We start from the raw sequence: 265,206 nt of genomic DNA on the forward strand, positions 1-265,206 counted from the left end.
CAATGTCTGGCTACCATGGTACTGTTCTCGAGCATAGATGAGGACAAGGATCGAGGTTGGATGGGCAGGTTCGTTCGAGTGAAGACTTCAGACATGATCCTAACCGAAAAGATGCCATTCCCCGAAGAATAGAATATGAAGCGTAAGTGTAATTCTGCTGCTTATTCGCTATCGTCTTGTCTCTTTGTTTCTTTCTCGCTTATATCTCTTTTGTGATGCAGCGGTTCCTTGGATGCCCCGGTGTCGTTCCCGATCTTAAGAGATGGGTATAGGCCCTGGCTTCGACCTCTACATACGCCGAACGTTCGTGGAATGATTTGGCAAAGGGTCAATGGGTGGCCAAAAATCATGGTAAGCCTATTTCTCATGTTTTGAGAGTTCGAACAAAATATTTTTCACATATTCAACCGATTTTCTTGGGTGCAGGCCTGGGCAGAGATGCGGTTTTGAGGCCCCTGCCCGGTGAGGAAAAAGCCTCGGACCCTGTTTCTAAACTGGTGGAGGGAAATAAGAGAAAAAGGGTCTCTACTTCCGAAAATCCAAAACCGAAGGCAAGGTTGACTCGTAAGTCGAGGAAGAATACCATCCCTTTGACCTTAGAATCAATTCAGCATCTAAGAGATAAATATGAGGAAGAGGAAGACGACGGGTCCGCACTGGTGGCCCGATCGAAGAAGACCACCGACATTCCACATGTAACTGGATCGATGGTGGTTTATAAGGCTCCGCCTCGAACTGAGGATATATCGGAGAAAGATTCGGGCAGAGTCCCCGAGTCGTTGGATATCGAGGATGCTTCCCATCGAAGCCAACAGATGGGGGATATGTCTGAAGGGGCTCTCCCCGAATCTCTTCGAACCGAAGAGAATGCCCCAAGTGACTCACTTGGGGCAGTAGCAATCTAAGACTTGCCCACCTTCCCTGTTTTTTTCGATGGGGCGATTCGGGAAGCCCAAGCTTTGGGGGGCATCGAACTAGACATGCCTCATGAGGGAGAGGATCCTTTTTGTGACCTGTTTACCGGTATCGAGGACGCTTCCGGCACTAGTGATGCATCGGATCTTTTTAACGAAGTGCAGCAAGCTTTGAATCAGGTAAGCCTTAAATTATTTTGTTGGTATTATCTCTTATGTCTGTTTTTCTTTTCTTACTTTGTTTCTTCTTTCTTCGTAGGTTGTGGTAGCTCATCGAGAAGCATGTTCTCGATCCCGAGCTGAGTTGCGTCTATACGAGGTCGATCTCCGACGAGCCCCAGAGGAGAGTAAGGCCCTTAAACTCCTCTTAGGGCAAAGTGGAAAAGAAATCAAAGACCTCCGAGCTGAGTTGGCCAAAGCTCACCAAGATCAGACTGATCTGTCCGAGCAGGTAATGACACTATTAAAAACCTATGGACTTGATACTGGAACGATAGTTAATCTTTCGATCTCACAGCTGTAGCAGAAGATTGAGATGATCAGGATGCTCCGTGAGGAAGTCGATGTGATAAAGGCGGAGTCCTTGAAATGGAAAGAAAATATGGACCGCTTTGTTGCAGAGAAAGAGGCTGCTCGAGCCCAATTATCATCGGCCGAAAATCAACTTTAGAGTCTGAATGAGAAAAGCTTGGTTCAAATAAGGAAAACAGAGAAGCTCGAGGCTCGGTTGGCTTCTAAACTTGCCAAGGCTGAAAAGACAAAGGCCGATGCAGACGCATTTGTGGCTGTTTATCGGACCGATGCTGAGGCCGCTCAGTCGCATGCGATAGAAGTAGCCGAGATCGCTCGAACTCGAGCACATTGGATTGCCGAATTTGCCAAATGCCAATCTCGAAGGGAAACCCTCGAGGAGATCCATTCTCGAGGATTCGATCTTACTGAAGAGATAATAAAGGCAAAAGAGCTTGAAGCCGATGATGGGGCCTTGGCCTCCGTTGATGATGATGACGATGATAGTGATGGGAGCAAGAGCGGGTCTGTCACGCCCCGAACCTAGGAGCGAGACAAGCACCCCGTGCCTCACCTAACCTGGCGTACCAAATTGCGACTAAGGGACTCTGAACACATAATGTCATACTTTGGCCATGGGGCCACCTTGCAAGACAATTTGCGAAGCAAAATATAAAACTGAATGGAAACTAGCACTAACTAAATATCAATATAAAGCTAGGCCGACAAGGCCGTCATAGCTACTACAGCTGACAAACCACCAATTTATACAAACCCAACATACTGCACTAACCAACAGGATATGCCTACAAGCCTCTACTGATAGATGTACTGTGATCGGAACAGGGCCCCGACCTACCCATAACATATATACAGATATACATAAGATGTACACAAAACTCTAGTCCTGGCAACTCCGAAAGACGTGGAGCTTACCGATCAGGCGGAACTCGGAAAACACCTACTGAGGAGGTCTACCCGTCTGTCTGTCTGAACCTGCACGCATGAAATGCAGCGCCCCCAAAAAAGGGACGTCAGTACGAAATAATGTACCGAGTATGTAAGGCAATAAAATAACTGAAATCTGAAACTGAACTGATAATATGATAACTGAAATTAACTGGGAGTCAAAGATGATCTGGAGATATACTTACCTGCTGATACTGACTCAACTCCTTCAATATAGTAAGTAAAATAATTGTACGGCCTTATAAGGCTCGGTATATATAACTGCTCTGCCATAGTAGGCTCGCTTATAGGCGCTCGGCCATACTAGGCTATGTATCTCGACCATGCTGGGCTCGCTCATAGGCGCTCGGCCACAGTAGGCTCGGTATATAACTTTCCATCTGATCAGAGGTTGCCCAATAGGGGCCTGCCCATCGATTATAGCTCGATGGTAATGAAAATACTGTAATACTGTATATATAGGCTTGCTGCTCTCTTGACTGAAAGAAGACAATACTAAAATTGAATATAGAGTCTCGATAAGGAATAATATTGTAACTTATGAGACTAGAATAGTGTGAATAAATTCATGAATATGAACTTCTCTTTTTGTCTCATTACTAACACATGTAGCTACGAGATCATGCCAAAATGAAGGAAGGCTTAGCCTTAACATACCTTATCACAATCTTTTCAATCACCAAGTTGAACTCACCTCTTCGCACCTTAATCTACAAGAATGATAATAATACTATCGTTAAGTTACGAAAGGTACAACTATCGCACAACGAACGACAAACCTATTTTGTATTAAAACGGGCAGCATCTCCCCTATAATATGCCCTTCCTCCAACTTCAAGATAACACCAACAATACAAGGACAGAACAATAACAACATATATACATCATTTTCCAGCCCTATATACACCATCAAATACTACAAAACAGCCCAACACACCCCAATCTCTTCGTACACAAAACGACCACTGTAGTAGTGTCAAACGACCCGAAAATGTTATGACGAACGACCAGCCAACCACCCTACATTTATATGGTGTTTATAAACCCCCTTCCTCCTCCAAAACTCCACAAAATAGTAATAAAACACGCAGCCCAACAGCAACACAAAACAGTCCACAAAACAGTCCGCTACAAGTGAATAACTCGAACTCACGGCTTCCAATCACCATCCCGTGAGTTCTTACAAGTATAGAACGACTTACCATGAATTTACAGAAGAAAAAATGGATGAAAGAGAGCAGTAAACTCACCTTATTTGTTGGATAACTCAGCTCCTATCTTGGTTCTTCAAACTCTAAGTTTTACCTCCAATTGGAACTTGAAAGGGAGAGAAAATCAATTAGGGTTTGTGGGAAATTTTTGGGAGGATTCTTTGCAGAGCTTATGTCTGGTTATTATGCTCTATTTTAAGTCTAATATATGAAGAAAATAGGCCCTTAAAAGGCCTCTTTGGACGACCCGAAATGGCCCATTTTTGGGCTTTCATTTAAGCAAGTAGGTGACACACCTACTTGTCACCTAGCAGCTTGCGCAGTATCGCAAAAATGCACATATCTCTCTACTCCGATGTCGTATTGACAAATGGTTTAATGCGTTGGAAAATAGACTCATAGATCTTTAATTTGATGGGTGGAACACACCATAACTCTAAGTATATTGGGAGAAAATTGCAGTTACAGTTGACCCAAAGTTTCAGTAAAACTTATGAATGTAACTTGTGATGACTTTCATCGACTTTTGTTCCACAACTCGCTTGACTTAAAAACATAACACACGGATGTAATACGACTAATATAAATCATAACATAATCTCTTTATCATGTTAATCACCCTAGTCTCACCCCAAAGGTACATGTTATAACATTCCCAACTTGTCGACTTTCGATGAAACATTGTTTTATTTAATTGCTTTAGCTTCTGAACTGTCCAACCCTCTTTGTACTTGTTGTTCATGATCTTCAATATTTGTAACCTCAGAGGTAACATGATTAACTTACTTTATATACTTTTAAATATTATCTCATTTTTTTGTCCTACATTAGTTTGCTTACGACGCATTTTTACATACGAAAATATAGGGTGTAACATCACTCCCCCTTGGGAACATTCGTCCTCGAATGTTTACTCTTGGAGACTTTGGAAACTTTTTCCAGAGTATCCTTCATACACTAGGTTAAAACCAACCTGCACGTAGCCAGAAACATACTATGCATGCCACACATGGCCAATCTTTATAAATAGCAGCAATTTGCCTCACCGACCGTAAATCATAAATATTGAAAGTGAAAAATAAAAGCTTACCTGATGACCTGCTAGCCTACATAGAGCTATGTTGTAGCGTCCCATCTCGAACCATATCTTCATTTTGAAATAGGTGGGGGTATTTAGACTTCATTTCTTCCTCCGATTCCCACGTCATCTCTTCTACATTCTTGCTCCTCCATAAAACCTTTACGGAAGCTACCTCCTTATTTCGTAGATTGCGGATTTGTCGGTCTAGGATGGCAACTGGAATTTCCTCATATGACAAGTCCTCTGTAATCTGTACATCATCCGTGGGCACCACTCGGGTAGGATCGCCAATGCACTTCCGTAGCATAGATACGTGAAAAACCGGATGGACAGACTCCAATTCTGAGGGCAACTCTAACTCATAAGCTAGTTGGCCCACTCTCCGAATGATCCTATAAGGCCCAATATACCGTGGGCTAAGCTTTCCTTTCTTGCCAAACCTCATCACGCCCTTCATAGGTGATACCTTTAAGAATACCCAGTCATTAATCCTGAACTCTAAGTCTCGTCGCCGCACGTCAAAATATGACTTCTGACGACTCTGAGCTGTCAACAGTCGCTCCCGGATAACCTTTACTTTCTCTATGGCCTGCTGAACCAGGTCTGGCCCATGTAACCCAGATTCTCCAACATCAAACCACCCTATAGGAGATCTGCACTTACGCCCATACAAAGCCTCGTACGGAGCCATCTGGATACTGGAGTGGTAACTGTTATTATATGCAAACTCGATAAGAGGTAGATGTTCATCCCAACTTCTTTTAAAATCCAACACACATACTCGTAACATATCCTGGCGTACCAAATTGCGACTAAGGGACTCTGAACACATAATGTCATACTTTGGCCATGGGGCCACCTTGCAAGACAATTTGCGAAGCAAAATATAAAACTGAATGGAAACTAGCGCTAACTAAACATCAATATAAAGCTAGGCTGAAAAGGCCGTCATAGCTACTACAGCTGACAAACCACCAAATTATACATACCAGGCCTACAAACCCAACATACTGTACTAACCAACAGGATATGTCTACAAGCCTCTACTGATAGATGTACTATGATCGGAACAGGTCCCCGACCTACCCATAACATATATACAGATATACATAAGATGTACACAACACTCTAGACCTGGCAACTCCGAAAGACGTGGAGCTTACCGATCAGGCTGAACTCAGGAAACACCTACTGAGGAGATCTACTCGCCTGTCTATCTGAACCAGCATGCATGAAATGCAGCGTCCCCAGAAAAGGGACATTAGTACGAAATAATGTACCGAGTATGTAAGGAAATAACATAACTAAAAATCAAAACTGAACTGATAATATAATAACTGGAAGTAACTGGGAGTCAAAGATGATCTGGAGATATACTTACCTGCTGATACTGACTCAACTCCTTCAATATAGTAAGTAAAATAATTATACGGCCTTATAAGGCTCGGTATATATAACTGCTCTGCCATAGTAGGCTCGCTCATAGGCGCTCGGCCATACTAGGCTATGTATCTCGACCATGCTGGGCTCGCTCATAGGCGCTCGGCCACAGTAGGCTCGGTATATAACTTTCCATCTGATCAGAGGTTGCCCAATAGGGTCCTGCCCATCGATTATAGCTCGATGGTAATGAAAATACTGTAATACTGTATATATAGGCTTGCTGCTCTCTTGACTGGAAGAAGACAAGACTAAAATTGAATATAGAGTCTCGATAAGGAATAATATTGTAACTTATGAGACTAGAATAGTGTGAATAAATTCATGAATATGAACTTCTCTTTTTGTCTCATTACTAACACATGTAGCTACGAGTTCATGCCACAAGGGGGGAGTGATGTTACACCCTATATTTTCGTATGTAAAAATGCGTCGTAAGCAAACTAATGTAGGACAAAAAAATGAGATAATATTTAAAAGTATATAAAGTAAGTTAATCATGTTACCTCTGAGGTTACAAATATTGAAGATCATGAACAACAAGTACAAAGAGGGTTGGACAGTTCAGAAGCTAAAGCAATTAAATAAAACAATGTTTCATCGAAAGTCGACAAGTTGGGAATGTTATAACATGTACCTTTGGGGTGAGACTAGGGTGATTAACATGATAAAGAGATTATGTTATGATTTATATTAGTCGTATTACATCCGTGTGTTATGTTTTTAAGTCAAGCGAGTTGTGGAACAAAAGTCGATGAAAGTCATCACAAGTTACATTCATAAGTTTTACTGAAACTTTGGGTCAAATGTAAGTTTTACCTCCAATTGGAACTTGAAAGGGAGAGAAAATCAATTAGGGTTTGTGGGAAATTTTTGGGAGGATTCTTTGCAGAGCTTATGTCTGGTTATTATGCTCTATTTTAAGTCTAATATATGAAGAAAATAGGCCCTTAAAAGGCCTCTTTGGACGACCCGAAATGGCCCATTTTTGGGCTTTCATTTAAGCAAGTAGGTGACACACCTACTTGTCACCTAGCAGCTTGCGCAGTATCGCAAAAATGCACATATCTCTCTACTCCGATGTCGTATTGACAAATGGTTTAATGCGTTGGAAAATAGACTCATAGATCTTTAATTTGATGGGTGGAACACACCATAACTCTAAGTATATTGGGAGAAAATTGCAGTTACAGTTGACCCAAAGTTTCAGTAAAACTTATGAATGTAACTTGTGATGACTTTCATCGACTTTTGTTCCACAACTCGCTTGACTTAAAAACATAACACACGGATGTAATACGACTAATATAAATCATAACATAATCTCTTTATCATGTTAATCACCCTAGTCTCACCCCAAAGGTACATGTTATAACATTCCCAACTTGTCGACTTTCGATGAAACATTGTTTTATTTAATTGCTTTAGCTTCTGAACTGTCCAACCCTCTTTGTACTTGTTGTTCATGATCTTCAATATTTGTAACCTCAGAGGTAACATGATTAACTTACTTTATATACTTTTAAATATTATCTCATTTTTTTGTCCTACATTAGTTTGCTTACGACGTATTTTTACATACGAAAATATAGGGTGTAACAGGGTCTCAGAGTGGGGAGGAGCCCGATGGAGAAAAAGACTGCTCCCGTAGATAATTAGGGCTTTTATTATTTTGATCTTTTCGTGTAAGGTCCTGATCGGGAATTTTGTAAACATATATATAAAGGTCTTTTTCTTTTCCCAACTTGTCTCTGTTTTCTTTTCTGCCTAGTAAAGATTTTGTTTTACTTGTGTCTTATGAAAATGTTCATAAGTTTGAGGATTTAGTTGAGTGAGTGTTTGCTCGAACTTTTAGTAAAGCAACCCTTAGGATTAATAGTTGAGTGAGCGATTGCTCGAACTCGAAGAGATATATTCCTTAGGCTCAAGAGTTGAGCGAGTGATTGCTTGAACTCGAAGTATTTCAGCCCGTAGGCTTTATGGTCGAGTGAGTAATTCGAACTCAAAGTAATGTAGCCCGTAGCCTATATGGTCGAGTGAGAGTTTGCTCGAACTCAAAATAAGAGTAGCCCGTAGGCTTAGTCGAGTAAATGTTTTCTCGAACTCGAAGTAATGTAGCCCGTAGGCTTAATGGTCAAGTGAGAGTATGCTCGAACTCGAAATAAGAGTAGCCCGTAGGCTTAGTAGTCGAGTGAGTGATTCAAACTCGAAGTAATGTAGCTCGTAGGCTTAATGGTCGAGTGAGAGTTTACTCGATCTCGAAATAAGAGCAGCTCGTAGGCTTAGTAGTCGAGTGAGTGATTCAAACTTGAAGTAGTGTAGCTCGTAGGCTTAATGGTCGAGTGAGAGTTTGCTCGAACTCGAAATAAGAGTAGCCCGTAGGCTTAGTAGTCGAGTGAGTGATTCGAACTCGAAGTAATGTAGGCCGTAGGCTTAATGGTCGAGTGAGAGTTTGCTCGAACTCGAAATAAGAGTAGCATGTAGGCTTGATGGTGTAAGTTTTTTCAAACTCCTTCGGTAGTGGTCGACCCTTAAGCCTATTTGAATCATGAAGCAGGACGAAAATTTTCAAAATATGAGTTATCGGTAAAGAGGTCATTATACATATGTTCGTATTTTGTGCCATGGCTCGAGCAAAACTATGCGGGCATGGTTCGTTTTGACCATTTGGCCCTTATACTTTTCCCTATCGAGACCCTGTTTGATATGACTTTGGTACGAAATAACCTTTTTGTATCGAAATCGATTTATTCGATGGTAAATCCCCCACTATTCGAGGTTGATTATAAAGAAGCCTTGGATACTATTGAAATGTCCTCATGTAGCACATAGTTGTTGTCTCGTTAAAAACCTTCCCGGAAAAACCCAGTTGGGATAAAAATCGATCTAAGGGAAAAAGAGTGCAACGCGTACTTTAAAACCTGAGGTCTCGATGTTTTTGGCTGAACTCCTGCAATGAGTTAGTATCGAATATATATAGATGAAGGAATAGAGAAAATCATACCTTAACAATAATATCGTTTGAGGTGTGACACGTTCCAAATGATTGGTAATTGTTCGTCATTTATAATACCGAGTTTGTAGGATCCTTTACCGACGTTTTCGAGTACTTGATATGGTCCTTCCCAGTTCGGACCCAGTTTTTCTTCGTTTGGATTTTAGGTGTCGAGGGTGACTTTTCTTAGCACTAAGTCCCCGATTTTAAAATGGCGAAGCTCGGTTCTTCGATTATAGTATCTTTCGATCTGCCGCTTTTGGGCGGCCAATCGGACGAGAGTGGATTCTCGTTTTTCATCCAATAATTCGAGGCTAGTATTCATAGCCTCGTGAATTGACTTTTCTGTTGTATATAGAAACCTGGCACTGGGTTCTCCGACTTTGACTAGAATCAAGGCTTAGATGCCATATACTAAGAAGAATGGGGTTGCCCCCGTACTGGATTTTGATGTTGTTCGATACGCCCAAAGAACTTCGGGTAGGATTTCTCTCCATTTTCCCTTGGCGTCGTTTAACCTTTTCTTTAGATTTTGAATGATAGTTTTGTTCATCGATTCGGCCTGTCCGCTCATACTAGGGTGATACGGTGTTGATAATATCCTTTTTATCTTATGGTCTTCGAGAAATTTCGTCACTTTGCTGCCGATAAATTGTTTTCCATTGTCACACACTATTTCGGCGGGTATCCCAAATCGGCATACGATATGATCCCAGATGAAGTCTATAACCTCTTTCTCTCTAACTTTTTCGAACGCATGTGCTTCAACCCATTTAGAGAAATAGTCAATCATAAATAAGATGAACTTAGCTTTACCTGGGGCCGATGGCAGAGGGCCGACGATATCCATTCCCCATTTCATGAATGGCCATGGGGATAGGACTGAGTGAAGTTGCTCTCTGGGCTGATGGATCATCGGTGCAAACCTTTGACATTAGTTATATTTTCGAACAAACTCCTTTGCATCTTTGTCCATATCGATCCAATAATATCCTGCTCTGATTATTTTTCGGACTAACGAATCTGTACTGGAATGATTTCCACAAGTACCCCTGTGAATCTCACGTAGGAAGTAATCGGTGTCCCCTGCTCCTAAGCATACTGCCAATGGTCCATCAAATGTCCTTCGGTATAATGTTCCATCTACAGTCAATATGAACCGAGCAACTTTGGTTCGTAGGGCCCTCAAATTTTTAGGGTCCGATGGGAGCTTTCCGTTCTTTAAGTATTCAATATACTTATTCCTCCAACCCAGGTTAAGCTTGTAGAGTTTATCTCGGCGTGACCTTCCTCGATCACGGATCTCTAGAGTTAAACGACAGTCCCCGAACTGATCTCATCTTTCCCGACCGATGATCCCATATTTGCAAGTGCATCGGCCTCACTGTTTTGTTCTCGAGGTACATGTTGTAAGGTCCATTCTTCGAAACGGTGCAAAGTTACCTGTAGTTTGTCCAAATACCTTTGCATTCTATCTTCTCGAACTTCGAAGGTTTTGTTTACTTGATTTACCACCAGCAAAGAGTCACACTTGGCTTCAATGATTTCTACTCCCAAGCTTTTAGCTAGCTCGAGACCTGCAATCATAGCCTCATACTCGGCCTCGTTGTTAGTCAATCTAGTAGTTTTAATAAATTGTCTAATAATGTTACCCGTGGGCGGCTTTAAAACGATGCCTAACCCGGACCCCTTCATGTTCGAAGCCCCATCCGTGAAAAGGGTCCATACCCCCGATGATGTACCCGATTTCAATAAGAGTTCTTTTTCAACTTCGGGTACGAGTGTCGGTGTGAAATAGGCCACGAAGTCCGTTAAAATTTAAGATTTGATGGTCGTACGGGGTTGATATTCGTTATTGTACCCACTGAGTTTGATGACCCATTTGGCCAATCGGGCTGATAGTTTAGGCTTGCGCAAAATATTACGAAGCGGGTAAGTGGTTAATACGCATATGGGGTGACATTGAAAGTACGGTCTTAACTTTTTAGAGGCGCTTATCAGTGCAAGTGCCAATTTTTCTAGGTGTGCATATCTAGTTTCTGCTTCTCCTAAGGTTCGACTTACATAATAAACGGGAAATTGCGTACCTTGATCTTCTCGAACTAGGACACCACTTACCGCGATTTTCGATACTGCCAAGTACAAGCAAAGTTTTTTGTCTGTTTTTGGAGTATGAAGCAGTGGTGGGCTCGATAGATATCGCTTTAATTCCTCTAATGCATGTTGACATTCCGGGGTCCAAGCGAAATCGTTCTTCTTTTTTAGTAGAGAGAAAAATGTGTGACTTCGATCAGACGACCTTAAAATGAATCGGCCTAAGGCAGCAATCCGTCTCGTTAGCCTCTGTATGACTTTTACACTGTCCACGATGGCGATGTCTTCGATGGCCTTGATTTTATCGAGGTTAATCTCGATCCCCCAATTTGATGTCATGAAGCCGAGGAACTTGCCCGAACCGACCCCGAAAGCGCATTTCTCGAGGTTGAGCTTCATGTTGTATTTCCTTAATGCAAATGAGCCAAATGGTCCTCTGCGCGCAGGAACTTAACTAGCATGTCATCAATATAAACCTCCATTGATTTACCTATTTGTTCCTCGAACATTTTATTTACTAGGCATTGGTAAGTAGCTCCTGTATTGTTTATCCCGAAGGGCATCACATTATAACAATATGTTCCATATTTGGTGACAAATGAAGTCTTTTCTTGGTCTTCCGGGTTCATTTGGATTTGATTATACCCGGAATAGGCATCGAGAAATGTAAGTACCTCGTGGCCGACCGTGGCATCGATCATGCGATCGATGTTGGGCAGCGGAAAAGAATTTGTAGGACATGCCTTGTTTAAATCCTTATAATCTACACACATTCTAAGTTTGTTCCCTTTTTTAAGGACTACAACTATATTGGCTAACCATTCGGGATATTTCACCTCCCGAATGGACCCTATTTTGAGAAATTTAGTTACCTCGTCTTTTATGAATACGTGCTTTACCTCGAACTGGGGTCTTCTTTTTTTCTTCACCGGTTTGAACCTAGGGTCCAGACTTAGCCAATGCGTCGTTATATCCGGTGGGATCCCTATTATATCTAAATGGGACCAAGCAAAACAATCTATGTTATCGATAATAAATTAAGTAAGACTTTTCCTGAGTTCGGGGGTTAATCCTGTTCCCAGGTATACCTTTTTCTCGGGCAGATGCTTGATCAATATAACCTATTCTAGTTCCTCGATTGTTGTTTTGGTGGCGTCAGAATCTTCAGGGGTGATAAAAGTTCGAGGCGTCAGAAAATCCTCCTCATCTTCTTCCATTTTATGCTTCCCTGATTCGGTCGAGATTGGCGGCTGTGATTGCTATTTGACTTCTCGCTTACCTTTAATGCTCGATATTTCTGAGGTTGAGAGTGTTGATATCAGTGTTACCCCATCGACTGCAAACATTTCCTTTGTAGCATGTTGCTCCCCGTATACTGTTTTCACGCCGTCTGATGCCGGGAATTTCATTACTTGGTTGAGAGTCAAGGGTACTGCTCTCATATTGTGGATCCAAGGCGATTACGTGGAACTTGGTACTTTGGATGGTCCCAGCCACGTTCACCGGTAGAATAATCTCCCATTTAGTTATTTTACTGGCCATATTGAAGCCGTTTAAGACCCAAGCTGCGGGCATGACTTGATTTTGCAGACCGAGCTGCTCCACAACCCTCGATCGGATGATGTTCGCAGAGCTACCTGGATCCACTAAAACACGCTTAACTTGAACTTTATTTAATAGGATAGAAATTACCAAAGCGTCATTGTGGGGATGAGAAATGCCTTCTGCTTCTTCGTTGTCGAATGATAAAGTGCCTTCAGGCACATAATCTCAAGTTGGTTTTACCCCAGTGGTCGGTACTTTATTGCGTTTGAGTACGGATCCTTATGGAGTGTCGACCCCACCGATGATCATATGAATGATATGTTGAGGTTACTCTTGTTCATTTTTTCTATTGGCGTCCCTTTCTCTAAAGTGATTCTTGGCTCGATCGCTGAGAAACTCTCGAAGGTGGCCCTTATTGAATAGACGGGCTACCTCTTCCCTTAATTGTTTGCAATACTCGATCTTGTGGCCATGCGTACCATGATATTTGCACATCGAATTTGAGTTTCTCTGGAAAGGATCGGTTTGCATGGGTCTGGGCCACATAGTGTCTTTGATTCTTCTGATTGTTGATACAATGTTAGATGCATCGACGCTGAAGTTATATTCTGATAACCGAGGTGCCCCTATAGGATCGGCATATTTGTCAAAACCACCCTTGTTCATAAGTCCCCGAAAATTCTGATCTTCGATTGTTCCGGACGAAATTGTGTCCCGAACCATTGTTCCTTCGATATGCAATGTAAGGTTGATATCGGTCTCTGTTCGACCTTGGCTCTCTGTCGATGTACCTTTGGTTTTTAATAACCGACATAGCCGACTTGTTTGGATGTACTAATCTGGGATGAGCTCTTAATTGGTCTTCGACCCTGGTTTTTGATTGGTATCGATTGTGTACATCTGCCCAAATTATTACTGGATACTCGATCAAATTTTATTTCAACCGACGTGATGCTATCGAACTTCGCTAGTTCAACCTTTGGGTGAAAGCTTGAACGGCCCAATCGTCTATGACCGGTGGCAATTCCATGCGTTCCATTTGAAATCGGGACACGAACTCCCTCGGCATTTCATTATCCCTTTGTTTTATTTTGAAAAGGTATGATTTTCTTATTGCGACTTTTATGGCATCAGTGTGTGCCTTTATAAAATAATCTGCTAACATGGCAAATGAGTCGATGAAATTCAGTGGTAGGTTGTGATACCAAATCATTGCTCCCTTCGAGAGGGTCTCTCCGAATTTTTTTAACAACACAAATTCGATTTCATCATCTTCTAAATCGTTACCCTTGATGGCATACGTGTAAGAGGTGACATGTTCGTTGGGGTCGGTCGTTCTGTTATATTTGGGAATTTCGGGCATACATAATATTTTGGGGATTGGTTTTGGGGCTGCGCTTGAGGGAAAAGGATTTTGCACAAATTTTTTGAATCCAACTCTTTTATCATTGGTGGAGCCCCCGGGATCTGATCGACCCTGGAGTCATATGTTTCTACTTTTCTATCGTTGGCTTCCACTCACTTTGTGAGCTCCTCGAGTATTTTAGCAATTTCGGGAGTAGTCCCCAATTCTTGCTCATTTGACCTCACTATGGCTAGCTCCGTTATGTGGGAAACTTCTCGAGGTGGACTGGGCTCCGGCCTGCTCGGTAGCTGGGTTTGGCTCTGCAACTGAGCTATCGCTACCTGTTGGGCTTGCAACATTTCAAAAATCATACGCAAGCTGACGTCGTTGTCCTCAATGTTATGGGTGTCTCGGGCAGATCGAGTGCCACCATTGATGCTATGTTCAGGTTCAGAACGTTGGTTTGCCTTAAGGGCCGCATGCGAATTAACGTCTAGTAGTACTTCGACTCGAACTTCAATGACATTGACAAGCGACTTTCCGACTCTAGGCGTCAAGTTGTTGGTTTCATCTTGAAGGCCGGCTTCGTTGTCGATAGGTAAAGCCATTAATTAGGGGTTTGTCCTTGCTAATCCGAAGCCAAAGATACTCTCGAAAGACAAGCGTAAAACGGTGTGCTTTGCAGGTTTGTATCAAACAACCACTGTTATCCCTAGCCTCACGGTGGGCTCCAAACTGTTTACCCAAAAAATTATATATAGTTAAATTTGTACGTAGTTCTACGGGTATGTGGTATAACTTGATACAATTCGTAAAGAGAAATAGAAATATCCAATCTTGACTATAAGAACGAAAGATAAAAACTATTGAAAAGAGGAAATAAAATAAAGTAAGAGAGCTCAAAGGATTGATCTTTCAATATAAAGAATAATCTTTTGTTACAATGTGTGAATGTGTCCCTCACAGAAACAACAATCATCCCTTTTATAATGGAGGGATCCTACTTTAGATATAATAAAAAATACATAGCGGAGAACCCATGAGGAACTAGTTTTTCCATAATTCCTGCCAAGATTATCTCTCCTAGTGTGGTTGCAATGACTCTTATCTGTGAGCTCGATATTGACTCGAGCTCTCGATCTTGACTCGAGCTCAATTCTGACTCGGAGTCTAGTATTGATTCGGGGTCGGTGTCGGTCGGTCTATGCATCTTAGGCTTGATAATTTCGTCTCGCCCCGTAGTTCGATTTGGATACGAGCTCGATAATGATACCGAACTTGTCATTGATCAGTCTTAGAACTCGAAACTTGATGACCTGACTTTGGACCTCGACCTGGTATTACGAAGCCGCCCTTCGATCAAAGTATTATCATACCGACCAGTCCGTACGACAGACTAATCGATTTTGACCGTATACATACTGCCTATCGGCTACGATAAGTAGTAAGCTTTTCAGAATATAGTGATGTATTAGATATTAAAGAGCCAAGAAAATCCGATTGCCGAAATTCTGTTCCTTAATTAGAATAACCTTAAAATTGAAAATTCATCTAACAAAATATTTGGTTCACCCTACAAAGGTACATTCATTATTAGAATATATCATATTGTTATGTGAGACGACCATATATAATATCTGCCAGAGATTTACTTTGAACATAATAGATGTTATTAAGTTAAAGATTCACTACAGGTGAACTATACTAATTGCTATGGTTCGTTCCATATCAATGAAATAATAATTTTTTGGAATTGGAGTATATTTCTTTTACTTTTCAGTTTTAAAAAATGTGTGCCTAAAAATATGGGATTTCATGATGTGAATAACGAATTTGTTAATTCTTTAAAAAATTGTAAGTTTTTTTTTCTATTTCAAATTTTTTTTAATCTCCAAATTTATTGAAGTTTTGTCTTAAAACATGACATATGTTGATATTTCGAAGTGACACTTGGCATAATGATTATTTTTCTTTTCTTCCTATTTGTATGTGAAAAATAATTGTAGTAAATTTTTTAGGTTTATAACAAATTAAATAAAAAACTAATGAAAAAATGTGGGAGTCCATTTTTTGAATAGATCGTGGAGTGTTTTTTTATTACTATTTCTATGTAAAAAAAAATTGTTGAATTTTTATTTATAATAAATTAAACAAAAAACTTATGAAAAAACGTGGGAGTCCAATTTTTTGGAATTGGAGTATTTTTTTTTACTTTTCAGTTTTAAAAAATGTGTGCCTAAAAACATGGGATTCCATGATGTGAATAACTGAATTTGTTAATTTTTTAAAATTTTGTAAGTTTTTTTCTATTTCAATTTTTTTTTGAATTTCCAAATTTATTGGAGTTCTGTCTTAAAACATGATACGTGTTGATATTTCGTAGTGACACTTGACATAATATCATGGATTTGTTTCTCCTTTTATATATAAATTTATTACTATTTCTATGTTAAAAAAATTGTTGAATTTTTATTTATAATAAATTAAACAAAAAACTTATGAAAAACGTGGGAGTCCATTTTTTTGGAATTGGAGTATTTTTTTTACTTTTTAGTTTTAAAAAATGTGTGCCTAAAATCATGGGACTCCATGATGTGAATAACTGAATTTGTTAATTCTTTAAAATTTTGTAAGTTTTTTTCAATTTCAATTTTTTTTTGAATCTCCAAATTTATTGGAGTTGTCTTAAAACATGACACATGTTGATATTTCGTAGTGACGCTTAGCATAATATCATGGATTTGCTTCTCCTTATATATATATATATATATATATATATATATATATATATATATATATATATATATATATATAAATAGGTTTATTACTATTTCTATGTAAAAAAAAATGTTCAGTTTTTATTTATAATAAATTAAACAAAAAACTTATGAAAAAACGTGGAAGTTTATTTTTTGGAATTGGAGTTTTTTTTTTTAATCTTTTCAGTTTTAAAAAAGAAAAATTGGCATCCTATAACAACACATAACATGAATTGGTAATTTTTTAGCCTTATATTAGGTTTGTCAAAGATAGCCCCAAACAATTGGCATTATATAGCCAAATCTTAAAAAAATTACTCTCTTTTATATTCTCTCTCAAAACAAACTACACGCTTATTTTGGCTTCCCACCCCTTTTCTATCCTTGTATTTCTTCTTCTATCTCTTCTCTTTTCTATCATAGTTTAGCAAAATTTCTTGCAAATTATGCAAAAAAAAAAAGATTAGTTGGATAAAAAGGTAAGGTTGATCTCACATTAGAGAAAATCAGAAGTAAAAACTAAGAGAGAAAAAATATATTTCAACTTTGTTTTTCTTTTCTCTTCTTTTTTTGGTTGGATTAAATGAGTGGGTGTAATTGAAATTAGTTAAAAATATCTAAACGAGGCTATATACAAAATTTGAGCAAGATTAGCAAAAACTAAGAGAGAAAAAATATATTTCAACTTCGTTTTTCTTCTCTCTTCTTTTTTCTGTTTGGATTGAATGAGTGAGTATGATTAAAATTGATTGAAAATGTCTAAACAAGGCTATATACAAAAATTGAGCAAGATTATAAGTGATTTAGACTGGTTTCAGGTAAAAAATCAGACCTAAAAATCCAAATGCGACATATGTATATCACGTTGTATATCGTGTACATCAGTGTATATCACACAAGTTGTATATCGTGTACATCAGTGTATAGTTGTATATCTATAACTAGGGCTATTTTCTACCAATTATATGAATATGTTGTTATACCATGCCAAAACCCCTTTAAAAAATGTGTGCCTAAAAACACGGGACTCCATGATGTGAATAACTGAATTTGTTAATTCTTTAAAAATTTTAGGTTTATAATAAATTAAATAAAAAACTAATGAAAAAATGTGGCAGTCCATTTTTTGAATAGATCGTGGAGTGTTTTTTTTAATTACTATTTCTATGTAAAAAAAATTGTTGATTTTTTATTTATAATAAATTAAACAAAAAACTTATGAAAAAATGTGGGAGTCCATTTTTTGGAATTGGAGTATTTTTTTTACTTTTCAGTTTTAAAAAATGTGTGCCTAAAAACATGGGACTCCATGATGTGAATAACTGAATTTGTTAATTTTTTAAAATTTTGTAAGTTTTTTTCTATTTCAATTTTCTTTTGAATCTCCAAATTTATTGGAGTTATGTCTTAAAACATGACACGTGCTTGATATTTTGTCTTAAAACATGACGTGTTAGATATTTGATAGTGACACTTGACATAATATGATGATTTGCTTATCCTATTATATATGGATAAATAGATTGGTAGATATAATTTTTTTTCTTTACAATATTGTTTTACGTAATAACAATTAATTAACTTTAACCAAAAAGTTAGGCAAAATAATCAAGTTTATTAGAACCTTCCATTATCTCTCAACAAACATAAACCCAAAAGAATACCCAGATCATATAAGGCAAAAAGAAGGATTCTTTATGGAATTAAACCTCAACCCATAACCAAATTCGATAAATCAGCAATGAGAACCAATTTGGCGTTCATACTATTTGTGCGTGATTGAGATTTCTATAATTTTTCAATTAGGGTTTCGATTAAAATTATAATAATAACTTGAAAGAATGAAGAAGAAGACGAGAGGTTGACGCTAAGAAATAACCAAAACACAACCAAAGTTTCTTCCATCTCTTCGATCCCGTTTCTCGCTGAAAATTGTCGCTGGTAATTGTGGGAGAAACCATCGCTGTAAGTTTTTTTTTTTTTTTTTTTAACCACATTCGTTGGTTGTGTGTTTGAATTAAGCTTTCAGTTTTAGTGTTCCTTGTTACCCTAGTCTTTGATTTTTATTTTTATATTTGGGAGTATTTGAGCAATATAGTCTGATTGAATGCGTACAAACAATTCTTATGGGCTGTTCATATCTTGATTTACTTTCTAGTATTATTTGAATTGATATGCTTTTCTGGAGTTTACATGTTTTGACAATCAGTAGGGTCTGCATCAGTAGTTTAAATTATGTTTCTGGAATCACATTTTAAAGTTTAATATTGCAAAGATCGAATGGAATTGAGTTTGAAGAGGTCCCATCAGAACTCTACAGATCCCGATTTTGTTCTCCTGAATTTGAAACTTCAAACCTGTTTTTTCTTTTTCGTATCTCTCATTTTCTCTATCTAGGGTAAGAGTTACTTGAAAAAAACTAGAGATTGACTATCCAGTTTACGATCGGAAGCTCTTCAGTTCAATCCTCCATCAGCTGTCCATGTTAACCATAACTTCAATCTACTGTGCTTTTGGTAATTGTTATCTTTCTAATTAAGCTTTTGTTAGTGAACTGTTATGTGGACTTTCATTGTACTTCCATCAGTCCATGTATGATAACCCCTATTTCTTATACAAAAATTAAAATTCTTTTTACTTTTATAAAGGATATAATCTTTACTCTAATCGAGTCAAAATACTGTTATTGGCTTTCTTTATGGGACTCCTAAGTTTCTTAGTGAGTATATTATTTAACCTATTTATGTCACAATTTCAAATTCCTCCAAACAATAAATCTTGTAAATATTTCTTGGTTCAAGTAACGATCATTCAATTAAGTGAAAATGACTCTCATCTATATCTAAGTGTGATGAAGAATTCTTAAAGTACCTCAAGGATATATTTGCTTCAAATCTATTAGTTCTCTTTCTTTGCCTTAAATTTTTGAGCTCTCTTTCTTGAATGTTTTGCTTTTCAGTTTGTGGTGTCTTTGGATTTTTTGATTGCATGTCTGTGATTGTATCTTGAAACTAAGTTTCGAATTCCTTTTTGCTAGCTTTCTTTTAGGTTACTTGCATTTTTTGGTCTGGTTATGAAGCGATTTTTTTTGGCCGGTATAAAATACTTACGTCTAAATTGCTACGATTTTTGGTTAAATATGGAGATTTTACAACTATAGAATGATGTTGAGGTAGAGAGGTAATTTGATTTAATTATCTGAAAGGTCTATACTTTGTGTCCTGTTTGTTCTTTCAGTATAAATGGATTAACCCGCCCTTAGTAAACCATTAAAAGTAGCAACTGTTGATTGATAAAACATACTATTTGCTTAGTGTTCTGGTTTAGTTAAGTAAATGGTTAGGCATGACCTTTTTCGTTACTGTAGGAATTTTGCAATCAGACTATTTTTCATCTAACGAAAGACAATTTTTTGTTGTAACTCTTTTTCTTTTATGATAATATATAGTTAAATTTTTATTCTAAATATATCATACATGGCCAAATCAATCGCCTTTTTCTTTCCTTCTTTTTTAGTGGAGTTTGATCACTTTTTTTCAAAAAATACATTTTAAATCACTTTGTTGTTGTGATCTTTCTTTTATTCTGAGGGGAAATCATGGATGTAGCTTCAATATATGTATGCAATACTAGTTTCGTATATGTTCCGATTATTTATTATTTGTGAGAAATTAAACTTATTTAAGGTTAGGACCTTATGAGTCTATTTCAGTCAATTCTCAATTTAATCTTCTAACTATGGTTCTAAGAAGGATGAATAGTCACTTTAGTTCCAACAAAAATTAAACTTCACTGTCTTTCTTTCTTTTCTCGGTTTTATGCTGTTTTTTTTGTTCAATTTTAGCGTGTTATCTCTTGTCCAACTGATAGATATCTTATTCGTGCTGAATATGCATTTTACATGAGTACGTAATTCAGATGACTCCCAGACTTTAAAAGGGGTAGCAAACACAACATTTTAGGTTTTCATGAAAATTACATAGGTTGGTTGCTCTGTATTGTTTTTTGCTAATAAAGTTACTTTAAAAGAAGTTACAGTAGAAATTCATCAACCTTGATAAGAATAGAAGAATGATAACATTATAACTTTAGAGGTTTGTTATCGGATTGAATATTAGAAACAATGTTAACAAACAATTCACATTATAAAAGTTCGGAAGTTAAGCAGTGTATGGTAAACTTACTTTGAGAGTCAATATCAAATTTTAAAACTGATTAACAACTTATTTGATACTAGTATATAATAAATGTTAATCTCTAGGCAGATTATTCAAGACTATAGACACATTAACGGAGGCTATGGGCACTAACAACAATCCCTGAGTAGCTGCTGCTCCTAGTGTTAATTGTTAAACAACCATCACTAGTGTGAACATTGGTGTGCTCTAGTAAACGTAGCAAAACACAAAAATGAAACTTTAGTAGACCACGCTAAATTATTTTATAAAGCATCTAAGCTTACTTACTACTGCAAGTTAATTTGGTCTGGATATCAAGTTTCTTGGAATCATGCAGGATCTCCATGGTAAAGTTTGTATATTGAGGGCATCTGCATCCTTAATATTCAAGAAAATGTTTCAGTGTTTGCTCCAGGGGAAAAAAAGACTAGAGATTTTATCTTTGTACAGAGAACATCCATTTGATTTGCATCTACTTATCTGCTTTTTTTTGGTAAATAGATAAATTACTATCTGTCTTTTTTTTCTTTTTTGGTGAAAGTGGAGATGATCTTCCATTATAATTACACTGATTATCTACCGAGTTTCAGAGGTATAAATTTCTGAGTATCAAAAAAAGAAGAAATTTGCAGCTTAAAAGCGTGAAAATGGTACGATCTTTATAAGAACCATGCGGCATGGACTTCCAAGAATACCAGCTATTCATTTGGCTTAAAAGTTGTTTTATTCTAAATTTGTTTTGTTTCTTCGTCTTTTGGTTTATCTTGATTATTGCAACATTTGGTTTCTTCTGTGATTTTCTAATAAGTATTAAATTTATATTGTTTTCTTCAGTGCTCGTTCACCCGGAGAAGCTTCTCCTGCACAACAAGATGCTATTCAACTAATAAATCGTCTATCTACTGGTAGTAACAATCAGGGTTAGTACTTACTCCAAATGTTACACTTCTTCTCCTCCAAAAGATGAGGCGAGTTTGAAGCCATTTTAAAAGAGCTATGGCTCTTAACATAAGTATCCAAATTAAGTTTTATGGGTTTGAGTGTTTGATCATGAGAGGAGCAGATCTACGGCTGAAGAAATGCTTAGAGGATAGCGAAGGAGGAGGAAGGGGGTGGGGGCAAAGAAGCAGAAGGGATTTTGAAGGTGGGAATGCGAAAAGAGGGGCCCATTTGTTAAAGATGATAAGAAAATATAATAAAGTAGTAAAAAGAAGTGGATGGGCCCAAATTTATTTTATCCGTTTTAGGCTTCAAACTCGCCTCATCTTTTTTTTTTTTGCCACATCAACATTTGGGTGGTATTAGTTCCACTAAAAATAAGAATTGGAAGGTAATAGGTCATCCGAAAAGATTAAGTGTGTATGTGACTTTTTCGGACAACTATAGGGTGTAACTTATGTATTTTCCCTATAAATTATACTATTATGCAGCAAACATATATCATATATGTATGCACAGTATAATACTTATAGATATTAATTTTTCATATTTAAAATATTAGTGAAATATTAACAAGTTTGTTTGAGGAATATTTTAAGTAAACTAATAATTTTTGCTCACAGATATTTAACTTTCCTTTTAAGTGAAATTATGGTCTAAATACAAGTTCCAAGTTCTAAATACTCTTCTCCAACTTCAACTTTAATTTCAAATACTTCTTTTTCCTTTTATCATTTCAAATACTTATTTTTTTAAATTTCAATCAAGTAATCTCTTCTCCGCTCCTTTCAATTTGAATTTCACATGAGAATTTTAGAATTTTGATAAAAAATGAAGGTCGTTATGTCTTTTTTATGCTTTAGGCATCTCGTATTTGGAACTTACTAACCTAAGTAATCAGATTCACGCTGAGCTGATTGGTAGAGGGAAATGGATAAATTTACAAACAACCACTTTAACAAAAGCTATTTGAATAAAAGTCGCAATTCAAAAATTGATCTATATTTAGTGACATTTAAGACAAATTACCCCAATTTATTTATTTAAAAGAAGACATTAACTACAATATGGAGTTGAAAATGATGAAAATATTAGAGACGCGCGCACCTTCAGAGCTTATGGTGAAAGCAGTTGCAGAGATTGCTTTTGCATCTAAATTCTGTTAAACCCAGCAAAATTACAGTAACGGTGTCATGAAAATTAAATGGGAGAGAAAATTAGTACTCCGTTATATCGCCAATCTTCATCGGAGACCCATTGTACCGCCTCTTCGCTACCGTCCAAATACGTGTTGGATTTGAAAAGTTAAGAAATTTATAGCGAAAGGTAAAGGGGAGTGCATGTTTTTTGTTTAGGAATTCCATTTTCTGTTACGGATTGGCTCTTTTCAGTTTAAGTTAATGCTTTTTTGTCAGTCGTGGACCAAAAAGTGTCCCATTTTAAAATTTAAAGGATATTAGTATTAAAGGTTAATATACTCGGAGTGATTTTATGGACATTAGTTGTGTGATGCCTCTTTTTATGTCACACATTTGTGGACCCATATCTTACACATTTGGGTCCACAAAATCCTGGGACAACAAAGTTGTGAGACAAAAAATAAAAATTTTCATATACTTATAAAAGATCTACTTAAACCTAGCCTCATACACTAGGGACAAATTGAAATTGTCCTAATTAGCTAGTTTTCCAAACGAAGGGTCTATTCTATTCGGCCGCGAAGGCAAAGCTCCTCCTCCCCTTCTCAATGTATCTTCTCTGCTTCCATCCTACACACTTGAGGTAAGTTTCTAAACAAAGGGCAATACGCCACTTGCTTAAATGCCTCAAGATTTTATGTTTGTTGGGTCTAGTATTAATACTGCACCAACTCACTACTCCTTTTTGTTGCTAACTAGTGTCTAAAGGTCTCGTCTTTATATGGATTCAAATTTTGCCCGGTCAATGGATGTAAACTTAAAGTAAATGTATAATATAAACTATATTTTGCTGTTTGTTGTTTTAGAAGTTGTTTTTTTAGCCATTATACTTGTTTTCTGTTTTATTGTTGGGTCCTTTCTTGAGTAATAAGCAGAGAATTGAAGACCTTGTTGATAATACTGGCTTGAGCCTCTTTTTTTAGTTTCAGCTCATTTTGTCGCAGTTTTTATGCTTGAAATCATAAGCAGTTGAATCTATACATTCGATTGTTCTTTGGCGTCCGAGCCTCAAAATTTTTCTGTTTTACATTTGCATTTTATACCGTAGAATTGTTAAAAGTTCTTTCTCCCGTTAATATTTTACATTTGATGATTATATTAGGCAAGTTTGAATAACACTCGATGTGATATATCATGAGATGCTATTTTAAGTAGTGATGCTGACATACTGTAGTGCTGGTAAAAGTGAAAGCTTTTATGGGCAGTTGGATTTGTGTGCTCTTCATTTCTTTTTTCCATTTCATTTAGGAAAAAACAATGGTTGCACATTTCGAAGGATGATGTCATTTTGTTGACCAAACCCTAGAATTATTTTGAGAAACATCTTTCATGTAGAGATTCTTTTTGTTAAACCATTTTATGTGCAACCAGTCCAGGGATGGAAATTGAGCTGGTCGTTTCACATTTCTATAGATAAAACAACCTTGTAGTGATTGCGTTATGCCTTGGTTGGTTAGTTTTCTGGTTGTTTGTTTTTTTTCTCTTTATTTTGGCATATGAATGACAGGGATTAAGGACATTCGTAGATTATCTTGCTCACTCCTATTTAGAAATCAATCGAGCAGTTGATAATCCAGAGATGGACAAAACCTGCTTTTTGATGAGTAACATGGGTGTGAATACTGTGCAAATTCTTCGAGAAATGAACAAACTTCATACATCTATCATGAGATTTGTATGCTTTTCTTGTTTGTAAAAAAAATTACCTTTCGGAGGCCTACTATTATTCACTGATTTTATTTTTTTATAAACAATGCTTTGACAAATGTTTTGCCTTTAGCCTTTTTCTCAACTGCAATAAGGGAATAGTACCGGTAAGTAGTAATTCAGCTGCTGAAGGGCAGAATTCTCCTGTATATTTCCATAATCTTAATTTTATATTGCAAGAGTTAATCTAAATCAAGAATATTCATGACAGGACAGTGGGAAAAAAAAGAGATAAGGTTTGGGTGATTAGCTCCAGCCAAAGGTTTAAACAAGCCTAAATTCCAGCCTTGATTTAAACAGGAAAACAAACGACAAGCTTCTTTGCTTAGTCTTTCTCTTTCCTGATTTGGCAGCTAATGCATATTTATTCTGATTTGCAAAGAAAATAGAAGTTTGACTGATCATATAGTGATTATAATGTGGTTTATCCTTACCATTCGCAAAAAAATTAGTGATCATGATGTGGTTTGTAAAAATGTGATGCGAACATTCTGAACATTCTTCAGTACAGGGGGAATTTCCTTACCCCTGTAAGTTGCCCAATCAATTTTTTGGATTTTGTTAGCTCCCTGAACTTGGCTTAGCCAACATTGTACTGGAGCTAGCATTGCTTTTGTTTTTTGTAACTACTTTGCATTTTCTTGATGCCTTTCAATGATAATGCTCTTACTTCAAAAATTAAAAAATAAAAAAAAATTCTTCGGTCAGTGTGTAGGAATGGAAATGCTGTCATTTGGAGAATGTAAATTTAGCCGAAACAGCTGATGCTGCTTTTTGGTTGCGCAAAGAGGCGCTTGCAAAGAGATTGCCAATATCTTGTCAGGATCAACAGTGCCATGTCAGCGCCGAGGTCAATGTTGCTATGTCACAGAGGTGGGTAAGAACAATGTGGTTTAACTTTTCTCTGCTGGATCCGTATAATAGTACTGCAAACATTTATCTAAATTATTCTTGTTTGATTGAAGATGTGTGGCAAGACATCTATCTAACATTGTTTAGATTTTAATTGCCGACATTAATTTGAATTTCGAAGGAATACAAAGTTCAAACACGGAAATGATAATCCATGGTTTTTTTAGTTGTTTGCAACTCTTGCTCTTTCTTGGCTAGGTGGTAAAGAACTATATTTGTTTTGATAATTAGGTAATAAAGAATTGTAAGAGTTAAGGGAAGCATTTTGCATGCTCGTTAAGTTTTTCCCCAGATAAAATGGCATAATTAGTTCAATTGGAGAAAAGTACCTAGCCTACACCATTATCAATAAAATACCTAGCCTACATGTAGATAATGACAAGCCTTAGAAAGCATGTGGGCTAAGTTACTCGGTTGTAGCTTGAATTGCATCCCCTAACAGGTTTTCTCTCATTGAGAAAAAATCTTTTTTCGGAATTGCTGCTTTTCTGCGAAGTGCTGATGGAGCTCGTAGGCCTTTGTGAGAGGACATCTAGCAAATATAAGTGAAACATGTGGAGTACTCAAACTAATATCACAAACACCGAATGTTGTATGTAGTACAATTGATAGGACAACCTCCAATGAAGTGAGGCCTCAAGTACTGACAATCTGTAGTTCCGTTGGTTTGAAGGAACTATTCAAACTTAAATCACACGGTCATCGATCATAAACTTCATCCATATGTAGTGCTGGCAAAATTTCAATTCTTTTGATAACCCGCCCAACTGCATGTGGGTTGGGTGAGTGATTTTTGTCACATGGGTAAAATATGGCTTAACCCATTTAAACCGCAATAAATATGAGTGAACGGGTCAGCCCATTTCCCCTATTCTAGGTGTAAATAAAATCTGATTCTTTTACTTCTCTTATGCTCTCTATCTACTTGGGGAATGGAGATCCCACCAGCTCCTCCTCCTATGGCGAGTAGTTCATCGTGAGCGGAATTTATAGGGGAGAGGGGATTTGACTGGCAGACACGTGGCTCATTATGCATTGCCAGATCATAAGGTTTAGCAATTCGATGGTGTAAGGCAATCGGCACCGTTGATTTCTAGTGATATGAGCCTGATTGAGGTCCTTTTGATAGTGCTGAGGAAGAACATAATTTACTGATTAGAATCTTCAATATCACATTAATATTGCTGATGATCTCTTTTTGTGCTTCTTGATATGATAGGTTTGCATATTAGAGAACATCTAAACAGTTGAAATTCATATTGCAAAAAGGTGTTTTGGGCGTTGAGGTCTGAATTTGGAAATTTGTTTTTAGATGACATTTGTTGGTTATACTTTTGAATAAAAGAGTGGATTTGATTCATAGGCTGATTCTCCTTTTCCATTTCTTCCTTTTAATTATTTTAATTATTTATTTTTGCCTTCAGTTTTCATTTTTCGCTTCACTTTGCCTTCATTTATTGAGCATTTAATTTGAGACTGCAGATACATCTAAAAAGAAAGAGGTATTTCCCTAGTTCTTGTCCAGCACCAGCTTTTTCTCAACTCTACAACTATAAAACAAATGATATTTTGTCCTGTTTTTTGTTTGTTTTAGTTTATGAATAGCAGTAGGATACATATGGTCTCTCTTAAGGATTAGCAATTTTTACAATTATGTGTGAAGTTTGGAATTACTTAAGTTTTGGACTTTTGGTTATAAAAAGACCAATCTATAGTTTTTGTTTTGCAGCGCAGACGTTTACTTAAGCTAAAAAGCTGAAGGTGTAGAATATATGGGTTGACCCATATAATCCATCACTCTACCCATTTTCAACCAGTATTAAATATGGGCAGGTTGGGTTTTTACCCATTTTCCCTCAACCCATCTTCAACCCGCACAAACCCAACCCAATCTGCTCACTTACGAGCACCTATTCATATGATACAACAAGTTTAATCCATAGGTAGTGACACTAGTTACAGAAAATCTTATACCCCATCGGGAACCTAAACCATCGAAATTTAATATTTGCTAGATTCTCAATGTTATGGTGGTAAGTCGTCCTAGATTATTTTAATAACTTATGAGAAGCTACCCTAAGCACTGGCTAGATGGGGATAATGAACCTACCCTCAAGCTGTTGTCAAGCACAAGCACCAATGTGTTTCATTAAAGCTTATCAATTCATATTAAGATAAATTGACATAATTTTGTTCCTTATAAACAAATAACTTGAATTGACACTCGCAGCCATGTACATAAGCTGCTACTAGTTTGTGATAACAATCTCAATCTTTAATATGTGAAAGACTTGCTTTATTTTACTTTTGATGGGCTAAACAAAATGACTGTTGTAGTAATGAAATGGAGAAGGGAAAAAGGCAAGGGAAAAAAAGAGAAAGGGGAGAAATAAAGAAGAATAACAGAGCAAGAAGAAAGAGAAATAAAGAGAGAGAGAGAGAGAGAGAGAGAGAGAGAGAGAGAGAGAGAGAGAGAGAGAAATAGGGGAGTGGAGGAGAGAGGGAGAGATAAAGGGTAAATGAACGCGAAGGAGGAGGAAGTAGGGAGAGAGAGATTGTGTAGAATCAGTTCAATTCGGCAAGTTATCTGTCCTTAATAAAATATACAGGTCGTACCTATATAATAGGCAACCCAATAAGTTATAACTCTTGAAACAATAGGTCTCTAAGATAGATATGACCTAATTCAAACTAAGATTTAAACAAAATCAAACAAGAAACAGGGATTAGGCTAGACGTTACGAGCTACGTCAAATGTTTTGTTTGCTGAAATCAGAATTAATGCTATAATTAAAAATAGAACATAACATTTAGCAGAACAGAGACTTCAAATTTCCTTAGTGAAAAGGTCGAGGGATATAAAAATGACTACGGCATCCTTCTAGCCCACACATGATCCACTGAAAGAAATGTAAATAGCATGCAATGCAACTCTTTGTAAACTCTGTCCATTCCTTTTCCTTTTTCTCACTGAAACCAATTATGTAACTGCCACAAACTCCAAAAGAGCAGGTAGGCTGAATCTCATTGGAATTCTTGCACATATAAGAAGAATTGAAACTTAAAAATTTGCAAGACCTTCTCAACTGTTGGAGTTGATTAGTGTTTAGACTACCGTGAACATAAGAACCATTTGAATGTCTTAATTTTCAAGGGTTCTGAATGAACAAGTTATGACAAAAGGATGAAGTGATGAATTGGTCGAATACGAGTTTCAAATGCAAGTGTCTTGATAGTTGGGTATGGTCTCAAGAAGCTAAAGAGAGTCCGAGATTGTTCACCTCTTTATTCAAGTTCTGAAAGAAGTGAATAATTGAAAGAAAAAAGATTCATATCCCAAAATTTGTAAGTTGGGAAGCATCGGAACATGTAGATTGTCAAGAAATATGCACATCCTATGAGTCCTCTTGAAATTTATGGTGTATGTATCCTTTAGGATAAAATTGGGATCATAGAAGGATATTAGTGATGATTTTGATAGCAAATATTTTAGTCATTCAAATGCCTACAGTCTAATTTACAAACAAAGTATGTCTCATTTACACCTAAGAAGAATTTTACCGTCTCAAATTCTATTAATTTAGGTAATTTGTTCGCATGCCTGGTTACAGTGCTTAACCCAATAGATCTAGCTTTTGAAGGAGGGTAGTCATTATGAACTCTCAGATGTAACTATTAAGTCTAGCCTCAAAATCTACCGCATACACATTAGCTCCATGTGATCTCTAACCTCAATTTGGGTATTCTGCATGTTATCTTGAGGAGCTTATAATTCAATTGTTTATTTATTATCCTATTTGCATTAGTGGTGGCTTCAACTTCCCATTCTGTTCTTTATATTGTCATGGCATTTTGACTACTGATATGATGTTTTCTTCTTCCTATTGTACTTTCCAAAGAGGGGAAGAATTTTAACATGTAATCTTTGGGTCTTCATATTGGTTTCATTTTCGGCTTTGTTTGTGCAGATTATTACTGTCGTTCAAAGGTGGGCGTTCCACAAAATCTCTGCCATTCTCCTCTTTCTGTTGCAAGTTATACTCAAGTAGAAGTTGCAATGAGGTGTTATCAAATGGTGTTGCAAGCAGGAAAAAAGAGATCAACTTTGAGCATTTATTCAAATCCTGTACCAAAATCTACATTTTGAAGTGCCTTCATGCCCTTCTCGCTGTGTCAGGGAAGGCTCAGAGTATCTTTATCGGCACTAGACTTGGGAATCTTTATGCTCACTTGGGTGATGTTTCTTTGTCTCAGAAGACTTTCTGCATGATAGAGAATAAAGATGCTTATACCTGGAATTCCATGATATCATCTTATGTTCGTAATGGCCATTTCCGTGAATCTCTGAATTGTTTGAATGAAATGTTGTCCACGGCTGATGTTAAGCCTGACTTTTACACTTTCCCTCCAGTGTTGAAAGCTTGCGGTAATATACTTGATGGTGCAAGAATACATTGCTGGGCTTCGAAACTTGGCTTAGAGTGGGATGTGTTTGTAGCTGCCTCCTTGGTGCATATGTATTGCCGTTTCCAATCATCTACTTTTGCCTTTAAAATTTTTAAGAATATGCCTTTTCGGGATATGGGTTGTTGGAATGCTATGATATCTGGATTTTGTCAGAATGGAAATGCTATAGAGGCATTGAGCCTGTTGAATGAGATGAGATTAGAGGGTATAAAAATGGATTCGGTGACTATCGCAACAGTACTTCCTATATGTGCGCAGCTTGATGATATTGTGCACGGGATGTTAATTCACTTGTATGTTATAAAGCATGGCCTAGAATTAGATGTCTTTGTATCGAATGCCTTAATAAACATGTACGCCAGATTTGGTGAGTTAAGACATGCACAAAAAGTATTTGATGATATGATTGTAAGAGATTTAATATCATGGAACTCTTTAATTGCTGCGTATGAGCAAAATAATGTACCTGAAAAGGCACTGAAGTACTTTCATGAGATGATGGTAAATGAGATTCAGCCTGACCTGTTGACGATAGTGAGTTTAGCTTCTAGTACAGCTCAGACCAAAAATTTCCATTGCTGCAGATCTGTTCATGGATTTATATTGAGGAGATGTTGGATTCAGGAGGATGTTATTGTGTGTAATGCTGTTGTGGATATGTATGCAAAATTGGGTTTTATTCATTGTAGTCGTAAGGTATTTGACGAGATGCCGGTTAAGGATGTGGTCTCCTGGAACTCAATGATCTCAGGTTATGCTCAAAATGGTCTTGCAAGTGAGGCTATTGAAATTTACAACATGATGAAAAAATGTGATGACGTAGCACCAAACCAAGGAACTTGGGTTAGCATTTTGCCAGCCTATGCTCATCTAGGTGCGTTGCGAGAAGGAATGAGGACTCATGGGCATGTTTTCAGAGTAGCTCTTAATTTGGACGTCTTTGTTGGTACCTCCCTCATTGACCTTTATGGTAAATGTGGAAGACTGGATGATGCCATGTCTTTGTTTTACGAGGTGCCTAGGATGAGTACAGTCCCTTGGAATGCCATAATATCATGTCATGGTATTCATGGAAATGGCAGGGTTTCTCTGAAACTATTCAATGATATGCTGGGTGAAGGTGTTAAACCAGATCATGTAACATTTTTATCTCTATTGTCAGCTTGTAGCCATTCAGGATTAGTTGATGAGGGTAAGAGATACTTTCATATGATGGAGCAAGAGTTTGGCATCAAACCTGTTCTAAAGCACTATGGTTGCTTCGTTGATATGTTTGCTAGGGCTGGGCGCCTAGAAACAGCATACCGTTTTATAAAAAGCATGCCTTTGCAGCCTGATGCTTCAGTTTGGGGTGCTCTTCTAGGTGCATGTCGAATACATGGAAATGTTGAGTTGGGTAAATTGGCTTCAGATAATTTGTTTGAAGTTGACCCGGAGAATGTTGGGTACTATGTCGTGTTGTCTAACATCTATGCTAATTATGGGAAATGGGAGGGGGTGAATGAAGTGAGATCATTGGCTAGAGACAGGGGGTTGAAGAAGACTCCTGGATGGAGCTCAGTTGAACTGGACAATAAGATTGAAGTCTTTTACACAGGGAATCAATCTCATCCGCAATGCCATGAGATATACGAGGAATTAAGTATTTTAACTGTTAAGATGAAGACCCTAGGTTATACTCCAGACTATACTTTTGTATTACAAGATGTGGAGGATGACGAAAAGGAACAAATCCTTACCAGTCATAGTGAGAGATTGGCTATTGCTTATGGAATTCTTAACACTCCTCATAGAAGTCCTTTACGGATCTATAAAAACTTGCGGGTTTGTGGAGACTGCCACAATGTGACTAAACTTATTTCTAAGATAACAGAGAGAGAGATTATTGTGAGGGACTCTAATCGCTTTCATCACTTCAAGGATGGTGTTTGTTCATGTGGGGATTACTGGTAACATGTGCCCATAATTCTGGACAGAAATTTTGACCTTTAAGGTTGATATCGTTATGGTATAGGTGCTGCAGGAAATTTATTTGTTCTTCTCAAGCTGCTGTACTGTCCTGTGAATGATGAATCCCGAACTCTGTAATGGAATAGAGATTTTTATGAAGGCAATTCTTTCATTCTTTTAAATATTTACTTTTCTCTAGTGGGTGTAGTTACATAACTGTCATTTGTTGCAAGTAAAGTTAGAAATTTTAGACTCTTTTAAAGCACCATAACAAATTCTCTCTTGGAAACAAGAGTACGTATCTATTTGTTAGTTTTAAGGTTTTACCAGACATTTCTAAGTAAGCTAAGTTTTCTAAAATTAATTGATATGCTTGTCTACTGCAGTGTTGTGAAATGCGAGCGCTTCCTCGCTTAAAGCGAGAAGCGAAGCGAGGCGAGGCGAGCCATTGAACGCTTCTGTTAGCTGAAGCGTAGCAGGTTTAAAAAAGCGCTCGCTTCCCATTAAAAAGCGAGAAGCGTAGATGCGAAGCGATGCGTAAGAAGCGAGCGCTTCTCTGTATTACAGGGCTGCCAACCTATTTAATTAAAAAAGCTGTTCTTTTTTTAAAACATCATCGACCAGCAGAGAAAGAGGCGTCCTAGGGTTCAAGTTTTCTTACACCTTTCAACTTCAAGATCATCAAGTTTGGTCCAGGTATGTGATTTCTTCTTCCTCCTTCTTCTTCTTCCCTTTTTTTTTTTACCTTCAGTTCTTCTTTCTCATTCTTCTCCTCCTCTTCTTCTTCATTTTCTTGCACTGTTTTTTCGTTTGAAATGCTGCCCAATTTTTTCGTTTCAGTTATACTTATTCTGCCCTTCTTCTTATTTTCATATCCTTTATTCTTAGTTCTTATTGCCTTTCTTATGTGTTATGTAGTTAGTTCTTTTAATGGCCTTCTTCTTAGTTGTTCTTATTTTTTCGTTTCAGTTGTTCTTTCTTATTTATTTATTTATTTTTTAAAATTTCGCTTCACTTCAAAAAAGCGAGTGCTTCGCTTCTCGCTACGAAAAGGGGCATGTCGCTTTTCCTTGCTTCACGCTCTTCACAACACTGGTCTACTGTGAGGCAGTGACATGCTCATTTTTTTCCAATTTCAAACTAATATATAATTTATCAATTACCTTTTAAGAATTTGTCTGCCTGAGAAATGTGGGGCATATTAAAAAAGAAAATCAAGAAATGGAGCTTTCACTTATATCATTACTTTCTATATTTCCTGTTGCAGGCTGGACAGATTCATGTACTGTATATACGTCCCTTGTTTGTGCTGGTCCTGCTGACCAACTCAAACACTGTTTATGCTTCAATTCACCAGCTCTGCAGAAGAGAATACTATTGAATTTGCTGGTAAGAATTTTGTGATTTACTGAGTATGAAGAAGCTGTCTGTGTTTTTTGAAACCATTCATTGAATGTGTGTATGTCTCATGAAACTTTTGATATTAGGTCATGCGAATGGGCTAAAGCCTAAGCTTATTGCTCATGATTTTACCCCGTGCTGTGTAAGTAGCTGATATCTAGGATTTGTATTCTGGAGTCTCGAACATGTAATCTCAAATGCTTTACTGGCCTTCTTTTGACATTCTTAAATGGTTGCACCTGGAGACGTCCAGGCATTTTCCCCTTTTACTCCCTACTCCCGACAAAATCAAAAAACAAAAATGAATAAGAAAAGAATTAAAAAAGCTAACCTATGACAATTGTCACCTGTTTGAGTCCTTTTAGCCAACTCTTGGACTTTTTTTTTTCTTTTTTCTGAAGAAGTTAACTCTTGTACTTTTACTCATTGGACTTTGATGTCTTCTCTTAGATTGAGTTTGAAGAGGTCCCATCAGAACTCTACAGATCCCGATTTTGTTCTCCTGAATTTGAAACTTCAAACCTGTTTTTTCTTTTTCGTATCTCTCATTTTCTCTATCTAGGGTAAGAGTTACTTGAAAAAAACTAGAGATTGACTATCCAGTTTACGATCGGAAGCTCTTCAGTTCAATCCTCCATCAGCTGTCCATGTTAACCATAACTTCAATCTACTGTGCTTTTGGTAATTGTTATCTTTCTAATTAAGCTTTTGTTAGTGAACTGTTATGTGGACTTTCATTGTACTTCCATCAGTCCATGTATGATAACCCCTATTTCTTATACAAAAATTAAAATTCTTTTTACTTTTATAAAGGATATAATCTTTACTCTAATCGAGTCAAAATACTGTTATTGGCTTTCTTTATGGGACTCCTAAGTTTCTTAGTGAGTATATTATTTAACCTATTTATGTCACAATTTCAAATTCCTCCAAACAATAAATCTTGTAAATATTTCTTGGTTCAAGTAACGATCATTCAATTAAGTGAAAATGACTCTCATCTATATCTAAGTGTGATGAAGAATTCTTAAAGTACCTCAAGGATATATTTGCTTCAAATCTATTAGTTCTCTTTCTTTGCCTTAAATTTTTGAGCTCTCTTTCTTGAATGTTTTGCTTTTCAGTTTGTGGTGTCTTTGGATTTTTTGATTGCATGTCTGTGATTGTATCTTGAAACTAAGTTTCGAATTCCTTTTTGCTAGCTTTCTTTTAGGTTACTTGCATTTTTTGGTCTGGTTATGAAGCGATTTTTTTTGGCCGGTATAAAATACTTACGTCTAAATTGCTACGATTTTTGGTTAAATATGGAGATTTTACAACTATAGAATGATGTTGAGGTAGAGAGGTAATTTGATTTAATTATCTGAAAGGTCTATACTTTGTGTCCTGTTTGTTCTTTCAGTATAAATGGATTAACCCGCCCTTAGTAAACCATTAAAAGTAGCAACTGTTGATTGATAAAACATACTATTTGCTTAGTGTTCTGGTTTAGTTAAGTAAATGGTTAGGCATGACCTTTTTCGTTACTGTAGGAATTTTGCAATCAGACTATTTTTCATCTAACGAAAGACAATTTTTTGTTGTAACTCTTTTTCTTTTATGATAATATATAGTTAAATTTTTATTCTAAATATATCATACATGGCCAAATCAATCGCCTTTTTCTTTCCTTCTTTTTTAGTGGAGTTTGATCACTTTTTTTCAAAAAATACATTTTAAATCACTTTGTTGTTGTGATCTTTCTTTTATTCTGAGGGGAAATCATGGATGTAGCTTCAATATATGTATGCAATACTAGTTTCGTATATGTTCCGATTATTTATTATTTGTGAGAAATTAAACTTATTTAAGGTTAGGACCTTATGAGTCTATTTCAGTCAATTCTCAATTTAATCTTCTAACTATGGTTCTAAGAAGGATGAATAGTCACTTTAGTTCCAACAAAAATTAAACTTCACTGTCTTTCTTTCTTTTCTCGGTTTTATGCTGTTTTTTTTGTTCAATTTTAGCGTGTTATCTCTTGTCCAACTGATAGATATCTTATTCGTGCTGAATATGCATTTTACATGAGTACGTAATTCAGATGACTCCCAGACTTTAAAAGGGGTAGCAAACACAACATTTTAGGTTTTCATGAAAATTACATAGGTTGGTTGCTCTGTATTGTTTTTTGCTAATAAAGTTACTTTAAAAGAAGTTACAGTAGAAATTCATCAACCTTGATAAGAATAGAAGAATGATAACATTATAACTTTAGAGGTTTGTTATCGGATTGAATATTAGAAACAATGTTAACAAACAATTCACATTATAAAAGTTCGGAAGTTAAGCAGTGTATGGTAAACTTACTTTGAGAGTCAATATCAAATTTTAAAACTGATTAACAACTTATTTGATACTAGTATATAATAAATGTTAATCTCTAGGCAGATTATTCAAGACTATAGACACATTAACGGAGGCTATGGGCACTAACAACAATCCCTGAGTAGCTGCTGCTCCTAGTGTTAATTGTTAAACAACCATCACTAGTGTGAACATTGGTGTGCTCTAGTAAACGTAGCAAAACACAAAAATGAAACTTTAGTAGACCACGCTAAATTATTTTATAAAGCATCTAAGCTTACTTACTACTGCAAGTTAATTTGGTCTGGATATCAAGTTTCTTGGAATCATGCAGGATCTCCATGGTAAAGTTTGTATATTGAGGGCATCTGCATCCTTAATATTCAAGAAAATGTTTCAGTGTTTGCTCCAGGGGAAAAAAAGACTAGAGATTTTATCTTTGTACAGAGAACATCCATTTGATTTGCATCTACTTATCTGCTTTTTTTTGGTAAATAGATAAATTACTATCTGTCTTTTTTTTCTTTTTTGGTGAAAGTGGAGATGATCTTCCATTATAATTACACTGATTATCTACCGAGTTTCAGAGGTATAAATTTCTGAGTATCAAAAAAAGAAGAAATTTGCAGCTTAAAAGCGTGAAAATGGTACGATCTTTATAAGAACCATGCGGCATGGACTTCCAAGAATACCAGCTATTCATTTGGCTTAAAAGTTGTTTTATTCTAAATTTGTTTTGTTTCTTCGTCTTTTGGTTTATCTTGATTATTGCAACATTTGGTTTCTTCTGTGATTTTCTAATAAGTATTAAATTTATATTGTTTTCTTCAGTGCTCGTTCACCCGGAGAAGCTTCTCCTGCACAACAAGATGCTATTCAACTAATAAATCGTCTATCTACTGGTAGTAACAATCAGGGTTAGTACTTACTCCAAATGTTACACTTCTTCTCCTCCAAAAGATGAGGCGAGTTTGAAGCCATTTTAAAAGAGCTATGGCTCTTAACATAAGTATCCAAATTAAGTTTTATGGGTTTGAGTGTTTGATCATGAGAGGAGCAGATCTACGGCTGAAGAAATGCTTAGAGGATAGCGAAGGAGGAGGAAGGGGGTGGGGGCAAAGAAGCAGAAGGGATTTTGAAGGTGGGAATGCGAAAAGAGGGGCCCATTTGTTAAAGATGATAAGAAAATATAATAAAGTAGTAAAAAGAAGTGGATGGGCCCAAATTTATTTTATCCGTTTTAGGCTTCAAACTCGCCTCATCTTTTTTTTTTTTGCCACATCAACATTTGGGTGGTATTAGTTCCACTAAAAATAAGAATTGGAAGGTAATAGGTCATCCGAAAAGATTAAGTGTGTATGTGACTTTTTCGGACAACTATAGGGTGTAACTTATGTATTTTCCCTATAAATTATACTATTATGCAGCAAACATATATCATATATGTATGCACAGTATAATACTTATAGATATTAATTTTTCATATTTAAAATATTAGTGAAATATTAACAAGTTTGTTTGAGGAATATTTTAAGTAAACTAATAATTTTTGCTCACAGATATTTAACTTTCCTTTTAAGTGAAATTATGGTCTAAATACAAGTTCCAAGTTCTAAATACTCTTCTCCAACTTCAACTTTAATTTCAAATACTTCTTTTTCCTTTTATCATTTCAAATACTTATTTTTTTAAATTTCAATCAAGTAATCTCTTCTCCGCTCCTTTCAATTTGAATTTCACATGAGAATTTTAGAATTTTGATAAAAAATGAAGGTCGTTATGTCTTTTTTATGCTTTAGGCATCTCGTATTTGGAACTTACTAACCTAAGTAATCAGATTCACGCTGAGCTGATTGGTAGGGGGAAATGGATAAATTTACAAACAACCACTTTAACAAAAGCTATTTGAATAAAAGTCGCAATTCAAAAATTGATCTATATTTAGTGACATTTAAGACAAATTACCCCAATTTATTTATTTAAAAGAAGACATTAACTACAATATGGAGTTGAAAATGATGAAAATATTAGAGACGCGCGCACCTTCAGAGCTTATGGTGAAAGCAGTTGCAGAGATTGCTTTTGCATCTAAATTCTGTTAAACCCAGCAAAATTACAGTAACGGTGTCATGAAAATTAAATGGGAGAGAAAATTAGTACTCCGTTATATCGCCAATCTTCATCGGAGACCCATTGTACCGCCTCTTCGCTACCGTCCAAATACGTGTTGGATTTGAAAAGTTAAGAAATTTATAGCGAAAGGTAAAGGGGAGTGCATGTTTTTTGTTTAGGAATTCCATTTTCTGTTACGGATTGGCTCTTTTCAGTTTAAGTTAATGCTTTTTTGTCAGTCGTGGACCAAAAAGTGTCCCATTTTAAAATTTAAAGGATATTAGTATTAAAGGTTAATATACTCGGAGTGATTTTATGGACATTAGTTGTGTGATGCCTCTTTTTATGTCACACATTTGTGGACCCATATCTTACACATTTGGGTCCACAAAATCCTGGGACAACAAAGTTGTGAGACAAAAAATAAAAATTTTCATATACTTATAAAAGATCTACTTAAACCTAGCCTCATACACTAGGGACAAATTGAAATTGTCCTAATTAGCTAGTTTTCCAAACGAAGGGTCTATTCTATTCGGCCGCGAAGGCAAAGCTCCTCCTCCCCTTCTCAATGTATCTTCTCTGCTTCCATCCTACACACTTGAGGTAAGTTTCTAAACAAAGGGCAATACGCCACTTGCTTAAATGCCTCAAGATTTTATGTTTGTTGGGTCTAGTATTAATACTGCACCAACTCACTACTCCTTTTTGTTGCTAACTAGTGTCTAAAGGTCTCGTCTTTATATGGATTCAAATTTTGCCCGGTCAATGGATGTAAACTTAAAGTAAATGTATAATATAAACTATATTTTGCTGTTTGTTGTTTTAGAAGTTGTTTTTTTAGCCATTATACTTGTTTTCTGTTTTATTGTTGGGTCCTTTCTTGAGTAATAAGCAGAGAATTGAAGACCTTGTTGATAATACTGGCTTGAGCCTCTTTTTTTAGTTTCAGCTCATTTTGTCGCAGTTTTTATGCTTGAAATCATAAGCAGTTGAATCTATACATTCGATTGTTCTTTGGCGTCCGAGCCTCAAAATTTTTCTGTTTTACATTTGCATTTTATACCGTAGAATTGTTAAAAGTTCTTTCTCCCGTTAATATTTTACATTTGATGATTATATTAGGCAAGTTTGAATAACACTCGATGTGATATATCATGAGATGCTATTTTAAGTAGTGATGCTGACATACTGTAGTGCTGGTAAAAGTGAAAGCTTTTATGGGCAGTTGGATTTGTGTGCTCTTCATTTCTTTTTTCCATTTCATTTAGGAAAAAACAATGGTTGCACATTTCGAAGGATGATGTCATTTTGTTGACCAAACCCTAGAATTATTTTGAGAAACATCTTTCATGTAGAGATTCTTTTTGTTAAACCATTTTATGTGCAACCAGTCCAGGGATGGAAATTGAGCTGGTCGTTTCACATTTCTATAGATAAAACAACCTTGTAGTGATTGCGTTATGCCTTGGTTGGTTAGTTTTCTGGTTGTTTGTTTTTTTTCTCTTTATTTTGGCATATGAATGACAGGGATTAAGGACATTCGTAGATTATCTTGCTCACTCCTATTTAGAAATCAATCGAGCAGTTGATAATCCAGAGATGGACAAAACCTGCTTTTTGATGAGTAACATGGGTGTGAATACTGTGCAAATTCTTCGAGAAATGAACAAACTTCATACATCTATCATGAGATTTGTATGCTTTTCTTGTTTGTAAAAAAAATTACCTTTCGGAGGCCTACTATTATTCACTGATTTTATTTTTTTATAAACAATGCTTTGACAAATGTTTTGCCTTTAGCCTTTTTCTCAACTGCAATAAGGGAATAGTACCGGTAAGTAGTAATTCAGCTGCTGAAGGGCAGAATTCTCCTGTATATTTCCATAATCTTAATTTTATATTGCAAGAGTTAATCTAAATCAAGAATATTCATGACAGGACAGTGGGAAAAAAAAGAGATAAGGTTTGGGTGATTAGCTCCAGCCAAAGGTTTAAACAAGCCTAAATTCCAGCCTTGATTTAAACAGGAAAACAAACGACAAGCTTCTTTGCTTAGTCTTTCTCTTTCCTGATTTGGCAGCTAATGCATATTTATTCTGATTTGCAAAGAAAATAGAAGTTTGACTGATCATATAGTGATTATAATGTGGTTTATCCTTACCATTCGCAAAAAAATTAGTGATCATGATGTGGTTTGTAAAAATGTGATGCGAACATTCTGAACATTCTTCAGTACAGGGGGAATTTCCTTACCCCTGTAAGTTGCCCAATCAATTTTTTGGATTTTGTTAGCTCCCTGAACTTGGCTTAGCCAACATTGTACTGGAGCTAGCATTGCTTTTGTTTTTTGTAACTACTTTGCATTTTCTTGATGCCTTTCAATGATAATGCTCTTACTTCAAAAATTAAAAAATAAAAAAAAATTCTTCGGTCAGTGTGTAGGAATGGAAATGCTGTCATTTGGAGAATGTAAATTTAGCCGAAACAGCTGATGCTGCTTTTTGGTTGCGCAAAGAGGCGCTTGCAAAGAGATTGCCAATATCTTGTCAGGATCAACAGTGCCATGTCAGCGCCGAGGTCAATGTTGCTATGTCACAGAGGTGGGTAAGAACAATGTGGTTTAACTTTTCTCTGCTGGATCCGTATAATAGTACTGCAAACATTTATCTAAATTATTCTTGTTTGATTGAAGATGTGTGGCAAGACATCTATCTAACATTGTTTAGATTTTAATTGCCGACATTAATTTGAATTTCGAAGGAATACAAAGTTCAAACACGGAAATGATAATCCATGGTTTTTTTAGTTGTTAGCAACTCTTGCTCTTTCTTGGCTAGGTGGTAAAGAACTATATTTGTTTTGATAATTAGGTAATAAAGAATTGTAAGAGTTAAGGGAAGCATTTTGCATGCTCGTTAAGTTTTTCCCCAGATAAAATGGCATAATTAGTTCAATTGGAGAAAAGTACCTAGCCTACACGTAGATAATGACAAGCATAAGAAAGCATGTGGACTATGTTACTCAGTTGCAGCTTGAATTGCATCCCCTAACAGGTTTTCTCTCATTGAGAAAAAATCTTTTTTCGAAATTGCTGCTTTTCTGCCAAGTGATGATGGAGCACGTAGTCCTTTGTGAGAGGACATCTACATACAACCGAATGTTGTATGTAGTACAATTGATAGGACAACTTCAAATGAAGTGAGACCTCAAGTACTGACAACCTGTAGTTTTGTTGGTTTAAAGAAATTATTCAAACTTAAATCACACGGTCATCGATCATAAACTTCATCCATATGTAGTGCTGGCAAAATTTCACATGGGTAAAATATGGCTCAACCCATTTAAACCGCAATAAATATGGGTGAATGGGTCAACCCATTTCCCCTATTCTAGGTGTAAATAAAATCTGATTCTTTTACTTCTCTTATGCTCTCTATCTACTTGGGGAATGGAAATCCCACCAGCTCCTCCTCCTATGGCGAGTAGTTCATCGTGAGCGGAATTTATAGGGGAGAGGGGATTTGACTGGCAGACACGTGGCTCACGGCGCCGTTGATTTCTAGTGATATGAGCCTGATTGAGGTCCTTTTGATAGTGTTGAGGAAGAACATAATTTACTGATTAGAATTTTCAATATCAGATTAATATTGCTGATGATTTTTTTTTTTTCTGCTTCTTGGTCTGATAGGTTTGCATATTAGAGAACATCTAAACTGTTGAAATTCATATTGCAAAAATGTGTTTTGGACGTTGAGGTCTGAATTTGAAAATTTGTTTTTAGATGACATTTGTTGGTTATACTTTTGAATAAAAGAGTGTATTTGATTCATAGGATGAATCTACTTTTCCATATCTTCCTTTCAATTTAATTATTTATTTTTTCCTTCATTTTTCATTTTTCGCTTCACTTTGCCTTTATTTATTGAGCATTTAATTTGAGACTGCAGACACATCTAAAAAGAAAGAGGTATTTCCCTAGTTCTTGTCCAGCACCAGCTTTTTCTCGACTCTACAACTATAAAACAAATGATATTTTGTCCTTTTTTGTTTTGTTTGTTTTAGTTTATGACTAGTGTGAAGTTTGAATTACTTAAGTTTTGGACTTTTGGTTAAGCGTGAAAGGTTTGAAGAAAAAGCCAAGGTTTTAAGGCTACAGAAGAAACATGCAAGATAGAAAAACGACATGATAATTTTAGCACTTTTATCTAAAATAATCTAAATATTCCTATACGGGACACATGTGCGACGCATATGTGCAAAAACTAGTATATACTCAATATTAAATTCTAATATATATTCAAAATGACTCGTAACAATTGCACGTTAGAAATATGGGAGATACACGCAAAACAGTGGCGGATGTAGTCGTCTATTACTATCAGGTTCAATTGAACCCCTAACTTTTGACGCTGAGTAAAAATTTATGTGTAAAAATTTATTAAAATTGCAAAAATAATAGATATAAACTCATAATTTTAAAAGTTGAACTCATAGAATTTAAATTTTAGGTCCGTCTCTGACGCAAAGTGTAGTACTTAATATACATAATTTGAATAGAAAAGGCATTAATTGATCTCAAAGGATAATAAAGAGTGAGAGTACAATACATCCATCAAGTGTCCAAAAGAAAAGATTTTTCACAGTTTGACCACCATATGTATATTCTGATGATTGAGTAATACTCCTTTCATATAGGAGTAGTAATATATTGGGACCAGACAACTTATGTATGAAAGTTTTCTGACAACATGACCAAATGAGGAAGAAATTGCAATTACTATACAAACTTCGGCGCGCAATAATAAAAATTATGCCGGGGACCATGTTATGTTGTGAAATTTAGTAGTAGCAAACATTTTTTTGATATAATATAGCAGTCCAAAATTAAGCTGATTATTTTTTGTTGTTGTTGTTATAGTTGTAATATAGCAGAGTCTAACAAATGTATGAACCACAATGATTTATGTTATTTAATTGAGCCCATTTGGACATAAGAATATTTTCATATTTTTTCGATTTTTTTTTTACTTTTTCGAAATCAGTGTTTGGTCATAAAATTTTCAATTTTCACTTTAAGATGAATTTTGGAATTTTTTCGAAAATTTGAAAAACTCCAAAAAGCTATTTTTCAAAATTTTCACTCAGATCACTCACAAAATTTCAAAAACAACCCAAAATTATATTCATGTCCAAACGCAACTCTAATTTTCAAATACGATTTTCACTTGAACTTTTTTTTTGAAATTTTATAATTCTTATGTCCAAACGCCCACATAGACTATAGAGTAATGCAAGTTTTTCTATACAATTCATGCATTTAACATATAATAAGTGGTTATTTTATCACGTAATCAATTAATACTTATCATAAGGTATACCTAATTGTAACGATCCGACCGTTCGTTTTGAGTATTACAGCCCCGTTCCCTCATTTACTGCTCAATTTATGCCTTACAGTTGATTTATGACTTAACGGGTTAGTTGGTTCAGGTCGGGAAGGATTTCGGAGTGAAATGAGACATTTAGTCTCATAATTGAAAACATAAGTTGGAAAAGTTGACCGGATATTCACTTATGTATAAACGACCTCGGAATTGAATTCTGATGATTATAATAGCTCCGTATGGTTATTTTGGAATTAGGAGCGTGTTCAAAAAATTATTTGGAGGTCCGTAGTAGAATTAAATTTTTAAAAAGTTTGACGGGGGGGGGGGGAGTTGAGTTTATGATATCGGGGTTGGAATCTGATTTTGGAAATTGAAATAGGTTCGTTATGTCATTTATGACTTGTGTGCAAAATTTGAGGTCAATCGAACTTGATTCGATAGGTTTCGGCATCGAATGTAGAAGTTGGAAATTTCATAATAGACTAAAGTTTCAAGTGAGTTCGCACACGACCCAACTTCAAATGAGCATAACTCTCATGATACGAAGTGTTATATGGTGTATTACCTATAAAATGAAAGATCTTTGAGTATAATTTCTAACGCTTTAAACCGTTCGTCATTTGAACATTCCTACAAGAAGTTATGACCAAATTACCAAAGGCTGAAAAAATACAATTCTGCGACCAATTATGCGATCGCAAAATAGTTATGCAATCGCAAAACTGCTCCTGCGATCGCAAACTGGTCGCAGAATGGACCAGAAGAGCCCAGTTCTGGGCACCGATTTTGCGATTAACTTTGCGGCCCGCATACCCATTCTGCGGTCCATTATGCGACCGCAAACCTGCTTTCGGAGTGTTAATTTTTTTATCTTCATAACCCGATCCCATTTTGATAAATAAGCTTTGGGACTCATTTTGGAGCAAAAATCTAACATTTTTAGAGAGAAGGGAGAGTGTTCTAGAGAGAGGAAGAAGCTCAAGTGCTTTGTTCATTAAGATCTTGTTCAAGCTTTGAAATCTAACAAGAAAATATCACAAGATCTTCACCCAAGAGGTAAGTATCTAACCCCTAGTCTTCAATTTCGAGTTTAGGTAAAGATGGGTGATTAAGAGTATAATTTTTGAGTATAATAGTATTATTTATACATATCAATAAGGTTTATAGAAAGATTGTTGAGTTCAAATGGGTAAAGATTGGGTTGAAAATGGTAGAAATCTTCAAAGACTTTAATTGAAGATTTGAGGGTCGAGTTGATGTCAGAATTTGGTAAAATTTGTATGGTTGGACTCGTGGTTGGATGGACGTTCATATTTTATAACTTTTGTCAGGTTCTGAGATGTGGGCCCCACAGGCGATTTTTGAGTTAAATTCGGATTTTATTGAAAAATTAGTATCTCCTTATGGAATTAATAACAATAATTGGTATTGGCTGAATCGAATTAATTGTGGCTAGATATGAGGCTTTCGGAGACCAATTCTCGTGGCAAGGGCATAGCGGAATAAAGAATTACACGGTTTGAGGTAAGTAACAATTATAAATCTGGTCCTGAGGGTATGAAACCCCGAATTTTTGTATCATGTGATTACTTTGGAGGTGACGCACATGCTAGGTGACGGACGTGTGGGCGTGCACCGAGGGGATTATGACTTGGTCCGTCCCGTAAAACTGTAAAGTTGAATATCTTGTTGTTAGCTATATTCTCTCTATGTGTTGTGGAAATTTGACTGTAAGCCATGTTAGAAACCATGTTTAGGCTATATGTTGGTATTGCTGTGACCCACAAAGGTCAGGTACATGTTGAATTATCTGTTAAATTGTTATTTGGTACTCAGTCACAATTTACTTGTTTATTTTATCTCAGTCTCTATTGTTCATTATTGATGCATCATATCATTGTTGTTTGGGTTGATTTCATGATTATTGAGAGCCCGAGAGCCTGGAGAGACTTATGACTGAGTGAGGCCGAGGGCCTGATTGTGAGATATTGATACTATAGCACGTGAGTTGTCCGTGCAGCACGTGAGTTGGCCGTGCGGATCCAGATATGGATACTATAGCACGTGAGTTGTCCGTGCAACACGTAAGTTGGCCGTGCGGATTCAGATATTGGTACTATGGCATGTGAGTTGGCTGTGCAAATTATAACGCTTGGGCTGTAGGAGCCCCTCCGGAGTCTATACATCCCCAGTAAGCACGAGTACCCATTGAGTGTGAGTGTTGAGGGATGGGAGCCCAATGAGTGATTGTTGTCCTGAGAGACTGTACTTACTTTTCATTTGTTGATGCATTTAGTTGCTATCTGTTATTATTGTGAAATTCCTGAAAGATTCTTTATCCGGATTACGTGAACTTGATCTGTATAAAATTGATTTGACTTAAACTGTAGGATTTGAAAGCATGTCGATTCTTTGCTGGAATTACTGAATTTGAACTGTAGTTGTGTAGCTCGTCACTATCTTCAGTTCTTTATTTATTATTATTACTTACTGAATTGGTTGTACTCATACAATACCCTGCACTTCGTGTGCATATCCAGGTATTCCCGGTCATAGCGGGTGTTGATTCTCTCGCACAATTGAGTTTTCGGAGATTTAGAGGTAGTTGTCATATTTCGCAGACCTTGTCTCTTCTTTCTTATCTCCTTGTTTATTGTATTTGGTCTCAGACTATTATAGACCGTATTTTCCATACTTGTATTAAGATTAGATGCTCATGTACTCAGTGACACCAAGTTTTGAGAGTGGTTGTATCGGTATTTGTAAGATTTATGGATTTTATTTAAATATTATATTTTCAAACTTAAGATAAATTGTGGTTTATTGAGATTTTCGACTTGCCTAGTATTGAGATAGGTGCCATCACGACGGGTGAGATTTTGGGTCGTGACAAGTTGGTATCAGAGCTTTAGGTGATATAGGTCTCACGATTCATGAGCAGGTTTAGTAGAGTCTTGCGGATCGGTATGGAGGTGTATGTACTTATCTTCGAGAGGCTGCCGAACCCTTAGGAAAATTTCACTTTCTTGTATTCTATCGTGCGAAATAGATTCAGCTTGAAACATAACTCTTTGAATTCCTTCCACGCATTCGTATGCGCACATGAGCGCTCGGTATCAGTTGTGCATCGCCGATTTTTGATTCTATGAACGAGGTTCGAGCGGTGTATTCTGTGTTTTGGTGATGGGCCAGTCTGGAGGACTTGAGGCTAGGATTAGACCGCAGCTTAGGCTCGGTAGTTTCAGTTGTATGAACTTGTACAATTGGACTCATATGTCTGGCAGTGTCCCTATGAGTGGAATTTGTAGCTCGATGAATGCTGGGTGACCATATGATGATTTTATTGTGACCGCGGGATGTATTCAGATTTTTTGAAAGTGACGGGAAAAAGGGATGTAAACAAGGGACTATTAGGTATTTGATTTCTGTCTCGATTTGACATAGAGTCTCGAGTATGAATGTTTTGAAGGATCTTTCATGTTGTTAAATTTTGGGACAAATTAAATTCTCATGTTTTGTGAATGAGTTTGAACTCAAGAAGAGTAAGTGATTGTGTAGTAATTTTGGTTGCGAATGGGTATTTGTGATGTTGATGGATCGAGAAAGATGATCTTCGAAGAGACTTAGAGTCGGTAACATTTTATTGGTTCAGATGAGACAGAGATGCATTTTGATTTGATGCAACAGTTGGGCAGCAAAGTATGAGGGAAGATATGACGGGAAGTGTTTCGCGGTGGTTGAAGTACTAGCAGGTCAAGTAGGAGAAGTAGAGTTTGATAAGTGTCTTAAAGGAGATGATTTAACCGAAGTAAGAGTGGCAGATTAGCATATGAATTCAATAGTAGGGTAGTCGTGCACCTTGAGAAAGTGTAGAACGGTTTGGAATCATGATAGAATGTGATTTGGCCTGCAAACTTTGTTTAGAGTGATGGTTACTATACGCAGAAAGATTGAATAGGGCAGAAAGGAGTTTGTTTGAAATGAAGAAGGATGTGAAGATCTGATTATCGTTTCAGGCGCAATATGACTTGAGTTCGGAAAGTATTGTTGAACTTTCAGTTGATGTCAATAGGGAAAGTGCAGACTTATTCAAATAGTGGGCGAGCACGAGCTCAGGAGAATTTACTGATTACGTAGTCGTTGCACCCAGTGCGGCGTCGTTGGAAGATGTCGATAAGGAATTCCACATGTGGGTTATCTCATGTGAACAGTTAGCGGTGGCATGATGTTGATGAAGCTTCTACGAGGAATATTACTTGCTACCCGGTAAGAGGTCGAGTGTGTGACGGTGGCTGGTGATTCATAATGTTCATGAAAAGCCTAACAAAAGATTTCGAGAAGTCTAGCGGGTTAACGGTGCGAGATCTTGGTAATTGAGAAGGAGAAATCCTTGCGTGTTTTAAATTTTATATAACTTCAGCTTAAAGCTAAGCGAGGGAGCCTGCTATTGACAATTTGATTTCATGGTTATGTGTTGAATTTTAGTTTTGGTTGAAGACATACATGTGGATCAGTTATGACTTGCAGAGATGGAGATCGAGGATGACTCGGTTAAGTAAATTCCTGGATATGGGTTACGTTGCACTTTATGAAAATATGAAAATTATGGAATGATTAAGTTGTTATTTTAAAAGGATGTAGTGCACACGAAGTATGAATTTGATTGGTCGTGTTAAGGCAGGGTTACTTATTTGAGTGTTGATTGTGCTAAAGGAGCACATGTCTTTCGGCCCGTTTGGGGCGGAGTAAATGAGATTTGAGCAGAGTGGATGACTATCGAGAGGGTTCTAATGGATTCAAAATGTATATGTGGAAATTGAAAATTTTTCGAATTTGTATATCACTAGAATCAGTTACTTACATTAGATGGTATCGGGATGTGCGGTAATTCTGTTTGAGTATGGATTCTATATTTCAGTATAAGAAGGGGAAGAGGAACAATTTTAAATTCGCATTAGGTATTTTCAGAGTAAGTGTTACGATTGGAGTATTTATGAAGGTGCTTAAGAAGAATACAATGGCTTATGGGCCTTAGGGCGATGTGGTTTTATGTTAGGATATCTTGTAGTTAGCTTTGGGTAAGGATAGAAGTGTTCTGACAAGGAGAAATGTCAACTTGAGGGTAATTCAGAAGAAACTCGGAGAAACTAGGACAAATGGGTAACAAGATGGATCAGTATGGTAATGGTATGCTCGGCTCTTTTGGTTCTTAAGATGAGGTGGGGCTTTACGAGTGTTTTGTGGCAATACTCTCGGATTGGCAACCTGTGTGGCTTGGTGGAGTTAGAAGAATTCGGTTCTAATGGCTTGGCTGTGGGCAAAAGGATTTCGAAGAGTTCTCAATAGTTTTTACCACGGTTTGAGGAGTATATTTCCTGCCGGCGTGAGGAATATGTTGCGTATTGGGATTTTCTCCGGGAGGAGATCAAATGGAAGGTTTCTGATTGATCGGGTATGTATTCTGCTTGTGACTCAGAGTGATTACGAGATTCTTGTACTCTTCACAGGATGGCATGGTAAACGCGGTGTATTGTGTGGGATTGAGATTTACCTGTGCAAGGTGGCCGTTCATTCTTGAAAGGAAGATCACGAATTTTAGACAGCATGGTCAATTTCAGATAATTAGATGAATGTTACAACTGCTCGGTAATCCCTGAGAAAGGTGCGCATTTAAAAAGGCGCATTGTGTTTTGACTTACGGACCTTCATTAGTATTGCAGTACTCACCTGGTTGAAAGACTGCTGATATTTAAATTATTGCTATGTGGCACGGACGAATTATGAAAGTATTTCTTATGGGAAAATTGCGAATGGAAGATGTTTTAGTCATTCTAGTGCTGGAGTTGGGATCAGTTACGGTGATTCATGTGTTCGATGAATTTGGAAACTGGAGTTCTCAGAAGTATATTGTTTCGGGTTGCGGCCTGTTTGAGGCGAGTATTTTATTTTAACTCAGTGGAGGCACTAGTTGCGCTAATTATTTGTGATAGCTACGCGCTATAAGTGTGTATATATGTGAGGCTTGAGCCAATGTGCGGGAATCGGGGCAAGTATTTATACTCAAAAGAATGCTTAGGCTATGATATGCCTAGAGTTGACTGTTAAACGTAAAGTTATAACGTTTCTCGTGCTCGTACCTTTGTTGAGGACTATCTAGGCTACAATTGAGGTTACCAAGAGGCTAATTTCCCTGAATAAACGGGGTAGTTATTATTTCTGCGTTAACTTGTCGATTTGGAGTATGATAGTAGACTTTGCACATGCTTACACTATGGTGTGCTATTTATACCAGTCCAGGAGCATGGAAATCTTATTTCATTATTATATACAAGTGTACTTGTTTAATTGCTCCTGTATGATATGCTGGGACTGGAGGCCTGCGACCATGTCGGGCAATTCATATTATTGGCACGTGAGTTGTCCGTGTCGTGTGTGGGAATTTCATTTCCATGATAATTTATCTGATTCATTAATTTCCCTCCTCTACAATTATGCACATGTACCTATGGTTATCCTCTTCACAAAATTTGAGTAGTTGGTTGTAACATTGCGGTTGTGGTGGTGCTTGTGGAACTTGCAATACGGTTCTCTTCCTTGAGACATCTCCCATATTTGGGTACATGGAGTGCGCAGTTGTGGCTTGAGTTATATTGATGTGGCGTGTTTGTGGGATAGTTGCGTTTAATAAAATAAAGTCGTTGGACCTAGAATGAGTACTATCAGGCTTGATCATGGTATATTCGGGAGGATAATATTGAAAGTCGGCTTAGGAAAGGATTGTGGTTTTGGTTGGGGCAAGAGAGCTCCATGACTAGTTGATCTGATGAGTGATTATGAGTTTTTGATTGTTTCTTTCATCTTTGGCACTGTACGAAGGTTTTAGAACGAGATTTTATTTGATATGGGGTTTAATACTATTACCGGATTACTTTGGAGTAGTTAATGTGATAGAAAATGGTGATGCGAGCATGCGATTTGTGTAGTATGTTAAGTAATTATATCTGGGGTTATGGTTATGGCTCAATACAGCTTGTTCAGACTCATACAACGTGATGATGTGAGATTCAGGTCTTGAAAATAAATTCTGAATGTTGGAAATTGAATTCCAAGGTTTATGGGCTAAGGTTGAAGCAATGATTTTTAATTATGTTGTGTTGTGAGGCCTATACAATTTACATAGAATAGGGCGGCGTGGGATCACCCCAGGTATGTGCATGGTAAGGTGGAATAGAGATTTGAAGGTTAAGAACAACTCTTGACACGTTCGAGGACGAACATATGTTTAAGTGGGGAGAATGTAACGACCCGACCGGTCGTTTTGAGTATTAGAGCCCCGTTCCCCCATTTACTGCTCAATTTATACCTTACAATTTAATTATGACTTATCGGGTTAGTTGGTTCGGGTCTGGAAGGATTTCGAAGTGAAATGAGATACTTAGTCTCATAATTGAAAACATAAGTTGGAAACGTTGACCGGATATTCACTTATGTGTAAACGACCTCAGAATTGAATTCTGATGATTCCAATAGCTCCATATGGTTATTTTGGACTTAGGAGCATATCCGAAAAATTATTTGGAGGTCCGTAGTAGAATTAGGCTTGAAATGGCAAAAGTTGAATTTTTGAAAAGTTTGACGGGGGGTTGACTTTTTGATATCGGGGTCGGAATCCAATTCCGGAAATTGGAATAGGTTAGTTATGTCATTTATGACTTGTGTATAAAATTTGAGGTCAATCGAACTTGATTCGATAGGTTTCGGCAGAAGTTGGAAATTTCATAATAGACTAAAGTTTCAAGTGAGTTCGCACACGACCCAACTTCAAATGAGCATAACTCTCATGATACGAAGTGTTATATGGTACTACCTATATAAATGAAAGATCTTTGAGTCTAATTTCTAACTCTTTAAACCGTTCATCATTTGGACATTCCTACAAGAAGTTATGACCAAATTACCAAAGGCTGGAAAAATGCAATTTTGCGACCAATTATGCGATCGCAAAACTACTTATGTGACCGCAAACTAGTCGCAGAATGGACCAGAAGAGCCCAGTTCTGGGCACCAATTTTGCAATAAACTTTGCGGCCCGCATACCCATTCTGCGGTTCATTATGCGACGACAAATCTGCTTTTGGAAGGTTAATTTTTTTATTTTCATAACTCGATCCCATTTTGATAAATAGGCTTTGGGACTCATTTTGGAACAAAAATATGACATTTTTAGAGAGAAGGGAGAGTGTTCTAGAGAGAGGAAGAAGTTCAAGTGCTTTGTTCATTAAGATCTTGTTCAAGCTTTGAAATCCAACAAGAAAATATCACAAAAACTTCACTCAAGAGGTAAGGTTCTAACCCCTAGTCTTCAATTTCGAGTTTGGGTAAAGATGGGTGATTAAGAGTATGATTCTTGAGTGTAATAGTATTATTTATACATATCAATAAGGTTTATGGAAAGATTGCTGAATTCAAATGGGTAAAGATTGGGTTGAAAATGGTAGAAATCTTCAAAGATTTTAATTGAAGATTTGAGGGTCTAGTTGATGTCGGAATTTGGTAAAATTTGTATGGTTGGACTCGTAGTTGGATGGGCGTTCATATTTTGTAACTTTTGTCGGGTCCCGAGACGTGGGCCCCACATGTGATTTTTGGGTTAAATTCGAATTTTATTGGAAAATTAGTATCTCCTTATGGAATTAATTATAATAATTGGTATTGGCTGAATCGAATTAATTGTGGCTAGATACGAGGCTTTCGGAGACCAATTCTCGTGGCAAGGGCATAACGGAATAAAGAATTACACGGTTTGAGGTAAGTAACAGTTATAAATCTGATCCTGAGGGTATGAAACCCCGGATTTTTGTATCATGTGATTACTTTGGAGGTGACGCACATGCTAGGTGACGGGCGTGTGGGCGTGCACCGAGAGGATTGTGACTTGGTTCGTCCCGTGAAACTGTAAAGTTGAATATCTTGTTGTTAGCTATATGCTCTCTATGTGTTGTAGAAATTTGACTGTAAGCCATGTTAGAAAATCATGTTTAGGCTATATGTTGGTATTGCTGGGACCCACAGAGGTCGGGTACATGTTAAATTATCTGTTAAATTATTGTTTGGTACTGAGTCATAGTTTACTTGTTTATTTTATCTCAGTCTCTATTGTTCATTATTGATGTATCATATCATTGTTGTTTGGGTTGATTTTATGATTATTGAGAGCTCGAGAGCCTGGAGAGATTTATGACTGAGTGAGGCCGAGGGCCTGATTGTGAGATATTGATACTATAGCACGTGAGTTGGCCGTGCAGATCCAGATATTAATACTATAGCACATGAGTTATGCGTGCAACACGTGAATTGGTCGTGTGGATCAAGATATTGATACTATGGCATGTGAGTTGTCCGTGCATCACATGAGTTGGCCGTACAGATTATAGTGCTTGGGCTATAGGAGCCCCTCTGGAGTCTGTACACCCCTAGTGAGCGCGAGTACCCATTAAGTGTGAGTGTTGAGGGCTGGGAGCCTAGTGAGTGATTGTTGTCCTGAGAGGTTGTACTTACTTTTTATTTGTTGATGCACTTAGTTGCTATCTGTTATTATTGTGAAATTCCTGAAAGATTCTATATCCGGATTATATGAACTTGATCTGTATAAAATTGATTTGACTTAAACTGCCGGATTTGAAAGCATGTTTATTCTTTGCTGGAATTACTGAATATGAACTGTAGTTGTGTAGCTCGTCACAATCTTCAGTTCTTTATTTATTATTGTTACTTAATGAGCTGGTTGTACTCATACTATACCCTGCACTTCGTGTGCAGATCCAGGTATTTCCGGTCATAGCGGGTGTTGATTCTCTCGCACAATTGACTTTTCGGAGATTCAGAGGTAGATGTTGTGTTTCGAAGACCTTATCTATTCTTTCCTATCTCCTTGTTTATTATATTTGGTCTCAGACTATTATAGACCATATTTTTCATACTTCTATTCAGATTAAATACTCATGTACTCGGTGACACCAGATTTTGGGAGTGGTTGTATCGATTTTTGTAAGATTTGTGGATTTTATTTAAATATTATATTTTCAAACTTAAGAGAAATTGTGGTTTATTGAGATTTTCGGCTTGCCTAGTATTGAGATAGGCGCCATCATGATGGGTGAGATTTTGGGTCGTGACACTAATTTATTTAAATTTGTAAATAATTTTTACGTCGTTAGCATAATTTATATTATAATTTATTTAATTGTGTTAAAAGAATTTACATCGTTAGCATAAGACATTAAGAGGTTGTATTGGTAATGATAGTAAATTGTGACACCAGCTTATATTAAAAGTATGAAACCTTTTACCGACTTGTTATTCTTCTTTTTTACTATTTAAAATTTAATTTTACATTGGATAAAATTATATTTTTAAATTATTTTATAATATTTAAAACTTTAAAATACTCAAATTTTACTTATTAAATTATTTTTCGCAGTTTACCTCACACTTCTGGAGGGATGTACAATGTGAGTTAGACACGCGGGTTGAGTTGAGTACAACGTTTCATCCACAGACAGATGGACAGTCAGAGCGCACTATTCAGATATTGGAAGATATGCTTCGCGCTTGTGTTATAGACTTTGGAGGTTCTTGGGATCATTTCTTGCCACTTGCTGAGTTTGCCTATAATAATATCTACCAGTCGAGCATTCAGATGGCTCCATATGAGGCATTATACGGAAGGCGATGTCATTCGCAGTTGGCTGGTTTGAACCGGGAGAGGCTCGGTTGTTGGGTACTGATTTGGTACAGGATGCCTTGGATAAGGTCAAGATTATTCAGGATCGACTTCGCACATCTCAGTCTAGGAAAAAGAGTTATGCCGACCGTAAAGTTCGTGATATTGCATTCATGGTTGGAAAAAGAGTATTGCTCCGGGTTTCACCTATGAAAGGCATAACGAGATTCGGAAAGAAGAGCAAGTTGAGCCCTAGGTATGTTGGACCATTTGAAATTCTTGAAAGGGTGGGCGAAGTAGCCTACAGACTTACATTACCACCTAGTTTATCAGTGGTTCATCCAGTATTTCATGTGTCTATGCTCCAAAAATATCATGGTGATCCGTCCCATGTGTTAGATTTCAGCTCAGTCAAATTGGACAAGGATTTGACTTACGAAGGGGAGTCGGTAGCTATTCTAGCCCGGCAGGTCCGACAATTGAGGTCTAAGAGTTATCCTTCAGTTCAGGTGCAATGGAGAGGTCAATCAATTGAGACGGCTACCTGGTAGTCCGAGTCGGGCATGCAGAGTAAATATCCACACCTTTTCACCAGCTCAGGTACTTTTCTAATTCCGTTCGAGGACGAACGTTTGTTTTAGAGATGGAGAATGTGATGACCCAAAAGGTTATCTTTAAATTTAATAATTATTTCTGTGTTATGAGACCTCAAATTGCACTATTCATCATTCCTCGACTAGCGTGCGCAGTATGTATAATTTTTCGAAAAGGTTTTATATGAAAAATTGATTAAAATATGAAATTGAGCTTTAAAACTCAATTAAATTGACTTTAGTCAATAAATTTAGCAAACGGACCCGAATCAGTATTTTGACAGTTCCAGTAGGTCCGTATCGTGATTTGGGACTTGGACGAATGCCCGTAATTTAATTTGGGGGTACCAAGCTCAAGTTATGGCCATTTATAGGAATTTAAAGGCTAAAGATTTCCGACGTTTGACCACGGATTTGACTTTTTGATATTAAGGTCGGAATCCGATTCCGAAAATTTAAATAGGTCCGTTATGTCATTTATGACTTGTGTGCAAAATTTGAGGTCAATCGGAATTGATTTGATAGGTTTCGGCATCGAATGTAGCAATTAGAATTTCTTAATTTTATTAGGGTTGAATTGAGGTGTAATTCGTGCTTTTTAACCAAGCTCTTATAGTAATAACTCCAACAAAACAGTCACTTACTCTAAAAAAACTTCACATAATTTTTCCTGTCACAATATGCAATCACTTGAAATTATTTTCAGTACTTAAGAAGAATGAAACATTTAAGAAAAGACAACTTTTCTCAAACAGTAGCAAGGACGTGGTTCAAACATTTTAATTCTCAAATGGCAATAAACGAAATTCCCAATAGTCACACACAGTCTTCTTTTATCTTCAAACATTCATTTCTACTTAAGAACCCTTGGAGAAACTTATAAAAGGAAAAGAAAACTTTTAACGTGCACCCTCTATTTAAACTAAAAGAAGAACAAAAGAAGCTAATATTTTATTTATGTAACACAGTATCTCAAAGTACTAAGTATGTTTCACTGACGGGGTTTTAAACTAGACACAAACATTTACTCTAAGCTATAAACTATCAGAAGATTTTAAAATTGATCTTAGTCACTTGTTCCTTAAACTAAATTGTACTATTATACAAATTAGGTCTACCAACAGTCTCTCAATTAGGTCTACCAATTGAGACAAATCATATACAACTTTTAAACTCACAAAGAAATTAGAAGAATCTGGAACTTAAAGGAAAAAGAGAACATATGTTTCATTAAGTTTGAACATTAATTCTTTCATTTATGAGTTAAAGAAACAGTAATAACATATCAACACATTCATCGCCATAGCTTTATGCAACTAAGAATTAAAATATAGAGTTGGAAAAATAATATTTTGCATAAAATAGAAGGGAAATGACAAGACAGTGAACCAACAAGCCAAAACTCCAACCAAAACGGAACAGCAACAGCAGTAAAAAGCAGTGAACTCGGCGGTAATGAAACTCGGAAACACAATAACTTTCGAATGAGAAAGAAGTCAAAAACGACTTCAAAAACTATGTATGTTTTTTGGAAGGTTTTTGCTCTCTGAAAAATTTCCTCAAAGTTCTCAAGCTTTGTCTTCTTTTTGAGTCTGCTGAGAGCCCCCCATATGTGTATGATAGAGTATTTTTTTATATAAGTAAGAGAGAGTGGGAGTGTGAGTTGTTAAAGAAGAAGAGTAAAAGTGGGAGTTGTTAAAGAGGAAGAGTGGGAGTGCGAGTTGTGAGGGAATAATTGTGTTGGTGGTAATATGTGTGATATAATTTTCTTAAGTAATAACTATAAAAGGTGAAATAAGAGCTAAAATATGTAGATTGAAACTTAAAATATATCTACATACTAAAAGTGGTGAAAAATTCAAACATGGTCAAAAATTAGGTGCTCACAATTCCCAAAGGCTACAATCAACAAGAGGGTCTAGATTACCAAGAAACCTTCACTCCAGTCGTTAAGATGGTTACCGTCAGAGCAATCATCTCTGTAGCAGCAGCTAAGCATTGGGACATTCATCAAATGGATGTCTATAATGCCTTTTTACAAGGAGATTAAGATAAAGAGGTTTCATGATCTTGCCTCAAGGATTCAGTCATCCACAGGGAAAGTCTCAGGTGTGCAAGTTACTTAAGTCCTTGTATGGACTCAAGCAAGCCTCAAGGCAGTGGAACATCAAGCTTACCCATACCCTTTTGTCCTATGGATTCACTCAAAGTCACTTGGATTATTCCTTATTCATTAAAAAGTCTATTGGCAATATTGTGGTGGTGTTGGTCTGTGTGGATGACCTATTGATCACTAATGATAACTATGGATGTCCAACAGGACGGGACGGGACGAGACAAAATTAACGGGACAGAACGGGACGAGACGATATTTAGCCGAGACGGTGGCGGGACGGGATGGGACGGGACGAAACGGTAGGCCCATCCCGTCCCGCTAACAAACGGGATGGGACGGGACGGGACAGGTTGGCGGGCCTTAAGTGCCATTTTTTAAAAAAATTTATTTAAATATTGAGTTTGGCAACAGATATTATTTTGACAATGACTAAGTTTTTAAAGTTTGCAACATCTAATTTTTTGACTTATTTAATAAACTTAAAAATTAAACGAAAATTAGGAAACTAAGTAAAGAATTATAAAATATTAAAACAAAAGACTTGTAATGAAATATTCTAGTAATTATAAATTTATAATAGAGTTATAATTTATTTAATATAATTTCAAGCCATTAAGTAACTAAGTAAGAGTGTAAGACAATTCATAAAACAAATTCAACGCTTGCCTTTTATTTTATTAATAGAACTTTCAAATCTCACATACAACTATAATTCTTTTGAAGAGCACCTAATCTACGCAGCCACCTTCTAGGAAGGGTTGTGTTTGAACTAGGCCTCTTAATAGCCAATTACAAATTATCATACTAATATTTGTAAGCTCCTATATAACTTCGTTGTAACTTATCTATAATTTCTCTCGAACATTATTCTGGAATTGGCAATGTAGATTGATGTTCCATGAGTTCTATGCCATCATCGCTCCCAGTGCTAAGTATCTCATTGTATTCTTCTTCTTCCCTAGTGGTTAATTTTTCAAAACCAAGATTTCTTCTTTCTGAATTAATCCAATCTCTGAATAATACGGAAATCTCTAGGCTGTCCTCCGCTAATGAATGTCTATGATCTCCTATTTGAAATTTTGCCGCGCTAAAAGCACTCTCCGATGCTACTGATGATGCTTGAATAGCAAGGATATCTCGGGCCATTATTGAAAGATTTGGAAAAGCCTTGCCACGCTCCCTCCACCATGCCAAAAGTTGTTCGTTGCCTTCTTCGTCTTTAATACTTTCCAATCCTTGATTAAGATAAGAATCAAGTTCATCATCAATAGAGGAATCAAAACCTGTTATATCATCCATATCTCCCTATAGAACTTCTACTCTAGACTTAGAAGTAGAAGGAGCAGTTTCACCACATGTTGTTTCCATAGATTTATATTTATCAAACATTGATCTAACATAAGAATATATATTAGTTTGGCATTCTTCGAGAGATGGTTGTTCATTTTCTTGAATTGCTAAATTCTCATAAATTTTACGAACAAGTCCCTTTGCACCTCTTAATTTTAAAGATGAGTTAAGTATAGTAGAAATTAAATAAACTTGGGGAATAGGGAAAAAATACTTTTTAAATTTTGCAATTATTTCATTAATGGCCGATGCATAAGTTGGATTAGTTTTATACTTACCAAATATAACAAAAATTTCACAAATATACCATAATATTTGTGTAATAGTAGGATAATATATACCAGAAAATTATTTTGTAGCATAATAAAATTTTTCTAAAAATTTATTAAGCTCTTTGATCTGATCCCAATCAGAATCAACAATTTGATCAGCGGGGATACCATTATGCATATTAAATACCTTTTGTATAGGCACCCGATAATCATAAGCAACTTTAAGCATTTCATAAGTAGAATTCCACCTAGTACAAATATCTTTTGGAACTTTTCTATATGGAAGGTTAGCACTAGCACATTGTTGAGCAAATTCACGAATTCTACTCGCTTTATTAGCACGAAAAATATAGCCGCAAACATGTTGTACTTTACTACAAGCATCAGAAAATAAATTAATACCATCTTTTACAACCAAGTTAAAAATATGGCATGCACATCTAACATGAAAAATTACCGGATTAATTGGACAAAGTCTAGTTCTTAAGCTAATTGCTGCAGTTGTGTTAGCAAAAGTATTATCTAAGGTGATAGTTAAAACTTTATCAATGAGTCCATAAAATCAAGTATTTGTAGAACAGTAGTTGCAATATATGCTCCAATGTGTTTTGAATCAACAAATTTATAACCAATAATACGTTTTTACATGTTCAAGTGATGATCAACCCAATGATATATAACAGTTAAATAATCACAACCATTAAGACTACGACCTATATCAGATGTGATAGACACTTTACAATTTAAGTGAAAAAATACACAACGAATATACTGAAGATATTCGGTTTGAAATTTAAAAACATCATTTCTAACTGTAGTCTTAGGAAAACCCTGAAAAGCAGGATTATAAGTTTCTTATATATAATGCACAAAAGCAGAGTGAGAAGGAAAAGTAAAAGGTAAGCCACATACAACCATCATTTTTGCTAAGTTCTCACGATCTCTATCTTTGTTATAGGGGCATAAAATAGTACCAGAAGCAGGGTTAAGCTGCTGTTATAAAAAATTAGAACCCCCGCCAGATCCACTAGGAGTGCTAGTACCGGTGCTAGGATCCGGTATTTGTCCGGTCTCCAAATTCATCAAACCCATGAATCACCAGTCTATTTTAGCTTGTATCCATAAAGCTTTGTGGTCCCTACCTAAGTGCCTAGATAAGCCCCCCGTCCCACCACTTTTGGTATGCGCAAATCGTTGCTTACATATTTCACATGTAGCACGTTGATTGACTTTATCATGTTTAAAATATTTCTATACAAGTGATGTTTTGGGACGTTCACCCTTAAGCTTACCCCTTACAGGAGGTACAAGGGGTAAAGCTCCAGACCGAGATTGACTCTGAGTTGGAGCTTGTGTTGCTGGACTAGTGGGTGTTTCATCTAATTCTTCTTCCTCATTTTCTTCATCCTCATTTTCTTCGTCCTCAATAAAAATATCATTGCCAAATTATCTTTGTAAAATTTTATGATCTAGTTGTTCTCCGAAATTAATATTATAATATGCGGGGGGTTGAAAAAATGAAGTTTCATCAACATGAGTCATTTCATCTATATGTTTTCTAATTATAGGAGAAGGGCTAGGATTAGGACTAGGATTAGGATTACTACTACTTTCACCTTTACTACTTTTTTTACTAGTTTTTTTAAATACACCAAATACATTTTTAGGTGCCATAATTTAAATACAAAATTAAATTAAAAAAGTTAACACAAAAATTAAAAACACAAATGAAATACGAAAATAGAACACGTAAAGTAAACACAAAAATTAAGCACTAAAATAATGCGCAAAAAATATATATTAAAATTAGGAGATGGAACGAGTGCACCGTGATTAAATATTAAAACTTGAAGAAACTGCCCAAAATATTGCTCTAAATACTTGACGAATTAATTTGAAGCTTGAAAGTTGCTCCAAACTTTTGTCCAAATACTTGAAACTTATCACTTGATTGCGAGAAAATTGAGAGAATAATATAGATAGAATGTAAGAGATTTGAGAGAGAATGATTTATTTTTTGTGAAAAAATGAAGAAGGATGAGGGTATTTATAGTAGAAAATAGGGCCAAAGTGTAATTTAATAAACTTAGGGATTATATTAAAATTTTTGGGGGAGGTTGGAAGGGTAGGGGTGTTTTGGGGGAGTGGGGGCCAAATATGGCCGTTTTTAGCCGTTGGGAACGACTATTTTTGCAATTATAGCTGTTGTCCAACGACTATAATTCAAAAAAAAGGGACGCAGGATGGACAGGACGGGTGGGACGGGACGGGACGGGATGGGACGAAATAAAACGGGATAAACGGGATGAAATAGCCATCCCGTCCCATCCCGTCCCATCCCGTGTCCCGTTTAACATGGGCCCATCCCGTTTAAAATTAAGTGGGACGGGAAATGCGGTACGGGACCGGGATGGGTCAGGACGTCCCGTCCCGTTGGACAGCCTTAGTGATGACTCCCTTCTGATTCAAGAAACTAAGGCCAACTTGCAGTAGAGTTTCAAGATCAAGGACTTAGGTGCCTTGAAGTATTTTTTGGGAATAGAGTTTGCAAGAGGAAGAGATGGAATACTTATACATTAGAGAAAATATGCTCTTGAGCTCATCTCAGACTTGGGCTTATCTAGAGCAAAGCCTGTAGGTGTTCCTTTTGAGCTCAATCAAATGCTCACTACTGCTGAGTTTGACATTCACTTTGGAGTTCATGATGATCCTGGTCCTTATCAGAGACTACTTGGAAGATTGTTGTATTTGATCATTACTAGGCATGACATTGCATTTTTTGTGCAATGCCTCAGCCAATTCATTCATTCACCTAAGCAGTCCTATTTGGAAGTAGCCCTACGTCTAGTGAGATATGTTCAGCATGCACCAGGGCAAGGGATCCTTATGCCATCAACCTCTTACTTTTATCTAAGTGCCTTATGTGATGCTGATTGGGCAGGTTTCCCTAACACCAGGCGTTCTGTCACTATGTACCTACTGAAGTTTGAAAATTCTTTGGTGTTCTGGAAATCAAAAAAATAGTCCACTATTTCCAGAAGCTCTACTGAAGTTGAGTATAGGAGTTTGGCCTCTACCATCGCATAAATTGTGTGGTTGGTTGGGATATTTAGGGAGCTTGACGTGAACATTCAGGTGCCAGTTTCCTTGTTTGACAACAAATCTGCTATTCAGATTGTTGCAAATCCCGTCTTTCATGAGCACAAAAAACTCATCGACATCGATTGTCATTTCATCCGAGAGAAAGTTCAACAAGGCTTAGTTCACATCCTCTACTTGGCTTCTTCTAAACAACCTGCTGATGTCCTCACTAAAGGCCTCACAATTCGTCAACACAACTACGTGGTATCCAAGTTAAGGATGAAGAATGTCTTCATTTCCCCTGGCTTGAGGGGCTGTAAAGGATACTGCATGCACTGAAGTCACTTAATCGTAGTCAATCATTAGTTAACTATAGTTAGTTAGTGTAAATCATAGTTATAAAGCTCTAATTTAATTGATTCAGTTAGTGGAGGTTAGTAGTTACGTGTATATATGCTAGTGTAAGAACTCATTTCTTAGTTAACCAAGATAGAAGCAAAATTTGAATTGATTTCTCTCTGTTTTCTTTTCTATCAATTTTCCTCTTCGAGCTCCATTTCTGTTACTTCATTTCTGCTGCAATTCAACAAATTCCTCTCTTAATCGAGGAGATTTAGCAGCTTGACAGCCTATCTTCAGTAGGGTCCTTTAATTTTCTGATTAGAGTAGGGATTGCGAGAGTCGAGAGAGCAGAGCTTACTGCCCTGACATAGTCACGAGTCTGTTTATAGTTGTGATTGTTGTCATAGTGAACAAGGTTAAAACTTCGAGGAAAAAAACTTCGAATTGGGTGGGCAATCCTCCCGGAGGGCTGACGGTACCCCAAACCAACGCAGGTGAACAAAATTTTTGGCTTAAAATATGTACATATATATTGTGAAATTTGTGTTAAGATGAAGAGAAGGAAACCAAACATAACGTGGAATTTCCTGGTTGGATAGTTTTACAACCCCACAGATTACTTTGCACATAGCATTTCCCAAAATAGAATCAATTTTTTTATTGTTAAAGTAGCCATACTCCCACATTCGGTAGAAACACAGCTACTTCCACTCTCACTAAGTTTTGTGAGTGCAAAATTCAGGACAACAAAATAACCGAAAAAATGGAGCAGACCTTCATCATGATCAAGCCTGATGGTGTCCAACGTGGCCTGGTTTGCTTCGATTCGATTTAGTTTAACTTTGTTTTATGTTTGTTGACTTTTAGAACCTTGTTCCCCTCAATAAGACTCCTTGTATGTGCTTTTAATAATTTATAACTTGCAGGGATAGTTGGTTTGGGATTTGAAAGTGTTCTGGTTGAAATCGGAACACTTAGTTCCTTAGTTTGGCTTTAAAAGGCCAAGTTTGACTTCGGTCAACATTTTTATAAAACGACATCGGAATCGGTATTTGATAGTTCCAATAGGTTCGTATGATGATTTTGGACTTGGGCGTATGTTCGAATATGGTTTTGGACAACCTGGGCGTTTCAACGCTTAATAGTGAAAATCAACTATTTAAAGGTTTAAGGTTCTTTAAATTTGGTTTGGAGTAGGTTTTAGAGTAATCAGGGTCCATTTGAAATTTCGAGTCTGGGAATAGTTCTGTATGGTGATTTAAGACTTGCGCGTAAAATTTGGTATCATTCCGAGTAGTATAAGTATGATTCGGTACATTCGGAGGAATTTAGAAACTTGAAGTCCATATTTTGATCCAATTCGGTCTTGGAGTGCGATTATTAGCTTCGTTGTTGATTTACGTGTTTCGAGTGTTGGAGAATTTGGACGGGCTCCCGGGGGCCTCGGGTGTATTTTGAACCATCCGGAGCTAAGTTGGAAAAACCAAAAATTCCAGTTCTGGTTTCCTTCTTCGCGAACGCATAAGGTCCCTCGCGTTCGCGAAGAAGGAAAAATGGGGCTCGGCAATTTCCCTTCGCGTTCGCGTGAATGGCGATGCGTTCGCGAAGTCTTAGGTTTTTTCCCTTCGTGTTTACGTGACAGGCGATGCGTTCGCGAAGCCCTGGAGTTTAGGCCTACTTGTTCGCGAAGGTCTACTCGCGTTCGCGAAGGAGGACTGGGACCGGGTGAAATTTCCCTACGCGTTCGCGAAGGGCAGGCCAGTAAGCCTTCGCGTTCGCGAGACCCATGTCGCGTTTGCGAAGGGTATTTTTAAAGCTGAGGAATTTTTGTCTTCGCGAATGCAAGGCACTGACCTCGTTCGCGAAGAAGGGGCCTACTGTGCCGGGCAGAATGTCTTAAAAATGGGATTCCATCATTTTTAACCCCATTTCTTCCATTCTTGGGTGATTTTGGAGTTTTTTTATAGGGAATTTCAACTTGCAGCTTGAAGGCAAGTTAATTATATGCACTTTGAGTTAAATACATAGATTATAGGTAGATTATAACCTGTAAATCGTGGAAATCAAGAGTTTAGATGAAAAACCTAGGTTTTGATAAAAATGAGATTTTTACTATGAAAATGATTATGGAATCAAATAAAAATTATATATTTGAATTCTTGAGATTATGGGTATCGATTTCCTCCGAAAATTGCCGGAATCCGGGCATGTGGGCCCGGGATAAATTTTAGAAATTTTACCATTTTGGATCGGATAATTAATTTAATAATCTAATTTCGAATTATTGAGCATGTATTAATTATTTTGTATAATATTTGGATAGTTTCTGATATTTCGGCATCGATTTGAGACTTTAACGTGACATTGTGATCAGGAAATGGACTTTGAGATAAGGTAAGTCTCTTGTTTAACCTTGTAGGAGGGAATTTACCCCATAAGTGATTTAAATTAATAATTGTTGCTAATTATGGGGGTTACGTACGCACGAGGTGACGAGAGTCCGTGCGTAGCTACTAATTATGCTATGTCCGGGTAGTTTAGGACTCAAATTATGAATTACTTGTGATAATTGTATCCTTTATTTAATTAAAGTACTGGAATTATATTGTAAATTGTTAGAGGAAATAGTAAAAGACCGGAATTCCACATACTTGAATTTTTGTGCAAATTACTTGACTGTTAATAGAAATTGTATATCCTTATGTGTTAATCTTATAATATCTTCTCATTACGGAGGTTCAGGAGAAAATGTCCTCCTTTCTTGTGGAACGGACCGAACGCCTCGGCGATATAAATGCATCTATAGATCGTGTCGCACGTTCCTCGGCGGTATACACGACACTTTAGACCGGGCCGAACTACCTCGGCAGAAATCGTGTCTAATAATAATAATTATACGATACCTTGATATTTTATTGCACCTTGTGAAGCTAATTGATAAATTGGAAATTATTGGAATTTAAAGAATTAATTTTTTCTGTTTGTTAAGGAAATTATTGGTGTTCCCATAAATCATGTTTGTTTAAATATTTTTATTTTAATATTATTGACTCATAGTGAGTGTCAAAGTCGACCTCTCGTCACTACTTATTTGAGATTAGACTTGATACTTACTGGGTACACGTTGTTTACATACTCATGCTATGCTTGCTGCACTTTTTGTGCAGGATCTAAGATAGGAGTTTTAGGTGGTCCTACTGGAGCGCATCCACGATACTCCGAGGCCTAGTGGTGAGCTGCCTCTCTGGATTTTATTATTTTCTTGATTTTTGATTTAATCAGACCCTTTTTATTTTCTTAAATTTTACAAGTAAGAAGAGTTTAATTACTCGGAAAAAAAATTATTAAAAGAATAGATATATGTCTAATTTACTAGTTGGCTTGCCTAGCTGTGATGTTGAGCGCTATCACGACCTATAGGTAAAATTGGGTCGTGACAACATTGTATCAGAGCACTAGGTTCATATAGGTCTCAGAAGTTATGAGCAGGCCTAATAGTGTCTTGCGGATCGGTACAGATACGTTTGTACTTATCTTCGAGAGGTTATAGGGTATTAGGAAACTACTTTTCTTCATCTCCTATCGTGCAGTTGATGTGGTACTGAGTATATTTTTTTTATTCTCTCATAGATGGTGAGAATGTGCTCTAATGAGGTTCCAGACCAGGGAAGAGTTACTCTCCCAGTTGTTAGAGGCCAAGGCAGAGGTCGAGGCAGGGCTCCAGCCCGTGGTAGGGGACGAGGACATTCGAGAGTTGTTCCAGTTATTCCACCAGTGGAGGATCCTATCATCGAGGAGCAAGGTGAGGTAAACGCAGCAGAGCCAACTTCGGTGGATTTCACATCCGCACCGGGATTTTAGGAGGTCATAGGCCGTATGCTGCGAGTCATGGACACTATGATTCAGGCCGGTTTATTCCCGGTAGACCCAGCCACATCTCAGGCAGGAGGGGGAGCACAAACCCCTACTACACAGGCTCATGGGCAGGCAACTGCTGTATATCAGACTCATGGTGCACTACCCGTGGGTGGAGCCCAGCCAGTAGCAGCAGCTAGACCTTAGCCTAGACCGGCTACGGCCGTCGAGCCGCAGAAGCTATTGGACAGATAGACCATGATACATCCTCCTGTCTTTGAGGTTGAGCGACATGAGGACCTTCAGGACTTCATTGGTCAGTGCAGGGACAGACTGCACAACATGAGGATATTGGAGTCTCATGGGGTAGACTTTGCTACTTTTTAGCTGGAGGGCAGGGCCCATACATGGTGGAAGTCCTATCTTCTGGGCAGACCAGCAGATTCTCCTCCCATGACTTGGGACAGGTTCACCTATATTTTTCTAGATAGGTATATTCCACCCTACCAGAGGGAAGGGTTGCGATTTCAGTTAGAGCAACTCTAGCAAGGTTAGATGTCAGTGACTGATTATGAAGCGAGATTCTCTGAGTTGTCTCGCCATGCATTTATGATACTCTCTACCGATGCGGAGAGAGTACGGAAGGTTTGTTGCGGTTTTGCACACTGGAATTCAGGCCATTATGGCCCGAGAGGTTGAGATAAGGACTTCTTATGAGTTGGTTGTGGAGATAGCCTGGAGGATTGAGGGTGTGCGTCAGCGTAGCCGAGATCAGGTTATGAGAGATAAACGGTTTAGATATTATGAAGAGTTCAGAGGTGCCCCCTCTGGGGGTAGAAGTCAGTTCATGAGAGGGCAGTCCAGCAGGCCCCCATATCCAGCACCACCGCCTCCTTGGGGTGCTCCAGTGCGACCTTATTTCAGTGTTATGCAGAGAGTTCTTACCACCCACCAACTATTCAGGGTTCTTCCAGTGGGTATTCTGGTCATCAGGGCCAGACTTCGGGTCAGCAGCCCATCATATCGAGGGATTGTTTCGAGTGCGGGGATTTCAGTCACGTGCGTAGATTCTGCCCCAGACTTCGGGGTAGATCAGTGCATCAAGGTTAGCAGCCTATGATTACTGCACCAGTTGCTCCACCAACCGTTCATCCACCCAGAGGTGGAGGGCAGGTGGGTAGGGGCCGTCCTAGAGATGGAGTCGGTTATATGCTTTTCCGGCCAGACCAGATGAAGAGGCCTCAGATGCCGTGATCACATGTATTATTTCCGTTAGCAACAAAGATGCCTCTGTATTATTTGATCAGAGTCTACATATTCCTATGTGTCATCTCTATTTGCTCCATTCCTGAGTGTTTCTCGTGAGACCTTAGGTACTCCTGTTTATGTGTCCACTCATGTGGGCGATTCTGTTGTTGTGAATCGGATCCACCGGTCCTACATTGTTATATTTTGTTGACTTTCAGAACTATGTTCCTCTAAATAAGACTCCCCGTATGTGCTTTTACTAATTTATGCCTTGCGGAGTCCGTTTGAAATTCCGAGTCTGGGTACCATATAGGTTCAAAAGAAAATGTCCTCCTTTCTTGTGGAGCGGGCCGAACGCCTCAGCAGTATAGATGCATCTATTGATCGTGCCGCATGTCTCTCAGCAGTATACATGACATTCTGGATCGGGTTGTACGACCACAACGAAAATCGTGCCTAATAATAATTATTGCACGATAACTTAATATTTTATTGCAGTTTGTAAAGCTAGTTGATAAATTAAAATTTATTGGAATTTAAACAATTGATTATTTTATTTGCTGGTTAAGGAGTTTATTGATGTTCAAATAAATCATGTTTACTTAAATATTACTATTCTTATGTTATTGACCCATAGTGAGTGTCAAAGTCGACCCCTCGTCACTACTTCTTCGAGATTAGACTTGATACTTACTGGGTACATGTTGTTTACGTACTCATGCTATGCTTGCTGCACCTAGTGTTTCTCTTTGTATTTATTTTATGTCTATTTTGTATTCATACAATATTTTGGATTTCTTTGTATAATCTACTAGATGCTCATACACTTATGACCCCAGGTCTTGGCATACACATTGGTATAATTTTGGGTTTAAGTATTTTTCTTGGAATTTTTATTTAATCAGAATCTTTACATTTCTTAAATATTACAAGTAAGAATAGTTAAATTATTCGGAAAAATTTATTAAAATAATAGTTATATGTTAAATTCACTAGTTGACTTACCTAACTGTGATGTTGGGAGTCATCACGACCTATATATGAAATTGGATCGTGACAACATGGTATCAGAGCACTAGGTTCATGTAGGTCTCACAAATTATGAGCAGGCCTAATAGAGTCTTGCAGATCGGTGCAGAGACGTCTGTACTTATCTTCGAGAGGCTATAGGGTGTTAGAAAATACTTTTCTTCATCTCCCATCTTGAAATTTATATAGTACTAAATATCTTTCTCTTATTCACTCACAGATGGTGAGAACACGCTCTATTGAGGTTCCTGACCAAGAAAGAGCTACTCCCCCAGTTGTTAGAGGCCGAGGCAGAGACCGAGGGAGAGCTCCATCACGTGGTAGGGGACGAGGACGTCCCAGAGTTATTTCAGTTATACCACTAGTGAAACCAGTAGAGGATCCTATTATCGAGGAGCAGGGCGCGATGCCCACAGCAGAGCCAGCTCCGATGGATTTCACCTCCGCACCAGGATTTCAGGAGGTCATAGGCCGTATGCTGAGTTGGTTGTGGAGATAGCCCGGAGGATTGAGGGTGTGCGTCAGCATAGCCGAGAGCAGGTTATAAGAGATAAGCGGTTTAGATATTCTGGAGAGTTCAGAGGTGCCCCGTCTAGGGGTAGAGGTCAGTTCGTGAGAGGCCAGTCCAGCAGGCCCCTGTATCCAGCACCCCCGCCTCCTCGGGGTGATCCAATGCGGCTTTAGTTCAGTGCTATGCAGAGAGTTCATACCGCCCACCAGCTATTCAAGTTTTTTACAGTGGGTATTCTGGTCATCAAGGCCAGACTTCGGGTCAGCAGCCCATCATACCGAGGGGTTGTTTCGAGTAAGGGGATTTTAGTCACGTGTGGAGATTCTGCCCCATACTTCAGGGTAGACCAGTGCAGCAGGGTCAGCAGCCTATAATTACTTCACCAGTTGCTTCAGCAGCTGCCCGTCCACCCAGAAGTGGAGGGCAGGTGGGTAGGGACCGTCCTAGAGGTGGAGGCTAGCCAGGTGGCGCGCCGGCTCGGTTCTATGCTTTTTCGGCCAGACCAGATAAAGAGTCCTCAGATGTCATGATCACGTGTATTATTTCCGTTAGCGGCAAATATGCCTCCATATTATTTGATCCAAGGTCTACATATTCCTATGTGTCATCTCTATTTGCTCCATTCCTGGGTGTTTCTCGTGAGACCTTGGGTACTCCTGTTTATGTGTCCACTCATATGGGCGATTCTGTTGTTGTGAATCAGATCCACCGGTCCTGCATTGTTATATTTTGTGGTTATGAAACTGGAGCAGATCTTCTGTTGCTTGAGATGACTGACTTTGAGATCATCCTGGGCATGGATTGGTTATCTTCATATCATGCCATTCTAGATTGCCATGTCAAGACTGCTGCCTTGGCTATTCCAGCATTTCCTAGGTTGGAGTGGAAGGGTTTGTCCGTTAGTGCATCTAATCAGGTTATTTCCTTTCTAAAAGCTAGAGACATGAGAAGGGTTGTTTGGCTTATCTAGCCTATGTTCGGGATACTACTGCAGAGACTCTGGCGATTGATTCAATGTCTGTAGTCCGGAAGTTCTCCGATATATTTCCTTCTGATCTTCCAGTCATGCCACCAGATCATGATATTGATTTTTGTATTGACTTGGATCCATATACCCAGTCTATATCTATCCCACCGTACCGCATGGCTCCGAAAGAATTGAATGAATTGAAAGAACAACTTGAGGAGTTACTAGCCAAAGGATTTGTCAGACCGAGTGTATCGCCTTGGGGTGCACCGGTATTATTTGTGAAGAGGAATGATGGAACTATGCGAATGTGTATTGATTATCGCAAATTGAACAAAGTTACAGTTAAGAACAAGTACCTGTTGTCGCGTATTGATGATTTATTTGACCAGTTGGAGGGTGGTAGGGTGTTCTCTAAGATCGACTTGAGGTCAGGGTACCATTAGTTGAAAATTCGGGATTCGGATGTTCCCAAGACTGCTTTCCGGACTAGATATAGTCATTATGAGTTTTTAGTGATGTCTTTCGGTTTGACTATCGCCCCTGACGACGTTTATGGATTTGATGAACAGGGTATTCAGGCCATATATTGATTCGTTTGTCATTGTCTTCATTGATGACATTTTGGTCTACTCGCGCAGTAAGGAAGAGCACGAGCAGCATATGAGAGTGGTGCTTCAGACCTTGCGGGAACAAAAGCTATATGTTAAGTTCTCCAAATGTGAGTTCTAGCTAAATTCTGTAGCATTTTTGGGGCATATGGTATCGGGCGAGGGTATTAAAGTTGATCCCACAAAGATCGAAGCAGTTCATAATTGACATCGTACCACTTTGGCGACTGAGATCAGGAGTTTTCTAGGGTTAGCAGGTTATTATTGTCGGTTCGTGGAGGGTTTTTCATTTATTGCAGCACCATTGACCAAATTAACCTACAAGGGTGCTCCGTTCCGATGGTCCGACGATTGTGAGGTGAGCTTTCAGAAGCTCAAGACAACATTGACTACGGCACCAGTGTTAGTGTTGCCTTCCGGTTCGGGGATGTATACAATGTATTATGATGCTTCACGCGTTGGCTTGGGTTGTGTATTGATGCAGGAGGGGAGAGTTATTGCATATACTTCACGTCAACTAAAGCCTCACGAGAAGAATTATCTGGTGTATGATTTGGAGTTAAGCTGCGATTGTTCACGCTCTTAAGATTTAGAGGTATTACCTTTATGGGGTGTCTTGTGAGGTTTATACTAATCATCACAGTTTGCAACATTTGTTCAAGAAGAGGGATCTAAGTTTGAGGTAGCGCAGATGGCTTGAGTTACAAAAAGATTATGATATCACTATTCTGTATCATCCGGGCAAAGAAAATGTAGTTGCAGACACCTTGAGTAGGAAGGCAAAGAGTATGGGTAGTTTGGCTTTTATTTTAGCAGAGGAGAGGCCATTAGCTTTGGATATTCAGTCCTTGGCTAACAGACTTGTGAGGTTGGATATTTCATAGCCTAACCGAGTTCTCGCATGTGTTGTTGCCCAGTCTTCACTATTTGAGTGGATTAAGGTTTGCCAGTTTGATGATCCACACTTATTGGTTCTTCGAGAAACGGTACTAGGGGGTGGTGCCAAGGAAGTTACTATTGGCAAGGATGGTGTCCTACGACTCCAAGATCGTCTATGTGTTCCTAATATAGATTGGCTAAGGGAAAAGATCCTAGAGGAGACGCACAGTTCTAGGTATTCTATTCATCCGGGTGCCACAAAAATATATTGTGCCTGAGGCAGCATTATTGGTGGCGACGGATAAAAAAGGACATATTTGAGTATATAGCTAGGTGCCTAAATTGTCAGCAAGTTAATTATGAGCACCAGAGGCCATGCGGACTACTTAAACAGATTACTATACCGGAGTAGAAATGGGAACGCATTACTATGGACTTTGTAGTTGGGTTGTCGCGGACCTTACGAAAATTTGATGCAGTTTGAGTCATTGTCGACGGGTTGACCAAGTCGGCACATTTCATTCCGGTTGTGACTACGTATACTTCAGGGAGGTTGGCCCAGATTTATATCTAGGAGATAGTTCGATTGCAATGTATGCCAATTTCTATCATATCGGATAAAGGCCCTCAGTTTACTCCACATTTTTGGAGAGCAGTACACAGTGAATTGGGGACCCACGTAGAGCTCAGCACGACCTTTCATTCGCAGAACGACGGGCAGTCATAGCGGATAGTTCAGATTTTGGAAGATATGCTCAGGGTATGTGTGATTGACTTTGGAGGTCAGTGGGATCGTTTCTTGCCTTTGGCCGAGTTTGCTTATAACAGCAATTACCAATCCAGCATCGAGATGGTGACATTTGAGGCTTTATATGGTCGTCGATTTCGTTCACCCATAGGATGGTTTGAGCCCGGTGAGGCTAAATTATATGGTACTGATTTGGTGAAGGATGCCTTAGAAAAGGTAAAGTTGATTCAGGAGTGACTTCGTACAACACAGTCCAGACAGAAGAGTTACGCGGATCAGAAAGCGCATGATTTATCATTTATGGTGGGTGAAAAAGTTCTCTTGAAAGTTTCGCCGATGAAGGGAATCATGAGATTCGGGAAGAAGGGCAAGTTGAGCCCAAGGTATGCAAGCCCATTTGAGGTGTTAAGACGAGTTGGGGAGGTTGCTTACGAGCTTGCTTTACCTCCCAGTTTATCGGGAGTTCATCCGGCTTTCCATGTATATATGCTCCGGAAGTATCATACCGACCTGTCACATGTGTTAGACTCTAGCACAGTTTATCTAGATAAGAGCTTGGGTTATGAAGAAGAGCCAGTTGCCATTGCTGATAGACAGGTTTGCCAGTTGAGGTCCAAGAAGATTTCTGCGGTAAAATTTCAGTGGAGGGGCCAACCAGTTAAGAAAGTGACTTAGGAGGCCGAGGAGGACATGCGGAGCAAATATCCACACCTATTTAGCACTCCATGTATAATTCTAAACTCGTTCGAGGACGAATGTTTGTTTAAGAGGTGGAGAATATAACGACCCAACCAGTCATTTTGACTTTTAGAACCCCGTTCCTCTAAATAAGACTCCTCGTATGTACTTTAACCAATTTATGACTTGCGGGGATTATTGGTTCGGGATTTGGAAGTGTTCGGGTTAAAATCGGAATACTTAGTTCCTTAGTTTGGCTTTAAAAGGCCAAGTTTGACTTCGGTCAACATTTTTAGAAAACGACCCCGGAATCGGGATTTGACGGTTTCAATAGATTCGTATAATGATTTTGGACTTGGGCGTATGTTCGAATCAGGTTTTGGACAACCCGAGAGTGTTTCAACGCTTAATAGTGAAAACAAGTTATTTGAAGGTTTTAAGGTACTTTAAATTTGGTTTGTAGTAGGTTTTGGAGTAATCGAGGTCCGTTTGAAATTCCAAGCCTAGGAATAGCCCCGTATGGTGATTTAAGACTTGCAAACAAAATTTGGTATCATTCCGAGTAGTTTAAGTATGTTTCGGCACGTTTGGAGTAAGTTTGAAGAATTTAAAAATCTTAAGTTAAATCAATTTGGTTTGAGGTATGATTCTTAGTTTTGAAGTTGTATTACACGTTCCGAGGGTTCGAGCGAGTCCGTGTTATGATTTCAAACTAGCTAGTATGTTCGGGCGGGGGCCCCGGGGGCCTCGGGTGTTAACCGGACGAGGCTCGGACCAATTTTGGAAATTGGAGCAGCATCTAAAGCTTCCAGCTTCTGCTACAATCGCACCTGTGCTTGGCCAGCCGCAGGTGCGAGCTCGCAGAAGCGGCCAAGTGAAGGTAGCCAGAATGCGCAAATGCGGACGAGCTGGGCGCAGATGCGCGACCGGAGAAGCGGTCCAAGGGCCGCAGAAGCGGGAGCCAACACATGTGAGGCTCGTCAGCCGCAGGAGCGGCTTCGCATAAGCAAGCCATTTTTCCGCAGATGCGGAGCTTGGCCAGGCGAGGGAAACTCGCACCTTCGAGGCATTTTCCTCAGGTGCGGCTAACCCTTCGCAGGTGCAAAAATATTGTTGGACAAAATGTTAAAAGGGGGCGAGGCTCAGCCATTTTAGTCCGTTTTTCCTCCATTTTGGGGCGATTTTGGAGTTTGTTAGAGGGGATTTCAACTAACAACTTGAAGGTAAGTTAATTCTACACACCTTGAGTTAAAGACATAGATTATGGGTAGATTATAATCTGTAAATCGTGAAAATTGAGGGTTTAGATAAAAACCTAGGTTTTTATAAAAATGAGATTTTAATCACGAAAATGATTATGGGATTGGATAGAAATTGTATATTTGAGTTTCTAAGATTATGGATAATAGTTTTCTCCGATAATTTTCGGAATTCGATCACGTGGGCCCGGGATGAATTTTAGGAATTATACCATTTTGGGTTGGGATAATTAATTTAATAGTCTAATTTAGAATTATTGAGCATGTATTAATTATTTTGTATAACATTTGGATAATTTCGGATTTTTCGGTATCAAATTGAGAATTTAACGCGATGTTGTGATCGGGAAGTGGACTTTGAGACAAGGTAAGTCTCTTGTCTAACCTTGTAAGAGGGAATTTACACCATATGTGATTTAAATTAATAGTTGTTGCTAATTGTGGGGGCTACGTACGCACGAGGTGACGAGAGTCCGTACGTAGCTACTATTATGCTAAGTTCGGGTAGTTTAGAACTCAAATCATGAATTACTTGTGATAATCGTATCTTTTGTTTAATTAAAGTATTAAGATTATATTGTAAATTGTTAGAGAAAATTATAAAATACTTAAATTTTACATACTTGAATTTTGTGGCAAAATCTTTATCTCTTAATAGAAATTTGTACATCCTCATGTATTAATCTTATAACAACAACGACCCACTAAAATACCACTAGTAGGGTATGAGGAGGGTAGTGTGTACGCAGACCTTACCCCTACCCGAGGAGTAGAGAGGCTGTTTCCAAAAGACCCTCGGCTCAAGAAGAAGAAAAGAAAAGAAGAGAAAAGAGACAATATCAGTACCACCAACAGATACTATAAGAAAAAATTAACAACGTCATGAAAGTCAGAAAATAGGTGCAGAGCAAAAGCGGTAACCATTAAATAGAGTCGTCTCTATGAAAAATGAAAGAGTAGTAAGACACAACATTGCTACTAGCTGTCTTAGACAAAAACCCTACCAAGCTAGCCTCACAAATGTACGAACTAAGGAAAGACTCAACTACCTCGTAACCTACAACCCTAATATTCAACCTCCATAACTCCCTACCAAGGGCCATGTCCTCGAAAATCTGAAGCCTCACCATGTCCTGCCTGATTACCTCTCCCCAATACTTCTTAGGCCGCCCTCTACCTCTTCTCGACCCTTCCAAGGCCAGCCGCTCACACCTCCTTACCGGAGCGTCTGGGTTTCTCCTCTGAACGTGCCCGAACCATCTAAGTCTCGCTTCCCGCATCTTGTTATCAATGGGAGCCACGCCCACCTTCTCCCGAATATCATCATTCTTAATTTTATCCATTCTAGTGTGCCCGCACATCCACCTCAACATCCTAATCTCTGCTACTTTCATCTTCTGGATATGTGAGTTCTTAACAGGCCAACACTCAGCCCCATACATCATGGCCGGTCTAACCACCGCTCTATAAAGCTGTGTTAATCTTATATATATATATATATATATATATATATATATATATATATATATATATATATATATATATATATATATAAATTCTCATTCCGGAGGTTCATTAGAAAATGCCCTCCTTTCTTGTGGAGCAGGCCGAACACCTCGGCAGTATAGATGCATCTATGGATCGTGCCGCACATCACTCGGCAGTGTACATGACACTCTGGATCGGGTCGTACGATCACGTCGAAAATCGTGCCTAATAATAATAATTGCACGATAACTTGATATTTTATTGCAGTTGTGAAGCTAGTTGATAAATTAGAATTTATTGGAATTTAAAGAATTGATTATTTTATTTGCTGGTTAAGGAGATTATTGATGTTCACATAAATCATGTTTACTTAAATATTACTATCCTAATGTTATTGACCCATAGTGAGTGTCAAAGTCGACCTCTCGTCACTACTTCTTTGAGATTAGACTTGATACTTACTGGGTACATGTTGTTTACATACTCATGCTACACTTGTTGCACTTTTTGTGTAGGATATGAAACATGAATCTTACTAGTCTTACCGGTGCGAACCCACGTTATCATGAGGCTTAGCGGTTAGTTGCTTCTCCTGAGCCTTTTCGCATCACCTAGTGTCTCTCTTTGTATTTATTTTCTGTCTATTTTGTATTCAGACAATATTTTGGATTTCTTTGTATAATCTACTAGATGCTCATACACTTGTGACATCAGGTCTTGGCACACACATTGGTAGAATTTTGGGTTTAAGTATTTTTCTTGGAATTTTTATTTAATCAGAATCTTTACATTTCTTAAATATTACAAGTAAGAATAGTTAAATTATTCGGAAAAATTTATTAAAATAATAGTTATATGTTAAATTCACTAGTTGGCTTGCCTAGTTGTGATGTTGGGCGCTATCACGATCTATAGGTGAAATTGGGTCATGACAACTATATATGATATTAATAGTTTTTCATTACCACAAATAATGATAGAGCTATAGGAAGGCTGCCAAGGGTACAAGGAGATTTATATATTAATTTATGCACATAGATATGAAATTAGAATGCTGAGTATTAGGTAATACATGAGTTAAAAACACTAAAATAACAAACCTAACTCTTATAATAGCAAAAAAGACTTCTTATTTTGTTTAAAAAGTAAACACATTTGTATACTAATTTTATTTTGTAATATATATATATATCAAACTAAATGTTCAACAACAGATAAAGATAATCTTTATATTATATTACTAATTTCTATATAACTTGTATCCAAACGAAAGACCCGTTGAGAATGGACCAGGACACAGTTGTCATTCTTAATATATTATAAGTATGTCTTTTAGTATTGTCCAGCTCGTTGAAGCCTCGGTTTCCTAAGTTGAATTTGGTAAGGTTTGTAAAGAGAATGTCGTCATACCAATAATTTCTTTCATTTATAGGACTCAAACCCAAAGTCTTTACTAATTGACACTTAAGCTTTAAAATAGCAAAAAGGTCGTAGTATTTAATTAAGAATTATGATTAAAAAAGTAATATTAATTAAGAATTGTAAATACAAAATAGGAGAAAAGGCACACAGAAAAAGAGGAAAAAGATAAATAACATTTTAGTCTTTTCAAATTCTACCTTGAAGCTGCCATGCAATAGCTCATGAATGAAAAAAATGAGGAAAATGATGGAACTATATTTCATCAAAAAATCTATCTAAAAAATACAATATAAATGTAACTACCTTAGAAAAAGAGCAAGAATCGATATACATCGAGCGGAGAGAAAACCCATAAGACAAAAGAAATTTACAGTCATCATCTTCTAACTCAACAAATAGATGAACCAAAAAATGCTCCAATGTTTTGACATTTCAATCTAGTAACTTCCTCTAACGACAATGTGGCTTAGGGCATTTTTCATTCATAGCTATATAGTTGAAATGATAAAAACCAGGAGTCAAACTATCATCTTTTCCCCTTAGTCTTGCCTTTACCAGCCTGAGTTTGAGCTTTTTTCCCTCTGATTTTCTCATTTGATTCAACTGTGGTAACATAAATATCAAAATTCAAATGAAAACACCATAAACTGAAAAGCAAAAAATAAATTTAACTAAATTTCATATACATGAAAAATAAGACAAAAACCAAGAAAACACCATAATATACAAAAAGAGACATAAATCTTATCCAATTTAAAATACCCACAAAATAATACACACACAAAAAAAAGTTCAATTTGCAAAACAATTAGTTACCAAAAGAAGTTGATATTTGTTCAAATACAAGACACAAAGTATTCAAGAAATATTATAATACACAAGCAAAAGTATATCGATTTGATTTCATATACCCAATATTGGTTGTAGTAATCCAGTTACATATAGTGATTACAACGCAAAAAGGAAAAAAAAAAGTTTCGTTATGTTGAGATGATGACCTTTCATTGAGATATTGCACTCCATGGCAGAGGAAGATCACAACTTTTGATTGACAATCTATAGGAATAAATACATGCGAGCAGTTTCATCCCTCTAAAATATAGTATGTATTCCTCTTAAACAACCCCAAATATTAGGATATATATAGTAAGGTGAATAGACAAAGACTTGAAGATTCAACAAAATTTATAAGAAAAACCTTACAGAAAATTAAATAACAAAAGTTACAAAATGAACTCGTTGCTTACCTTTTAATATCGAACACCTTCACATTAGGTAGAGGAAGATCTGAAAATATGAAAATGAAACAAAACTTTAAAAAGGAAGAACATATATTAAAACAATAATAGTTATGGTGTAACATAATACGCAATAAAGAATAGGGGAAAGTAAACGGTAAGCACTAATATTTCCTTAATAAACGTTGTAGCCTTTTAATAAGTTGGATTGAATGAAAAGACTAAAAGAAAAAAGAGAAATTTCAAGAAAAGGAGAAAAAAGTTAGGTGTGTTTCTTGGGTAAAGAGATATGCCACATCATTTTTTTTAAACCCTTATATATATATATATATATATAGAGATCGATAGATTCGCTAATTGTAGATCGCTATAAAAAATCTTAAATTTCATATTGTGGGTCGGGTACATTAGTAAAAGCTAAAGGAAAAAATAGGAAGGATCTCCTTCTCAAATTTCAACGCCTTTTGTGTCTTCATCACAGGTGCGCTCTCATTCCATATCGTTTGCTCACATTTTTGCATCTTAATTATCCCACAAAAGATTCCGATTCACATTCCGGTCAATTCTCACCGGTAAATCCCTCGTACACCGGCGAATTCCATCTTCCCTCGATCACAATGAATCCAGAGTAGTAAGTTCCTGATCACGCCCAACTATGCCTTATAAAAAGGACTAAGCGGTCGTTGCAAATATATTCCGGCTAATAAGTTCGGAGTCGAATCCCACAAGGAATTAACCTATCAAATACAACTACTAGACTCGCACAAATTCACACAATCAATCTTCAGAAAGATTTAAGTAACAGATTGGTTTTTACTAACTAAATATTACGTAATTAAATTGTAATAATTAACGACTAACTACGAACGGGTTATAAACAAGAATTGGAATGATCTAAGGTTATGATTTCCTCTATTGTCGGAATCTTTTCTGCTACGTTTTCTATAAATTTGCCTAAGTCTTCTCTATCGATCATGAGCGCTCTAACTGTCGTAACTCTCTCCCGAGTAATTACCACAATTACTAGACATATTCTCCCGAATTACGCTAGCTAGCATTAAGCACAGCTCACTCAGATCGCACCAAGGTTTCGTTATCCCTAAACCCACCTTTAAACCTCCGTATTGATCCCTCATATACGTTTAGGAGTGATGTTGTTCAACAACTACCTAAATATGTACTCTCTCCCGAGTAATACATACTAAATAGGCACAGCTAATTAAAGGCCCTTCAATCAACCACAAGAATAATATAGTTGAACAAATAGAGAAAATACTACGGCAAATCTATATTAATATAACAAGAAAATCATCCTTCAATAGGTTCCAGCAAAACCCTAGATTAGGAAGTTAGCTACTCATAGTCATAATAACAATATCCCAAATATTTTGCATAATTACAATAGAGAGTAAAGATGAAAATATGTAAAAATGATGATTCTAACTCCAAAGAGTGATTCTACGAGCTCTTCTTGCCTCTAGCTGCAAAAAAAAAAAAACGTCCTTCCAAGTGGTGTTTTAAGTCTATTTATATGTGTAGAAGAAACCCTAAACGTGTGGGCCGAGTCCTAATCAAATCCGGAATGAATTAAGTCTTCAAAACTCGGATTGGACCTGGCCTCAGGCCTGGCGTCGCCAGCCTAACGCCTGGAATTTGGCTGGCTTCGCCAGGCTAAAGCCTGGTTCAGCCTGGCCTTAGGCTGGCCTCGCCAGGCTAAAGCCTGGTCTAGCCTGGCCTTTGGCTGGCCTCACCAGGTCTTTCCTTTTCACTATTCTCGAGCACACCTTCGACGTTTAAGTATTTTTTTTGCTCTACTTTCATCTCCAATTCACCTACACATAAAATAGACTCCATTATGCACAAATAAAGTATAATTTATCATTAAAGCATGTAAAATGCAAGGCACATAATATACGAAACTATAAAATTATAGCCACACATCAATACCCCACACTTAAATATTGCTCGTCCTCGAGCAATCAAACTACACTTATAGATACGACCTTTTAAAGCAATTCTCCTAACTCATTATACCAAGAATTTTTAAAACAGTTTAATCACACAAGTGTGACATCTTCGCCTCAAGATTCGACTCACAAATACCATGCTTTATTCACAATTTACTTACTTACTCTGACATGGATATCAACAACATTACCTTTCCTTTATGAGTCATGTGCCCTCACCCAATCAAAGAGCTTAGTTCCACACACAATGAATTTTTAAGAACATAGGAACTCAAGATAGACAAAATTCACTCGCTCTCAGAAATAACATTCATATGCTACAAATGATGCACCATAGGCTTGCCCGTAGTGTAATACTCTATGAATCGAGTTCATTCAGTCTAAGATCAAGTAGGACTTTTATTGGTTGTAATGTAGGCTGCGGGTCAGGTATGATACATTTGGATATGAGTGACTACACCTCCCTTAGCACTTTAATACATATACTTTAACACACATCCCATACTTGTGCCAAACCAAACATTCCACCTTCACTTCAATTTATATTACCCCATATTTCTTTAAGCATAATTACATTAAGAGTCGCCACTTTTCAACGAATATTCTCTTCTCTTTTTTTTTTCTTTTTTTTTTCCCGATTCAAGCAGCTCTTACTTTTTCAAAACAGTTCACCTTTCTCCTTATTTCATTGGTTCTACTCAAAAACCAAACCAATCATCCCACACTTTAACTTTTACAAAGTTCATAACAATTCAAGTGCTCATTCGAGGTGAAAAGGTTCAAATAGACAGTTAATTCAAACAATTGGGTAAGGCTTGTAGTGTGGTGGTTGCCAAAGAAACAGGATTACAGGCTCAAAGGGGTTTACTACGTTACATAACTTTTAGGTGGGTAAACTATATATATCTGGCTTAACAAAGAAATGCCTATATCACTTCTCAGACTGAACAAGACTACTATTTCGCTTTGCACACACACATGGCAAGTTCTAGACATCAAATTCAGTGCACAGAATACATACAAAACTCACACACGCATGACACATAACTAACTCAGGATTGGTTTCATCGCGACACTCCAGTCAAAGCAGCTAAGCAAAATTAGGAATCTACGATTTAAGGTACTTATGCGAGAGTCAAAAACCGAGCCTAAGCGTCACAACCTTAGTACTAACTATTCTCAAGGCATAACAAAGCTAAGAGATATTTCTACAATTAAACGCATAGCTTCATGGTTCCTACTCCTAAAAATTAAAACTAACTACGCCCGGTTCAACTAAAAGCCTATGGAAAAGAACCGCGGCCCAAAGAAAAATCAAGGGGGAATTACTACACTACCTGCACACAAAAAAAAAAAAAAATCTTTTTGGTATTTTCTTTTGACTTACTTCCCTCAAGAAAACCGTTTGGGAGATCCATCGTCGGTATGAGTCCAACTCAATTTAAAGATTTTTTTTTTTAGCCAAATCAATTACTAAACTACTAAAAAAACATACTAACACAATTAACATTAAATAACTAAATGACTAAAATTAACCATGTACAAGTCCCCACCCCACACTTAGATCATGTAATGTCCTCAGTGCATGCACAAAGTGACAAAACACAAAAAATGAGTAGGGTGTGAAGAAACTCCCTGATCAAGCAACCTCTTCATCGTCTGAAGATCTCCACTTCTCATCATGTTCATCCTCCTCCTCCTCATCTCCCTCACCATCTGACTGCTCTGGCTCAGCTTCAGACTGCTCCGGTGTATTGATATCCTCATCATTGGGTAGTCTGTATCCATCTCCTAACCCAACCAGCTGCTGGGCATGAGCATTGAGCGGGTACCGATGCTCCAATTCAGTCCTCTCCTCAGATGTGGCATGTCTACCTCCTATCCTTAGCTGCAAATCCATCATCCCATAGAGATGGGCCATAAAACTATCTTCCCGAGCATTGCGCTTGGTACTTGTCAATGATGTCATGGCAGTCTCTTCTTTCAGTCGAAGGCTAGTGATGTCCGTTTGTCGAAGGGGCTGATCAATGGTGTGGTCAAACTCTGGCTCCTCCTCAACCTCCTCGTGTCTTAAGTACTGAGTTAGAAAATTGGCAAATGGCATTCGATCGATCTTTTTACTCGTTCTGACTACAGACATCTGGTAGTGGATCAGATGACCCACATTTATCCTTTGACCCGTCATGAGGAAGTAGAGTACACAGGTCCTCTCACGGCTAATGAGTGTGTCATGATTGCATGGTAGGAGCCGTGCATTTATCAGTTTAAGCCACACTTGAGCCTCCGCCCTCATCTTCTTTTTTGGGAAACCTCTTGTGCCGATTAGTTATCTTATCCCGGACCCATGCTGCTGTAGAATCGGCACCACAAAGCATGTGTCTCAACTCTCTGTATGTAGGCCGGCGAATGAAGTGGTCTAATGGCTCCACAGGAACATTTGGAGCACCTAAAAAGTTACATATGGCCGTGGGTGAGAAATCTATCAATCGTCCACGAATCGGCACTAGCTGTTTAGTACTCTGCGGATCAAACCCTGCACAAAATTCTCGGACAAAGTTGAGATTAATGTTCCTTGTGTTCTTGAATACATAGCTCAACCCCATATCCTGAATGCCCCTCCAAATTGCCTGATACTTCGCTTTCAAGCTGCATTCATTGATAGCTGCTTTCGGGTGTACATGTTTAGGCCTACAATGCCTGTACCAATCCTTAGTGTGCGGTGGTATGCTGTTGATGCCAAACTCCCTTTGGCCTTGTGGTTGTTGACGCATAGCTGCTATAGCTGCCACAACTTGTACTCCACTTAGATTGGAGGTAGCTCCCCCCCTTTTCTCTTCTTTCTCTTCTTTGGGGGAGGTTCTGAGGTCGCCTTTACTTTAGCCGGCGCAGTGGAAGTAGCCTTGGCTTTTCCGGTGTCTTTTCTGGGAGGCATCGTTATTCCTACACAAATAAGCAGTAGTTAGATAAAACTGTATTACACACTACACACATAATTTTTTTTGACTTCCCGAGGTTACTCAGACTTCACCTCGTCTTTCCTTAATATTAGAATCAAAGAACAATACATGGGCTACTCGCGAGCCACCCCACACTTAAGATTTTATCGTGGTGTATGACTTTATAACACTAGTCTATTAATCCCGGAGACTCGGGCTCCAATGGGGACAAGGAATGCCATTGAGGCATTATATCAAACAATTAACGTGCATTATTGCCATGGTATTTCTTATGGACATGAGGGATTGCCTCATCCTCCCAAATCGGCTTGGGGGTTCCGTACTACCACATGTTTTCATAATTGCAGCACCATTCCTATGGGGTTTCATGGGGTTGGGGCACACAAACTCAATATCACAATGAAGAACAACCACCAATTTTTGTGTGTAATATTATACATGTACATCTGTCGAAACTACAAAGGGAAGAAGTGAAATCATACCTTTGAAGCTTTTGAGTGGAAGAAGCTGCCTGAGAATTTCTGATTAGTGTGAAAGCATAGCAAGACTAAACTTGACTTCAATGGGGATGGGGGATACCACTATGGCAGTGTGTTGTTGAGTGTTTGTGGGTGAGGGCAATTCATGCAGTGTGTTTGGTTGAGAGCAACATTGATGAGAAGATGTGTGTGTTTGTGAATTTCTTTTCTAAAGCTTGATATGTTTTTGGTTTAAGTGAGGTTAGGGTTGTGTGTATTGTGTTCAGTGTTTAAGGGGTGTAATGTGAGGAGGTTTGACTAAAATAACGTGAGCTGGGCCGAAATAACTTACCTGGCATCGCCTGGCCTAGTACCTGGCGTTAGCCAGGCGTCGCCAGCCTAAGGCCAGGCAAACCCTGGCGTTAGCTAGGCATCGCCATCCTAAGGCCAGGCAGACCCTGGCGTTAGCCAGGCGTCGCCATCCTAAGGCCAGGCAGACCCTGGCATTAGCCAGGCATCGCCAGCCCCAGCGCCTGTTATCCGTTAGGTGATGCTGAAACCCTGTTCGACTTGCCCAACTCACCTGCAAACTTGTTAGTACCTAAAAACAAAACCAAAACAAGGAAAAATTCTAACTACACTAAAAATCAACTACGAATTGGGTTGCCTCCCAACGAGTGCCTGATTTAACGTCGTGGAACAACGCAGATAATTGCACTTAAGGCTCGCTTAACCTTGGTGGCTCGAGCAAATGAGTCACCAACACTACCTTCACATCTTTCATGCCCACATAATGTTTTAACCTGTGCCCATTGACTCTAAACGTGCGAGAGTCATTTGATGCAGCAATCTCTATGGCTCCGGTGGGGTGAATCTCCACCACACTAAATGGTCCCGACCATCATGACTTTAACTTACCCGAGAATAACCTCAACCTCGAGTTGTATAGCAATACCTTATCTCCGGGTTTAAAACTCCGCTCAAGAATATTTTTATCATGCATTATTTTTATTCTCTCCTTGTATAATCTTGTGCTCTCAAAAGCATGGTAACGAAATTCATCAAGCTCGTGCAACTCTGTGACTCTACTTGTGCCCGCAGCTTCTATATCAAGATTCAACTGTCGTAGTGCCCATAAAGCTCTATGCTCCAACTCTATTGGTAGGTGACATGCCTTCCCAAATACCAATTTATATGGCGTCATACCAATCGGAGTTTTGAAAGCTGTACGATAGGCCCAGAGTGCATCATCTAACTTTCTTGCCCAAGCCGTTCTTGTAGCATTCACAGTCTTTGTCAAAACACTCTTTATCTCTCTGTTCGACACTTCTACTTGCCCACTCGTTTGAGGATGATATGGGGTGGCAACTTTGTGACGTACACCATACTTTTCTAACAGCTTTGCAAAGGCTCGATTACAGAAGTGAGTGCCTCCGTCACTGATTATCGCCCTTGGAGTGCCAAATCGGGTGAATATATTCTTTCTCAAAAAGCCAATTACTCCCTTAGCATCATTTGTCGGGAGCGCTGCAGCCTCCACCCATTTTGACACGTAGTCCACAGCTACGAGTATGTATTTGTTGCTATATGAGCTGACGAAAGGCCCAATGAAATCGATTCCCCACACGTCAAACACTTCTACCTCTTAAATTGGGTTCATAGGCATCTCATGTCGACGGGAAATATTCCTAGTTCGTTGGCATTCGTCACAACCTTTCACCCATAAGTGTGCATCCTTGAACATTGTCGGCCAGTAGAAGCCTGATTCCATCACTTTTGCGGCGGTCCTTACTCCTCCGAAGTGGCCACCATATGGTGATGCATGACAAGCCTGCAAAACAGAAGATTGATCTATCTCGGGGATACATCTCCGGATCATGTTATCAACACAAATTCTGAACAGGTAAGGCTCATCCCAATAATACTTGTGACAGTCACGAAAGAACTTTTTCTTTTGAACAGAGGAAAGATCATAGGGGATAATACCGCTTGCCAGGTAGTTTGCAATGTCTGCATACCATGGCGCTTCCTCCAATATCACTACTAGTAATTGTTCATCTGGGAATGTTTCAGTTATATCTTCTACCTCGACTTTCTTTTCAGCTCCCTCCAACCTTGAAAGGTGGTCTGCCACTTGGTTCTCTGACCCTTTTCTATCGCGAATCTCCAAATCAAATTCTTGTAGCAAAAGAACCCAATGGATTAAGCATGGCTTTGACTCCTTCTTTGCTATCAAGTACCTAAATGCTGCATGGTCAGTATAAACAATCACTTTTGAACCAATCAAATAAGACCTAAATTTGTCGAATGCAAACACCACAACCAACATCTCTTTCTCAATCATGATATAATTGAGTTGTGCACCGCTCAACGTTCTGCTTGTATAGTAAATTGGGTGCACCAGTTTGTCCTTCCGCTGCCCCATGACTGCTCCTATAGCATAGTCACTTGCATCACACATGAGCTCAAATGGTTGCTCCCAGTTGGGTGCAACGATGATTGGTGCAGTCACCAGTCTCCTTTTCATCTCCTCAAAGGCTAACCTGCAGTCATCAGAAAACACAAAAGAATGATCCTTTTCAAGGAGTTTACATAAGGGGTTAGCAATTTTTGAGAAATCCTTTATAAATCGCCTATAGAACCTGGCGTGCCCAAGGAAACTTCTTACTGCCTTAACTGAAGTGGGCAGTGGCAACTTCTCAATCACCTCAACCTTAGCATGGTCAACTTCAATACCCTTACTGGACACTCGATGCCCCAGCACTATACCTTCTTGTACCATAAAATGGCACTTTTCCCAGTTCAACACTAAATTTGTCTCCACACACCTTTTTAACACTCTTCTTAAATTGTGCAGACAGTCTTCAAATGAATCCCCTACCACAGAGAAATCATCCATAAAGACTTCCATAATATCTTCAACCATGTTAGTAAAAATGGCTAACATACACCTCTGAAAGGTAGCCGGTGCATTGCATAGGCCAAACGGCATTCTCCGAAAGGCAAAGATGCCATACGGGCAAGTGAATGATGTCTTCTCTCTATCCTCAGGGGCTATGGAAATCTGATTGTAACCCGAATACCTATCCAAAAAACAGAAGTGAGAACTCCCTGCCAGTCTATCCAATATTTGGTCAATGAATGGTAAAGGAAAATGGTTTTTTCGGGTGGCTGTGTTCAGTTTTCTATAATCCATACATATTCGCCAACCCGTAACTGTACGAGTTGAGATCAACTCATTATTCTTATTGGGCACTACAGTCATTCCACCCTTCTTTGGCACATACTGAACTGGGCTAACCCAATTACTGTTAGAGATTGGGAAGATGATTCCCGCATCTAACCACTTGATCACTTCTTTCTTCACCACTTCTTTCATGTTGGGGTTCAGCCTTCTTTGATGTTCTCTGGAAGGTTTGTGCCCATCTTCCAATAGAATCTTATGCATACAAAATGTTGGGCTGATCCCCTTAATATCTGCAATGGTCCAGCTAATTGCAGTCTTGCATTCATTTAACACCTGCAAAAGTTGTTCTTCTTGCACATCTAACAAACTGGATGAGATAATAACAGGTAAAGTGGATTTAAGTCCCAAGAAAGTGTACCTGAGGTGAAAAGGTAACGGTTTTAGTTCCAACTGTGGTGGCTCTTCAATTGACGGCTTAGCTGGAGGTGTTTTTCTTTCTTCCAAGTGTAAGAGCTTGAATTCGAGCTCTCTTTTCCAGTACCCTCGCCCTTCAAGAGACAAAACCGACTCTGTCAAGTTTTCACCATTCATTTTTTCTAAGTTCATAAGACATGCTGCTAGAGGGTCTTTTGTATTCAGAGTCTCATATTCCTCCTCCAAGATCACATCCACAACTTCTATCAGAGAGCAGTTAGCAAACTCACCAGGTCGCCGCATAGATTTTTGCACATTAAACGTTATCTCTTCATCGTTCAATCTCATCTTTAGCTATCCAGTTTCATAATCAATTAGGGCTCTCCCAGTGGCCAAAAATGGCCTTCCCAAAATTATGGGAATCTCCTCGTCAACCTGGCAGTCTAAAATGACAAAATCTGCTGGGAAAACAAACTTCCCCACCTGTACTAATACATCATCAATGATACCAGCGGGCCTCTTCACTGTCCGGTCGGCCAGCTGTAACAACATAGACGTGGGTCTAGCTCTTCCAATGCCTAACCTTTTGTAGATAGTCAAGGGCATCAAGTTTATGCTTGCCCCCAAATAACAAAGTGCCATAGCAAATGCATAGTTGCCTATTGTGCATGGGATTGTGAAAGTCCCTGGATCAGATAACTTCTCAGCTATAGGTCTTGTCACAACAACACTACATGTCTGAGTCAGTGTAACCGTGGCCAAGTCTTGAAAGTCAAACTTACGAGACATCAAGTCCTTCATCATTTTTGCATAACCAGGCATTTCCTTTAAGGCATCAATCAATGGAATGTTTACCTGAATTTGCTTCAACATCTCCAAGAATTTCTTATATTACTCATCTTTTTGATATTTGGCCAATCTTTGGGGGAAGGGTGCTGGAGGCCGCTTCTTTAATGTGATTTGATTTTGAAGCTGCTCTGGCACTGTTTCTGCTGCCTTCTCTTGCTCTAACTCAGTTTCCTTCACGAATTCTTTTTCCTTGCTTGTTTCGGCTGGCGCATGTTGTACCATCACCTCTGTTAACCCTGTTGAGTCATCTATCTCGATGGGTACAGGCACAAGTGTTTCAGTAGGCCGACTTTCGCGAGCCATCTCTTGCTCCAGATCTAGGTCTCTACCATTTCGTAGACTCACTGCCATAATCTGTTTCGGGCCCTGTTCTTTTGGATTGACTTGTGTATCTGCAGGTAACGCCCCTTGGGGATGATTGTTTAGGGCCATAAAAATCTGTTCTAATTGAATATTAATACCCTTTATTGTTGATTCATGTGAGTCTACCCTCTGTTGCATTTTTCCCGTGGACCCAATCAATTGTTGCAGCATTCCCTCAAGTTTAGTAAACCCATCCTCTGGTCTCATAATCTGTTGTTGTTGAGGTTGTTGATAAGTCAGCTGCTGATTTTGCTGGATGTAGTCTTGTTGCCTTTGGTAAGGCGCAACTTGACCCATTGGTCGCATAGCTCCAGCATTGTTATTGTTATTGTACTGCTGCTGCGCTGGTCTATATTGGTGATTATGTTGACCCCAATTCAAACCACCTTGCCTCTGTCCCCCATAGTTGGCTACATAATTCATATCTTCAAGATATTGCTGGTTGTCACCTTCCGCACTCCACGAGCAAACATATGGTTGGTTAATGCATGGTGTACATAAGCCCCCATTAGTTGTGTCAACTATGTGAACCTGCTGCTTCTGGCCTGATTCATCAATCTTTTTGGTGAGGATACTCATTTGTGTCATTAGGGTGGCCACATTCTCAGCTATGGAGTAGTTTGGATCCAACGCCACTGAGTGAACTACCAGAGTGATCGTGGAAGCTCTAGACATCCATCCTGAGTTTTATGCCATCTTATCAAGTAGGATCTTGCATTCTGGGAATGTTTTACTCAGAAATGCTCCACCGCTGAAGCATCAACATTGGCCTTTAAGCTGTCAGCCAGTCCCATGTAGAATCTCTGCCCCAACATCTGATCTGGGATACCGTGATGTGGACACTTAACCAACATGCCCTTGAATCTCTCCCATGTTTCTTGTAGTGATTCTGTTGGTCTCTGCCTGTAGCTCAATATATCATCAATCTGTTGGGCAGTTTTATTTGGTGGGTAGAATTTGTTCAAAAATTGCTTGACTAATTCCTCCCAAGTAGTGATGAAATTTATGGGGAGTGAATTAAGCCAAGTCTGAGCTTCTCCTGTCAGCGGGAATGGGAACAACAAAAGCTTTATTGTGTCCGGTGTTACGTTGGGTTGCCTTTGCATTAAACATATTGACATGAAATTCTTCAGGTGCTGCTGAGGATCTTCAATGTGTGACCCAGAGAACAGTCCCTTATTCTGCAACAAATATAGCATATTATTTTTGATTTGGAATGATTCTGCTTGTATCTGAGGGACTGCAATTGCGGTTGCCAGATTATCGGCGATGGGTTGTGCCCAATCATATAATGCTGTTTCTGGTACAAGAGGCACCACACCCCGAATGTTTGGTTCATTCTCATTGTTTCTGTTGTTTATTGGATTTTCTATTCCATCAGCCATGTTTGGTTCGATTTATTCTCTCGAGTTTCGTTGTTGTTTGCTTCTCTTGTTTGCACGATTTAGTGCCTTAAAAACTTTCTCAGGATCTGATATCGCTTTAAGCAATTCACCAGTTCTTGAGGAATTCCTAGGCATGCACCTGTAACACCCAAGACTACAAACGTTAAAATTTCAATGTATTTGGTTTAGAATGGGAAAAATTGACTACACTAAGAATTCTAGCACTTCATTTAGCTGTAATTAATACCGTTAACTCCCCGGCAACGGCGCCAAAATTTGATCACGCCCAACTATGCCTTATAAAAAGGAGTAAGTGGTCGTTGCAAATATATTCCGGCTAATAAGTCCAGAGTCGAATCCCACAAGGAATTAACCTATCAAATACAGCTACTAGACTCGCACAAATTCACACAATCAATCTTCAGAAAGATTTAAGTAACAGATTGGTTTTTACTAACTAAATATTACGTAATTAAAATATAATAATTAACGACTAACTACGAACAGGTTATAAACAAGAATTGGAATGATCTAAGGTTGTGATTTCCTCTATTGTCGGAATCTTTTTCGCTACGTTTTCTGCAAATTTGCCTAAGTCTTCTCTACCGATCATGAGCACTCTAACTGTCGTAACTCTCTCCCGAGTAATTACCACAATTACTAGACATATTCTCCCGAATTACACTAGCTAGCATTAAGCACAGCTCACTCAGATCGCACCGAGGTTTCGTTATCCCTAAACCCACCTTTAAACCTCCGTATTGATCCCTCATATACGTTTAGGAGTGATGTTGTTCAACAACTATCTAAATATGCACTCTCTCCCGAGTAACACATACTAAATAGGCACAGCTAATTGAAGGCCCTTCAATCAACCACAAGAATAATATAGTTGAACAAATAGAGAAAATACTACGGCAAATCTATATTAACATAACAAGAAAATCATCCTTCAATAGGTTCCATCAAAACCCTAGATTAGGAAGTTAGCTACTCATAGTTATAATAACAATATCCCAAATATTTTGCATAATTACAATAGAGAGTAAAGATGAAAAGATGTAAAAATGATGATTCTAACTACAAGGAGTGATTCCACGAGCTCTTCTTGCCTCTAGCTGCCAAAAAAAAATGTCCTTCCAAGTGGTGTTTTAGGTCTATTTATATGTGTAGAAGAAACCCTAAACATGTGGGCCGAGTCCTAGTCAAACCCGGAATGAATTAAGTCTTCAAAACTCGGATTGGACCTGGCCTCAGGCCTGGCGTCACCAGCCTAACGCCTGGAATTTGGCTGGCCTCGCCAGGCTAAAGCCTGGTTCAGCCTGGCCTTAGGCTGGCCTCGCCAGGCTAAAGCTTGGTCCAGCCTGGCCTTTGGCTGGCCTCACCAGGTCTCTCCTTTTTATTGTTCTCGAGCACACCTTCGACGGTTAAGTATCCGTTTTGCTCTACTTTCATCCCCAATTCACCTACACATAAAATAGACTCCATTATGCGCAAATAAAGTGTAATTTATCATTAAAGCATGTAAAATGCAAGGCACATAATATACGAAACTATGAAATTATAGCCACACATCAGTACCATTTGCCCTCTTCCTTCTCCTCGTGCTTTTAATATTGTATCATTGTTGAAGCATTGAATAAATTTCATTATGTTTAGTTATCATTTAACATTAAATTTCGAGCCATGGATTTTGTGCTTCATTTGAGATAGCATCGTTATGTATCTTATAATAGCGAAGTTACCTGTGAACCCTAATTCATTAAAATCACAATTAGCTGCTAATACGCCTATCGTAATATGCCTCAACCAAATCCCTCCTTGATTTTTGGTGCACAAAAGATGATAGTTGAACACTGTAATATAAAAAACTAGAGGTTCTCTTAGATAGCTCATGTACCTTTCATAGGTATACACCATATGAATCCCAAGCGTGTTGGGTTTGGCGGTATGAGTTCTTACTGCGGCTTCAAGTTAATATCTAAGTTGCTCTGACACGGCAGTTTAGGTGCCATACCCGTGTCGACATGACACTTGTGTGGGTACGGGTATGGGATTCGTATCGGATTTGGTCAAACGATTTTGGGTACTTTGACCACGACAGACGGAAAAATTCGAGACGAAATAAAATTTGATTCCTGAAATTAGAACCAAAACTAGTGTGAATTTGAAGAAAATAGAATACCTTATCTAGGTAATCACTTTTTTACTTATCTACAACTTGAGAATAAAAAAGAACTCCATACTTAACAAGTTATACATAAGTATTCCATAAAATTTCTCATAATTTAGAGTTACTTTTATATTTTTATTTTTTTGAATTATTTTTACCCGGATCCCATAACTGTATTCATAATTTCATACTAGGATCCGTATTCTCGAATCTTAGAATTTACATCTCAAAGGATCCGACCTCTAGATCCGCACCCGTGTCGGACACCTGCACTCGTGTCCGAACAACTTTGTTTAATGTACATTAATGATTGGGTTCACAAACAAATATTTATAAATATTTAGTAAATTTCTTAATATATATAGAGTTCTGGTTAAAAGCCATATATTGCAACGTAGATTGCCCCTGGTTGTATGAGTCATGAAGATCATAAATGCTCTATTTGGGTCCATAATGTTCTAATACATCATCCTTAAAGATTATCTATACTCTAGTGGTTATATCTCTAATATACTAATAGTCTTCTAATAATCACTAGCTCTAGTTGGTATCATATATATTAGTTTCAACTTTCATTGTTTTCTATCTTTTTTTAGATCTCTCTGGATTTTGAGATATTCTAGATTTTTTGAGATAACTTCTTTCCATGTGATTTGAGGTCTATCTCTTCCTCTTTTAACCTCTTCACTCATCATATATTTACATCCGAGAACCGGTGCATCTTGATGCCTATGTAACACGTGGCAAAACCATCTCAAGAAACAAATTTTCATTTTATCATTTATATGTTTCTACTTGCACCTTTTGATGGATGTGATCATTTTTGATCTTATTTAATTCTGTACGATCACATATCTATCTTAATATTCGCATCTCCACGACACTCATCTTGTGGATATGTTGCGATTTAGATGCTCTACATTCACATAGATACAACATTGCTGGCCTTACAAGCATTCTATAAAACTTGCCTTTCACATTGATAGGTACTTTCCTATCACATGACACCCCTGTGGCACTCATCCATTTTTACCATTCTACTTTTATCCTATGCATAACATCTTCAACTATTATTCCATTCTTCTGGAATATAAAGCCTATATATATCTAAATTATCTACATTTAGGTACTGAAATTCCGTCCAATTTCACTTAACTTTATTCCTATCTCGCCGCCTAAACTTGTGGTGCATGTACTCTATCTTGCTCCTACTTATCCTAAATAACTTACTTTCTGTATTGCTTCTCGATAGCTCGATGTTTCGAGACTTTGTTAGGCAGAGTCGTAGATTTTGATTCTTACCCCGAAATTGGCTGAAATTGTTTCAATGATATTGTTTTGGATAAATAATGATTCTGAAGTTGTTGTCTTTGGGGAAGAGGGTAAAGTCGTTCAAGTGGAAACCAGTTCGATCTTAGTTCTTGATCCTATTTAAGCAAAGCTTCGTTCTAGAAAACTTGGATGATTTTTCACCTAACATAGTCTTAAACTGCATCAGGTGCACTCCAGGGAAGAGTGGGAATGAACTAGATTCTGTTAAGCCCTGACGCAAATTTAACATATGCCAGAGTTAGTGCATGATTTGCTTGGGTGTTATTTATACAGTGTTAACTATGCGTGATTAAACATGATAGCATAAGATAGGAATGGATATTGAGGATTCTTACACGCAACTGCAACTAGTTGTTTTAGATTACTTTACCCTATCAAATGGGATAAAATCCATAAATGCTCTCTTTCTAGAATCCCAGTTATCTTAGTAGTCACTATAACCATACAAATGCTATAGCAGTGTAAATATGTTGTTTAAGGAGTAATAGGATTAAAATGAAAAGCTAATCACAACACATAGCGTACTGTACTATAGAGAGCCATACTTTCAACAGCTAGCAAGCTAATAAATTATATGATGATTGTATTTGTTGTTCTTTCGGTGCAGTGACTACCTCTTTAAGCTTTTGCTCATTGGTGATTCTGGCGTTGGGAAATCATGTCTTCTTCTGAGGTTTGCGGTAAGTTTTTCTATCATGAAATTAGTTGTACGACTGTAGTATCTCTTTTTCTTGCTTTGTAAAACATAAATGCTGATATCTTCTGTTAAGAAAACAAATGGATGACTGAAGTCATAGGGAGCATGTTGGCAATATGCATGCCCGTTCCATTCCTCGTGAGCTTTTATCAGTTATGTATGAGCTACAGCGGTGTCAATGCCAAAAAGCATATACAATTGCCAAAATCTGGTGGGACTTCTAGCACAAAGCTCATTAAAACGTGTATCTTCGCGAAGAAAGGCATAAAGGAAAAAATAAAAGAAATTACAAAATTTGCTGTAATACAAGAAAAGATAATTATGATAAGAAACAACAATTATATTGTTAAAGTAATTGGAAAAACTACAATTTGCGGAGTCAGGATTTGAAAGTTAAGGGTTCTGATCTTATCAATAACCCTCACTCGTTGTAATTACTGGGTTCGCAATTAAATATTTTAACTTATTTAATATTTACTGGGTTCGTCCGAACCTGTAGCTACTATACTACCTCTGCCCCTGCTTGGAGTCACTTAACCAAGGAGAAGCGGTCAACTTACACTAAGCTTTAACGCTTAAGCACGCCTTAGCCGAGCCTTTTACAACACCGATGAGCTATTGACTAACACTATTGCTTTAGCACTTGGCACTTCCCCATTCTTTTGCTTTAGTAAGTTTCTTGTTGATCTTCCTTATTCTGTTATTCAAAAACAGTTTCATATTGATTTGCTTTTTGACTTGGAAAGCTAATCAATAACTGTAATTGAGCTGCTGTTATTCTATCTTCCGACGACCAATACTTTCAAACCTGGAAGGAATAAATTCGTTGCATCTCAGTGAAAATCCTGACTAGTTCATCTAATTTCCATATATTATTTTTTTATAACGACAGTGTTTGTGCCAGTTTGTACACACCACAACTATTCCTTAGAGTACCTGTTACTTTCCACCAACAAAGGTACCGGATAACTTTATCCATTAATGCTTGAGCGGATGGGAAGAAATCACCTAGTGCTTCGTCTTTGCTGGATTGAACCCTGGTTTCTAAGATTTGCACTCACTTCGTTGATCATTAAACCATACTCTTGGGCACACCTAATTTTCATATCTAGGATCATAGATACCAATAGTAAAACCATGATGAAGAAGATATTATGAATCAGTAGTTCAACTGCAAATTATTGGCTATGGCATTTGCCTCATGTGTTAAATGTTGTAAACAAGAAAGCTGTGAAGAAAACCATTTTGATCAACAGAGTGGTTTTTCATTCAAGTTAAAACATGAGAATGTGAACGATGACCATGATAAGAGGAACAGCCTTCTTGATATTAAAATATCCAGGCTTACTACCATATGGGATCATATCATTCCTTTGCACCAATTTGATGATGTTTGGTTAACAAAACAATTTCTCTTTTCTGTTTAGGAACACTGCGTTTTATTTAATATCATTTCTATGGTAACAAATGTTTACCAAAATGCAAGGTAAGGCTGCACACATAAGACCCAATGTGGTCCGGCCCTTACGTGGAACCCTCCGCATAACGGGAGTTTAGTGCATCGGGCTGCCCTTTATATGGTAAGTATGGTTTTAGGGTGTCTCGTGAAAGTATTGCCTAAGCACGGGCTATGCCTACAGAGAAAGGTGCCACTGAAGAATATAATATAGAGTAAAATGAAGTAACTTTGAAATATGACTTTGAACAATGCAATTCATTGCCTAAAATCATATTAATCACTACTGTTGCTCTTTATGGGAATTTTAAAAGATAGAAAGGTCTGTAAAAAATGGGCAGTTTCTGTTCTTACTTCATTTTGTTTGCCAGTTATTTTAGAGATATTTTTCTTCTTCTTTCTCCTTTTCGGTTCATAGTGTTTAGTTGAATGGGTGGAAAATGCGAGATGCTCTCCCACCAGCAATGTTCCATTTTTGCACTGTTCCTGGGTCTCTCTTTATTGACTAAAACCTTTTGAACACTGAAGATAGTCACCAATATCTTTTTTAGAAGGTAAGATATGAAGATAGCCACCAAAGTTATAACCTAGAATCTCCTTAAAACTCATGGAGTTGTTCTAGTCTTTAGGCGTTCACCTTAATCAATCTTGCGTGTTGAGATCATTCTTGTTTACTTTGGTAAACTACTTCTGGCATCAACTTTGTCCCTTCTTCCTAAGCACTAATTTGATACACTCTTCTACTTCATGTTTGCAATGTAAATCTCTGAATAATTGATGATGCATCTTGCTCTGCTTATGGAGCTTCATTGTTAGAGATTTTTAAATTTTGTTCTTGGATATTCTCACCTTGCACTGAAATTTATCAGAATATAGTTTAATGTGGCTAAAGTTATCTTCTGCAAATGGCATCGACTGTTTGTCTTGTATTGCCATCAGGACGACACATACCTGGAAAGTTACATAAGCACTATTGGAGTTGATTTTGTAAGTAAATACCATTTTAGTTGATGAGCTTCTTCATTTATATAGTCTTCTGTGATCTTATTCTACCATCACGTTCTTAATACATGTAATTGCTCATGTTAACTGGAATAAAGATCCTGGTGTTTTTTATATTTTGGCACCATATAGTGGGATACATCTGGACAAGAACGGTTTAGGACCATCACTAGCAGCTATTATCGTGGAGCCCATGGCATAATAGTAAGTGCTTTTTCGTAAAGTTTATCATCAATTGTTTTCAGGAAAAGGGCCAAAATTACCCCTCTACTTTGGTATATTGTTTACATCTACACTTCGTTATACTATTGGGTCATATCTACCCTTACCGTTAATCAAACTTTTTAAAACACCCTCCACCTAACGGAAAGCTACCAGAATAAAAAATATGATTTGTATTATTTTGTAAAAACCCATTAACTTGAATGAATTGAATCAATAAGTACGCTTTTTGGAATGAAACTTTCTTATTTACTATTCCGAGTAGTAAGATTTTTAATACATATTCAATATCCGTCATGCTAAGAATAGGGGGTTTAGGAAGAATACGGGCTTTGTTTCGGAGTTTTCAGGTGTTGAACTCTTTTATCTTCGCCCGGCTCGCGTTAGAGGAGAAGATTAGCAAAGCGGGAAAAGAAGAGATAGATCAATAAGTACCATTTGTGTGAAACTTCGGCCAAGAGATAGAAAATATCACATTTGCAAGAACAAAGTCGAAAAGAGTCAGGCTCATAATTGATGGACCAACACATTAGAAATCAATCACAATTATAGATGGTTTCTTCTAATTCAACTTTGTATATTATAATAGAACTTTTAGTAACAATGAAAAAATGGAGTAAATTTTATGGGTGGTCATTCAACTTTGTGTTCATTATCCAAAAATCACTTTTTTCTTTTGTTACGTAAAAGTCATTCAACTTTGTGTTAATTATCCAAAAGTCACTTTTTCTTTCTTTTGTATCACAAAAATTATTTTACTATGTTCTAGTTATCACAATAATCACTTTGACCAGATTTTACAAACCTTTCACTTGAAAAGTCTGTTATGCCCTTGACATTATAAATCCTCCCATTTATGTAATACCTTATATATTGTATGGTATATAGTATACTTTTACCCATGTATTTTACTTATAATTAAAATAACCTAATTTATTTATTATTTTTGTAATATATTCGTACATTTATTTTTTTCTTAATATTAATTTTCAAGATATATAACTAGCATTATTAAATTTGTCAGTAACATTATCTTGAACAAACTCAAGTCCATGTTCTTAATCATGCTTAATAAAATATGTAATAAAAATTAAAAAGTCAAAGCTTATTAATTTATCAGCCAAGCCATACCCATTAATTTAATAAATAAAATATCCATATTTAACAAAATGACACATCCGATTAATACTTTTAAATAAATAATATTAACAGATCAAGCTTTAAAAAACTTAATATTAAACACAAATATCTTTGAAACTTTTTTTAATTTTTTATTGACTATAAACAACTATCATTTATTATTTTAAATAAATATTTAAAAATAAATATTTTTTTATCATTTTTATATTTAAAATATGTTCATGTTTGAATATGATTAAACAAATTGAGTGCCATGAAAAATATTGATATATTATAAAAATAATAAATAAAATAATTTAAAGTTATTTTAATTATAAGTAAAATACCTAGGTAATAAAAATATATTATATAGTATATAATATAGAGGTATTTCATAAATGAGAGGATTTATAATGTTGAGGACATAATAGACTTTTCAAATAAAAGTATTATAAAATCTGACCAAAGTGACTTTTGTGATAAATAGAGCAAAGTAAAATAATTTTTATGTAACAAAAGAAAGAAAATCGACTTTTGGGTAATGAACACAATGTTGAATGATTTTTATGTAACAAAAAGAAGAAAAGTGACTTTTGTGTAATTAACACAAAGTTGAATGACCACCCACAAAATTTACTCTTTGTTTAGAAACGAACATCAATCAGAAGTACAAAAAAGTAAGATAATTCATAATAACCGTTATATATTATCTTTTCTATAAGGTTTTCTTGTCAATTTTTGTGTGTGCATATATGATCATAGTATCATACTATATTATAAGTATGATATCCAAAGTGAAGAATTGAATTACCGAATTACCCATTAAAAGCTGAATGACTCTTCTACCCTTCAAGCTGCAAATACTACTCCAATAATAATTTAGTACAAAGATGGAAATACACATTCTAATCAAGACCAAAATGTCCTAATAATGGCGATGAACTTTTATACCCTTCAAATATCACCCCGTTACAAACCAATGCATTAACAAGGAATTTAAAGAGTTGCATAATTGGTTCTATAAAGACCGAATTCATCTGATTGTACTTGAATAGTAATTATTCATTGATATATTCAATGATGCAATAAAAAATATGTGTTGCCAAAACGAAAGGACTCCCACATTCTTTCAGAGTCCTCTTCTATCGCTCCTCATACTTCAAATGTTAGTGTCTCTTATAGTCTTAGGAAACTCAGCATACAAGACTTCTTCAATGTGCCAATATTGAGATACAAGGTAGCTAAAGAAGGTTATGCATTAGTATTTTTGGTTGCTTCACCTAATCTTGATGTTTTGTTAATATTTGCTATCCGTTTGCTTTTCTTTTACATTGAATGAAATTGTGACAATCAAGTTACCTGAATTTCATTCGATGTGGCACATCTGATTTTCAATTTTGATTATCTTTCTTGTCGAAAATGTTGGTAACGATTTTTTTTCCTATGTTTTTTAATTTGGGCTTATCATGAGAATACTCTTTTTTTATTCAACGGAAATAGCACGTTGATTGTTTTGAGGCATTCATCATTTCATTGTTCTGAATTCGAATGGTGTTCGGTATTTGATTTAAAATCCGACTAATTCGAATCCCCGCTTGGAAGTCCAACTTTGACATACATTATTCCAAAAGTATAAATAAAAAAAGTACTCCTACAAATTGTTTCATTGTATATTAGAAAGTTTGAAAATCCTTGGCATGTTGATCCATGGGCATACCCCTTTTTCCTCTTCTTCATGGTAGTAAAGGAAAAATGTAGTTCAAAATCTAAATTAATATTTAATATAAGTACATAAGAAATGTTATAAACATATTTAAATTTTTTGAGAAAAAGATTACAAATAAAAAAAGATAAATAGGCAAGAAAGAAAAGGGGGAAGAAAAGGTAAACTGGATCCATTGGCTCCAGATTGAAGTCTCTCGTGTTGTGCTACTTTGTTTTCTTCTTTTATTACATTATGCATGAAAACCATAAGAGACAATCTTATATACCTAATTGAATCGTTGTTCACCTTTTCATGTTCCGAGGATATCCTATTAATCTTTTCGAGTTCAACCACCAGATTGCTAAACATGATCATCTTTCATCATTTTTAACTTGCACTTTTTTCCTTTACATTTTATTTTATATCTCACATATGTTTTAATAATATTTATATAATTTTTAAGAAGTTTGTACTAATTAATATGAAATACACGTGCAACGCACGTTGCCAGAAACTAGTGTGAATAAATTGCACTAACATCAGCATCTTATTTATCCTAAAAGAAATATACAGAAGGTTTGGAGCAATAAGATACGATAAATTGCAATTTAACTAATCCTAAAACCAACTCTCGGGCGGAGGAAGGGTATTCTTTACGGGTTCGGACGAACCGACTAGCTTTTGCATAGACCCTGTATTTGTATTAATGTATAATTGCGAACCCAGTAACTAAAACATGTTATGGGTTCGGTGTCAAGTTCAGAATCCACAAACTTCAAATCCTAACTCCGCCTCTGCACCAGCTAATAGATATACTCGTTTTTCGTAGTATCATATTACAAATTATTACATGAGATAACGCATGTATCAATCATTATAAGGAGTAAGTCTTTTCCAAGTTTCGGAATACTTGAATAATAAATGGTGGATTTTATATATATATATATATATATATATATTGTTTGCACCAACTTGCACCTTCAATAATTGTTTGCATCAGATATGGGAAGTGAAGTAAAACCTCTGACTGTGCAGAAGACAGAATGTTAGTTATGCCAAACCTTATAATGTCAGAAGGCATTCGCCAAAAGATATCAAGAGAATTACTGAAATGCCTGCTTCCTCAGCTATCTTCCATCAGATAAATTGCTAACGTTTTTAATGAACCATTTAAAAAATAAAAATAAAATAATAATAATAATCAAAATGGAACTAAAACTGGGTCTGTTGCAATGTATCAGCAAATTACTAGTCTCAAACATAATCACGGATCAACATAATTATTTGTTCTCATCAAAATTGTAGTAAAATAAAGTTCTAGCAATATCACCACTCGTACATAAGTCAGTTCACACGATAGCCGTTGGTGGTTAATTAAGTGAGTTTAAGTTAGTTAATTAAGTGAGTTTAAGTTAGTTAATTAAGTGATCAACATTTCCCAATGTTAGTTAGTCACTGTGTATAGATATTGGCTTTGTACTCATATATGTACGTACATTCATTCTTCCTGAGCTTTTAATCAAAAAGAAAATATATATAATATAATCAGAGATTGTCTCTCTTCTCACAGCTTCATCTTCTTCCTCACAATTTAGGGTAGTTCTTCTGGGATAATTACATAACTCCTTCCTCAGAGCCTCAACAGCCAAACCAAACCTTTCCAGCTGCTCCAGTGCATGCTTGTTGTACATAAATAGACCATGGTAAAGGTGTCCAAGCTATCACCGGTTGTACTCTCCACCAATTTCAGCAAGGTTTCGTAGCTTTTAGTATTGATAGGAGTTGTCTCCAACTCCAACTTTTCCAATACCCTCCCAACTGTATGTGTGACAAACTATGAATGCACAACATGCCTATCATGTTCAGCACACGACATTGGAACCATTTGACAACCTTCTCTCTCAAATATATCAAGAAACATATGGACCCTTGCTTGAATTGCCTTCGCCAACATGGACTATATCAAATACATAGGGTAAGTCTTTCCAACCATGTTTACCACTTTTAGGTCCAAACATGGGATCAGTACAGAGGATATAAAAACGGCTCGGCAGAACTTGAAGCAAAAGGTTCTTGGGGAATTCCTTAACGGATAAAACATCAACAAATAGTGTGTTGCTCTTAAGCGTTTGAAATGACGGTGATCTTAGGACATGATCAAGTAGAAATAATTGAAGTACAAAGTATAACAATATCAGGGTCAAAAGGTCATGTGAATTTTGAAAAAAGAAAACACCCAGAGAATCTGCAATGTGTGAGTAATCAGTGCGCAAGTAAGCAAATACACAGTGGCCTTGACGAATAAAAGTTTTAGCAAGAAACGGACCAAAGTTGCAAAAGCCAACTATGGCAATTTTGAGTCTCGTGCAATCAAATGGTTGTACAGCGTCAACTACAGTGATGTTAATGCAACGACGGCATTGGTGGCTGACTTAGGATGGTGAAGAGAGAAAGGAGTGCCGGCAGGTATTAGGAAAGCGAGTAAGAAACAAATTGGAGGTAGGGATATGGGGAAAAATTTAATTTTGTATTGTCGGCTTGGATTGAAAAGACGACCTCAAATGCAACATTGTTTTTCCCACATTCTGCCTGAATGTAATAACAATGGTTTATCGTCGTACCATTTTTGTCGTCCAATATATCCTTACTCCTAGTTGACTGGCAGGTACACAACAAGCCATGTGCTGCAAATTAGACAACACTTCATGTGCTGCAAATTAACTTACTGATGTGGGAGCACACGTGTGAAATTAAACTTTCACTACTCCTCACCAATGTGTTTAGGTGTTGGAATACTATCGATATCCTATGCACTTTTAGAAGAATGATGGTATAGTTTGATAATACGTGATGCAGGGGCGATGCACGGGATGCACGGGCGATGCACACAGAAGCTAATTTTATTAAATTTACTTAAAATATTTTATTAAGGTTTATCTAGGCTACACGTTTTGTTGAGACGCTCCTATCTCACTACATATAAAGATAATTCATCCAACTTTAATTAACAGTTTGCTACAATCCCCTTTTCCTTTTCCTGTGAACAGATTTTACTCTTGTGCTTTATTCTAAGTACCATCACTTATGGATCAATGGCTAGTTTGTGTGTGTGAATCTTAAAGTAAGTGAGGTTGAAAATAAGTGAGCTAGTTTTTCCAAACACAGTATATACCTTAAAAGTAAGTAAGGACGTAGACAAAAGAATATAGCTAGTTTTGCCTATATAAACAATAGGATCGGTTTGGCACTCATCTGTATTCCTTTCTTCCTTCCTATTGTTAATGTTGTGTATGAAATATCTACAAACAAGACTTCTTCTATTGTCCATAGAGAATTGAGAGTAATATCAAGTAGAAAAACTAACACAAATATGGAGATTGAGAGTCAAAATCAGCGCCCACAACTTCTGGAGCCTAATGGTGGAACATCTTTCTTCATAACATGCTTCAACGGCATAAATGCATTATCAGGTTAATGCCATTATTTTTAAGAAAGAAGTAGTACTTGGTTTCTTGTATGAATATTTGGAATTTATTTTTACTATGATTACTTTTTTCCCCTTTTGACAATGTTGTCTGTGTATTAGACTGAAACTCTTTTTTTTTCTTACATCCTTTCATAAGTGTTGGACTGACAAGAGTGGGTTGTTCTAGTGGTGAGCACCCTCCACTCCCAACCAAGAGGTTGTGAGTTCGAGTCACCCCAATAGCAAGGTGGGGAGTTCTCGGAGGGAGGGAGCCGAGGGTCTATCGGAAACGACCTTTCTACCACAGGGTAGGGGTAAGGTCTGCATACACACTACCCTCCCCAGACCCCACTAGTGGGATTATACTAGGTTGTTATTTCATAAGTGTTGGACTGCTATCCATTCCCTATGCACTCTCGCATGGAGGATGGTTGAGTTTAATAGTTCTTTTCTCGGTAGCAACCGTATGTTGTTATACGGGATTTCTGTTACAAAAGTGCATGAATGTTGCTCCAGCACTAATCATGACGTATCCGGACATTGGCCAATTAGCCTTTGGGAAAAAAAAAAGAGTGATAATATCAATATTTATGTATCTTGAATTATACCTGATTGTAATTGAATTCCTCATATTTGAGGGTGATAATTTGCATAAACAATTTCCAAATTTCCATGTTGGTGGCCTTAAACTTGATGGAAGAAAATCCTTTGTCATTATAGTTGGTTTAATTATATTACCAACAACTTGGCAAAGAAACTTAGGGTTATTAGTGTATGTGTCTGTCTGTCGGAGTTATGGCCTCTGTAATTTTAGTTGCTTCAGTTTTTTGGATTGGTACCATGGATGATGAGGTTTTTTGGGAGAGAGGTATGCTTTGGAGATGGAACGGTTTGGCAACCGCATTGAGTATGTTCACATTTTGCTAGTGCGGTCATGCCGTTTTCCCAACATTGTGCAATTCTATGAGGGACTAGAGGCAATTTCCTAAAGTAAAGAGATATCTGCGTGCGGATAGTTTTCCAACACTATATTATTCTGGTCATGCAGTTTTACCTATGCTTATACCAGTTTATTTAGGAAAATTTTTAACTTATAAAGGTCCATAATGTAGTTAATTTATTTAACCCCTATGGACCTGTTCACGAGATCAAGAATTCCTATTTGTAGAGCCATAGAGTTCTCCTCTAAATTCTCTAACGAAATTACTGATAAGACTCAGCTTCAGAGATTCTTAGGAAGTCTTAACTATGTAGTAGATTTTATTCCCAATATTAGATAAATCTGTGAAATTTTATATAAAAGACTTATGAAGAATCCTGTCCCTTGGAGCCCTGAACAAACTCATTCAGTCATCCAAATTAAAGGTTTAGTTCAAACCTTTCATGCCTAGGAATTTCTAACCCAAAAGCCTTTATGGTCGTAAAAACAAATACTTCTGATATAGGTTACGGTGGAATCCTTAAACAAAGAGTGACCTTAGAGTCTCAGGAATCTGGAATTCCGCCCAAAAAAGTTATTCTACGGTTAAAAAGGAAGTCTTATCTATTTATTTAAAATGGAAAAATGAAGTCTTATCTTTAGTGCCATGTATCACAACATTTCAAGACGATCTTATTTAATGTCGTAGAATAAGATCTTATTTCAAGACAAATGTGAAATTGAAAGTCCTAGGCATTAAATAAGATCGTCTTGAAATTTTGTGATACATAACACTAAATATAAGATTTTCTTTTTCCATTTCAAAAAAATAGACGAGACTTCCTTTTTAACCGTAGAATAATATTTTTGGACAGAATTCCAGATTTCTGAGACTCTAAGGTCACTCTTTGTTTAAGGGTTCCACCGTAACCTATATCAGAAGTATCTGTTTCTACGTCCATAAAGGCTTCTCGGTTAGAAATTCCTAGGCATGGAAGGTTTGAACTAAATCTTTAATTTGGATGACCGACTGAGTTTGTTGAGGGCTCCAAGGGACAGGATTCTTCCTAAGTCTTTTATATAAAGATTCACAGATTTGTCTAATATTGGGAATAAAATCTACTACATAGTTAAGACTTCCTAAGAATTTTTAAAGCTGAGTCTTATCAGTAATTTCGTTAGGGAATTTAGAAGAGAACTCTATGGCTTTACAAATAGGAATTCTTGATCTCGTGAACAGGTCCATAGAGGTTAAATAAATTAACTGCATTATGGACCATTATAAGTTAAAAATTTTCCTAAATAAATTGGTATAGCATAGGTAAAACTACATGACCAGAATAATATAGTGTTGGAAAACTGTCCGCACGCCGATATCTCTTTACTTTAGGAAATTGCCTCTAGTCCCTCATAGAATTGCACAATGTTGGGAAAACGGCATGACCGCACTAGCAAAATGTGAACATACTCACTGTGGTTGCCAAACCGTTCCATCTACAAAGCATACCTCTCTCCCAAAAACCCACACCATCCATGGTACCAATCCAAAAAACTGAAGCAACTAAAATTACAGAGGCCATAACTCCTCCGACAGACAGATACACTAATAACCCTAAGTTTCTTTGCCAAGTTATTGGTAATATAATTAAACCAACTATAATTACAAAGGGTTTTCTTCAATCAAGTTTAAGGCCACCAACATGGAAATTTGGAAATTGTTTATGCAAATTATCACCCTCTAATATGAGGAATTCAATTGCATTTAGGTATAATTCAAGATACATAAATATTGATATTATCACTCTCCTGTTTTCCCCAAAGGCTAATTGGCCAATGTCCGGATACGTCATGATTAGTGTTGGAGCAGCATTCATACACTTTTGTAATAGAAATCCCGTATAACAACACACAGCTGCTACCGAGATAAGAACTATTAAACTCAACCATCCTCCATGCGAGAGTGCATAATGGATATCAGTCTAACACTTATGAAACAACAACCCAGTATAATCCCAGTAGTGGGGTCTGGAGAGGGTAGTGTGTACGCAGACATTACCCCTACCCTGGGTAGAGAGGTTGTTTCCGATAGACCCTCGGCTCCCTCCCTTCAAGAACTCCCCACCTTGCTATTGGGGTGACTCGAACTCACAACCTCTTGGTTGGGAGTGGAGGGTGCTCACCACTAGAGCAACCCACTCTTGTCAGTCCAACACTTATGAAAGGATGTAAGAAAAAAAAAGAGTTTCAGTCTAATACACCGACAACATTGTCAAAAGGGAAAAAAGTAATCATAGTAAAAATAAATTCCAAATATTCATACAAGAAACCAAGTACTACTTCTTTCTTAAAAATAATGGCATTAACCTGATAATGCATTTATGCCGTTGAAGCATGTTATGAAGAAAGATGTTCCACCATTAGGTTTCAAAAGTTGTGGGCGCGGATTTTGACTCTCAATCCCCATATTTGTGTTAGTTTTTCTACTTGATATTACTCTCAATTCTCTCTGGACAATAGAAGAAGTCTTGTCTGTAGATATTTCACACACAACGTTAACAATAGGAAAGAAGAAAAGAGTACAAATGGGGAGTCTTATATAGAAGATGCCTCTTCTATGGGGAATGGGGAGTCTTATATAGAAGATGCCTTTGAATCTTAGGCTTACAAGTGGAAGGTCTAGATCTGACCGACAGAATTAAAGGCCTAACATGTGGCCGACAAATACTTTTTATAAAGTAAAGTGGGGTAGTTACTTTTAATAAAGTATTGCTGAAAGGATATGATTCCTTTTTAATGATGACCTTTGGCCGACTTTAGTGACCGTCATTTTTTGGATTCCTTTTAAGAATAGTAGAGTGCCTTTTGGAAAAGTAATTCCGGTTCTTTGAACCTCTACTTTTTTCAAGGGTTATTTCCCTATTCTTAATAGGGGTCCAAATAGGTGACTGCTATCCCTTGTGGGTCAAGCATATCTCCATTGTTGTTGTTTCCTGATGGAGCTGCATAACGAGTTCTTCATCTAGATTTTCTTCATTATCCATATCTTCTAAAGCCTTTTTTAGCTTTTGTTTTAAAGCTTGCTTAGAAGGGGATGCTCGGTTGGGAGTAGGAGGTGAAGCCTCTTTAAGAGGTTTGTTGACCGTCTTGGGAGTCATCTCTTTGGATAAATATGTATAAATATCGAGCGAAATCGAATTCTTTAAGTGGTTTGAAATATCCGGCAAACTCGATAATCAAAAGGATTCTCTTCAAGTCCTTGTCAACAAGTGGTATACAACCACTAATAAAGTTATTGAGTCTGTCACTCCTCCTCTCGAAGGGATAAAAATCCCAGTTTCCAATATCGTTATTCCTGCTTCTCCTTTTAAAACCAAAAGTGATAAGCCTTCTGCCATAGTTTCTTGTTCATACGTTGACCGTGTCATCGAACAAAATAACTATACATCAATGAGTATGGCTTGGCTAAATGTGGACATTTTATTTATTAAATTAATGGGTATGACTTGGCTGATAAATCAATGAGCTTTGACTTTTTATTTTTTATTACATATTTTATTAAGCATAATTAAGTACATGGACTTGAGATTTGTTCAAAATAATGTTACTGACAAATTTAATAATGCTAGTTATATATCTTGAAAATTAATATTAAGAAAAAAATAATGTACGAATATATTATAAAAATAATAAGTAAAATAGTATTAAGTTAGTTTAATTATAAGTAAAATACCTGGGTAAAAGTATACTATATACCATACAATATTAAGGTATTACATAAATGAGAGAATTTATAATGTCAAGGGCATAACAGATTTTTTAGGTGAAATATTTGTAAAATTTGGTCAAAGTGATTATTGTGATAACAAGAGCATAGTAAAATAATTTTTGTGATACAAAAGAAAGAATAACTTTAGGTAATTAACACAAAGTTGAATGACTTTTACGTAACAAAAGAAAAAAAAATAACTTTTGGATAATGGCCACAAAGTTGAATGACCACCCACCTAAACTAAGTATTAGTCATTAACGAGCAATAATAAAAATAGCTATTTTGGAGAGCAAATATCAAAGCCTGATTTTGCACTACGTTTGCATTCATAACTCAAATTAATTAACTTCCGTTTGTGGAAGCTCAAGATAAATTGGGGTTTGGCCTTCTTCACTGCTCTAACTTTGTTGCATCAAGGTAATCACTGATTATCAATTTACTTCACTGATCTATACTACGAAGCTTCATCTCCGCTCCTGATTTGGTTGGCATTTGTGTTTTAGAGAAAAAATTTGTTTGACGTTGCCCTATTTCAGATTTACATAGTTGCTCAACCTTCTGAAATGAGAGACGAACAACAGAACAAGGAAAGAGGGAGGATGGTTGATCTGTGGTTACCGCCAATATGCGCCTGGTATGATTACTATTCAGCTAGAGAATCTCTTCTCTACTGGGAAAAAATGAAGTGCAAATGTATATTTTTGTGCAGTTCTTTCACTTTCTCTCCTCTTTTTTATTTTCAAAATGCGATTATTAATAGTTATCATTGAATTGGACTATGCACCCAAGTGTTTGATGATATTTTTTTTTTAGTGAAGTCAACAATTTTTATTTCCGACTAGCCGTTAGGGGATTTCTCCTTTCTGATACTCGAGAGTGTAATTAGCTACTCCTCATGCTTCTTTACTTGGAAATTTTTTTTATTAGTGAATTTGTGTTTCACTTGTGCAGATACGTTGTATTCTCATTTACTTTGCATTACTCTAAATAGGTACAACTGTTTTTGTTTTTCATATTTCATGGATTTGTGTTTTTCATTGTTGGGATGCTTCATTTTTTCACAATTCTATTTATTAATGAAAAAAACATAGATCTCTCACAGTAGAGTTTAAGATTGCTTTAGATGTAGGGGACAATTTTAAGATTTTCAAGTAGTCCAAATTGATGTAGATATAGTAGAGACAATTTCAAGATTTTCAGGTAATCCAAAGATACCTCAAATCCTTACAAATTGCCTATTCTTAAAGATTGGTATTTTAATATTTGAAAAAGCAATATCAGTTGCACTGCCTTCCTTAGCTCTTCAGATCTACAAGTCCCAAGCTTTGTTTTAAGGGAAAGGACCACTTAAACTATCCTGCTGGTTTATAGTGGAAGCATCTAAAATGTCAAGTGTTGTATCTTCTGCAGATTCCAGTAGCATCACAAATCCATTTACTAAGTCTTCAGTTGAAAAAATCTCAATATGAAGTGCAGAAAGCAAAACAGATGCCATTTCCTTTTTCTTGTTTTTCCTTGCTACGGCCGTAATAGATGATGTCCTTGTTCCACTGAGTTTAGAAGAGATATCGAACAGGCTGCCACCAAATTGCAGCAGTGGATTGGAGACCGTCTACTGCTCGATCACTTCTACCTGCACGTCATACTGGAGAAAGAATCCTGAGGTGTTGGGGTGGTGGGACTGGATGGCTGTGGAGGATGCTAAGGATAAGATACAAAAGCTCCTTGAGGAATTTGAAAGTAGTGGTGTTCTCAGTGAAGCTTGCCAGTGCATACGAGATCTCGGAATGCCATTCTTCAATCATGAGGTAGTGAAGAAAGCGTCGGTTATGGCAATCGAGAAGAAGAATGATAGGATGCTGGATTTTGCTGCAAGTGTGCTTTAATGAGGGGCTTATCACCATCAACCAGATGACTAAAGGCTTAGGGAGGATCAAGAATTGGCTTGATGATCTGGCTCTTGACATTCCGAAAGCAAAGGATAAATTCACGTTTTATGTGGAGCATGCTCAAGAAAGAAGCTGGTTGTTACCGTCCTTTGGGTTATCTGATGATGCATCTTAAATGAGAAGATCATATACATTAGCTTGTTACATCTCTGTTTGTTGTTCGTTGATGCCTTCTATAAGTAGCTCGTGCCGTTTTGTTGGAACTGGTGGATAGACACGGACTGTCCGGTCCTTCCTAATAACACTTTCTTTTAAGTTTCTTGTATGATGGATATTTATTGATGTAAAAATTAGCCCTCTTGTTCATCTAATTTTGTGGTCAACACATACTGCATTACCCTTAATGTCTTTCATAAGGGTGTTAGTACAGATTATGAAAAATAATCCTGCATTTCCTGAAGTTAATCATTTTTTGGTCAATTCTACAATATTTACTTGCTTAATGCCATTTCCTTGTTGATACTTGATACTTTATGGAGAAATAGAAGTAAAATTATATGATCATTTACAGCTGCAAACACATTTTGATTGTCCGGACATGGTAGCTACCTGGTTGTAATTGTTACTTGTGATTGACTGGATATTGGTAGCTTTGTACATTCTTTTTACGGAAAAGGTCCAAATATACCCTTATACTATACGAAATTGAGCACATTTGTCCTTCGTTAATACTTTAGCTCAAATATGCCCTTACCGTCACATAGTTGGTTCATATATGCCCTTAGAGTTACATAGTTGGCTCATATATGCCATTTTCGAAACGGAATCCACCTAAACTAATTAGCTCTTTCGTTAATTGTATTAAAGTATATTACAAACACTATTTCCTTTTTATTAGTACTTTTTTGTCTTTACCTTTCTCTTTTCTTTCATCTTTTTTCTTTTCTTCTCTTTTTTTTTTCCTTTTTCTTTTTCCCTTATCCGATTTCCTCCATTACTGATGTCTTCTCCATTTTCATCACCAATTTCACTTGACAAAACTCATAAATTTCAATTACTAAGAAAATTCTCCCATAAGAATATTTTTATAGATAATAGGTTTTTCAATTTTTTTAATTTTTACTGAACATATATTTAGTTCTAAAAAATTTAACAAAGTAAGATTGAAATAATATTTATGTAACAAAAAATCCGAAAATCCAATAAAATCGAACAATCCAAACCGATATAATTGGTTTGGTTTGATTTTGATAAAAAATCGAACCAACCCGTTCCATGTACATCCCTAATTACATAGTTAATAAAAAAAATAGAAAATGTAACAACTCAAATTTATAACACTACAACTTGAACTCTAGGCTTTTAATCATTAAATTATCTTTCTGAAAATAATTTAAATATTTTGGTCTTTTGAGTATTGTTAAAGGTTGAGATATTTTTATTATTTTAAAGTTTAAACCATAATTTTTGATATAATTTAATTTCATTTATTTAGAGGGCCAGTGAAATTGGAACTTGATTACCTTATGAGAGAATTTTCTTAGTAATTGGAATTTATGAGTTTTGTCAAGTGAAATTGGTGATAAAAATGGAGAAGACATCAGTAATGGAGGAAATCGGATAAGGGAGAAAGAAAAAGGAAAAAAAAAAAGAGAAGAAAAGAAAAAAGATGAAATAAAAGAGAAAGATAAAGAAAAAAAATACTAATAAAAAAAATATATTTGTAATACACTTTAATACAATTAAAGAAAGAGCTAATTAGTTTGGGTGAATTACATTTCGAAAAAGGGCATATATGGGCCAACTGTGTAATTTTAAGGGCATATATGGACCAACTATGTGACGGTAAGGGCATATTTGAGCTAAAGTATTAACGAAGGGCAAATGTGCTCAATTTCGTATAGTATAAAGACATATTTGGACCTTTGCCCTTCTTTTTATGTTCAAATATTGTACCTTCTTATCATTTTGTATGATGTATCGAAAAATCTACGGGTTATGATAGTCCAATTTCTTATCTATAAATGAAACACTATTCCATTGCAGGAACACTATTCCAAGCAGAAGGCTTAATATGTTGGGATTGCACGGGTAACCTTCATCTAGTATTTATCTATATGTATGCCTTTTACTCCGAAAGTTAAAGCTTACTTTTTTCTTTTTCTTTTTATTTTACTCTGCTCTGCAAATGAATCTGTAACATCAATATCTATATTTGACATATAATCCATAAGTTTCTTTACCGAATAATGAGCCTAACCACTTTAATTTTGTAAGGAATATTCTAGTGACTATTCATAATAATCAGTTGAAATATTCAATAATTCATACAATGCATGGTTCCTCTGATCTACTTTATCAATTTTCTTTTTTGTGGATCTTATAACTTTTCGCCAAGAGTGTTTTTTTGGGTACTAAATAAATTTACTGAATACTTTTGTCCCTAAATACTACAAATTTGATTCCATTCATAGATCTGTTTTATTAACTTCCGATGATGTTGAATCGGATCAATATCATTAATAATAATTTTAAATTATCAAATTCATTTTGTCATCGATAATTGGCTTTCACCTAAATGGTTTCAACTTCAACCTATCTGTAGTAGATAGTGAAGATCGTGTTCTCGAGTTTTTGAATCGAGCTAGGGGTGGATATAGTTTGGGCAAACCCCAAATCCAAACCGAAATAAGAATTTTTTGAATTTTTGGTTTGGATTTTCGGATTACCGCTTGAATTTCAGATTTAATTTTTAAATTTTTTGGATTTCGGATTGGATGTTAGATTTGGTTGCCACGACCCAAAATCCCTCCGAATGAGTCGTGATGACACATAGTCTCTAAAACTAGATAAGCCTAACACATACCGAAATGAAAACATGTTCTACTAAACAACTATTAAACATGAACAGAAAATTTCTAAATAAGCCAATAATCTCAACATGATACAATATCCCAAAACCGGTAGTACAGGTGATAAGCCTTTCTAAGAGTAACTATATATAATGATTACATCACTGTTCCGGAATAATAGGAAACAATAGAAATAAATACAACAGAACGTGACTTCGGAGCTTGCGAACGTCCAACAGGTGTACCTTGAAGTCTCCAGCCGCACAAGCATAAGTCTCAAAACCAACTCGATCTAAAGTACCTGGTTTTGCACAGAAATGTGCAAAAACATAGCATGAGTACACCACAATGGTATCCAGTAAGTCTCAATCCTAACATCGGTAAAGTAGTGACGAGGCCATGTTAGGACACCTACCAGACATGTAAACCTGCATTACAAATTACAATCAACAGTGAAAATAATGGGAGCACGAATAGCAACGAGAAACAACCAAATACTTAAGCAATAACACAACTGGGGTACATGTGAGATATGAATGTGTCCAAGCAAGGGAGATCGATGATAACTCAATCAATTAAATCATTTTAATGCACGAATTTCAACAAGAATTATCCCAGATACCACTTCTCATAATCTCAGATCATTTGTCCCAATTTCCAAACTATACACACAAGGCACCCTATGCCCACATTTTCCAAATCACTTCTACACGACAAAATTCACGTGCTATCCGGTACATAATATCTGTGTCAAAGGATGATTAAGATATTCGAGAGATTTATTTATATACGGTAAAGCAAAATTTCAGTTTCTGAACCAAGTAGGAAATCAATGAGAAAATGAGTTTATTTTAAAAATCATTTGGGTGAAGAAAATAACATTTTTAAATAAAATAAAGCATCGTATAAGCATTTAATATAGAATTTACTAAATTAAAACATAATAATAATTTGTTTTAAGTAAAGTAATAACATCAAACACGACAAGGAGATTAAGTTGAGAAATTAATTAAAGTGAAATATGACAACTATTAAAAATAGTAAAGTATCGAATGAAACGACGAGTTTTAACTTGAGAGTCACATAAGGTAAGCATGTTAATAGTTCTTTTATTTAAAACTATTATGTTACCAACAACCCAATAGGGTATGAGATAATGACTCAACGTACTAAATTCATCTTGAAAATCAATTCACCAAAATAATAATAATATGAAAGGAAAACAGGTGTCACGACCCAAAATCTGCATGTCGTTGTCACGACCCAAAACTCTCACCTATCGTGATGGCACCTATCTCATTACTAGGCAAGCTGATAACATCAATAACCCACGGTTTCCTTTAAGTTTGAAAATATAGTATTTAAATACAATACAAAACAAATCTCGCAAATACCGATACAAGCACTCCCAAAACCCGGTGTCACTGAGTACATGAACATCTATACATTAAAAGTCTGGAAAACACGGTCTATAATAGTCTGAGACCAAATATAGTAAGCAAGGAGTTAGGGAAGGAGATACAAGGTCTACGAAACACATCAGCTACCTCGAAATCTCTGTAAAAATCAACCGTGTGAAAGCATTAACACCCATTATGTCTGGGAGCACCTGGATCTGCACACGAAGTGCAGGGTGTAGTATGAATACAACCACCTCAGTAAGTAAGAATAATAAATAAATAACTGAAAGTAGTGACGGGCTTCAATACTAAATCCAATTACAATAATTTCCAACATAAGAAAGTAGGTATGCTTGCAACTTTAACAACTAAGGCCCAAACAACAATTTCATATCAAGTTCAACCGAAACAGGAGATAATATCTCTCAAAAATTTTCAACACAGTGATATATGACAACTGTAGTACAATAAAAATGAAATCAAATGCGTCCTCTCAGGACCATAATCACTCATCTCATCCACTCGCTCAACACTCAGCACTCACCACTCAACACTTGCATTTAGTAGGTACCTGCGCTCACTGGGGGGTGTACAGACTCCGGAGGGGCTTCTTCAGCCCAAGCGCTATAATTCGCACGAACAACTCACGTGCTATATTATAATATCTCACAATCAGGCCCTCGGCCTCACTCAGTCATAAATTTCTCTAGTCTCTCGGGCTCTCAATAATCATGAAACTCAGCCCCAACAGAAATGATATCATGTATCAACAAGGAGCAACAAAGACTGAGATAAAATAAATAAATAAACTGTGACTAAGTACAAAACAACAATTTAGCAGATAATTCAACATGTGTACGACCTCTGTGGGTCTCTATAGTGCCAACACATAATCTAAATATGATTTGTGGTTCAATTTCTCTACTGCATGGAGAATGTACAGATAAAAATAGATTATTCAACTTCACATTTCCATGAAATTTGACCAAGTCACAATTCCTACGGTGCACGCCCACACGACCGTCACCTAGCATGTGCGTCACCTAAAAACCAATCACATAATAAATAATCCGGGTTTTCATACCCTCATAATCAAATTTAGAATTGTTACTTACCTCAAACCGTGTAATGTCTTACTCCGCTATGCCTTTGCCTCGTGAATTGGTCTCCAAACGCCTCGAATCTAGCCACAAATAATCCGATTCAATCAATAAAATTTATAAGAATTAATTCCATAAAAATCTGAAATTTCACCCAAACATCGCCCGTGGGGCCCATGTATCGAAACCCGATAAAAGTTACAAAATACGAAAGCCTATTCAACCACGAGTCTACCCATACCAATTTTACCAAATTCCGATATCAACTCGACCCTCAAATCTTCAAATTAAACCAAGAGGGTTTTCAAAATTTTTCAACTTAATTCACCAATTAAATGATGGAATCAAAGGGCATAATCATGGAAATGAACCAAAACTAGGTAGGAATCACTTACCCCAAACACCCACACAAGAATCTCTCCAAAAATCGCCTTCGACCGAGCTCCCAATTTGATTTTATGTTATGGACTCAAAACCCCCATTTTGGATCTTTTAATTCTGCCCAGATATGCCTTCATCGCGAACGCAACCTCACCCTCGCGTTCCCGTAGAACAATCTGGCTGCCCCTTAAATTAACCCTTCGCGAATGCATCCCAAGCCTCGCGAACGTGAAGCTTCGTTGTTCCCTCACTTCGCGAACGCGACAAGCCCCTACGCAAACGCGAAGGCCAAATGCACGGGGCCCCAACTGCCTCCTCTCTTCTATGCGAACGCGTCGCCCTTCACGAGTTCGCGATGCATTCACTGTCCAAACCTTCACGAACACGAAGAAAGATTTCTCATCCGCCTCCAGGTACACTTCGCGAACGCGAGACACTCCTCGCGAACGCATAAGAGGAAACCAGAAAAATACACCAGCAGTCTTCAACCATCAAGTCAAGTCCAAAAATGATCCGTCACCTATCCGAAACTCATCCGAGGCTCCCAGGACCTCAACCAAACATACCACCAAGTCCCACAACATCATAAGAACTTAGTCGAACCCTAAAATCATCTCAAACAACGCTAAAACCACGAATCATACCCTAATTCAAGCCTAATGAAACTAAGAACTTTCAACTTCTACTTTCAACGCCGAAACCTATCAAATCACGTCCGATTGACCTCAAATTTTGCACACAAGTCATAAATGATATAACAGACCTATTCCAATTTACAGAATCGGATTCCGCCCCCGATATCAAAAAGTCAACTCCCCGATCAAACTTCCCAAAAATGCAACTTTCGTCATTTCAAGCCTAATTCCACTACACACCTCCAAATCACAATCAGACATGCTCTTAAGTCTAAAATCACCCAACGAAGCTAATAGAACCATCAAAATTTAAATCCGGGGTCGTTTACACATAAGTCAACATACGGTCAACTTTTCTAACTTATGTTTTCAATTATGAGACTAAGTGTCCTAATTCACTCCAAAATCCTTCCGGACCCGAACCAACTAACCCGGTAAGTCATAAAATAACTGCAAAGCATAAAGTGAGTAGTAAATGGGGGAACGAGGTTATAATACTCAAAACTATCAGTCAGGTCATTACATTCGCCCCATCTTAAACAAATGTTCGTTCTCAAACAGGTTTAGAATCATACCCGGAGTCTCAAATAGGTGTGGATATTTGCTACGCATCTCCCGTTCAATATTCCAAGTAGCCTCTACGACTAGCTGGCCTCTCTACTGTACCTTCACTGACGCTATGTTCTTTGACCTCAGCTTTCAGATCTGCCGGTCTAAAATGGCCACCGGCTCCACATCATACGTCAAATTACCGTCCAACACTACTAAGATCCCAAATATAAGACGGATCCCCGACATACTTTCGGATCATAGATACATGGAACACTGGATGAACACCCGATAAACTAGGTGGCAAGGCAAGTTCATAAGCCACTTCTCCAATCTTCTTAAGTATCTCAAAAGGCTCAATATACCGAGGGATCAACTTGCCCTTCTTACCAAACCTCAACACACCCTTCATGGGTGAAATTTTGAGCATAACCTTCTCTCCAACCATGTAAACAACATCACAGACCTTTCTGTCGGCATAACTCTTCTGTCTAGACTTTGTCGTGCGAAGCCGCTCCTGAATCAATTTAACCTTCTATAAAGCATTCTGAACCAAGTTAGTACCCAATAGCCTAGTATCTCCCAACTCAAACCAACCCATCATAGATCGACACCGTCTCCCATATAAAGCCTCGTACGGAGCCATCTGAATGCTCGATTGGTAGCTGTTATTTACGCAAACTCCGTGAGTGGCAGCAACTGATCCCAAGAACCCCCAAAATCAATGACACAAGCGCATAGCATATCCTCCAATATTTTAATAGTGCGCTCTGATTGCCCGTCCGTCTGAGGGTGTAATGTTATACTCAATTGAAACTGTGTGCCCAATTCTCGTTGCACTGCTCTCCAAAACTGTGATGTAAACTGCGTGCCTCGATCTGAAATAATGAACACTAGCACACCGTGTAGGCGAACAATCTCGCGGATATAAATCTCAGCGAACCGCTCCGAAGAATAATTAGTACCAACTGGAATAAAATGCGCAGATTTAGTCAACCGATCCACAATCACCCACACAACACCAAACTTCCTCAAAGTCTGTGGAAGCCTAACTACGAAGTTCATGGTAATACGCTCCCACTTCCATTCCAGAATTTCAAGTCTCTGAAGCAATCCGTCCGGTCTCTGATGCTCATACTTTACCTGTTGACAATTTAAACACCGAGCTACAAACCCAACTATATCTTTCTTCATTTGCCTCCACCAATAGTGCTGCCTCAAATCTTGATACATCTTTGTGTCACCTGGATGAATGGAGTACCGCGAACTGTGAGCCTCATAGAGAATCAAATCATGCAAACTATCTACATTAGGCACACATAGCCTACCCTGCATCTGTAATACTTCGTCATCCCCAATAGTGAGTTCTTTGGCATCACCGTGCTGTACTGTGTCCCTAAGGACAAGCAGATGTGGGTCATCATACTGACGTTCTCTGATACGATCATAAAGAGAAGACTGAGAAACCACACAAGCCAAAACTCGGTTCGGCTCCGAAACATCCAATCTAACAAACTGGTTGGCCAAGGTCTGAACATCCAAGGTTAAAGGCCTCTCTGCTACCGATATGTATGCTAAGCTGCCCAAACTCCCCGCCTTATGGCTCAAGGCATCGGCCACCACATTGGCCTTTTCGGGATGATAGAGAATGGTTATATCATAATCCTTAAGCAACTCCAACCACCTTCGCTGCCGCAAATTAAGATCGTTCTGTTTAAACATATGTTGTAGACTCCGGTGATCGGTATAAACTTCACAATGGACACCGTACAAATAATGCTGCCAAATCTTCAAGGCATGAACAATTGCTAACTCAAGGTCGTGGACAAGATAATTCTTCTCATGTACCTTTAACTGTCTGGACACATAGGAAATCACCCTACCGTCTTGCATTAGCACTGCACCGAGACCAATACGTGACGCATCACAATACACAATATAAGACTCTAAACATGTAGGCAACACTAATACTGGGGTTGTAGTCAAAGCTATCTTGAGCTTCTGAGAGCTATCTTCACACTCATCCGACCACCTGAACAGAGCACCTTTCTGGGTCAATTTAGTCAAAGACGATGCAATAGACGAAAAACCCTCCATAAAGAGACGATAATAATCGGCCAAGCCGAGAAAAATCCGAATCTCAGTAGCTGAAGATGGCCTGGGCCAACTCTGAACTGCCTCTATCTTCTTCAGATCCACCTTAATCCCTTCACTGGACACTATGTATCCCAAGAATTCCACCGAACTAAGCCAGAATTCACACTTAGAGAATTTGGCATACAATCTCTCCTCTCTCAGCCTCCGTAATACAATACCCAAGTGCTGTGCATGCTCCTCCTGGCTACTTGAGTACACCAGGATATCATCAATAAATACTATAACAAATGAATCAAGATATGGCTGGAATACACTATTCATTAAGTACATAAATACCGCTAGGGCGTTGGTTAGCCCAAAAGACATCACGAGGAATTCATAGTGGCCATTGAGTCCTGAATGCCATTTTTAGAATATCCGAATCCTGAATGTTTAACTGGTGATACCCAGATCTCAAATCAATTTTTGACAACACCCTTGCTTCCTGAAGCTGGTCAAATAAATCATCAATACGCGGCAAGTGATATTTATTCTTGATTGTAACTTTGTTCAACTGCCTGTAATCGATGCATATCCACATAATATAATCTTTCTTTTTCACACACAAAACCGATGCACCTCAAGGTGACATACTTGGCCAAATAAACCCCTTATCAAGGAGTTCCTAAAGTTGTTCTTTCAATTCTTTCAACTCAGCTGGTGCCATACGATACAGAGGAATAGAAATGGGTTGAGTGCACGACATCAAGTCAATACCGAAATCAATATCCCTGTCGGGTAGCATACCCGGCATGTCTACAGAAAATACATCCGAAAAGTCTCGCACTACCGGTATTGAATCAATAAGAGGAGTACCTACATCAACATCTCTCACAAAGGCCAAATATGACAAACATCCCTTCCCAACCATATGTTGGGCCTTCAAATAAGAAATTACCGTGCTAAGAACATAATCTAGAGAATCTCTCCATTTAACCTTTGGCAACCCCGACATCGTCAACGTCACGATTTTTGCGTGACGGTCTGGAATAGCATGACATGGAGACAATCAATCCATACCCATAATTACATCGAAATAAACCATATTGAGCAATAAAAGATCAACTCTAGTCTCCAGTCCCCCAATAGTTACCACACATGATCGATACACACGGTACATAATAATAGTATGGCCCACCGACGTAGATACACGAACAGGTGAAACTAAGGACTCACGGGGTATATCCAGATAATGAGTAAAGTACGATGATACATACGAATAAGTGGAACCAGGGTCAAATAATATAGAAGCCTCCCTGTGGCACACTGAGACAATACCTATAATCACTGCATCTGAAGCAACAACATCTAGTCTGGTAGGAAAAGCATAGAATCGGGCCTGACCGCCACCTGATCGCCCCCCATCTTGGGCGACCCCTAACTGGATGAGCCTCACCCTGAGCGGGTTGGGCGGGTGGTGTAACTTCTGGTGCTGGTGCCGTCGTCCGAGAACTCTGCTATGGAGCCCTACTCTTGATGTGACAAAATTCTCCGCACTTGAAACAACCCCTCATCTGGTGGAACTGCTGGTCCTGATAACCCGAGGAATTATCTGTAGAAGCCTGATAGGACGAGCATGGCAAGAACTCTGCACTGGCAGTGCACTGAATAAAGACTGGCCTGAGTGAGCACTGTAAGAACAATGGCTAGCTGATGCACCACGATGAGCTGGACGGTTAGTATGAGCGGGCCTATAAGGGCAACCCCTGCTGTGGTAGGACTGCTCCCCAGAAGGTACCCCACCAAAACTGCCCAAACCTCGAGGGCTCTTGACCTCTCTCTCACCACGCTCCTAGTTACAGACCACCTCTATCTGCCAAGCAATGTCAACCACCTCATCAAAAGTGGCGCCAGATACACTTTCCCTAGTCATAAGTAACTGCAGCTGATATGTGAGGCCATCAATGAAGCTCCTAATCCTCTCCCTATCAGTGGGAACCAACCAAACTGTGTGACGAGCCAACTCAAAAAATCTCATCTCGTACTGCGTCACAAATATACCATCTTGACGTAACTGTTCAAACTATCTACGTAGCTCCTCTCTGCGAGACTGCGGCACAAACTTCTCCAAAAAGAGAACGGAGAACTCCTTCCATGCAAGTGGTACTGCACCGACAGTACTGCGCCTCTCATAAGCCTCCCACCATCTGAAGGCAGCCTTAGAAAAATGAAAAGTGGTGAACGAGACCCCACTGGTCTCCAGAATACAAGCAGTTCGAAGCATCCACTGACACTTATCCAGAAAACCATGAGCATCTTCTAACTCAGCACCGCTAAATGATGGAGGTCAAAGCCTCCCAAATCTCTCAAGTCTCCTCTGCTCATCATCTACCATAACGAGGACTACCGAGGCCTGAGCAACTGTAAATGGCTAGGCTGGTAGTGCCCCCGTATCTATATATCTACGTGCCAATGTACATGCCGATATGATGCACCTCTGTGGAAACCCTCATGCACCCACAATCTCAAATATTCAATCACTCAGTACTGTATATGGCCAATCATGCCCAGGGGAGATCCATCCCGTATATATACACATCAACTAGTAATCAGTCGATCAGTATTGTATAAGGCCAATCCAGCCAGGGGAAAATACACCTCTAATATAAATGATTCGGACAAGATCCATGTCCAGGGAAGATCCATACCTTAATATAAATGAACTGCGCTCACTGTGGGGAGTGCAGACTACAGAGGAGCTCCTTCAGCCCAAGCGCTATAATAGCCAGATCCATACATAAATAAATAAAATATGTTGCGGCGTGTAGCCCGGTCTTATAAATATCACTCAAAATCTTCAATCTCTCGGACTCTCAATGACATGAAAATCAACCATACATGATGATATGATGTTCCAATTAATGACAACAGACTACAAAACTTACAATTTTAACAATAAATTCAACAACAACATGACCTTGTGGGTCCCAAAATATCGGTACGTAGCCTAAACATGATATTTAACATGAGTCTCAGCTCACTTCACTCTAACACGTGGAGGATGTGTGGATAATGACATCATTCTCCAATTATACGACTTCGCATAATTTATTTAAGTCACAATTTCTATGGTGCTCGCCCACACGCCCGTCACCTAGCATGTGCGTCACCTTCATACAATTCACATAACACATAATTCAGGGATTTATACCCTCAGAATCAAGTTTAAAAGTGTTACTTACCTCAAACTGGGTAATTCTTTATTCCAATATGCCCTTGCCTCGCAGATCGGCCTCCGAATGCCTCGAATCTAGTCACAATAATTCGACTCAGTCAATACAAATTATAAGAACTAATTCCATATGAAAATGCTAATTTTCCAACAAAATCCGAAATTCCCTTAAAATATTGCTAGTGAGGCCCACGTCTCGGAATTCGACGAAACTCACAAAATCCAACAACCCATTCAATTATGAGTCCTACCATACTAGTTTCACTCAAATCTGACTTCGAATCTACATTGAAATCCCAAATATTTGTTTTATGAAATTTCTACAATTTTCCCCAAATTTTCATCTCAAAATACTAATTAAATGATGAAAGCAATGATATATTCATATATATTAACCAAATCCGAGTTAGAATCACTTACCCTAATGAATTTCTTGAAAATTCCACGACAAACCGCTACACACTGAGCTCCCAAAGTCTAAATATGAAATAATACTCTAACCCTCATTCATATAGTAAAAACTCTGATCTCCCATTGTGCCGACCGCAAAAATTTTGTGCGGTACGCACATTTAAGGTCTCAGCGGCCGCAACTCAAATTGTGTGGTCGCAGTTCAACAGCATCTGCACTACCAAAATTCAATACATTGACTGTAACTTTCTGTACAAATTTCCAAATGATGAATGCTTTATCGTTCTGAAACCTAGACTCAAAGGGCTACAACTTTTATTTTTTGATCATCTCCAAATTCCTTGTATATCAAAAGATATAAGCTTCCGAAGTCAGACCATCAAACCTGTAGATTCTCCTTTCTGCGGCCACAAAAGGATTTCTACGGTCCACAATTCACCTCTGCAGTCCGCAATTTTCCTCTAAGGTCCGCACATGAGGCTTTGCCTCAGCACTCCAAAATTTGCCCTCGCACTCCTACTGCTCCCGGAATATTAGTAGAGTGTCGAAATGCCCAAACTCGTTCAAAACTTACCCAAAACATACCCGAAGCCCCCGGGACATCAACCAAATACACCAACAAGTCCTAAAACATCATATGAACTTAGTTGGAGCCTTAAATCACATCAAACAATGCTGGAAACATGATTCATATCCCAATTTAAGCCTAGTGAAAGCTAACCATTTCCAACATCTACATTCAATGCCGAAACCAATCAAATCAAGTCCGATTTACCTCAAATATTTGCACACGAGTCATAAATGACATAACGGACCCATAAAATTTTTAGAACTGGATTTTGACCCCGATATCAAAAAGTCAACTCCTCGGTCAAACTTCCAACTTATATTTCCTATTTTCGTCATTTCAAGCCTAATTTCACTACGGACTTCAAAATAATTTTTCGGACACACTCCTAAGTTCAAAATCACCATACGAAACTATTGGAATCATCAAAACTCTATTCCGGGGTCATTTACACATAAGTTAACATCCGGTTAACTTTTTCAACTTATGCTTTCATCCTTGAGACTAAGTGTCTCAATTCATTCTGAAACCTCAACGGACCCGAAGCAATTTCTTCGGCAAGTCACATAATAACAGTAAAGCCCAAATTGAGAAGTAAGTAGGGGAACAAGGCTGTAATACGCAAAACGACCGGCCAGGTCGTTACATTTTCCCCCTCTTAAACAAACGTTCATCCTCGAACGGGTTTAGAATTATACCTGGAGTCTCAAATAGGTATGGATATTTGCCCTGCATCTCCTGCTCAGTCTCCCAAGTAGCTTCTCCGATTGGCTGGCCTCTCAACTGCACTTTCAATACCAAAATCAATATCCCTGTCGGGTGGCATACACGGCAGGTCTGCAGGAAATACATCCGGAAAGTCTCGTACTACCGGTACTGAATCAATAGTAGGAGTGTCTGCATCAACATATCTTACAAAGGCCAAATATGAAAAACACCCCTTCCCAACCATCCGTTGGGCCTTCAAGTAAGAAATTACCCTGCTAGGAACATAATCTAAAGAACCTCTCCACTGGACCTTCAGCAACCCCGGCATTGCCAATGTCACAATTTTTGCGTGACAGTCGAGAATAGCAGGATATGGAGACAACCAATCCTTACCCAAGATAATATCGAAATCAACCATACCAAGCAATAAGAGATCTACTCTAGTCTCCAGTCCCCCAATAGTTATTACGCACGACCGATACACACGGTCCACAATAATAGTATCGCTCACCGGCGTAGATACACAAACAGATAAAACTAAGCACTCACGGGGCATATACAGATAACGAACAAAATATGATGATACATACGAATATGTGGAACCAGTGTCAAATAATATAAAAGCTTCCCTGTGGCACACCGACACAATACATGTGATTACTGCATTTGAAGCAACGACATCTCGCATGTCATGAAAAGCATAGAATCGGGCCCGACCACCACCTGATCAGCCTCTCCCTCTTGGACAACCCCTAGTTGATTGAGCCCTACCCCGAGTTGGCTGGGCGGGTGGTGAAGCAATTGGTGCTAAAGTCGTAGCGTGACTCCTCTGCTGAGCATAAGCAATTACTCTACCCTCCTGCATTAAGACATACCTAATATCGATCCGAGAAGCATCACAATACAGTGTATAAGAGCCTGAAGCTGAAGGAAAAACCAGAACTGGAGTTGTGGTCAAGGCAGTCTTGAGCTTCTGAAAGCTCTCTTCACTCTCATCTGACCATCTGAATGGAGCACCTTTCAGGGTCAATTTAGTCAAGGGCGATGCAATAGATAAGAAACCATCTCAAAGCAACGATAATAACCAGACAAGCCGAGAAAACTCCGAATCTCCGTAGTTGAAGATGGGCTAGACCAACTCTGAATTGCCTCTATCTTCTTTGGATCCACCTTAATTCCTTCACTGGACACTATGTGTCCCAAGAAAGCCACTGAACTAAGCCAGAACTCACACTTAGAGAATTTGACATATAGTTTCTCCTCCCTCAGCCTCTGTAGTACAATACTCAAATGTTGTGCATATTCCTCCTGGCTACGTGAGTACACCAAGATGTCATCAATAAATACTACGACAAATAAATCAAGATATGGTTGCAATAAACTATTCATCAAGTGCATAAATGATGTTGGGGCGTTGGTCAGCCCAAAAGACATCACGAGAAATTCATAATGACTATAACGGGTTCTGAATGTCGTCTTTAGAATATTCGAATCCAAATTTTCAACTGGTGATACCCAGACATCAAATCAATTTTAGAGAATACCCTCGGTCCCGGAAGCTGGTCAAATAAATCATTAATATGTGGCAAAGGATACTTGTTCTTGATTGTAACTTTGTTCAACTGCTTGTAGTCGATGCACATCTGCATAATATTATCTTTCTTTTTCACAAATAGAATTGGTGCACCCCAAGGCGACATACTAGGCCTAATAAACCCCTTATCAAGAAGTTCCTGAAGATGTTCTTTCAGCTCCTTCAATTCAGTTGGTGGCATACGATACGGAGGAATAGAAATGGGATGAGTGCCCGGTACCAAGGCAATACAAAAATCAATATCCCTGTCAGGTGGCATACCCGACAGGTCTACAGGAAATACATTCAGAAAGTCTCGTACTACTAGAACTGAATCAATAGTAGGAGTGTCTTCATCAATATCTCTTACAAAGGTCAAATATGACAAACACCCATTCCCAAACATTCGTTGGGCTCTCAAGTAAGAAATTACTCTGCTGGGAACATAAAATCTAAAGAACCTCTCCACTGGACCTTCAGCAACCTTGGCATTGCCAACGTCATGGTTTTCACGTGACAGTCCAGAATAGCATGACATGGAGACAACCAATCCATACCCAAGATTACATCGAAATCAATCATACTAAGCAATAAGATATCTATTCTAGTCTCCAGTCCCCCAATAGTTATTACACACGACCGATACATATGGTCTACAATAATAGTATCGCCCACCGGTGTAGATACACGAACAGATGAAACTAAGGACTAACGGGGCATATCCAGATAATGAACAAAATATGATAATATATATGAATATGTGGAACTAGTGCCAAATAATATAGAAGCTTCCCTGTGGCACACCAAGACAATACATGTGATCACTGCATCTGAAGCAATGTCATCTAGCCTCTCAGGAATAGCATAGAATCGGGCCCGACCACCACTTGATCAGCCTCCCCTTCTTGGGCGACCCCTAGCTAATTGAGCCCCACCCTGAACTGGTTTGGTGGGTGGTGAAGAAAATGGTGCTGAAGTCATAGACTGACTCCTCTGATGAGCTGAACCTCTCGTAAGGCGGGGGCAATATCTCTTTATGCGACCAAAATCTCCACACTCAAAGCAACCATTCTCTAAAAATGTCGGCAAGTACTGAAGTGGACCCCGATAACCAGAAGAACCTGGTATAGATGAACCTTGAATTGATGGTGCACGAGATGAACTCTGAACTGGAAGTGCACTAAGATAAGACTGACTTTGTTGAGCATTGTATGAACTATGGCTAACTGATGCGTCACGATGAGATGGATGAGCTATTTGAGCAGGCCTATACGGTCGACCCCTACTGTGATTGGGTTGTCCCCCAGAAGGAACACCGCTGGAATTACCCAGACCACAAGACCTCTTGGCCTCCCTCTCCTCACGTTCCTGAATATTGACCATCTCTAGCCGTCGAGCACTATCAACCACCTCGTCGAATTTATCACCTACTATATTTCCCGGAGTCATAACAAAATGGAACTGATGATTGAGGCCATTAATGAACCTCCTCAAAATCTTCTCCCTCTCAGTGGGAACCAACCAAATTGTATAACGAGCCAATTCTAAAAACTGCATCTAATACTGAGTCACGGACAAGTCCTCCTGACATAAATACTCGAACTGCCTGTAGTTACTCTCTGCGGGTCTGTGGTATAAACTTCTCCAGGAATAATAAAGATAACACCTTCCATGAAAGTGGTGCTGCACCAACTGGTCTGCTACTCTCATAAGTCTCCCACCATCTGAAGGTTGCTCCGGTCAGTGAAAAAGTAGTAAATAAGACACCACTAGTCTCCAGAATACCCGATGTACGAAGCACCCGCTGGCATCTGTCCAAGAAATCCTTAGCATCTTATGACTCAGTTATACTGAAAGTTGGAGGATGGAGTCTCCCAAATCTCTCTAATCTCTTATTCTCCTCGTCATTCATAATAGGACCCACCTGGGCCTGAGCAGCTGCAACCAACTGGACTGGTAGTGCTCCAGGTATCTGAAGTCCCTACACTACATGTTCTGGAGTATGGGCGACAGAGGTATGAGTACCTATCCCGGCCTGAGAAGTGGCTGGTGCGGCTTGAGCTGAAACCACCTGATCAAGTCCACTATAAATAGTCAATATCTGTGCTAGAGCATCCTGAAGGCCTGGAATCACAATAGGTACAGTTGGTGACTGAGCTCGTCCCGCCGACCCAACTATATTTGGAACTTGCTCCTAAGCTGGAGCAACTGGTGGTTCTATCGGTGCTGCTCTAACTGTTGTACGAGCAAAACTTCGACCTGTACTACAGCCCCTGCCTCTACCATGGCCCCGGCCTCTCGCGGCCCTAACTGGTGGCTGACCATCCGATCCAGTAGTACACGTCCTCACCATCTGTGATAGAATAGAATAACAAAGTTTAGTTTTTGGAATCAATAAATTCGCATGACAGAATACAAGAAAATGAAATTTTATTAAGAGTTCTGCAGCCTCTCGAAGATAAGTACAGAAGTCTTCGTACCGATCCACAAGACTACTAAACCTTCTCATGACTCGTAAGACCTATGTAACCTAGGCTCTGATAAAACTTGCACAGCCCAAAATTCATATGTCGTGATGGCACCTATCTCAATACTAGGCAAATCGACAATCTCAATAAACAACAATTTCTCTTAAGTTTGAAAATATAATATTTAAATTTAATATAAAAACCCCACACTTACTAATATAAAATACACTCCCAAAACCCGGTGTCACCTAGTACATGAGCATCTAAATGATAACACATTCTGACTAATACAAACATTGTCTGAAAATGTAGGACAATACAAATAACTGAAAGGAAAGAGAGTCAAGGTCTGCAGATGCCAAGCGGCTACCTCGATAATCTCCAATAGATAATCTTCCAAAAACTAGCAATCGTCGTTTTCGGAAGTACCTGGATCTGCACACGAAGTGCAGAGTGTAGTATGAGTACAACCGACCCCATATTCTCAATAAGTAACAAGACTAACCTTTGGGCTGAAAGTAGTGACGAGCTCAACAGGTACAGTCCAGTATACAAATAACAATACAGAAAAATAGGCATGTTTTCAAGTTGAGCAGTTAACTCAGTACAATTAAAATAGATGAATTATGAATGATATGGGGAATATGGCATCTATATATCTACATGCCATTGTACATGCCGATGTGATGCACCTCTGTGGAAACCCTCATGCACCCACAATCTCATATATTCAATCACTCAGTACTTTATATGGCCAATCCTGCAGAGGGAAGATCAATCCCGTATATATACACATCAACTGGTAATCAGTCGATCAGTACTGTATAAGGCCAATCCATTCAAGGGAAGATACATCCCTAATAAAAATGATTCGGACAAGATCCATGTCCAGGGAAGATCCATACCTCAATATAAATGAATCGCGCTCACTGTGGGGGGTGCAGACTCCGGAGGGGCTCCTTCAGCCCAAGCGCTATAATAGCTAGATCCAGGCATAAATAAATAACACATGTTGCGGCGTGCAGCTCGACCCATAAATATCACTCAAAATCTCCAGTCTCTCGGGCTCTCAATGACATAAAAATCAACCCGACATGATGATATGATGTCCCAATGAATGACAATAGAGACTGAGATATGATATGTAAATGATGAATGTGATTGAGTATAAACATTACAATTTAAACAAAAAATTCAATAGCAACACGACCCTGTGGGTCCCAAAATATCAACGCGTAGCCTACACATGATATTTAACATAAGTATGAGCTCAATTCCCTCTAACACATGGAGGATGTATGGACAATGACATGATTCTTCAATTATACAATTTCACAGAATTTATTTAAGTCACAATTTCTATGGTGCACGCCCACACGCCCGTCACCTCGCATGTGCGTCACCTCCATACAGTTCACATAACACATAATTCAGGGATTTATACCCTCATAACCAAGTTTAGAAGTATTACTTACCTCAATATTCCCTTGCCTCGCGAATCAACCTCTGAACGCCTCGAATCTAGTCACAACAATTCAATTCAGTCAATACAAATTATAGGAATTAATCCCATATGAAATTACTAATTTTCCAAAAAAATTTGAAATTCCCTTCAAATATCATCAGCGGGGCCTACATCTCGAAATCCGATGAAACTCACAAAATCCTACTACCCATTCAATTACGAGTCCAACCATACTAGTTTCACTCAAATAGGACTCCGAATCGATATTCAAACCCCAAAAAGTCGTGTTATGAAATTTCTAATATTTTCCCTAAATTTCCATCTCAAAATACTAATTAAATGATGAAAACAATGATAAATTCATGTATATTAACCAGGTTTGAATCACTTAGCCCGATGAATATCTTGAAAATCCCTCGAACAATTGCCGCAAACCGAGCTCCCAAATTCCAAATATGAAATGGTACTCTAACCCTCATTCATATAGTACAAAATATGATCTCCCATTGACTTGACCACAAAAGCTTTGTGCGGTCCGCACATTTATGGTCTCTGCGGCAGCAACCCAAATTGTGCAGTCGCGGTTCAGCAGTATATGTACTACAAGGCATTAGTAAATTGACCATAACATTCTGTAAAAAAGTCCAAATGATGAACGGTTTATCTTTCTGAGTTCTAGACTCAAAGGGCTACAACTTTCATTTTAGGATCATCTCCAAATTCCTTATAGATCAAAAGATATAAGCTTCCGAAGTTAGACCATCGAACCTGTAGATTCTCCTTTCTGCAGCCGCAAGAGGATTTCTGCGGTTCGTAGTTTTCCTCTAAGGTCCGCACATGAGGCTTTGCCTCAGCACTCCAAAATGTGCTCCCGCACTCCTACTATTCCCAGAACATCATTAGAGTGCCGAAATGACCAAACTCATTCAAAACTGACTTGAAACATACCCGAGGCCCTCGAGACCTCAACCAAATACACCAACAAGTCCTAAAACATCATACGAACTTAGTCGGAACCTTAAATCACATCAAACAATGCTAGAAACATGATTCATACCCTAATTCAAGCCTAATAAAAACCAATCATTTCCAACATCTACATTTAATGCCGAAACCTATCAAATCAAGTCTGATTGACCTCAAAATTTTGCATACAAGTCATAAATGACATAACGGACCCATGAACTTTTCAGAATTGGATTTCGACCCCAATATCAAAAAGTCAACTCCTCGGTCAAACTTCCAACTTAAATTTCATATTTTTGCCATTTCAAGCCTAATTTAACTACGAACTTCAAATAATTTTCCAGACACACTCCTAAGTCCAAAATCACCATACGGAGCTATTGGACATCAAAACTCTATTTTGGGGTCGTTTACACGTAAGTCAACATCCGGTCAACCTTTTCAACTTAAGCTTCCATCCTTGAGAGTGTCTCAATTCATTCTAAAATCTCACCGGACTCGAACCAATTATCCCGGCAAGTCATATAATAATTATAAATCACAAATTGAACAGTAAATGGGGAAAAGAGGCTGTAATACTCAAAACGATCGGTCGGGGCATTACAACTTGAAAGCATGCCTATATTTCTATACTGTTATTTATATATTAGACTGTACATGTGGAGCTCGCCACTACTTTCAGCCCAAAGGTTATTCTTGTTACTTATTGAGTACATGGGTCAGTTGTACTCATACTATACTCTGCACTTTGTGTGTAGATCCAGGTACTTCCGGACACGGCGTTTGCTAGTTTTTGGGATATTATCTGTTGGAGACTATCGAGGTAACTGCTTGGCGTCCACAGACCTTGACTCTCTTTCCTTGTAGTTATTTGTATTGTTCTACATTTCCAGACATTGGTTATATTAGTTAGACTATGTTAACATTTAGATGCTCATGTACTCAATGACACCATGGTTTGAAAGTATATCTATATCAGTATGTGTTGTTTTTTTATTAAATTTAAATATTATGTTTCCAAACTTAAAAGAATTCGTGGCTTATTGAGGTTGTCGGCTTGCCTAGTATTGAGATAGGCGCCATCACGTCTATAATGACTTGGCCGATCGTTTTGAGTATTATAACCCCGTTCCCCCATTTACTACTCAATTTATGCTTTACAGTATTTTTATGACTTACCGGGTTAATTGATTCGTATCCGGAAGGATTTCGAAGTGAATTGGGACACTTAGTTTCATAATTAAAAACTTAAGTTGAAAAGGTTGACCGGATATTGACTTATGTGTAAACGATCCCAGATTTGAATTTTGATGATTCTGTTAGCTCCGTTGGGTGAATTTGGACTTAGGAGCATGTCCGGATTATGATTTGGAGGTCTGTAGTGAAATTAGGCTTGAAATGGCGAAAGTTGCATTTTTGGGAAGTTTGACCGGGGAGTTGACTTTTTGATATCGGGGTTAGAATCCGATTCTGGAAATTGAAATAGGTCTGATATGTCATTTATGACTTGTATGCAAAATATAAGGTTAATCGAACGTGATTTGATAGGTTTCGGCATTGAAAGTAGAAGTTGAAAGTTCTTAGTTTCATTAGGCTTGAATTGGGGTATGATTCGTGGTTTTAACATTGTTTGAAATGATTTTAGGGTACTAATATGTTCGTCTGATGTTATGGGGCATGATGGTATGTTTGGTTTAGGTCCCGGGGGGCCTCGGGTGAGTTTCGGAAGGGTCACAAATCATTTTTGGACTTGGCTTGATGGTTGAAGACTGGTGGTGTATGTCATCTTATGCGTTCGCAAGGAGTGTCTCGCGTTCGCGGAGTGTACCTAGAGGTGTATGAGAAATTGTTCTTCGCGTTCGCAAAGAGGGGCTCGCGTTCGTAAAGGTTTGGACAGTGAATGCATCGCGAACGCATGAAGGGCGACGCGTTCGCGTAGAAGAGAGGAGGCAGCTGGGGGGCCCATACATTTGGCCTTCGTGTTCGCGTAAGAGGTTGTCGCGTTCGCGAAGAGAGGGGTCAGCGAAGCTTCACGTTAGCGTGCCTTGGGATGCATTCGCGAAGGGTTAATTTGAGGGGCAGTCAGATTGTTCTACGCGAACGCGAGGGTGAAGTCGCATTCGCGATGAAGGCATATCTGGGAAAAATTAAAAGATCCAAAACGGGGGTTTTGAGTCCATAACATAAAATCAAATTGGGAGCTCGGTAGAAGGCGATTTTTGGAGAGATTCTTGTGTGGGTGTTTGGGGTAAGTGATTCGTACCTAGTTTTGGTTCATTTCCATATTCCATCATTTAATGGGTGAATTAAGTTGAAATTTTTTGAAAACCCTCTTGGTTTAATTTGAAGATTTGAGGGTCGAGTTGAAGTAGGAATTTGGTAAAATTTGTATGGGTAGACTCATGATTGAATGGGATTTCGAATTTTGTAAATTTTGTCGGGTTTCGATACGTAGGGCCCATGGGCAATTTTTGGGTGAAATTTTCAGATTTTTATGGAAATTTTGTATTTTCATATGGAATTAATTCCTACCAATTTTAATGATTGAATCAGATTATTTATGGCTAGATTCGAGGCGTTTGAAGGCCAATTCATGAAGCAAAGGCATAGTGGAGTAAGAAATTACACGGTTTGAGGTAAGTAACAGTTTTAAATTTGATTCTAAGGGTATGAAAACCCGGATTATGTATTGTGTGATTAGTGTTGAGGTGACACACATGCTAGGTGACGGGCGTGTGGACGTGCGCCATAGGAATTGTGACTTGGTCAAATTCCATGGAATTGTGTAGTTGAATAATCTGTTTTTATATGTACATTCTCCATGCAGTAGAGATATTGAACCACAAATCATCTTTAGATTATGTGTTGGCACTATAGTGACCCATAGAGGTCGTACACATGTTGAATTATCTGCTAAATTGTTGTTTTATACTGAGTCACAGTTTACTTGTTTATTTAATCTCAGTCTTTGTTGCTCCTTGTTGATACATGATATCATTTCTGTTGGGGAGGTGCGGCCTGAGCCGAAACCACCTGAGCAAGACTAGTGCAAACTGTCAATATCTGTGCTAGTGCCTCCTGAAGGCCTAGAATCACAATAGGTGCAGCTGGTGCCTGAGCTGGTCCTGTCGGCTCAGCTATATTTACAATCTGCTCCTGAGCTGGAGCAACTGGTGGTGCTACAGGTGCTGTTCCAACTGCTATATGATCTGCACCTCGACCTCTACCTCGACCCCGACCTCTACCATGGCCCCGGCCTCTCACGGCCCTAACTGGTGGCTGACCTCCCGATCCGGTAGTACGTGTCCTCACCACCTGTGAGAGAATAAAATAACAGAAATTTGGTTCCCGGAATCAACAAATTCGCATGAAAAAATACAAGAAGGTGAAATGTTCCTAAGGGTTCGGCAACCCCTCGAAGATAAGTACAGACATCTCCGTACCGATCCTCAAGACTCTACTAAACCTGCTCATGACTCGTGAGACCTTTGTAACCTAGGCTCTTATACCAACTTGTCACGACCTAAAAATCTCACCTGTCGTGATGACGCCTATCTCAATACTAGGCAAGCCGATAATATCAATAACCCACAATTTCCTTTAAGTTTGAAAACATAATATTTAAATACAATACAAAAAAATCTCGCAAATACTGATACAAACACTCCCCAAATCCGGTGTCGCTGAGTACATAGGCATCTATACATTACAAGTCTGGAAAACACGATCTATAATAGTCTGAGATCTAATGCAGTAAATAAGGAGATAGGGAAGGGGAGACAAGGTCTGCGAAATACGACAACTACCTCGAAATCTCCATAAAAATCAACCGTGCGAAAGAGTCAACACCCACTGTGTCCGGTAGTACCTGGATCTGCACACGAAGTGTAGGGTGTAGTATGAGTACAACCACCTCAGTAAGTAACAATAATAACTAAAGAATTGAAAGTAGTGGCGAGCTTCACAACTAAGTCCAATTACAGTAATTTCTAACCAAAGAAAGTAGGCATGCTTGCAAGTTTAACAATTAAGGCCCAAACATCAATTTCATATCAAGTTCAACTGAAACATAAGATAATATCTCTCAGAAATTTCCAACACAGTGATATATGATAACTGTAGTACAATAAGAATGAAATCCAATGCGTCCTCTCATGACCACAGTCACTCAGCTCATCCATTCGCTCAGCACTCCCATATCATTCATAATTCATCTATTTTAATTGTACTAAGTTAATTGTTGAACTTGAAAACATGCCTATTTTTCTGTACTGTTATTTGTATACTGGATTGTACCTATTGAGCTCGTCACTACTTTCAGCCCAAATGCTAGTCTTGTTACTTATTGAGTATATGGGGTCAGTTGTACTCATACTATACTCTGCACTTCGTGTGCAGATCCAGGTACTTCCGGACACGGCGATTGCTAGTTTTTGGAAGATTATCTGGTGGAGATTATTGAGGTAGCTGCTTGGCGTCTGCAGACCTTGACTCTCTTTCCTTTCAGTTATTTGTACTGTCCTACATTTTTCAGACAATGTTTGTATTAGTCAGACTATGTTATCATTTAGATGCTCATGTACTAGGTGACACCGGATTTTGGGAGTGTATTTTATATCAGTAAGTGTGGGGGTTTCCTATTAAATTTAAATATTATTTTTTCAAACTTAAGAGAAATTGTAGTTTATTTAGATTGTCGATTTGCCTAATATTGAGATAGGCGCCATCACGACATGCGAATTTTGGGTCGTGACACAAGTTCAACAGTTAAACTCAGTACAAATAAAATAGATCAATTCTAAATGTATGGGGATTATGATATCTCTATATATACATGCCAATGTGCATGTTGTATATAATGCACCGTGGAAACCTCGTGTACTCACAATCTCAAAATATTCAATCACTCAGTAATGTATATGGCCAATCTAGCCCAAAGAAGATCCATCTCAAATATATACATCAACTGACAGTCAGTCACTCAATACTGTATAAGGCCAATCTAGCCTAGGGAAGGATCCATCCCCAGATATAAATGATTCGGACAAGTTCCATGTTCAGGGAAGATCCATTCCTCAATATAAATGAACCACGCTCACTCTGGGGATGTGCTGACTTTGGAGGGGTTCCTTCAGCTCAAGCACTATAATAGACGAATCTAGGCATAAATAAATAAAACATGTTACGGCGTGTAGCCCGATCCCATATAATATCACTCAAAATCTCCATTCTCTCAGGCTCTCATTGTCATGAAAATCAACCCGATATGATGATATGATGTATCAATGAATGACAACAGAGACTGAGATATAATATGCAAATGATGGATGTGACTATGTACAAAAATTACTATTCAAACAAAATTTCAAGAGCAACATGGCCCTACGGGTCCCAAAATATCAACACGTAGCTTAAACATGATCTTTAACACGAGTCTTAGCTCAATTTCCTCTAACACGTGGAGGATATGTGGATAATGACATGATTCATTAATTATACAACTCCAAAGAATTTATTTAAGACACAATATTTATGGTTCACGCCCACACACCCGTCACCTAGCATGTGCATCACCTCCAAATAAATCACATAACACGTAGTTTCGGGGTTTATACCCTCAGAACTAAGTTTAGAAGTGTTACTTACCTCAAACCGTGAAATTCTTTATTCCAATATGCTTTTGCCTCGCGAATTGGCCTCCGAAAGTCTCTTATTTAGTCAAACTTAATTCGATACAATCAACACAAATTATAGGAATTAATTCCATATGAAAATACTAACTTTCCAACAAAATCCAAAATTCAACTCAAAAATCGTTAGTGGGGGCATATCTCGAAACCCGAAAAAAGTGACAAAATAAGAACGGCCATTCAACCATGAGTCCAACCATACCAAATTTACCAAATTCCGACATCAACTCGACCTCCAAATCTTAAATTCTTATTTTGAAATCCCTTGGCCCAAATCCTTGAATTACACCTCAAAAACACGTAATCTAGTCGTAATAATCGATGATAATTCAATACTATTGACTAACAATGATCACAAGTGACTTACCTCAAGTTTTCCCGTGAATTCCCTCTGAAACATCACCCCAAATCATGCTTGAAAGGTCCAAAATGACAAAAATGTCGGAACCCCTCTCTTTTGTAATTTGTCCAGTGCTTTCGCACCTGCGGACACATAACCGCATCTACGTTTTTTTACCAAGGCTGGACTTTCTCCACTTCTGTGGTCGTATTCCCGCTTCTGCGGACTCGCTTCTGTGAGAAGCAGTCCGCTTCTGCGGTCACAAGCGCATATGCGACCCCTCGTCCGCATCTGCGATCATACAGGTGCAGAATTTTCCCTCGCATCTGCGGCCACTGCCCCACTTACCCTTTTCCGCTTTTGCGCTCCACAGTCACACCTGCGTTCAAAGTTCCGCAGGTGCGATTGCACCAGAAGACTGAAATTTCCAGGTTTGAATAGTGCGCTCAGACTTTCCGTCCGTCTGAGGGTGAAATGTTGTACTTAACTGAACCTGCATTCCCGATTCTCGCTGCGTTGCTCTCCAAAACTGTGATGAAAACTGCAAGCCTCGATCTAAAATGATGGACACTGGCACACTGTGTAGGCGAACAATCTCACGGATATAAATCTCGGCCAACCGTTTTGAAGAATAAGTAGTACTGACTGGAAAAAAATGCGCGGACTTGGTCAACCGATCCACAATCACCCAAAGAGAAACAAACTTCCTCAAAGTCTGTAGGAGTCCAACTACGAAGTCCATGGTGATACGCACCCACTTCCACTTCGGAATTTCGAGTCTCTGAAGAAATTTTCCCGATATATGATGCTCGTACTTCACATGTTGACAATTTAAACACTGAGCTACAAAACCATCATTTTTCTCAAGTCCTGGTACATCTTAGCGGCACCTAGATGAATGGAATACCGCAAAATATGAGCTTCTTCAAGAATCAACTCACGCTACCCTTCTAAATTTGGCACACAAATCCGACCCTGCATCCTCAACATCCCATTATCTCCAATAGTAACATCTTTGGCATCACCGTGCTGAATTGTTTCCTTCAGAACAAACAAATTGGATCATCACAATGGTGCTCTTTGATGCGGTCATATAAGGAAGACCGAGAAACCACACAAGTTAGAACCTGAATAGGCTCCGAAACATCTAATCTCACGAACTAGTTAGCCAAGGCATGAACATAAACTACAAGAGGCCTCTTCCCTACATGAATGAAAGCAATACTCACCGCCTTCCTACTCAAGGCATCAACCACCATATTGGCCTTCCCGGGATGATACAGAATAGTAATATCATAGTCCTTTAGTAGCTCCAACCATCTCCGCTGCCTCAAATTTAGATCCTTCTGTTTGAATAAGTGTTGAAGACTCCGATGATCTGTAAATACCTCACAAGAAAAACCATAGAGATAGTGCCTCTAAATCTTTAATGTATTAATGATGGCTACCAATTCTAAATCATGAACATGGTAGTTCTTTTCATGTGGCTTCATCTGACGCGAAGCATAAGCAATCACTCTACCATCCTACATTAAGACACACCAAATACCAATCCTAGAGGCATCACAATACACTGTATAAGAGTCTGAAGCTGAAGACAAAACTAGAACTAAAGCTGTGGTCAAGGCAGTCTTGAGCTTTTAAAAGCTCTCTTTACACTCATCCGACCACCTGAATGGAGCACCTTTCTGGGTCAATTTAGTCATAGGCGCCACAATAGACGAGAATCCCTCTATAAAGCGACAATAATACCCGACCAAGCCGAGAAAACTCCGAATCTCAGTAGCTGAATATGGCCTGGGCCAACTCTGAACTGCCTCTATCTTCTTCGGATCCACCTTCATTCCCTCACTAGACACTATGTGTCCCAAGACGGCCACTGAGCTATGCTAGAACTCACACTTAGAAAATTTGGCATAAAGTTTCTCTTCCCTCAGCCTCTATAGTACAATACTTAAATAATGTGCATGTTCCTTCTGGCTACGTGAGTACACCAAGATGTCATCAATAAATACTATGACAAACAAATCAAGATATGACTGGAATACACTATTCATCAAGTGCATAAATACTGCTGGGGCGTTGGTCAGCCAAAAGGCATCACGCGAAATTCATAGTGACCATAACGGGTCTTGAATGTCGTCTTTAGAATATCCGAATCCCAAATTGTCACCTGGTGATACCCAGATCTCAAATAAATTTTGGAGAACACCCTTTCTCCCTGAAGCTGGTCAAATAAATCATCAATACTTGGCAAACGATACTTGTTCTTGATTGTAACTTTGTTCAATTGCCTGTAGTCGAAGCACATTTACATAGTACCGTATTTCTTTTTCACAAATAGAACCGATGCACCCCAAGGAGACAGACTAGGCCTAATAAACCCCTTATTAAGAAGTTCCTGAAGTTGCTCTTGCAATTCCTTCAACTCATCTAGTGCTATACGATACGGATAAATAGAAATGGGCTGAGTGCTCAACACTAAGTCAATACCGAAATCAATATCCCTGTAGGGTGGCTTATCCGATAGTTCTGAAGGAAATATATCCGGAATGTCTCTTACTACCGGTACAGAACCAATAGTAGGAGTGTCTGCATCAACATCTCTCACAAAGGCCAAATATGACAAACACCCCTTCTCAACCATACGTTGGGACTTCAAAAAAGAAATTACCCTACTGGGAACATAATCTAGAGAACCTCTCTAGTTTTTGCATAACAGTCCAGAATAGCATGACATGGAGAGAACCAATCCATACCTAAGATTACATCGAAATCAACCGTACTAAGTAATAAGAGATGAACTCTAGTTTCCAATCCCCCAATAGTTACCATACACGACCGATACACACAGTCCACAATAATAGTATCGTCTAACGGTATAGATACACGAACAAGTGAAACTAACGACTCACGGGGAATATCTAGATAACGAACAAAATATGATGAAACATACTAGTATGTGGAACTAGGGTCAAATAATATATAAGCTTCCCTGTAGCACACTGAGACAATACATGTGATCCCTGCATCTGAAGTAACGACATCTGGCCTAGCAGGAATAACATAGAATTAGGCCTGACCGCCACCTGATCGGCCTCCCCCTCTTGGGTGACCCCTTGCTGACTAAGCCCCACCCCGAGCTGGTTGGGCGGGTGGTGAAACAACTGGTGTTGAAGTCGTAGTTTGACTCTTCTTCTGAGTTGAACCTCTCATATGGCGGGGGCAATATATATTTATGTGATCCAAATCTCCACACTCAAAACAACCATTCTCTGAAAATGTCGGCAAGTACTAAGGTGGAACTCGAGAACCAGAATAACTACCAGAAGAACCTGGTACAGATGAACCCTGAACTGATGGTGCATGAGATAAAATCTAAACTGGAAGTGCACTAAGAGAAGACTGACTCCGTCGAGCACTATATGAACCATGGCTAGCTGATGCGCCACGTTGAGGACGAGCCATCTGAGCAGGCCTATAAGGTCGACCCCTATTGTGATAGGGCTGCCCCCTAGAAGAAACACTACTGGAATTACCCGGACCACGAGACCTCTTCGCCTCCCTCTCCTCACGCTCCTGAATACTGACTATTTCTAGTCGTCGAGCACTGTCAACCACCTCGTCAAATTTAGCACCTCCTACATTCCCCATAACAAAATAGAACTGATAGTTGAGGCCATTAATGAACCTCCTAATCTTCTCCCTCTCTGTGGGAACCAACCAAACTGCATGACGAGCCAATTCTGAAAACTGCATCTCATACCGGATCGCAGACAGGTCCTCCTGACATAAATACTTGAACTGCTTGCGCAGTTCTTCTCTGCGGGTTTATGGCACAAACTTCTCCATAAATAATAAGGAAAACTCATGCCATGATAGTGGTGCTGCACCAACTTGTCTTCTCCTCTCATAAGTCTCTCACCATCTGAAGACTGCTACGGTCAGCTGAAAAGTAGTAAATGAGACCCCTCTGGTCTCCAGAATACTCGTTGTACGAAGCATCCACTAGCATCTATCCAAGAAATCTTGAGCATCCTCTAACTCAGTTCCACTGAAAGTTAGAAATCTCTTCTGCTCTTCGTCATTCATAACAGGACCCACCTAGGCCTGAGCAGCTGCAACCGGCTGGACTGGTAGTGCCCCCGATATCTGAAGTCCCTGTACTACCTGCTATGGAGTATAGGCGATAGGGGTATGAGTACCTCCCCCGGCTTGAGAAGTGGTTGGTGTGGCCTGAGCCGAAACCTCCTAAGCAAGGCAGTGCAAACAATTAATATTTAGGGTAAATCCTCCTGAAGGCCTGGAATCACAATAGGCATAACTGGTGCCTGAGTTGGCCCCGCCGGCTCGACTATATCTAGAACCTGCTCCTGAGCTGGAGCAACTGGTAGTTCTATAGGTGCTGCTCTAACTGTTGTACGAGCTAAACCTCGACCTCTACCACGACCCCGGTCTCTACCATTGCCCCGATCTCTCGCGGCCCTAACTGGTGGCACTGGTGGCTGACCGCCTGATCCGGTAGTATGTTTCCTCTCCATCTGTAAGTGAATAGAATAACAACAATTTTATTTTCCGGAATCAAACAATTCGCATGACAGAGTACAAGAAAGTGAAATTTCCTAAGTGTTCGGCAGTCTCTTAAAGATAAGTACAGACGTCTCCGTACCGATTCACAAGACTCTACTAAACCTTCTCATGACTCATGAGACCTATGTAATCTGGGCTCTGATACCAACTTGTCACGACCCAAAATCCGCATGTCGTGATGGCGCCTATCTCAATACTAGGCAAGCCGACAACCTCAATAAGCCACGATTTTTTTAAGTTTGGAAACATAATATTTAAATTTAATAGAAAACCCCCACACATACGGATATAGATACACTCCCAAAATATGGTGTTACTGAGTACATGAGCATCTAAATGATAACATAGTCTGACTAATACAAACATTGTCCGAAAATATAGAACAATACAAATAACTGAAAGGAAAGAGAGTCAAGGTCTGCATACGTCAAACAACTACCTCGATAGTCTCCAACAGATAATCTCCCAAAAACTAGCAACCGTCGTGTCCGGAAGTACCTGGATCTGCACACGAAGTGTAGGGTATAGTATGAGTAGAACCGACCCCATGTACTTAATAAGTAACAAGACTAACCTTTGGGCTGAAAGTAGTGACAAGCTCAATAGGTACATTCTAATATAGAAATATTAGTACAAAAATGTAGGCATGCTTCAACTTCAACAGTTAAACTCAGTACAAATAAAATATATCAATTCAGAATAATATGAGGACTATGACATCTCTATATCTACATGACAATGTACATGCTGTATGTGATGCACCTACGTAGAAACATCGTGTACTCACAATCTCAAAATATTCAATCACTCAATACCGTATATGGCTAATCTAGCCTAGGGAAGATCCATCATATATATATGTATATATATATACACACACACACACACACATCAGCTGACAATCAGCCTCTCAGTACTGTATAAAGCCAATCTAGCCCAGGAAAAGATCCATCCCCAGATATAAATGATTCGGATAATATCCATGTCCAGGGAAGATCCATACCTCAATATAAATGAACTGCGCTCACTGTGGAGGGGTGCAGACTCTGGAAGGGCTCCTTCAGCCCAAGCGCTATAATAGCTAGATCCAGACATACATAAATAAAATATGAAGCGGTGTGCAACCCGATCCCATATAATATCACTCAAAATCTCCAGTCTCTCGGGCTCTCAATGACATGAAAATCAACCCGACATGATGATATGATGTATCAATGAATGACAACATAGACTGAGATATGATATGCAAATGATAAATGTGACTGAGTACAAAAATTACAATTCAAACAAAATTTCAACATCAACATGACCCTATGGGTTCCAAAATATCGGCACATAACCTAAACATGATCTTTAACATGAGTCTCAGCTCAATTTCCTCTAACACATGGCGGATATGTGGATAATGACATGATTCTTTAATTATACAACTCCACGGAATTTATTTAAGTCACAATATCTATGGTGCACGCCCACACGCCCGTCACCTAGCATGTGCGTCGCCTCCAAACAAATCATATAACACGTATTTTCGGGGTTTATACCCCCAAAATCAAGTTTAGAAGTGTTACTTACCTCAAACCATAAAACTCTTTATTCCAATATGCCTTTGCCGCGCGAATTGGCATCCTAAAGCCTCGTATCTAGTCACAATTAATTTTATACTGTCAGCACAAATTATAGGAATTAATTTCATATGAAAATACTAATTTTCCAACAAAGTTCGAAATTCAACTCAAACATCGTCACTGGGGCCCATATCTCGGAACCCGATAAAAGTTACAAAATATGAACGCCCATTCAACCACAAGCCCAACCATACCAAATTCCGACATCAGCTTGACCTCCAAATCTTAAATTCTTATTTTGAATTTTCTAGGCCCAATTCCTTGAATTACACCTCAAAAAAACGTAATCTAGTCGAAATAATCGATGATAATTCAATATTATTGACTAACAATGATCACAAGTGACTTACCTCAAGTTTTTCTATGAATTCCCTATGAAAATTCGCCCCAAATCGTGCTTGAAAGGTCCAAAATGACAAAAATGTCGGAACCTCTCTGTTTTGTAATCTGTCCAGTGCTTTCGCACCTGCGGACACATAACCGCATTTGCGGTTCCGCATTTACGGAGAATCCCGCATCTGCGGTTTTTTGCCAAGGCTAGCCTTCCTCCGCTTTTGCGGTCGCATTCCCGCTTCTATGAGAAGCAGTCCGCTTATGCAGTCACACACGCATCTGCGACCCCTCGTTCGCATCTGCGATCACGCAGGTGCGGAATTTTCCCTCGCACCTGCGGCAACTACCCCACTCTCCCTTTTCCTCTTTTGCACTCCACAACTCGCACCTGCGACCACAGTTTCGCAGGTGCGATTGCACGAGAAGACTGAAATTTTCATGATTGTTCTAAGTCTAAGTTTTGATCTTTTAACCATCCGAAACTCACCCAAAACCCCTGGGACCTCAACCAAATATACAAATAAGTCCAAAAATATCATACAAACTTAGTCGGGGCCTCATATCACATCAAGCAACGCTAAAAGCATGAATCATACCCCAATTCAAGCTTAATGAAACTAATAAATTCCAACTTCTGCATTTGATGCCGAAACCTATCAAATCAAGTCCGATTGACCTCAAATTTTGCACACAAGCCATAAATGACATAGGAGACCTATTCCAATTTCTAGAATCAGATTCCAACCCCGATATAAAAAAGTCAACTCCCCAGTCAAACTTTCAAACTTAAATTTCCTATTTTAGCCATTTCAAGCCTAACTTAACTACGGACTTCCAAATAATTTTTCGGATACACTTCTAAGTCCAAAATCACCATACAGAGCTATTAGAGTCATCAAACTCTATTTTGGAGTCATTTACACATAAGTTAACATCCGGTCAACTATTTTCACTTAAGCTTTAAATCTTGAAACTAAGTGTTCCAATTCATTCTTAAACCTCTACGACAAGTCACATAATTATAATTTAACACAGGATAAGCAGTAAATGGGGGAACATGGCTGGAATACTCAAAATGACCGACTAGATCGTTACAACAGAAAATGAAGGCAAAGTAGTAACTAATGAAAATAACTCAATCCTCGAAAAACCAGTAAAAACCGGGAATACCAATCCTCAAAGTCTCGTACGAAAGAACCGAAACCAACACAGTACAACAAGGAATACCAACACGTAAACTGTTGCGGCGTACAACTCGATCCCACCATACAACACGATCATCCCTTATTCCAACGTCTAAATACCAATAATAATAAGTAAATATCTATGTTGCGGCACGCAACCCGATCCCACCATATAATCAGAGTCAATATCATAATTCTTCCTTATTTCACCATATCAATCCACCCTTATTTCACTTGTTGCGACGCGCAACCTGATCCCACCGTATCAATATAAATCCACTCGTATTCCACCTGTTGCGGCGTGCAATACGATCCATAAATAAATCAATAACATCAATAATCCAATACTCAATTTACAAAAAATTTCTACAATCAAAGGTATGAGTACACAACAATAAAGGAACCACGTAATAATCAAAGGAATGCAACAAATATTACAAAAATAACAGGACAAATAAGCATGTGACAACTAAGGTGTGCAAGTAAAAAATTTAAGACAAGTAGTAATAGGCACGGAGTCATGGAAGGGACTCAACAATTAAGAGGTAACAAGACAATAAGGAAGGCAATAACTTCAACTCAAGTATATAAGGGCAAACTAACAAGTAAGAGGTACAATAAGGGCTAACAACATCAAATAGTGCATGTAAGAGTAGATTAACAATGAGAGATATAACATGTCATGATAATTCAATTAAAGGCATGGAAAGAGTCTAGATAACCTAAACCGGTCAAATACCACATATAGCCCGCGTACCCACTCGTCACCTTGCGTACACGGCTTTCACATAAAATAAATAGCACACTCAACTCGAATCCTAAGGGGTAGTTTTTCCCACACAAAGTTAGATAAGATACTTACCGCAAAGAAGCTAAACCAATAATCTAAAATGACCCTCTCGTGTGAAACAACCTCCGAACGACTCAAATCTAGCCAAAATAACTTAATATTATAAATAAAAACCATAGAAAATAATTTTGGATAATAAATCTTTGATCTTAAATTAAAACTAAAAAGTCAACCCAAAAGTCAAATTCTGGGCCTGCACCTCAGAACCCAATAAAATTCATAAAACCCAAACACCCATTTCGATACGAGTCCAATCATACCAAAATTATCAAATTCCGATATTGAATCGGCCTTCAAATCCTCATTTTACATTTTGAAAGATTTTTACTAATTTTCCCAAATTTCCAACTTTCCCAAATCCAGGCTAGGATCCGCATCTGTGGAAAACATAGTCGCACCAGCGACAACGCAGAAATGTAAAATGAGCCGCAAAAGTGAACATCTTCGCATATGCGATCACTGGGCCGCAAAAGCGGCCATCAAAACTCCGCAGAAGCGACCTTCCTCACAAGCCTAAATCATCACAGAAGTGACCAGACTAACGCAGAAGCAAAGCCGCACCTGCCTCCAAAATATCGCAGTTGCGATGCACCAGAACCAGACATGCCCAAAGCATCAAAATGATTCGAAACTCGTCCGAAATACACCCGGGGCCCCGTCCAAGCTTACCAACAGGTTCCATAACATAGCGTAGACCTACTTGAAACCTCAAATCACATAAAAAAAATGTCGAAACTACGAATCGCACCTCAAATCAAACCAAGTGAACTTAGGAACTTTCAACTCCTACAACTCGCGCTGAATCATATCAAATCAACCCGGAATGACGTCAAATTTTGCATGCAAGTTCCAAATGACACAACAGAGCTATACCAACTCTCGGAATCGAAATCTGAATCCGATATCAATAAACTCAACTCTCGGTCAAACCTTTTAACCTTCCAAACCTTAACCTTCCAATTTTCGCAAAGATGTACCGAAACCTTTTAGAAATATCCAAATGCGAATCCGGGCATACGCCCAACTCCAAAATCACCATCCGGACCTAACAGAACCATCGAAACTCTGATCCGGGGTCAAATACTCAAAAGTCAAACTTGATCAACTCTTCCAACTTAAAGCTTCTTAATTGAGAATCATTCTTCTAAATCAATTCCCAATAACCTGAAAACCAAAAACGATGATTCACGCAAGTCATAATACATCATTCGATGTTGTTCAAGACTTCAAATAGCTTAACGGAATGCAAATCCTCTAAACGACCGGCTGGGTCGTTACATTGGTACTTCAGATTAGTGGATATCCGAAAATTCAAAATTTGTATACTTTATATTTAGTTCTTTATCCATATGTTAATAATTATAAGTCCAAGACTTTACCCATTAGACATTTTTTCATATATTGAATACTAATTATTAATTTACTGTCAGAATACTTTCTATTTGGATATAGTTTTACTATTGCTACTTTTTGTCGGCCTTATTAATATCTTTGTTGTATTTCCTTGATAATGATTTCATTACTTGAATACTTTATTTGGATGTTTGCAGTGAGAACGAGGAACCTTTTAGGTAATTTAATATGAATACTTTATTTGGATGTTCATTTTTGTAAGAAGAAAAAACATGTAAACTTATAGGCTCAAAACAGAAAATCCGAAATATCCAAACCGACTAATCCTAAACCAAACTTAAAAAATCCAACCCAATCGAGTGTATCTGGATTAGATTTGGATTGTAATTTATTTAATTTGAAAATCAAATATTCAAACCGAAATTTTCATATTCAATCCGAACTGTCTGAACGCCCATCCCTAAATCGAGCGTAATGGAATGATAAATTTACTTCTTTCTATACTTTACAGCGTATTATATATGGAGTAAAACCAAGTTAACATGGCAAGAAGTCTCTATTAGTTTAGATGCGAATGTTGTAACTACAATGCACGATTATTATTTTCAGTTAATGTACAGCCAAATGGTGTTCTTTAGTGACTTATTTTATCAACTACGAAAAATATTAAACGGAACAGTACAAATAGGAAGGGTTAGGTCTTAACTTACAATTTCTAGCGAGAGCAAGTCAATTTACAATGTCCAATATAAAACCTATTTATAAACACCAAACTAGTTGTTAGCTGTTAACTTGTTTAGTTGATGCTCTTACACCTTAGGATTGTATTGACTAATTGGTGTTATCTTTGTTTAATTAGTTGATCCCAATTTTTTTTTTTTTGGTAATTAATTTTTTTCATTACCAGAGAAAATATTTCTGTACAAAACAAATAACCCCTAAGAGTCTGCAAAACAACAGACTACATAAAGAACAAAACCAAAAATCACTACAGTCTCGAGATCTACAGCCACCTAAACTACTCCTGGTTGGAGAAGAAGGAATTTATGATTTCTTGAGAGTGAAATAGTTACTTGTTCAAATGCTCATGTGTCTTACTTTTCTTTAATCTGTTTGAAAAAAAATGTTACATTTTTATATTTAGTAAGTTCTTAATTTCAATATTTCAATTTTACTTTTGATGTCTCATTTTATATATAAGAATAATTAATATGACATGTTTAGGATCACAAGATCTAAAGGATATTTTTTGATATATTATATACACACCTTTAATTTGTTTCTCCAATTCAAAAGTATTATTTACGTTCCTAAAATCTATGTCCGGTACACATAAAGAAAAATGGATGGAGTAACAATATTACTAGCAAATGTGTGGATGTTTTGATTAAATTTGTGAGTACTAAAGATGAATAATAATGTTGTGTTAGTTGAAACAAGTAATACGAAACTTAAAATCTAAATAGTTGTAAGGAAAATAATTTTCTCGCATAAGTGAAGGTAATCATTTTTCCTCATTACAGAAAATAAATTGCTTGAAAAATAATTTCTGTCAACCAAGCACCAAAGTAATTTTCTTATGTACCGACAGTTGAAAAATAATTGTCTCCATTTCTGTTTTTCTTTATTTCTTGATCACCCCTCCGAAAAACTAATTTTGAAATAAGAAGGTATAGTTAATAGGATAGAATTTTATGTTTGTCTGCCACAATTAATTACTTCACCTGTTTCATTATATGTGAAGGATTTGACCACAAAATTTAAGAAATTAAAATAAAATTTTGACATATAAATTAATTATATGCAAAATACTAAAATTAATTTTAAATAAGTAACGGTAAAATTCTTTAGATATATTTTCTATGTTATCTCTTTTTATATAGTGAAAAGTAAATTATTATTGGATGGTCTCACCAAGTCATGTCTTAATGCTTTGACATTCATCACTCCTAGATGTTAGTTATGCGAGAGAAATTTTGACTGATGTTTGAGTAGAAAAATTTTGTTGTTTCAGATTTGTTTCCATTTACTATTCCAAGAAGACTAAGATATTATATGAGCAAAAGTACCATAATGATATTAGTCATTTCACTTAAAGCTGTGTTTTACATAATTGAGCCTTTTTCATCGATCAAATTTACTAGTATTGTCTAAAGCTGTGTGTACAAAATGGCAGTTGTACACGTATATGTGTTTTATGGGGTAATGAGTGCTTTGTTGCATTTTATGTGTCCTTTTGCAACATCTGGTTCATTATATACTCTATCTATCACAAAAACACACATTAATGTAGAAGCATTTTGTAACGACTCAGACTTAGTCCTTTTGTGAATTAGCTTTTCGTTTTGCGACTTAAGGTCCCGAGCAACTTTGTGATGCGTATTATAATTTGTGTGTGTGGTCGAATTTGGTTTTTGGATGATTCAGGATTAAATTGAAAGAACAATTCTTATTTTTGAAGCTTAAACGAAAAGAGTTGACCGAAGTTTGACTTTTGAGTAAACGACTCCATAATGGAATTTCGATAATTCCAATAGTTTCGTATGGTGATTTCGGACGTAGGTATATGTCCGGATTTGGATTTGGAAGTCCGTAGAATAATTTGAAGCATTTCGGCGAAAAATCGAAAAGTTAAAGTTTTGAAATATTTATAAGTCTGACCGCTAGTGGACTTGGTTGATATCGGGCTCAGATTTTGATTCCGAAAATTTGAATAGTTTCGTTATGTCATTTATGACTCGTGTGCAAAATTTGGGGTCGTTCCAGATTTATTTGATATATTTCGGCACAAGTTATAGAATTTGAAAATTTTATAAACTCATAAGTTTGATTCGAGGTGCGATTCGTAGTTTCGGTGTTGTTTGATGTAATTTGAGGCCTCAACTAAGTTCATATCGTGTTTTAGGACTTGTTGGTATATTTGGTTGGGGTCCCGGGGGTCTCGGGTGTGTTTCGGGTGTTATCGAATCATTTTTGACTACTTTGGATGTTGGTTTTTTGATGTCTGGTTTTATTTTTCGCGTTCGCGAGGAGCCTATTGCGTTCGCGAAGAAAGATTTGACTTCTGGGATTTTGTTCTTTGCGTTAGCGAAGAAGGAATTCTATATGTCTGTCGCCTGAATTTGGTAGCATACATCTTGTAATCTGTAAGGAAATTGGAGATGATCCAACAATAAAAATTGTAGCTCTTTGTATCTAGTATTCAAAAACTCAAACCGTTTGGTATTTGGAGTTGTGTAAACAAAGGTATGGTTGATATACTATATACTGTCCGGGAAGAGTTTGGAAATCGCGAAGAAGAAATTTCTGCTGCACATGGCTTACTTTGGAAGCTTATATCTCGCAATCTATAAGGAATTGAGAGATGATCAAAACATGAAAGTTGTAGCCCTTAATGTCTAGTCTTAAAAAAAGTCAAACCATTTATCATTTGGAGTTTTGTACAAAGAATTATGACTATCATACTAGAGGCTATCTGGGAAGAGTTTGAAAATGGCTGTTGAAGAATTTGTTCATCACGGACCGGGGGGGGGGGGGGGGGTCGCGAATGCGAAAAACAAATCCCTGGGCAGCAGAATAAAGTCAAAAAAGTTGAGACTTCGTCTCATTCTTCCATTTTGGATGAAGAAAGCTCGGGTGAGGCAATTCTTCGAGAGTCTTTCAAGGAAAATATTGGGGTAAGAATTGCTAACTCGATTTTGGTTAAAATATACGCTTATATTGTTGTTTTTATCATGAAATTAGCAAATTGGGTAAAATGGTAGAAATATTTTATACCTTAAATTGATAAAATTGGTATGGTTGAACTCGTATCAGAATGGGTGTTCGCATTTCGTGAAAATTCGGTCGGATTTCGAGAGGCAAGTTCCGCGTTGACATTTTAGAATAAAATTTTAAGTCAACATTTTATTATCCGAAATTATTTCCGATTGTAAAGTCCCGGGAAAAAAACTTTTGCTAAGTAGTATATTCTCGCTCAAGCTCTAAGTGGGACACAAAGATGTGAGAAAAGTTATGAAAGCATAAAATACATAAATCTTATGTTTAGAAGGTTGAATGGATGGTTGTTATAAGAGGAGTGGAGTAAATTGGAATCCATTAGAGTTGTTTAAGGGAGGAAAATGTCCTTAGCCGCACTTGACTTAATAGATGATCATATATATCAATATACATTGAATTGATATTTGGGGTATCTAACACTTCAAACCGTTTATCATTTCAATGTTCCTATAAAACGTTATTGGCGTTTTACTGAAAACTATCCTATTAGAAAAATATGTAGCGTTTTGGGTGCCCAGGAGGGCGCCAGGCATGAATCAAAACGCCAAAATTAGAAGTAAATTTTTTTGGGTGGTTTGGGTGGCACTGGGCGCGGACCGTGACACCGAATGCGTGAAATTGAAATAAAAAGGACGGGGAGAGAGAAAATAACATCATTCTGTAAAGATTAAACCTCCCCTCTCATCCTCAAGTCATCCAAGGGTTCTCATACTACCTAAGGTGAGTTTTCAATGCGATTAGCATTAGAATACTACTTCCAAACACCAATTCTAACAATATTCCATCTCAAAATTGCTAGATTCTCAACAAGAACTCAAGAACAAAGTCTCTCCACTAACCTAGGGTTTTACGATTCAAGGTAAGTTTCGTAAACATTTTCAACCACGATTGTTAAAGAGGTTTATGGTTGATATTTGCTCCTATAAACTACTACAAGAGCTTAGATTAACGATGAGTCCTAGAAGGAGAGAAGAATCAAACCTAGGGTTTCTATATTTTAGAAATCTTGAAACTTCTAGTATTGATCTATAAATTAACTATGCATAGATTTGTTTGGTGAATTGAACCCATTGGATTGGAGCAACGAATATATTCAAAAGCAAGGAATCAAGGTGAGTAGAGACAATGCTTTTACTAAAGTTATTATCTCTCAAAGATCATGCCATAAGTTATTGTTAGACTGTATATAGTGTTAAAGTGGGCTCTGAATGGAACGAGTGAACTCACATTATCCATTAGAATTGTAGAAACAATCTTAGATGATTATCATGGTTAATGACTTGAATATTTCTTTAATGTATAGACTATATTGAAAATTTCTTTTACATGATTTTATGGAACTGTTTTGATGAGAAATATGAAGATATATCATTGTTTGAAATTTTGTGATGCAAGAATTACTTAGAAGAACGTTTTGGGAGGTTTCTTAGATCTCTAAGAAGGGTTCATAGCCTCTATTGGTTTATGTTACCCCAAAACTACTCGTGCCAGAGTAGGAGATTAGTATACCGTTGGTTAGGGCACTATAATAGAAGTGCCCTGGTAAGGCACAAGAACGCGAGCATGCTAGAATATTAAACTGTGAGGCACCGCATGAATGGGGTCCAGGCGATCGGGCTGGGATCGTCCACTATACCGATCATATGGTGACATTTTCAAAATCAGAATAAAAAAGAATGTCACAATGAACGGAACTCCCCAGAAAAGTAAACAAAATGCCTAGGAAAATTTACAAGGATTGTTTCAAGAAAGTTTATATATCTATCAAATTTGAATTTTTTTATTATTTCTTTTCAGAAAAGAAGAGAAAAGAAAAAAGAGAATTTTTATGAATGGCATCAAGAAGAACTTTATACTAGATATATGAGTTGTTTGTTTCAACTCTTCATCAAAAGCTTTTAGAATTTTCTTATATCATGCATACATACTTCTTAGAGGGAGGATTTCTTTACTTACTGAGTACCATCATGGTGTACTGACATTCTCTTCATGGGATCTACATTGACCACAGATTTTGTAGGTAAGCAGGCTACGAGCTAGGATATTCTCCTCCCATTACCAGAAGATTTGGTGAGCTCCATTGTAGTTCGTGAAGTTCGTTGATTCCAGAAATTTGTCTTATTATTTCAGTATTTCTTAGAGGCTTCATAGACAGAGTCAGAACATAGTCATGGGTGTGCACTTTGCATTATATTTGTTTTTCAATGTATTCAAGATAAAAGAATGAATTTCTTTTCAGAATATTATTTCATTTGAAGCTTCAGAAAAGTATTTACTCTAAATCATATTGAATTGTATTGAGATGCATTGCATAACAGAAATAAAAAATAATAGAGAAGCCAAGATGGTTCGCTCGATCAATTTAAGGCATTAAGTACCGGTTACGACTTGGTAAGAAATCGGGTAGTGACAAACTTGGTATCAGAGCAGCAGGTTTAAAGAGTCTTAGGGGTCTATAAAGCCGTATCAGTAGAGTCTCGTTTATCGTTGTGAGGGCCCCACTTCTATAAATGAGGGTCTACAAACATTTTAGAAAAGTTTTCCATTCTTCCTTACACTAGATCGTGCGTTAAAGCTTAATGTGAGAATCAGACTCCTATTTCCGTCAATCAATAGAATGATTAACATACCGATTCGATTAGATACTTTAAGAAAAAAAGCTAGCGAGACATCGTCGTCCATAAATGAGGTAATTTACGATGCTAATTTCCTTTAAGGGAGAATGAAGGCTAAGTCGGGAACTGACCAAGAAAAGTGTATCCCAAAAGGGAGAATGAGGTAATACCTAGATGACCTAATTCAAGGCTAAGTCAGGAACTGAGGGAGAATGAGCCTAATTCGGGAACTGACCAAGAAAAGTATATCCCAAAAGGGAGAATAAGGTAATACCTAGATGACCTAATTCAAGATTGTAACAAATTAGAGCTATCATAAATGTGCCAAAGACTTTGTACTGAAGAGATGGGGTGATGATGTCTTCAATAAGGTCAGAGTTATCATGAAACTCACGAGGAGTTGGTGCTAGTAAAGTTAGTAATAACATGACGGAAGACTATATCCCTAAGCTATGTCGAGATTTAACTTATATACCAAGGAGGTCAGCCATGGAATATGCTACTATTAATGTTAAGAGATTAGGCAGATGAAATACATATCCAAATTTCGTCCTTGAGTTGAGATCAAATTTTGTTCAAAACAACGAGGATAATAAGTTATGTACGGGGGTCAGATAAGAATTGTGCATACTCTTAGGGTGAAACTTATGGTAGTTGCAGCGAGTACTTTGTGGCTCCTATCAAAGAATGTCCTTTAGATGATGAAGTTGGTAAAAAAACGGATAGTTTATTATTTTTATGAGAACCAATGAGTAACATAATGAATAGATATTTTGAAGCACATGCATGGTCTACTAGAGTTTAAGAGTTACAAAGAGACACGACTCGGGATTTGAAAGTTGAGATAAATCACCACCATGAAGCGAACCACGGTAGAATAGCAACACCAAGTTTTTAAAGATACGATGTATGGTCATGAGTACCAAAGAACAAGAGGAGATAGAAGAGAGGGGAAATATATATATTATAAGGCATCCTCTTAAGGTGTCACGACCCAAATTTCCCTCCTTATAACGTCGTGATGACACCTAGTCTCTACGACTAGGTAAGCCTACATTTGCGGAATAATGAAATAAAAATATAAATTTAACAATATAACTGGGTACCATGCCACTTGGCATGTACAATAACCAACTATTAAAAAATACACAGTAATCTCAAAACCCAGAACATCGTGAATCACAAACTACAGAAGGAAAATCTAGTGTCTCTATACATCAGAGTCTAACAAAAGACAAATACAGAAGATAATGGACATGGGAAAGAGTAGAAGGGGACTCCGAGGTCTGCGGACGTAGCAGATATACCTTGAAGTCTCCAAAGCTGTCCCGGCTCACTGATAGTGCAGCTGATAAGGAGCACCTGGATCTGCACTCGAAAACATGTGCAGAGAGTAGCATGAGGACACCACAATCGGTACCTAGTAAGTGCCAAGCCTAGCCTCGGTCGAGTAGTGACGAGGTCGGGTCAGGACCCTACTGGTATATATAATAATAAGGCAAGGCAGGAATGAAATATCGCAGTAAAATAAAGGCTAAAATTTAACAAGAAAGAATTCATAGAAGGTAACAACTCAGTACACAGAAATACAACAGAGGATCACCCGAGATACGGTCCCGAATCTTCAACTGATGATAACCTGAATGCAAGTCAATCTTGGAAAACAGTCTAGCACTCTATAACTGATCAAATAAGTCATCAATATGAGGCAATGGATACCTGTTCTTTACTGTGACTTTGTTCAACTAGCGGTAATAGTTACACATCCGCATAGAACCATTCTTCTTCTTCACAAATAAGACATGAGCACCCCAAGGTGACACACTGGGCCGAATGAAGCCCTTATCAAGCAACTCCTGTAAATGCTCCTTCAACTCATGATCGGAAACAAATCAATGCGAAAATCAATATCTCTGTCGGGCGGCATGCCTGGAAGATCAGCTGAAAACACATCTGGAAAGTCCCTCACTATTGGAACTGACTCAACTGTAGGGGTATCAATACTGACGTCTCTCACATAAGCTAGATACGCGACCCCCCCCCCCCCCCCCAACTATTAATTGAGCTTTAAGAAATGAAATAACTCAGCTGGGAGTATACTCCAAGGTACCTCTCCACTCTAATGGCGGTAAACCTGGCATAGAGAGTGTTACGATTTTAGCGTGACAATCAAGAATAGCATAATGGGGTGACAACCAGTCCATGCCCAAAATAAAAAGTCCACCATGCTGAGCAATAATAAATTGGCTCTAGTATCAAAACCACTAAGAGCAATCAAACATGACCGATACATGCGGTACACAACAAGAGAATCTCCCACAGGAGTAGACACATAAATAGAGAAACTCAAAGAATCCCTAGATACGCCCAAATACGGGGCAAAATAAGAGGAAACATAAGAATGTGTAAAGCCTGGGTCAAATAATACCGACGCATCTCTATGACAGACCGGAACAACACTCGTAATGACAGAATCAGAAGCGACTGCCTCTGTACAAGCAGGAAGGGAATAATATCTGGCATGGCCTCCCCCTCTAGGGCGACCTCTACCTCCCCGACCTCCACCTCGGGCTGGCTGAGCAGGTGGGGTGGCAGTTGGTGCTGTAATTATAGCCTGAGGACCCGGTGGAGCACGCTATGCCTGAGAAGTTTTTGGAGGTGCACCCCTCCTAAATCTGGGGCAATCCATCATCATATGGCGAGTGTCGCCACACTCAAAACAAGCTTTGGGAGAGCATGGCTGTTGTGGCTGGCTCGGGCCAGGTCTGCTGGACTGGCCTCTAGGAACACCCCATGCAGGAAGCACACTAGATACTAACGGTGCATAATAAGGCTCATGGGGCCCAGAAGGAGCTGGAACACCACTGGCGGCTGGAACAGCTGAATGAACGGGGAGACTTACATAACCCCTACCATGGCGAACTGCTGGGACACGAGCTCCAGAATAATAACTAGTCTCCCGAGACCTCTTAGCCTCCCTCTCCTCTCTATCTCGGGCAAACATGCCCTCCAATTTCCTGGCAATACTCACAACCTGCTGATAAGAAATATCCATCTCCAACTCCCTTTTCATACTAATCCGAATACTGGGGTGGAGTCCCTCAATAAACCATCGAACCCTCTCTCGAACTGTGGGAACCAAGGCCGGTGCATGTCGGGCCAAATCACTGCAGCAGACTGCATACTCTGACACAATCATAGAACCGTGGCGAAACTTCTCAAACTCTGTGCGCCATGCATCCCTGAGGCTCTGAGGGACTTAATCTCTAAAAAAACATATCTGAGAATTGAGTCCATGTAAGTGAAACTGCCTCATCCGGACTACTCAACTCATAAGAACGCCACCACTGATAGGCTGCTCCTCTAAGATGGAACGTGGTAAAAGAAACCCCACTCGTCTCTGCTACACCCATAGTACGGAGAATACGATGACACTCCTCCAGAAAACCCTGAGCATCATCTGTAGCCAATCCGCTGAAGGTAGGTGGGTGGTACTTCTTGTACCTCTCAAGTCTGAGCTGCTCCACCTCAGAAGCTGCTGCCCTAACTTTGGGCTGAGCTGGAGATACCGGCTGTATTGGTACAATATCTGGAACCTGGTCGACCTGAACCCATTGCTCTGGAGTACCGGCGAAGGGAGTATGTGCTCCTCCCCCGGCCTGAGATGTGGCAGGAGCAAGTGGAATCAATCCAGCCTGAGCTAAGGTCCTGGAGGGTTGGTGCTAAAACAGGTACCTTAGGTGTCTGCCCTCCAGTTGGAGCTACCAGGGGCTCCTCTGTAGCAGCTCGTACGGGTGCTCTAGCTGCACCACGTGGGCGTCCTCGACCTCTACCCCGGCCCTGGCCTCTCGCGGCTCTATCAGGGGGCGCGGGTGTCTGGTCATCATATCCGTTTGTACGTGTCCTCACCATCTGTGAGAGAATAGAATACAGAAGTTTAGAATTTTTTGAAGTCAACAATTTTCGCACGACAAGGAATCAAAGAAGTGAAATTTTTCTAACATTTCCATAGCCTCCCAAATATAAGTACAAATGTCTCCGTACCGATCTACGAGACTCTAATAAACTGGCTTGTGACTCACGACACTTACGAACCTAGAGCTCTGATATCAACTTGTCACGACCCAACTTTTCCCTCCTTATGAAGTCGTGACGGCACCTAGTCTCTACGACTAGGTAAGCCTAACATTTGCGAAATAATAAAATAAAAACATAAATTTAACAACATAACTGGGTACCATGCCACTTGGCATGTACAATAACTAACTATTCAAAAATACACAGTAATCCCAAAACCCGAAACATCGTGAATCACAAACTACAGAAGGAAAATCTAGTATCTCTTTACATCAGAGTCTAACAAAAGACAAATACAGAAGATAATGGACATGGGAAAGATTAGAAGGGGACTCCGAGGTCTGCGAACGTGACAAATATACCTTGAAGTCTCCAAAGCTGTCTCGGTTCACTGATAGTGCGGCTGATGAGGAGCACCTGGATCTGCACACGGCAAAAATGTGCAGAGAGTAGCACGAGTATACCACAATCAGTACCTAGTAAGTTCCAAGCCTAACCTCGGTCGAGTAGTGACGAGGTCAGGTCAGGACCCTACTAGTATATATAATAATAAAGCAAGGCAGGAATGGAATATCACAGTAAAATAAAGACTGAAATTTAACAAGAAAGAATTCATAGAAGGTAACAGCTCAGCACACAGAAATACAACAGGGGATCTCCCGAGATACCGTATCGTAGTCCCTAATGTAAATGTGCAGGGGGATCTCCCGAAATACCATTCCGTAGTCCCAAAGTAAATATGCAAGACAGGGGAATCTCCCAGAATACCGTTCCGTAGTCCCAAAGTAAATATGCAGTACAAGGGGATCTCCTGGAATACCGTTCCGTAGTCCCAAAGTAAATATGCAGTACAAGGGGATCTCTTAGAATACCGTTCTGTAGTCCCAAAGTAAATATGTAGTACAAGGGGATCTCCTGGAATACCGTTCCGTAGTCCCAAAGTAAATATGCAGTATAGGAGGATCTCCCAGAATACCGTTTCGTAGTCCCAAAGTAAATATACAGTACAAGGGGATCTCCTGAAATACCGTTCCGTAGTCCCAAAGTAAATATGTAGTACAAGGGTATCTCCCGGAATACCTTTCGGTAGTCCCAAAGTAAATATGCAGCTAAACAATAGAATTCAATAGTTACGGCACGAAATTCTACAGTTCAACCTAAGTACCAGTTAAGAAAAGATAAGTAAATTCACTAAACATGCTGCACGTAGTTCAAGTAAACAGTTAAGGCAAGTAGGCATGCTATTCTAGTCTAGCCAGATACTACGCATGCTGATGGAACTCAAATAAGAAAGAAATCAAGTTATTACTTAGTAGAAAATTGGGTTTTTACACAATTAGTGTGTGTACGTATTTGTCACCTCACGTACACGGCGCTCATATATCAAAACAATACAAATCCTATGGGGAGTTCCCATACACAAGGTTAGGCAAGCCACTTACCTCGAACCAAGCTCAATCAATCGGCAAGAATGCCCTTTTCTCGATTATCCGACTCCGAATGGACCAAATATAGCAAAACACAATTGCATATCATGAATACAACCATAATAGACTCATCTAATTAATGAAATCAATATTTTAACAAAAATTCCAAAATTCGCCCTAAAAGGTCGACCCGGACCCACATCTCAGAATCAGGTAAAAGTCATAAAATACGAACACCCATGTACTCACGAGTTCACTCGTACCAAAATTATCCAAATCCAATGTCTAAATGCCAATCAAAACTTAGAAATTCGGTTAGGGAACATTTCCCCCATTTTTCCAACTTTTCAATCCAAATCCGAAATTAAATGGAGAAAACAACTATAGATTAATAAAATACAAACCAAAAACGAGTTAGGAATCGTAACCCCAAAGTTCTCTCTGAAAATCCCTCAAAGTATCGCCAATTTCCTACCTCCCAAGTCCAAAAATGGAGGAATGAGTCAAGCCCTCGAAATTCTCTCTTTTCTGCCCAGTGAATCCGCTCCTGCGACCTCATCATCGCACCTACGGTGCCGCTTCTGCGGCTAGGACTCCGTACCTATGAGTTTTCATTAAAACTCCAGAGTCTGCACCTGCGCGCCTAAGCTCGCATATGCGGATGCGCTTCTGCATCTACTCGTCCGCTTCTGTGGAACCTTGGGTCCTTCTCATCTTCGCACCTGCAACTACCCTTCCGCAGATGCGGCTCCGCTCCTGTGGCTCACTCGTCGCATCTGCGACCACTGACTCCCAGGCCTAAAGGCGCACCTGCAATCCCAGCCTCGCTTCTGCGGGGCCGCACCTACGGACTCCCCACCGCAGGTGCGAAAACACCACAAATCAGCATGTCAGAAATTCTTCTAAGTCTAAGCTTTCACCCGTTAAGCACCCGAAACTCACCCGAGGCCCCCGAATCTCAACCAAACATACAAACCAATCCTAAAATACTATACGAACTTAGTCGAGCCCTCAAACCACATCAAACAACGCTAAAATCATAAATCATCCTCCGATTCAAACTTAAAGAACTTGAAACTTCCAAATTTGACAACCGATGCCGAAACCAACCAAACCACGTCCGATTGACCCCTAATTTTGCACACATATCATATTTAACATTACCGACCTACTCCAACTTCCGGAATTAGAATCCGATCCCGATATTAAAATTTCCACTACCGGTCCAAATCTCCAAAAATTCGACTTTCGTCATTTCAAGCCCAAATAAGCTACGGACCTCCAAAACACAATCTGGACACGCCCCTTAGCCTAAAATCACCTAACGGAGCTAACGGAATTGACGGAACTCCATTCCGGAGTCGTCTTCATGCAGTTCCGACTACGGTTCAAATCCTAAGGCTCAAACCTCCATTTAGGGACTAAGTGTGCCAAAATACTCCAAAAACCAAAATGAAACCTCCTGACAAGTCACAATAGCAGAAATAGATATAGGAGAAGCAATAAATAGGGGATCAGGGCTATGACTTTTAAAATGACCGGTCAGGTCATTACAAAAAGGAAAATAAAACTCACAAAACTCAGAAAGTCATCCTTGCATTATGGAGAGAACGTATGCTAGAGACAATGGGATGAAGTGAAGAATATACTTTCAACAAGATACAAGAGTGAAAGGCCCTAGAGTTCTTAAAGTGATACCGAAACATTTTGAAGCTAGAATAGTTATGAAATATTCAGAGATATTGGATAAAGGGACTCGAATCTCAACTATATAATGTTTAGATCGTCGCCAGATGTACTTTATATGACTTAAGGTTGAGCTTGAGAATAATTGCACGTCAACAAGCTAAGACCAAAATTTATAGCATATAGGCATATACATAATAAGAATATATAATTTTATTTATTTTAATAAGATAGATGTTCAGTGTGGCTAAGGTACCATAGTATCATAGAAAGATTCAGAAAAGTCAAGCCCAAAGGGGAAATATATCAGAAATGTTAGCCTTCGCGCTAGAAGTTTAATTTCGAGATACCCTAAGAAATTTCGTAAATGTATGATATCAAAGGGGTAAGATTACATAAAACATATATTTTCCATGGTGAACACAAATAGTTGTATCAATGCAATATAGATTTTGAGAGTTGGCATATGAGTATCTCGAAGAGACTCATTTTCTTAAGTTCGGCTAAATATGACTCAAAATAGAATAGAACATTACAATAAATAGTTCACGGTGATTTGCATGTGAAGTGTGCAACCTAATGCAATAAATTGGATGGTATATGATGTTTAGACATAAGATTAGTAGTTTTGAAGTATCTTAAAGTTCGAATTCAATAAGAACCAAGAGGGCCAAGGATGTGTGAGCCAATTGATCAAATAAGTTGTCAGGTATGAGGTATTGTACAAGCTAAACCATGAAATAAGAAGATATATCCTAAAGAGAAGGATAACAAAAAGAAAAATGGCCATTATATGAGATCATGACTAACTAGTGGTATTAAGATATGCGAGTAATGAATCAGGAAGGGGTTTATTTACAAAGCATTCAAAGAAGTCTTGAATATTCTGAAAGGATTAAATGCGCGTGGAAAGAAAATTTAAACAAATGTTGATGATACAAGGATAAATCTAGACCAATGGTTAGTACTTGACAGACCTATATGCAAGGTTAATATCAAAGTAAATGGAGAGCACTTTTCTCCAAGAAGATGGATGCATGAAAGAGCATATCTCCTTATGAGAATAGTGATTGATTACTAGGTTACTGAAGTGAAACATCTGCAATTAAGAAAGAATCCTATGAAGCACAAATAAGGGTAAAGAACAAGTCCAATCCTTTCAAAGGTGAATCGTGATAAGTAAAAACAGTATGAGATTGTCCCAACAAGAAAAGACCTCATCCATCTGAGAAATAAATATATAGTAAGTACATATAATTGTAATGTTTGTGGTGTCAGACCCATATATAGTCTCATACTAGAAAGCGAATTAACATCCTCTTTAAGGATCAAGGCCAAAGCTATTTATCATTGGATAGCAAATAATCATCGAAACATAGGACAGGTCGAAGTATGTACACAAATATTAAAGGTGCTTGTATCATGCAGATTAAATACAAAAAGTAATATAATGGCACCATGGAAGTTGTAGTAGATTAGAGTGTATCAAGGGACTAAGAGAGCCAGATAAGGAATGCCATAGAAAAGGGATATCATGAGCGCACATATAGATCAAGACCACAGAGTGAATTTCTTAAAGTGTTAATAGCATGAGAGGCTACAATAGCACTAGAGTATTATTCGTTAAAGAGTTATGTGAGGATGCATACAAGTATATAAAATTTTTGGTGCAAAAGCTAAAGCAGAGTATACTAGTGCGCCTAAGCTATGTGATGTCGTACCCTTCACATGTGTATATCATGCAGTGGATTGCGTGGTAAACTTGAGAATGGTGTCAATAAGTGGGGCATGGCAGGCGTTATACTGCAGTAATCCCAATCATAGCAGAAGATCACCATCATGTGTTTGGGTGATTTCCATAAATTAGAAAAGATGAGAAGATGAAGAATATATATAGATGTTCTAGAGTTTATGTTGCAACACTTGTCACAAGTTATATGAAGATAGATAATAACCCATCCGTAGAGCATATAACTCACAAAGTTAGATATTGTCACAAGTTTAGAAGTAGTTCTATTCGTAACAATCAAGTGGGCAGAGGGCCGAGTGGACAAATTGATATAGCGAAACTGATAAGATAAGTGGTATCCTAAGACCAAAATAGATAAAAGGAATGTTAGATATAAATGATTAAAGGTTAGCAACAATCCTATGTGGAAGAATGACGTCATGAGATTGAGGTTGCGAGAAATGTGGTATATTATAAATGTGTGGTCTATAAGAGAAGTACATCTACTCTAAGAAGAAAAGGGTGGGGAAGTCTCAATCTCCCAAAACCTTTTGCGAGAAAGAAAAAGCAAGAAACAAGTGCCTAAATACGAGTCATGTTTTTTTTATGTAACTTTATGATTTTTATGTGCAGACCTACAGAAGAGGGTGCATTTCCCAACCTATATCTGTCTTTTCATGATAAAAGAATTAGAAGAGACGTGGAATAGTGAGTATGGTCGTGTCGCAAATGTGTCACAACCCAATTCTCCCTCCGTAAGACGTTGTGACGGTACCTAGTTGCTACAACTAGGTAAGCCTAATAATTGCTGAATAACAAAAATAAAAGCAGTAATTAACAACTAAACTTCAACAGATAACTATATACTGATAAAATGCCACTCGACATGTACAAGAAAGACAAACACTCGAGTATAAAAACTTTTTCCAAAATCCGGTAGTCATGAGTCACAAGCTTTTAGGACATAACTAAGTGTCTTTTACATCAAAGTCTAAGGATAATACGGAAAGAAAACAACATAGGAGGGAATGAAGGGGGACTCTGAGGTTAGCGGATGCTACATATGTACCTTGAAGTCTCCATAGAAGCAGCAAGTACTCTTAGCTAATAGTGGGGCTGGTAAGAGGTACCTGGATCTGTACATAAAACATGTGCAGAAGAGTAGCATGAGTACACCATAACGGTACCCGGTAAGTGCCAAGCCTAACCTCGGTAGAGTAGTGACGAGGTCAGGTCCGGGACCTACTGTGATATAATAATAAGATGAAAGATATAATAAGGTGAAAAAACTGAGAATTTAGCAGAAAGGAATTCACAGAGAAATAACCACATAGCACAATGAGATAAACAACAAGGGAGCTCCCGAGATACCGTCTCGTAGTCCCAAAAGTAAATACTCAACAGGGGATCTCCTGAGATACCGTCTCGTAGTCCTAAAAGTAAATATGCAAGGAGATATCCCGAGGTACCGCCTCGTAGTATCAAAAGTAAATGTGTAGGGGGATCTCCCGAGGTACCTCCTCGTAGTCTAAAAAGCAAACACACAGCTCGAATCGATGGAGAACAACAATTAACAGCAAGAGTTCTACAGGTAAGGTGGATACAAATCAGGTAAAGATAAGAATTCAACTAAACATGCTGCACATATTTCAAATAAGCATTTAAGACATGTAGACATGCGACATTAGACTAAACATGATAACTACACATGCTGGTATAACTTAATTAAGATGTAACAAGCTACTACGTAGTGAAAAATCGGATTTTACAACAAATAGACTGTGTACGCACTCGTCACCTCACGTACACGGTGCTCACAAATCATGGAAGTATCATATCAATACCAAATCCTAAGGGGATTTCCCCCACACAAGGTTAGGCAAGCCACTTACCTCGAACAAAGCTTAATCAATCAATAAGAATGCCCTTTCTTCGATTATCCGACTCTGAATGGCCCAAATCAAGCCAAAAGCAATTACATACCATAAATATAACTATAAGAAACTAATCTAATTAATATAATCAAGACTTTAGCGAGAAATTAGAAATTCGCCCCAAAAAGTCAACCTGGGCTCACGTCTCGGAATCGGGTAAAAGTCAACAAATACGAATACCCATTCAATCACGAGTTCACGTGTACCAAAATTACTCAAATCCGATGTCAAAATCTCAATGAAAACCCAAAATGTTGGTTCAAGAACTTTTCCCATTTTTTCCCATCTTTCTCAACCCAAATCCAAAATTAAAGGATGGAATTAACTATAGATTAATGGAATATAACCATAAATGAGTCAAGAATCATTACCTAATAGCTTCCTTTGAATATCCACCAAAATTTCATCCAAATCCGAGCTCTCTATCTCAAGTTTTGATAAAAATAGCTAAACCCTCGTTTTGGAAATGTTTATAACTGCCCGACGATCCCTTCTTTGCGAATGCAGAAGAAGCCTCGCGTTCGCGAAGCACAAAATTGCTTCAGTCCAAAATTTTTCATCGCGAACGCGATGGCCTAATCACGAATGTGAAGCTTACTCAGCTGGACCCCACACGAACGCGGGACCATCATCGCGAACGCGTAGGTAAATAACTTCAAGACTCAGTTGACCAGCTTTCTCTAAGCAAATGTGGGACCCTCATCACGAACGCGTAGACTTATTACCTCAGAGCTTTGCGAATGCGGGACCTTCATTGCGAATGCGAAACACAAATCCTCTCCTGCCTCCAGTTCCTCTTCGTGAACGCAAATTCCCCTCGCGAACGCAAAGAAGGAAACTAGTAACTGAAAACACCAGAAATTCTGTAACTTCAACAAGTCCCAAACTAGTCCATTAACCATCTGGAATCCACCTGAGGCCCCCAGGACCTCAACCAAACATACCCACAAGTTTTAAAACATCATACAAACTTATTCGAGCTTTCAAATCACATCAAACAACGCTAAAAACATGAATCGCACTCCATCTCAAACTTAATGAACTTTGAAACTTCAAACTTCTAAAACTGACACCGAAATCTATCAAATCACGTCAGATTGACCTCAAATTTTGCACACAGGTCATAATTGACATTACAGACCTACTCCAACTTCCCAAATTGGAATCCGACCCTGATATCAAAAGGTCCACTTCCGGTTAAACTTTCCAAAAATTCAACTTTCGCCATTTCAAGCCTAATTCAGCTACATACCTCCAATTCATAATCCGGACATGCTCCTAAGTCCAAAATCACCCAACGGAGCTAACAGAACTGCCGAAACTCCATTCCTGAGCCATCTTCACATAGTTCGAACTACGGTCAAAATCCTAGAACTTAAGCTTCTGTTTTAGGGACTAAGTATCCCAAATAACTCTGAAACCACACACAAAATCTCCCAACAAGTCTCATAAGCAAAAAACTATATGGGGAAAGCAGTAAATAGGGGATTGGGCCTATTACTCTCAAAACGACCGGCTGGGTCGTTACATCCTCCCCCTCTTACAAATATCGTTTGTCCGCGAACGAGTATAAAGACATACCTGAAGGGGTGAAAAGATGAGGATAACGGTTGTGCATAACATGCTCGGTCTCCCAAGTCGCCTCCTCGACTGGTTGACCCCTCTACTGAACCTTTACTGAAGCAATGTTCTTTGACCTCAACTTTCAAACCTGCCTGTCAAAAATAGCAACTGGCTCCTCAACATAAGATAAATCCTTGTCCAACTGGACTGAACTGAAATCCAACACATGAGATGGATCGCCGTGTTACTTCTGGACCATAGAAACATGGAATACTAGATGCACTCCTGCTAGACTAGGAGGCAAGGCAAGCTCATAAGCAACCTCCCCAACACGTCGCAACACCTCGAATGGGCCAATAAACCTTGGGCTCAGCTTGCCCTTCTTTTTGAACCTCATAACACACTTCATCAGTGACACCCGGAGCAAGACCCGCTCCCCAACCATGAATGCAACATCGCGAACCTTCCAATCCGCATAACTCTTCTGTCTGGACTGGGTTGTGCGAATTCAATCCTGAATCACCTTAACCTTCTCCAAAGTATCCTGAACCAAGTCTGTACCCAATAATCTAGCCTTGCCCGGCTCGAACCAACCCACTGGAAACCGACACCGCCTACCATACAGAGCCTCATACGGTGCCATATGAATGCTCGACTGATAAGTATTATTCTAGGCAAACTCCGTAAGTGGAAAGAATTGATCCCAAGAATCACCAAACTCCATCACACATGCACAGAGCATATCCTCCAGTTTCTGAATAGTGTGCTCGGGCTGTCCGTCTGTTTGAGGGTGAAATATTATGCTCAACTCAACCCGAGTACCCAACTTATGTTGTACGGCCCTCCAGAACCATGATGTAAATTGCGTACCTTGGTCAGAGATGATAGATATCGGCATGCCATGAAGTCTGACAATCTCACGGATATAAACTCGAGCCAGCTGCTCGGAAGAATAAGTAGTCATCACAGGAATGAAATGAGCTGACTTGGTTAGCCTATACACAATCACCCAAACTACATCAAACTTCCTCCGAGTCCGTGGAAGGCCAACAATGAAATCCATAGTGATCTGCTCCCATTTCCACTCCGGAATCTCTAACTTATGAAGCAATCCACCTGGTCCTTGATGCTCATACTTCACCTTCTGGCAATTTAGACAGCAAGCTACATACTCCACGATGTCCTTCTTCATTCTCCTCCACCAATAATGCTACCTCAAGTTCTGATAAATCTTTGCGACACCCAGATGAATGTAGTACAATGAACTGTGATCCTCCTAGAGATTCAAAACCATCAACATTGGGCACAGATAGCCTTCCCTACATCCTCAATGCACCATCATATCCAATAGTGACCTCCTTAGCATCATCGTGTTGAACTGTGTCCCTAAGGAAAATCAGATAGGGGTCATCATACTGACGCTCCCTGATACGATCATAAAGAGAAGACCGAGAAACCATACAAGCCAACACTCGACACGACTAAGAAATATCCAATCTAACAAATTGGTTGGCTAAGGCCTGAACATCCAACGCCAATGGCTGCTCTGCTACTGGTAGATATGCTAAGCTCCCCAAACTCTCCGCCCGGCGACTCAAGGAATCGGCCACCACATTGGCCTTCCCGGGATGGTACAAAATGGTGATATCATAATCCTTAAGCAGCTCCAACCACCTCCGCTGACGCAAGTTAATATTCTTCTGTTTGAACAGATGTTGCAAACTTCAGTGATCGATGTAGATCTCATAAGGGACACCGTACAAATAGTGCCGCCAAATCTTCAAGGCATGAACAATAGCTGCTAACTCAAGGTCGTGGACAGGATAGTTTTTTTCATGCACCTTCAGTTGTATAGGCAATCACCTTACCGTCCTGCATCAGCACCGCGACGAGACCAACCCGTGATGCATCACAATATACAATATAAGACCCTGAACCTGTAGGCAATACCAATACTGGGAATGTAGTCAAAGTTGTCTTGAGTTTCTGAAAGCTCTCCTTACACTCCCCTGTCCACCTGAACGGAGCACCCTTCTGGGTTAGCCTGGTCATAGGTGCTTCAATAGATGAGAAACCCTCTACAAATTGACGGTAATACCCCGCCAAACCAAGAAAACTATGGATCTTCGTAGCTGAGGACAATCTAGGCCAACTCTGCACTGCTCCCACCTTCATCGAATCCACCTTGATCCCCTCACTCGACATTACATGACCCAAAAATACCACTGAATCTAGCCACTGAAGCATAGTCCTCGTGTGCTACCCATGATCCTCCCGACTCCGGGAGTACACCAGAATGTCGTCAAGAAACACAATGACAAAAGAGTTAAGATAGGGCCGGAACACACTGTGTATCAAATGCATAAATGTTGTTGGGGTGTTGTTCAGCCCAAATGACATCACAAGGAACTCGTAGTGACCATATCGAGTCCTCAAAGCAGTGTTTGGAATATCTGGCTCTAGAATCTTCAACTAATGATAGCCTAAACGTAAGTCAATCTTGGAAAACACTCTAGAACCTTGTAAGAAATCAAATAGGTCATTAATACGAGGCAATGGATACATGTTCTTCACTGTAACTTTGTTCAACTAGCGATAATCAATTCACATACGCATAGAACCATCCGTCTTCTTCACAAACAAGACCGGAGCATCCCAAGGTGACACATTGGGCCGAATGAAGCCCTTATCAAGGGATTACTGTAACTGCTCCTTCAACTCCTTCAAATCAGGAGGAGCCATATGATATGGAGGAATAGAGATGGGTTGAGTGCTTGACAACAAATCAATACCAAAGTCAATATCCCTGTCAGGCGGCATGCCCGAAAGTTCATCTGGAAACACATAAGGATAATCCCTCACTATTGGAACTGAGTCAACTGTAGGGGTATTAATACTGACATCTCTCACATAAGCTAGATACGCGTCACAGCCCTTCTCAACCATTCGTTGAGCTTTAAGAAACGAAATAACTCTGCTGGGAGTATACTCTAAGGTACTTTTCCACTCTAATCACGGTAATCCTGGCATAGCCAGCGTCACTGTCTTGGCGTGGCAATCAAGAATAGCATAATGGGGCGACAACCAGTCCATGCCCAAAATAATATCAGAATCTACCATACTGAGCAATAATATATCAGCTATGGTCTCAGAACCACTAAGAACCACCAAACATGACCGATACACACGGTCAACAACAATAGAATCTCCCACAAGTGTAGACACATAAACAGGAGAACTCAAAGGATCGCGCGATACGCCCAAATACGGGGCAAAATAAGAAGACACATAGGAATAAGTGGAGCATGGATCAAATAAAACCGATGCATCTCTATGATAGACCGGAACAATACCTGTAATGCCATAGTTGGAAGGAACTACCTATGTATGAGTAGGAAGAGCATAATATCTTTCCTGGCCTCCCCCTCTAGGGCGACCTCTACCTGCCCGACCTCCACCTCGAGCTGGCTGAGCAGGTGGAGTGGTAGCTGGTGCTATAATCATAGCCCGTGGACTCGGTGGAGCACGCAGTGCCTGAGAAGTCTATGAAGGTGCACCCCTCCTAAGTCGGGGACAATCCCTCACTACGTGGCATGTGTCACCACACTCAAAACAAGCTCTCAGATGGCGTGACTGCTGTGGTTGGCTCGGGCTAGGTTTGTTGGACTGACCGCTGCAAGCACCCCGTACAAGAGGTATACTAGATACTGGCGGTGCATAATAAGGCTCCTAGGGCCAAGAACGGGCCGCAATACCACTGGCGGATGGAAGTAATGAATGAACGGGGCGACTCACATAGCCCCTACTATGAGGAACTGTAGCTGGGGCACGAGTACCACTATAAGTGCCAGAATCTCGAGACCTCTTGGCCTCCCTCCCTCCATCTCCCGAGAAAGTATACCCTCCAATCTCCTAGCAATACCCACAACCTATTAGTATGCAATATCCATCTCTAACTCTCGGGCCATGCTAAGTCGTATACTAGGGTTGAGCCCCTCGATAAATCGATGGACCCTCTCTCGAACTGTAGCAACCAAGGTTGGTACATGTCTAGCAAAATCACTGAAGCAGACTGCATACTCTGACACAATCCTAGAACTCTGACGTAACTGTTGCACGCCATCCATCTCTGAGACTCTGGGGAACATACTCCCTCAAGAATATATCCGAGAACTGAGTCCATGTAAGTGAAGATGCCTCAGCTGGACTACCCAACTCATAAGCATGCCACCACTGATAGGCTGCTACTTTAAGCTGGAATGTAGTAAAAGAAACCCCACTCGACTCCGCTACACCCATAGTACGGAGGATACAGTGACACTCCTCAAGGAATCTCTTGGCATCCTCTAAATCCAATCCACTGAAGGTAGGAGGGTGGTACTTTTTGTACCTCTTAAGCCTGAGCTGCTCTGCCTCAAAAACTGCTGCCATGACCACGGGCTGAACTGGAGCTACCGGATGCATCGATATGATCTCTAGAACCTAGTAGACCTGAACCCGCTACTCTAGGTTACGGGCGGCAGGAGTTTGTGCTCCTCCCCTGGCTTGAGATATGGAATGAGCAAGTGGAATCATTCCATCCTGAGCTAAGGTGCTGAACATGCTCAGAAACTTGGCTAGAGTCTCCTGGAGGGCTGATGCAGCAACAAGTACCTCAAGTACCTGCCCTCCAGTTGGAGCTACCGGGGGCTCCGCTGTAGCAGCTCATGTGGGTGCTCTGGGTGCACCATGTGGACGTCCTCGGCCTCAGCCTCTCGTGGCTCTAGCAGAGGGCGTGGGTGCCTGGTCATCATATTCGCCTGTACGTGTCCTCACCATCTGTGAGAGAATAGAATACAGAAGTTTAAAATTTTGAAGTCAACAATTTCGCACGACAAGGAATTCAAGAAGTGTAATTTTCCTAATAGTTCCATAGCCTCCCGAAGATAAGTACAGACGTCTCTGTACTAATCCGCGAGACTCTAATAAACCTGCTTTGTGACTCACGACACCTATGAACCTAGAGCTATGATACTAACTTGGCACGACCCAATTCTCCCTCTGTAAGGCGTCGTGATGACACCTAGTCGCTACGACTAGGTTAGCCTAACAATTGCGGAATAACAAAAATAAAAGTAGTAATTAACAACTAAACTTTAACAGATAACTATATACTGATAAAATGTCCCTCGGCATGTACAAGAAAGCCAAACACTCGAGTATAAAAACTTTTCCCAAAACCCGATAGTCATAAGTCACAAAATTCTAGGATATAACTAAGTGTTTTTATATCAAGTCTAATGATAATACAGAAAGAAAACAACATAGAAGGTATTGGAGGGGGACTCTGAGGCCTGAGGACGCTGCAGATGTACCTTGAAGTCTCCGTAGAAACAACAAGTACTCTCAGCTAATAGCGGGACTGGTAAGATGTACCTGGATCTGCACACAAAACATGTGCAAAAGGGTAGTATGAGTACACCACAACGGTACCCAGTAAGTGCCAAGCCTAACCTCAGTAGACTAGTGATGAGGTCAAGTTCGGTGCCCTACTGGGATATAACAATAAGACAGAAGATATAATAAGGTGAAAAGACTGAGAATTTAACAAAAAGGAATTCAAGGAGAAATAACAACATAGCACAATGAGATAAACGACAAGGGCACTCTCGAGATACTGTCTCATTGTCCCAAAAGTAAATACTCTACAGGTAATCTCTCGAGAAACCGTCTCATAGTCCCAAAAGTAAATGTTCAAGGAGATCTCCCGAGGTAACCCCTTGTAATCTCAAAAGTAAATGTGTAGGAGGATCTCCCGAGGTACCGCCTCATAGTCTCAAAAGTAAATATGCAGGTGGATCTCCCGAGGAACCGCCTTGTAGTTCGAAAAGCAAATACATAGCTCGAATCGATGGAGAACAACAATTAATAGCAAGAGTTCTACAGGTAAGGTTGATACAAATCAGGTAAAGACAAGAATTCAACTAAACATGCTGCACAGATTTCAAATCAGCACTTAAGACACGTAGACATTACAGTAATGTAATGCCCCAATGGTCATTTTGAGTATTTACGCTACTTTCAACTATTTGAACTCTTGAATAACTTCATATGATGTATTATGACATGTGTGAATCGTCGGTTTTGGTTTTCAGCTATTTCGGAATTAGTTCAGAAGAAAGAATTTCATGTTTGAATCTTTATGTTGGAAGAGTTGACCAAGTTTAAATTTTTTAGTAGTCGACCTCGGATCGGAGTTTTGATGATTCTTGTAGGTCCGAATGGTGATTTTGGACTTGGGCGTATGCCTGGAATTTCATTTGGATATTCCTAGAAGGTTTCGACACCAGTTGGCGAAAGTTAGAAATTTGAAGGTTTGGAATGTTCATAAGTTTGACCAGTGGTTGACTTTGATGATATCAGGTTCAGATTGTGGTTCCGAAAATTTTTGTAGCTTCGTTATGTCATTTATGACTTGTGTGAAAAAATTGAAGTCATTCCGGATTGATTTGGTATGCTTCGGCATGCATTTTGGAAGTTGGAAGATTCAACGTTCATTAAGTTTGATTTGAGGTGCGATTCATGATTTTGATGTTGTTATGTGTGATTTGAGTCCTCAAGTAGGTCCGTGTTATGTTACGGTACTTGTTGGTATATTCGGACGGGGTCCCGAGCAGCTTGGGTGTGTTTCGGGGTGTGTTTTGAACAAGTTTGTGCATTTCAGCACTTTGATGATGTCCTGGAGCAGTTGAAGTGCAGAGGCCACATTTTTGGAGTGCGGATGTGTGGACGCAAACTCCCAAAGTGCGGAGGCAGTGAAAAATATGTGGACCGCAATTGAAAATGTGCAGACCGTAGAAATCCTCTTGCGGCCGCAGGAACGAAAATCTGCAGATTTGATGGTCTGACTTCGGAAGCTTATATTTTTTAATCTATAAGGAATTTGGAGATGATCTAAAAACAAAAGTTGTAGCCTATTGAGTCTAGTTTTCAAAAGGTAAACTATTCATTATTTGGATATTTGTACCGAACGTTATGGCTAATTTACTGAAGATTGGTAGTGCAGTCACTGCTGAAGTGCGACCGCATAATTTGGAATGCGGTTGCGGGACCTAGAATGTGCGGACTGCACAAAACAGTGCAGTCAGCACAATAGGAGATCAGATTATTGTACCTTATAAATGAAGGTTAGAGTATTATTTCATATTTGGACTTTGGGAGCTCGGTTTGTGGCAATGTTCATGGGATTTTCAAGAAATTCATCGGGGTAAATGATTCTAACTTGAATTTGGTTAATATACATGAATATATCATTGTTTTCATCATTTAATTAGTATTTTTGAGATAGAAATTTGGAAACAATTGTAGAAATTTCATAAAACGAATTATTGGGATTTGAATGTTGATTCGGAGTCGTATTTAAGTGAAAATAGTATGGTTGGACACGTAATTGAATGGGTTATAGGATTTTGTGAGTTCTGTTAGATTCCGAGATATGGGCCCCACTACCGGCTTTTCGAGTAGAGTTGGAAATTTTTATAAATTTTTAAATTGTAAGTATTGGAGTATATATTGATTAATTTGCATGTGGCTTGAATAGATACCGATCGTTTGGTTTGAATTGAGGAGATAAAAAGGCGCTTGAAGGTTGATAGGCGCGGAATGGAATTTTTGGAGTATTATTTATGTTGATCGGCATCGAATTCGGCTTGTTCGTGGTAAGTAACACTTCTAAACTTGGATTTGAGGTATGAACCTTGGTTATACATGTTATGTGAATTGTTTGGAGGTGACGAACATGCTAGGTGACAGTCGTGTGGGTGTGCACTGTAGAAATTGAGACTCAGTTGATTCCGTAGAGTTGTATAGTCAATTAATTTGTATTTTTTCATGTATTTTTATGTGTTAGAGAAACAGAGCTATGACTCATATTAGAAATCATGCTTAGGCAAATATTGGTATTATTGGGATCCACTGAGGTCATTTCTGTTGTCGAATTACATGTTAAAATTGTAATTTCGTACTTAGTCATATACATTCATTGCATGTAATATCTCAATCATTGTTGTTATTTATTGATACATCATATTATCATTTTGGGTTAGTTTCATGACATTGTGAGCCCGAGAGACTGGACAGATTGATGACTGAGTGAGGCCGACGGCCTGATTTTGAGATATTAATACTATAGCACGTGAGTTGTCCGTGCAGCATGTGAGTTCTTCGTGCGGATCCAGATATTGATACTATAGCACGTGAGTTGTCCGTGCGGATTATAGCGCTTGGGCTGAAGGAGCCCCTTCGGAGTCTGCACCCCTCACATTGAGCGCAATTGATTTATATTTTTGGGATGGACTTCTCTGGGCATGGATCTTGCCTGAATCATTTATTATATTTGAGATGGAGTTCTCTAGGCTGGATTGGCCCTGTACAGTACTGAGTGATTGAATGTCAGTTATTACGTATATATATGGGATGGAACTTCCCTGGGCTGGATTAGCCATATGCAGTACTGAGTGATTGAGTACTCTAAGAGTGTGAGTACATGAGTTCATCACTATGCTGCATTACATTAGACATGCATACTTGATATGTAGGCATAGAGAAGTATTATTCCTCATGCCATCTGATAATGAAATTTCTTATCTGTCGTTAAGGTTTTTTGAGAAAAATAAATCATAGATCTCAGACTTACTCATATTTCGGTTACTTTCGGCAAAAGATTTGAGTTTTACTGTTATACTTGAAAAGAAAATTTTAATTTTCCAGAACTGTATAGGAGCTAAGCATTTTATTATTGAGTTATTACTTGTGTTGCTTTAAATTGTATTGTTATGAGATGTTATTGGTTATTGGTGTGGACTCTGACCTTGGTACAAGCTCGTCACTACTTTCAACCTAAGGTTAGGTTTGTTACTTTTTTAGTACATGGGGTCGGTTGTACTCATACTACACTTCTGCACCTTGCATTCAGATTTTGGATGTTGATGCTACTGTACATGGCGGGACCTAGCATTGAATATGTACCTACGATACAATCACAACTGCCTCTTGTTCTAGGTAGCTTTAAAATTTTTAAATCTGTTCAAGTATATTTCAAACAAATGACATATTTTTATTTCACACCAGTTTGTAAATTCTAATCTTAGAAGCTCATGATTTGTACTACTAGTCCTTGGAGAGTGTATTAGAGTTAGTTAAATATTATTTGAATAGGATTGTTGTTATTTGGCTTACCTAGCGGGTGAGGTTAGGTGTCATCACAGCTAGTTAAATTTTATACCTTGTGCAACTTGTTTTGTTAATTCAATAAATTTAATAATAGTTTGATCCATGTTTAAATTGTGAGTCCGTGGCTATTGCCGGGCGAAATATGTTATTGGCACGAGAGTTTTCCGTGCGATTGTGATATGAAATGTAGGCATGAGGTGCCGTGGGTATATAATGATTATGATATTTGTACGTGAGTTGTCCGTGCAGTTGTGAAATAAGATGCGGGTACGGGTTGTCGTGAGTAAATAATGATTTTATTATTGGCACGTGAATTATCCGTGCGGATCTTATATATTAATATTTTGGCACATGAGTTGTCTGTGCGGTTGTGATAGAAATATGGGCACGAGGTGCCGTGAAAATATGAAAGTGGGCTAAGACCCGTGTTACGAAAATATGAAAGTGGGTTGAGACCCGTATTTTATGATTATGAAATGACATGTCATAGAGTGACTTTTATTTGAAAGAATTTATATTTGAAAGATATTTATTTGCAAGAATTATATTAGAAAGATATTTATTTGAAGAAGTATATTCGAAAGATATTTATTTGAAGAAGTATATTCGAAAGATATGTATTTGATAGAATTATATTCGAAAAATATTTATTTGAAAGAAGTATATTCGAAAGATATTTATTGGAAAGGATTATATTTAAAAGATATTTATTTGAAAGAAGTATATTCGAAAGGTACTTATTCGAAAGAATCATATGTGAAAGGTTTATATTTGAAGGACTTGATTAATTAGTTATACTTGTGTTCCTTATTGGTTTGAGCAATAATTATGGTGTTCTTGTTGCCTTGTTGTTTACATCATTGGTTGATTTTTGTTGCTATCATTGCTAGTTGGTTTCCAGTACTATTGTATACTGCTATATTGCACAGGATATTTGACTAGTGAGTAACTTGATTGCACCTCGTCACTACTCCACCGAGGTTAGTCTTGATACTTACTGGGTACCGATCGTGGTGTACTCATACTATACTTCTACATATTTTTGTGTAGAGCCGGGTATTTGTAACGGCTCGATCGGTCATTTTGGGCATTTACGCTCCTTTCTACTATTTGAAGTCTTGAATATTTTCATACGATGTATTATGACTTGTGTGAATTCTCGGTTTTGGTTTTCAGGTATTTCAGAGTTAGTTTGAAAGAATGAAATTCAAGGTTTAAATCTTAACTAGAAAGGTTGACCGGATGTTGACTTATGTATAAACGACTCCGGAATTGAGTTTTGATGATTTCGTTAGGCTCGAATGGTGATTTTGGACTTGGGCGTATTCCCGAAATTTCATTTGGATATTTCTAGAATGTTTCAACACCAATCGGCGAAAGTTAGAAATTTGAAGGTTTGGAGGGTTCATGAGTTTGACCGGGAGTGGGCTTTTGGATATCGGGGTCGGATTCCGATTACGGAAGTTGGAATAGGTACATAGTGTCATTTAGGACTTACGTGCAAAATTTGAGGTCAATCGGACGTGCTTTGATAGGTTTCAGCATCGAATGTGAAATTTAGAAGTTCATAAGTTCTTAGGCTTGAATCGATGCGCGATTCGTGTTTTAATCTTTGTTAGGTTTGATTTGAGACCACGAGTAGGTTCGTGTTATATTACGGGACTTGTTGGAATATTCGAATGGGGTCCCGATTGGATCGGGTGTGTTCTGGGGCGAGTTTTGAACGAATTTGGGCATTTCGACACTTTGATGATGTTCTGGGAGCAGTAGGAGTGCGGGGGAACCTTTTGGAGTGCTGAGGCAAAGCCTCATGTGCGGACCTTAGAGGAAAATTGTGGACCGCAAAAATCCTCTTGCGGCCGCAGAAATAGGAATTTGCAGGTTCGATGGTCTGTCTGTAGAAGCTTATATCTTTTGATCTACAAAGAATTTGGAGATGAACCAAAAAATGAAAGTTGTAGCCCTTTGAGTCTAGTTTTCAGAAAATTAAACCAATCATCATTTGGGCATTTCTACCTAAAGTGATGGTCAATATGCTGAAGCATGGTAGTGCAGTGGCTGCTGAAGTGCGGCCACACAATTTGGATTGCGGCCGCAGAACCTGGAATGTGCGGAACGCACAAACCTTTTGCAGTCAGCACAATGAGGGATTGGATTTTGTACTATATGAACGAGGGTTAGAGAATTATTTCATATTTAGACTTTGGGAGCTTGGTTTGTGGCGATGTTTCGTGGGAATTTTAAGAAATTCATCGGGGTAAATGATTCTAACTCGAATTTGGTTAATATCTCTACTCCAACACACCATTGCCTCGCGAAGCGGTCTCAAAATGCCTCGAATCTAGCCATAAATAATGCGATAAAATCAATACGGGCTAAAGGAATCAACTCCATAAGAAAATACTAAGTTATTAATCAAAATAAAAAAAAATGGCTCAAAAGCCAGCGCCCGAGCCCACGTCTCGAAATTCGATAAAAGTCACAAAACCCTAAAGCCCACTCAACCACGAGTCTTTCCATACCAAATTTATCAAAATCCGACACCAAATCGCCACTCAAATACCCAAATCAAACTCTCCAAATCCCTTGCCTCAAACTCCCAATCTACACCTTAAATACACACCAACTAGGTGGTAAAATCATCGGGGAAGCAATATTATTGATAAAAAATAAGCACAAGAGACTTACCTCAAGAATCCCCTCGAAAACCCTCTCAATAATCGCCTAAACCGTGCTTGAAATGTTTGAAATGAAGCCAAAATCGCGAATCCTTGTTTTAATAATCTGCCCAGGCTTTTCGCACCTACGGTAATATATCCGCAACTGCGGAACCTCTTATGCGGCCAATTCCCCGCTTCTGTGGAAGTCACTTAAATTCCTCAGGCCCGCATCTGCGCTCCATGTTTCACATCTGCGGAGCCGCTTCTGCGGCCTTCCATCCGCTTCTGCAAAAACAGGCCCCTCTCTCAATTCCGCATCTGCGGAGCCTCGCTTGGACCTGCGGGCTCGCAAATGCGGTTAATTCCTCGCACCTGTGCCCTGCCCAGGCCAGCCTAGCTCCGCTTCTGCATAAACCCAACCGCATTTGCGGCATCGCAGGTGCAGAAATGACCTTGCACCTGAAACCTCTTCTCACCTCCTCCCTGGCTGCTTCTGCGGCTCACCTCTCGCTTCTGCGAGATCGCACCTGCGATCCCCACTCCACAGGTGCGATTACACCTAATTCTGGTGAGCTTCAGCACTTCCTTCAAACTTCAAATCGATCCGCAACTCCCAATTTCACCTCGAACAACATCAAAAACACAAATCACACATAGATTCAAGCCTAATGAACTTTAAACTCCCAATTTCTACAAACGATCCTGAAACCTATCAAATCATATCCGATTACCCCAAATTTTACGCATAAGTCACAAATGACATTACGAACCTACTCCAACTTCCGGAATCGGAATCCGACCCCGAAATCAAAAAGTTCACTCCCGGTCAAAATTTTCAAAAATTTAACTTTCGCCATTTCAAGTCTAATTCCACTACGGACCTCTAAATCATAATCCGGACACGCTCCTAAGTCCAAAATCACCTAACGGAACTAACAGAACTATCAAAACTCCGTTCCGGAGTCGTTTACTCAAGGATCAACATCAGCGGAATCATTTCAACTTAAGCTTTCAACCTTGAGACTAAGTGTCTCATTTCATTCTGAAATCATACCAAACTCGAACCGACTACCCCGACAAGTCACATAACAGCTACAAAGTACAAAATGAGTAGTAAATGGGGAAACGAGGCTACAACTCTCAAAACGACCGGTCGGGTCGTTATAGTGAAGTGATGAATCGGTCGAATACGAGTTTCAAATGCAAGTGTCTTGATAGTTGGGTATGGTCTCAAGAAGCCAAAGAGACTCCGAGATTGTTCTCCTCTTTCATTTAAGTTCTTAAAGAAGTGAATAATTGAAAGAAAAAAGATTCATATCCCAAGATTTGTAAGTTGGGAAGCATCGGAACATGTAGATTGTCAAGAAATATGCACATCCTATGAGTCCTCTTGAAATTTATGGTGTATTTATCCTTTAGGATAAAGTTGGGATCATAGAAGGATATTAGTGATGATTTTGATAGCAAATATTTTAGTCATTCAAATGCCTACAGTCTAATTTACAAAGAAAGTATGTCTCATTTACACCTAAGAATAATTTTACCGTCTCAAATTCTATTAATTTAGGTAATTTGTCCGCATACCTGGTTGCACTACTTAACCCAATAGATCTAGCTTTTGAAGGAGGGCAGTCATTATGAACTCTCAGATGTAACTATTAAGTCTAGCCTCAAAATCTACCGCATGCACATTAGCTTCATGTGATCTCTAACCTCAATTTGGGTATTCTGCATGTTATCTTGAGGAGCTTATAATTCAATTGTTTATTTATTATCATATTTGCATTAGTGGTGGCTTCAACTTCCCATTCTGTTCTTTATATTGTCATGGCTTTTTGACTACTGATATGATGTTTTCTTCTTCCTATTGTACTTTCCAAAGAGGGGAAGAATTCAAACATGTAATCTTTGGGTCTTCATATTGATTTCATTTTTGGCTTTGTTTGTGCAGATTATTACTGTCGTTCAAAGGTGGGCGTTCCACAAAATCTCTACCGTTCTCCTCTTTCTGTTGCAAGTTATACTCAAGTAGAAGTTGCAATGAGGTGTTATCAAATGGTGTTGCAAGCAGGAAAAAAGAGATCGACTTTGAGCATTTATTCAAATCCTGTACCAAAATCTACATTTTGAAGTGCCTTCATGCCCTTCTCGCTGTGTCAGGGAAGGCTCAGAGTATCTTTATCGGCACTAGACTTGGGAATCTTTATGCTCACTTGGGTGATGTTTCTTTGTCTCGGAAGACTTTTTGCATGATAGAGAATAAAGATGCTTATACCTGGAATTCCATGATATCATCTTATGTTCGTAATGGCCATTTCCGTGAATCTCTGAATTGTTTGAATGACATGTTGTCCACGGCTGATGTTAAGCCTGACTTTTACACTTTCCCTCCAGTGTTGAAAGCTTGCGGTAATATACTTGATGGTGCAAGAATACATTGCTGGGCTTCGAAACTTGGCTTAGAGTGGGATGTGTTTGTAGCTGCCTCCTTGGTGCATATGTATTGCCGTTTCCAATCATCTACTTTTGCCTTTAAAATTTTTAAGAATATGCCTTTTCGGGAGATGGGTTGTTGGAATGCTATGAATTCTGGATTTTGTTAGAATGGAAATGCTATAGAGGCATTGAGCCTGTTGAATGAGATGAGATTAGAGGGTATAAAAATGGATTCAGTGACTATCACAACAGTACTTCCTATATGTGCCCAGCTTGATGATATTATGCACGGGATGTTAATTCACTTGTGTGTTATAAAGCATGGCCTAAAATTATATGTCTTTGTATCAAATGCCTTAATAAACATGTACGCCAGATTTGGTGAGTTAAGACATGCACAAAAATTATTTGATGATATGATTGTAAAAGATTTAATATCATGGAACTCTTTAATTTCTGCGTATGAGCAAAATAATGTACCTGAAAAGGCACTGAAATACTTTCATGAGATGATGGTAAATGAGATTCAGCCTGACTTGTTGACGATATTGAGTTTAGCTTCTAGTACAGCTCAGACCAAAAGTTTCCATTGCTGCAGATCTGTTCAAGGATTTATGTTGAGAAGATATTGGATTCAGGAGGATGTTATTGTGTGTAATGCTGTTGTGGATATGTATGCAAAATTGGGTTTTATTCATTGTAGTCGTAAGATTTTTGACGAGATACCGGTTAAGGATGTGGTGTCCTGGAACTCAATGATCTCAGGTTATTCTCAAAATGGTCTTGCAAGTGAGGCTATTGAAATTTACAACATGATGAAAAAATGTGATGATGTAGCACCAAACCAAGGAACTTGGGTTAGCATTTTGCCAGCTTATGCTCATCTAGGTGCGTTACGAGAAGGAATGAGAACTCATGGGCATGTTTTCAGAGTAGCTCTTAATTTGGACGTCTTTGTTGGTACCTCCCTCATTGACCTTTATGGTAAATGTGGAAAACTGGATGATGCCATGTTTTTGATTTACGAGGTGCCTAGGATAAGTACAGTCCCTTGGAATGCCATAATATCATGTCATGGTATTCATGTAAATGGCAGGGTTTCTCTGAAACTATTCGATGATATGCTGGGTGAAGGTGTTAAACCAGATCATGTAACATTTTTATCTCTATTGTCAGCTCCTGGATAGAGCTCAATTGAACTGAACAATAAGATTGAAGTCATTTACACAGGAAATCAATCTCATCCGCAGTTCCATGAGATATACAAGGAATTAAGTATTTAAACTGCTAAGATGAAGACCCTAGGTTATACTCCAGACTATACTTTGGTATTACAAGATGTTGAGGATGACGAAAAGGAACAAATCCTTACCAGTCATAGTGAGAGATTGGCTATTGCTTATGGAATTCTTAACACTCCTCATAGAAGTCCTTTACGGATCTATAAAAACTTGCGGGTTTGTGGAGACTGCCACAATGTGACTAAACTTATTTCTAAGATAACAGAGAGAGAGATTATTGTGAGGGACTCTAATCGCTTTCATCACTTCAAGGATGGTGTTTGTTCATGTGGGGATTACTGGTAACATGTGCCCATAGTTCTGGACAGTAATGACAGTTACTGGTAACATGTGCCCATAGTTCAAGGATAGGTGTTGTAGGAAATTTATTTGTTCTTCTCAAATTATTGTACTGTCCCGTGAATGATGAATCCCGAACTCTGTAATGGAACAGAGATTTTTATGAAGGCAATTCTTTCATTCTTTTAAATATTTACTTTTCTCTAGTGGATGTAGTTACATAACTGTCATTTGATGCAAGTAAAGTTAGAAATTTTAGACTCTTTTAAATCACCATAACAAATTCTCTCTTGGAAACAAGAGTACGTATCTATTTGTTAGTTTTAAGGTCTTACCAAATATTTCTAAGTAAGCTAAGTTTTCTAAAATTAATTGATATGCTTGTCTACTGTGAGGCAGTGACATGCTCATTTTTTTCCAATTTCAAACTAATATATAATTTATCAATTACCTTTTAAGAATTTGTGTGCCTGAGAAATGTGGGGCATATTAAAAAAGAAAACCACGAAATTGAGATTTCACTTATATCATTACTTTCTATATTTCGTGTTGCAGACTGGACAGATTCATGTACTGTATATCCGTCCCTTGTTTGTGCTGGTCCTCGTGACCAACTCAAACATTGTTTATGCTTCAATTCACCAGCTCTGCAGAAGAGAATACAATAGAATTTGGTGGTAAGAATTTTGTGATTTACTGAGTATGAAGAAGCTATCTGTGTTTTTTTGAAACCATTCATTGAATTTGTGTATGTCTCATGAAACATTTGATATTAGGTCATGCGAATGGGCTAAAGCCTAAACTTATTGCTTATGATTTTACCCTGTGCTGTAAGTAGCTGATATGTAGGATTTGTATTCTGTAGTCTCGAACATGTAATCTCAAATGCTTTACTGGCCTTCTTTTGATGTTCTTAAATGGTTGCACCTGGAGACGTCCAGGCATTTTTCCCTTTTACTACCTACTCACGACAAAATCAAAAAACAAAAATGAATAAGAAAAGAATTAAAAAATCTAACCTATAACAATTGTCACCTGTTGAGTCCTTTTAGCTAACTCTTGGACTTTTTTTTTCTTTTTTCTGAAGAAGTTAACTCTTGGACTTTTACTTATTGAACTTTGATGTCTTCTTTTAGATTGAGCCCGATATTTCTTTCAAGTACTATTTATGTTATTTCTTCCTTTATAGTCAAGGCTTCATGTTGTGCAAGTGTATATGTGCTCTTTCTTCCTTTATTGTCAAGGGCTTCATTTTGTACAAGTGTTATCTGTTCATGTACATCTACCATTTTAGAATTATGTAATTAAGAGACTCTCAGATTTGTATGCCTTTATTGTAATTGGAAATACTTGAACTTTGCTAACTTCTTGGTTAGTTGATCGATTTATCTCCTGCTATGACAAATGGATTGGAAGCTCAGACGAGTCAAAGAACTCTTAGAATTAATGAAGATTTTGGGGAAAACTCAGATTGGCGACAAAGAAATTTCACTTACGATCTACAGTATGAGGAAGCTCTCACCGTCAACACTCATGCGCAAGAGCTTGAAGAAGTCCGGGGAGAGATTGTTGATGGTCCTGAACAGAGTGCGATGTTAGAAGTTTGCTACCTAATCAAAAATTAGGAGAGTACATCTATTAATTCGGAAGATCTTCCGACAGAAATCCTCATGTTGCCATGGAATGAGGAAGGGCCGAGCTACAAAGAAATGTAAAATCTTGAAGTGGGTCAAGAGACATATGTTGAGAATGTGCGAGCAGTTAAGGGCACAGTCACAAGGCTGCGAACAAGATATCCTTGAATTATTGTCGAGAATTTAGAATGAAAGAGTCAAAAAGATTTCCACTCCATCTGCAAAACTGTGCTGCCAGAGGTAATTAAATTTGTTAAAAATCAATGTTAAATTTCAGATAGTGTGGAAGGGAAAGGTGAAGACAGGAGGGATCCTGATAGTAGAAATGAAGTTAAAGTTACTTAGCTGGAATATAAGAGAGTTAAATGACAAAAACAAGAGAGAAAAGATCAAGCTGACACTTTGGTAAGAGATATCAGGTTTCAAATTTGACTTCACTGTGGTGTATGTACCTTGCGATAGAATAGATGGAAAGGAGCTATGGGAAGAGCTTGCAACAATTAAAGGGATGGGTGGAAACAATTAGGTGGTTGGAGGTGATTTCAACATGTTCAGGTTTGCTGAAGAAAGATTTGGAAGCTCAAGGAACACTAGAGCTATGAGGGATTTCACAAATATAATTAATGAGCTGACTTTAGTGAATCGCCCAGTCTCCCACTACATGGGGGAAGTTTCACATGGTTTAGAGGCAAGAATAATGGTGCAGCCTCCAAATTGGACAGATTTATGGTGTCTAACATTTGGGATGGAACTTTCGGTTTTTTGAAACAAAGAGTGCTTCCAATGCTTGTTTAGGATCATTGTCCCATCTTATTAAAATGTGTTAATTGGTCAAAGCAAAATCTATCTTCAAATTTGAAAATATGTGGCTAGAACAAAAAGAGTTTGTTGATATGGTTGCAAAATGGTGGAGTTCATTTGATTGAAAAGGTAGAGCAGATAAAGTTCTTGCCACAAAGTTGAAAAGATTGAAGAATGAACTAACGGAGTTGTATTGGAAAGTGTTTGGCAGAATCAAAGATAGAAAAACAAAGATCCTGGATAAGCTAGCTGAATTGGATCATGATGAACCAGAAAGAGCATTGGCTGATGAAAAAATTCTAACTAAAGATGCACTGCTCAGTAAGCTTGAAGAGGTGGCCAATACAGAGGAAATTTTTGTGGAACCAGGAAGCTAGGTGTTCTTGGCTACAACAAGGCAATAGAAATACCAAGTTTTGTCACGGAGAGTCAGCGCTCATAAAAGATATAACAATATTGATAAGTTGCTGATTGATGGTTCTCTGGTAGGGGATCCTGAAATGATTAAGGATCATATATTGGAGTTCTATGAAAAGCTTTTTACTGGAAAGGAGGTATGGAGGCATGTTTGGTTCGATGAAAATTTAGCGTAAATTACAGAGGAAGAGAAGGATTGGCTACAAAGGCCCTTTGATGAGAAGGAATTAGAATCAGTTATAAAACAATAGCGGGCGATAAGGCCCTTGGTCCAGATGGGTTCAATATGCCTTTTTTTTCTCCAAACCTGCTGGCATATAGTGAAAGGTGATATTCTGAGAACAATGGGGGTTTTCCACAGTGAAGTTTTTGAAAACATTTAACGCCACTTTCATCACACTGATTCCGAAGAGAAAAGGGGTTGTGCAGATCAAAGACTTTAGACCCATCAGTCTCTTAGGAAGTGTTTACAACATGCTTGCTAAAAAACTTACTGAGAACGCCATGTTGGTAGCCAACGATTCTTTGGATTATAAATTGAAGAAAGGCATAATAGGTGTAGTATGTAAATTGGATCAGGAAAAAGCTACGACCACGTTAGTTGGTCTTTTCTCTTAAAAAACTTAGTGTATGGGTTTCAGAGAGAAGTGGATACCATGGACTAAGTTTTGTATATCCACTTAAATTGTCCATAGTAGTGAATGGTTCACCAGAAGGCTTTTTCAGTCCCCAGAGAAGAATTAGACAGGAAGATCTTCTCTCTCCCTTCTTCCTAATAGACTATTAGTAATAGTAACAGAAGCTTTTAGCCTTATGTTAAGAAGAGAGGAGCTAGGATGGATTGAAGGGTGATAAAGTAAAGCAGAGAAGGTAATGAGGTTGTAAATTCACATATGTTGTATGTTGATGATATACTAGTGTTTTGTGAAGCAAAATAAGAGCAACTACCGCATTTAAAGGTAATCCTTTTAGCTTTTGAAGCTGTCGCAGGTCTTCATGTTAATCTTTCCAAAAACAGTATATTCTCAGTCAACGTACACTATGTGGTACAAGATATGGCCCTGATGTTGAGGCTGCAACATTGAGAAGTTCCCTATTGTATATCTTGGGCTACCTCTGGGAGCAAAACATAAAGATTGCTGTATTTGGCAAAGTGTTGTGGAGAGGGTCGAGAAGAAGTTATCTCCGTGAAAAAAAACAGTATTTGTCTCTGGGAGGAAGGCTTACTTTGGTTTGAAATATACTTGATGGTATGCCAACACATTTGATGTCACTGATTCGAATCCCAGCCAAGATTGAGAAGATATTGAGTAAGTTAAGAAGTGATATTTTATGGGAAGGCAATACTGAAAAGAAATGGATGCACTTAGTGAAGTAGTCCATTGTGACTAAGGATATGAGAGATGGAGGTATGGGAGTCAAAACGACAATAACTTAAAAATTCATAATAAAAGCATATTGATCAAGTGGTTATGGAGATGTAATGATAGCAGAAATGAACTTTAGAAGGTCGTTAATGTGAAATATAGGATTGGTGCTCCAAAACAGTTACCTCTCCTCATGGTCTTGCTATGTGGAAGTCAATTAGAAGTTTGTGGGAAAAAATTCAACAGGCATAGCAGATAGAAGGTTGGCAATGGGAGGAAGATCAGATTCTTGACACATTTTAGAAGGAACTTTAACGTTTGGGAAATTGACAGGGTCAATCTTCTTTTACAAAAGCTGGGCGCAGCGAATTTGATGGAGGAATGATAAAATGCCATTGTGTGGACAGGCAGTAAGCAATAGTGGTATTTGTTTTGTTAAATCTTGTTATGCAAGGCTGCTCGAAGAGGATAATACTAAAAGTAATAAATTGCCATGGAAGTTGATTGGAAAAGTGAGGGTCCCTACAAAAGTTACATGTTTTGGATGGATTGCTACTCACAGTGTGTTTAACCAAATACAACTTGCAAACAAGAGGGTACATGTTGTGTAATAGATGTTTTTATGTGAAAGTGCGCTGGAATTTGCAAATCATCTAGCTGCTTTGTAGTCAGACTTGGCAAATTTGGAGCATGTTCCTGAACATTTTTGGAGTACAATGGGTTGTACCAGGTACTTTGAAGCAAGCTCTCATCAGTTAGCAGGGGCAGAGAATGGATAAGAAGAAGCAGAAGATCTGGCTTTCTATTCCTCCCTTATAATCTGGACTATTTGGTTAGAGAGAAATCATAGGTGTTTTGATGGAAAGAAACAACATATTGCATTTGTAAAAGATAGATGTTTAGTACTTGTATTTTTAGAATATGGGGGATACAGTGAAGGAATTAGGGAACCTTTTGTATTTAATTGACCCCTTAAGAGCTGAATAAGAGTTGATTATCTCCCCTATTCTACATATTTTGTACCTCCTGGGTACGTATATATAAAAAAAGTTAGATTAGTTTAATGTGTCGAAACAAGGGTTTCAACTCCAATTACAGTTGCAATAGGATAGAAGAAAACGTTAACAAGAATGTCATTAAGTGATGTTGTCATTTAATCTTCACAGGTTCCACGTTTCACTATCTCTATCGCGGTGCGCATCCCTTTACAAACAACTGTTCGACGCCCTGCACCTTACATAATGAGAGGGATATTAGTAAGAAACTTCTAATTTATCCAAACCGCATCAATCATCATACACAAGCCCCTAGAGGTTTTGACTTATCTGACTTGTTTAATAGGACTTGAATACTAAAAAACTTGTTGGAGATCTTCCTTTATAACTAATAGCATCGACTTCAACAGGAAATATATCTTAAAGCTCCCTTTTTCCCCTCTTGGGTCATTAACAATATTATCGGAATAACTGTGTTTTTGTAATTTATATGATCAAAATTTATATTAAATCGTGTAGTAAAACCAGTAAAATGCATTGAGAACTTGCAAAATTTTAAGCTAGAAGTGTTATGAATTTATAGATATAAAATGAACCTATCATGGGACTCGATCTAGTACTTCTTAGTCTTTATGTGAATCATGTGAAATGCTCTAGCAAGTGCCTCCTCCATCTCCTCCAATGCCATTCATGATTCACCTCTAGTCTTCTCTTCCGAACCAAGTTCTTCTAATGTGGATCTTACGGGAGATATTCAATTGCTCACCCAAATTGTAGCATCCCAAGCTTAACAATTTAATGTCATATTGTCTTCGCCTATTCACCAAGATAACTACACATGCAAGTTATAGAGTGGAAAAGTTTCTAAAGTTAGATCATTTAGTGTGTTCATGGGTGCCAAGCCCGAAGAGGACCCCTAGAAATTTATTGACGAAATAGGAAAGGCCCTTCGAGTTATACATGCCACCGAGATTGAAGCTGTGGAACTGGCTTCCTATCGGTTGAAAGATGTGGCCTCCTCGTGGTATAAAATGTGGGAAGAATCACATGGTAACTATGCCCCTCCGGGGGCTTAGGATGAATTCACTGAGGCCTTTATAGATAAATTCTTACCTATTGAGAGTTGAGAATTTAAAGCATGGGACTATGAGGGTGTTGGAGTAGCACTTGAAGCTCACCCAGCTTTCTAGGTATGCTCTCTACATGTTGCTTAGAATGGAGGCTAGCGGTTAATGTTATCAATGAGTCATATACAACTGCCTTAGAATTCCAACATGACATATTCTAAGATGGTGGATTTAGCGCAAAATCGAGTTGCACAAGAAAAATAGTAGGATGGAAAGGGAGAAAAACAAAAAACCTCAGCCTACAGGTAACTGTGGAGGTTCTTATGGTGGTGGCAGTGGAAAGTAATTGTATAGAAAAGTCAGTCAACTGCTCAGTCTTCTCTCAGTACATGGTCATCGGGGCCTAGCCAGAGATAGTCGAGCCATTATTGGCAGAGTCAGAGTAACATAGCACCTCCTCTATATGTTTAAAGTCGTGAGGGAACATAGTCACAGTAACGACTTCCTTGTGAAAAATATGGAAATTGACACTTTGGTATGATGTTATGGTACCGATGCATGATATACTTGTGGTGTCAAAGGCAACACAAACAATAATTTCCCAGCTCCAAGATAGAGTTTCAGTGGAGGTATGGCTGAGGCTAGTTCTGTAGCTACTACTAGTTCAAATTATTTTATTGACTAATATTCAACAAATTTTAAATGCCTACAGGTGGAAGTAATAATTGTCATGGATAATAGCAATTGCTAATGGTAATGGTGACTGATAACAGTAATTGACGATATATAGGGGTGGTTGACCGGAACCAAAATATGGTCTTTTTTTTATTCAAACGATCGAAATGCGTGGAACGAAAACTTAGCGATCAAAATACATATAGCACCCTTTTAAAGGGCGCTATATGTATAAAGTCTTTTATACACATGGCACAGAAAAAGTAGATAAATAGAATTTAATGTACCAAATGAGGAGCTGTTGGGTGGTACAATGGTTAAAGGATAGATAATAACTTGTTTTTGTCCTTGAGGTCCAAGGTTTGATTCCTAGCAACATAATTTTGTTTTCCTATTTCTTTTTTAATTTTCATTTCTTTTCATTATTTGGTTTAAGTATTTAGATATAAATACTCTAATATTTATAATTACTTTTCAATGTAATTAAAATAATTTAATATTTATTAAAAAATTACTATGATTTTTGAATTCATTTAAAGTAAAAAAAAAAAAAAGGGAACTCTTTTATTATTTCTTTAAAAACTCTACCGGCATTTTTAATAGTTGTTATTTTGTATTATACGTAAAACAAAATTAATTTTTGTATTTTTTGATACAAAAAATATATATAGTTTAATCTATTGCTTGAATTTTTTTTATTTTTTGATATCTTTATTTTTAAATTTAGTTATTAAAATTTTAGTTATTAATCAAAATTCTAATTATATATTTTTTTATATTTTTCCTGAAATGTATTTTTTTTTATTTCTCCTTTTATTCCTTGGCTATTGTAATTGTATTATCCATTTAAATTTTTTAAATAAGAATATGGTTGTTCTTATAATCCATTAGAATTATTATTAGCTAAGTAATGGAATATAATTCTTATATTCGTATTAGGAAAACTAATTAAATGGTTGCTCATAGATTAAATTTTTTTCTAATAAGAATTATTCTAAACTAAACTAAATATAACCATTTAATTTATGAAAGACTATTTAATTAATTTTTCTATACTAAATTTTCATAAACTAAACTGTATTATAACCATTTAGTTTATGAACAATCATTTAATTACATGTCCTGATAAGAATATGAAAATCATAATCCATTACTTAGCAAAATTATTTTTTGTATTTTTTGATACTATAGTTTAATCTATTGCTTGATTTTTTTTATTTTTTGATAACTTTATTTTTAAATTTATTTATTAAAATTTTAGTTATTAATCAAAATTCTAATTATATTTTTTATATTTTTCCTGAAATATATTTTTTATTTCTCCTTTTATTCCTTGGCTATTGTAATTGTATTATCCATTTAAAACTTTTAAATAAGAATATGGTTGTTCTTATAATCCATTAGGATTATTATTAGCTAAGTAATGGAATATAATTCTTATATTCTTATCAGGAAAATTAATTAAATGGTTTCTCATAGATTAAATTTTTTTCTAATAATAATTATCCTAAACTAAACTAAATATAACCATTTAATTTATGGAAGACTATTTAATTAATTTTTCTATACTAAATTTTCATAAACTAAAATATATTATAACCATTTAGTTTATGAACAATCATTTAATTAAATGTCCTGATAAGAATATGAAAATCATAATCCATTACTTAGATAATAATAATTCTTTGATTATAATTTTAAAGATTAAATATTTATAATAATTTATATTTAATAATAAAAAAATTATAAGATTTATAATTATAATTTTGATTAATAAAATTCATATACTGTAAATATAACTAAAATTTTAATAACTAAATTTAAAAATAAAGATATCAAAAAATAAAAAAATTCAAGAAGTAGATTAAACTATACATATATTTTTTGTATCAAAAAATACAAAAAATAATTTTATTTTACGTATAATACAAAATAACAACTATTAAAAATGTCGGAAGATTTTTTAAAGAAATAATAAGAGGCTTCTCTTTTTTTTTTTACTTTAAATGAATTCAAAAATCATTATTTTTTAATAAATATTAAATTATTTTAATTACATTGAAAAGTAATTATAAATATTCAAGTATTTATATCTAAATACTTAAACCAAATAATGAAAAGAAATGAAAAATGAAAAAGAAATAAGAAAACTAAATAATGTTGCTAGAGGGAATTGAACCTTGGACCTCAAGGACAAAAAAAACTTATTTCCTAGCCTTTAACCATAGCATCACCTAGCTGTCTGCCACTTTTTTGATACATTAAACTCTATGTATCTGCTTTTCCTACGCCATATGTATAAAAGGCTTTATACGTTCAAAACGGACGTTAAGGTATAGCTCCCTTTAAAAGGGCGCTATATGTATTTTGGTCACTAAATTTGTTTTCACGCATTTCCGTCGTTTGAGTAAAAAAAGACCACATTTTGATTCCGGACTCATGGTTGAACATGATAGTGATCATCAATAGAGATTGGTGGCTGTATAGTAATTGTGGTTAGTGGTGATGATTGTAAATGGTAGCTAGTGATGGTGATTATTAATTGTGGTGATGATTGTAAATGGTAGCTAGTAATGGTGATTATTAACTGTGGTGACGGTGGTGGTGATTAATAAACTCTCTTCTTTTTTTTCCTTTTTTCTTTTCGACCTCGGACGATGTTTATCAATTTTTGTTAATAAAGAATTAGTCTTAGAACCTGAAAGTAAAAAGCATTTCTCTTGTTTTTCCCGGTAATTAACAATTATACTATTATAACAAATGCCTATATAATCGTCACTATTATGAAAAATAATTTCTCATTGTCCCTCTTCCTCTTCTCTAATCCTCCAATATAATTGAAATTCTTTTTAGAATGATAAAGTCGGATCTTTCATGTAACGAAGTCAAAGAGAGAAGAGACCAAGAGAAAGTTAGAAACGCATAGGCTATTAGTAATTAGTATAGTAAGACGTATGGTCAATTTGTAATTGAAAATCATTGACGGCCAAAAAGAAAAGAAAAATGAACCATTCTAGTTTCAAAGGGATAGGCAGAGAATCTAGACCGAGCACTTTAAACAACCAAAACATAAGTCAAAAATGCATAAGTAATCAAGCAACCTGGAATTAGTAGGCGAAGAGGGGGGTATTGTGGCGGGGGAGGACTAGGGTTTTTTATTTTTATTAAGCTAAATTTAATTTGAATTAAACTTTAAAAATTATTGTGAAGTCAACTTTTCGTCTCAATATTGAATCATAGTGTTTAGATAATTAACTTTGCTTCTATAATGCATTTTATACCGCACTTTACCTTAAGAAGTTGCAAAAATTGTAGATAATTTAATTTTCTCAATTTCTAGGACTATATTGTATTCGAAAGAATTATACCCTCACTATGGTCTAAACTTGTGTAACGAGAGTCAAGCTCTGTTACTTCAATGGCGATTGCACACAAAATAAGAAAGGAGGAGAAGGGAGAAGATAAGAGAGAAAAGGGAAAATGTTATTTCATATTTCGATAAGAATTCAGTACAAGGCAGTCGTCATTATATAAATATCTATCCTACGATTCTAACGGCATTATGCCTTAGCGAGACACCTGTCCCAATTCTGATAATAAACTATTGAGACTTGATTGAAATAAGACAACTAGACATAAGGGACTAAATTGATAATTTAAAGCCCTCAACAAAGGACTCGATTATACAATACTAATTAAACTCTAATAATACTAAAATCTGACTTGTGAAAATCTATTTCCTTTAAGAACCTTGTCCTCAAGGTTCAAATTCTGAAAACTGCACTTGAAGAAGTTATAATCTTCCCAAGTGGCTTCTTCAGGCAACAGATTAGCCCACTGAACCAAAATTTGAGTAGCAGCCTTGTTCCCTTTCTTGATCATTCTTCTATCAAGTACAGCTCTAGGTTCCACTAATTTGTTGTCCTTCAAGAGAGCAAACTGGAGGGTCAATGGCAGGCACTATATGTGATCCTATCTTCTTTTTAAGCTGAGATATATGGAACACTGGATGTATGTTCTCAGTAGGAGGCAATTCCAGTTTATAGGCCACTGGATCAATTTTTTGAAATCTGATAAGGTCTATAGAATTTGGAAGCTAATTTCAACCTCTTTCAAATTGCAATTAAAGTCTGCCTATATAATTGAAGCTTCAAGAATACCCAATCTCCTACCTCAAAGTCCCTTTCAGTTCTTTTCTTGTCTAATAATTTCATTCTGTTCTGAGCTTTCTCCAAGTTACCCTTCAAAATCATAGTCATCAGTTGTCTTTCCTTCAAAACTTGATCAATGGAAGCTATAGGGGATTGATCAACCAATTCAAATGATAACTGTGGAGGATCATACCCATACATTACCTTAAAGGGAGTAATTTTCAAGGATGAGTGATAGTTACTGTTGTACCAGAATTCAGCCAAATGTAGCCATTTGTTCCACTCCTTAGGCTTATGCCGAGACATGCATCTCAGATAATTTTCTAAGCATTTATTCACTCTTTCAATTTGCCCATCAGTTTCAGGGTGATAGGCAGAACTATACAACAATTGTACCTGTAACTTATTGAATAATTCAGAACAATTCCTTTTAAAAGTTGCTAATTGGAACGACCCGACTTGTCGTTTTAAGAATTTAAGCCCCGTCTGGTGGTATAAGGCCCTAAGCAGCTTCTTATTATGTGTATTGACTTGTGTGCATGGTTGAATTTAGTTACCGGATGATTTGGAGTAATTTGGGATACTTGGACCCCAAAACGGAAGCTTAAGTCTTAGGATTTTTACCGTAGTCGGAATTGTGTGAAGACGACACCAGAATGGAATTTTGATGATGTCAATAGCTCTGTATGGTAATTTTGAACTTAGGAGCATTTCCGAAAAATTAATTGGAGGTCCGTAGTGGAATTAGACTTGAAATGCCGAAAGTTAAATTTTTGGGATGTTTGACCGGGGGTTGACTTTTTGATATCGAGGTCGGATTTCGATTCTGAAAATTGGAATAAATTCGTTATATCATTTATGACTTGTGTGCAAAATTTGAAGTTATTTCGGATTGATTTGATATATTTCTGCACAAGATATAGAATTTGAAAGTTCAAAGTTCATTAGGCTTGAATTGAGGTGTGATTCGTGGTTTTAGCGTTGTTTGATGTGATTCGAGGCTTTGACTAAGTTCATATGATGTTTTAGGACTTGTTGGTATATTTGGTTGAGGTCCCGATGGGCTTGGGTGTATTTTGGATCACTGGTTCAGAGACTAGTAAAGTTAAAAAATTTGGGAGTTCGACCATGATCAATATCGGGTCAAAACAACCTCCTTGTATCAATTGACGAAAACTAGCAAAGGTGTCTGCCAAAAGCATAAACTATGAAGAAGCATGTTAGAGAGTAAGGGTTAGGATAAGTAAAGTAAGGATAAATACATAAACTGCAAGTTTAGTCAATATGAGACAAGCGACTTTGGTGAGATTAAATGGGATTGCAATGCCAAAATACAAATAATTCAGATGTTTAGATTTATTGTTTAAGAGGATGAAATGATGAATAAAGATGTTAATCGTATGATTAAAATCAGATGGTTAAAATGGAGAAGTTCTATTGAGGTGTTATGTGATGGAAGGATGCCTACTATATGGGTAAAAAATATATCTGAACGTGGTAGATGCAGAAGACAACATGTATTATGTACATTAAGAATTACCTAATCAGCTCCAAGTCAGCAAAAGTCATCTAGATCAAAGGTTGAAGACCAAGAAGTCGATCACGGGATCGAGTTACCCACGTCGGATAAGAAGATCACAAGCGTTCGGATAGACATATTCCCCGAACCAACTATTTCCGTGATATCCATAATTTTTTATTACATCCCCAATAGTTACAATTCTATCATGCGTAATGGACGTGATTCATACATATTCCTAATAACAGACATAACATGTATGAGAAATTTTTGGGAACAGTTATAACTTAGTTACCCTAACTATTTTCCCAACATTATAACCCAATTCTGATTCTCTTTCAATTACTATACTAAAATTATTATTACAACTCTCTCTCTCTTTCAATTGATTGTCCCTACTATTCATCAGCTTTCGACCACCGAGGATTACCATTTGGCCATAGATTTTGCCAAATATTTTTCAAAAGTTTTTTGGCAAAACATGTTTGTTTATAGATTTTATCCATATTTTGGCAAATTTTGAAAACAAAATTTTCAAATCCCAAAACTAGCTCTAGACATGTTTTTGGCCCAAAATATTAATGTTAGATTTTTTAACAATTTCAAAAATTATCCCAAACTTTTGTATTTTATAAAAAAAAATCACCATCTATTATGACCCACCTAATCCACCAGCTAATTACTATCATTTTTATTTGGACGGATGGATCTTGTAATATTATTGCAATTTGACGAATTATATTGGTTAGTAATTGTGTTATTAGCAGTTGATATTAAAATATTAGGTTATGATTTTAAAATAGTGTATTATGTAATTCATTATAAAAATGATAATTTTGTACCAAACTTATCTATGTTCAGAACTATGATTTGTGATAATGAATGGCATCGATGAAGGTTATGCATATACAGGATTAGCAAGTTTGTTTGTTTGGTATTGTTGGGTATTTTTGATAGTTTTTATAACTCATGGGTATAAGTCACATTTCATATTTTTTCAAAACAAAAAGTGAAATATGTTTTGAAAAATTATGTCCAAACAGATTTTTATCTTCAAACCAAAATTCACCCAAATAAAATTTTTTAAAACAAATTTGGCAATCTATGGCCAAACGCTAGCTAAGAATCTCTCTCTTTCTCTCGTTATTTGCTAATTTTATTATTTTATTTACTAAAATTGTTATTATCATTATATTATTTTTATCAGTAAAGAATCATATCTTAGTTTAATTAAGTTGCTTTTGGCCTAATCACATAAATTTAGTTGCTTAATCAATAATCAGATTTTAGGTTATACACCTACCAAAGTGAAAGGTTAGTTCTATAGGACAATTATAAGATATGTAATGTTTTAAGATAATGAATCTTGGGCTGCTAAAGTCTATATTCACAAGATGAGTGTTATAGAGATGCGGATGCTAAGATAAATGTGCGGTCATACACGATTAGATAAGATTAAAAATGACTACATTCACTAGAAGGTGCAAGTAGCACATATTGAGGATAAAATGAGAGAATGCCGCTTGCGATGGTTTTATCATGTCATGCACAGACCTACGGATGCGCTGTGAGTGAAAGAGTTAAAAGTGGACAGGGTAAACCAAAAATCACTTGGAAAAACGTTATCCCAGAAGATCTACAAATATTTGAAATCACTACAAACTTAGCTAAAAATATGGCACAATAAAGAAAAAGATCCATGTATATGATATCTACTAGTTGGAATAAGTTTTAGTCTCGTTAGAGAACTTCTTATTATTATTATTATTATTATTATTATTATTATTATTATTATTATTATTATTATTATTATTATTATTATTATTATCATCATCATCATTATTATCATCATTATCATCATCATTATCATTATTATTATTATTATTATTATTATTATTATTATTATTATTATTATCAGCCTTTAAATATATATATATATATATATATACTTGTTTTTCACTTTAATTTTTTTCATGACCCGAAATCCTAACCACGGGGCCGTGATGGCGCTAAACACTGAATGCCAGGTAAGCCAACATCAATAGATAATATAAAAGGAAAAGCAATAGATATCCGATAATTGATCAAAGACATAACATAAACCATCCCAAGGTTTTGATGTCACTAGTACATGAGAGTCTAGATCCAGCTAAATACAAGGTTTAAAAGAAATACATCACTGTTCGAAATAAAATACAAACAGTACAAGAAATAGGAAGTGACTCTAAGGTATGTGAACGGGATGCAGCTCTACCTCGAATCACTGACTGATATATACTAAGTGCCTCTCGGGACTCCACTAGACCAACGTCAAAATCTTCACAAGAAATGAAAAAGTATAGTATGAGTATAACCGATCCAATGTACTCAGTAAGTGTCGAGCCTAACCCCGACGAAGTAGTGATGAGGCTAAGACAAGACACCTACTAAAAATCTGTGCAGAATATATAACGGGGTGGGGGCATATAAAAAAAGGGCAACAATCAGAACAATAAGTACATAATCACCAAGTAAGTCTCTTTTCGAACTAATCAACGAACCGCCAAGTTAAATTCACAATCCAAGTATCAAGTATAAGCAATGAAATCTTAATATTGCACGGCATCACCCTTCGTATTTTTACCTCATCCTCACCATATAATATAAATGCAATTGCACGACATCACCTTTCGTACTTTTACTCTCATCCTCACGATGTAATATATAAATAAAGCATGTGCACGATATCACCCTTCGTGCTTTTAATCCTCACATTCACTCAATCAATGATAACAATACACAAATATGGCACGACAATATCCTTCGTGATTTTTACTATTCCCCACCAAGAAACATCCCAAAGTATCAAGTAAGGTAGGAAGCGAATTTCAACTTCAACTATGGTGCAAGAACTGTCACGACTCAATTTCACTTATAGGTCGTGATGACGCCCAACACTACAGCTAGGCAAGCCAACAAATAAATTAAACATATATCAATTATTTTTAGAATAATTTTCTAAGAAATCTTATTATTTTACTAGCAATAATAAAGAAATTAGAAAAGATACCGATTAACTTAAATCCAAGAAAATAATACAAATTCCAAATTCTACCAATGTGTGTGCCAAGACCTGGTGTCACAAGTGTATGAGCATCTATTAGATTTTATAAAACTCCAAATATTGTCTTAAATAAAATAGACAGAATATAAATATAAGAAGAGACACTGGTAGCTGCAGAACGGCTCAGAAAGGCAGCTCACCACTATACCCCTAGATAATGTGGATGTAAGACGATAGGTCCCCCACTAGTACTTACCTCAGATCCTGCACAAAAAGTACAGCAAGTGCAGTATGAGTACGTAAACAACGTGTACCCAGTAAGTATCAAGCCTAATCTCGAAGTGGTAGAGACGAGATGGCCGACTTTGACACTCACTATGGGTCAATAATAATAATTGAAATAAAACTAGAATATCTAAATCAGCATGATTCACAGAATATAACAATAATTTATTTAACCAACAGAAATAATTAAATTCCTTCAATTGCAACAATTCTCAATATATATTAATTAAATTCCTTCAATTCCAATAAATTTTCAATTTATCAATTAGTCTTATTTACAGGAATAACAATAATTCCTTAACAAGCAAGGATAATAATTCTTTAAATTCCTAAGATTTCCAATTTATCAATTAGCTTCACAAGCTGCAATAAACTATCAAAGTATCGTGTAATTATTATTATTAGGCACGATTTCTGCCGAGGTCGTACGACCCGATTCAGAGTCTTGTGTACACTGCCGAGGGACGTGCGGCACGATCCATAGATGCATCTATCCTGCCGAGGCATTCGGCCCGCTCCACAAGAAAGGAGGACATTTTCTTATGTACCTCCGGAAAGAGAGTATATTTATTATAAGATAAATTCGAGAGGAAGAACAATTTCTTTTAACAGTTAATTAATTTAAACAGAAAATCAAGCATATGAGATTTTTATCCTTTAATATTTTTATCTAACAATTCATAATATATATATATATATATATATATATATATATATATATATATATATATATATATATATATATATATATATATATTAAACAAAGAATACAATTTACACAAGTAATTCATGCTTTGAGTCCTAAGATACCCGGACTTTAGCATTAATAGTAGCTACGCACGGACTCTCGTCACCACGTGCGTACGTAGCCCCCACAATTAGCAACAATTATTACTTTAATTACTTATGGGATAATTTCCCCCTCACAAGATTAGACAAGAGACTTACCTCAATTTGCTCTAATTTAATCCACTAGAAGGCCTTTTCCACGATTATCCAACTTTGTCTAGCTCGAATCTAGCCAAAATAATTCGATACAATCACTAAAAATTATAGGAATCAATTCTATAAGAAAATACTATATTTTTCAATAAAAGTCCGAAATTAATTTAAAAATCATCCGTGAGGCCCACGTCTCGGAATCCGGCGAAAGTTATGAAATATGAACGCCCACTCAACCACGAGTCTACCCATACCAAAATCACTAAATTTCGATAACAATTCGGCCCTCAAATCCAGCGAAAGTTACGAAATATGAACGCCCACTCAACCACGAGTCTACCCATACCAAAATCACTAAATTTCGATAACAATTCGGCCCTCAAATCCTCAAATCTATCCAAGAGGCTTTTTCAAACTTTTCCAACTCAATTGACCAATTAAATGATACAAATAGTGATGGATTCGGGTAATTTAATCAATATTGAGTTAAGAACACTTACCCTATTATTTTCTCTGAAAATCTCCCAAATATCGTCCAAATCCGAGCTCCAAATCGTTAAAAATTGAGTCCCATTTTCAGAACTTAAACTCTCTGCCCAGTGATTTCTTCTACGCGATCACGAACTTCCTCACGCGATCGCGTAGCACAAATTTTTCTGCCCAGAAAATAACCCTACTTGATCGCATAAAGTCCCACGCGATCATGATGCACAAGGTCCCGACTCTACGCGATCGCATCCCTCTTCACGCGATCGCATAGAGCAAACGCGTGGCCCAGCTTCCTCTCCAGTTTCCCCTACGCAATCCCAAATAATTCCACGCGATCGCGATGAACACACAGGCTCAACCTATGCGATAGCGGACGTGCCCACGCGATCGCATAGAACAAATTTTCAGCTGCCCAAATTAAGCCTATGCGATCGCAAACAAACTTACGCGATCACGTATAAGGAAATCAGAAGAAAAATACCAGCAGCTATCAGCAGTCTCCCAAAGGCCAAAAGTGATCCATTAGCCGTCCGAAACTCACCCGATCCCCCCGGGACCTCAATCAATTATACCAACAAGTCCTAAAATATCATACAAACTTAGTCGAACCCTGAAATCACACCAAACAACGCTAAAATCATGAATCATCCTCCAATTCAAGCTTAATCAAACTTAATATTTCCAACTTTTACATTCTGTGTCGGAACCTATCAAATCAAGTCCGATTGACCTCAAATTTTGCACACAAGTCATAAATGACATCACGGAGATATGAAAATTTTCGAAACTGGATTCTGACCCTGATATCAAAAAGTCAACTCCCCGGTCAAACTTCCAAACTTAAATTGTTGTTTTAGCCATTTCAAGCCTAATTTAACTATGGGCTTCCAAATAAAATTTCGAACACGCTCCTAAGTCCAAAATCACCATACGAAGCTATTGGAATCGTCAAATCCTGATTCCGGGGTCGTTTTCTCAAAATATTGACCGAAGTCAAACTTGACCTTTTAAAGCCAACTTAAGGATCCAAGTGTTCCGATTTTAACCCAAACACTTCTAATTCCCGAACCTACCATCCCCGCAAGTCATAAATCATTAAAAGCACATATCGGTGCCATATCGGGTATGTCCCGAATGTACTCCTGCCACCACCTCTTGGCGGAGCCGTGTATCTGAAATACTGCAAAGTCGATTCCGTTGGACTCCATGATACCTATGTTGCGCAATACCTTATGGCTACGGTCGAAGAAATCATGGGGGTACTCTGAAGGTGATCCACTAAAGTGAACAGGAAATAATTTGGTGGCTTTTTCCAATCTCTTCAGCCCCTCAGATGACATATCGGGTACCTCCTCGGGCTGTACAGTAATAACATGTTGAACTGCTCTAACTGCTGGAACTACCAGAGTCTGATATCTGTGAGCCATATTCTCTGGTGTGTGAGTAGTGGGAGTCTGATCCTCTTCCTCGACCTGAGAGACGAGTGGTGCCATAGGGAGCACACCGGCCTGGGCCATACTCTCCATAAGACCCACCTGACGGACTAGAGCATCCTGAAGTACTGGGGTGATAATGAACCCCTCAGGGACCTGAACTGGTCCAACAGGTATAGACGGAACATGGAACTCCTCCTTCGGCTCGATTAGAGGCTCTGCAATAGGTGCTGCTACACGGGCTCTAGGCTAAGCTCTGCCTCGGCCCCAGCCTCTACCCGTGGTAGTGGCAGCAACCTGAGGCTCCGACTTCTAATTGGCTGTGGATGTGTATCCTCACCATCTGTGAGAAAATAAAAATAGAATGATTCAAACTTTGACAATAGAATAAAGTCACACGATAGAGTAATAAAGAAGTAAAATTTCCTAAATCCTTATAGCCTCTAGAAGATAAGTATGAAAGTCTCTGTACCGTTTCTCTAGACTCTACTACGCTTGATCATGACTCATGAGACCTAGGCAACCTAGGGATCTGATACCAACTTGTCACGATCTAAAATCCCAACCGCGGGGCCGTGATGGCGCCTAACACCGAAAGCCAGGCAAGCCAACATCAACAAATAATATAAAAAGAAAAGAAATAGGTATCTGATAATTGATCAAAGACATAACATAAACCATCCTAAGATTTTTGTGTCACTAGTACATGAGCATCTAGATCCAACTAAATACAAGGTTTGAAGGAAATACATTAATGTGCGAAATAAAATGGAAACAATACAAAAAATAGGAAGTTACTCTAAGGCCTGCGAACAGAATGCAACTCTACCTTGAATCCTTGACTGGTATCTGCTAAGTGCCTCTCGGGACTCCACTGGTACCAACGTCAAAATGTGCATAAGAAGTGCAGAAGTGTAGTATGAGTACAACCGACCCAATGTACTCAGTAAGTGTCGAGCCTAACCCCGATGAAGTAGTGAGGCGCGACACCCTCCAGAAAGAGGAAACAAGTCACTTTTGCTGAAAAATAGAGTAATGTAGAAGATTAGACATCGTATGCTAATGTTGAAGAAAGGCGGGCAAAAGAAGCTGTGGCGAGACCACCATCACTTATAGTGGCTAAGCCACCAGCTTCTTTTTCACAAAAATTGCAAAAAGTGAAGGACAATGTTGCATACAAGAAAATTTTGGATATTCTGAAGCAAGTACAAATTAATGTCCCTTTGGTAGATATCTTGCAGGAAGTGCCAAAATATGCAAACTATATCCAATATATTGTGGCAAATAAAAGGAGGTTGGCTGAGTATGAAACTGTGCCACTTACGGAAGAATGTAGTTCGAGAATCTAAAGCAAGTTACCTTAGAAGTTGAAGGATCCAGGGAGTTTCACTATTCAGATTTTGATTGGTGAGCATGCAGCGAGCATCAAATTGATGCCGCTATCTGTGTTTAGATAATTGGGATTGAGTGAGCCTTGACCCACCATAGTGATATTACAATTGGAAAATCGATCTCTGGCTAGCCCAGAAGGGATGGCAGAAGATGTGTTAGTCCAAGTGGGGTCTTTCATATTTCTTGCTAATTTTATTATCTTGAACTATGAGCCCGATCAGGAAGTCCCATTTATTTTGGGGCAAGTATGCTTAGCCGCAGCCAGAGCTATAATTGATGTTTATGAAGGGCATATGACAATGAGAGTGGTGACCGAGTAGAGGTTTTCAATATTTACAAAAGCACTCAAGTTTCCAGCTCACTATGAAGATTTGGACAGGATTTTAGTTGTGGGAAACAATGTGACCACAGTGATGCCATACATGAGTCCCGCAGATCCCCTTGAACGAGCTCTATTGGGGGATGAGAAAGAGAGTGAATATGAGTTAGTGCAAGAAATTGAGCAAGTTCTTAACATGTTGTGCAAGTATGTTCATGGGCTTGGATGATTTGAGGAGTTGGATCAACCAATGATATTGCTTTCTCTTAAACTATCTATTGAAGAAGCCCCGAAATTGGAGTTTAAGCCTCTACCTGCGCACTTATGCAATGCTTATTTGGGGAGTGATAAAACGTTGTTGGTCATCATTTCTTATAGCCTTACTAATTTTCAAGAAGAAAAGCTATTGCGAGTGCTTCATGAAAATAAGAGAGATTTTGGGTGGACCATTGCAAATATCAAATGAATTAGTCCATCATTTTGTATGAACAAATTTATTTAGAAGATGTGCATCGTCCAAGTTTCGAACAACAAAGGAGGCTAAATCACATTATGAAGGAGGCCACAAAGAAATAAATTATCAAGTGGTTTGATGCTGGTATCATCTTTTCTATTTCAAATAATAATTGGGTGAGTCCGGTGCAGTGTGTGCCTAAAATGGGTGGGATGACTATTATGGCAAATGAACACAATCGAGGTAGAGAGTCTGTATTGATTTTATGAAACTCAACAAGGATACCCGAAAGGATCACTTTTCTTTCCCATCTATTGATCAGATGTTGGATAGGCTAGATGGACATGAGTACTATTACTTCCTTGATGGATATTTTGGGTACAACTAGATTGTCATAGCCCTAGAGGATCAACAAAAAATTACATTTACATGCCTTTATAGGACTTCTGATTTCAAGCGGATACCATTCACACTTTGCAATGCACCAGCCACTTTTTAGAGGTGCATGATGGCCATTTTCACCGATATGGTGAAAAAGTTTGTGGAAGTCTTCATGTATAACTTTTCAGTCTTTGGGTCGTCTTATAATGATTTCTTGAAGAATTCGGCTAAGGTGCTAGCACAATGTGAAGAAACGAATTTAGTACTAAATTGGAAAAAATATCATTTCATGGTACAAGAGTGTATTGTTCTGGGGCATAGAGTATCAAGGAGTGGAATTGAAATTGACAAGGCTAAGGTAGAGGAAGTTGTAAAATCCGCCACCCATCTCTGTGAAGGGTGTTCAAGGTTTCTTGGGGGAACACAGGTTTTTATAAACGCTTTATTGAAGACTTCTATAAAATTGCTACTCCCTTGTACAAGTTGCTCGAAAGGGACATGATATTCAAATTTGATGAGGCATGTCTGAAGGTATTTGATGAGCTAAAGAAGAGGTTGGTGGCGGTACCAATCATCGTGGCACCAGACCGGTCCTTGTAGTTTGAACTTATGTGTGACGCAAATGACCTTGCCATTGGCGCAATATTGTGCCAAAGAAAGGACACGATATTTCACTCCATATATTATGCGAGTATTATTCTTGATGATGCACAATTAAATTACACCACCACTGAGAAGGAGTTGTTGGCGGTTATATGGCTGATCAAGAAATTTCGAGCCTACTTGGTGGGAACCAAAGTCATAGGCCACACTGATCATGTAGAAATCAGGTATCCGTTTTCAAAAAAAGAATTCAAATCTAGCTTGATGCATTGGATTTTATTATTTCAGGAATTTGACGTAGAAATACAAGATCGAAAGGGCACATAAAACCAAGTTGCGGATCACTTGTCCAGATTGGAGAACCATGAGCATGTGGAAGAAGGAAAAAAATTAAGAATACATTCCCTGATGAGCAAATTTTTTCCATCTTGCATGATCCTGCTCCACGGTACGCGGATTATATGAACTTCATAGTAAGTGGAGTTTTTCCTCCAGAGATCCGATCCGAAGCAAAGAAGAGGTTCTTTAATGATGTGAACTTCTACTATTGGGATGAGTCCTTCATTTATAGACAGTGTGCTGATCAGTTGATGAGAATGTGCATTCCTAAAAAAGAAGTGGAACAAGTGTTATATGATTGGCATACTTCATCTTAGAGGGGTCATCACAGAGGCTATAGGATGGCTGCGAAAGCGTTCTATTGGCCAACTTTATTCAAGGATGCCTATATGTTTGTCAAGAAGTGTGACAACTGCCAGAGAACGTGAACAATCACACGAAGGCATGAGATGACTTTGACTAGTATCTTGGAAGTTGAGACTTTTGATATATGGGATATAGACTTCGTGGGACCCTTCCCATTATCCAAAGGAAATAATTACATCTTGCTCACAGTATATTATGTATCAAAGTGGGTGGAGATTGTTGCTTTACCAACTAATGATGCCAAGGTGGTGGCCAATTTTGTGAAAAAGAAAATATCTTCGAGGTTTCAGACTATATTGATTTAAGAACACATTTTAGCAATCGGTTATATAACCTTCTATCAAAGTATGAGATCCACCACAAGGTCTCTACCGTGTATCACCCATAAACAAGTGGATAAGCTAAAGTTTCAAATACAAAAATAACGCAGATCTTGGAGAAAACTGTGAGTGTGAATAGGAAGGACTGGGCGGCAAATTTGGATGATGCCTTATAGGCATATAGAACTGCATATAAAATGCCAATTGGAACCTCTCGGTTCAAGCTTGTGTATGGGAAAGCATTTTACTTGCCGATTGAACTAGAGAAAAAGGTTTATTCGGAAGTCATAAAGTTGAACATGGACTTAGAAGATGCGGGCAAGAGGACACTTTTGCAATTGAATGAGTTAGATGAGTTCAGGACACATGTGTATGATAATGCCAAGCTTTACAAGGTGAAAACCAAAAGATGGTATGTCAAGAGTATCTAGTCCTGTTACTTCGAATAAGGCCAAAAGGTACTAATGTTCAATTTCAAGCTCAAGTTGTTTCCTGGGATGTTGAAATCGAGGTGTCTTGGTTCGTTTGAGGTGGTGAAGGTCACTAAGTTGCACGCTTTAAATGGTGAGGGAACTTTTTTGGTGAATGGACAAAGGGATAAACATTATTGGGAAGGTGTGGTTGATCGTCAGAGGGACAAATTAATTCTCCCCGATGAGTAGGCGAGGCCTTTTTGTCGTGCCGCGACGTTAAATTAGGCGCTTGTTGGGAGGCAACTCAATATTTATCGCTTTTTTAGATTTATTTTTATTTTTAGGTAAAATGTAGAATAATGTTTTGATTTTATTTGTAGTTGTTGTGTCGAAAAATGTAGGTAGGAGTTGGGACGAGCAAATGAAAGTAGTGTCTAAAATCTCACTCGGAACGGGGTACGCCACAACACGAGAGAAAGCTGCAAAATAGAACAAGGAATTTCCAATGCCCAGGCCAGCACAAGGCGCTACCTGTGGCACTCAGATCAATTGTGAAAGAGGGTCAAGTCTCCAGCCTAGAGCTTCGCGCTACTGATGGCAATGAAGCCCCTGTTGTAACGCAGGACCAATGCGTCGCGCCCCACTGGCCCCCAGGTAAGTCCTCTTTTTAATTTTTTGAACCATTTGACCCTGACTCATTTCTCATTTTATATCACATTGTAACCCATATTCCTTAACATTTTATCCAACCCAACCCAGTTCCCCCTTAATAATATAAACCTAAAAATAGAAACAAAAAATCCCTCCCCATTTTTCGCTGATCATCTCTTTCTTTCTCGTTTCTCTCCCTTTGTGCTGCTCGCTTATTTGTCTTGCTCTCCATTATAAGTTAGTATATTTTCTCTCTATTTGTTTTTCTTTCTTTCTCTTCCCCCCTCATATAACACTTCCTCCCCCCAATTCCCTACCACCCCTAATGTGATTCCCTAATATTGAATTCCCTTAGTGTAGAACTTGAAGAACACTAGTTGGGGAGGGTTCAATATGTAGTATTGGATGGACTGTGTTGCTTTATTTGATTTACACGAGGTAGTAAACTATAATTCTCACCACCTTGTTCAAATTTGGGAGGGTAATCTTGATACCCCATGATTGGAAAACATTGAACACACTTTATGCCCACCAACTATTTGATAAATTGTATGAGAGAATAATTTGCTCGTCGGTAAAGTTTGAGTAGCCGATGTATATGATGATTAGGACTAAGTGTGGGGTATTTTGACAATGCCAAAGGGTTGTGATGCATGAATGCCATGCCATGGCCGACTCACGCATGAATGTCGTGTGTGCACGTACGAATGATGTGTGCATGCGCTACACTTGTAACCACATGCGTGAAATTGTAATGTACATTATGTGTTTAGTCCTATATAGTCTTTTAGGGTAGTTTAGTGTAATGTTAGTCATTCCTTAGTAGTTGGGGGCCGAGATTCTCACAATTGATTTGATATGGCTCTAATAAGATCAAGTGCATTATTTTAATTGTTAACGTATGCGCTAAATGCAACATGTGTTATTTGGCATGGGGAATTCTTGAGTACCCATTGCACTTGATGTGAGCCGCTTATGAATGGATTATGTGACACAAGTTTGTGCTTACTTTGCTTATGGCCTTCGGTGTTAAGTGTGGGGTCGTGCTCGACCTTTACTTTTGCTTGGTTAAAATGTTGGATAGTTTCTAATAGGCTATTTGATTAATCCTATAGGTTGAAATGGCTCATGATGCTCCAGAGAAAGCTAAGGCTATGGGAAAGTCATCTACCGCTGCATCGCCCACCCAAAAAATATAAGCAAGGTGATGATAACTCGAGTAAGCTGGCCAAAGGTAAACAAGTAGCTGAGGGCTCCGGCAACACACCTATATGGCCGCGTCCAAAGTTAAAGTTGGTTTGGGAGGATGATATTGAATGGTTAAATATATTTGTGCCTTATGGGCGATACATCTCGGAGATGGGTATAAATTTAGCCGCCTTGGATAGGAAATTCCTCCATGTGCTTGAGCGGATAAGGAGTTTGAAGATGAATCGATTGTTACGGTCTCCTAGGCCTGCAAACTTAAGCATGGTCAAGGAGTTGCACTCGAATTGGAATTTGAAGAAGGGACAATTTTGGGTGAGAGGAAAAGAGGTGAAACTAGAAAGAGATGACTTGTTCAACTTCCTAGGGGTGGAAAACCATAACCCGAAGAAGCTTCAGAAGTTTGTGAAGAGTCCGAGCTACACAACCCTCTGTCACACACTTTGTGGCATCAACTCAAATTCCAAGTGGACGAAGACAAAAGCTCGCACATATAATGAGATATTGAGGGAGGATTTCAACAAGACTGCCAAGGTGTGGCAGAACATAGTACAGGTATGGCTCATGCCAGTTGAGCATAACTCTGCATGCACCCGAGCTAGAGTATGCTTGATCTACTTTTTAATAACTAGGAGGCTGATCAATATGAGAGAGATTATGCTGGGAGAGATGGCTCGCACAAGGTTTGGACCCAAGGTAAAAAGATTTTTCCTTGGAGACCTGCCAGCCCAGTATATGTTGTCTCTCAATGTGCTAGAATACCCAGGGTATGATGAGGTGGAGGATGCTCCCAAGGGTGTTCTGGATATCACTGCATTGTTGGAAACCACCACCAAGTTGAGCACCACTACAAGGGCTGCACGAGATGAGAACTTCAATCGCTATCTTTGTGGATTGAAAAATTTGATTGTGGTGGCTTGGGGTGCCGGATGAGGAAAAGAGGCAGCTAAACACTGAATACCCACTTTCTGAGGAACTAAGGAGATGTTAGGGTTGCACCTGGCAGTTCGATTCACCCCTCTGAAGATGAAAATACGTCTATTAGCTTGACAAAAGGGTGTGATGATAGTGAGGAGGTTGAAGGGACATTGGCACTAGTGCCGCTTGGTGATTATGAGGATGAGGCTGAAGCTTTCGCTAAAGCACAGTCAGATGAGAGCAATCTGAGTATGAACTGGAGGGGTTGGATTATAAGGAGTCTTTCTTTCCTCCCTACCTATTATTTTTGTTGTTTTATGCACCGGGGACTATGAATCCTTTAAGTGTGGAATGGGGGACTTTCTGTATTTGATGCTTTGTTGAATAATCTAGAAATCTGTAGTTTATTTTATTGTATTTAGTTTTTGTGTTAGTGCAGAAAGATAGAGTTAGTATAAAAATATGAAAAAGAAAAAATCGAAAAATGCAAAAATTAAAAAAATAAGAAAAGTTTGGACTTTTCTCAATGATTGATCTCTTGGACATCTTTCTTGAGGAATCAAGGTCCAATTAAAAATACCAAAAAGATTTTTCTTTTTGTTTTATTTAGCCTAAGTTAGATAATAATTTCCCTTGCTTTTCTTTGGGCATCGGTTCTTTTCCAAAGATGTTCATTTGAACTAGGTATTTCTATCTTTGTAGTATAGGAAGGAAAACTGAATTGATCCTAGATATCTTTTTGACGTATTTGATGCTGGCATATTTAGATTGTGGTATGTGAATCACTGTCTCGATTTGTTTTGTATGAAAATTGATGCCTTAGAAAAAATGAATAGCTTGCTTTGTTACGCCTCTTCTCAATTTCTCGGCTTATACACCATCTAGTACTTTATTGCTTAATGCTTTTTAACTATGTGTTTACTTGATTTGACTAGAGAGTTGGAATGGAATTGTCCTGATAAGTCATGTGTATTATGCGATGTGAGGTTTAGTTGACATTCTGTGATATCTTGTGTGAGCCTAGAACTTGCCCCATGTGTTATTCGAAGTGAAATCATTAGGTTGTGCTGGTATAAGAGATGATGTACTCTTTTCTTTGATTGATCATGGATTCACTTTGCAACCACAGATAAACTTATCTGTAGTTAGCCTAGTTAAGCTTGTAGACTTTTTCTTTGGCACCCACATTACAAGCCGTATCCCCATTTTTGTTCTTGACTGAAGCTTGTTGAACCTTTACTTCTGAAGGCATTAAATCGCTAGAAGAGTAAGGTGAGAGTTGGGATTAGCTTTTGTGTAGAACCATAGTAGGGCCAAAAGGTTCAAAATTGTTATGAAGGTAACTATCTGGGAAATTCAATGTAAGAAGAGTGTACAAGAAGAATAAAGAAGTGAAAAGTAGAATAAAGAAATGTGGAATTTTTGTTTTTTTGATAAGCTAAAAGAGAGAACTCACCTCCCATTTTTCTTAATTTGTGCTAGTGAAGATGTAGGTGTGCTTAAACGAGAAGGGCTATATTGTGTATCGTTCCATGCCAAGGTGTTGAATTGGTTTTGAAGAATGTGTTCATGAAAGTTGAGTGTAATGTATTAAAGTGGTTAGGAGGGTTAGTGTAACGAGCCGATCGATCGTTTTGCTTTCTAGAACCGCATTCCCCTATTTGCGATTTCCCGTTTGTGGTTTTCCTATTTAATGACTTACAGAGTCGGTTGGTTTTTGGAAGGGTTCGCGTTGAATTCAGAATACTTAGTTCCTTGGTAGTGGCCCGAAGTGGCTAAGTTTGACTTAAGTCAATATTTTAAGTAAACGACCTCAGAATCGGGATTTGAAGGTTACAATAGGTTTGTATGGTAATTTTGGACTTGTGTTTATGTTTGGATTGAGCTTCGGGTGGCCAGGGAGCGATTCGGCGCTTATTGTTGGAAGTTGGTATTTTGAAGGTCTTAGAATTTGCTAAGTCTGACTTGGAGCAGAACTTGGTGATATCAGATCCCGTTTCATATTCTGAGCCTGGGATAGGTTCATATTGTCATATTGGACTAGTGTGTGAAATTTGGTTCCATTCCCAGTTGTCTAAGTATAATTTATCGCGTCTGGAGTTAGTTGAAAGAAGTTGAAAGTTTGAAAAGTTGATTAGTTTCGTTTGGGGTGCGATTCTTGGTTGTGATGTTATTTTATGTATTTCTAGACCTTGAGTAGGTTCAAATTATATTTATGGACTTGTTGGAATGATTGGATGGGATCCCGGTTAGCTCGGGTGAGTTTTGAACCACCCAGAGCATGTTCAAAGTTGGCAGACTTTTGCTGGTACTGGTGTGCTTCGCAATCACGGAGATGGATATTGGGAGGGGAAGTTGTTGCACATCGCGAACGCAAAAATGCCTCGCGAATACGATGGAGGACTTGGCTCCACTTCGCGAATGGTAGAAGGAAAGGAGGGGCTGACAGGACTTGGCCTTCGTGAAGGCTGTTGGGAGTTTGCGAACGCGATTTCATCTATTTCTATCATTGGTTGGGCAATTTGGGGGATTCTTGAGGAGTCATTTTCATCTACTAAACAAGGTAAGTAATTCCTACTTATTTTAATCTAAATAATTGGATTATTTATGGATTTGTACATGAAAATAAGTAGAAATTGTAGGATTTTATTGGAAAACCTAGAATTGGTAAAAAGGAGATTTGACCACGAAATTGGATATGAAATTGGAAGAAAAATATATACATATATATTTGAGTTTGTGATGTTATGTGTAACATTTATTTTTGAGAATTTTCAAAATCCGAGCGCGTGGGCCCGGGGTTGACTTTTATTGACTTTTCGTGTGGGGCTGAGAATTGATTCTAATAGTTAAATTATTAGTTCTTGAGTATATTTTGATTAATTTGCACGTTATTTTGGCTAGTTTTGGGTCGTTCGACATTAGTTTGAGGTGTTGGAGCAGATCATCAGATTTGGAGCGAGGTAAGTCTCTTGTCTAATCTTGTAAGAGAGAATTTACCCCCATAGTTAATCTATTTGCTATGTGCTACGTGTTATGGAGGCTGCGTAAGTACGATGTGTTGAGTGTCAATGCACATGCTAGATTCTTGATATGTCCGGGTAGACTTAGACTTGCATCATGCCTTAACTATACTACGCCTTAACTATACTACTTGAATTAATCTTGCCTATTTAAAAACTTGAATTCTTGTGTCACGACCCAAATTGGAGGGCCATGACTGGCACCCGGGCCATACCTGTCGAGCACCGACGTACATTTTATCTAACATTTCTTATTATCTATAAAGGCCCAACGAGATCAACATAAATGGTAGACATAAATCATAAACAACCAACAGTAAAAAATAATGGCATGTACATGTGTAACATGGGCTGACAAGGCAGTCATGAAACTATATATAAGGTACGAGCCGACAAGGCTTCCATGATAGACTATACAACAAAAACAAGCCGACAAAGCTACCCAAAACTATATAGGAGACGACACCTGTCTATGAGCCTCTAAGGGAACATAAGTGTTGTAACATTTCTGGAATAGGGCCTCGACATACCCATAATGTCTATAACAAAAATGCATACCAAGTCAACGACAAGTCCGGAGAAGGGATCTCGCCAATGACTGCTGAACTGGGTAGCCTACTGTGGTGGGGGAGCTTCGTCTACCTATCTATCAGGACCTGCAGCACGACATACAGCGTTCACAAATAAAAGGGACATCAATACGAATAAAGTACAAAGTATGTAAGGCAAGAAACATAAATAAGAATAGTAATGTAAAGAGGGATAGAGAATATACAACTTGTAACATCTGAGTGCCTCTGAGGGCGACTGACATGAAATGCATCATACATACATATACATATGCATATACCTTTAAAAACATATGCCTCTATGGGAAAAATCATCATCATATCGTACTCGGCCATAATAGGCTCGGTAAAAATGTACCCAGCCATCATAAGGCTCGGTAGAATCATACCCGACCACGTGGAGCTCGGTAAAATCCAACTGATCAGTGGTTGCACAATAGGTGTCGTACCCGGCCGACTATAGCATGGCTCGGTAGAGTAAAATATATATATATATATATATATATATATATATATATATATAATGCATGCTGGACTCATGGGATCACGTTCTAAACCTTTCGGAACGATGTAAGATCGGTGACCTCCGTATACGTTATTAGGGCTAACTCTTCATCATGAATCTTATAAGAATCAGGAAATACCAACAACCTTGATAACATAAGAATAAGAGAAGCAACATCAACATCAATCGTTCCATGAAAAGGGAAACAATGTAAGTACTACTAGCTTCTAAGAGTGGAGTATCTTTGGAAGCTCATTCATTACATTATGTAAAATTGGAGTCTTGCAAAAGAAAGAAAGAGATAGCCTCACATACCTTGTATATACTTCCCACCCTAAAGCTATGCAAATCTCACGGCTCCTTAGTCTACAATAAAAGAAATGATACTATTGTTATCATTTAAGCATCATAACTAGTATATATCAACCGCAACCTATTCTACGATGAAAAAGACAACACTTCCCCTATTTATATGACTTCCCACAAGTTAAAACAATCACCAAACAACCCAAACAATATAAATAATAATCATATTAAGCCTCCCAAAATAGTCCACCAATCAACAACATTACTAACAAGCCTTTTGATAGATATCTCACAAGTTCTAGCTTCAACGACTTAGCCACAACTCCAATTTGAGCTTACTTCACCACGAAATATCCTTCCTATGTAACCACAAGAACAAGAAAGCAAAACTAGCAATCAATTCGGGTTTCTCGGCACTAGAATCACTTTGGAAGACTTGAAATCACCTAGGGTTGATATGAAAACCTTTGGAGAGTATTTTGAAGAACCTTAACCACTTTACAAAAAAAATCCATATGAGCTGGAACCACACCAAAATCAGCAACAACAAGAAGAACAAGAAAATCACTAGCGCCACGGGATTCCCGACACTTGATTTGTGTTGTTTGCCCTTAGTTTGGGTCTTGGATCATGAGAGAACTTTGAGAGAAAGTTTTTAGGTGTCTAGGGTCTGAAGAGAGTGAAAATGAATGAGTTAAAATCGGTTTTAGGCGTCTCATATATATCTATATATCTCAACCGCCTAAGTGGGTCCCATAGAGAGCTGCTTGTGCAGTCTCGTGAAAAATGCAAATTTCTCTCTACTCCGATGTTGTATCGATGAACGGTTTAATGAGTTGGAAACTAGACTTGTAGATATTCAATTGGGGGGGGGGGGGGTAGATCACCCCGTAATTCCAAGTACATTGAGATAAAAGCTTAGTAACATTAGACCTAAATTTTAAGTAAAATTATGAACGCAAGTTGCGACAACTTTTGTCGACTTTTGTTTCATAACTCGCTTGACTTCAAGACTTATGATATGGATATTATATGATTCAAATACCTTAAAACACGACATCCTTAGCATATTAAGAACCTCTAGTTTTACCCGAAAATACGGGTTACAACATCCTTGATTCATTTAACTTCTAATACTTGTTAACCACTCTTATACACCCTTGTATCATCTAAGACCAATAGGATTAGATTCTTATCATTTCAAAGATAATCGCTTCCCCGATTTACGTCGAATAACTTACGACATGATCTAACGTACGCGAATATGTGTTGTAACACCCTCCCCCTTAGGAACATTCGTCCTCGACTATGGGGCGTCTAACTCATCATGGATTCCGACGAAAATTTACGGCCGAGTTTCCCCTATAAAATGGACACTCGCCAAACTTGCAAGCAGTTAAACCAAACCTATGACCTCACAAGGCTATGCAAAGTATTATGGATATGTACATTAACTGCATATCACCACTTTGTATTAAGGAAGAGTATTCTGAAGCTATTGTTTACCTCATATAGCCGTTTCAGCTTCCATTGCATCCTGCGTTCCCCTGGCATCCTCGTTATCTTCAATCTAGAATAGGTAAGGGTATTTAGACTTTATCTCCTCTTTCGATTCACATGTCATTTCTTCCGTATTCTTGTTCTTCCATAATACTTTGACAGAAGCTACATCCTTTGTTCTCAGCTTGTGGACTTGTCGATCTAATATAGCCACTGGCACTATTTCATATGATAGATCCTTTGTAACTTGTACATCTTTGATAGGGATGATCCGAGAAGGTTCTCCAATACATTTCCTTAACATAGATACATGGAATACCGAGTGGACAAATTCCAATTCAGATGGTAATTCTAACTCATAAGCAACCTATCCAATTCGTCGAAGAATCTTGTACAACCCAATATACCGCGGACTCAGCTTACCCTTCTTCCCAAAATGCATAACACCCTTCATCCGTGAGATCCTCAGGAAAACCAAATCACCAACCTCAAACTCCAAATCACAACGTCAGACATCAGAATAAGACTTTTGCCTACTTTGCGCCATCCTCAGTCATTCTTGTATCACTTTCACCTTCTCAATGGCTTGGTGAATCAAATCTAGCCTATATAATTCTGTTTCGCCGACTTTGAACCATCCAACTAGTGATCTACATCTCCTCCCGTACAATGCCTCGTACGGGGCCATTTTAATACTGGAATGGTAGCTATTATTGTAGGTGATAAGTGGGGATTTTGACTGCTTATTAGCACCTTTTAGCTTTTGTTTTAGTCCAAAAGTATTAAATTGTGTTCCCGAAACTAATGAAATTGTGCAAAATTATAGGAATGCTGGAAGTTTGGTCTCCCGAGAAAAAATCCGACCTCAAAAAGGAGTGTTCCGAAGCACAAGGCAATAAAGGGCGCAGAAGCACAAATGTGCGGTCCGCAGAAGGAATTCTGCGGTCGTAAAAGAAATTGTGGATTGCAGAATTCCATCTGCAGCGGCAAAAGAAATTGCGGACCGCAAAATTCCATCTGCGGCCGCAAACCAAAAAGAAAAATCTAACAAAACTTTCAGTAATATGCAGACCGCATATGAATTGTGCGGCCGCAGAACTAGGCTAAGAGTCAAAGATTAGAGAGTATGCAAAAAGACCAAGTCCAGGAGCCTTTGTGAAATGCGGACCGCACAAGAATTGTGCGACCACAGAAGACTGCCTCGCAACCGCAGTCCAGAAATGTGCAGCGACAGAAGATTGCCTCACGGCCGCAATTCAGAAATGTGCGGTCGCAGAAGTCCACTTCCTGCTAGCTTAAGAAATCTGCAGACCGCACATGGAATTGTGCCGCTGCAGAACCTCCCGAAGGGCATTTTTGTACGTGATTTTAGGCACTGTATAAATAGACGAGTTTCACAAAATTAGGGTAAATTTGAACATCTGAAGCTGTTGTAGCCGTTTTTCTTTACTATTTTAGGAAGTTTTACATTATTTTGGTGTTTTAACATTAGATTTCATCATTTTAATCTTCCATTATGAGTTTAATTAGTTTTTCTTCTCTATTTTCTGCAATTTCCATTATGAGTATCTAGACTTTTACTCGAGTTGTGACCCAACCCTAGTGTGTAAACCTTATGGGTATCTAATTTAGTGTTTGTTTATGATTGTGTGTTGATTATTTAGCTTAGTTCATGCTTTAATTTTAGAATTAATGGTTGCAAATATTGATTCATGCCTATTTGACTTAGTCTCTACTTGAGAAAGAGGGACCTAGTCTAGGTTAACTTAGCTAACAAGGAATTGGGTTAATTGAGAGATTGATTAACCTTATTAAAGGGTTCAAACTAGAGATAGTAATAACCCGACTTGAGATCAACTGTTTTGGTTGATACCCATTTGGACTTGAGAAAGCCAAATTGGGCAAAATCACTCTCTGACCGAGAGGTATTGAGTGGGTAACATAGAGTTGAGAGCTATAAGACATCCCAATCAACAAAACAAGCATTAATGTATTTATCCCATTAGGCAAACACCTTGGTTATGGTCACAACCCTAGGCCTTTAATCCAATTATAAAAACCTCAAAAACATTTATTTATAATCTGTTTTCTTTATCTTGCATTCATTAGAGTAACAGTAGAAATAGAAAACAAAACCTTATTGTGAAAGTGCAATCTTAGATAACCCATTTGCTTGCTTCAAATATATACTCTTAACTCCCATCATAACTCCTAGTGAATTCGACCCCGACTCCTAGTTGGGTAATTATTATTGCATACGACCGTGTCATATCTCTTATTGAGGTGAGTTGTGGACGTGATCAATTTTTGGCACTGTTGCCAAGGAGTTAAAACGATGTTAGCTATATATTTGAGTGTGTTTTTGGAATATCTTGTTTTCTTTCTGTTTACTAACTTGTTTGAGAAATCGTAGGTACAACCATGGCAAACAATGAGCTCGAAAATTTACCTTTGGGGGATGTGGACGTCGAGGATGATCAAGTTAATGAGGTTCCTCTTGAACCTCAAGCCAATAAAAGAGGCCAAGTGCCTCATGACAATGTCCCCGCTCCATCCTCACCTCCACCACGAGCGGCTCCACACCGGATATTACCCAATGAAGGATATGCAAGTGCAATAGTCCCTTCCCGTATTAGGGCGGGCAACTTTCAAATCACCAATGTGATGCTCACCTTTCTTGAGCAACGGGGTTTCTTCACCGGTGCTCCAACTCAAAATGCGTACAAACATTTGAAGAGGTTTGTGGACACTTCTTGGGGGAGTAAACAAACAAATGTCTCCGAGGATGCATTGAAGCTAAGGATTTTTCCCTTCTCTTTATGGGGGAAAGCTTTAGATTAGTTGGAACGATTGCCAAACTATTCCATTCACACTTGGGATGAGTCGGCGAAAAAGTTTATTTCTAAGTTCTTCCCTCCGGGGCACATGGCTACACTTCGGGATGAGACTTTGGCATTCAAGCAAGAGCCAAATAAACCACTATACTAGATATGGGAACACTATAGAGCAATGGTTAAGGAATGTCCCAACAACGCTATAACAAAGAATATGATTCAATAAACTTTCTATTGTAGGATTAACACAACCAACCAATGTGTAGTGAATCAACTTGCCGGTGGGAATTTCATGACTACGCCTTATGCAGAAGCGTGTGAAATTTTGGATGAGATGGCGGAAACATCATCGGCTTAGCAATCCCGGGCTAATGTTACACAAGGTGATCCGAACGTGATCCAACTTCACAAAGAGTTGCATGACCATGGGCAAGCCATTGCCAAATTGACTACCACCATGAATCAACTAGCAAAGGCTCAACTTGAACAAGTGCAAAATCCTAAGCAAGTCAATGCCACAGAAGGGGTGAACATAATGGTAAACAAAAGAAGGACTAAAGGTCCACAAGTGAAAAATCAAGTGGAGAATTATGTGCAAGAAGATAGTGGTTTTGATCAAGACGATTCTTATAATGAATAAGAAGAGGAGGTGCAATATGTGAACAACTTTCAAGGGCAAAGAAGAAACTTCCAAGGCCCTAACCAACAACAATGGCGTCCTCAAAACCATCAAGGCAATTGGAATCCTAACAACCAAGGAAATTGGAGTGGTGGCAACAATCAAGGGAATTGGCATAACAACAACAATCAAGGAAATTGGAGTGGCAATAATCAAGGAAATTGGAGGGGAGGGGTAACAATCAAGGCGGATGGAACAATAATCAAGGCAACCGGGGGTCAGGTTTTCAACAACCGAGCAACTCGCCTCCTTATCCTTCACATGGTCCAGGTTCTTCAAACAATGAGATGGGGCATATTGACAATATGTTCAAGCAAATGATGGAAAAGAATGCCTATTCGGGTGCCCAACTTGCCTTACCCAACACATTGATCCGCAACTTAGAAGTACAAATGGGGCAAATCTCTCAAGCTCTAAATTCTCATCCTAAGGGCCACTACCAAGTAACACGGTAGTAAACCCAAAGGGTGGAAACAACACGGGGTATTCCATGGCCGTTACTAAACAAAATAAAAGAGGTGGGAATGCACCCACCTTAAGTCAAAGGCAACTTGTGGATGATGAGCAAGTGGTACAAGAAGAAGAGGTCTCGAACAATGTGGTGCAATTAAATGATAAAGTTCGGATTGATATTGATGATAGTGTGGAAGAGACTCAAGAGGAGGTGAACCCATCTAGGGATCACATTATTGATATACCAGACCCGGTAGTGCAAAAGGATAAGGCACCATTGCCTAATCCTCCACCTCCATACCCTCAAAGACTTGCCAAGCAAAATGGCGAGAATCAATTCAAGAAGTTCATTCAAATGATGAAGAGTCTCTCAATCAATGTGCCATTAGTTGAAGCTTTAGAACAAATGCTCGGCTATGCAAAGTTTATGAAGGATCTCGTGACAAAGAAATGGTCAATGAATTTTGAAACCATTAAAGTCACTCATCAAGTGAGTGCAATTGTGCATTCAATGGCTTCTAAGTTGGAGGATCCCGGTGCTTTCACGATTCCTTGTACAATTGGAAGTGCCGAGTTTGCAAAATCTCTTTGTGATCTTGGGGCAAGTATCAATTTGATTCCCTATTCGGTCTTCAAGACCTTGGGAATTGGGCAACCAAGACCCACCTCTATGAGATTGCAAATGGCCGATCGTACTATGAAGAGACCTTTGGGAGTTATTGAAGATGTCTTGGTTCGTGTTGATAAATTCATTCTTCCAGCGGATTTTGTCACTATAGATTGTGAAGTTGATTATGAGGTGCCAATTATTCTTAGGAGACCTTTCCTTGCTATGGGGAAGGCTCTTTGTGATATTGAAGTAGGAGAACTTACATTCCAGGTTGGTGATGAAAAAGTGATTTTCCATGTGTGTAAGTCCATGCGGCAACCAAATAGTAATGAGGCGTGCTCTTTTGTGAACTTGGTGACCGATGTTATTGTTGATGAATCAAGTGCTATGATCAATGTTGGTGATATGTTCGAGGCCGTCTTGCTCAACTTTGATGATGACGAGATGGATGGCTTCATGGAATGTGTGAACTCTTTGCAAGGAATGGGGTTGTACAACTATGCACCCCAAAAATTGTCCTTGGATCTTGAAAATAGGACAACTCCTCCTACAAAGCCTTATATTGAAGATCCTCTGGAGTTGAAGCCATTGCCTCCACATCTTTGGTATGAATTTCTATGTCCTTGTTCTACTTTACCGGTTATTCTTTCCTCTTGTTTGACTAACGTGCAGGTAGACTCCACTTTGGCGGTGCTACAAAAGGGGAAGAAGGATATTGGGCAAACTTTGGCGGATATTCGAGGGATAAGCCCCACATTTTGCATACATAATATCAACTTAGAGGAAGGCGCCAAACTATCTATTGAACATCAAAGGATACTCAATGAGGTTATGCAAGAAGTTTTCAAGAATGAGATTATAAAGTGGTTGGATGCCGTGGTTGTCTACCCCATCTCCGATAGTTCGTGGACTTCTCCGGTTCAATGTGTTCCAAAGAAGGGGGAATGACAATGGTCACCAACGACAATAATGAGTTGATTCCTACAAGAACGCTAACCGGATGGAGGGTGTGTATGGACTATCGCAAGCTCAACAAAGTCACAAGGAAGGATCATTTTCCACTTCCTTTCCTAGATCAAATGCTTGATAGATTGGCCGGCCGTGCTTTCTATTTCTTTCTTGATGGGTATTCAGGATACAACCAAATTCTTATTGCTCCGGAGGATCAAGAGAAAATAACATTTACATGTCCATGTGGTACTTTTGCCTTCAAGCGGATGCCATTTGGTTTGTGCAATGCACCAGCGACTTTTCAAAGGTATATGATGGCTATTTTCACAGACATTGTAGAGGACTACCTTAAAGTTTTCATGGATGACTTCTTAGTGGTTGGAGATTCTTTTGATGATTGTCTTGCAAATATGGATAAAGTGTTGGCTAGATGTGAAGAAACAAATTTAGTGCTTAATTGGGAGAAATGTCATTTCATGGTCGAGGAAGGCATTGTCCTTGGCCACAAGATCTCAAATAATAGAATTGAAGCTGTCAAGGCAAAGATTGAGGTGATTTCTAAACTTCCACCTCCAACTTCGGTAAAGGGTGTGTGGAGTTTCTTAGGCCACGCGGGTTTCTACCGGTGCTTCATCAAAGATTTCTCTAAGATGGTGAATCCGTTGTGCAAGCTTCTTGAGAAGGATGCTAAGTTCAACTTCAATGATGATTGCATGAGATCTTTTGAATTGTTGAAGTTTAAGTTGACAACTACTCCCATCATCACCGCTCTAAATTGGAGTGTCCCTTTTGAACTCATGTGTGATGCAATTGACATAGCGGTTGGGGCTGTTTTGGGGCAACGCATCAACAAGATTTTTTATCTGGTCTACTATGCTAGTAAGACCATGAATAGTGCCCAAGCCAACTACACCGTTACAGAGAAAGAGCCCCTTACCATTGTATTTGCAATTGAGAAGTTTCGCCCGTACTTGATGGGTGCAAAGGTCATTGTCCACACGGATCATGCAGCACTTTGGTATCTTATGAGCAAGAATGACTCCAAAGCTCGGTTGATGAGATGGGTGATTTTGTTGCAAGAGATTGATATTGACATCCAAGATAGAAAAGGGAGTGAAAACCAAGTGGCGGACCACTTGTCTCGTTTGGAGGAGGAGGGGAGGCCACATGATGGCCTTGAAATCAATGACTCCTTCCCCGATGAGCAACTCTTGGCTATTTTAATGAAAGAGGTCCCATGTTTTGCGGATCTAGCAAATTTCCTTGTGTGTGGAATCATCCCTGATGAGTTCTCTTCAAATCAAAGGAATAAGCTCAAACGAGATTGTCAAGATTATTATTGGGATGAACCATACCTCTTTCGGATTTGTACGAATGGGGTGATTAGAAGATGTGTACCGGAAGAAGATCAAGGTGAAATTCTTGGGGCTTGTCATTCTTCGCCATATGGTGGTCATCATGGTGGAGCAAGAACTGCAACCAAAGTGCTAAGTTGCAGTTTTTATTGGCCCACTCTTTACAAGGATGCTAGTGAGCTAGTGAAAAGATGTGATGAATATCAACGGGCCGATGGAATCTCAAAGAAAAATGAAATGCCTCTCACTACCATTTTGGAGATTGATATTTTTGATGTGTGGGGTATTGACTTCATGGATTTGTGAGTTCTTGTGGAACCACCTACATCTTGGTCGCGGTGGATTATGTGTCCAAATGGGTTGAGGCTGTTGCTCTACCAAACAATGAGGCGAGAAATGTGGTGGCGTTCTTGAAGAAGAATATTTTCACAAGGTTTGGTACTCCGCGGGCAATTATAAGCGATGAGGGATCATATTTTTCCAACAGGGCTTTCAGCACTTTACTTAGCAAGTATGGTGTTACTCATAAAGTCACGACTACCTATCATCCACAGGCTAGCGGTCAAGTGGAAGTTTCAAACTGGGAGATAAAGAGTATTTTATCCAAAACTGTGAATGCTAATCGGACGGATTGGGCCAAAAAGCTTGATGATGCACTATGGGCTTATCAGACGGCTTACAAAACACCTATCGGAACGTCACCATACCGGTTGGTGTTCGGGAAATCTTGTCACCTTCTTGTGGAACTTGAGCACAAGGCCATGTGGGCTCTAAAGAAGTTGAATCTTGATTGGGATGTAGCTGCTAACTTGAGGATTGCACATTTGAATGAATTGGATGAGTTTCGGTACCATGCTTATGCAAGTTCGTCCTTGTACAAAGAAAAGATGAAATATCTTCATGACAAATACATTTGGAACAAAGAGTTCAAGGAGGGTGATCTTGTATTGTTGTTTAACTCAAGGTTGAAGATGTTTCCCGGGAAGCTAAAGTCTAAATAGAGTGGTCATTTTGAAATTGTGGATGTGACACCTTTTGGTGCATTGGCCTTGAAGAAAAAACATAATGAAATATTCCGAGTCAATGATCACTGGGTGAAGCACTACCTGAGAAAGGTTGGAGATTGCCACGTCGTGGTGATCATTCATTTCAATTAATGATATTCTGCGTTGTGTCGTGACGTTAAATCAGGCGCTTCTTGGGAGGCAACCCATGTTTCTTTTCTTTTTCCTTTGGTAGTTAGGTGTTATTTTTGTTCTAACTTGATTTGAAGTGTGCTACAGGGCTGAGTGTGACTTACAGAACTGTGGACAAAAATGTGGCTAAGTGTTGAAAGAAGTGCGGACTGCAGTTGATTTGTGCAGACCACACAATTTGGAATGCTGTAGCAAAAGACCAATGCGGCCGCACAATTATCTTGCGGACCGCAGAAATGAGAAATGGAAAATACAAACTCTGAAGTTTGAGCCTGTCAGAGAAGAGGTCGATGGGCGACCGCACATGAGATATGAGGCCACACACGAAATTGTGCAGACCGCAGATGAGATGATGAAGATAATGCCCTAGGTAACAGAGTTCGGACAGCACATGAAAATGTGCGGCCGCACTCGACCTTCTTCCCTTTTCATAGACCATAAGTATAAATAGAAGGGCAGGGGCAAGGGTTACGGTTTTCACTCTTTGAGCACAAAAATAGCACTCTCTTGAAAATTCTTGGTGAATCTATCTATCCACACACACGACATCTTTGTTCAGTCACTCATCACACTTATTCATCTGGTATGCTTCAATTTCTTGTTAATCTTTTTCTTTTAATTTATAGATTTTTAGGCCATTTGTCAATAGACTTCAATTGTGCATTCATGTGGGGGTAAATCTGTAATGGGTTAACTAATACGTACTCTATGGGGACTGGGTCAATATATTTTCATGCCTCTATGATGTTGCCATGTCAAAATTTGCACAAAATTGCAAAACCTAGATAGAAAAAAAAAACTATATTGTTCGTAGTTGTTGAATTCTACAGCCGCACCTGAAATTGTGTGCTTCGCAGATTATGATTTTAGGGAAACATAGTGAAAGAAGGGATCTGCGGCCGCAAGATAAAACGTGCGGACCGCAGATTTCCCATCGTGGCCGTAAAACATCACTTTTACTATCATCAGAGAGTCTACATTTTTTTACTCAAATGTGCGGCCACAAATCTAATTGTGCGGACCGCAGAAGATAGGTTGCGGCCACACATCAGCCAATTCTCTATCATTAGAGATTTGGCACTTTTTGGGATTCAAAGGTGCGTCCGCAAGTGAAATTGTGCGGGCGAATTCTATGAGTGGCAGATGGTCATCCCATTTACCCTTGAAATTTAGAACATATGCTGGTAGCATATCATCGAGTGTCTGAATGGTACGTTTAGCTTGTCCGTCAGTTTGCGGATGGAATGCAGTGCTGATATTAACTTGTGTGCCTAAACCCTTCTGAAATGACCTCCAAAAGTTAGCCGTAAACTGAGCTCCTTAGTCTGATATAATAGATATCGGCACACCATGAAGCCTAACAATCTCCTTGATATACAACCTCGCATAATCTTTAGCCGTGTAAGTTGTCTTAATTGGCAGAAAATGGGCAAATTTCGTAAGTCGATCAACTATCACCCAGATGGAGTCAAATTTATGATAAGAGCGAGGTAATACAATAATGAAGTCCATAATGATCGCCTCTCCTTTTTAGATTGGAATCTCTATATTCTGAATCAGTCCATTGGGTTTCTGATGCTCGATCTTTACTTGTTGACAATTAGGACACTGGACTACAAATTCTGCAATAGCCTTCTTCATGTTGTCCCACCAATATAGCTCCTTAACGTCATGATATATCTTTGTCGAGCCAGGATGGATGGAATATCGGGACTGATGAATCTCAATCATAATCTTTTCTCGCACTCCTGCCATATTAGGCACACATAATCGGCTCTGGAATCTCAGTGCCCATCTTCTCTGATCTTAAAAGCCATAATATTACGTTGTTGAATGCCCTCTCTCAATCGTACTAAGGTAGGGTCTTCATATTGTCATGTTTTTACCTTGGCTACCAAAGACGATTCTATCATATTTTCTACAGTAATACCTTCGTCATCAGAGTCTAACAATCTGATTCTCATGTTGGCCAGCTGATGAAGCTCTTTAGTCAACCCTTGTCTACATGGCTCAATGTGTACTAAGATTCCCATTGACTTACGATTGAGAGTGTCTGCCACAACATTGTCTTTACCGGGATGGTACAATATCTCGACATCATAGTCTTTTATTAATTGAAGCCACCTACGCTACCTCAAATTTAACTCCTGCTGCTTGAAGATGTATTGTAAACTCTTGTGATCTGTGTTGATGTCAACATGAATGCCATATAAATAGTGCAGCTATATCTTCAAAGCATATATTACTGCAGCCAATTCCAAATCATGAGTCGGCTAATTCTTTTCATGTTTCTTTAATTGTCTCGATGCATAAGCTATCACCTTCCCACGTTGCATCAATACGCACCCCAAACCCATACCCGAGGCATCACAATATACCACATAACCTTTTGTTCCTTCTAGGAGAGTGAGCACTAGCATGGATGTCAATTGATTCTTCAACTCCTGAAAATTACGTTCACAAGCGTCAGACCACTGGAACTTGGTAGCTTTCTATGTTAGCTTAGTCAATGGTGCTGATATAGAGGAAAACCCTTCTACAAACCGCCTATAATATCCTGTTAGCCCCAGAAAGCTGCGGACTTCTAACGCGTTGTAGGTCTCGGCCAATTCTTCACTGCATCAATCTTCTTAGTGTCGACACTAATACCCTCGTCAGATATCACATTGCCAAGGAATGCTACAGAGTTCATCCAGAATTCACATTTGGAGAGCTTAGCATATAACTTACGATCCTGAAGGGTCTGTAATACTATCCGCAAGTGGCCCGCATGTTCCACCTCCAAACGAGAATACACCAGAATGTCATCAATGAATACGACCACGAACACGTCAAGATAAGGTTTAAATACACTATTCATGAGATCCATAAAAGCTGTTGGGGCATTTGTTAACCCAAATGACATCACCAAGAACTCAAAGTGCCCTTATCTTGTTCGGAAGGCCGTCTTCGGAATATCCTTCTCCTTAACCCTCACCTGATGATACCCTGAACGTAAGTCAATCTTAGAGAAATACTTGTCACCCTGGAGTTGGTCAAATAGGTCATCAATCCTCAAAAGTGGATACTTGTTCTTTATAGTAACCTTATTCAACTGTTGATAATTGATACACATCCTTAACGGCCCATCTTTGTTTCTCAAGAACAAGACTAGTGCACCCAAAGGTGAAGTGCTAGGGCTAATGAAGCCCTTATCCAGCAAGTCCTTCAATTACGCCTTCAACTCTCGCAACACTATCGGGGCCATCTTGTACGGATGGATAGAGATTGGTTGAGTGTCAGGCAACACATCAATGCTAAACTCAATCTCCCTTTTAGGAGGAAGGCCTAGGGGTTCATCTGGGAAAACATCTCGAAATTCATTGACCACGGGAACTGATTGTAGAGTAGGCGACTTTTGCCTTCACATCTCTTACATGAACGAGATGATAAATGTATCCTTTTGAGATCATCTTCCTTGCCTTAAGATAGGAAATAAACCTACCTTTTGGTGTAGCAATGTTACACTTCCATTCAATGACGAGTTCACCGGGAAACTAAAACCTAACCATCTTCGTACGACAATCAACGCTTGCATAGTCCATTCCCATTATCACATCGAAATCAACCATTTCTAACTCAAATAGATTCGCCGAGGTTTGACGACTACAAATCATCATTGTGCAACCTCTATATACCCTTTTAGCAATCACAGAATCTCCTATCAGAGTGGAAACCATAAGTGGTTTACTTAACAATTCAGGTTCAACGCCAAACTTATTAGCCACAAAGGGTGTAACATATGATAATGTATATCCCGGATCATTCAACACATATACATCATAACAAAACACAGACAATATACCTGTAACAACATTCGGAGATGACTCGAGATCCTGTCAACCTTCTAGAGCATAGGTTCGATTTTAAGTACCGCTCGAACTCGACACTACACCTCTACCGCTACCATGACATATCGACTGCTGAAAACCTCATGCTGGAGGTCGAACTGATGACGAAGAGCCAAAAACATATCCAATCGGCTGAGCCATACCACCATCTCCTCTGTTAGGACAATCCCACATCATATGGCAAGGCTATCCACAAAAATAGCGCGCATCGAAACCTCGACGGCACAGTCCAAATTGGGCCTTGCCGCACAAATCACAATTGGGTGTTGGGGGTCTCGTCTGACTAGTATCCCTATGATATTATAAGCCTGATGCCCGCAAATGCTAACCTGGACTAGAATAGATAGATGGATCATACCAAGGCCTCTAAATCTATGGAGGATCACTACTACAGTTGGCGCCAAAATCCTCGAAGACTAGAGCCTGAAACTACCTCTGAAGTCACCAGAATACTCTGTGAATCTTGCCCTCTTATGCTGGACCATATCATGCTCCCTATCTTCCCTTTGCTGGCACTTATGATCCTCTAGTGTCTGGGCATAAGCCTGAATACGGGAAATATCCACGCCCTCCACTAAGGAAGTTGTCATGCACTCATTGATCAATTATGGTCCCAAACCGTTCACGAACTGGTGCACCCTATCGCTCATCTCGGCCCTTATATGGGGAGCATACCTTGCTAAAGTATAAAACTGCATACTATACTCTCGCACACTCATATTACCTTGTCAAAGGTTCAAAAACTTATTAGCTCTAGCTTGTCGTATCTCAACTAGCAAGTAGTGACGAAGAAAGGCCTCAGACAATTCCTTCCATATAGCTGGAGGAGCATTCGGACCCCTGGATCTCTCCCAACTGTCATAATAGAAAACTGCTAACTCCCGTAACTGATAAGAAGCCATCTCTACTGCCTCAGTATCACTAACGTGCATAACCCGTAGTGTACGATGAACCTAATCAATAAACGTCTGCGGGTCCTCCTTGGGGTCTGATCTGCTAAACAGTAGAGGGTCTAGCTTAATAAAATCACGAACTCTCGCACTAACTAGTCTGTCAGCAGCACCAGTATTCTGCCTCTAAGCTTGAGCAGCTACCAATCTAGTTAACAATTGCACCACACTGCACATATCCTGGTCTATAGTGCTAGGCGGAGGAAGATGAGGTGTTGGGTCCCTCCTAATATCCTCTGGAGGGGACGGAGTAGATGAGGTACGAGACGACATCTCGCTCTAAGACTCAGTTTGGCCTGCTCTGGCGGGAGGCCCCTGACTGGTACCCACTCCCGAAGTTGTATCAAGTTGTCTACTAATTTCTTGCTTCCTAGTCGAAGGCATCGCTGCAAGAAAACAAGTTGAATACTAGAGATGAACACTTACGACTCAAGTCCACGCACGATCTAGATTCATAAGGAAGGTAACAACCCTTGATATCATGTAGCCTCCTGATTATAAATGTGGCGTGCTACATATCCATAATCTAGACTCTACTAGACACGGCTCATAGACAACCCCTAGGACAGACTTGCTATGTTACCAAGTTTGTCACAACCCAAATTGGAGGGCTATGACTGGCACCCGGGCCATACCTGCCGAGAACCAACGTACATTTTATCTAACCTTTCTTATTATCTATAAGGGCCGACGAGATCAAAATAAATGGGAGACATGAATCATAAACAACCAACAATGATAGATAATGACATGAACATATGTAACATGGGTTGACAAGGCTGTCATGAAGCTATATATAAGGTACGAGCCGACAAGGCTGGTATGATAGACTATACAACAAAAACCAGCTGACAAGGCTATCCAAAACTATACAAGAGATGACACCTCTCTATGAGCCTCTAAGGGAACATAAGTGTTGTAACATTGCCAGAACAGGGCCCCGACATACCCATAATGTCTATAACAAAAATGCTTCCCAAGACTACGACAAGTCCGGAGAAGGATTCTCACCGATAACCGCTGAACTAGGAAGCCTACTGGGGTGGGGGAGCTTCGTCTACCAATCTATCAGGACCTGCAGCACGACATGCAACGTCCACAAATAAAAGGGACGTCAATATAAATAAGAATAGTCATGTAAAAGGGGATAAAAAATATACAACCTGTAACATCTGAGTGCCTCTGAGTGCGACTAATATGAAATGCATGATATATATATATATACCTTTAAAAACATACACCTCCGTGGGAAAAATATCATCATATCGTACATGGTCATAATAGGCTCGGTAAAAACGTACACGACCATCATAAGGCTCGGTAGAATCGCACCCGGCCATGTGGAACTCGGTAAACCCCATCTGATCAGTGGTTGCACAATAGGTGTCGTACCCGGCTGACTATAGCACGGCTCGATAGAGTAAAATAGATACATATATATAATGCATGTTACACTCATGGGATCACGTTCTAAACCTTTCAGAGTGACGTAAGGCCGGTGACCTCCGTATACATTATTAGGGCTAACTCTTCATCATGAATGTTATAAGAATCAGGAAATACCAACAACATTGATAACATAAGAATAAGAGAAGCAACATCAACATCAATAGTTCCATAATAAGGGAAACAATGTAAGTACTGCTAGCTTCTATGAGTGAAATATCTTTGGAAGCTCATTCATTACATTATGTACAATCGGAATCGTGAAAAAAAAAGAAAAAAATAGCCTCACATACTTTGTATATACTGCCCAACCTCAAGCTATGTAAATCTCACAGCTCCTTAGTCTACAATAAGAGAAATGAAACTATCGTTATCGTTTAAGCGTCGTAACTAATATATATGAACCGCAACCTATTTTACGATGAAATGGACAATTCATCCTTTATTTATATGATTTTCCACAAGTTAAAACAATCACCAAACAGCCCAAATAACATCAATAATAATCATATTAAGCCTCCCATAACAGTCCACCAATCAACAACATTTTTAACAAGCCTTTCGACAGATATCTCACAAGTTCTAGCTTCAACGACTTAGCCGCAACTTGGATAAGCTTAAATACATATAGAGTAATAGATTCATTACCTTTACACAGACAGAACAACTCCAATTTGAGTTTACTTCACCATGAAATATCCTCCCAATGCAGCCATAAGAACAATGAAGTAAAACTAGCGATCAATTCAAGTTTTTCGGCACTGGAATCACTTTGGAAGTCTTGAAATCACCTAGGGTTGATATGAAAACCTTTGGAGAGTATTTTACATAACTTAAACCACTTGAAACAACCCCCCACACGAGCTGAAACCACACCAAAATCAGCAACAATAAGAAGAACAAGATGAGACTAGCGCCACAGGATTCCTGACACTTGATTTGTGTTGTTTTCCCTTTGTTTGGGTCTTGGATCATGAGAGAACTTTGAGAGAAAGTTTTTAGGTATCTAGGGTCTAAATAGAGTGAAAAATAATGAGTTAAAACGGTCTTTAGGAGTCTAATATATATATCTATAAATCCCAACCGCCTAAGTGGGTCCCATAAAGTGCTGCTTGCGCAGTCTCATAAAAATATAAATATCTCTTTACTCCGACGTTGTATTGATGAACGGTTTAATTAGTTGGAAACTAGGCTCATAGATATTAAATTTGGGGGGGTGTAGCACCCCGTAACTCCAAGTACATTGAGCGAAAATATTAGTAACATTATACCTAAATTTTAAGTCAAATTATGAACGTAAGTTACGACAACTTTTGTCGACTTTAGTTTCATAACTCGCTTCACTTTAAGACTTATGATACGGATATTATATGATTCAAATACAGTAAAACACGACCTCCTTATCATATGAAGCACCTCTAGTTTTACCCGAAAATACGGGATACAACATCCTTGATTCGTTTAACTTGTAACTTCTAATACTTTGTAACCACTCTTATACACCCATGTATCATTTAAGACCAATAGGATTAACTTCTTATCATTTCAAAGATAATATCTTCCCTGATTTACGTCGACTAACTTACGGCATTATCTATCGTACGCGAATATGGGTTGTAACATCTTGATTGTGCTTGAGACTAAATTTTACGTAGTTGACTGAGCCTTGTTACTTTAAGATTTGGAAGGATACTCAACTATCAGTAGATTTATGATTTCTCTTACGTTCATATCCTCGTGATGTGCTTATTTTATCGGTAGTTTCGTGATTACATAAAATTGCACGTATCTTCGCGAGTTGGGCTAGTGATCCGTTGAAAGTTTTACCACTCCTATAGGATCGTGTCGTTCACCTCAGTAGTGGTATGAAATATTATTATGGGATCAGGCTATTTTCCTTGATACTATTATGAGATACACTTGCGGGACTAGGTCGTACGACCTCAGCATTATCATGTAGCACCACTCTTATGGGATCGGGTCATTCGCCTCGACAGAATTATGGGTAATATTTCGATAGGGAGTCAGTGCATATATGAGTATCCTGGCCCAGATTTGATATTTGCACCGGATATTGGTCACATATATTCCATTCAAGGCAATATTTGGTATTTGATGATATCATATTTATTCTTCTATCAAGATTCATGTTATACATATTTATCTATTTCGTTACTATTTGTCGTGCTTCATACCTGTCTACTTTTATGTACATTGATTATTGAATCACTAGTAAGTGTCGATGTTGACCTCTCGCCACTACTTTTTTGAGGTTAGACTAGATACTTACTAGGTACTCGCTGATTTACGTGTTCATACTATATTTTTACATTAATTGTTCATGTACCGAGACAGATACATCTGGTGGTCACCTAGGCACGTAGACGCACTTGCTGGGAAGTGGTGAGATGCCTTCTATGTTTCAGACGTAGCACACTGAGTCTCTTTCCTTTATATCTATTGTATTTTGTCTACTTTCATTCAGACAGTAGTTGTAGTAGTTTTTATGTTCTAATAGATCTTCATGCACTTGTGACATCAGGTTTTGAGGATTTTAGTAGATGTTCATGGTTGTATTTGTTATTATAACATTCAGTTTATGTTTTGTTCATGCTTCGTACCTTGTCAAAGATGTTGGCATTTTATCCCGGTTTCTAAACCTACTTCCACTTATTTCTTTTATCTACTTGATTTTAAAAGTGTTATGAATGGTCTATTGTTTTGATGAGTTAGTATTTATTGCTCGGCGAAAGTGTTGGGTGCCATCATGACCTTTGGTGGGAAATTGGTTTGTGATAGCTTGGTATAAAAGCACTAGGTTCACATAGGTTTCATGAGTCATAAGTAGGCCTAGTAGAGTCTTGAGGATCGGTGCCGAGACGTCTGTACTTATCTTTGAGAGGCTATAGGGTATTAGGAAACTTATCTTTCTTCATTTCATATCGTGCTTTCGATGGTGTTCTAATTCTAAATCTTTCTCTTATTCTCTAACAGATGGTGAGAACGCGCGCGATGGCATTACGTGGCGGTAGAGGGGCTTCCCCTAATCATCAGAGGTAGTGGTAGAGGCCAGAGCTCCTATTGGGGGACGAGGGCATCCCAGAGTAGCCCCAATAGCACCATAAGTGGATCTAGTGGAGGAACCTGTTATTGAGGAGCAGAATGAGATACATGCAGCTGAGCAGGCCCAAGCAGAGTTCACGACCGGGGCTTCCAGGAGGTCATGGGCCGTATGTTGTGATTTATGAACTCTATGACTCAGCCAGACTATTTCCAGCAGACCCGGCCATATCCCAGGATGGAGTGGCAGCCCAGACTCCTACCGCTCATGCGCTAGGGCATTTTTCTACTATTTATAAGACTCCAGGGGTACTACCTGCGAGTAGAGTTCAGCCAATTGCAATGTCTAGAGTAGAGACTAGACCGACCGTGACTGTCGAGGAGTAGAAGCGGTTGGGCAGATTTACTAGTCATCGTCCTCCCTACTTTGGCGGTGAGCCGTCAGAGGAACCACAAGATTTCATTGACCGTTGCCGGGAGAGGCTGCATAATTTGGGACTAGTGGAGTCCAATGGAGTAGACTTCTCCACTATTTAGCTGGAGGGGAGAGCCCGTAGATGGTGGCAGTCTTATCTTCTAGGTAAGCCAGCAGGTTCACCTCCCTTGACTTGGGATCAATTCACACACCTCTTCCCGGAGAAGTATATTCCATTATCCCGGAGGGAGGAGTTATGGGGTCAGTTTGAGTAACTCCTGCAAGGCCAGATGACTATGACCAACTATAAGGTGAGATTCACTGAGTTGCCTAATCATGCAACCATATTAATTCCCATAGAGGCAGAGATGATGCAGAGGTTTATTGCAGGCTTACACTATGAGATTCAGGTTACTATGGCCCGAGAGGCAGAGCTGGGGACTTCTTTCCACCAGGCTGTAGAGATAGCTCAAATGAGTGTATCCGATGTCAGAGAAGAGAGGTCACATTGAGGGACAAATGACCTCGGTACTCTAGAGGGTTCAACAGTGCCTCCTCTGGGGGCAGAGATCAGTTTGGGAGGGGCCATCCTAGTAGGCCCATGTATTCAGCAACACAACCTATTTGGGGTGCTCCAGCACAACCTTACTTTAGCGTCATTCTAGAGAGTACCTACCCTCCACCAGCTATTTGGGGTTCCTCTAGTGGGCACTCAGGCTATCAGGGCCAGATCCAGAGTCAACAATTTCCCACATCTAGACGTTGCTTCGAGTGCAGGGAGCTTGGTCACTTAAAGAGGTCTTGTCCTAAACTTTAGGGCAAAGCAGTACAGCAGAGCCATCAGCCCATGATTACCGCACCAGCTGCCACACTGCCCGTCTGGCCAACCAGAGACAGAGAGCAGGTGAGTAGGGGTCACCCTAGAGGTAAAGGCTAGTCAGGTGAGGTCCGGCTAGATTCTATGATTTTATAGCTAGGATAGAGGCAGTAGCCTCTGATGCCGAATCATATGTATTATTTCCTTCCGTCTTAGAGATGCATCAGTCTATTTGATCCAGGGTCTACCTATTGCTATGTATTTTCTCTTCAAGATGCTTCAGTACTATTTGATCCAGGGTCTACCTGTTCCTATGTATTTTCTCTTTTTGCTCCTTATCTGGATGTATCTCGTGAGTTTTTCGGTGTTCTTATGTATGTGTCCACGTCGGTATGTGATTGTTGTTGTGATCAAGTTTAATGGTCATATATGGTGACTTTCTGGGGGTATGAGACCAGAGCAGATCTTTTATTGCTCGATATGATTAACTTTGAGGTTATCCTTGGCATGGACTGGTTATCTCTACATCATGACATTCTACATTGCCATGCCAAGACTGTTACATTGGCGACGCCAGAGTTGCCTAGACTGGAGTGGAAAGGTTCATCTAGTATTGCATCCAGACAGGTTATTTCTTTCCTGAAGGCTCAACATATGGTTGAAAAGGGTTGTTTAGCCTATATGGCCTTTGTTCAAGATACTGTTGTGGAGATTCCCATATTAGATTCAGTGCCTGTGGCAAGGGAGTTTTCCGATGTATTTCCTACCGACTTACAAGGCATGCCACTAGATCTTGATTTCTACTTCGCCATTGATTTGGCGCCAGGCACCCAAACTATCTCTATTCCGCCATATTATATGGCTCTTATGGAGTTAAGAGAGCTGAACGAGTAGTTTCAGGAGTTTCTCGAGAATGGATTCATTAGGCCGAGTGTGTCATTGTGGGGCACACCAATGTTATTTGTGAAGAAAAAGGATGAGAGTATGCAGATGTGCATTGATTACTACCAGTTGAATAATGTCATCATCAAGAACAAGTATCCATTGTCGCGCATTGATGACTTATTTGATTAGCTTCAGGGTGCTACATTGTTCTTGAAGATCGACTCTATATCTGGGTATCATCAGCTGAAGATTTGTGCTTCGGATGTTCCAAAGATGGCTTTTCAAACTAGGTATGGACACTACGAGTTTCTAGTGATGTCCTTTGGCTTGCCTAATGCCTCAGCGACATTTATGGATGTGATGAATCGGTTATTCATGACATATCTTGACTCATTTTTCATTGTCTTCATTGATTACATATTGATCTACTCGCGTAGCATGGAGGAGCACGAGCAACAATTGAGGGTAGTGCTTCAAACTTTGAGGGAACATAAGTTATATGTTAAGTTCTCCAAGTGCGAGTTCCGGTTATATTATGTGGCTTTCTTTTGGCCTATTGTATCAGGTGAGGGTATGAAGATAGATCCCAGGAAGAACGAGGCAGTTCAAAGTTGGCCTCGTCCTACTACAACGATTGAGATCAGGAGTTTCTTGGGGATAGCAAGGTATTATTATCGGTTTGTGGAGGGCTTATCATCTATTACAAATCCTTTGACTAGATTAACCTAGAAGGGTGTTCAATTCAGGTTGTCTGATGATTCTGAGGTGAGCTCTCAGAAGTCAAGTCCGCATTGACTATAGCACCAGTATTTCAGGACATATCTTGACTCATTTTTCCTTGTCTTCATTGATTACATATTGATCTACTCGTGTAGCATGGAGGAGCACGAGCAACAATTGAGGATAGTGCTTCAAACTTTGAAGGAACATAATCTATATGCTAAGTTCTCCAAGTGCGAGTTCTGGTTAGATTCTATGGCTTTCTTAGGCATGTTGTATCAGGTAAGGGTATGAAGGTGGATCCCAGGAAGATCAATATAGTTCAGAGTTGGCCTCGTCCTACCACAACGACTGAGACCAGGAGTTTCTTGGGGCTATTAGGGTATTATCGTCAGTTTGTGGATGGCTTCTCATCTATTACAGCTCAATTGACTAGACTAACCCAGAAGGGTGTTCAATTCAGGTTGTCCGATGATCATGAGGCGAGCTATCAGAAGCTCAAGACCGCATTAACTACAACACTGGTATTGGTTTTACCTTCCGGTTCAGGGATATACATAGTGTATTGTGACTCTTCACGATTTGGGTTGGGTTGTGTATGATGTAGGAGGGGCAAGAGATTGATTATGCTTCTCATCAGTTGAAGCTCCATGAGAAGAATTACCTTATGCACGACTTGGAGTTGGTTGCGATAGTTCATGCTCTTATGAATTAGAGGAATTATCTTTATGGAGTGTCGAGTGAGGTCTACACCAACAACCGTAGTTTGCAGCATCTGTTAAAGCATAAGGATCTTAATCTAAGGCAGAACATGTGGCTTGTGTTACTGAAGGATTATGATATCACCATTCTTTATCATTCGGGCAAGACGAATATGGTCACGGATGCGTTGAGCAGAAAGGCCGAGAGTATGGGTAGTTTGGTATTCTATCTAGCAGAGGAGAAGCTATTTGCTTTGGACATTTATTCCTTAGCTAAACGACTTGTGAGGTTGGATATTTCAAAGCCCAGTCACGTTGTGTTGTGGCTCAGTCTTCTTTTTTTGAGAAGATTAAGGCTCGTTAGTATGATGATTCGCACTTGCTAATTCTTAGAGAGACGGTACTATGAGGTGATGCCAAAGAGGTGACTATTGGTGATGATGGTATTCTGCGACTCTAGGGTCGCTTATGTGCTCCTAATGTTGATGGCATGGGAAGTTGATTCTGTAGGAGGCACCCAATTCGTGTTACTCCATTCATTCAGGCACCACAAAGATGTATTCTGAGATGAGGCAGCATTACTGGTGGCGGCGGATGAAGAAGGACATAGTTGAGTATGTATCGAGGTGTCTGAATTACCAGTAGGTTAAGTATGAGCACCAGAGGCCGAGTGATTTACTTCAGCAGATGGTTATACCATAATGGAAATGGGAGCGCATCACTATGGATTTTGTGGTTGGGTTGCCACGGACGTTGAGGAAATTTGATGATGTTTGTGTCTTTTTCAATAGGCTGACCAAGTCTGCACATTTTATTTCGGTGATGACTACATATACATTGGAGAGGTTGGCCCATATTTACCTTTAGGAGATCGTCCTGCAGGGCGTGCCTATTTCTATTATTTCAGATCGAGGCACTCAATTGACTTTGCATTTTTGGAGAGAGGTACATAGTGAGTTTGATACCCGAGTAGAGCTCAGCATGACCTTTCATCTGCAGACCAACGGGTAGTCAGAGCAGATATTTCAAATTCTAAAGGATATGCCCAGGGCATGTGTGATTGACTTCGGAGTGCAGTGGGACCGATTCTTTCCATTGGCCTAGTTTGCGTATAACAACAACTATCAGTCCAGTATTGAGATGGCTCAATTTGAGGCTTTATATAGACAATGATGATGTTCCCCCATCGGCTAGTTTGACCCAAACAAGGCTAGGTTTTATGGTACAGATTTGGTAAAGGATGCCTTGGATAAGATAAAGTTGATTCAGGGGCGTCTTTGCATAGCTCAGTCCAGGAAAAAGAGTTACGTGAATCAGAAAACATGGGATTTGTCATTTATGGTGGGAGATAAGGTACTTCTGAAAGTCTCGTCGATGAAAGGTATCATGAGATTCGGGAGGGGAGGCAAGTTGAGTCCGAGGATCCATTCGAGGTTTTGGAGCGAGTTGGCGAGGTTGCATATAGGCTTGCCTTGCCTCCTAGCCTATCAGAAGTTCATCCAATATTCCACGTGTCTATGCTCTGGAAGTACCATGCCGACATGTCCTATGTGTTTGATTATAGCACATCTCAGATGGATGAGGGCCTAAGTTACGAGGAGGAGCCAGTTGCCATTGTGGATAGGCAGGTTCACAAGTTGAGGTCTAAGGAGATTTCAACTGTGAAGATCTAGTGGAGAGGTCAGCCAGTATAGGAGGCAACTTGGGAGACCGAGGAGGACATGCATAGTAGATATCCACACTTATCGGGCATTTCAGGTATGAATCTAAATCCGTCCGAGGACGAACGTTTGTTTAAGAGGTAGAGAATATAACGACCCGATCGGTCATTTTGATTTCTAGAACCTTGTTTCCCTATTTGAGACTCTTCATATGTGCTTTTTCTATTTTATGACTTTTGGGGTCGTTGGTTGGGGTTTGGAAGGGTTCGAGCTGAATTCGGAACACTTAGTTCCTTGGTAGTTGCCCAAAGTGGCTAAGTTTGACTTAATTCAACATTTTGAGAAAATGACCCCAGAATCTGGATTTGAAAGTTCCAATAGGTCCATATGGAAATTTTGGACTTGGGCGTATGTTCGGATCGAGTTTTGGGTGGCTTGAGAGCGATTCAGTGCTTATTGTTGGAAGTTGCCATTTTGAAGGTGTAACACCCCGAAAAATTTCGAAGTATTTGAGCGTTATGAAGAAAGTTGATATGCGCTAATTATATTATTTTGTGTGCAGACGAGGACTATTAATATGATGTATATCAATTGGATATGATAATAAGTGTACAAGGTATATTATAAGTGATGTGGGGTCTAAGGAGAGCCCTAAGTCTAAGTCAAGTTGGAAATTACATGATAGACTAAAATTTCAAATGAGTACACACAAGATCAAACTTTGAATGATCACATATATATATATATATATATATATATATATATATATATATATATAAGGATTTATGTGATGGACAACCTATCAAATGAAAGATCTTTGAGTCTAGTTTCTAACGCTTTAAACCGTTCATCATTTGGACACTCCTACAAGAAGTTATGAACAAATTCCCAAAGGTTGGCTCTGCGGTCAATTTCGCGACCGCAAAACGGTTCCGTGGACCGCATAAGCATCGCAAAGTGGAGCAAAGACGGACAAATTTTGAAAAAAACTATTATTCTATCGCATAATTGACTCTGCTGCCCACATAATCAATTCTGCTACCCACAAAACGATTATGTTATAGCACAATTGCACCACATAATTGACTTCGGGGGTCATTTTTGAAAATTTTCATATCCGATCCAATTTTGATATAAGGCCTTAGGGGGTCATTTTAGAAGGTAAAATGTGATTTTTAGAGAGAGGAGAGAGTATCTTAGAGAGAGAAAGAGAAGACCTAGCTATTTTGTTTATCAATTCATGCTCAAGGCTTGAAGATTTCACAAGATCTTCATCTAATAGGTAAGATTCTACTCCCTAGCTCTAAATTTCGGGATTTGGATTAAAAGTAGGTCATGAGAAGTATGATTCTTGGGTGTGAGAGTATTATATATACATGTATATACAAATAAGGTTTGTGGGAAGATTGTTGAGCTCAAATGGGTAAAGATTGGGTTGTGGAGTGAAGGAAATCTTGTGGAAGAACCTAATTACCACTTTGCACACCTAGTGTTTGATGAAATGCTTAAGTGAGGTGAACCTATGAATATCTTCCTAATTATGGTTTACTTTTGTTATGTTTCTAAATAGATTGAAGTTGCTAGAATTTTTGGAACATCATAGTAATGTAAGAAAAGCTCAAGGAAGGTACGTTGGCTAAACTACTCTCTTAGAATTGAATTCCATGATGTTCCCGTAAGTTTCAAGTATGGTTGTCTCAAGTTCCTTATTCTATGTTCCGAGATGTTCCCAATAAATTCGATTATCCTGAATAAGCAAAGCGTCGAGAATTATGTATTCAAAACGTGTTACGAATGTTCCTATCACATTATGTTATCCTTTGGGAATGTGTTCAAGAATGATATGTGTATTAAAATGCTATGTCTTTGAGTCATGTTTCAAATGAAGGCTATGATGCCAAATTGTGCGAGAAAATCTCAATATGCTTAAGACTCTTAATTGCTCATATGTGTACCTAAAGTCTTGATTAGAAATATCTTATTGTTGATAATCTACAAAGATGGTTGGAAGAGAAATAAGTGAATTGGGGGTATAAAGTGTGGCCAACGTGCCAAGAGTGAAAGTTATACTTGTGGCTAATGGTGCCAATGAAATAGGATGATGTGGGAAATATATGAGCTTTGACTCAACCGTTCCAAAAATATTTTAAAAATAGAATTGCCTAAAAGCTTATGTACTCAAGTCATGCCCATATATGGCTGTTTTAACAAATACTATGCTTTGTGAGTATTTTCAATGTGTTTTGCATTCTTACATATTTGTGAGTGGAAATTGTGCATTGCCCTTTTTGGGGAAAAGTATTTCAAGAATAAATGGTGTGTTACTTGTTGATGATTTTAACTTGCGCATCAATTGCCAATTATTTTACTCCATTTCTCGGAAAGAAATCTATTGTGCTTAAATTGTTCATTTCTAATGAACTTAAAGTTGTGATTTTCGAAATATTATATATGTTGATATTTATGATGATGATACATGAGAGGGAAGAAATGAAAGTGTGGAATATCAAATATGGCCACCATGCATTGAATAAATAATCTTGTGAATGGCCAAAAGAGCCAAGGGAATATTGTTGTTGTTATTGGTTGAAAATACTAGTGGAGATTCATACAATGTGAAAGATGATGAGGTAAATACATTTGTACCTATGTTACCTTTGTGTGAAAAAACAAAAATAATATTTTTGGAAAGTATCATTAGCAAACCGTGGAAGGGTAGGTTGTAACAACCCATACCAAAATTTATATGTGCTGGTGTAGGAGTGGATTATGATTATTCCCCTTATTTGGGATGAGATTTATGGGTTAATATTATTCCCCTTAATTGGGATGAAACTGGCAATAATTGTGGATTGAAAAATTCAACCCACATGGCATATGTGGGAAGGCGGCCTAGCTGATCAGGTGGAGATCAGACGCCATGTTGCGCACATGGTGGTACTACTCTTGGTAACACTTTTCTTTCGCATCACATGTCAAACCACATTATTTATGGGGAGATGGCCTAGCCGATCGGGCGTGATCGGACTCCTGCTACAAACACGGTGGTATATCGGTGCTAATGATCTCCCAACCAATAATATATATTAATTTGGTATTTTGAAAATTGTTATTTTTTAACTGGACATTTAGATATTTGTTGATTATGACTAGTTGTTTCTATGGTTTTCCCTTTCTTATCTGGGCATTCTATTTTGAAAGAGGACAGTTAGCTTTACATACTAGTACTATTCCATATGTACTAACGTCCCTTTTGCTAGGGGCGCTGCATCTTCAATGGATGTAGGTGGTTCATCAACGGGCAACTTTGGTCCTTGTTAGCATCTACTCCCTATTCAGCAGGTTTTGGTGAGCCCTACTCTATTTCGGGCCTAATATTATTTGATGTTGTACTTTGTGTTTTGAGGTATAGTCGGGACCTTGTTGCCGGCATTTCCATATTACTCTTCTGTTGTAATTAGAGGCTCCGTAGACAGGTTGTGGGTGGTGTTTGAAGTGGGAAATTGAACTAGAAATGTTGGTATTTGGAAAACATATTTTTTTCATTATATCTATAAACTTGTAATATTTTTGAAATTATTAATGAAACTGCTAATGGAAATGAAATGGGAGTTGTTAATGAAATCTTTTCAATGTTTGATTAATGGAGTACATCTCCTCTTTATTTAGGGATGAATTTGGGTAGAATTAAATCTAAAAGGCTTGCTCAGCCGAGTTTATTCGTTTGAGCGCCGGTCGTACTCCTCGAGTTTGGGGCGTGACAGAAGGTCTTAGAGTTTGCTAAATATCACTTGTAGTCGACCTTGGTGATATCGGATACCGTTTGTTATTCTGAGCTTGGGGAAAGGTTCATATTTTCATATTGGACTTGTGTATGAAATTCAGTTCTATTTTTAGTTGTCTAAGTATGATTCATCGCGTTCGGAATTAGTTGAAAAAAGTTGAAAGTTTGGAAAGTTGACTAGTTTGGTTTTGGGGTCAGATTCTTTGTTGTGATGTTATTTTATGTGTTTCGAGACCTTGAGTAGATCCGGATTATGTTTATGGACTTGTTGGTATAATTGGACGGGGTCTCAGGCGGCTTGAGTGAGTTTAGGACCACTCGGAGCATGTTCAAAGTTGGTAGATTTTTGCTGGTGCTGGTATGCTTCACGATCGTGAAGGAGGTCCTGCGATGACGAAGAAGGAAATTGGGACAGTCGTTGCACTTCACGAACGCGAAGTATGGCTCGCGAATGCCATGGAGGACTCCACAAATGCGTAGAAGGAACGAAGGGGCTGGCAGGACTTGACCTTCGCGAACACGACAAGCTGTTTGTGAACGCGAAGGGTTGGGTGGCAGTTGTCTTTGCGAACGAGGCTAAGAGTCCCCGGATGCGAAGAAGAAGGCCTGGACAGATTATAAGTTTTAATTTCGGGACTTAGCTCATTTCATCTATTTCTCTCATTGCTTGGGCGATTTGGGGGCTTCTTAAAGAGCCATATTCATTTACTAACACAAGGTAAGTACTTCCTACTTGTTGTGAGCTAAATCCATGGATTATATATGGATTTTTACAAGGAAATTAGTAAAAATTATGAGATTTTATGGAAAAACCTAGAATTGGTAAAGAGGGGATTTGACAACTAAATTGGATATGAAATTAGAAGTAAATTATATATTTGAGTTCGTGATTCTATGTTTAATATTTATTTTAATATTTAAAATCTGAGTGTGTGAGCCCAAGATTGACTTTTATTGACTTTCTGTATGGATTTGAGAATTGATTCTAATAGTTATATTATGGGTTCTTGAGTATATTCTGATTAGTTTACACATTATTTTGGCTAGCTTTAGGTCGTTCGACATTGGTTTGAGGTGTTAGAGAGGTGTTGGAGATGATTATCGGATTTGGAGTACGGTAAGTCTCTTGTCTAATCTTATAAGAGGGAATTTATCCCTGTAGGTAATCTATCTACTATGTGCTACGTGTTATGGGGGCTACGTATGTACAAGATGATGAGTATCCGTATGTATGCTAGATTCTTGATATGTCCGGGTAAATTTAGACTTACATCATACCTTAACTGTAGTACTTGAATTAATCTTACATGTTTAAATACTTGAATTCATGACTGAGCTAGAGACTAGAATTTACGTAGTTTACTAAGCCTTGCTTTAAGATTTGGCGGGATACTCGACTATTGGTAGAGTTATGCTTTCTCTTACGTTCATATCCTCGTGTTGTGCTTATTTGATCGGTAGTTTTGTGATAACTTAAACTTGCATGTATCTTCGCGGGTTAGGATAGTGACTCGTTAAATGTTTCACCACTCATATGGGATTAGGCCATTCGCCTCGGCAATGGTATAAAATATCCTTATGGGATCGGGTCGTTCGCCTTGGCAGTATTATGAGATACACTTATGGGAACGGGTCATAAGACCTCAGCAGTATCATGTAACACCGGTCTTATGGAATTGGGCCATTCACATTGGCAGAATCGTGCGGAATCTTTTGATAGGGAATCAGTGCATATATGAGTATCCTGACCCGGATTTGATATTTGCACCGGATATTGGTCACATATATTCTATTCGAGGCAGTATTTGGTATTTGATGATTTCATATTTATTCTTCTGTTGAGATTCATGTTATACATATTTATCTGTTTCGTGCTACTTGTCGTACTTCATATCTATCTACTTTTATGTACATTGATTATTGGACCTTTAGTAAGTGTCGATGTCGACCCCTCGCCACTACTTCTTCAAGGTGAGACTAGATATTTACTGGGTATACGTTAATTTACGTAATCATACTACACTTCTGCACTAATTGTGTAGGTACTGAGACAGGTACTTCTAGTGGTCACCCAGGCACGTAGATGCACTTGCTAGGAGACTTAGTGGTGATCTGCCTAATATGTTTCGTCCCACAGCACACAGAGTCTCATTTTTTTATATCTATTATATTCTGTCTACTTTTCATTCAGACATTAGTTGTAGTAGTTTTATATATTCTAGTAGATGCTCATGCACTTGTGACACCGAATTTTGGGGATTTTTGTAGATGTTCATAGTTGTATTTGCTATTATATCATTCAGTTTATGTTTTGTTCATGCTTTGTACCTTGGCAGAGATGTTAGCATTTTATCATGGTTTCTAAACCTACTTCTACTTATTTATTTCATCTACTTTATTTAAAATGTGTTATGAACAGTCAATTGTTGTGATGAGTTAGTGTTGGCTTGCCCAACGGTAGTGTTGGGTGCCATCACGGCCTTTGGCACAAAATTGGGTCATAACAATTAGTCACTAATATTCAAATATATCATACTCATCCCATAACCTACATTATAACCCGTAAAGACCTAATTGATCCTATACTTGAAAAGCTTAAATTAGTAGAGACATACACTATGGGTAAGCTTATGGTACGATCACACGATGCACATGAATTTTCTTATGAGAGAGAGTGATTATTATTCATATGTGCGATGTCCTTAAATTATGTTCAATTTCATACTTGAATGTGTGGACTCTCTTTATATTCACTCTCTTATTCTATGGTGAGGGAATATGGTCTCATGATGGATAGGTGTCTTTATTAAACTTCTCTTGTTGGGTGAGTGCGTGAGTTGAAGATGCTTAGTAGTGATGAGTTGATCTTTGAGGTGAGGTGGTTATGGGTATGTTGTTTGAATGCTTTGGAATTAGTAACTTATGCTTTGGCATATAAATATTGGGAAGTGTGTGAATTTTTTATGTTGATGCTTAATTATTAGCATCAACCATAGTCAAGGTAATGTGTATTTAATGGTGATACGCTTCCTCGTGATGCGATATGTTGAATTAGTGGGTTAGTAAAGTTCAACGTTGCTTGAGGTCAAGCAAGAGTCTAAGTGTGAGGTGTTGATATTCAGTTAAAAGTATATGTATTTATATGCATGTCGCCTCACATTTTACACAAATCTTTTGTATTTTCATAAATGTTGTGATGAGTTGAGCTTAATTTTGGTGTTGTTATGTGTAGGAACCAACCAAGAGCGAAGTGGAATGAAAAGGCATGATATTGAGAAAAAAGAAAAGGGAAGAGGGCAAAAGGCAAGTCCAGCGCCCATGCCAGCACTAGGCGCTCCCTGGGGTGCTAAAGGCAGACACATTTGAGGCAAAAATATAGGCCAGCACAGGGCTAGCGCGTGGATGCTATGTTCGGTAACTTCTCCTATTTCTCCCGAGAATTAGTTTTTTCAACCCTACACAACCCCAATTCGTATAAAAAGGGTTCTAAACTTAATTTGGAGGGGGGAGACACCACTTTGGGAGCCAATTACACGTGAGGAGCACTTTGGAGAGAGGATTCTCAGTTTTCTTCCATTCATCTTGGTATTTTTGATTATTCAACACTTGTGAACTTGATTAGAGTTATCATGTGTGGATAATACCCATTAGTTCTAGGGTTGTGATTAACTATGAATATCAATGTTTGACGTTAATTTCTCCTAAAATATAATTTACTATTATATGGTTGTTTCTTCAATTTTGTGCTTAATTGCTTGATTGTCTGGACAACGGTTAAGCTCTATCAACTATCTAGATTATGCTTGATAAAGCCATGTTTACATTAGAGAAGACTTTAAGAGAGTGTGATCATATCTCTAAGGTTAGGGGGGATTTGTGGTTAGGATAGAATTATACCTAGTCACCATGCTTAATTGAATGTTATAATCTTAATGCATTCTTGGTAGATTAATTTCATAGAAATATAAGCTTTAATCTATCCTGAGCAGGCGCATAGTAATTCAAAAGAATGCTACAAGCCTATACAATTCGGTAAATTAGCAACCATAAGCGAATTACATTAAAGAGGAATTAACTAGAATTCAATCGATTGGTGAATCGATCACAAACCTGGAATGTTTATCTCTACTAAAGTAAAAACAACAACCAATTTTCTACTGTGCTAGTTTAGCTATTTGTCTAAATTATTTTTCTTAGTTAATAATAACAAAACTCAACCAATTGCTTGACTTGACTTGATAACAATTCTGGTTGAAATAGTAGGTCATTAACGATAAATCTCTGTGGGTTCGACACTCTGTTCATCATTATTTTACTTATTGGCCATGTATGCTTGCATGTGCATTTGGGAGCAACAAGCAACCAAGATATAATGAGTCTCAATAATAATGGCGCAAAGTCCAAGACAAAGGTATCAAGAATCATATCACAAGATCAAAAGCATATACAAATGCACCAAATCGTCATATATAGGAGATATGAAACAAGTAACATCAATTTGAATGCTTCTATATGAGCGTCCCATAACAAGGAGATAGCATGATAAAGGCTTAAATCTTACATAGATCTGACACCCTCTGAGTGTCCAATAACCTTCTACCAAGTCACGTGCATTTATAGAATACATAAATAGGCATATATGGATGATATGCATGAATATCCCTACATGAGTCCAGAATATCTATGCATAATAAAGACTCAAACTTTACAAGCAACCGACACTCTCAGTGCCCCGACACTCCTAGTGTTGGACTGTATGTACACTACCAAGAAATAAACATGGGAGAGTGACTCTAGGGGGATGGATCCTTATCCACACGCAAATATGAATATGACCAGCACGTCCAACGTACGGACAACTCATGTTTCATAATCATCTCAACTCGCACGGACAACTCACGTTCCATAATCATCTTAACTCTCACGGATAACTCATATGCCACAATCTCAGTCCATATAGAATAACCATATACATGTATGTATGTGTATGAGCAAAAGATAAGAGTATCTATATGATTCAATATGGACAAGAGAGATAAACATAGAGAGGTGTATACATGTGTACAGTGTATGACTATGACTATAACATATAATCCAACATACAAATAGCCTACATGTCTAAATAAATCATCCAAAGGATTAAACATGATCTCTAGCATGAGTAATAATTTTCAAGTAGTTATATAATAACAAGTCATGACATATATTATCATATCATATTACACTAGCATAAGAGACAAGTTATAACATGATACTAGCATGTGAAGATGAACATAGAGTCATGACACGAGTAACCAAGTAAAGCATATAAAATGAAGCATGCTCCCATAAGGAATAAATAGCACCACGTCTACCCAAAATATGACACAACCTCTGCATATGTACATACGCTCGTCACCTCGCATATATGGCATTGCCAAACATGTTGCATGTAGTACATAAATTCATTTTTAGAAAAAATCCCCTCAAATCGAGGATAAGCAAGATATATACCTTCTCCAAGATAGTATTCAACCCTAAATCACGCTTTATACTTTGTTTTTTACCTCTAATTGTCCAAAATCTAGCCAAATATCATTCAAGAAAGTCAAACAATGCTAATGGAAGAAATCCTAATCAATAAAGTTTCGATCTTTGAAAAAATCCCAAAAACACAACAAAAATTAATCGGGGTCCACATGGTCAAAACCTAAATCCAAGGTCGGATCCTATCATCCCACAACCCCACGAGTCCAAATATATGATTAGTTTTCAAATCCGAGCTCGTTTACCCACAATGTTGACTTTGGTCAGCTCTTCATAACTTAAATCCTTTAGTTGCCATCCAAGTATTCTAAATCATTCCCGAATTTCTCGGAACTCAAACCAACCATACATGTCAGTCATAAAACATCATATAAACCTGCTCGAGGTCTCAAATCACAGAACGATATGCTAGAACTATAAATGACTGGTTAGGTCGTTACATTCTCCCCCACTTAAACATACGTTCCTCCTAGAATGTGCCGAGAGACATTCCAAATCCGTAAAATAGCTATATAAACCCATCATTCACATTTTCACGAGTGATCTCATGTCACCTGCATTCATATGAGTCTATTAACACATCCTGACTGAAGATTCCTCCTTTAGCCTAAGCTTATAAGCCTTTAAATCTAGCTTTAATACCCGGACCTTCCTCCAAGATCTGATGCGTGTATATATTCATTGTATCAATCCCAATAACTTGTATCGAGTCATAAATTTACTTCCAAGATGTACCAAATATTATATGCCATAACTCATATACCCATAGTAATATTTTCTAACATCAATAACTGCTCATTGTCAAACTTGGTACCAGCAAAAATACTCCATCTTAAATAGGTCTTTGTTTCAAGCCTTTGCAACACTGCTAATGATGAAAGAAATCTTTAGAAACTTGTAACCATCCATCATATCAACAAGTCATGGATTTCTCTCGTCCAATAAGAACCATTGCTCGTTCTTGGCTGCTTAAAAGTATTCTTCTTCCAAATATACATTACCCAAATCAGATCATGTTACTTCCAGGTCCGTTATCTTCGTTTCATGTAGTACAATCTACCCGACCAACAAGTCCCACTAAATTCCACATGGAACCTTAACTATCATAGTTTTTGCATCATACAAGTAATAACCCTAGTATGACAAATCTGTAAAAAAAAAAAAAAGCAACTTATTACTCAATGACTCCCCATGTATATGGTGCTCTATCTCACAAGTCTATGAGTATATATACAACTTACTTCATCTGTCCGTTATGCAACAATTAAGCAAACTCAACCCATCTTAACTCCTGCACCTAAACCACATGTCATAACTTCCATAATCACATAGTGAACAATCACTCTATCAAATATGATGGTAGAAAGTATCCTATATAGCTATAACTCTTTTCGGATGACATATCCATATGACACCTTGCATTGTATAAGCAAGTCTGACCAGCCGTAGAATACACATCCTTAACAGTCCTACAAGTAGACATCCAAACTGATTCCACATTCTTCTGAAGTAGATAATAAGCCTTCTATAATCTAATAAAGATCCATTATAAATTCCACTTGTGGACAAACAAGTAATTTCTAAACCACCTATCTTAACTGCGAATATATAAATGCAATTCATTATTGTCACGCCCCGAACACGAGGAGCGCGACCGGCGCTCAACCGAGTAAACCTAGTTGAGCAAGCCTAATTTACATTAACCTCTCATCATTACTCATGCATGATTCACCATAACATAATTAGATCTTGACTTTCATATTGAATACATTTGGCTCAATGGCCTAAAATGCTCCTCACGATGGGTACATAGCTTTATAAATATCTGTAAATACTGTGAACATAGATACATGACAAAACTCAAAACTTTAAGTACATAGCTCACATTGTACATGGAGCTTCTATGACAATAGATACCTATATACATAAAATGAACTAGACCCAAACACCCACTAGAACTGTAGCGGGCTCACCATAAGCTGAGTAGTAAAGAATATCCCTATCAAAGATCCATATCATCCTATAGAAGTATACCTGCATCCATTAAAAGATGCAGCGCCCCCGGCAAAAGAGACGTGAGTACATGTGGAATAGTATGTAAGGCATTCAAAATAACATATGAAAATACGGTAACTCAAATAAGAGACAAATAAAGTACATCAAGAAACTACGAAACATCCCATAGAATCACATTTCAATTCTCGTTATGCTTACATCATTTTAAACTTCATTTAGGATCAACTGAGCCATATGAACTATATGTGGAATACATAATATAATGTAATTGTAACTACATGTACAAACAAGGCCAATGAAAGTGGCACCTTCCTCCCTTAGTTTACACATATATATTTCATAGACTGTCCTTAGTGTTCAAATATCATATTATACACCTATACGTCTCATAGACCATTCATAGTATCACCTATACAATATACATGTATATTTCATAGACCGTTCACAGTGTTTACTTACACAATAGAAATACACCTATTCAAGGGCTTGAAAATACAACATGAATATGATGAATCATGGTAACTGTAAAAGGGCTTAGGTAGCCGTCAACGTCAAGCAAATTTATTAAGAACTTCCATTAAAATTTATAGATATTAAGTCGGAGATCCTCTATAACCACCTTCACACAAAGCGGCCCTACCGCCTCACCCTAACATATGCGGGTGGAGGTGTATCACGATACCACAAACTCTACACAAAGCGGCCCTGCCGCCTCACCCCAATATATATGGGTGGAGGTGTATCACAATAACACAATCCCTACACAAAGCGGCCCTACCGCCTTACCCTAATATATGTGGGTGGAGGTGTATCACAGTACCACAATCCCTACACAAAGTGGCCCTACCTCCTCACTCCAATATATGCGAGTGGAGGTGTATCACAATACCACAATCCCTACACAAAGCGGTCTTGTCGCCTCACCCCAATATATGCGGGTGAAGGTGTATCACAATACCAGAATCCCTACACAAAGCGGTCCTGCCGCCTCACCCCAATATATGAGGGTGGAGATGTATCATAATACCACAATCTTTACACAAAGCGGTCATACCGCCTCACCCCAATATATGCGGGAGGAGGTTTAATCCCAATCACAATACTATATATAAACTCAAAGCGACATAGTTTGTCATTACATTTAAGGTCGTAATTTCTCATATCATTGGAATACTTCATGTTCATGCTCATCATGGAGAAACACAATTCATTACATTAGCACATGCATGGTAAATCAATAAGTAAATTTCAATGGTACATGGGACCAATTTTTTTTCTTAAGGTTCATCATCATTTAGCATAGGACATCTCCCTTTCACACCATAAGTACAAATGCGTTCATCTCATAACCTTTCACACCATATATCACATCACAATTACTGCCAACTACTTACAATATCATTATTTCATTGTCTCCCTTGGCCATACATATTATTCTTCATTTATAGCACTATGGTCGTATATTATATTCTGCACTTTCATTTCTTTACTTTCAAGGATTATCATCATAAACATCATATATATAATACTCTTGAAATACCTCTCCCCAAAAAGAGCAATACATAATTTTGACTTATGAATATGTGAGAACTCAAAACCTATTGGAAATACCTACCAAGCATAGCATTAGTTAGAACAATCACATTTGGACATGACTTGAGTACATAAGCTTTTGGATAATTCTATTTTTTGGAGCCAATTTAGAATAGTTGAATCAAGGCTCATTTCATAATATTTCACACATCATTTTATTTCATTGGCTCTATTGGCCACAAGTATAACTTTCATTCTTGGTACGGTGTCCACACTTTATATCCTCAACTCACTACTTTCACTTTCAAGCAACTTTATAGATTATCGACAATAAAGAATCTCTAATCACGACTTTTAGTACACCTATGAGCAATTAAGAGTCTTAAGCACATTGAGACTTCTTACACAATTTGGCATAATAGCCTTCACTTGAAACACTACTTGGAGTCATAACATTTTTATACCCAACTCATACTTTGAATACATTCCCCGAAGTATAACATCATATGATAAGAGCATCCGGAACACATTTTGAACATATACCTTTCAACACAAAGTTTATTCGGAATAGTTGATTTATAAAGAATAACTCGGGACTTACAAAAACATCATGGGATTCAATTCTAGGAAAGACGTTTAGCCAACATACCTCGCTTTGAGCTTTCCTTAAATTACTACAACGTTCTAAAAATTCTAGCAATCCCAATCTATTTTGAGACATAACAAAATTGAACACAAACTAGGAAGATATTCATAGTTTCAGCTCATTTGAGCATTTTATCAAATACTAGGTGTGCAAATTTAACTACAAGGTTCTTCTACAAGATTTTCTTCACTCCTCAACCCAATATTTACCCATTTGAGGTCAATAATCTTCCCACAAATCTTATTGGTACATGCATGTATAAATAATACTCTCATACCTAAGAATCATACTCCTAATCAACCATCTTCTACCCAAATTCGAAATTAAAAACTAGGGTATGGAACCTTACCTCTTAGATAAAGAACTTGAGAGATTTCCTTGTTGGATTTCAAAGCTTGAACAAGATCTTGATAAACAAAGCACTTGAGCTTCTTCCTCTATCTAGAACACTCTCACTTCTCTCTAAATCATTAGATAATTGCCCCAAAATGAGCCCCAAAACCTATTTATCAAAATGGGGTCGGGTTATGAAAATAGGAAAATGGACCCTCCGAACTCAGGTTTACGGTCGTACAATGGACCGCACAATGGGTATGCGGGTCGCACAATGGACCGCAAAATCAATGCCCAGAACTGGGCTGCACTGGTTAGGTCTGTGACCATTTTGCGTTCGCATAATGATTCTGTGGTCGCACATCTGACCGCAGAATCACATTTTCCAACCTTTGGTAATTTGGTCATAACCTATTGTATGAGTATCCAAATGATAAACGGTTTGAAGCGTTGGAAAATAGACTCGAATAGCTTTCATTTTATAGGTTTCCCGTCATATAAAACCTTGTATATATGTAGATATGCTCGTCCAAATTTTGGTCTTGTGCGTACTCATTTGGAATTTTAGTCTATCATGTAATTTCCAACTTGACTTAGAGTTAGGGCTCTCCTTAGACCCCATAACATGTATAATATGCCTCGTACACTTATTATTATATCCAATTGATATTCATCATATTAATAATCCTCGTCTGCATACAAAATAATATAATTAGCACACATCAACTTTCTTAATAGCGCTTAAGTACTTCAAAATTATTTTCGGGGTGTTACAGTTATCAACCAAATTGTTAAGAAACTACATCTTGTATTTTCTTTATGTTCCTCCATCCATGCTAGTCACTCGTGATCTTCTATAACCTCATGAAACCCAATGCATGTAATATACAAATCTTTGAGGCTATAAGGTCCTTAACTTGTTCATCATCCCTAACATAGAAATATAATGCCAGTAACCTCTTAAACCATACTCCTCAAACCAAGATCTCCAAGAAGGATAATCTTACTATACTTAGGAAGATCACAACACATCAAATATTGTGAACCACGAGCTCCATCAAGCACAAATCTTCTCAAATTATCCACCAAAGACACATACGACCAGTTATCTAACTATTAACACCATTTCACTGTCTACAACAAAAGAAATAGTTTCAACTCTAGAAATCCAAGCTCTATACCTCAAAAGTGCAAGATTCCTCATCCTGGTGACCTTTACATGCATACTCAAACATAATTATGAAGTCACACCTACAAGTATCTCGAAATGTGCATTTCCCATTAATCCTTCCATGTCAGGTAATGAAAATATAAACCTCAACAACTGAGTATCACACAATTGTCGTAGCGCTTAGTCGAATTGTCCATAGACCCCATTAGAAAGCATTCTCCACACCATATTCCCTTTCTTGGTAATACTGAAATTACTACTACTATACTTATTAAGCAACTCGAATCATCTGTGTTGTCTCTTATCCCAATCCTTTAGCTCGAAGATAAACCGCGACCTTTGCAAATAATTTAAACCTCACACGACTCACTACATCTATCATGATGTCGTATATAAGTATAAGAATCTCATTATCAACTCCAACTCATAAGTATGATTGTCCTCATCATACACATTTCATAACTTAGCTCAACCCGTGAGTTAATCACTATCATGCAACAAACTCTCCAATCATGTAGGCAATATTAACTTTAAAGTCATGGTCAAAATCATCGCAAGCTTGTAGAAACTCACTTATACAATAATCAAGCCATTAAAACCGAGTCTCTCCAAGTTAACTAAGTCACACAAACTGCCTAACCCAAAAGTCCTATCACAAAAGTGTCTATTATGCCCTATCATACAAAAATAATCTATCATTTTTATTACCATTCTAGTCTAAGCCATTACAATACTGACCCAACTTCCTTAGATTACGCTTGACCCACTTTCAAGGCATCACTTTTCTTTTCTAGTACACTGTGGCCTTTAACCAAAACTCACACCAGGTGATCCCAACATAGAACTACAATATCCTAATATCCGTAAGCCATTTTATTCCCCTTCATGCACCCAAAAGTACCTCAAACCAAGATATTTGCTCTAAAGAGCCCTCCAATAAATCTAAAATTGTTCCTTTCTCTCTCTTATGTTGCATTGTCACATCAATAATGATACATAGTTACTCGAAGTCTGCATCATAGTCTGATGCCAATCACAAATTCCTAAATAATCAAAGTATTCGATAAATCCTTAAGTATCACATCTTGGAACTTGAACCCACTAGAACCATTCTCGAGAGTCACCCCCTCTGCTCTAGTCCCAGATGCATAGTCAAACATGCCTGAATGTCTTGTGTTCCCTTAGAAAATAGTTTCCCTAAAAGGAGCAACCTCATCCTTAGGTAACCGAGTGAATCCTTTATCCTTGCGCACTTTATCCACAAAGAATATCAAACCGGAGTCATTCAATAATCTTCATATATCAATATAGTGTAATATATCTCGCATCTAGAAAATTCCTTGCCCAATTCATCCTCGATGTCACCCTTCTCAGGTCATAACTAACCCAAAAGTGTACTTTAGTCTAGAAACTATAACAACACATGCCCATATGATCCAATCATTGATGGTAGGATCCCCCACCTGGCTTAAATCTATAATCACATCATAAGAAAATGTACATTAACTTTTCCTCTTTATCTACTATGACCCCACACTAGTACTCGGTCAAACAACTCACCAGATCATGTAGTACTATTTATATTACACTTCAAACCATCTTTCCAATGCGCACTAATCCTTGTGACAGTCGTGTCATCTTACTCAAGCTATATAATTTAAACTTTCTCACAGGAGATAACCCACCCATTTAAACTCAATTGAACGTCTTTTTATGACCTTACCATGGTTATAACCCCTATATAATCAATTAATCCTTCTGATTCTACACTCATCAATACATGTAAGGATCTATTCCACCCCACTCATGAATAGCTGAAAGTCTACTGACACATCTATACCTTAAGATTATACTATATTTTGGGATAATGATCAAGCATCCATATTTCCTTTGCATATCAAGAAATCCCTTCTTGTTATATCCACACACTCTAAGTGTAGTTCTTAGTCACATAATACTTATTACATATCTATCTTACCGTTCACTATGCCATCAATCCCACTTTAGGACACTACCGGACAGAAAAGTCCAAAATCACATGCTTAATTAACTAAGTCCCCCAAGCCAAAGCTACAATGCATACCTAGCCGCAAGTCCTTTAGACTGGTCTGCCCTCATATCGCGGAAAAGTATCTCATAGCCCATCTACAACATCATCACAAGTCGCTGGTGCCCAACTGATAACAAGTTTTTAACAGCGCATACGAATGAATAGAAAGAAAGTGAAGATTTAGACTTCAAGCTGAAACAAAGTCACATGATAAGGAAAGAAAGAAAGAAAGAAAGAGAAGTTTCCTGATGCCATGTAGCCTCTCGAAGATAAGTACGGACATCATCATATTAATTTGCAAGACTCTACTAGACGTTTGCTCATGACTCGCAGGACCTATGAACATAGGGCTCTAATACCAACTTGTCACGATCCGAATTTTACCGGGATCGTGATGGATCCTAACCAAACTAGCTAGGCAAGACAACTAACATAAACATATCTCAAACTGAAGATCATCTAATAAATAATAAAATAAGTGTGCAAAGATTAATATAACTATCCCAAGAACTAGTAGTATAAGTCATGAGCAACTAAAATTAGGATACAACGTTGATATAAAGAATAATACATCATCCGTTTGAATATACATAAAAAAGAATACAAGATCCTAGGCTACCATGAACAAATAGCAACTGAATATTAGAACGTTGATGTGTCTTTAATGCTTACCCTTGAACTCTGCAATAGCTCAACTTCAATATTTGCACGCAATGTGCAAAAATATAGTATGAGTACAACTGGCATCATGTACTTAGTAAGTATCAAGACTAACCTCAACGAAGTAGTGGCGATATTTAGTCGAAAGATACTCACTTTATACAACATGTGCAGCTCATAACCATATACAATAATAGAGGAGCAACCAAGATACAACGGATCTCAATAATAAGGCGCACAATCCAAGAAAAAATTATTTAGTAAACTTGTTCAGATCACAAAGTCAAAAGCATATACAAATGTACCAAATCTTCATATATAGCAAATATGCTACAAGTAGCATTAATTCGAATGCTTCTATATGAGCGTCCTATAACAAGGAGATCGCATGATAAAGACTCAAATCGTAATACCCCTACATAAATCTATAATGTCTATGCATAATAAAAATTCAAATTATAAAAGAAACCGGCACTCCCAGTGCCCAGACACTCCCAGTGTAGAACTGTGTGTAGACCACCCTTGGGGGGTGGATCCTTATCCACACAAAAACAAGAATATGGCCATCATGCCTAATGAATGGACAACTCACGTGTCATAATCGTCTCAACTCGCACGGACAATTCACGTGCCATAATCATCTCGACTCGTACGGAAAACTCATGTGCCATAACCTCAGTCCATATAGAATAATCATATGTAGGGATGTATGCATATGGGCAAGAGATAAGAGTATCTATATGATGCATATGGACAAGAAAGATAGATATGCACGGGTGTATACATGTATACATTGTATGCCTATGACTACAATATGTAATCCAACACACAAATAGCCTTAATGTCCAAATAAATCATCCAAAGGCCTAGACATGAACTCATCATGAGTAATAATGCTCAAGTAGTCATACAACAACGAGTCATCATATATAATAACATAACATGTTAAACTAGCATAAGAGAGACACTATAACAAGATACTAACATGTGAAGACGCACATAGAGTCATGACACAAGTAAATCAAGTAAAGCATATAAAACGAAGCACGCTCTGATAAGGCATAAATGGCATAACGTCAACCTAAAATATGGCATAACCTCGACATCCGCATATACGCTCGTCACCTTGCATATACGACGCCCCCAAACATGTAGCACATAAATCTATTTTTAGAAAAAAATTATCTCAAGTCGAGGTTAAGAAAGATACTTACCTTCTCCAGGCTAGTCTTCAACCCTAAATCACGCTCCTTATCATTTGTTTTTGACCAACAATTATCCGAAACCTAGCAAAATATCAGTCAAGAAAGTCAAAGAAATGCTAAAGGAAGAAATTCCAATCAATGAAGATTCGATCTTTGAAAAAAATCCAAAAAGTAAACAAAAGTCAACCCAGATCCACTTGGTCAAAACCTGAATCCAAGGTCAGATCCCATTGAGACATAACCCCACGAGTCTAAATATGTAATTAGTTTTCAAATTCGAGCTCATTTACCCGTAATACTAGACGTTTGTTCATGACTCGTAGGATCTATGAACCTAGGACTCTGATACCAACTTGTCACGATCCAAATTTCACCGGGATCGTGATGACTCCTAACTAACTCACTAGGCAGGCCAACTAATATAAACACATCACAAACTGAAGATCATCAAATAAATAATAAAATAAGTGAGCAAAGATTAATACATCAATCCCAAGAACCTATAGTACAAGTTATGAGCGACTAAGATTAGGATACAATGTTGTTATAAAGAAAAATACATCATCCGTTTGAATATACATAAACAGAATTACAAGATCCTAGGCTACAATGAACAAATAGGAGCTGAAACTTATAATGCTGATGCGTCTTTATTCCTCACCTTCAAACTCCGCAATAGCTCAGCTTCAATAATTGTACTCAAGGTGCATAAATGTAGTATGAGTACAATGACCTCATGTACTTAGTAAGTATCAAGACTAATATCAACGAAGTAGTGGCTATATTTAGTCAAACGATACTCACTTTATACAACATGTGCATCTCATAATCATATATAATAACAGAGGATCAACCAAGATACAACGGATCTCAATAATAAGGCGCACCGTCCACGACAAAAGTATTAAGCATACTTGGTCAGATCACAAAGTCAAAAGCATATACAAATACACCAAATCTTCATATATAGGAGATATGCTACAAGTAGCATTAATCCGAATGCTTCTCTATGAGCATCCTATAATAAGGAGATTGCATGATAAAGACTCAAATCGTACATTAACCTGACAATCTCCGAGTATCCAACAACCTGCTATCAAGTCACATACATGTATAGAATGCATGAATATGCATATATGTAAGATATGCATGAATACCCCTACATGAGTGTAGAATGTCTATACATAATAAAAAGTCAAATTATACAAGCAACCAACACCCCAGTGCCCCGACACTCCTAGTGTAGAATTGTGTGTACACCACCCTAGGGGGATGGATCCTTATCCACATGTAAACAGGAATGTGACTAGCATGACCAATGCTGGGACAACTCACGTGCCATAATAATCTCAACTCGCACGGACAACTCACGTTCCATAATCATCTCAACTAGTACGAAAAACTCATGTGCCACAACCTCAGTCTATATAGAATAATCATAAGCAGGGATGTATGCATATGAGAAAGAGATAAGAGCATCTATATAATGCATATGGACAAGAGAGATAGACATGCATGGTATATACATGTGTACATTGTTTGACTATGACTACAACATGTAATCCAATACACAAATAGCCTTCATGTCCAAATAAATCATCTAAAGGCCTAGACATGATCTCTAGCATGAATAATAATACTCAAGTAGTCATACAATAATGAGTCATGATATATAATAACATAACATGTTAAACTAGCATAAGAGAGACACTATAACATGATACTAACATGTGAAGATGTACATAGAGTCATGACACAAGTAAATCAAGTAAAGTATATAAAACGAAGCATGCTCTGATAAGGCATAAATGGCATAACGTCAACCCAAAATATGGCACAACCTCGACATCCGCATATACGCTCATCATCTCGCATATACGACGCCCACAAACATGTAGCACATAAATCTATTTTTACAAAAATTTCCCTCAAGTCGAGTGCTCTGATAAGGCATAAATGGCATAACGTCAACCCAAAATATGGCACAACCTCGACATCCGCATATACGCTCATCATCTCGCATATACGACGCCCCCAAACATGTAGCACATAAATTTATTTTTACAAAAATTTCCCTCAAGTCGAGGTTAAGCAAGATACTTACCTTCTCCGGACCAGTCTTCAACCCTAAATAACACGGCTTATCCTTTGTTTTTGACCTACAATTATCCAAAACCTAGCCAAATATCCTTCAAGAAAGTCAAAAAATGTTAAATGAAGAAATTCCAATCAATCAAGATTCGATCTTTGAAGAAATCCCAAAAAGTAAACAAAAATCAACCTGGATACATATGGTCAAATCCTGAATCCAAAATCAGATCCCGTCGAGCCATAACCCCACGAGTCTAAATATGTTATTAGTTTTTAAATTCGAGCTCATTTACCCGTAATATTGACTTTGGTCAACTCCACTTAACTTAAAGCCTCTAGTTGCCAACCAAGTATTCTAAATCACTTCCGAACCTCTCGGACCTCGAACCAACCATATGCAAGTCATAAGATGTTATACGAACCTACTCGAGGTCTCAAATCATAAAACGGGATGGTAGAACTCTAAATGATCAGTTAGATCATTACAACTACGTCCCATGTATATATTATACAAAATCAGTCATAATCTAAGTTAAAAGTGACCTTTCTTTCGCCTGATTAGAAAATTATGCATATTTGATATTATGTCGTTCTTCATTAAGGCTTTAACAATTTTAAGAAATAAAATAAATTTAGTGAAGAAAGCATTATTCTTCATTCTCTTCCCCCAATTAGCAAGCTAATCAGTAAGTATATTTTCTTATCTAAAATAGTGCTGAAATCTGCAACAAACATGTTTAGTCAACTGTCAGATTTTGTTAAAAAATAATCCACCTGCCATGAGACTTCTATGTCCTTCCTTGTCATCCGACTTCATAAGCATGGAATCTGATTCCACAATCAGATGGTTAAGATGATTTTCATGGCACCATTTAAGTCCCATTAATAATGCTTTAGTACAAATTATGTCACACATTTGATACAAATTATTCACAAATTCTGACGGATCGTCATGACTTACTTATTGGCTGCGTCTTTGCTAGTCAAGAGCGCCCATATCCAGAAAATGAAGTTAGCAGAAATAAGGATGTTGAGATGGATGTGCGGGAACATAAGGCTAGATATAATTAGAAATGAAGTTATTCAGGACAAGGTAGGTATGAACCCTATTGAGGACAAGATGCGAGAAACAAGGCTTAGATGATTTGGGCATGTGAGGGGAGGAACACAGATGCCCCGGTCAGGAGATGTGAGAGGTTGACATTGGAAGGCCTAAGGAGAGGTAGAGGTAGACCGAAGAAGAATTGGGGAGAGGTGATTAGGTAAGACATGGCGTAGCTTCAGCTGACGAGGACATGATCCTTGATAGGAAGGTGTAGAAGTCGAGGATTAGGGTAGTATGTTAGTTAGTTGAGTGTTCTCCTTATTCATACCAGTAGTATTAGTACGTACTTTCGTATTCTGTTGGTATTAGATTTCTATCACTACCTGTTGTTTCTCTCAATTCAGCCATCTTACTATCTGGTTGTCTTTATACTACTTTTAGATGGCTTCTCGTGTGTTGCACTTCTTGTTTTCTTCTTCATTAATATGATGCTTATACTTCCCTGAGCCGAAGGTCTATTGGAAACAGCCTCTGTATCTCAACAAGGTGGGGATAAGGCTGCGTACACACTATCCTCTCTAGACCCCATTATGTGGGATTATATTGGGTTTGTAGTTGTTGTTGTCGTCAGGACATACCTATGTAGAAATTTAATCGACAAGTTTTTATCTCGAAACTGGTTCAATTTTTTCAAATCAACTCCAAATGAATTCAATTGGAATAATATTCTAATACTACAGTTCCTAATGGTTAGATTCAAGTCAAACCTTCAAAAATCAATATATCCACTTTGTCATTTTTAACAATCAAGTTCAACAAAATTCAACAATGGTGTTTATCAAATTTCTTCAACCCAACCAATGTGCATCAACCACAAATAAGCAATGGGTCTTTAATATTTTATAGCACATATGAAGAAGATGAAAAAGGAGGAGAAAAAGAAGAAAGAGAAGAAGTTCTAATGGTCTGCCTAGGGGTATCAATGGATATTTAAAAACTGACTAAACCGATTGAACCGTACCGTACCGAACCAATTTTTAGGTTTCTTTTAATAAAACCGTAGGTTTTTATATAAACCTATAACCGTACCGATAATTATGATAGATTTTTTATTTTACGAAAATAAACCGAAAAAATACTGAATCGTAATGAATAAATTTACATGTTAACAATATATTTATATAATAAATTTAAAGCATTAAACTTTTTCTAACGGTTATGTCACGACCCAAAATCCGAATAGCCGTGATGGCACCTAACCTCACCTGCTAGGTAAGCTAAATAACAACAATATGATTCAATTAATATTTAACTGGCTCTAATACACTCCCCAAGGACTGGTAGTACAAATCATGAGCTTCTAAGATTTGAATTTACAAAGCTGGTGTGAAATAAAATATATTATTTATTTGAAATATACATGAACAGATTAATAATTCTAAAGCTACCAAGAATAAGAGGCGGTGTGACTGGAACGTAGGTACATCTTCAATGCTAGCTCCCGCCATGCACAGCAACATCAACATCCAAAATATGCACGCAAGGTGCAGAAGTGTAGTATGAGTACAACCGACCCCATGTACTCAATAAGTAACAAACCTAACCTTAGGTTGAAAGTAGTGACGAGCTTGTACCAAGGTCAGAGTCCAACTCCCATAAGCAACAACAATTCATAACAACATAAAGCAAGTAATAAAAGGAGTAACCCAGATATAAAATTCTCAATTGAATCATGATTTCTGAAAATAGTTCTGCCTTTCAAGTACATTAGTAAAAAAAAAACCAAATCGTTTATCAAAGTTGCCAAAAATATGAGTAAGTTGAAAACAGTAATTTTTCCAAAAATCCTTTCCACAATAAATAAGATATTTTATTTTCTTTCCATATAGCTAGTGAAAAATGCATCATTATGCCCATAGGCTATTATGTGTGAGAAGTTATTCAATACCGTGATACCGTACAGCATGAGTAAAATACATCTCTATGCATGTATCTCGTGTGTGCATATCAATGCAATGTATATCAGTGATAATACCATACGCATACTCTTAGAGTATCAATTCACTCAGTCCTCCCCATCACTCAGTCCTCACAGTCACTCAATCCTCCCAATCGCTCGGTACTCGGCACTCGCACTCAGTAGGTACCTGCGCTCACTGGGGTGTGTACAGACTCCGGAGGGGCTCCTTCAGCCCAAGCACTATAAATCGCACGGACAACTTATATGCTGCACGGACAACTCACGTGCTATAGTATAAATATCTGAATCTGCACGGACAACTCACGTGCTATATAAAGCCTATAAGGCCTGCTATAGGCAGGCAGCCTCGATCCACATAATAATAATAATAATAATAATAATAATAATAATAATAATAATAATAATAATAATAATAATAATAATAATAATAATAATAATAATAATAATAATAATAATAATAATAATAATAATAATAATAATAATAATAATAATAATAATAATGTATATAAAGTCAACATGGCTTGCTGCGGCGTGCAGCCCGATCCCAAAAATATTCTCACAGTCAGGCCCTCGGCCTCCCTCAGTCATCAATCTCTCCAGTCTCTCTCTCATAGGCTCACAATGTCATGAAAATAGCCCAAAAATGATGAAATGATGTATCAATAAATAACAACAGAGACTGAGATATAATATGTAATGAAATGAATATGACTGAGTATGAATTTTCAATTTAAAATAAATAATTCACAGCAATATGACCTTTGTGGGTCCCAATAATACTTGCACATAGCCTCAACATGATTTTTTTTAAATATGATTCTCAGCTCAATTTTCTTTACATGGAAAATGCCAAGATTTTTTGACTACAAAATTCTACGGAACAATTACGTCACAATTTCTATGGTGCACGCCCACTCGCCCGTCACCTAGCATGTGTGTCACCTCCAAATAATTCACATAATATGTATATTCAGGGTTCATACCCTCAGCTCCAAGATTAGAAGAGTTACTTACCTCAACAAGACGAACCCAACGTTGAGCAAGCTAATCAATACTCAGGAAATCCCCTTCCGCGCGTATCCACCTCTGAATGCCTTCTTGTCTCCTCAATTCAATGCCAATGATCCGAAATTGAAATTTACCCCTTAATGATACTACAACGATCTACTATACTAAGCAACTTCAATCTACAATATCAACATCCAATGGGACTAACATTAGTAACCAATTCTATAGTTTAGGCCATTTAGATAATTTACCAAACACCTTGTGGGCATACATTTATACATTTCTTAACCACAGAAGTAGTTCTTCCAACTACCATCATTTACCAATAATTCATCCCACCATCATTCTTTAACAACTTATAATCCTAACATCACATGTGTGACCAACCATTCTCACCCAACCAACAAAATTCTATTAAATAATCACCTTTCAATCTCTACAATGGTTATGTATTTAAATCGGGAACTTATGGCCTCCAATCACCATGCCATATGTTATAACACATTTTTCATACATAAATAATCACCATAGATTAGTTAGAGATGGTAGACATACCTCTTATAGTGAAACTCTTGAGAATCCCAACTTGTAGTGTTCTTGACCAATTTGGGAATTTAAATGGAAATCTATGGATCTTCAAGACTAATCCTTGTTAATACAAGTATTTAGCAGTAGTAATCGACTCAAAATTACTCCAAAAACATTATCTTGGTTCATGGGAGGGAGGTGTTGGACGGATTCCCCGTGATATGCAAGCCCTAGCTCAAAGAAATGACTTAGCTCTCTCTCTACCCGGCCTTGGGGGTATTTAATGAGTTCCTATGTGCGCGGCTGCGCACCTGGGCAAGTGACCGCGCATCAGGCCATGCACCTGAGGTAGAAACTCTCAAATATGTGCGGCCGCGCATCTGGGCGCGCATATGACACATGTCCGGTAAAATGGCTATAAATTTCTATATATATATATATATATATATATATATATATATATATATATATATATATATATATATATATATATATATATATATATATATATATCCAAATGACTAACGATTTGATGCGTTGTAAACTAGACTCAAAGAGATTTAATTTGATAGGTTATACACCATATAACTCTTTATATCTTGAGAGTTATGCTCGTTTGAAGTTAGGCCTTGTGCGAACTCACTTGAAACTTTATCCCATCATATAATTTTCTACTTGACTTAGCCTTAGGGCTCTTCTTAGACCATAAACCATTCTTAATGCACCTCATACATATATTATCATGATCAATTGATATCATTCAAATTATCAGTCTTGTTCATACCCTGAATGAATATAATTAGCACCCGCCAATCTTCTTAATGGTCTTAAAACACTTCAAAATTTTCCAGGGTGTTACATTCTCCCCCACTTAAGAACATTCGTCCTTGAATGTTTTACAAGTCATTATTAGGCACAGTATTATCCTCCTTTCACCTTAACCATCATCTTTAATCGTTCTTGGCTTCATATAGATCTTAGATATTCTTCCAACATTTCAACTTCCTTAATGCCCCAAAATTTGGCTAACTCCCAAATTTTTCAGAAATTTCGGCAAAGTGTCCTATGCAATTGGGCCTAACCACCTGCCAGAGAATATCATAGAAAATAACTCTTAGCTTTCGTAGAACACAACTTTATAAATACATGGCTATTCAAACAAATGAGGGTACTTCTTCTTCATTTCTTCCTCGGCTTCCTAAGTGGCCTTTTCAACATGTTGGTTTCGCCATAACACTTTCATGGAGGCAATTTCTTTATTTCTCAACTTTCGGACTTGCCGATCAATATTAGAAATTGGAATCTCTTCATAAGTCAATTTCTCATTAACCTCAATAGTCTCAACCGGAACAATGAGTGTCGGATCTCAAACTACTTTCTTCAACATAGACACATGAAACACCGAATACATGGAGGACAATAATATGGAAACATCCTACTCATAGTTTGGCCTATTTCCTTCAAGATTTCGTAGGGCCTAATGTGACTACACATACTTTAACTTTCTTAACAATTCACCCAATATATTCATAGAGAAAATCTTGAGAATAACCCGTTTACTTTCTTCAACTCTAAATCTCTACGTCGAACACCCGAACTAAACCTTTGGCGACCTCCAACAATTACTCTAAGATGTTCTAGTATGAAAAATGATCATAAAATTTTCTATCCAATATATATTTGATCACTGTGTGATACTTCTTCTTTGAGATATTTGAGCCTTCAAATCACTATTTCACCTTATCGCATGCATACCCGAGGTGATCCCACTTCACCCTATCCCATATAGGCCTGACGACACCACATAATTTAAAATTACTAATTTAGTCTTAGCCCATAAACCTTGGAATCCAATTTCCAACATCCAAAAACTTCTTTTCAAGACCCGAATTTTATATCTACACACTGTATAAATTTGAGCAAGCTGTATTAAGCTGTAACCATAACCTCAGATATAATCACACAATATACCATACAACTCGCATATTCGCAGTACCATTCCCAATCATAGTAACTACTCAAAACCAACAAAGTACTAGTATTAAACCCCACTTTCCATAAAATCTCGTTCCAAAACCTTTGTACACTGCCGATGTTATTCTCCCAAATATACCGTAATCAAATTCGATAGTACTCATTCTAGGTCCAATGACCTCATCTCATTAAACCTAACCACTTTATTGATATTCAACTCCAACATTTCCAACCAACTCCTCAAATTTCGTGAAAACAATAACCGTAGGTGCATGTGCTTAATTCCTCAAATACCCTGCTCAATAATATTATAGCATGAAGAGGAAGGAATGACAATTAAATCAGATAAACAATCGAGAAATTTGCGAATTCCACGCGCTGCATGGTATAGTCCCAGGCCTTCAATTCAAATATACCATATGGGACCATTTAAATAGGTATACAGGTATATGATGAGTAGGATAAGATTCTCATGTTCCTGGACTGGTATAAATGACATGCTAAAGCGTATGCATGTACAAAGTGTGCTATCGTAGCTCAAATTGAAAATCTTTCATCACTAAGGCATTTATAAAGTTCATTCAGGGATTTTTAACTCATATGTAGCCTCAATCACGGCTCAAATAGCTCACGCAGTGTTACAGATATGAGAAACATCACAGCTTAAAGCTCAACAGTCGATTCCAGGCTTATTATAGCCCAAACGCAATCCGATCATGGATAAATATCCCTCTAAAAAGTCCTCCATAACTTAACCATGACACGTACTATTATCTAGTTAACTTGGCCACACCTTCATAGTCCACGACCCCGAAACAATTTGCTTCTGAGAACTCCCAGCCCCCAAATTCATAGAACAAATAAACCATTGTAACTTATCACAACTCCAGCACTCGAATGACTAAAACATCCTTCATGCACGATCATCCCACTAGGAATACTTTCATAATTCTCCCGTGCCATATAACAATAATTTAAATACCAGCAGTCTATCAACCAAGTGAGTTCTGTAATACCAATAAAACATCTGTAAGTCAAATCACAGTGTGCCTTCGAAAATGCGCACCATTCTCAGGATTTACCGAGCAGTTATAACATTCATCTAAGTGTCTAAAACTGACCATGTTGTCCAAAATTCTTGACCTTCCATTCAAGACTAAACTGCCACCTTGCAAATGTAAGTCTTAATCCCGCACAACACCACATCTATCATGCCATCATGTGAAATGCACGAGAATCTCATTATCAACTCTGAGTCACCATCAAATTACATACCCGGTTAGTTAGAAACCTTCCATTTTCTCCCTTCCAGGAGGAAATCACAATACACAATATGTTCCTCACACCGATAGAGAATATCCGGTTCAAACCATCAAGAACACTTTGAAATCCATTCGCACATAACCAAGCTATCAGAATTGAATCTGTCTAACTCGACCAAGCCACGCGTGTCGCCAAATCCTAGAGCATTGCCACGAAGCAGTCGTAAGGCCTCGTTATAAGACATCCTAACTTAGAACCACACCGCCCTAAGGCCTATAAGCCGTTGTATTCCTTCTTAGGCACCCTATAAGTACCACCACTGAGACACCCACTTTGAAGAGGTCTTATGTGAACTTAAAATTGTTCTTTTACCTTTCTTATTCTGGAATGTAGAATCCATAGTCATACATAATTACTGCAAGTCCTGACACCATCATATGCAAATCTCAGATTCTATCCATACACAAGTCCGAAATTTTTTTTAATTGCTATATATAAATCTCAGACCCATTAGAACCTTCTCAGGAGTCACCCGCTCGGTCAAAGTTGAATTGCACTGCCCAAACGGGCCAAAAGACACATGCCCTGCTAGCAAAACAACACTCAAAGAAATAACCCTGCCTTAACACCACTGGCCAAATTCATATTCCATGCGCACTACATTCTTCGCAATTTACAACCTAATCATTCTATGATTTTTCATATTTTCATAAGTGCATTATATCCCATATTCAGGAAATTTCCTTACTCGGGTTATCCTCGATCTCAGCCTCTGTAGTCATAACTGCTCCACAAGTATGTCTCAGGCCAAAACTTAATTTAACCTATAACCATGAAATCGAATTGTCATTAGTATGCTCCCCCACTTGGCTCAAAGCCATAGATCAAAACATTCAATAATTCACAATACCCATATTCAATTATTTCCATAACACCATAGTGAGATTTAACTAAATTCTTCCCAAGCTCATGCATCACAACCTATATGTTACCTTAAATCGTCTACTAAGCTCGCCTTCATTCTCATGATGGTCAGGTCAGCTTTCTTCACCAATTCAAATTCAAATCCCAATACATCTGCCCTACTGGTAGAAAAGAAGATTCTCCACACAACATTATAAAGATCACACCTCTGTAGTTTATTCCGCAGGTGATAACCCGCATGTTTAGCCTCAAATTGGCATCTTTCTCTACCTTTTTTACTGCCACAACTCCTACGTAATCAATTAACCTTCATGAGTTTAAACTCATCAACAAGACACAAAAATTTAATTTGTTCCACAATTACACCATGTGAAAGATCCTTTAACACATTCATAACTCGAGACTCTATGTCAAATCGAGATAGAAGTCAAACACCCAATAGTCCTTTTTACATCTCAAGCAAATAGTCAAACCATCTGAACACATCCCGCAGTCACAATATAGTCATCA

General features: G+C 38.2%; 5 protein-coding genes, 1 long non-coding RNA gene and 1 pseudogene across 19 annotated transcripts; 4 read left to right on the forward strand and 3 right to left on the reverse strand.

Annotated features, from left to right (window-relative positions):
- Positions 1–18,493: 18,493 nt before the first annotated feature.
- On the forward strand, positions 18,494–180,442 carry LOC104120624 (pentatricopeptide repeat-containing protein At4g33990-like). 9 transcript variants are annotated; one of them, XM_070175076.1, is made up of 7 exons: positions 18,494–18,828; positions 21,876–21,961; positions 25,595–25,763; positions 29,767–32,375; positions 32,602–32,911; positions 33,483–33,604; positions 36,794–40,336. In XM_070175076.1, the coding sequence occupies exons 3-4, from the start codon at positions 25,651–25,653 to the stop codon at positions 32,216–32,218; spliced, it is 2,565 nt and encodes an 854-aa protein (XP_070031177.1). In that variant the 5' UTR covers positions 18,494–18,828; positions 21,876–21,961; positions 25,595–25,650; the 3' UTR covers positions 32,219–32,375; positions 32,602–32,911; positions 33,483–33,604; positions 36,794–40,336. The 9 variants fall into 9 exon arrangements, with proteins under 9 accessions (XP_070031177.1, XP_070031176.1, XP_070031178.1 ...); XM_070175077.1 differs by lacking the exon at positions 21,876–21,961 and adding an exon at positions 40,513–40,882 and having other exon boundaries at positions 18,495–18,828; positions 36,794–36,879; XM_070175078.1 differs by lacking the exon at positions 21,876–21,961 and having other exon boundaries at positions 18,495–18,828; positions 36,794–36,879; positions 40,016–40,336.
- Positions 69,111–69,554, forward strand: LOC138892765 (uncharacterized). The gene has a single exon (XM_070176501.1). The coding sequence runs from the start codon at positions 69,111–69,113 to the stop codon at positions 69,552–69,554; it is 444 nt and encodes a 147-aa protein (XP_070032602.1).
- On the forward strand, positions 78,412–109,683 carry LOC104087949 (uncharacterized). 6 transcript variants are annotated; one of them, XR_011407941.1, is made up of 6 exons: positions 92,832–93,033; positions 93,126–93,196; positions 93,567–93,639; positions 96,052–96,318; positions 107,851–107,948; positions 108,725–109,683. It is a non-coding gene; the product is annotated as an uncharacterized lncRNA (long non-coding RNA). The 6 variants fall into 6 exon arrangements; XR_011407939.1 differs by lacking the exons at positions 92,832–93,033; positions 93,126–93,196 and adding an exon at positions 78,412–78,505; XR_011407944.1 differs by lacking the exons at positions 92,832–93,033; positions 93,126–93,196 and adding an exon at positions 78,412–78,505 and having other exon boundaries at positions 108,891–109,683.
- LOC104087971 (arogenate dehydrogenase 2, chloroplastic-like) lies at positions 99,100–106,009 on the reverse strand (annotated as a pseudogene).
- Positions 125,580–126,245, reverse strand: LOC138892766 (uncharacterized). Its single transcript, XM_070176502.1, has one exon. The coding sequence runs from the start codon at positions 126,243–126,245 to the stop codon at positions 125,580–125,582; it is 666 nt and encodes a 221-aa protein (XP_070032603.1).
- On the reverse strand, positions 138,996–139,376 carry LOC138892767 (uncharacterized). The gene has a single exon (XM_070176503.1). The coding sequence runs from the start codon at positions 139,374–139,376 to the stop codon at positions 138,996–138,998; it is 381 nt and encodes a 126-aa protein (XP_070032604.1).
- Positions 168,967–179,859, forward strand: LOC104087978 (pentatricopeptide repeat-containing protein At4g33990-like). The gene is made up of 4 exons (XM_070176504.1): positions 168,967–169,167; positions 178,188–178,207; positions 178,308–178,728; positions 178,840–179,859. Exons 1-4 carry the CDS (start codon positions 168,967–168,969, stop codon positions 179,857–179,859), a joined length of 1,662 nt encoding a protein of 553 aa, XP_070032605.1.
- Positions 180,443–265,206: the final 84,764 nt, after the last annotated feature.

Source organism: Nicotiana tomentosiformis, chromosome 5 (assembly GCF_000390325.3).
Source record: "Nicotiana tomentosiformis chromosome 5, ASM39032v3, whole genome shotgun sequence".
Taxonomy (NCBI): domain Eukaryota; kingdom Viridiplantae; phylum Streptophyta; class Magnoliopsida; order Solanales; family Solanaceae; genus Nicotiana; species Nicotiana tomentosiformis.

Bases quoted from the DNA above. Each gene is read 5' to 3' on its own strand.
- LOC138892765 (XM_070176501.1), top strand. From the start codon at position 69,111: ATGATCACGTGTATTATTTCCGTTAGCGGCAAATATGCCTCCATATTA.
- LOC104087978 (XM_070176504.1), top strand. From the start codon at position 168,967: ATGCTCAGAAACTTGGCTAGAGTCTCCTGGAGGGCTGATGCAGCAACA. The intron at 169,168-178,187 runs GTACGTGTCCTC...TTGTTTGTGCAG, and splicing joins CCTGGTCATCATATTCGCCT to ATTATTACTGTCGTTCAAAG. The intron at 178,729-178,839 runs GTGCATATGTAT...GGATTTTGTTAG, and splicing joins TGTTTGTAGCTGCCTCCTTG to AATGGAAATGCTATAGAGGC.
- LOC138892767 (XM_070176503.1), bottom strand. From the start codon at position 139,376: ATGCAGTTTTCAGAATTGGCTCGTCATGCAGTTTGGTTGGTTCCCACA.
- LOC104120624 (XM_070175075.1), top strand. From the start codon at position 25,651: ATGCTGCTTTTTGGTTGCGCAAAGAGGCGCTTGCAAAGAGATTGCCAA. The intron at 25,764-29,766 runs GTAAGAACAATG...TTGTTTGTGCAG, and splicing joins TTGCTATGTCACAGAGGTGG to ATTATTACTGTCGTTCAAAG.
- LOC138892766 (XM_070176502.1), bottom strand. From the start codon at position 126,245: ATGCAGTTTTTAGAATTGGCTCGTTATACAATTTGGTTGGTTCCCACT.